The sequence below is a fragment of the Lepisosteus oculatus genome, chromosome 14 (assembly GCF_040954835.1).
Source record: "Lepisosteus oculatus isolate fLepOcu1 chromosome 14, fLepOcu1.hap2, whole genome shotgun sequence".
Classification (NCBI taxonomy): domain Eukaryota; kingdom Metazoa; phylum Chordata; class Actinopteri; order Semionotiformes; family Lepisosteidae; genus Lepisosteus; species Lepisosteus oculatus.
Genome location: NC_090709.1, coordinates 49,661,622 through 49,946,463, shown reverse-complemented (window position 1 = coordinate 49,946,463; position 284,842 = coordinate 49,661,622). Strand labels below are relative to the sequence as shown.

General features: G+C 46.9%; 3 protein-coding genes, 1 long non-coding RNA gene, 47 other non-coding genes and 2 pseudogenes across 55 annotated transcripts; 18 read left to right on the top strand and 35 right to left on the bottom strand.

The window, feature by feature from the left end:
• Window positions 1–37,540: 37,540 nt before the first annotated feature.
• Window positions 37,541–38,541, bottom strand: LOC138243482 (uncharacterized). Its single transcript, XR_011192143.1, has 3 exons — window positions 38,492–38,541; window positions 38,060–38,223; window positions 37,541–37,931 (listed from the first exon to the last, which is right to left on the bottom strand). It is a non-coding gene; the product is annotated as an uncharacterized lncRNA (long non-coding RNA).
• Window positions 38,542–43,312: 4,771 nt separating this feature from the next.
• trnad-guc (transfer RNA aspartic acid (anticodon GUC)) lies at window positions 43,313–43,384 on the top strand. The gene has a single exon. It is a non-coding gene; the product is annotated as a tRNA-Asp (tRNA).
• Window positions 43,385–45,390: 2,006 nt separating this feature from the next.
• Window positions 45,391–45,463, bottom strand: trnav-aac (transfer RNA valine (anticodon AAC)). Its single transcript has one exon. It is a non-coding gene; the product is annotated as a tRNA-Val (tRNA).
• Window positions 45,464–45,572: 109 nt separating this feature from the next.
• On the bottom strand, window positions 45,573–45,645 carry trnaf-gaa (transfer RNA phenylalanine (anticodon GAA)). The gene has a single exon. It is a non-coding gene; the product is annotated as a tRNA-Phe (tRNA).
• Window positions 45,646–46,870: 1,225 nt separating this feature from the next.
• On the bottom strand, window positions 46,871–46,943 carry trnav-cac (transfer RNA valine (anticodon CAC)). The gene has a single exon. It is a non-coding gene; the product is annotated as a tRNA-Val (tRNA).
• Window positions 46,944–84,977: 38,034 nt separating this feature from the next.
• Window positions 84,978–85,050, top strand: trnaf-gaa (transfer RNA phenylalanine (anticodon GAA)). Its single transcript has one exon. It is a non-coding gene; the product is annotated as a tRNA-Phe (tRNA).
• A 109-nt stretch (window positions 85,051–85,159) lies between these two features.
• trnav-aac (transfer RNA valine (anticodon AAC)) lies at window positions 85,160–85,232 on the top strand. The gene has a single exon. It is a non-coding gene; the product is annotated as a tRNA-Val (tRNA).
• A 574-nt stretch (window positions 85,233–85,806) lies between these two features.
• Window positions 85,807–85,878, bottom strand: trnah-gug (transfer RNA histidin (anticodon GUG)). Its single transcript has one exon. It is a non-coding gene; the product is annotated as a tRNA-His (tRNA).
• A 694-nt stretch (window positions 85,879–86,572) lies between these two features.
• On the top strand, window positions 86,573–86,645 carry trnav-cac (transfer RNA valine (anticodon CAC)). The gene has a single exon. It is a non-coding gene; the product is annotated as a tRNA-Val (tRNA).
• Window positions 86,646–87,251: 606 nt separating this feature from the next.
• trnad-guc (transfer RNA aspartic acid (anticodon GUC)) lies at window positions 87,252–87,323 on the bottom strand. The gene has a single exon. It is a non-coding gene; the product is annotated as a tRNA-Asp (tRNA).
• Window positions 87,324–88,346: 1,023 nt separating this feature from the next.
• On the top strand, window positions 88,347–88,419 carry trnaf-gaa (transfer RNA phenylalanine (anticodon GAA)). The gene has a single exon. It is a non-coding gene; the product is annotated as a tRNA-Phe (tRNA).
• A 109-nt stretch (window positions 88,420–88,528) lies between these two features.
• trnav-aac (transfer RNA valine (anticodon AAC)) lies at window positions 88,529–88,601 on the top strand. Its single transcript has one exon. It is a non-coding gene; the product is annotated as a tRNA-Val (tRNA).
• Window positions 88,602–89,174: 573 nt separating this feature from the next.
• On the bottom strand, window positions 89,175–89,246 carry trnah-gug (transfer RNA histidin (anticodon GUG)). The gene has a single exon. It is a non-coding gene; the product is annotated as a tRNA-His (tRNA).
• A 1,167-nt stretch (window positions 89,247–90,413) lies between these two features.
• On the bottom strand, window positions 90,414–90,487 carry trnan-guu (transfer RNA asparagine (anticodon GUU)). The gene has a single exon. It is a non-coding gene; the product is annotated as a tRNA-Asn (tRNA).
• A 6,760-nt stretch (window positions 90,488–97,247) lies between these two features.
• trnal-uag (transfer RNA leucine (anticodon UAG)) lies at window positions 97,248–97,329 on the bottom strand. Its single transcript has one exon. It is a non-coding gene; the product is annotated as a tRNA-Leu (tRNA).
• A 3,791-nt stretch (window positions 97,330–101,120) lies between these two features.
• On the bottom strand, window positions 101,121–101,209 carry trnay-gua (transfer RNA tyrosine (anticodon GUA)). The gene is given in 2 exon segments: window positions 101,121–101,157; window positions 101,173–101,209. It is a non-coding gene; the product is annotated as a tRNA-Tyr (tRNA).
• Window positions 101,210–102,855: 1,646 nt separating this feature from the next.
• On the top strand, window positions 102,856–113,996 carry LOC138242652 (zinc finger protein 436-like; annotated as a pseudogene).
• A 10,010-nt stretch (window positions 113,997–124,006) lies between these two features.
• On the bottom strand, window positions 124,007–124,125 carry LOC138218032 (5S ribosomal RNA; annotated as a pseudogene).
• A 7,450-nt stretch (window positions 124,126–131,575) lies between these two features.
• On the bottom strand, window positions 131,576–131,648 carry trnav-aac (transfer RNA valine (anticodon AAC)). Its single transcript has one exon. It is a non-coding gene; the product is annotated as a tRNA-Val (tRNA).
• Window positions 131,649–131,757: 109 nt separating this feature from the next.
• Window positions 131,758–131,830, bottom strand: trnaf-gaa (transfer RNA phenylalanine (anticodon GAA)). Its single transcript has one exon. It is a non-coding gene; the product is annotated as a tRNA-Phe (tRNA).
• Window positions 131,831–132,852: 1,022 nt separating this feature from the next.
• trnad-guc (transfer RNA aspartic acid (anticodon GUC)) lies at window positions 132,853–132,924 on the top strand. The gene has a single exon. It is a non-coding gene; the product is annotated as a tRNA-Asp (tRNA).
• A 621-nt stretch (window positions 132,925–133,545) lies between these two features.
• On the bottom strand, window positions 133,546–133,618 carry trnav-cac (transfer RNA valine (anticodon CAC)). Its single transcript has one exon. It is a non-coding gene; the product is annotated as a tRNA-Val (tRNA).
• Window positions 133,619–134,312: 694 nt separating this feature from the next.
• trnah-gug (transfer RNA histidin (anticodon GUG)) lies at window positions 134,313–134,384 on the top strand. Its single transcript has one exon. It is a non-coding gene; the product is annotated as a tRNA-His (tRNA).
• Window positions 134,385–134,958: 574 nt separating this feature from the next.
• trnav-aac (transfer RNA valine (anticodon AAC)) lies at window positions 134,959–135,031 on the bottom strand. Its single transcript has one exon. It is a non-coding gene; the product is annotated as a tRNA-Val (tRNA).
• A 109-nt stretch (window positions 135,032–135,140) lies between these two features.
• On the bottom strand, window positions 135,141–135,213 carry trnaf-gaa (transfer RNA phenylalanine (anticodon GAA)). Its single transcript has one exon. It is a non-coding gene; the product is annotated as a tRNA-Phe (tRNA).
• Window positions 135,214–136,237: 1,024 nt separating this feature from the next.
• trnad-guc (transfer RNA aspartic acid (anticodon GUC)) lies at window positions 136,238–136,309 on the top strand. The gene has a single exon. It is a non-coding gene; the product is annotated as a tRNA-Asp (tRNA).
• A 621-nt stretch (window positions 136,310–136,930) lies between these two features.
• trnav-cac (transfer RNA valine (anticodon CAC)) lies at window positions 136,931–137,003 on the bottom strand. The gene has a single exon. It is a non-coding gene; the product is annotated as a tRNA-Val (tRNA).
• Window positions 137,004–138,343: 1,340 nt separating this feature from the next.
• Window positions 138,344–138,416, bottom strand: trnav-aac (transfer RNA valine (anticodon AAC)). Its single transcript has one exon. It is a non-coding gene; the product is annotated as a tRNA-Val (tRNA).
• A 109-nt stretch (window positions 138,417–138,525) lies between these two features.
• Window positions 138,526–138,598, bottom strand: trnaf-gaa (transfer RNA phenylalanine (anticodon GAA)). The gene has a single exon. It is a non-coding gene; the product is annotated as a tRNA-Phe (tRNA).
• Window positions 138,599–139,622: 1,024 nt separating this feature from the next.
• Window positions 139,623–139,694, top strand: trnad-guc (transfer RNA aspartic acid (anticodon GUC)). Its single transcript has one exon. It is a non-coding gene; the product is annotated as a tRNA-Asp (tRNA).
• A 621-nt stretch (window positions 139,695–140,315) lies between these two features.
• Window positions 140,316–140,388, bottom strand: trnav-cac (transfer RNA valine (anticodon CAC)). Its single transcript has one exon. It is a non-coding gene; the product is annotated as a tRNA-Val (tRNA).
• Window positions 140,389–141,082: 694 nt separating this feature from the next.
• On the top strand, window positions 141,083–141,154 carry trnah-gug (transfer RNA histidin (anticodon GUG)). The gene has a single exon. It is a non-coding gene; the product is annotated as a tRNA-His (tRNA).
• Window positions 141,155–141,728: 574 nt separating this feature from the next.
• On the bottom strand, window positions 141,729–141,801 carry trnav-aac (transfer RNA valine (anticodon AAC)). The gene has a single exon. It is a non-coding gene; the product is annotated as a tRNA-Val (tRNA).
• A 109-nt stretch (window positions 141,802–141,910) lies between these two features.
• Window positions 141,911–141,983, bottom strand: trnaf-gaa (transfer RNA phenylalanine (anticodon GAA)). The gene has a single exon. It is a non-coding gene; the product is annotated as a tRNA-Phe (tRNA).
• A 1,024-nt stretch (window positions 141,984–143,007) lies between these two features.
• trnad-guc (transfer RNA aspartic acid (anticodon GUC)) lies at window positions 143,008–143,079 on the top strand. Its single transcript has one exon. It is a non-coding gene; the product is annotated as a tRNA-Asp (tRNA).
• A 621-nt stretch (window positions 143,080–143,700) lies between these two features.
• Window positions 143,701–143,773, bottom strand: trnav-cac (transfer RNA valine (anticodon CAC)). Its single transcript has one exon. It is a non-coding gene; the product is annotated as a tRNA-Val (tRNA).
• Window positions 143,774–144,467: 694 nt separating this feature from the next.
• On the top strand, window positions 144,468–144,539 carry trnah-gug (transfer RNA histidin (anticodon GUG)). The gene has a single exon. It is a non-coding gene; the product is annotated as a tRNA-His (tRNA).
• A 574-nt stretch (window positions 144,540–145,113) lies between these two features.
• trnav-gac (transfer RNA valine (anticodon GAC)) lies at window positions 145,114–145,186 on the bottom strand. The gene has a single exon. It is a non-coding gene; the product is annotated as a tRNA-Val (tRNA).
• Window positions 145,187–145,295: 109 nt separating this feature from the next.
• Window positions 145,296–145,368, bottom strand: trnaf-gaa (transfer RNA phenylalanine (anticodon GAA)). Its single transcript has one exon. It is a non-coding gene; the product is annotated as a tRNA-Phe (tRNA).
• A 9,222-nt stretch (window positions 145,369–154,590) lies between these two features.
• trnal-aag (transfer RNA leucine (anticodon AAG)) lies at window positions 154,591–154,672 on the bottom strand. Its single transcript has one exon. It is a non-coding gene; the product is annotated as a tRNA-Leu (tRNA).
• Window positions 154,673–157,439: 2,767 nt separating this feature from the next.
• Window positions 157,440–157,521, bottom strand: trnal-aag (transfer RNA leucine (anticodon AAG)). Its single transcript has one exon. It is a non-coding gene; the product is annotated as a tRNA-Leu (tRNA).
• Window positions 157,522–173,711: 16,190 nt separating this feature from the next.
• Window positions 173,712–173,784, bottom strand: trnak-uuu (transfer RNA lysine (anticodon UUU)). Its single transcript has one exon. It is a non-coding gene; the product is annotated as a tRNA-Lys (tRNA).
• An 11,607-nt stretch (window positions 173,785–185,391) lies between these two features.
• On the bottom strand, window positions 185,392–185,463 carry trnaw-cca (transfer RNA tryptophan (anticodon CCA)). The gene has a single exon. It is a non-coding gene; the product is annotated as a tRNA-Trp (tRNA).
• A 1,441-nt stretch (window positions 185,464–186,904) lies between these two features.
• Window positions 186,905–186,978, bottom strand: trnan-guu (transfer RNA asparagine (anticodon GUU)). Its single transcript has one exon. It is a non-coding gene; the product is annotated as a tRNA-Asn (tRNA).
• Window positions 186,979–188,586: 1,608 nt separating this feature from the next.
• Window positions 188,587–188,658, bottom strand: trnaw-cca (transfer RNA tryptophan (anticodon CCA)). Its single transcript has one exon. It is a non-coding gene; the product is annotated as a tRNA-Trp (tRNA).
• A 1,441-nt stretch (window positions 188,659–190,099) lies between these two features.
• Window positions 190,100–190,173, bottom strand: trnan-guu (transfer RNA asparagine (anticodon GUU)). The gene has a single exon. It is a non-coding gene; the product is annotated as a tRNA-Asn (tRNA).
• A 1,608-nt stretch (window positions 190,174–191,781) lies between these two features.
• On the bottom strand, window positions 191,782–191,853 carry trnaw-cca (transfer RNA tryptophan (anticodon CCA)). Its single transcript has one exon. It is a non-coding gene; the product is annotated as a tRNA-Trp (tRNA).
• A 1,441-nt stretch (window positions 191,854–193,294) lies between these two features.
• trnan-guu (transfer RNA asparagine (anticodon GUU)) lies at window positions 193,295–193,368 on the bottom strand. Its single transcript has one exon. It is a non-coding gene; the product is annotated as a tRNA-Asn (tRNA).
• A 17,681-nt stretch (window positions 193,369–211,049) lies between these two features.
• Window positions 211,050–211,123, top strand: trnan-auu (transfer RNA asparagine (anticodon AUU)). Its single transcript has one exon. It is a non-coding gene; the product is annotated as a tRNA-Asn (tRNA).
• A 6,693-nt stretch (window positions 211,124–217,816) lies between these two features.
• On the top strand, window positions 217,817–217,888 carry trnap-agg (transfer RNA proline (anticodon AGG)). The gene has a single exon. It is a non-coding gene; the product is annotated as a tRNA-Pro (tRNA).
• A 16,293-nt stretch (window positions 217,889–234,181) lies between these two features.
• On the top strand, window positions 234,182–240,840 carry LOC138243217 (carbonic anhydrase 4-like). The gene is made up of 9 exons (XM_069198739.1): window positions 234,182–234,216; window positions 235,147–235,201; window positions 236,238–236,279; window positions 236,452–236,622; window positions 238,516–238,664; window positions 238,876–238,965; window positions 239,478–239,550; window positions 239,642–239,805; window positions 240,273–240,840. The coding sequence occupies exons 2-9, from the start codon at window positions 235,147–235,149 to the stop codon at window positions 240,456–240,458; spliced, it is 930 nt and encodes a 309-aa protein (XP_069054840.1). The 5' UTR covers window positions 234,182–234,216; the 3' UTR covers window positions 240,459–240,840.
• Window positions 240,841–264,760: 23,920 nt separating this feature from the next.
• LOC138243209 (myosin heavy chain, skeletal muscle-like) lies at window positions 264,761–270,082 on the bottom strand. 3 transcript variants are annotated; one of them, XM_069198729.1, is made up of 6 exons: window positions 270,032–270,082; window positions 269,451–269,511; window positions 268,939–269,138; window positions 267,889–268,043; window positions 265,883–266,346; window positions 264,762–265,195 (listed from the first exon to the last, which is right to left on the bottom strand). In XM_069198729.1, exons 2-6 carry the CDS (start codon window positions 269,464–269,466, stop codon window positions 265,059–265,061), a joined length of 972 nt encoding a protein of 323 aa, XP_069054830.1. In that variant the 5' UTR covers window positions 269,467–269,511; window positions 270,032–270,082; the 3' UTR covers window positions 264,762–265,058. The 3 variants fall into 3 exon arrangements, with proteins under 3 accessions (XP_069054832.1, XP_069054830.1, XP_069054833.1); XM_069198732.1 differs by having other exon boundaries at window positions 265,049–265,195; window positions 265,899–266,346; XM_069198731.1 differs by lacking the exon at window positions 270,032–270,082 and having other exon boundaries at window positions 264,761–265,195; window positions 269,451–269,785.
• Window positions 270,083–276,033: 5,951 nt separating this feature from the next.
• LOC138243119 (uncharacterized) lies at window positions 276,034–281,874 on the top strand. 3 transcript variants are annotated; one of them, XM_069198624.1, is made up of 7 exons: window positions 276,034–276,270; window positions 277,485–277,524; window positions 278,248–278,441; window positions 278,885–279,039; window positions 279,583–279,971; window positions 280,387–280,595; window positions 281,330–281,874. In XM_069198624.1, the coding sequence occupies exons 2-7, from the start codon at window positions 277,509–277,511 to the stop codon at window positions 281,609–281,611; spliced, it is 1,245 nt and encodes a 414-aa protein (XP_069054725.1). In that variant the 5' UTR covers window positions 276,034–276,270; window positions 277,485–277,508; the 3' UTR covers window positions 281,612–281,874. The 3 variants fall into 3 exon arrangements, with proteins under 3 accessions (XP_069054725.1, XP_069054724.1, XP_069054726.1); XM_069198623.1 differs by having other exon boundaries at window positions 276,034–276,395; XM_069198625.1 differs by having other exon boundaries at window positions 276,037–276,395; window positions 281,235–281,506.
• The last annotated feature ends 2,968 nt before the right edge of the window (window positions 281,875–284,842 follow it).

Genomic DNA, 284,842 nt, shown 5'->3' with positions numbered 1-284,842 from the left:
GTTACTGAGGTATTTCCTGTGATCTCCTCTCTCTCACTGTGTCTCCTGTTCTTCAGTGTTTTAATCCTCTTAAATAATTTAGCTCATTCCTCTCTCACTCACTGCGACTCCTATCCATTCTGTGTTCAGTTCCTCTGACTTGCCTCTTGCATCAGCGCTAGCAATATCATGCATCTATTTAATTTAAAATTAATGATCTGTCACCTTGATAGTTCGATATCTGCTACAGTTAGCATAGATGGCACAATTAAAGGGACGATGAGCTCAACATCTGTGCGCGTCTAATTAACTGAACCGTACAGAACGTCCTGCCTCAGCTAGTCTCTCGCTGGCGGGGTCGCCCATCGGCTAGGCCACGTCTCCAGGAAATTCTGCGGACTGGACACTGCGGGAGGGTGGGGCTGTGTTTCCACACGAACGCCGGAAATCACTCAGGATCTCCAGAGAGACTCCTGTAGCCTTACAGCATCACAGTCACAGGCCTCAGCATTGCAACTGTATAATATCAAACGCCCAGACACCCTGAGGTGAGGCCGACCAGTCTGAAGTATTACCTGTAAACACCAGGCACACTGGAACCTGACTTCATCGTCCACTTAGCGCAGAGGTGGGGCGGACAGTCAGTTTTCTGGGGAGAAAAAAAACAACACCAGGAATTTAGCATACTGAAAGGATCATGGAGTGATGATCTGGCTGAACCCGCTTGGCTGAGGGCTCCTGGCCAGAGGACGAGGAGGCTGGGACCCCCCCTGCACAGCGAGGAGGAGTGACCAGGGGGGGCAGCTACACAGGTGGAGACGGGGTGGGAGAGGGACGCGAGGGAGAGAGGGGGATCACGTGCAGTATTGACAGTGTTTCAGGAGAAGAGTCAGGAGTAATTGCTAAAATATCGACAGCCGAGTCTGACCGAACTAGGGTGTGGCCTTCCCTCACGAACTTTCATCACAAACTCCTGTCTTCCTGCGGTGTCTCTGAGGAAGCTACCATTTTTCACTGGCTAATAAGAGGTGGAAGAGGTGTTAGTGAGACAGCAGGGGGGCGCTCACCCTGCAGTCTGATACCCCAGTATAGTGACGGGGGACACTATACTGTAAACAGGCGCCGTCCTTCGGATGAGACGTAAAACCGAGGTCCTGACTCTCTGTGGTCATTAAAAATCCCAGGGCGTCTCTCGAAAAGAGTAGGGGTGTAACCCAGGCGTCCTGGCCAAATTTCCCATTGGCCCTTACCAATCATGGCCTCCTAATAACCCCCCTCTCTGAACTGGCTTCATCCCTCTGCTCTCCTCCCCACTGAGAGCTGCTGTGTGGGGAGCGTTCTGGCGCACTATGGCTGCCGTCGCATCATCCAGGTGGGGGCTGTACATTGGTGGCGGTAGTGGGATTCCCCGTTCCCTGTGCAGCGCTTTGAGTGGAGTGTCCAGAAAAGCGCTATATAAGTGTAAGCAATTATTAGTAAGGCCCCTCAGTAGTTGAGATCTCTGTTATACCCATCTAGAAACATGCAATCAGCATGTTATTGATGAAGCAATAGTCACAACATTATTCCACACCTCTAACCCTGCACTAGGGGGCATGCTTCAGGCTCAGGCCAGGGTGAGAGGTGGGTTATGATGACAGTCATGCTTTCTACACCTTATACTGAGCTCAGAAATGGACCGAGCGGACATCTTACGAGCAGATCCCTCCGCGTATAAAAAGGCAACTTGTCTCGGCAAAAATACCACGGATTCACATCCGAAACATGATAAAAAGGCAAAAACACCACACTTGGAATGCAAACGTACCCTAAAAAGGAAACACGGTTTTAAAACCAACTTGATTTTCCCCTGGAGAAACCTTTTTATGGACACATCGCATCTATTACACATGTATAACTAAATATAAAGATAAAACTTAATATAAGAAGTCATGACATATCACACATGACGAAGTCTGGTCCAGAATAAACAGTTTACACTGACCCACCTTTATTTACCCTGGTCACTCACTTCTATTAACTGTTTTAATAAGGGTAACAAATGAATATTTGTTTCAATTTGGGATCTACACCTGGGAACCCTGAAATCTTGGCCAGAGGGGAGAAGCTGATATTCAGACGTGAGAATATATTTAAAAAAAGGATCTGATGTTGTTTTTCACCTGTCTAATCAAAGCTTGTTCAAAAATTATCTGATTATAGGACACACGAGTTTATAATCATACTCATTCCACTTTTTAACCCCGTATATATGCACAATATGAAACGTATATACACTAAATTTCACGTGTGACTCCCATAATATACATTTCTTTACGAAAATTAGGAACACTTATTACAATTATCAACCCCCCATGACGAGGCAATATTTCATACCTTTGTTTCTTTGTGGGTTCAAAGTTCTGTCCTGTCGTTTCACACGTAATGTTTTGGTAGTTATCTCAATTTTCCTTTGCAATTATCTCCAAGATCATCATCAACTTTTTGTAAAACGCTATATACAACTGATATTTAAAGAAAGTCCTGTACCAAAAGGTCTTCGTAGGGAAAGACAACTTTTTTTCCCTTACGTCAGTCGCTACACGGTTACTCTTAAAATCCATTCATCGCCTTTAAAAAAAGGTTTCGTTTTTTATTGTGGTTCACTGACATTTCTGTCACAATTCTGAGGGACCCCAAATAAAATTAACTTGCCGGTATAAAGACGCCGGCGAGGTTAAGACAGGTATCGAGCCACCTGCGTATCTAACGGACGTTTAAAATAAAAAAATGGCGTGTAATGTTCCGAAGGGCTACTGTTTTTTTATAGTTTGTCGATTGTAAGGGACGTGGGCCGCGACAGAAATACTGGTCGGGGTGGGAAAAGGTTTATTGATGGTTTATTGTACCGCAACGGTCACAATTGACTCACCAGCAAAGATGGCGCCGAGGCCACATCGACTCCCTCCCGCCCTGCCTCGCACCGAAGCTCGAGCTGCGGAGCGCGACGCCGAACCGCCGGTCCGAGGGTGCGGGCGCCGGACATAGACGTCATAACCCCTTCCGAGGCGCAGGAATTATAGATCACTGTAGTTTCTTCAAGACCCGGGTTAGGGACAGTGTGAGAGTCTTCTGAGGAAGCCAGTGTCTCATGGGTGTCCAGGCTGGGTACCATCTGTCCATCACAGGACACACAGACACACACACACCCTGGACAGGACACCAGTCACTCACAGGACACACACACACACTCACACACCCTGGACAGGACACCAGTCCCTCACAGGACACACACACACTCACACACCCTGGACAGGACACCAGTCACTCACAGGACACACACACACACTCACACACCCTGGACAGGACACCAGTCCCTCACAGGACACACACACACTCACACACCCTGGACAGGACACCAGTCACTCACAGGACACACACACACACTCACACACCCTGGACAGGACACCAGTCCCTCACAGGACACACACACACAACCTGGATAGGACACCAGTCCCTCACATGACACACACACACACACTCACTCACACACCCTGGACAGGACAGCAGTCCATCACAGGACACACACACACTCACACACCCTGGACAGGACACCAGTCCATCACAGGACACACACACACACTCACTCACACATCCTGGACAGGACACCAGTCCATCACAGGACACACACACACTCACACACCCTGGACAGGACACCAGTCCATCACAGGACACACACACACTCACACACCCTGGATAGGACAGCAGTCCATCTCAGGACATACACACACTCACTCACACACCCTGGACAGGACACTAGTCCATCACAGGACACACACACACCAGGTCCAGTTTTCCCAGAAGCCAATTAGCTTAAAAGCCTGTCTTTGGACCCGGAGAACACAGGGAGACCATGCAGACTCCACACAGACAGTCCCCCCCCGGGTCCAGACCCGAGCCCGGAGCCCCCCCGCGCTGAACCCCTCCGTACAGACGGCCGCACACAGCTCCGTTGTTCCCGATTCCCGAGGTGATCTGTTAAAAGAAGCCGGTGTGTTGCCTCCAGGTGAGGCCCGCGGCCCGACGCCGGTGGTGGCGGTGGTGGCGGCGGCAGAGAACGCGGCGCCGGTGCCGAGGACGAGCGGGGCGCCCCCCGAAAGCCCCTCGACGTAGGGGGCCGCGGCCCGCCCCGGCGACAGCGCCCCCCGATCCGGCAGGCGGCCGGTCTCCCGCAGGGAGAAGACGATGAAGCAGCTGGGGAAAGTGTCTTCCGTCCGAGGTAGGAGCAGCAGGGCTGGGCGTTTTGTTGGAGCGAAGTCCCCCTCCAGATAACCCATGAACCCCGTCTCTACTGTCACTCCAGTCAGGACAGGAGGCTCTACTGTACACAGAAGGGGGTGGGGGTGGGGAACAAGCTGCCCAGCCCTGTGGTTGAAGCCGATACCCCGGCTTCTCTCCAGACACAGCTGGGTGAGCTCCTCCAGTCAGGACAGGGGTGCTCTACTGTACACAGAGGGTGGCGGGGGTGTGAAACAACTCCTTTGTTCGGGGCCTTGGGGCATTCTTGTTGTGAAAGGCGCTATATAAAAAAAACTGAATTGAAATTGAATCTTACAGGTTTGGGTTTCAAAAACGTAACGACACTCCTCACGTCCGAGCGCCGCCAGTCTGTGACGTAACGTATCCTTACACAACCATGACGGTTTCATCATGGACAGCACGAAAGCCCGAAAAGTGGTTGAGGTTTTAATTTGGCAACGCCACGATGGATCCCAGTTTTTTTTTTATTTTGGAGGCCAAAGAGGACAAAAAAGGAAACGTCCGGAGTGGATCGATGGTCATCTCTGCAGTTGTTCTGATGTTCTGGAAAAAAACAAACAAAAAAAAACGGCTCGCTTGCCCGGTCGTGTAGTGTTTCCACACCCCACGCAAATCAGCTTCTCTTCGCCCCCGGGGGCTCGTCGCCCGCCGCACCCCTCTCACGTGATAGGGGCTTCCCCCGGCTGTGACGTACTTACCCTACCCCCTTTGGCCAACGTCATACCGAAGGTCGGCGATGTTGACGGACTGTCTTGTAGCTGATAAGGGTTTAAATTTCGACTTAAGGAGTTGGCCATCGTTATATTTCGCGAGGTATAATACGGGGGGAAAAAGAACATTTATATTTATCAGCCTACTAGTAATACTGGGTGGATGTCACGTTCCCCAAAGTTCAGTGCCTCTCTCTAATAAAGTAGAAACGCGACATTAAACTCCGTTCGAAACGGGAGAAATCACCAGGACACGATACAACTGACGTCCGGAAAAGAAAGAAAAAAAGAACTCCTATTCCCATTTGGATTAAGGGAGCCTGTACCTTCACGAGTCCGGGTTGTGAAAACTTCTTATATTAATAATTAATAAGTCTGGACTCTCCACTCAGAGCTCCTCCCAGGTCAGGGGGATCCCCTCCAGCCCCCCCTGGATGATGCTCCAGTCCGCTCAGCACACAGCAGCTCTCAGTGGGGAGGAGAACAGAGGGATGGAGCCAGTTCAGAGAGGGGGGTGAGTAGGAGGCCATGATGGGTCAAGACCAGGGGGGGAATCAGGCCAGGACACTGGGGTAACACCCCTACTCTTCTCCAGAAACACCCCGGGATTGTTAATGAGCACAGAGAGTCAGGACCTCGGTTTGACGTCTCATCCGAAGGACAGCGCCTGTTTACAGTCCAGTGTCCCCCGTCACTATACTGGGGCATCAGGACCCACACAGACCGCAGGGTGAGAGCGCCCCCTGCAGGCCCCACTCACACCTCTCCCAGCAGCAATCTTAGGGGGGGAGCTAAACAGATATTTTTTAAAAAAAATTTATTGATGCTTAACAAAAGGTCATCAGTCCAGTCTGGGACCCCTCAGCTTCAGTCCAGTGCAGTCTGGGGTCCCTCAGCTTCAGTCCAGACTGGGGTCCCTCAGCATCGGTCCAGCACAGACTGGGGTCCCTCAGCTTCGGTCCAGCACAGACTGGGGTCCCTCAGCTTCGGTCCAGTCTGGGGTCCCTCAGCTTCGGTCCAGCACAGACTGGGGTCCCTCAGCTTCGGTCCAGACTGGGGTCCCTAAGCTTCGGTCCAGCACAGTCTGGGGTCCCTCAGCTTCGGTCCAGACTGGGTTCCCTCAGCATCGGTCCAGCACAGACTGGGGTCCCTCAGCTTCGGTCCAGTCTGGGGTCCCTCAGCTTCAGTCCAGTCTGGGGTCCCTCAGCTTCGGTCCAGCACAGACTGGGGTCCCTCAGCTTCGGTCCAGACTGGGGTCCCTAAGCTTCGGTCCAGCACAGTCTGGGGTCCCTCAGCTTCGGTACAGCACAGCCTGAGGTCCCTCAGCTTTGGTCCAGTCCAGTCTGGGGCCTCTCAGCTCCAGTCTACTGCAGTCTGGGGCCCCTCAGCTCCAGTCCAGTCCAGTCTGGTGTCCCTCAGCTCCAGTGCAGTCCAGTCTGCAGTCCCTCAGCTTCAGACCAGCACAGTCTGGGGTCTCTCAGCTTCAGACCAGCACAGTCTGGGGTCCCTCAGCTTCGGTCCAGCACAGACTGGGGTCCCTCAGCTTCGGTCCAGCACAGTCTGGGGTCCCTCAGCTTCAGTCCAGACTGGGGTCCCTCAGCTTCGGTCCAGCACAGTCTGGTGTCCCTCAGCTCCAGTCCAGTCTAGTGCCTCTCAGCTCCGGTCCAGTCCAGTCTGGTGTCCCTAGGCTCCAGTCCAGTCGTCTGGTGTCCCTCAGCTCCAGTCCAGTCCAGTCCAGTCCAGTCCAGTCCAGATCTTAGCAGGCACAGAACCAGGAAAGGAACCTGGAAAGAATATTGTTATTGCAGGTGTGAGGGACATAGACACAGACGTCACCATGACATCAAACAGCAAGAGGAGACTCCTCCTTGAATCACAGACATGACCGGGCGGCACCCCCCTGTCTGCTCACCCGCCCCTCCTCTTCCTCTTCTTGTCCTTCCCGGCAGCCTGCTCCTCCTCTCCCTCGCTCTTCCTCTCCTGAGCTACGGTCTCCGCCACCTCCATCGGCTCGTCCTGATCTTCTGTCTCCACCGACACGCAGCTCAGGGACATCAAAAAGACGCATCGGCGCTTCTGAAGCAGAGACAGGAGAGTCACGTTAAGAGTCGGACTGGACACTCCAGTACATGAACACTGCACTGAGAGAGAGAGGGGTTCATACAGACACACTGACTGGACACTCCAGTACATGAACACTGCACTGAGAGAGAGAGGGGTTCATACAGACACACTGACTGGACACTCCAGTACATGAACACTGCACTGAGAGAGAGAGGGGTTCATACAGACACACTGACTGGACACTCCAGTACATGAACACTGCACTGAGAGAGAGAGGGGTTCATACAGACACACTGACTGGACACTCCAGTACATGAACACTACACTGAGAGAGAGAGGGGTTCATACACACACACTGACTGGACACTGGACAGGAGTAAATAGAGGATCAGAGCATTACCCACCTTCTTTTTCTTCTGTCTCACAGGAGGTGGTGATTGGACCTCCTCCAGCTGGAGTCCAAAGAGGGAGAGAGGGGGCAGGAGAGGGACAGCACAGGGAGAGAAAGAGAGAGACAGGTGAGTCAAGTGTCCCAAGAGCACAGAGACTCTGCTGAGATCACACTCGCAGTGAGTGAGCCTGGCTGTAGCCCACTAATACTGACCCACTGGAAACCACAGGACAGAGAGGAGGAGAGAGACACACTGAGGACAGAGAGGAGGAGGAGAGAGACACTGACAGACAGGGCTGAAAGAGAGAGAGACAGAGAGGCAGGGACAGGCAGACAGCAGGACGAGAGAGACACTGACAGACAGGGCTGAAAGAGAGAGAGACACTGAGACCCAGGGACAGACAAGACGGCAAAACTCCACCACAGACAGGACAGGGGGCAGGGTGGGACCAGCACTGACCTCCTTCCTCTCTCCTGCCGGAAGAGCTGTTTCCACCTCCTCTTCATCCTGCAAGTCAAGAGACAGGCTGAGAGAGAGACGGGCTGGCGGGACATCGGCGAACAGAGCTGAAGTCAGAGAGCAGAGGAGACAGGCCCAGCTGGGACAACGCAGGACAGACAGAGAGACAGACAGGGAGACACACGGAGAGACACAGGGAGAGAGACCCAGCTGGGACAACGCAGGACATACAGAGAGCAGGGAGACACACGGAGAGAGAGAGGAGGGAGGGAGACCTAGCTGGGACAACGCAGGACAGACAGAGAGACAGGCAGGGAGACACACGGAGAGACACAGGGAGAGAGACCTGGCTGGGACAACGCAGGACAGACAGAGAGCAGGGAGACACACGGAGAGACACAGGGAGAGAGGCCCAGCTGGGACAACGCAGGACAGACAGAGAGCAGGGAGACACACGGAGAGACACAGGGAGAGAGACCCAGCTGGGACAACGCAGGACAGACAGAGAGCAGGGAGACACACGGAGAGAGAGAGGAGGGAGGGAGACCTAGCTGGGACAACGCAGGACAGACAGAGAGACAGGCAGGGAGACACACGGAGAGACACAGGGAGAGAGACCCGGCTGGGACAACGCAGGACAGACAGAGAGCAGGGGGACACACGGAGAGACACAGGGAGACAGACCCAGCTGGGACAACGCAGGACAGACAGAGAGCAGGGAGACATGGAAAGACACAGGGAGAGAGACAGGGAGAGAGGGACAGACACAGAGAAAAAGAGAGACTCAGACAGAAGGACAGAAAGACAGAAAGAGAGAAGTACAGATGGACAAAAAGACAGAGAAAAGGACAGAAAGACAGAAAAGGACAGAAAGACAGATGGACAGAAGGACAGATGGACAGAGAAAAGGATAGATAGAGTGATGGATAGAAAGACAGAAAAAGACAGAAAGACAGAAAAGGACAGAAAGACAGATGGACACAGAAAAGAACAGAAAGACAGAAGGACAGAGAAAAGGACAGAAGGACAGGACAGAGAAAAGGACAGATGGACAGAAGGATAGATGGACAGATGGACGGACAGACGGACAGACGGACAGACTCTGCCCCACTTGCCTCGTCAGACATCTCAGCCTCTCTCCTTGCCCTCCGCACCGGGGAGCCCCAGGCGGGGCCTGGCGGGGCCGGGCGGGCGATGGGGGGCAGGACGGGCGGGGGCAGGGGCAGGGGCACCGCCCCGGGCAGCAGGGGGGGCTCGAGGGGCATGGCGGCGAGGAAGGGGGGGCGGCGGGGCGGGGCGGTCAGGGGCCTGAGGGGGCCGGAGGGGGGGGCCGGGGGCGGGGAGCGGAGGGGGCTCTCGGGCGAGGAGGGGGGGGACACCGAGCGGAACGAGCCGGGCGAGCCCGAGCGGGACGAGCCGGGCGACCCCGGGAGCTCCAGCTGCAGCTCGGCCGCCCTCTCCAGCTTCTGGACGAGCTCGGGGAGACAAGAAGACACCACGGGATTCTGTCCAGCGGGGAGAGGGGGAGACATAACGCAGGGGGGATGAGGAGCAGAGACTACGCCTGGACAGGTGAGTATGTCCAGTGTGTCCAGTGAGAGTGTGGACAGGTGAGTGTGTACAGTGTGTCCAGTGAGAGTGTGGACAGGTGAGTATGTACAGTGTGTCCAGTGAGAATGTGGACAGGTGAGTGTGTCCAGTGTGTCCAGTAAGAGTCCGGACAGGCGAGTGTGTCCAGTGTGTCCAGTAAGAGTGTGGACAGGTGTGTCCAACAGTAAGAAGCTGCCTTACCCTGTAACCCAGCTCAGGGGTGTTAGGGGGTGCTCTGTCTCCTCCCCAGATCTCACCTTCAGGTCGTGTGAAATGCCGGACCACTAGGAGACGCTGGAAACGAGGACACAAGACAAAGGTCAGGTCCACAGAGCTCACTCAATCACTACAACAAGCAGAGACCTCTCGGCCATCAGGACTGTGGGGGTCAGAGTGGGGAGCTGTAGGGTATCGGGAGTTTAGGGGTCAGTGTGGGGAGCTGTAGGGTATCGGGAGTTTAGGGTTCAGTGTGGGGAGCTGTAGGGTATCGGGAGTTTAGGGGTCAGTGTGGGGAGCTGTAGGGTATCGGGAGTTTAGGGGTCAGAGTGGGGAGCTGTAGGGTATCGGGAATTTAGGGGTCAGTGTGGGGAGCTGTAGGGTATCGGGAGTTTAGGGGTCAGTGTGGGGAGCTGTAGGGTAGATGTGGGGCACCGGGCCCACCACAGGGCGGCCGGTCCAGTCTCGCGGAAGGCGACCAGGTGAGACTTACGGAAAAGCACCGGGACTTGGGCCGGGACCTCTCCCGCTGCCAGTCCGGGTTCGGCCTGACCGGTGTGACCTGTGAAGACGCCAAACAGCCCATCTCCGAGACAGCTCTGACCACATAGCCCAGCCCAGTCGTGTCGCGACTAGGGGCCTTGGGCAGTCTCTACAGTGTGTCCAGTGAGAGTGTGGACAGGTGAGTGTTTACAGTGTGTCCAGTGAGAGTGTGGACAGGTGAGTGTGTACAGTGTGTCCAGTGAGAGTCTGGACAGGTGAGTGTGTCCAGTGTGTCCAGTAAGAGTGTGGACAGGTGAGTGTGTACAGTGTGTCCAGTGAGAGTCTGGACAGGTGAGTGTGTACAGTGTGTCCAGTAAGAGTCTGGGACGTCCAGAGGCAATCTGCGCTCTCAGAAGGCTATAATGGACCCGCGACCCTGTCTCTTGAGCCGAGGCGTGTCCTCAGTCAAGATCACCACTGGAAGTGTCTCTCCTCGTCTAGAGGTGTTACCGTGAGACCTGGTCTGTCAAGCGCTTTGCGCTGCTATGTGTGTGAAAGGTGCTCTATCAGTGAAGTTTATTATTATTATTATTATAATACAGCGAGCTCTGCTGGGGGCGGAGAGGCCAGTCGGAGGAGGGCTGGACGCTGGACGCTGGACGGCGGGCGGGAGGGGTGGACTTACGACGCCTCGCCGGGCCCGGGTCCTGCTGCGACCGCGCACGGCCGTGCGGCATCTCTGTCGGTCCATCATCCTGCCGAGACAACCAGAGTCACAGAGGGGAGGGGAGGGGGCGGAGCCACACAGCTGGGCGGCTTGTTCCCCACCCCCGCCCCCCTCTGTGTACAGAAGAGCCTCCTGTCCTGACTGGAGGAGCTCACCCAGCTGTGTCTGGAGAGAAGCCAGGGTATCGGCTTTGTTCCCCACCCCCACCACCCTCTGTGTACAGTAGAGCCTCCTGTCCTGACTGGAGGAGCTCACCCAGCTGTGTCTGGAGAGGAGCCAGGGTATCGGCTTTGTTCCCCACCCCCACCCCCCTCTGTGTACAGTAGAGCCTCCTGTCCTGACTGGAGAATCTCACCCAGCTGTGTCTGGAGAGGAGCCAGGGTATCGGCTTCAACCACACGGACTGGGCGGCCTGTTCCCCACCCCCACCACCCTCTGTGTAGAGGTGCACCTCCTCTCAATATCTTTTTACAGCACGATCACACCCATAAGAGTGGAGTAACGGTAAAAAAAAAACAACTTATTTCTCCACTTACTTTGTTAGTTCTTGCCAGCGGCGCTTTTGACTGACTTACCGATTTCACGGGGATACTGAAGAGCGATTCTGTTTATTAAGCGCTATATAGTTCTTTCCTCCTCCTCTCTCTTCACTCCTCTGAGCTCACGGGGCTCCGGCGCCGCCCCCCCGCTAGAATCCGCCGCTCTTTTTTTTTTTTTTTTTTTTAATTTTTATTAAACATATAGAAATTTACAAATACAAATACAACAAGAGGATCAGAGTCATGTACAAGAGAAAAAAAATGTAGCAGAAAAAAAATATTTAACTATCAGAGGTAATTAAGTAATTATGTGATCAAATTGTATATTTTAAACGTATCATATTTTCCTTGTTTTAATATTTCTCAATTATTTATAAATTTTAGTTTCAATATGCATGCGTTCCCTGTAAAAACTAAAATTCAGCTCACAGTTTTATACAAAAAAAATGTTTTTCTTTTAACAACATTTCGAGTACCTCTGACATTCATGAAAAAGATATACACAAAAGCAAATAACTAACTCTAAAACTGTCTAAACTATTGAGTTTTTCAAAGAACTAGAACTATAACAGTCCTTAACACTTAACTACAGCATTCCAAACTAACACTAAATAAACACTAGTATATACTGGTATAACAAATAAAACCAAACAATCATTAACTGAGCAGTCACTGGGAGCGAATCTCCTTCCCGTCCACAAAGGCCCTCGCTCCCACAAAGTAGGCTCTTCTCCCCTCTCTTCTGGCAGCTTCAACCTGGGGCCACAGCTGGTTCCTGGTGCTCCTGTCCGCGGCAGACAGGTCCTCTGCAAACCTCAGTTTGTTCTCATTCAAATACTCATTCCCCCTCGCCGCTCGCCACAGCGTGTCCCTCGCCGTCCTCTTGGTGAACTGTATTATAATCGTTCTGGGGCGCACTTGCCCAGACATGTTCGCTTTCCCGAGCCTGTGAACAAAGTCAATGGCCGATATCACGTCCTCCTGGTCCGGCAGGGTCCTTTTACAGATACCCTTCACTGTTGCAACAAGGTCCTTATCACGTTCCTCTTTAACTCCAAATAATTTTAAATTCCATCGTCGACGGTATCTATCTACATCGTTCACTTTCAATTCAAGTTCTTTAATATGCTTTTCTTGTTCGGTATTTACTTGTTTAAGAACTTTTACTTCACTCTTTAAGTCTTCAACCTCTTTAAACACACAGTCCATGGACTTTTTAAGACCTTCGATTGCGACTGTATTAGATCGAATCATTTCCTTCAGCTCACCCAAGCTCTGTGCCATCATGTTGAAGATGTTGGTCTGGAGCTCCTCCAGCGTCAGCTCGCCCCTTCCTCTCTTGGCAGCCGGGGTTTTCACAGGTGTGCTGGGCAGGGACTCCGGCTCTTCCTCCTGCAGATGAGTCTCACTCGGGCTGCGAGCACTCGCGTACGAGTGCATCTCCAGCACTCTTTCCACGTCCCCTCCAGCTGCTTCACTTTTCCCTTTAGTTGCCATCGATTTTCTTGTAGTGCTATACATATACGATTGAGGTATCTTAGACTTCTCCTTCGAAGACCCAGCACTCTCTTTTCTTTTCCCAGTGTTACTCATATCGGAATTCTTAAACCTAAAAAAAACATTCGTTTTTTTTTTCTTTCAATTATAACTGAAGTTTAAACAACTAGTGTTAAGTCCTTATTTTTCTGTAGTCAAAAAAAGCAAAAATTAACATTCAGGTCATGAAAAACTCAAAAAAACTCCTCAACCACTAAACTTTACCTCCCACCTGAACGCCATCTTGAACGCTCCTTGCTAGAATCCGCCGCTCTGTGACGTCAGGCGGCTCATTGTGACGCCCCCGTGACGTCAGCCCCCGACGCGCTCACGGCTTGGCCGCGAAACAAAAATGGCCGCCATTTTTCGCGGTTGTTTTTTTTTGGGGGGGCGGACATTTTATTTTTCCAACTCTCGGCGGCCAGCCGGGTGTCCCTGTACGACCCCGGTAGTCGCCACCTCGGACAGGCAGGGGAAACGGGTCCAGGTGTTTCCGGCCCAAGGGTGACAAAAGCTGCACTTGAATTTAAAGACAAAATCACGTCGAGGGCGCATTCAGCACCCCCACGTCCAACACGGGTTTCCGTGGGGTGGGGTTCAGTGAAAGTAGCACCCCCCCCGACCCCCAAGTCGAAGAAAGACCAACCTCCACCCCCCTCTAGCGCCCAAGGGCGGACATTTCGGGCCACGCCACGTCCAAAAAACACGGGTCCCCCCCGTCCTGCGGGGAAAAGAGACGCCATTTTCTTTTCCGAGCGCTGTGTGGGACCTCACGACCCCCCCCAAAAAAAACGGGCTTCGCAGACGAGGAAACCCAGGCACGTCGACCTCTCTACAACACCACCCGGCCGTTTCTGTTTCAGACCGTGGGAAAAAAAAAAAATAAATAAAATGTCGCCCCTCACCGACCGCCGCGCAAAAAAACACAACTTCACGCTACAGAAACGGGCTGTGTGTGTGGGGGGGGGGACACGGGAAAAAAATAAAACCTGCGTGTTTTCGGCAGAGTAAGCTCAGCGGGGAAACTCCCTGAATCTCGGGGTTGCTTCTTGAACCCCGAAAACGACCTTTTCTCTCTCTCTCTCGTTTTCTTGTTGTCTGGGACGTTCACGAACTCCGCCGCGTCAGTGCGATTCCCAGCGGGACTTGAACATAACCCCCCCCCGTGGGGCCACAGCGCCCCCGTGTGGCCGAGAGGACCACCACCCGCAGGGCTGAGCTTTTACTGCCGTGTCCCGCTTTCACTCTGGCGATGAAGGAGGGAATCAAGGAGGAGAATTAATATTGTGATCCACCAGTCCATCACAGGACACACACACACCCTGGACAGGACACCAGTCCTTCACAGGATACCAGTCCATCACAGGACACACACACACCCTGGACAGGACACCAGTCTTTCACAGGATACCAGTCCATCACAGTACACACACACCCTGGACAGGACACCAGTCCATCACAGGACACACACACACCCTGGACAGGACACCAGTCCATCACAGGACACACACACACACCCTGGACAGGACACCAGTCCTTCACAGGATACCAGTCCATCACAGTACACACACACCCTGGACAGGACACCAGTCCTTCACAGGATACCAGTCCATCACAGGACACACACACCCTGGACAGAACACCAGTCCATCAAAGGACACACACACCGTAGACAAAACACCAGTCCATCAAAGGACACACATACAAACCCTGGACAGGACAGCAGTCCATCACAGGACACACACAAACTCACACACCCTGGACAGGACACCAGTCCATCACAGGACACACACACTCACACATCCTGGACAGGACACCAGTCCATCACAGGACACACACACCCTGGATAGAACACCAGTCCATCACAGGACACACACACCCTGGACAGGACACCAGTCCATCAAAGGACACACATACAAACACTGGACAGGACAGCAGTCCATCACAGGACACACACACTCACACACCCTGGACAGGACACCAGTCCATCACAGGACACACACACACTCAAACACCCTGGACAGGACACCAGTCCAGCACAGGACACACACACTCTGGATAGAACACCAGTCCATCACAGGACACACACACACTCACACACCCTGGACAGGACACCAGTCCATCATAGGATGTTCAGTGCCTCTCTCTAATAAAGTAGAAACGCGACATTAGACTCCGTTCGAAACGGGAGAAATCACCAGGACACGATACACCTTGCTCCGGACGATGGGAGAAGACCTGTACCTTCACGAGTCCGGGTTGTGAAAACTTCTTCTGGCAGTTCAAAACGTTTCGAAGAGACAACAGCGCTACCCTGTTTTCCATTTCTATCGTGTGTTATTATACAGTCATAAGTATCTGTACTGATCACAGAGTCCCCCTCTCACTGCCAGGACTGAAGCCCAGTGCAGCACGAATAATAATAATAATTAATAAGTCTGGACCCTCCACTCAGAGCTCTTCCCAGGTCAGGGGGATCCCCTCCAGCCCCCCCAGTGTGCAGCCCCCACCTGGATGATGCTCCAGTCCGCTCAGCACACAGCAGCTCTCAGTGGGGAGGAGAGCAGAGGGATGGAGCCAGTTCAGAGAGGGGGGGGTGATTAGGAGGCCATGATGGGTCAAGACCAGGGGGGGAATCAGGCCAGGACACTGGGGTAACACCCCTACTCTTCTCCAGAGACACCCCGGGATTGTTAACGAGCACAGAGAGTTGGTTTGACGTCTCATTCGATGGACGGCGCCTGTTTACAGTCCAGTGTCCCCCCTCACTATACTGGGGCATCAGGACCCCCACAGACCGCAGGGTGAGAGCGCCCCCTGCTGGCCCCACTCACACCTCTCCCAGCAGCAGCCTTGGGGGAGGGGGGAGGGAAAAAACCAAAAGCTAAACAGATTTTTTTTAATTTTTTTTTTATTGATCCTTAACAAAAGAATAAAAATTACAAGCTTCAGTCCAGTCCAGTCTGGTGTCTCTCAGCTCCAGTCCAGTCTGGTGTCCCTCAGCTCCAGTGCAGTCCAGACTGGGGTCCCTCAGCTTCGGTCCAGACTGGGGTCCCTCAGCTTCGGTCCAGCACAGTCTGGGGTCCCTCAGCTCCAGTCCAGTCCAGTCTGGGGCCCCTCAGCTCCAGTCCAGTCCAGTCTGTTGCCCCTCAGCTCCAGTCCAGTCCAGTCTGGGGTCCCTCAGCTTCGGTCCAGCACAGACTGGGGTCCCTCAGCTTCGGTCCAGCACAGTCTGGTGTCCCTCAGCTTCGGTCCAGACTGGGGTCCCTCAGCTTCGGTCCAGCACAGACTGGGGTCCCTCAGCTTCGGTCCAGCACAGTCTGGTGTCCCTCAGCTTCAGTCCAGACTGGGGTCCCTCAGCTTCGGTCCAGCACAGTCTGGGGTCCCTCAGCTCCAGTCCAGTCCAGTCTGGTGTCTCTCAGCTCCGGTCCAGTCCAGTCTGGTGTCCCTAGGCTCCTGTCCAGTCCCGTCTGGTGTCCCTCAGCTCCAGTCCAGTCCAGTCCAGTCCAGTCCAGTCCAGATCTTAGCCGGCACAGAACCAGGAAAGGAACCTGGAAAGAATATTGTTATTGCAGGTGTGAGGGACACAGACACAGACGTCACCATGACATCAAACAGCAAGAGGAGACTCCTCCTTGAATCACAGACACGACCAGGCGGCGCCCCCCTGTCTGCTCACCTGCACCTCCTCTTCCTCCTCTTGTCCTTCCCGGCAGCCAGCTCCTCCTCTCCCTCGCTCTTCCTCTCCTGAGCTACGGTCGCCACCTCCATCGGCTCGTCCTGGTCTTCTGTCTCCACCGACACGCAGCTCAGGGAGTTAAGAAGGGCGCACCAGCGCTTCTGAAGCAGAGACAGGAGAGTCACGTTAAGAGTCGGACTGGACACTCCAGTACATGAACACTGCACTGAGAGAGAGAGGGGTTCATACAGACACACTGACTGGACACTCCAGGACATGAACACTGCACTGAGAGAGAGAGGGGTTCATACAGACACACTGACTGGACACTCCAGTACATTAACACTGCACAGAGAGAGAGAGAGGGGTTCACACAGACACACTGACTGGACACTCCAGTACATGAACACTGCACTGAGAGAGAGAGGGGTTCATACAGACACACTGACTGGACACTCCAGTACATGAACACTGCACTGAGAGAGAGAGAGGGGTTCATACAGACACACTGACTGGACACTCCAGGACATGAACACTGCACTGAGAGAGAGAGAGGGGTTCATACAGACACACTGACTGGACACTCCAGGACATGAACACTGCACTGAGAGAGAGAGAGAGGGGTTCATACAGACACACTGACTGGACACTCCAGTACATGAACACTGCACTGAGAGAGAGAGGGGTTCATACAGACACACTGACTGGACACTCCAGTACATGAACACTGCACTGAGAGAGAGGGGTTCACACAGACACACTGACTGACTGGACACTCCAGTACATGAACACTGCACTGAGAGAGAGAGGGGTTCATACAGACACACTGACTGGACACTCCAGTACATGAACACTGCACTGAGAGAGAGAGGGGTTCATACACACACACTGACTGGACACTCCAGTACATGAACACTGCACTGAGAGAGAGAGAGAGAGAGAGGGGTTCACACAGACACACTGACTGGACACTCCAGGACATGAACACTGCACTGAGAGAGAGAGGGGTTCACACAGACACACTGACTGGACACTCCAGTACATGAACACTGCACTGAGAGAGAGAGAGATGGGTTCACACAGACACACTGACTGGACACTCCAGTACATGAACACTGCACTGAGAGAAAGAGGGGTTCATACACACACTCTGACTGGACACTCCAGGACATGAACACTGCACTGAGAGAGAGAGAGGGGTTCATACAGACACACTGACTGGACACTCCAGTACATGAACACTGCACCGAGAGAGAGAGAGAGGGGTTCATACAGACACACTGACTGGACACTCCAGGACATGAACACTGCACTGAGAGAGAGAGGGGTTCATACAGACACACTGACTGGACACTCCAGGACATGAACACTGCACTGAGAGAGAGAGGGGTTCATACAGACACACTGACTGGACACTCCAGGACATGAACACTGCACTGAGAGAGAGAGGGGTTCATACAGACACACCGACTGGACACTCCAGGACATGAACACTGCACTGAGAGAGAGAGAAGGGTTCATACAGACACTGGACACTGGACAGGAGTAAAGACAGGATCAGAGCATCACCCACCTTCTTTTTCTTCTGTCTCACAGGAGGTGGTGATTGGACCTCCTCCAGCTGGAGTCCGAGGAGGGAGAGAGGGGGCAGGAGAGGGACAGCACAGGGAGAGAAAGACAGAGACAGGTGAGTCAAGTGTCCCAAGAGTACAGAGACTCTGCTGAGATCACACTCGCAGGGAGTGAGCCTGGGTGTAGCCCACTAATACCGACCCACTGGACACCACAGGACAGAGAGGAGGAGGAGGAGAGAGACACACTGCCTGGACACCACAGGACAGAGAGGAGGAGGAGGAGAGAGACACACTGCCTGGACACCACAGGACAGAGAGGAGGAGGAGAGAGACACACTGAGGACAGAGAGGAGGAGGAGAGAGACACTGACAGACAGGGCTGAAAGAGAGAGAGACAGAGAGGCAGGGACAGGCAGACAGCAGGCCGAGAGAGACACTGACAGACAGGGCTGAAAGAGAGAGAGACAGAGAGGCAGGGACAGGCAGACAGCAGGCCGAGAGAGACACTGACAGACAGGGCTGAAAGAGAGAGAGACAGAGAGGCAGGGACAGACAGACAGCAGGCCGAGAGAGAGACACTGACAGACAGGGCTGAAAGAGAGAGAGACACTGAGACCCAGGGACAGACAAGACGGCGAAACTCCACCACAGACAGGACAGGGGGCAGGGTGGGACCAGCACTGACCTCCTTCCTCTCTCCTGCCGGAGGAGCTGTCTCCACCTCCTCTTCCTCCTGCAAGTCAAGAGACAGGCTGAGAGAGAGACGGGCTGGCGGGACATCGGCGAACAGAGCTGAAGGCAGAGAGCCGTGGAGACAGGCCCAGCTGGGACAACGCAGGACAGACAGAGAGCAGGGAGACACAGGGAGGGAGACCCAGCTGGGACAACGCAGGACAGACAGAGAGCAGGGAGACACACGGAGAGACACAGGGAGAGAGACAGGGAGAGAGGGACAAACACAGAGACTCAGACAGAAGGACAGAAAGACAGAAAGAGAGAAGTACAGACGGACAAAAAGACAGAGAAAAGGACAGATGGACTGATGGACAGAAAGAGAGAAAAGGACAGAAAGACAGATGGACTGAAGGACAGATGGACAGAGAAAAGAACAGAAAGTCAGAAGGACAGATGGACAGAGAAAAGAACAGAAAGACAGAAGGACAGTGAAAGGGACAGATGGACAGAAGGAAAGATGGACAGAGAAAAGGACAGAAGGACAGAGGGACAGATGGACAGACAGACAGATGGACGGACAGACAGATGGACAGAGAAAAGAACAGAAAGTCAGAAGGACAGATGGAAAGAGAAAAGAACAGAAAGACAGAAGGACAGGGGCCGGAGGGGGCCGGAGGGGGGGGCCGGGGGCGGGGGGCGGAGGGGGCTCTCGGGCGAGGACGGGGGGGATAGAAAGATAGAAGGATAGACGGACAGACGGACAGAAAGACAGATGGACAGAAGGACAGATGGACAGAGAAAAGAACAGAAAGTCAAAAGGACAGATGGAAAGAGAAAAGAACAGAAAGACAGAAGGACAGTGAAAGGGACAGATGGACAGAAGGAAAGATGGACAGAGAAAAGGACAGCAGGACAGATGGACAGAAGGACAGACAGACAGACAGACAGACAGACGGATGGACAGACAGACAGACAGACGGACAGACGGACAGACAGATGGACGGACAGACAGACGGACAGAAGGACAGACGGACAGACTCTGCCCCACTTGCCTCGTCAGACATCTCCGCCTCTCTCCTTGCCCTCCGCACCGGGGAGCCCCAGGCGGGGCCTGGCGGGGCCGGGCAGGCGATGGGGGGCAGGACGGGCGGGGGCAGGGGCAGGGGCAGGGGCACCGCCCCGGGCAGCAGGGGGGGCTCGAGGGGCATGGCGGGGAGGAAGGGGGGGCGGCGGGGCGGGGCGGTCAGGGGCCGGAGGGGGCCGGAGGGGGGGGCCGGGGGCGGGGGGCGGAGGGGGCTCTCGGGCGAGGACGGGGGGGACACCGAGCGGAACGAGCCGGGCGAGCCCGAGCGGGACGAGCCGGGCGACTCTGGGAGCTCCAGATGCAGCTCGGCCGCCCTCTCCAGCTTCTGGACGAGCTCGGGGAGACACGAAGACACCTCGGGATTCTGTCCAGCGGGGAGAGGGGGAGACACAACGCAGGGGGGATGAGACTACGCCTGGACAGGTGAGTGTGGACAGTGAGAGTGTGTACAGGTGAGTGTAGACAGTGTGTCCAGTGAGAGTGTGGACAGGTGAGTGTGGACAGTGTGTCCAGTGAGAGTCTGGACAGGTGAGTGTGGACAGTGTGTCCAGTGAGAGTCTGGACAGGTGAGTGTGTCCAGTGTGTCCAGTGAGAGTCTGGACAGGTGAGTGTGTACAGTGTGTCCAGTAAGAGTCTGGACAGGTGGGTGTGTCTCTACAGTGTGTCCAGTAAGAGTCTGGACAGGCGAGTGTGTCCAGTGTGTCCATTAAGAGTCTGGACAGGCGAGTGTGTCCAGTGTGTCCAGTAAGAGTGTGGACAGGTGTGTCCAACAGTAAGAAGCTGTCTTACCCTGTAACCCAGCTCAGGGGTGTTAGGGGGTGCTCTGTCTCCTCCCCAGATCTCACCTTCAGGTCGTGTGAAATGCCGGACCACTAGGAGACGCTGGAAACGAGGACACAAGACAAAGGTCAGGTCCACAGAGCTCACTCAATCACTACAACAAGCAGAGACCTCTCGGCCATCAGGACTGTGGGGGTCAGAGTGGGGAGCTGTAGGGTATCGGGAGTTTAGGGGTCAGTGTGGGGAGCTGTAGGGTATCGGGAGTTTAGGGTTCAGTGTGGGGAGCTGTAGGGTATCGGGAGTTTAGGGGTCAGTGTGGGGAGCTGTAGGGTATCGGGAGTTTAGGGGTCAGAGTGGGGAGCTGTAGGGTATCGGGAATTTAGGGGTCAGTGTGGGGAGCTGTAGGGTATCGGGAGTTTAGGGGTCAGTGTGGGGAGCTGTAGGGTAGATGTGGGGCACCGGGCCCACCACAGGGCGGCCGGTCCAGTCTCGCGGAAGGCGACCAGGTGAGACTTACGGAAAAGCACCGGGACTTGGGCCGGGACCTCTCCCGCTGCCAGTCCGGGTTCGGCCTGACCGGTGTGACCTGTGAAGACGCCAAACAGCCCATCTCCGAGACAGCTCTGACCACATAGCCCAGCCCAGTCGTGTCGCGACTAGGGGCCTTGGGCAGTCTCTACAGTGTGTCCAGTGAGAGTGTGGACAGGTGAGTGTTTACAGTGTGTCCAGTGAGAGTGTGGACAGGTGAGTGTGTACAGTGTGTCCAGTGAGAGTCTGGACAGGTGAGTGTGTCCAGTGTGTCCAGTAAGAGTGTGGACAGGTGAGTGTGTACAGTGTGTCCAGTGAGAGTCTGGACAGGTGAGTGTGTACAGTGTGTCCAGTAAGAGTCTGGGACGTCCAGAGGCAATCTGCGCTCTCAGAAGGCTATAATGGACCCGCGACCCTGTCTCTTGAGCCGAGGCGTGTCCTCAGTCAAGATCACCACTGGAAGTGTCTCTCCTCGTCTAGAGGTGTTACCGTGAGACCTGGTCTGTCAAGCGCTTTGCGCTGCTATGTGTGTGAAAGGTGCTCTATCAGTGAAGTTTATTATTATTATTATTATAATACAGCGAGCTCTGCTGGGGGCGGAGAGGCCAGTCGGAGGAGGGCTGGACGCTGGACGCTGGACGGCGGGCGGGAGGGGTGGACTTACGACGCCTCGCCGGGCCCGGGTCCTGCTGCGACCGCGCACGGCCGTGCGGCATCTCTGTCGGTCCATCATCCTGCCGAGACAACCAGAGTCACAGAGGGGAGGGGAGGGGGCGGAGCCACACAGCTGGGCGGCTTGTTCCCCACCCCCGCCCCCCTCTGTGTACAGAAGAGCCTCCTGTCCTGACTGGAGGAGCTCACCCAGCTGTGTCTGGAGAGAAGCCAGGGTATCGGCTTTGTTCCCCACCCCCACCACCCTCTGTGTACAGTAGAGCCTCCTGTCCTGACTGGAGGAGCTCACCCAGCTGTGTCTGGAGAGGAGCCAGGGTATCGGCTTTGTTCCCCACCCCCACCCCCCTCTGTGTACAGTAGAGCCTCCTGTCCTGACTGGAGAATCTCACCCAGCTGTGTCTGGAGAGGAGCCAGGGTATCGGCTTCAACCACACGGACTGGGCGGCCTGTTCCCCACCCCCACCACCCTCTGTGTAGAGGTGCACCTCCTCTCAATATCTTTTTACAGCACGATCACACCCATAAGAGTGGAGTAACGGTAAAAAAAAAACAACTTATTTCTCCACTTACTTTGTTAGTTCTTGCCAGCGGCGCTTTTGACTGACTTACCGATTTCACGGGGATACTGAAGAGCGATTCTGTTTATTAAGCGCTATATAGTTCTTTCCTCCTCCTCTCTCTTCACTCCTCTGAGCTCACGGGGCTCCGGCGCCGCCCCCCCGCTAGAATCCGCCGCTCTTTTTTTTTTTTTTTTTTTTAATTTTTATTAAACATATAGAAATTTACAAATACAAATACAACAAGAGGATCAGAGTCATGTACAAGAGAAAAAAAATGTAGCAGAAAAAAAATATTTAACTATCAGAGGTAATTAAGTAATTATGTGATCAAATTGTATATTTTAAACGTATCATATTTTCCTTGTTTTAATATTTCTCAATTATTTATAAATTTTAGTTTCAATATGCATGCGTTCCCTGTAAAAACTAAAATTCAGCTCACAGTTTTATACAAAAAAAATGTTTTTCTTTTAACAACATTTCGAGTACCTCTGACATTCATGAAAAAGATATACACAAAAGCAAATAACTAACTCTAAAACTGTCTAAACTATTGAGTTTTTCAAAGAACTAGAACTATAACAGTCCTTAACACTTAACTACAGCATTCCAAACTAACACTAAATAAACACTAGTATATACTGGTATAACAAATAAAACCAAACAATCATTAACTGAGCAGTCACTGGGAGCGAATCTCCTTCCCGTCCACAAAGGCCCTCGCTCCCACAAAGTAGGCTCTTCTCCCCTCTCTTCTGGCAGCTTCAACCTGGGGCCACAGCTGGTTCCTGGTGCTCCTGTCCGCGGCAGACAGGTCCTCTGCAAACCTCAGTTTGTTCTCATTCAAATACTCATTCCCCCTCGCCGCTCGCCACAGCGTGTCCCTCGCCGTCCTCTTGGTGAACTGTATTATAATCGTTCTGGGGCGCACTTGCCCAGACATGTTCGCTTTCCCGAGCCTGTGAACAAAGTCAATGGCCGATATCACGTCCTCCTGGTCCGGCAGGGTCCTTTTACAGATACCCTTCACTGTTGCAACAAGGTCCTTATCACGTTCCTCTTTAACTCCAAATAATTTTAAATTCCATCGTCGACGGTATCTATCTACATCGTTCACTTTCAATTCAAGTTCTTTAATATGCTTTTCTTGTTCGGTATTTACTTGTTTAAGAACTTTTACTTCACTCTTTAAGTCTTCAACCTCTTTAAACACACAGTCCATGGACTTTTTAAGACCTTCGATTGCGACTGTATTAGATCGAATCATTTCCTTCAGCTCACCCAAGCTCTGTGCCATCATGTTGAAGATGTTGGTCTGGAGCTCCTCCAGCGTCAGCTCGCCCCTTCCTCTCTTGGCAGCCGGGGTTTTCACAGGTGTGCTGGGCAGGGACTCCGGCTCTTCCTCCTGCAGATGAGTCTCACTCGGGCTGCGAGCACTCGCGTACGAGTGCATCTCCAGCACTCTTTCCACGTCCCCTCCAGCTGCTTCACTTTTCCCTTTAGTTGCCATCGATTTTCTTGTAGTGCTATACATATACGATTGAGGTATCTTAGACTTCTCCTTCGAAGACCCAGCACTCTCTTTTCTTTTCCCAGTGTTACTCATATCGGAATTCTTAAACCTAAAAAAAACATTCGTTTTTTTTTTCTTTCAATTATAACTGAAGTTTAAACAACTAGTGTTAAGTCCTTATTTTTCTGTAGTCAAAAAAAGCAAAAATTAACATTCAGGTCATGAAAAACTCAAAAAAACTCCTCAACCACTAAACTTTACCTCCCACCTGAACGCCATCTTGAACGCTCCTTGCTAGAATCCGCCGCTCTGTGACGTCAGGCGGCTCATTGTGACGCCCCCGTGACGTCAGCCCCCGACGCGCTCACGGCTTGGCCGCGAAACAAAAATGGCCGCCATTTTTCGCGGTTGTTTTTTTTTGGGGGGGCGGACATTTTATTTTTCCAACTCTCGGCGGCCAGCCGGGTGTCCCTGTACGACCCCGGTAGTCGCCACCTCGGACAGGCAGGGGAAACGGGTCCAGGTGTTTCCGGCCCAAGGGTGACAAAAGCTGCACTTGAATTTAAAGACAAAATCACGTCGAGGGCGCATTCAGCACCCCCACGTCCAACACGGGTTTCCGTGGGGTGGGGTTCAGTGAAAGTAGCACCCCCCCCGACCCCCAAGTCGAAGAAAGACCAACCTCCACCCCCCTCTAGCGCCCAAGGGCGGACATTTCGGGCCACGCCACGTCCAAAAAACACGGGTCCCCCCCGTCCTGCGGGGAAAAGAGACGCCATTTTCTTTTCCGAGCGCTGTGTGGGACCTCACGACCCCCCCCAAAAAAAACGGGCTTCGCAGACGAGGAAACCCAGGCACGTCGACCTCTCTACAACACCACCCGGCCGTTTCTGTTTCAGACCGTGGGAAAAAAAATAAATAAATAAAATGTCGCCCCTCACCGACCGCCGCGCAAAAAAACACAACTTCACGCTACAGAAACGGGCTGTGTGTGTGGGGGGGGGGACACGGGAAAAAAATAAAACCTGCGTGTTTTCGGCAGAGTAAGCTCAGCGGGGAAACTCCCTGAATCTCGGGGTTGCTTCTTGAACCCCGAAAACGACCTTTTCTCTCTCTCTCTCGTTTTCTTGTTGTCTGGGACGTTCACGAACTCCGCCGCGTCAGTGCGATTCCCAGCGGGACTTGAACATAACCCCCCCCCGTGGGGCCACAGCGCCCCCGTGTGGCCGAGAGGACCACCACCCGCAGGGCTGAGCTTTTACTGCCGTGTCCCGCTTTCACTCTGGCGATGAAGGAGGGAATCAAGGAGGAGAATTAATATTGTGATCCACCAGTCCATCACAGGACACACACACACCCTGGACAGGACACCAGTCCTTCACAGGATACCAGTCCATCACAGGACACACACACACCCTGGACAGGACACCAGTCTTTCACAGGATACCAGTCCATCACAGTACACACACACCCTGGACAGGACACCAGTCCATCACAGGACACACACACACCCTGGACAGGACACCAGTCCATCACAGGACACACACACACACCCTGGACAGGACACCAGTCCTTCACAGGATACCAGTCCATCACAGTACACACACACCCTGGACAGGACACCAGTCCTTCACAGGATACCAGTCCATCACAGGACACACACACCCTGGACAGAACACCAGTCCATCAAAGGACACACACACCGTAGACAAAACACCAGTCCATCAAAGGACACACATACAAACCCTGGACAGGACAGCAGTCCATCACAGGACACACACAAACTCACACACCCTGGACAGGACACCAGTCCATCACAGGACACACACACTCACACATCCTGGACAGGACACCAGTCCATCACAGGACACACACACCCTGGATAGAACACCAGTCCATCACAGGACACACACACCCTGGACAGGACACCAGTCCATCAAAGGACACACATACAAACACTGGACAGGACAGCAGTCCATCACAGGACACACACACTCACACACCCTGGACAGGACACCAGTCCATCACAGGACACACACACACTCAAACACCCTGGACAGGACACCAGTCCAGCACAGGACACACACACTCTGGATAGAACACCAGTCCATCACAGGACACACACACACTCACACACCCTGGACAGGACACCAGTCCATCATAGGATGTTCAGTGCCTCTCTCTAATAAAGTAGAAACGCGACATTAGACTCCGTTCGAAACGGGAGAAATCACCAGGACACGATACACCTTGCTCCGGACGATGGGAGAAGACCTGTACCTTCACGAGTCCGGGTTGTGAAAACTTCTTCTGGCAGTTCAAAACGTTTCGAAGAGACAACAGCGCTACCCTGTTTTCCATTTCTATCGTGTGTTATTATACAGTCATAAGTATCTGTACTGATCACAGAGTCCCCCTCTCACTGCCAGGACTGAAGCCCAGTGCAGCACGAATAATAATAATAATTAATAAGTCTGGACCCTCCACTCAGAGCTCTTCCCAGGTCAGGGGGATCCCCTCCAGCCCCCCCAGTGTGCAGCCCCCACCTGGATGATGCTCCAGTCCGCTCAGCACACAGCAGCTCTCAGTGGGGAGGAGAGCAGAGGGATGGAGCCAGTTCAGAGAGGGGGGGGTGATTAGGAGGCCATGATGGGTCAAGACCAGGGGGGGAATCAGGCCAGGACACTGGGGTAACACCCCTACTCTTCTCCAGAGACACCCCGGGATTGTTAACGAGCACAGAGAGTTGGTTTGACGTCTCATTCGATGGACGGCGCCTGTTTACAGTCCAGTGTCCCCCCTCACTATACTGGGGCATCAGGACCCCCACAGACCGCAGGGTGAGAGCGCCCCCTGCTGGCCCCACTCACACCTCTCCCAGCAGCAGCCTTGGGGGAGGGGGGAGGGAAAAAACCAAAAGCTAAACAGATTTTTTTTAATTTTTTTTTTATTGATCCTTAACAAAAGAATAAAAATTACAAGCTTCAGTCCAGTCCAGTCTGGTGTCTCTCAGCTCCAGTCCAGTCTGGTGTCCCTCAGCTCCAGTGCAGTCCAGACTGGGGTCCCTCAGCTTCGGTCCAGACTGGGGTCCCTCAGCTTCGGTCCAGCACAGTCTGGGGTCCCTCAGCTCCAGTCCAGTCCAGTCTGGGGCCCCTCAGCTCCAGTCCAGTCCAGTCTGTTGCCCCTCAGCTCCAGTCCAGTCCAGTCTGGGGTCCCTCAGCTTCGGTCCAGCACAGACTGGGGTCCCTCAGCTTCGGTCCAGCACAGTCTGGTGTCCCTCAGCTTCGGTCCAGACTGGGGTCCCTCAGCTTCGGTCCAGCACAGACTGGGGTCCCTCAGCTTCGGTCCAGCACAGTCTGGTGTCCCTCAGCTTCAGTCCAGACTGGGGTCCCTCAGCTTCGGTCCAGCACAGTCTGGGGTCCCTCAGCTCCAGTCCAGTCCAGTCTGGTGTCTCTCAGCTCCGGTCCAGTCCAGTCTGGTGTCCCTAGGCTCCTGTCCAGTCCCGTCTGGTGTCCCTCAGCTCCAGTCCAGTCCAGTCCAGTCCAGTCCAGTCCAGATCTTAGCCGGCACAGAACCAGGAAAGGAACCTGGAAAGAATATTGTTATTGCAGGTGTGAGGGACACAGACACAGACGTCACCATGACATCAAACAGCAAGAGGAGACTCCTCCTTGAATCACAGACACGACCAGGCGGCGCCCCCCTGTCTGCTCACCTGCACCTCCTCTTCCTCCTCTTGTCCTTCCCGGCAGCCAGCTCCTCCTCTCCCTCGCTCTTCCTCTCCTGAGCTACGGTCGCCACCTCCATCGGCTCGTCCTGGTCTTCTGTCTCCACCGACACGCAGCTCAGGGAGTTAAGAAGGGCGCACCAGCGCTTCTGAAGCAGAGACAGGAGAGTCACGTTAAGAGTCGGACTGGACACTCCAGTACATGAACACTGCACTGAGAGAGAGAGGGGTTCATACAGACACACTGACTGGACACTCCAGGACATGAACACTGCACTGAGAGAGAGAGGGGTTCATACAGACACACTGACTGGACACTCCAGTACATTAACACTGCACAGAGAGAGAGAGAGGGGTTCACACAGACACACTGACTGGACACTCCAGTACATGAACACTGCACTGAGAGAGAGAGGGGTTCATACAGACACACTGACTGGACACTCCAGTACATGAACACTGCACTGAGAGAGAGAGAGGGGTTCATACAGACACACTGACTGGACACTCCAGGACATGAACACTGCACTGAGAGAGAGAGAGGGGTTCATACAGACACACTGACTGGACACTCCAGGACATGAACACTGCACTGAGAGAGAGAGAGAGGGGTTCATACAGACACACTGACTGGACACTCCAGTACATGAACACTGCACTGAGAGAGAGAGGGGTTCATACAGACACACTGACTGGACACTCCAGTACATGAACACTGCACTGAGAGAGAGGGGTTCACACAGACACACTGACTGACTGGACACTCCAGTACATGAACACTGCACTGAGAGAGAGAGGGGTTCATACAGACACACTGACTGGACACTCCAGTACATGAACACTGCACTGAGAGAGAGAGGGGTTCATACACACACACTGACTGGACACTCCAGTACATGAACACTGCACTGAGAGAGAGAGAGAGAGAGAGGGGTTCACACAGACACACTGACTGGACACTCCAGGACATGAACACTGCACTGAGAGAGAGAGGGGTTCACACAGACACACTGACTGGACACTCCAGTACATGAACACTGCACTGAGAGAGAGAGAGATGGGTTCACACAGACACACTGACTGGACACTCCAGTACATGAACACTGCACTGAGAGAAAGAGGGGTTCATACACACACTCTGACTGGACACTCCAGGACATGAACACTGCACTGAGAGAGAGAGAGGGGTTCATACAGACACACTGACTGGACACTCCAGTACATGAACACTGCACCGAGAGAGAGAGAGAGGGGTTCATACAGACACACTGACTGGACACTCCAGGACATGAACACTGCACTGAGAGAGAGAGGGGTTCATACAGACACACTGACTGGACACTCCAGGACATGAACACTGCACTGAGAGAGAGAGGGGTTCATACAGACACACTGACTGGACACTCCAGGACATGAACACTGCACTGAGAGAGAGAGGGGTTCATACAGACACACCGACTGGACACTCCAGGACATGAACACTGCACTGAGAGAGAGAGAAGGGTTCATACAGACACTGGACACTGGACAGGAGTAAAGACAGGATCAGAGCATCACCCACCTTCTTTTTCTTCTGTCTCACAGGAGGTGGTGATTGGACCTCCTCCAGCTGGAGTCCGAGGAGGGAGAGAGGGGGCAGGAGAGGGACAGCACAGGGAGAGAAAGACAGAGACAGGTGAGTCAAGTGTCCCAAGAGTACAGAGACTCTGCTGAGATCACACTCGCAGGGAGTGAGCCTGGGTGTAGCCCACTAATACCGACCCACTGGACACCACAGGACAGAGAGGAGGAGGAGGAGAGAGACACACTGCCTGGACACCACAGGACAGAGAGGAGGAGGAGGAGAGAGACACACTGCCTGGACACCACAGGACAGAGAGGAGGAGGAGAGAGACACACTGAGGACAGAGAGGAGGAGGAGAGAGACACTGACAGACAGGGCTGAAAGAGAGAGAGACAGAGAGGCAGGGACAGGCAGACAGCAGGCCGAGAGAGACACTGACAGACAGGGCTGAAAGAGAGAGAGACAGAGAGGCAGGGACAGGCAGACAGCAGGCCGAGAGAGACACTGACAGACAGGGCTGAAAGAGAGAGAGACAGAGAGGCAGGGACAGACAGACAGCAGGCCGAGAGAGAGACACTGACAGACAGGGCTGAAAGAGAGAGAGACACTGAGACCCAGGGACAGACAAGACGGCGAAACTCCACCACAGACAGGACAGGGGGCAGGGTGGGACCAGCACTGACCTCCTTCCTCTCTCCTGCCGGAGGAGCTGTCTCCACCTCCTCTTCCTCCTGCAAGTCAAGAGACAGGCTGAGAGAGAGACGGGCTGGCGGGACATCGGCGAACAGAGCTGAAGGCAGAGAGCCGTGGAGACAGGCCCAGCTGGGACAACGCAGGACAGACAGAGAGCAGGGAGACACAGGGAGGGAGACCCAGCTGGGACAACGCAGGACAGACAGAGAGCAGGGAGACACACGGAGAGACACAGGGAGAGAGACAGGGAGAGAGGGACAAACACAGAGACTCAGACAGAAGGACAGAAAGACAGAAAGAGAGAAGTACAGACGGACAAAAAGACAGAGAAAAGGACAGATGGACTGATGGACAGAAAGAGAGAAAAGGACAGAAAGACAGATGGACTGAAGGACAGATGGACAGAGAAAAGAACAGAAAGTCAGAAGGACAGATGGACAGAGAAAAGAACAGAAAGACAGAAGGACAGTGAAAGGGACAGATGGACAGAAGGAAAGATGGACAGAGAAAAGGACAGAAGGACAGAGGGACAGATGGACAGACAGACAGATGGACGGACAGACAGATGGACAGAGAAAAGAACAGAAAGTCAGAAGGACAGATGGAAAGAGAAAAGAACAGAAAGACAGAAGGACAGGGGCCGGAGGGGGCCGGAGGGGGGGGCCGGGGGCGGGGGGCGGAGGGGGCTCTCGGGCGAGGACGGGGGGGATAGAAAGATAGAAGGATAGACGGACAGACGGACAGAAAGACAGATGGACAGAAGGACAGATGGACAGAGAAAAGAACAGAAAGTCAAAAGGACAGATGGAAAGAGAAAAGAACAGAAAGACAGAAGGACAGTGAAAGGGACAGATGGACAGAAGGAAAGATGGACAGAGAAAAGGACAGCAGGACAGATGGACAGAAGGACAGACAGACAGACAGACAGACAGACGGATGGACAGACAGACAGACAGACGGACAGACGGACAGACAGATGGACGGACAGACAGACGGACAGAAGGACAGACGGACAGACTCTGCCCCACTTGCCTCGTCAGACATCTCCGCCTCTCTCCTTGCCCTCCGCACCGGGGAGCCCCAGGCGGGGCCTGGCGGGGCCGGGCAGGCGATGGGGGGCAGGACGGGCGGGGGCAGGGGCAGGGGCAGGGGCACCGCCCCGGGCAGCAGGGGGGGCTCGAGGGGCATGGCGGGGAGGAAGGGGGGGCGGCGGGGCGGGGCGGTCAGGGGCCGGAGGGGGCCGGAGGGGGGGGCCGGGGGCGGGGGGCGGAGGGGGCTCTCGGGCGAGGACGGGGGGGACACCGAGCGGAACGAGCCGGGCGAGCCCGAGCGGGACGAGCCGGGCGACTCTGGGAGCTCCAGATGCAGCTCGGCCGCCCTCTCCAGCTTCTGGACGAGCTCGGGGAGACACGAAGACACCTCGGGATTCTGTCCAGCGGGGAGAGGGGGAGACACAACGCAGGGGGGATGAGACTACGCCTGGACAGGTGAGTGTGGACAGTGAGAGTGTGTACAGGTGAGTGTAGACAGTGTGTCCAGTGAGAGTGTGGACAGGTGAGTGTGGACAGTGTGTCCAGTGAGAGTCTGGACAGGTGAGTGTGGACAGTGTGTCCAGTGAGAGTCTGGACAGGTGAGTGTGTCCAGTGTGTCCAGTGAGAGTCTGGACAGGTGAGTGTGTACAGTGTGTCCAGTAAGAGTCTGGACAGGTGGGTGTGTCTCTACAGTGTGTCCAGTAAGAGTCTGGACAGGCGAGTGTGTCCAGTGTGTCCATTAAGAGTCTGGACAGGCGAGTGTGTCCAGTGTGTCCAGTAAGAGTGTGGACAGGTGTGTCCAACAGTAAGAAGCTGTCTTACCCTGTAACCCAGCTCAGGGGTGTTAGGGGGTGCTCTGTCTCCTCCCCAGATCTCACCTTCAGGCCTGCTGAAATGCCGGACCACTAGGAGACGCTGGAAACGAGGACACAAGACAGAGGTCAGGTCCACAGAGCTCACTCAATCACTACAGCAAGCAGAGACCTCTCGGCCATCAGGACTCTGGGGGTCAGTGTGGGGAGCTGTAGGGTATCGGGAGTTTAGGGGTCAGTGTGGAGCTGTAGGGTATCGGGAGTTTAGGGGTCAGTGTGGGGAGCTGTAGGGTATCGGGAGTTTAGGGGTCAGAGTGGGGAGCTGTAGGGTATCGGGAGTTTAGGGGTCCGTGTGGGGAGCTGTAGGGTATCGGGAGTTTAGGGGTCAGAGTGGGGAGCTGTAGGGTATCGGGAGTTTAGGGGTCAGTGTGGGGAGCTGTAGGGTATCGGGAGTTTAGGGGTCAGTGTGGGGAGCTGTAGGGTATCGGGAGTTTATGGGTCAGTGTGGGGAGCTGTGGGGTATCGGGAGTTTAGGGGTCAGTGTGGGGAGCTGTAGGGTAGATGTGGGGCACCGGGCCCACCACAGGGCGGCCGGTCCAGTCTCGCGGAAGGCGACCGGGTCAGACTTACGGAAAAGCACCGGGACTTGGGCCGGGACCTCTCCCGCTGCCAGTCCGGGTTCGGCCTGACCGGTGTGACCTGTGAAGACGCCAGACAGCCCATCTCTGAGACAGCTCTAACCACACAGCCCAGCCCAGTCGTGTCGAGACTAGGGGCCTTGGGCAGTCTCTACAGTGTGTCCAGTGAGAGTGTGGACAGGTGAGTGTGTACAGTGTGTCCAGTGAGAGTGTGGACAGGTGAGTGTGTACAGTGTGTCCAGTGAGAGTCTGGACAGATGAGTGTGTCTCTACAGTGTGTCCAGTAAGAGTCTGGACAGGTGAGTGTGTACAGTGTGTCCAGTGAGAGTCTGGACAGGTGAGTCTCTACAGTGTGTCCAGTGAGAGTCTGGACAGGTGAGTGTGTCCAGTGTGTCCAGTGAGAGTCTGGACAGGCGAGTGTGTCCAGTGTGTCCAGTAAAAGTCTGGACAGGCGAGTGTGTCCAGTGTGTCCAGTAAGAGTCTGGACAGGTGAGTGTGGACAGTGTGAGTGTGGACAGGTGAGTGTGTACAGTGTGTCCAGTGAGAGTCTGGACAGATGAGTGTGTCTCTACAGTGTGTCCAGTAAGAGTCTGGACAGGTGAGTGTGTACAGTGTGTCCAGTGAGAGTCTGGACAGGTGAGTCTCTACAGTGTGTCCAGTGAGAGTCTGGACAGGTGAGTGTGTCCAGTGTGTCCAGTGAGAGTCTGGACAGGCGAGTGTGTCCAGTGTGTCCAGTAAAAGTCTGGACAGGCGAGTGTGTCCAGTGTGTCCAGTAAGAGTCTGGACAGGTGAGTCTCTACAGTGTGTCCAGTGAGAGTCTGGACAGGTGAGTGTGTCCAGTGTGTCCAGTGAGAGTCTGGACAGGTGAGTGTGTCCAGTGAGAGTCTGGACAGGTGAGTGTGTACAGTGTGTCCAGTAAGAGTCTGGACAGGCGAGTGTGTCCAGTGTGTCCAGTGAGAGTCTGGACAGGTGAGTGTGTCCAGTGTGTCCAGTGAGAGTCTGGACAGGTGAGTGTGTACAGTGTGTCCAGTAAGAGTCTGGACAGGCGAGTGTGTCCAGTGTGTCCAGTGAGAGTCTGGACAGGTGAGTGTGTACAGTGTGTCCAGTGAGAGTCATGACAGGTGAGTGTGTACAGTGTGTCCAGTGAAAGTCTGGACAGGTGAGTCTCTACAGTGTGTCCAGGAAGAGTCTGGACAGGTGAGTGTGTCCAGTGTGTCCAGGAAGAGTCTGGGACGTCCAGAGGCAATCTGTGCTCTCAGAAGGCCATAATGGACCTGCAGCTTGGTGTTCCTCGGACCCGCGACCCTGTCTCTTGAGCCGAGGCGTGTCCTCAGTCAAGATCACCACTGGAAGTGTCTCTCCTCGTCTGGAGGTGCTACCGTGAGACCTGGTCTGTCAAGCGCTTTGCGCTGCTATGTGTGTGAAAGGTGCTCTATCAGTGAAGTTTATTATTATTATTATTATTATAATACAGCGAGCGCTGCTGGGGGCGGAGAGGCCAGTCGGAGGAGGGCTGGACACTGGACGCTGGACGGCGGGCGGGAGGGGTGGACTTACGACGCCTCGCCGGGCCCGGGTCCTGCTGCGACCGCGCACGGCCGTGCGGCATCTCTGTCGGTCCATCGTCCTGCCGAGACAAGCAGAGTCACAGAGGGGAGGGGAGGGGGCGGAGCCACACAGCTGGGCGGCTTGTTCCCCACCCCCGCCCCCCTCTGTGTACAGAAGAGCCCCCTGTCCTGACTGGAGGAGCTCACCCAGCTCTGTCTGGAGAGAAGCCAGGGTATCGGCTTCAACCACACGGACTGGGCGGCCTGTTCCCCACCCCCACCACCCTCTGTGTAGAGGTGCAGCTCCTCTCAATATCTTTTTACAGCACGATCACACCCATAAGAGTGGAGTAACGGTAAAAAAAAAAACAACTTATTTCTCCACTTATTTTGTTATTTCTTGCCAGCGGCGCTTTTGACTGAATTACCGATTTCACGGGGATACTGAAGAGCGATTCTGTTTATTAAGCGCTATATAGTTCTTTCCTCCTCTTCTCTCTTCACTCCTCTGAGCTCACGGGGCTCCGGCGCCGCCCCCCGCTAGAATCCGCCGCTCTGTGACGTCAGGCGGCTCATTGTGACGCCCCGTGACGTCGCCCCCGACGCGCTCACGGCTCGGCCGCGAAACAAAAATGGCCGCCATTTTTCGCGGTTGTTTTTTTGGGGGGGGCGGACATTTTATTTTTCCAACTCTCAGCGGCCAGCCGGGTGTCCCTGTACGACCCCGGTAGTCGCCACCTCGGACAGGCAGGGGAAACGGGTCCAGCTGTTTCCGGCCCAAGGGTGACAAAAGCTGCACTTGAATTTAAAGACAAAATCACTACGAGGGCGCATTCAGCACCCCCACGTCCAACACGGGTTTCCGTGGGGTTTGGTTCAGTGAAATTAGACCCCCAAATCAAAGAAAGACCAACCTCCACCCCCCTCTAGCGCCCAAGGGCGGAAATTTCGGGCCACGCCACGTCCAAAAAACACGGGTTCCCCCCCCCCCCCCCCCCCGTCCTGCGGGGAAAAGAAACGCCATTTTCTTTTCCGAGCGCTGCGTGGGACCTCACGACCCCCCCCCCCCCCAAAAAAAAAAACCGGGTTTCGCAGACGAGGAAGACCAGGCACGTCGACCTCTCTACAACACCACCCGGCTGTTTCTGTTTCAGACCGTGGGAAAAAAATAAATAAAATTTCGCCCCTCACCGACCGCCGCGCAAAAAAACACAACTTCACGCTACAGAAACGGGCTGTGTGAGGGGGGACACGGGAAAAAAATAAAACCTGCGTGTTTTCGGCAGAGTAAGCTCAGCGGGGAAACTCCCTGAATCTCGGGGTTGCTTCTTGAACCCCGAAAACGACCTTTTTTCTCTCTCTCGTTTTCTTGGTGTCTGGGACGTTCACGAACTCCCGCGTCGGTGCGATTCCCAGCGGGACGTGAACATAACCCCCCCCCCCGTGGAGCCACAGCGCCCCCGTGTGGCCGAGAGGACCACCACCCGCAGGGCTGAGCTTTTACTGCCGTGTCCCGCTTTCACTCTGGCGATGAAGGAGGGAATCAAGGAGGAGAATTAATATTGTGATCCACCAGTCCATCACAGGACACACACACACCCTGGACAGGACAGCAGTCCATCACTGGACACACACACACTCACACACCCTGGACAGGACACCAGTCCTTCACAGGATACCAGTCCATCACAGCCAGTGTCTCATGGGTGTCCAGGCTGGGTACCATCTGTCCATCACAGGACACACACACATATTATATTTCGCGAGGTATAATACGGGGGGAAAGAGAACATTTATATTTATCAACGTACTAGTAATACTGGGTGGATGTCACGTTCCCCAAAGTTCAGTGCCTCTCTCTAATAAAGTAGAAATGCGACATTAAACTCCGTTCAAAACGGGAGAAATCACCAGGACACCATACACCTTGCTCCGGCCGAAGGGAGAAGACCTGTACCTTCACGAGTCCGGGTTGTGAAAACTTCTTCTGGCAGTTCAAAACGTTTCGAAGAGACTACAGCGCTACCCTGTTTTCCATTTCTATCGTGTATTATTATACAGTCATAAGTATCTGTACTGATCACAGAGTCCCCCTCTCACTGCCAGGACTGAAGCCCAGTGCAGCACGAATAATAATAATAATTAATAAGTCTGGACCCTCCCCTCAGAGCTCTTCCCAGGTCAGGGGGATCCCCTCCAGCCCCCCCAGTGTGCAGCCCCCACCTGGATGATGCTCCAGTCCGCTCAGCACACAGCAGCTCTCAGTGGGGAGGAGAGCAGAGGGATGGAGCCAGTTCAGGGAGGGGGGTGATAAGGAGGCCATGATGGGTCAAGACCAGGGGGGGAATCAGGCCAGGACACTGGGGTAACACCCCTACTCTTCTCCAGAGACACCCCGGGATTGTTAATGAGCACAGAGAGTCAGGACCTCGGTTGATGTCTCAACCGAAGGACAGCGCCTGTTTACAGTCCAGTGTCCCCGTCACTATACTGGGGCATCAGGTCCCACACAGACCGCAGGGTGAGAGCGCCCCCTGCTTGCCCTACTAACACCTCTCCCAGCAGCAACCTCAGTTTTTCCCAGGAGTCTCCCCTCCAGGTACTGACCAGGCTCCCACCTGCTGGGCTCCAGTGGGGAGGGGGCTGCCAGCTGGGAGCTGCAGGGTGAGATGGCTGCTGGGCAAACGAGGGCTAAAGAGTTTCCTAGGACACCCTGGACTTCGTGGTCGACTTCCTGCTCTTCAGACGGAGGTGGCTTGAAATCTGTCGTTTCAAGGAGTATTGGACACGATGCCCCCCCTGCTATATCCCCGCCAACTGGTGGCACGCCGACGACGAGGGCTCTCGGCCTCAATCCGTCAACCACAAACTCTCCGGGATGAAAGAGAAGGACAGACTCTGTTCGTTCGTTTCGGGGGGGGGGAGAGGGAAAAAAACAAAAGCTAAACAGATTTTTTTTTAATTTTTTTATTGATGTTTAACAAAAGAACAAAAATTACAATACAGATGAATGTCAAGGGTTTATTTAGTGACCCCCCCCCCCCCCCCCCATCTTTACGATCATCACAGGACCTTAAAATAATACTTAATAATACAAGGTCATGCAGACGGTCTGAGGACTCAGGTGGAGATAATGTGAAAGTTTTCCACAGTCCAGTCTGGGGTCCCTTAGCTTCAGTCCAGACTGGGGTCTGGGGTCCCTCAGCTTCAGTCCAGACTGGGGTCCCTCAGCTTCAGTCCAGTCCAGTTTGGGGCCCCGCAGCTTCAGTCCAGCACAGACTGGGGTCCCTCAGCTTCGGTCCAGCACAGACTGGGGTCCCTCAGCTTCGGTCCAGTCCAGTCTGGGGCCCCTCAGCTTCAGTCCAGCACAGACTGGGGTCCCTCAGCTTCGGTCCAGCACAGACTGGGGTCCCTCAGCTTCGGTCCAGTCCAGTCTGGTGTCCCTCAGCTCCAGTGCAGTCCAGTCTGGGGTCCCTCAGCTCCAGTCCAGTCCAGTCTGGTGTCCCTCAGCTTCAGTCCAGCACAGACTGGGGTCCCTCAGCTTCGGTCCAGCACAGTCTGGGGTCCCTCAGCTTCAGTCCAGACTGGGGTCCCTCAGCTTCGGTCCAGCACAGTCTGGTGTCCCTCAGCTCCAGTCCAGTCCAGTCTGGTGTCCCTCAGCTCCGGTCCAGTGCAGTCTGGGGTCTCTCAGCTTCGGTCCAGCACAGTCTGGTGTCCCTCAGCTCCAGTCCAGTCCAGTCTGGTGTCCCTTGGCTCCAGTCCAGTCCAGTCTGGTGTCCCTCAGCTCCAGTCCAGTCCAGTCCAGTCCTTGGTGGGGAAGGCGACTCCGATCTTAGCTGGCACAGAACCAGGAAAGGAACCTAGAAAGAATATTGTTATTGCAGGTGTGAGGGACACAGACACAGACGTCACCATGACATCAAACAGCAAGAGGAGACTCCTCCTTGAATCACAGACATGACCGGGCGGCACCCCCCTGTCTGCTCACCTGCCCCTCCTCTTCCTCTTCTTGTCCTTCCCGGCAGCCTACTCCTCTTCTCCCTCGTTCTTCCTCTCCTGAGCAACGGTCTCCGCCACCTCCATCGGGTCGTCTTGATCTTCTGTCTCCACCGACACGCAGCTCAGGGACATCAAAAAGATGCATCGGCACTTCTGAAGCAGAGACAGGAGAGTCACGTTAAGAGTCGGACTGGACACTCCAGTACATGAACACTGCACTGAGAGAGAGAGGGGTTCATACAGACACACTGACTGGTCACTCCAGGACATGAACACTGCACTGAGAGAGAGAGGGGTTCATACACACACACTGACTGGACACTCCAGTACATGAACACTGCACTGAGAGAGAGAGGGGTTCATACAGACACACTGACTGGACACTGGACAGGAGTAAAGAGAGGATCAGAGCATTACCCACCTTCTAATTCTTCTGTCTCACAGGAGGTGCTGATTGGACCTCCTCCAGCTGGAGTCCGAGGAGGGAGAGAGGGGGCAGGAGAGGGACAGCACAGGGAGAGGAAGAGAGAGACAGGTGAGTCAAGTGTCCCAAGAGCACAGAGACTCTGCTGAGATCACACTCGCGGTGAGTGAGCCTGGGTGTAGCCCACTAATACTGACCCACTGGACACCACAGGACAGAGAGGAGGAGGAGTAGAGAGACACACTGCCTGGACACCACAGGACAGAGAGGAGGAGGAGAGAGACACACTGCCTGGACACCACAGGACAGAGAGGAGGAGGAGAGAGACATACTGACTGGACACCACAGGACAGAGAGGAGGAGGAGAGAGACACACTGACTGGACACCACAGGACAGAGAGGAGGAGGAGAAAGACACACTGAGGACAGAGAGGAGGAGGAGAGAGACACTGACAGACAGGGCTGAAAGAGAGAGAGACACTGAGACCCAGGGACAGACAAGACGGCGAAACTCCACCACAGACAGGACAGGAGGCAGGGTGGGACCAGCACTGACCTTCTTCCTCTCTCCTGCCGGAGGAGCTGTCTCCACCTCCTCTTCCTCCTGCAAGTCAAGAGACAGGCTGAGAGAGAGACGGGCTGGTGGGACATCGGCGAACAGAGCTGAAGGCAGAGAGTCGGGGAGACAGGCCCAGCTGGGACAACGCAGGACAGACAGAGAGACAGACAGAAAGGAAGGAGAAAGAGACAGAGATGAAGGCACAGAAAGACAGCGGGCAAAGAGAAAGATTGAGATTGAGGGACAAACAAACCGAGAGAGAGAGAGGAAGGAGAGAGAGAGAGACAGAGATCGAGGGACAGACAGACTGACAGACGGGGCTGAAAGAGAGAGACAGAGAGGCAGGGCGAGAGAGAGACAGAGATCGAGGGACAATAATTTGGTTTCGAAATTTATTCTGAAAATATACAATCATTCACTCCTGAAAAATATCGAGTTCAAATTATACATTATGTACAATATTATAATCAACATATGGCTAATCATCAAAAATAAAAATAAAAAACTGTACTGGGGGACACAGCTGGCTGTGCTGCTCTGGACAGAACACACTGAGGTCCAGTTTCCACCTCCTGCAGGATCAAACAGCACCTCCACTGGCTCTCCAGTGAACAGAGGGACAGACAGAGAGGCTTCAGGCTGCAGGGTGACAGTGTCTCTGTGAGCTGAAAGACAATCAGGACAGAGGATGATAGAAGAACACACTCTGTCAAGAATATAGAGCCCTCTAGTGACCCTACTGTAGACCTGCTCACCGCCCACAGTGACGATCACAGTGCTGATACTGCTTCCCTTAAGGTCCCTCACTGTGTAGTTGCCCTGATCAGCTGGAGTGAGGGAGCGAAGTGTCAGAGAGCTGTTCTGCACTGACACTCACTGTTCGTACCTGGGGCCAGGGAGCCCTGCGCTGCTCAGTAAGACTATACGAGACTGGACAGATCCTGCAGGATCAAACAGCACCTCCACTGGACCAGCAGTGTGGAGGGGGAGAGACAGAGAGGCACCAGGCTGCAGGCTGTGGACTTCTGAGTGAGCTGAAAAGGGACAGGTAGAAACATGTTGAATATTTAGTTTTACAACAATACCTTGAGTTTGGACTGCGATCAGCTTCATTTTGTATTTCAGCTGTTAAAATGCAATTTCAAAAATGCACGCCCCAGTCATGTTAGGTTCAAGTTACAGTTGCATCACAACTCAATACATTTGCAATTCACTTCAAATGTTTTTGTTTGATCCAGTCTGTCCTCACCTAAAGGAGATACTTACTTTTAACACATTTTATTTCTTCTGGGAGGTTAACTTGCTTCTGAGATAATTGTTCCTGGTGTTTGTGTTGTATATGCCTTGCAATGGAGGGGTGAGAAAAAATTGACTTATTACATTATAATGAATAATAATTGCTTACACTTATATAGTGCTTTTCTGGACACTCCACTCAAAGCGCTTTACAGGTAATGGGGACTCCCCTCCACCACCACCACCAATGTGCAGCATCCACCTGGATGATGCGACGGCAGCCATAGTGCGCCAGAACGCTCCCCACACACCAGCTATCAGTGGGGAGGTGAGCAGAGTAATGAAGCCAATTCATAAATGGGGGTTATTAGGAGGCCATGATTGGTAAGGGTCAATGGGAAATTTGGCCAGGACTCCGGGGTTACACCCCTACTCTTTTCGAGAAACACCCTGGGATTTTTAATGACCACAGAGAGTCAGGACCTCGGTTTTACGTCTCATCCGAAGGACGGCGCCAGTTTACAGTCCAGTGTCCCCATCACTAGACTGGGGCATTAGGACCCACACAGACCGCAGGGTGAGCACCCCCTGCTGGCCCCATTAACACCTCTTCCAGCAGCCACCTTAGTTATTATTGTCGAGAAGGAAAGAATATTAGGAACATGAAAAGGCTGAATGTCTTAAATGCATTTTTTATACTGAAACAGAGAGGCACACACACGTCATTACAAACGCACACCGGCACAGAGACGTCCTCAAGCTCCTTGTTCACAATGATGGGCTCCAACAGGAACAAAAAACGCCAGCCTGACAACTCGAGCATTCAAACCAAGAACCCAACACGTACTCACGTTGGCAGCCTGTGCAGAAAAGCATAAAGAACCACAAGCCTTCTCTTTTGGGAGGAAAAGCACACAGTCCCTCTCTCACACTCCTGATTTCCTTAAATAGCTCATTCTTCATCTCTGGCTCCTACATACAGTATAGCAGCGCTCAGTCTGCTTTGAATAAGCCATAAGTCCAAGATTTGTTTTATCTGTTCCTCTTGTCTAGGCCTAGAGCTGCTTTTCATAAAAGAGCTGTTTGCATAAATAGCTAGGGTTACAGCTGAAGACACCAGCTTCATCCCCCAGTGTGTTATACGTCGGGAGCAAGAGAAGAGGGCCAGGCCGTGCCTTTTCATAGATTTTTCTTCTGAAAAGTCGGGTTCTCGGAGGCAGATTTAGCCCCTCATGCATTGTAGAGATAGACAGGCCCGCGCGCTCACAGCTAGAGAGATAGACACAGTTAGAGCTGCACCTTCACACAGAGTCAGACCCGTACAGAGACGTCCTCTTGTTTAAACAAATACACAAACCTGATGGTGCTCACAATGATCCAGACACACACACACACACACACACACACACACACACACACACACGCACGCACACTGGACCCCAGCTCAGTCCTCACCTCCAGCTCCTGTGAACCGCTTCGAACAAACTGCATGAAGAAAATTAGGTTGCGTTCCGGTAGCAGGCCATCCTGGGCACCAGTGTGAGTTACACACTCATTTGTAAAAGCCCTTCCGCATCGTCGGGCATGCTTCACAGTGCCGGACCTGGGGTGTGGGTGCTGTCTGTGTGGAGTTTGCATGTTCTCTCCCTGGTCTGTGGGGGTTTCCTCCAGGTGCTCCAGTTTCCACCCACAGTCTAGGGACAGGCTGCCACTTTCACTGGGCAGTGCACCGTCGCCGTGGCAGCATGGTGGGTCGGATCTGATTTCAGTCTTTATTCCCTTTTTTAGAGATCCTGTAACCAGGACCTGTTCACTGCCACGATGGACAGGGAAGCACGTCATCACTGGACATCCTCTTACCTCCAGTGGCAAAGGGCAGCTGATGAAGCTTTGTGCTCGCCGGATCATGGCAATCGCCACTCCACCCTGATCCTGGCTCAGCACAGGGCACCTGGGTTCACTCCCTTCAGACTAAAGAGACTCAGTTTCTTCAATCTGTCAGTGTGAGACACTCCCTTCAGACTAAAGAGACTCAGTTCCTCCGGCCTGTCAGTGTGAGACACTCCCTTCAGACTAAAGAGACTCAGTTCCTCCGGCCTGTCAGTGTGAGACACTCCCTTCAGACTAAAGAGACTCAGTTTCTTCAATCTGTCGGTGTGGGACGCCTACACCAGCTTCGAACGCCTGTACACAATACCGCGGACCGCCTGCCAGACCAAATTCTGGGCTTGCAGCAAACCACCCATTACATACACCGGTGTCTTCCCCGGGCCAGAGGAATTCAGGAACTCACGTTTAATCCGTCATCTCAGGCGATTCTCGCAGGGAGCAGAGACTTCCCAATCGATCAGAGAGAGTCGGGACTTTTTTTTTTAAAAAAGAGGAGTCCTTACCTCTTAGTAATGTGAGCGCTGACCGTCTCTCCTGCGGATGGGAAGTTCTGCGCCTTCTGGAGCATCCGCCGACTACGCCAAATTTGTTGTAACAGAAGGAATAAGGTTCTGGATCCCGAGATGAAGTAAAACAGATGACTGTATTGCACGCAAGGAACAATAAAGCCGAAGTCTTGTTTCCCGCAAGAAACAACAAAACGGAAGTATTGTTCGATGTGCCGGTACAAACTTTTAGGTTACATAGTCCTTCCTAGCTGCTTCAGACGTCATTCGGTGTTATGGTAAGGGGGGGGTCATGATATTTGGCCAGTTAAGAAACCCTGGCCAAATGGTCAGTTTAAGATTATGCCCCCTCGCATCTGGAATCCTTATCAGTTAACCCCCTTTCCTGCCATAAACCCCTGTTGCTGCTAGGCGGCGCAGTCGTCGTGCACAAAGAATGCTTTGAAAAGCGTCAAAGGCAAGTCATTCCGAGTTGGTCGTTTGTGTTTTCCGTTCAGACGCGAAATGCTGAAATGATCTCTCGGCTCCTCGGTTGTCATTTCTGCTCCGTAAAGGGATCACAGCACGAGTCGGCTTCCAGCACGCTGGGTCGGGACACGATGCCGGGGGTCAGAGAGAGTGACGTCTTCCTCGTTAGTATAGTGGCAAGTATCCCCGCCTGTCACGCGGGAGACCGGGGTTCGATTCCCCGACGGGGAGTAGCTTTTCTTTCACCTCCTTAGAGAAATGACTGCCTTTCACTTCTCTGTTTTCTTTCACAGCGTCGTGCACCTTTTCATTGCTCTCGCTTTCAGAGCCTCCGCACGGCAGTCGACTCGACATCAGGAAGCACATTGAAGTGAAAGCAGGAAGCGCTGCGACATGCACTGTGCAGATCCCGCCACACTAAGAGGTGAGTGGGTCTGTTCGATGCACAAAGAACGCTTTGAGAAGCGTCAAAGGCAAGTCATTCCGAGTTGGTCGTTTGTGTTTTCTGTTCAGACGCGAAATGCTGAAATGATCTTTCGGCTCTTCGGTTGTCATTTCTGCTCCGTAAAGGAATCACAGCACGCGTCGGCTTCCAGCACGGTGGGTCGGAGAGAGCGATGTCTTCCTCGTTAGTATAGGACCTGTCACCTGTCCCCACTTGTCACGCGGGAGACTGGGGTACATCAGGACGCGCATTGAAGTGAAAGCAGGATGCGCTGTGACATGCACTGTGCAGATCCCGCCACACTAAGAGGTGAGTGGGTCTGTTCGATCACAGCGCTAGGCGAATCCCCAATCCCCTTTTGTGCCTGGCGACAAAAGATGTCTGTTTCCACCCAGTTTCGAACCGGGGACCTTTCGCGTGTGAGGCGAACGTGATAACCACTATACTACGGAAACGGTGTTAAGACGTGCCCAGCGGCCCAGTGCTGAGCTTCACCAATGCGATTCAGCTGCTTCCAGTGCCTTTATTGGAGTGCGCTGATGGACCGTGCTCTCTCTCCAGAGACCAGCACGCCTGTCATGGACGGAGCAGGAAAGGCGGCGCCACATTCTACAGCCCTCTCAACGCAATCGACGAAATCGGGCTACTGAAGTGGAGAAAATCGCCTCTCCAGAAAGTGCATATATCATCTTGGAGACTATAAATCCTATTGCCGAAGGTCAGCCCTGTCTACCAGAGTAACCCTCCCACAGAGATGATCAGCTCGTCTCACACGCGAGAAGTTTCGGTTGGAAACAAGCGCCCCCTCTTGCACGTTTTGCACGTTCGAGTAGTTTTCATGCGGCTCTTTCGTACACGGTGCTGATCTTTTGGAAAGCAGGAGGCAAAACCGAGTCGAACCGCCTGGGTGAAAACCAGGAACCCTAACCGCTAGACTATATGGCAGCGAAAAAACCATGCTGTTCCCGGCATCATGCAAGCAAACTACATAAATATGAGAAAACACGCGAGAGAGTTGTCACTCAGAGTGTCGAAGGGTTGATGTATACTGGGGCTCAGTTGAAATGCAACGTCAGGACTTTTCCGAATTATGTCACACGGAGAGAGCACAGCCCTTTCCGCCCTGCCGCGCGTGTCTCGGTAACTCGCTGTGATCGTATAGTGGTCAGTACTTTGCGTTGTGGCCACAACAACTCCTGTTCGAATCCGGGTCACGGCAGAATAGGGGCGTCTGCTTTTACTACTCGCACGAATGAAGGCAAAAAAAGCCAATCGATGTGAACGAACAGCGCTTTACAGAGGAGTACTGCCTGACTGGATCGTTGATGAACGACAGAGGCCACTCCGACCTCTTCTCGGTTTTCTTCAATGACTTACTAAGGATCTTCTTCAAATTCGCCCATGCAGGGGAAGCCAGTTACACCAAAGCAAATGCAGGAAAGTGCATTTCAAGCAGAGACCAGGAGGGACTTGTTTACACCGAGAGTGGGCGAAGAATGGAACAATGCGCCCAGTCCTGTTGCTGGAGCCAATTCTTGATGAGCTCTTGGGCTCACTAAGAGGCCCCCGCTGGATGCTAATCTTTCTGTTGTTCTTGCAGGTCCTGCGCTGCTTTTGAGCCGACAGAGCTCGTCCTGGTCTGTCGGCACAGCCCAATTGCAAATGATCGGCTCCGCGTACAGAAGGAACGTGCGTTTGGTACAAGAGTGCACGAAGGCACCGGAAATACATTGGGAACAAATGACCGGTCGCTCAAGACCTCTGTGAAGTACAGGAGCGTGCAAAACAAGGCTGTTTCCGCCCGGTCTCGAACCGGGGACTTTTCGCGTGTTAGGCGAACGTGATAGCCGCTACACTACGGAAACCTGCAGGGACCGCTGCTGGTGTCTCGCTTGCGTTTCGGGCTGAGAAAGGGACGCGTCACTTTAGGAAGGGGGCGCTGGAGAGAGGAACAAAGGGCGCGATGAAACAAAATGCCAAAACCCGGGATCGAACCAGGGACCTTTAGATCTTCAGTCTAGCGCTCTCCCAACTGAGCTATTTCGGCGGTGCGCACAGCCCACAGCCACCTGCTCCAGCCTTCCTGTGTTGTGGCATGAGCGCACCAAGAGTAGCGGGAGAGTGTTGCAGGAACGTCACTCAGAAGGAAAGCCACCCAGCTGCGCCCTCTGAGCTCTGTCCAGCGCATCTTCCTCGCATGGACTCCTGCCTGCGACGGGCAGGAAACAATTAGCAAGAACAGAACGACACCCCATGGGTGTCTCATGACCGCACCTTAGGTTGTGACACGTGCAGGTGTGAGGGGTTGCCGGGCTACTTTGGAGCAGAGCTTGGGCGGAGGGGGGGCGGGAAAGCAGACAAAGAGGTGACACCTCAAGGTCTGCACGATCACAGCTCTCCGCCGCCCCAGGCTTCCGCTCGATAAGCTACTGACACACCCGCCCCTCCTCACATAGACAGTGGAAAAGCCCCCGAGTGGGAGGGCTCGCTCTTCCTCCCAGGAGCTCTTGGACACGACGCACAGACAGGGCGCGGGGAGCCGCCGCCTTCAAACACGGCTCCAGGCAGGACTCCACTCCGCAGGAGCCGCAGAGCAGAGGAGATGAGGGCAGCTTAGCTCCTGTGCAGAGACCTGAGCTGTTGTTGCTGGGGATGCTGTCTTTTCTGCACTCGGGGTAGGAGTGAATGTTGAGTTGCCCTTAGAAATGAAGCAGAACACTTCAACGGCACGGGTGTGTGTGTGTGCGCCCTGGTGATTCTGGGAGACAGATCGAACCTGGGCTAAAAGAGAGGGGGCTTAGCCCTCTTCCATTTGCTAGTTCAAAGTTGTACAACCCATTTGTATCTGCTAGGCGGCGCAGTCGTCGTGCACAAAGAACGCTTTGAAAAGCGTCAAAGGCAAGTCATTCCGAGTTGGTCGTTTGTGTTTTCCGTTCAGACGCGAAATGCTGAAATGATCTCTCGGCTCCTCGGTTGTCATTTCTGCTCCGTAAAGGAATCACAGCACGCGTCGGCTTCCAGCACGGTGGGTCGGGACACGATGCCGGGGGTCGGAGAGAGCGATGTCTTCCTCGTTAGTATAGGACCTGTCACCTGTCCCCACCTGTTACGCGGGAGACTGGAGTACATCAGGACGCGCATTGAAGTGAAAGCAGGATGCGCTGTGACATGCACTGTGCAGATCCCGCCACACTAAGAGGTGAGTGGGTCTGTTCGATCACAGCGCTAGGCGAATCCCCAATCCCCTTTTGTGCCTGGCGACAAAGGACGTCTGTTTCCGCCCGGTTTCGAACCGGGGACCTTTCGCGTGTGAGGCGAACGTGATAACCACTACACTACGGAAACGGTAGTAAGACGTGCCCAGCGGCCCAGCGCTGAGCTTCGCCAATGCGATTCAGCTGCTTCCAGTGCCTTTATTGGAGTGCGCTGATGGACCGTGCTCTCTCTCCAGAGACCAGCACGCCTGTCATGGACAGAGCAGGAAAGGCGGCGCCACATTCTACAGCCCTCTCCACGCAATCGACGAAATCGGACTACTGAAGTGGAGAAAATCGCCTCTCCAGAAAGTGCAAATATCATCTTGGAGACTATAAATCCTATTGCCGAAGGTCAGCCCTGTCTACCAGAGTAACCCTCCCACAGCGATAATCAGCTCGTCTCACACGCGAGAAGTTTCGGTTGGAAACAAGCGCCCCCTCTTCTCGCACGTTTTGCACGTTCGAGTAGTTTTAATGCGGCTCTTTCGTACACGGTGCTGATCTTTTGGAAAGCAGGAGGCAAAACCGAGTCGAACCGCCTGGGTGAAAACCAGGAACCCTAACCGCTAGACTATATGGCAGCGAACAACCATGCTGTTCCCGGTGTCATGGAAATATAACTATCAAGGAATCCACAAGAGAGAGTTCTCACCTGAGTAAGGTCTTTATTTCAATATTGCAATATTGGGAGCCCTGCTGCCACTTCGCAAAGTGCAACCAGAGACTCAATTTGTTACAAGCAGTACAGGGTTTTTATAAGACGTTGCGCTGTAAAAAAGTTCAGCACTTGGTCCCTTCTAAAACTTCCCCTTTCTCTAAGAGAAAACAGATTACATCATAGAGCGAGAGAAGAAAAACTAGATTTGTTATTCAAAGCTTATCAGTTACTTTCAGCTAATTCTAATGACCCAGACAGCATATATTGTTTTGGTACATTGTCTTCTAAACTAACCTAAACAGTGTACTTTGTTGACGAACTGTTTTCTAAAATTCTGCACGCACTGTAGCACAGCAGTTACATCCTTGAAATATATTATCTAAAAGCACCAATATATTTTTTCAAAACTCTCTACATTTTTAAGAATCAATTTACTTATTAGATTTCCACTTCAATTCCCTCCTTTTTATTCTTGAAAATGATTAAAAGTTAGATTCTTCATATGGACTCCCAGGAGGCTCCCATACTTCGGATTCTTGCGTTCTTACCAGAACATACTGATGCACAAACATATTCATTACCATATTTCAAAGCATTGGAATAATATATTTTGTACAGCAACACAAAAACAGAAAGACAAGTATCACAGCTACTATAATCGGTGTTAGTAACTTAAAGAAAAACATTCCCCCTGGCCCAAACAGTGATTCTAACCAGGAGAGAAATGGGTGAGGCTGTAGAATGAGGCATTAAAACACATACATAACAAGATGCATTACATTTCTTTAACTTTACAGTATGATTTATAAATTTGTACCACAAATTACTCATACCCCCCTCATTATCAGTTTCATTCAGCCAGTTTGTATACAAAGAGGCTTCGCGTTTAGATTCTTCCTCTTTCTGGGCTTCTGGGTGACAGGCTTCCACATAAAAAGGAAAAAGGCTGTGCACATCAGTCCCAAGCATGTGATCCCCATCTATCCCTGTGGAGACATCACTCCTGCTCTTTGCTCAGTTCGTTTGTGACCTTTTTACAGTGGGAAGCATGAATTCAGGGCACCTGGCACAACCCCCTCCACCTGAGTGAACACCATTTCTTTTTCCTGTCTTTCACCAGAATCCAGTCTCCTTATTCACGCATTAGTTCTTACAGCACAGGTAAATCCCTGTGGGCTGGAGCCCAGCATTTTTCTTAGGATTTTTTTACAAGATTGGTCAACAGCTGGGTAATAACTCTTAGAAAAATCTACACATTGTTCCACTGCCTCAGCTGTGCCGTTTTGCAGAACAATTCTAGCTGAAGTTGTAAAATTTCTCTTTGGTCCGTTCCTGCAAAACATCTTATTATGAACAAACAAACCATAATAATAATGTGCATCTATGGGAATCACTCCCAAGGGTAACCCCCCTTAAAACTATATTGTTCTACCCATCAGGTTCTGCCACTAGATAAGAGAACCTTTCCCATGAAATCATTTTTTGACCTTCATGATCCCTTCAGGGCGTACAATTAGCACAGAAGCAGCAGCTTTAGTCCACATGTTTTTCAAGCAGGATATTAACAGTATGATCATAACGAATAATACCAGACACACAAATATGTATTGAACCAGAGACCCTCTCCAGGTTCCTAGCACAGACTGTAGCCATGCACCAATGCCCCAATTATCTGGATTATAATTATGATATATATTTTTCTTCATCATAGATGTGCTTTGCTAAGTCATTCATTTGCTAATAATTGTCTAGAATACAAGTACTGTTTAGTCTTTGCTCACCTAAACAGCTGTCTATCACCCTAATAGAGAATGGCCTAAAACTGTGATTATAGCGAGGAGCATACAGTTATTTCCATTCTAATACATCTGAGTTACACTCAGACTAAAAGCAGGGCTATTTACCCATGCCAGTAAACCTAAATAATCACCTCTATCAAAGGGGATTACTCCCATGAGCATCTTTTATAGCAATACAATCCCAACATGAGCTCCGATTATTATTTGTGGCTGACTGATAAAGTATTGATTCCATATCCCCATTTTATCAAAGTAAAACTCATTACACTTAACAGGTACACTGTCATCCCCCCTCAGGAAGCTCAACAAACACAGAAACAGTTACAATATAATAATTAATGTTCACTCAGTCTCTGGTGCAGTGGTTCGGTGTCGGCGCAATGCGTAGATCCAGCGATCTCATCCTGTCACTCAGATGGCAGAGTCGGTAGTCAGTTGCACTTGATATGGTCCTTCCCAGCAGGGTTGCAACATCTGGCAGGGTATATCTTCCTCACCTACACCCCACTCGCCAGGTATCAGGTCGTGTCTTCCCTCTACTGGAGGTCTCCAAGTGTCCAGCACCTGTTCACCAGCCCCATGCACCACTTCAATTAACAACCTACAATACTACAATAGAGAATTAGCAAATTCAACAATCCATTAGCCAAATTCATCCCTCCAGGAAGTTTTGTTGATTGGCTTGTGATGACATCAAACAGGCTCTATTACACAGTTCTGTTTGATCCAGCCCGCATTCCATGGCGTTCCTTCAGTCTGATGTCTAGTCGATCTTTTAGAGTTCTGTTCCTTCATTGCACTGTTCCAGCAGACTGAGGGTGATCTCAGTCCATCTCACCCCGAATAATGCAGCCACAGCCTGTCCCTTGATCATAATACAAGCGGTAGGTCAGTGCCCACCGAGGGCTTATCTCCATCATCAAGTGTTTGGTAGACACAGAGGCAGTGACAGCAACCCACTGGGAAAACAGATGATAAGAGCCAAGGTTTCCCTTTACAATTGTAAATTGTAAACATTTGCTACTGCGTGAAAGGTTTCTCAGGAGCAGGCCTTTTGAGCTGTAGCACCTGCACCTGAACTGTAGTTGAGTTCCTTTGATAAGCATCACATTGAGTTACCACATAAGTGGCTACTGCTTCAAACACGGTCCCCACCCAGGTGTCCGACAGAGTGCATTTGTCGAGCTACAAAGGGCATTAGGCTGTGAGGGCATGCAGAGCGTCCAGTGTGCTGGCAGCACCACACTCTTTTCTAACCATGTCCTTTTCTCTGCTTTAGAGGCCTCAGCCTGAATATCCTGTAGCTGTCCCCTTTTCACCAACAGAGGTCTCACAGGGGTCTCAGACTCCTGTTCTACCTGGACTGTGCACCTGACAGCTACATCTGCAAAGTTGTTCCCTCGAGTTACTGGAAACATTTCTTTATTATGTGATTTATACTTTACCACAGCTACTTCAGCCAGTAGCTGCAAAGCTTCTAACAGTTCAGAGACAAACCCAGCATTCTTGACTGGAGTCCCTTCCATGTTGGGGAAATCCCTATTCCTTCACTGCCATCCAAAATTGTAGCATACACCAAATGTATATATACAGTCTATATAAATTGCTACAATTTTCCATTTAGCATATTTACAAGTTTCAATTAAATATTTTCATTCGGTCTGCTAGTTCTACACCAGATTATTCACAGTTTATACAGCTAGGCAGGTAGCCTGCACAACACATAAACACGGCTCCTTGGCCACCGCATCAAGGGGTCCTGAATAATAATAACCCACCAGACGATGCCTATCTCCATGTTCCTGCACCAGCACAACGGCTCACAACCCATTTCTTTCACTTACAGACAGATTACATACAGATGATCCGTCTGAGGGAATCCAGTCCAGGGCCAGTGCCTGCAAAAAAGCTTGTCTCAAAACATCAAAACCGGTTTCTGCTGCAGGGGTCAAGGCAATCTTGTCTTTAGACTGCACTACCCCCCTTAAACCAATACGTCACTGGACAAGCTCGTTCTGAGAAGGCATTCACCCTGGCTTTATCATGTAGTTGGTTTTATACTCCTTTTTTTTTCAAGATCCAGTACTTGGAGTAGCCCGGCCTTATGGATTCCCTCATTAGGTAAAACAATCACAATATCACATAACTCTATTGAGTTAGGTTTACATAAATGCTATTTCATGCAGTAATTCCTTATAAAATGCTACAGTCTGGGCCTAAAATAGGTCTGGGGTGTCCCCCACCCACATCAGTAGTTGAAACTGTACATCTTTACCCAAGCAGACTCTGACAGCTTATATTTGCTTTAAACACAACCCTTGCACTCCTTCTCCTGTAGCCTCCTGTTACCTATTAGAAAACTTTATATCACATTTTTATGCTGTTTTAGTCTAAAAACGGAACAGCTGTGCTCCTGTGTCCCCCAGTTACTGCACACTGTAAGATTATTTCACTTTTATTTCAATCCTGAGATAAATTTAGGAAGGCTAAAGAGGGGTTTACTAGATTAAAGCTGTTAGTTCACGCACGGCTCTCGTTTCAGCTTCTGACATGTTCTTTAATTGTGAAATCAAGCCTCTTTCTTCCAATTTCTCCAAAAAACACATTTCTTTTAGTAACTGCACACCAGCTTATTAGTAGTTTTGTCTTTGGGGTTTTATATCTCGGTATAACATGAAAGTCGCACAATAGTTTCGACAAACTGGCGGCTCCCTTTTCTCCTCCTTGGGAGTCTTTTTACCTCCCATTTGCAGCGCTCGCACTTCTGCATGCATGCTTCGCGAGTTATTAAATCAAATCTGTCTCCACTGTCCGTAATATCAGGAAAGCATAGTTGTACATTCTTGGCAACATCAGGTTTTAACACACTCAAGTAAATTTGGTTTATTACTGTGGAAGTATCTTCATTCACTTTCTTTTCATCGGCTAACCCCGAGTATACTATCCATAAAGCTATAAACCTTTCTGTAAAATCTGAAAACATCCTCACTTCCTTCTGCTGACATGCTGTTACTTTTCTCTAATCAGTTTTCGGTGGGTAATGCTCTTTCAAAAATCTCCACACTAATTCCCACCCTTCTCCCAGATTCTCTCTTAAGGCGTTCTATTTCTTCTTTTGCTGTTTCTTTTTCTGCATATATAACTTCGTTTCGTTCAGCCATTGCTTTTAGCTTTTCCATCAGGGATTTTTGCGTCTCATCTATGATATTCTGTTGAATTCTCAAATATTCCTCTAACTATTGTTTATTTTTATCCAAATATTCATACACTTTTCTACATTCCTGTTCAGCCTAAATTCCGTCTGACAGTCAATATTTCTTTTAAGTTTCACTTTGGATTAATCAAACTTTTTTTCTTCACACCAAACCATTTTCACGTCTCCCACGCGCCCCGCGGAATCCCCCAGTCGAGACAAACTGACGAACTATCACAATTCAGGAACACGGACCAGGTTCCAAATCCTGGCTTTAAACACACAGTTGAATCGAGTTACCATTTTCGGCTCTTCTGCGAGTACAGTTCTAGTTACTACCTTCAGCCATACTGCAGTCGTGTACCAGGATGCAACACCTGGATTTTTTCACACGGGCAGGGCGAGATGCTATTCCTTCAGCAATCCCTCTTTTTCTACCCCACCTTCACAAAAGAGGCATCTAAAAACACATACACCATTAACTCATTTTTCTGTTGTATTTGCTTCAGCTTCAGGAAAACCCTGAACCCACCACAGCAACATGGAGAGGACAAGGGACTTTTTAGAAAAGAGGAGTCCTTACCTCTTTTTAGAAGCGGCCGCCTATCTTTTCCTCTCCATGTCCGTGTGGTTTAATTTAGATGGACACTTCTTCATCATTTGGGTCATGTATCCGCCAATCTGCCTCCTCCTTTTTACAGGATGTTGTAAACCTTTAGGAACAATATGATCTAGCAACAAGGTTATGTCACTGTAATTACAGATGCAGCCATTCAAAGTGAGCGGTACAGAAATGTACCGCAGGTATGATGACACTGGGTACCGCGGTGCGTGATTGGTTGACCGACAGGGGCACTCGTGGTCCGTTGGTCTGTCGTAGAAAGACTTACTGTAAACGTCTTTACTGTGCCCGTTGTAGATATTGAATTTTACCACTGAAGGGAAATCTTAGTAGCTGAGCATAAAAAGAATAGGAGCATACTGTAACGCGTGTGAAGGCCGTAAACGATATTAATTTTGGAACGTAAACATACAGTATATAGCTGGTCTTGGTACTTTAAAGAAAAAAATACACACCAGTATTCCATTTCTCCCTAAACATTGTAAGCTTCGAAGTCTTTAACTAACGTGATACCGGAGTCAACAAGCATACTTTTAGAATTTGATTAAAAGGGAATATAATATGGAATCGCGTATCTAAAGAATTTAATAACGGTATGATTATATCCGTGTACTGCGGCAGGGCTGTGTAGGGCTGTTTCGCCTGCCTGATCATGCGAGCTGTCTTGTAGCCTACTGGTCTAGGTGTGTGACTACCAACTGGCAGGTTGTGTGTTTGAATCCAGCTGGTGCTGGACTTTTATTTTAACAAACATTTCTTCGAAAAAATAGGTAAGCGATATTATGGACAATCAATTGACTTTTATATTTCAAAATATCGCAACATGATCGATATTTGCGATATTTTGAACATATCTTCCCTCCTGACAGCGGTTCCTGCTTCTATTGTGTGTGCGTGTGCCACAGTAAATTTTTATAGAGAAATGGAGGCTGGACAGTATGCGTTACAATATAAACATTTATATTGATTTAAATCGTGTTCTGATTTAAATCGCAAACGCGTGTTTAATTATGTGTTTTTTAATCATGATCAGACTAATGCATTTCTACATTTTCTGTATGAACCAGCTTAGAGGTTCATACAGAAAGACAGCTTGTGTTTAAATTGAGTGTAAGGTAATTTATGCTTCTAAAGTCATGGTCAGTATTGTTGTACTGTGCTGTACTGTGTCACATTATTTTATAGCGTTTTTATTGCGTTATTAAATCCGGTGGCGCTGTGTTAGTTTCCTGACTCACATTATTTAAACTGCGACACTGATCATTCATCTCTAAATAAACTTTATTTTATATAGCGTTTTAAGCGAATAGGTAATTAGATTGCTCATAAACCTAATCACTTTTTCTACATAAACACAGTGTGATTGCTCTCTGAAAATGCTTTTCCTTTATTTTTAAAGTAGGCTCAGATTTCAACTATAGATCGTATTATTATAAACTTTCCTGGAAAAATGTATTTTATGTAAACCATGTTTGCTGTTAATTCATTTAGGGCTAAAATACGTTCATTGTCTTCCAATCGAGTCGAGTTGACATTGGAAGCCTGCCACACCCGGACTGTTAAACCAACGCATTAGCACGTCAAAGCCCATTGAGCCAGTATTGGCTTTAGTATTTAGTATTTAGTATATTGTAACGCTTACGGCAGACAGGCACTGTGTAGGAGCCGACGCACCAGAGCAACGCATCGAGGGAGCGTCTGCATTTATAACTTAGTTTTTAAAATTAGTCAAGCAATACGAAGCATCTCCTTTTACTTAGTGCCTGAGCATACTGCAACGCGTGTGAAGCCCATAAACGATATTAATTTTGGAACTTAAACATACAGTATATGGCTGGTCTCGGTACTTACACACATACACACCAGTATTCCATTTCTCCCTAAACATTTTAAGCATCGAAGTCTTTAACTAACGCGATACCGGAGTCAACAAGCATACTTTTAGAATTTGATTAAAAGGGAATATAATATGGAATCACGTATCTCAAGAATTTAAAGACCAGACAATCGCAAACTCGTTTTCAATAAAATTATTTTATTCATTCAGCAGTTTGTGAGAGGGACATCCAGCAGGGAGAGACACACACACCGGTTTTCATTGACAAAATTGTTTTTTTTCAATTCCTCTTGTCTAACAGGAATGTTTTGTTTGTGGACAGACTGTTAGACAAGAGGAAAAGACCGCCTCCTCCTACGAAGCATTTCGTTGATCTGATCACGAATTCTTTTCCAGTCGTACGCAGCAAGGGTTGAGAATCTCCGATTCACCATCGTACTAATGGTTTCCCGGAGATTGCAAGGCAAGGCTCTTTTGCCTCTGGACCCATCGAAATTTACAGACGTGGTCCACCCCCAGTAAATTTCAAAAGTCACAAGATTTCGAAACACGAGGGCGGCGTAGCGGTCGGCTCTTGCTTTCCCGTCTATGCCGATGCACTGCAAGTACAACCCCCCCTCCATCTCCGGGGTGATGGGTAGCAGTTGGACATCTGGGAGAATTATTCATCCCACTGGCATCTGTGAATTCCGCTGTGCTTCCTGGGGGGAGATAGCCGGCGGGGACAGCATCAACAGATTCGTGCGCGGTGGTGAACTGAGAGGCCGGGATGGAGTGTCCTGAGGCGGTGTGTGCTCTGCGGGGGGCAGAGCTTCCGCCAGGCATTGCAGCCTGCGCGGTGGGGAGAGGCACTTTTTGGGAGACAGCTGCTCAACTGTTTGACTGCTGGAACTCTAGCCTCCCAATTCTCCCCAGTAATGCGTCATAATGCTCCCGCTGCTGCCGAAATGTCTCCATACAGGTGCTGCTTCTACAGGTTGGCACCCTGGCCAGTGGCCGAGAGCAGAGACCCACGGCCTGTGGCAAAATAACATAATTCATGTAAGAAATAAAGTCACACAGTAGTATTCATCAGTCGCGGAACAGAAGTCAAAATAAACTTTTCTTTTTTTCCATCTTACCGCTTTCTTTTTTACTGTCCTGGTGGTAGATCGTTTCGCCGGTGCGGTGTTTTCTTGAAGAACAGGCTACGAAGAAATAATTATAATTGAATTTAAAATTCAAAACGGCAATAATACCTTGTAATATGCGCTGTAATCGCGTATTTCAGATGAAGTCTGCTGTATTTGCTTACCCTTCGCTCTTTGGAAGCTGGGGCGGCAGAAGCACCCCGTCTCTTCCGTAAAACGCCTTGGTCTCCATACTGTACTATGGTCGCTGTAGTGCAGGTTCGCAGTTTTTTTTTGTGATGGGAGCTCACCCAATCCCTTGGTGTCTTTTATGCGTCACACATACTGTATTTCAGCGCCATATATTTCATGGATATTATGGAATATAATGGATGGATATCTTAGTTATCTTTCTAGTTCACAGGTTTGCATGCATAATTTAATTTTGAAAGCCACTGAGACATCAGGTACTACTGTTGTATTTATGAAAAAGAAACAAAACAAAAAACATACTAACAACTGTGCCATCCTACTCCTTAGTTAATACATTTTATTATTCATAAACAGTTAACATTGTTAGCAAAATATTTTGAATTATATTTAACCCTATTTTTTCTTTAGTTTTGTATTTAACTTATTATATGATAGTCAGACTTAATGTATATTTGAACAATGAAAATATATTTTTACAAGATTTTACATTAAGCATCTTAACCGTGAGACCTGGTCTGTCAAGCGCTTTGCGCTGCTATGTGTGTGAAAGGTGCTCTATCAGTGAAGTTTATTATTATTATTATTATAATACAGCGAGCTCTGCTGGGGGCGGAGAGGCCAGTCGGAGGAGGGCTGGACGCTGGACGCTGGACGGCGGGCGGGAGGGGTGGACTTACGACGCCTCGCCGGGCCTGGGTCCTGCTGCGACCGCGCACGGCCGTGCGGCATCTCTGTCGGTCCATCGTCCTGCCGAGACAACCAGAGTCACAGAGGGGAGGGGAGGGGGCGGAGCCACACAGCTGGGCGGCTTGTTCCCCACCCCCGCCCCCCTCTGTGTACAGAAGAGCCTCCTGTCCTAACTGGAGGACCTCACCCAGCTGTGTCTGGAGAGAAGCCGGGGTATCAGCTTTGTTCCACACCCCCGCCACTCTTTGTGTACAGTAGAGCCTCCTGTCCTGACTGGAGGAGCTCACACAGCTGTGGCTGGAGAGAAGCCAAGGTATCGGCTTCAACCACAGGGCTGGGCAGCTTGTTCCCCACCCCCGCCACCCTCTGTGTACAGAAGAGCCTCCTGTCCTGACTGGAGGAGCTCACCCAGCTGTGTCTGGAGAGAAGCCAGGGTATCGGCTTTGTTCCCCACCCCCACCACCCTCTGTGTACAGTAGAGCCTCCTGTCCTGACTGGAGGAGCTCACCCAGCTGTGTCTGGAGAGGAGCCAGGGTATCGGCTTTGTTCCCCACCCCCACCCCCCTCTGTGTACAGTAGAGCCTCCTGTCCTGACTGGAGAATCTCACCCAGCTGTGTCTGGAGAGAAGCCAGGGTATCGGCTTTGTTCCCCACCCCCACCCCCCTCTGTGTACAGTAGAGCCACCTGTCCTGACTGGAGGAGCTCACCCAGCTGTGTCTGGAGAGGAGCCAGGGTATCGGCTTCAACCACACGGACTGGGCGGCCTGTTCCCCACCCCCACCACCCTCTGTGTAGAGGTGCACCTCCTCTCAATATCTTTTTACAGCACGATCACACCCATAAGAGTGGAGTAACGGTAAAAAAAAAACAACTTATTTCTCCACTTACTTTGTTAGTTCTTGCCAGCGGCGCTTTTGACTGACTTACCGATTTCACGGGGATACTGAAGAGCGATTCTGTTTATTAAGCGCTATATAGTTCTTTCCTCCTCCTCTCTCTTCACTCCTCTGAGCTCACGGGGCTCCGGCGCCGCCCCCCGCTAGAATCCGCCGCTCTGTGACGTCAGGCGGCTCATTGTGACGCCCCCGTGACGTCAGCCCCCGACGCGCTCACGGCTCGGCCGCGAAACAAAAATGGCCGCCATTTTTCGCGGTTGTTTTTTTTTGGGGGGGCGGACATTTTATTTTTCCCAACTCTCGGCGGCCAGCCGGGTGTCCCTGTACGACCCCGGTAGTCGCCACCTCGGACAGGCAGGGGAAACGGGTCCAGCTGTTTCCGGCCCAAGGGTGACAAAAGCTGCACTTGAATTTAAAGACAAAATCACGTCGAGGGCGCATTCAGCACCCCCACGTACAACACGGGTTTCCGTGGGGTGGGGTTCAGTGAAAGTAGCACCCCCCCCGACCCCCAAGTCGAAGAAAGACCAACCTCCACCCCCCTCTAGCGCCCAAGGGCGGACATTTCGGGCCACGCCACGTCCAAAAAACACGGGTCCCCCCCGTCCTGCGGGGAAAAGAGACGCCATTTTCTTTTCCGAGCGCTGCGTGGGACCTCACGACCCCCCCCCCCCCAAAAAAAAACGGGCTTCGCAGACGAGGAAACCCAGGCACGTCGACCTCTCTACAACACCACCCGGCCGTTTCTGTTTCAGACCGTGGGAAAAAAATAAATACAATTTCGCCCCTCACCGACCGCCGCGCAAAAAAACACAACTTTACGCTACAGAAACGGCCTGTGTGTGTGTGGGGGGGGGCTCGGGAAAAAAATAAAACCTGCGTGTTTTCGGCAGAGTAAGCTCAGCGGGGAAACTCCCTGAATCTCGGGGTTGCTTCTTGAACCCCGAAAACGACCTTTTTTCTCTCTCTCGTTTTCTTGGTGTCTGGGACGTTCACGAACTCCGCCGCGTCAGTGCGATTCCCAGCGGGACGTGAACATAACCCCTCCCGTGGGGCCACAGCGCCCCTGTGTGGCCGAGAGGACCACCACCCGCAGGGCTGAGCTTTTACTGCCGTGTCCCGCTTTCACTCTGGCGATGAAGGAGGGAATCAAGGAGGAGAATTAATATTGTGATCCACCAGTCCATCACAGGACACACACACACCCTGGACAGGACACCAGTCCATCACAGGACACACACACACACCCTGGACAGGACACCAGTCCTTCACAGGATACCAGTCCATCACAGTACACACACACCCTGGACAGGACACCAGTCCTTCACAGGATACCAGTCCATCACAGGACACACACACCCTGGACAGAACACCAGTCCATCAAAGGACACACACACCCTAGACAGAACACCAGTCCATCAAAGGACACACATACAAACCCTGGACAGGACAGCAGTCCATCACAGGACACACACACACTCACACACCCTGGACAGGACACCAGTCCATCACAGGACACACACACACCCTGGACAGGACACCAGTCCATCACATGACACACACACCCTGGACAGGACACCAGTCCATCAAAGGACACACATACAAACACTGGACAGGACAGCAGTCCATCACAGGACACACACACTCACACACCCTGGACAGGACACCAGTCCATCACAGGACACACACACACTCAAACACCCTGGACAGGACACCAGTCCAGCACAGGACACACACACTCTGGATAGAACACCAGTCCATCACAGGACACACACACACTCACACACCCTGGACAGGACACCAGTCCATCATAGGATGTTCAGTGCCTCTCTCTAATAAAGTAGAAACGCGACATTAGACTCCGTTCGAAACGGGAGAAATCACCAGGACACGATACACCTTGCTCCGGACGAAGGGAGAAGACCTGTACCTTCACGAGTCCGGGTTGTGAAAACTTCTTCTGGCAGTTCAAAACGTTTCGAAGAGACAACAGCGCTACCCTGTTTTCCATTTCTATCGTGTGTTATTATACAGTCATAAGTATCTGTCCTGATCACAGAGTCCCCCTCTCACTGCCAGGACTGAAGCCCAGTGCAGCACCAATAATAATAATAATTAATAAGTCTGGACTCTCCCCTCAGAGCTCTTCCCAGGTCAGGGGGATCCCCTCCAGCCCCCCCAGTGTGCAGCCCCCACCTGGATGATGCTCCAGTCCGCTCAGCACACAGCAGCTCTCAGTGGGGAGGAGAGCAGAGGGATGGAGCCAGTTCAGAGAGGGGGGGGTGATTAGGAGGCCATGATGGGTCAAGACCAGGGGGGGAATCAGGCCAGGACACTGGGGTAACACCCCTACTCTTCTCCAGAGACACCCCGGGATTGTTAACGAGCACAGAGAGTTGGTTTGACCTCTCATCCGAAGGACGGCGCCTGTTTACAGTCCAGTGTCCCCCGTCACTATACTGGGGCATCAGGACCCCCACAGACCGCAGGGTGAGAGCGCCCCCTGCTGGCCCCACTCACACCTCTCCCAGCAGCAACCTTGGGGGGGGGGAGGGAAAAAACCAAAAGCTAAACAGATTTTTTTTAATTTTTTTTTTATTGATCCTTAACAAAAGAATAAAAATTACAAGCTTAACAAAAGGTCATCAGTCCAGTCTGGGACCCCTCAGCTTCAGTCCAGTGCAGTCTGGGGTCCCTCAGCTCCAGTCCAGTCTGGTGTCCCTCAGCTCCAGTGCAGTCCAGACTGGGGTCCCTCAGCTTCGGTCCAGACTGGGGTCCCTCAGCTTCGGTCCAGCACAGTCTGGGGCCCCTCAGCTCCAGTCCAGTCCAGTCTGGGGCCCCTCAGCTCCAGTCCAGTCCAGTCTGGTGTCCCTCAGCTCAAGTCCAGTCCAGTCTGGGGTCCCTCAGCTTCGGTCCAGCACAGACTGGGGTCCCTCAGCTTCGGTCCAGCACAGTCTGGTGTCCCTCAGCTTCGGTCCAGACTGGGGTCCCTCAGCTTCGGTCCAGCACAGACTGGGGTCCCTCAGCTTCGGTCCAGCACAGTCTGGTGTCCCTCAGCTTCAGTCCAGACTGGGGTCCCTCAGCTTCGGTCCAGCACAGTCTGGGGTCCCTCAGCTCCAGTCCAGTCCAGTCTGGTGTCTCTCAGCTCCAGTCCAGTCCAGTCCAGTCCAGTCCAGTCCAGTCCAGTCCAGTCCAGCCCAGTCCAGTCCAGATCTTAGCCGGCACAGAACCAGGAAAGGAACCTGGAAAGAATATTGTTATTGCAGGTGTGAGGGACACAGACACAGACGTCACCATGACATCAAACAGCAAGAGGAGACTCCTCCTTGAATCACAGACACGACCAGGCGGCGCCCCCCTGTCTGCTCACCTGCACCTCCTCTTCCTCCTCTTGTCCTTCCCGGCAGCCAGCTCCTCCTCTCCCTCGCTCTTCCTCTCCTGAGCTACGGTCGCCACCTCCATCGGCTCGTCCTGGTCTTCTGTCTCCACCGACACGCAGCTCAGGGAGTTAAGAAGGGCGCACCAGCGCTTCTGAAGCAGAGACAGGAGAGTCACGTTAAGAGTCAGACTGGACACTCCAGTACATGAACACTGCACTGAGAGAGAGAGGGGTTCATACAGACACACTGACTGGACACTCCAGGACATGAACACTGCACTGAGAGAGAGAGGGGTTCATACAGACACACTGACTGGACACTCCAGTACATTAACACTGCCCAGAGAGAGAGAGAGGGGTTCACACAGACACACTGACTGGACACTCCAGTACATGAACACTGCACTGAGAGAGAGAGGGGTTCATACAGACACACTGACTGGACACTCCAGTACATGAACACTGCACTGAGAGAGAGAGGGGTTCATACAGACACACTGACTGGACACTCCAGTACATGAACACTGCACTGAGAGAGAGAGAGGGGTTCATACAGACACACTGACTGGACACTCCAGGACATGAACACTGCACTGAGAGAGAGAGAGGGGTTCACACAGACACACTGACTGGACACTCCAGGACATGAACACTGCACTGAGAGAGAGAGAGAGGGGTTCATACAGACACACTGACTGGACACTCCAGTACATGAACACTGCACTGAGAGAGAGAGGGGTTCATACAGACACACTGACTGGACACTCCAGTACATGAACACTGCACTGAGAGAGAGGGGTTCACACAGACACACTGACTGACTGGACACTCCAGTACATGAACACTGCACTGAGAGAGAGAGAGAGAGAGGGGTTCACACAGACACACTGACTGGACACTCCAGGACATGAACACTGCACTGAGAGAGAGAGGGGTTCACACAGACACACTGACTGGACACTCCAGTACATGAACACTGCACTGAGAGAGAGAGAGAGGGGTTCACACAGACACACTGACTGGACACTCCAGTACATGAACACTGCACTGAGAGAAAGAGGGGTTCATACACACACACTGACTGGACACTCCAGGACATGAACACTGCACTGAGAGAGAGGGGTTCATACAGACACACTGACTGGACACTCCAGTACATGAACACTGCACTGAGAGAGAGAGAGAGGGGTTCATACAGACACACTGACTGGACACTCCAGGACATGAACACTGCACTGAGAGAGAGAGGGGTTCATACAGACACACTGACTGGACACTCCAGGACATGAACACTGCACTGAGAGAGAGAGGGGTTCATACAGACACACTGACTGGACACTCCAGGACATGAACACTGCACTGAGAGAGAGAGGGGTTCATACAGACACACCGACTGGACACTCCAGGACATGAACACTGCACTGAGAGAGAGAGAAGGGTTCATACAGACACTGGACACTGGACAGGAGTAAAGAGAGGATCAGAGCATCACCCACCTTCTTTTTCTTCTGTCTCACAGGAGGTGGTGATTGGACCTCCTCCAGCTGGAGTCCGAGGAGGGAGAGAGGGGGCAGGAGAGGGACAGCACAGGGAGAGAAAGACAGAGACAGGTGAGTCAAGTGTCCCAAGAGTACAGAGACTCTGCTGAGATCACACTCGCAGGGAGTGAGCCTGGGTGTAGCCCACTAATACCGACCCACTGGACACCACAGGACAGAGAGGAGGAGGAGGAGAGAGACACACTGCCTGGACACCACAGGACAGAGAGGAGGAGGAGGAGAGAGACACACTGCCTGGACACCACAGGACAGAGAGGAGGAGGAGAGAGACACACTGAGGACAGAGAGGAGGAGGAGAGAGACACTGACAGACAGGGCTGAAAGAGAGAGAGACAGAGAGGCAGGGACAGGCAGACAGCAGGCCGAGAGAGACACTGACAGACAGGGCTGAAAGAGAGAGAGACAGAGAGGCAGGGACAGACAGACAGCAGGCCGAGAGAGAGACACTGACAGACAGGGCTGAAAGAGAGAGAGACACTGAGACCCAGGGACAGACAAGACGGCGAAACTCCACCACAGACAGGACAGGGGGCAGGGTTGGACCAGCACTGACCTCCTTCCTCTCTCCTGCCGGAGGAGCTGTCTCCACCTCCTCTTCCTCCTGCAAGTCAAGAGACAGGCTCAGAGAGAGACGGGCTGGTGGGACATCGGCGAACAGAGCTGAAGGCAGAGAGCCGTGGAGACAGGCCCAGCTGGGACAACGCAGGACAGACAGAGAGCAGGGAGACACAGGGAGGGAGACCCAGCTGGGACAACGCAGGACAGACAGAGAGCAGGGAGACACACGGAGAGACACAGGGAGAGAGACAGGGAGAGAGGGACAAACACAGAGACTCAGACAGAAGGACAGAAAGACAGAAAGAGAGAAGTACAGACGGACAAAAAGACAGAGAAAAGGACAGATGGACTGAAGGACAGATGGACAGAGAAAAGAACAGAAAGTCAGAAGGACAGATGGACAGAGAAAAGAACAGAAAGACAGAAGGACAGTGAAAGGGACAGATGGACAGAAGGAAAGATGGACAGAGAAAAGGACAGAAGGACAGAGGGACAGATGGACAGACAGACAGATGGACGGACAGACAGATGGACAGAGAAAAGAACAGAAAGTCAGAAGGACAGATGGAAAGAGAAAAGAACAGAAAGACAGAAGGACAGTGAAAGGGACAGATGGACAGAAGGAAAGATGGACAGAGAAAAGGACAGAAGGACAGATGGATAGAAAGATAGAAGGATAGACGGACAGACGGACAGAAAGACAGATGGACAGAAGGACAGATGGACAGAGAAAAGAACAGAAAGTCAGAAGGACAGATGGAAAGAGAAAAGAACAGAAAGACAGAAGGACAGTGAAAGGGACAGATGGACAGAAGGAAAGATGGACAGAGAAAAGGACAGAAGGACAGATGGATAGATAGATAGAAGGATAGAAGGACAGACAGACAGAAAGACAGACGGACAGATGGACAGAGAAAAGAACAGAAAGTCAGAAGGACAGATGGACAGAGAAAAGAACAGAAAGACAGAAGGACAGTGAAAGGGACAGATGGACAGAAGGAAAGATGGACAGAGAAAGGACAGCAGGACAGATGGACAGAAGGACAGACAGACAGACAGACAGACAGACGGACAGACGGACAGACAGACAGACAGACGGACAGACAGACAGACAGACAGACAGACAGAAGGACGGACAGACAGACGGACAGAAGGACAGACGGACAGACTCTGCCCCACTTGCCTCGTCAGACATCTCCGCCTCTCTCCTTGCCCTCCGCACCGGGGAGCCCCAGGCGGGGCCTGGCGGGGCCGGGCGGGCGATGGGGGGCAGGACGGGTTTGGGGCAGGGGCAGGGGCACCGCCCCGGGCAGCAGGGGGGGCTCGAGGGGCATGGCGGCGAGGAAGGGGGGGCGGCGGGGCGGGGCGGTCAGGGGCCGGAGGGGGCCGGAGGGGGGGGCCGGGGGCGGGGGGCGGAGGGGGCTCTCGGGCGAGGAGGGGGGGGACACCGAGCGGAACGAGCCGGGCGAGCTCGAGCGGGACGATCCGGGCGACTCTGGGAGCTCCAGATGCAGCTCGGCCGCCCTCTCCAGCTTCTGGACGAGCTCGGGGAGACACGAAGACACCTCGGGATTCTGTCCAGCGGGGAGAGGGGGAGACACAACGCAGGGGGGATGAGACTACGCCTGGACAGGTGAGTGTGGACAGTGAGAGTGTGGACAGGTGAGTGTGGACAGTGTGTCCAGTGAGAGTGTGGACAGGTGAGTGTGGACAGTGTGTCCAGTGAGAGTCTGGACAGGTGAGTGTGGACAGTGTGTCCAGTGAGAGTCTGGACAGGTGAGTGTGTCCAGTGTGTCCAGTGAGAGTCTGGACAGGTGAGTGTGTACAGTGTGTCCAGTAAGAGTCTGGACAGGTGGGTGTGTCTCTACAGTGTGTCCAGTAAGAGTCTGGACAGGCGAGTGTGTCCAGTGTGTCCATTAAGAGTCTGGACAGGCGAGTGTGTCCAGTGTGTCCAGTAAGAGTGTGGACAGGTGTGTCCAACAGTAAGAAGCTGTCTTACCCTGTAACCCAGCTCAGGGGTGTTAGGGGGTGCTCTGTCTCCTCCCCAGATCTCACCTTCAGGCCTGCTGAAATGCCGGACCACTAGGAGACGCTGGAAACGAGGACACAAGACAGAGGTCAGGTCCACAGAGCTCACTCAATCACTACAGCAAGCAGAGACCTCTCGGCCATCAGGACTGTGGGGGTCAGTGTGGGGAGCTGTAGGGTATCGGGAGTTTAGGGGTCAGTGTGGAGCTGTAGGGTATCGGGAGTTTAGGGGTCAGTGTGGGGAGCTGTAGGGTATCGGGAGTTTAGGGGTCAGAGTGGGGAGCTGTAGGGTATCGGGAGTTTAGGGGTCAGTGTGGGGAGCTGTAGGGTATCGGGAGTTTAGGGGTCAGAGTGGGGACCTGTAGGGTATCGGGAGTTTAGGGGTCAGTGTGGGGAGCTGTAGGGTATCGGGAGTTTAGGGGTCAGTGTGGGGAGCTGTAGGGTATCGGGAGTTTAGGGGTCAGTGTGGGGAGCTGTAGGGTAGATGTGGGGCACCGGGCCCACCACAGGGCGGCCGGTCCAGTCTCGCGGAAGGCGACCGGGTCAGACTTACGGAAAAGCACCGGGATTTGGGCCGGGACCTCTCCCGCTGCCAGTCCGGGTTCGGCCTGACCGGTGTGACCTGTGAAGACGCCAAACAGCCCATCTCCGAGACAGCTCTGACCACATAGCCCAGCCCAGTCGTGTCGAGACTAGAGGCCTTGGGCAGTCTCTACAGTGTGTCCAGTGAGAGTGTGGACAGGTGAGTGTGTACAGTGTGTCCAGTGAGAGTCTGGACAGGTGAGTGTGTACAGTGTGTCCAGTGAGAGTGTGGACAGGTGAGTGTGTACAGTGTGTCCAGTGAGAGTCTGGACAGGTGAGTGTGTACAGTGTGTCCAGTGAGAGTGTGGACAGGTGAGTGTGTACAGTGTGTCCAGTGAGAGTGTGGACAGGTGAGTGTGTACAGTGTGTCCAGTGAGAGTCTGGACAGGTGAGTGTGTCCAGTGTGTCCAGAAAGAGTCTGGACAGGTGAGTCTCTACAGTCTGTCCAGTGAGAGTCTGGACAGGTGAGTGTGTACAGTGTGTCCAGTGAAAGTGTGGACAGGTGAGTGTGTACAGTGTGTCCAGTGAGAGTGTGGACAGGTGAGTGTGTACAGTGTGTCCAGTGAGAGTCTGGACAGGTGAGTCTCTACAGTGTGTCCAGGAAGAGTGTGGGACGTCCAGAGGCAATCTGTGCTCTCAGAAGGCCATAATGGACCTGCAGCTTGGTTTTCCTCGGACCCGCGACCCTGTCTCTTGAGCCGAGACGTGTCCTCAGTCAAGATCACCACTGGAAGTGTCTCTCCTCGTCTAGAGGTGTTACCGTGAGACCTGGTCTGTCAAGCGCTTTGCGCTGCTATGTGTGTGAAAGGTGCTCTATCAGTGAAGTTTATTATTATTATTATTATTATAATACAGCGAGCACTGCTGGGGGCGGAGAGGCCAGTCGGAGGAGGGCTGGACGCTGGACGCTGGACGGCGGGCGGGAGGGGTGGACTTACGACGCCTCGCCGGGCCCGGGTCCTGCTGCGACCGCGCACGGCCGTGCGGCATCTCTGTCGGTCCATCGTCCTGCCGAGACAAGCAGAGTCACAGAGGGGAGGGGAGGGGGCGGAGCCACACAGCTGGGCGGCTTGTTCCCCACCCCCGCCCCCCTCTGTGTATAGAAGAGCCTCCTGTCCTGACTGGAGGACCTCACCCAGCTGTGGCTGGAGAGAAGCCAGGGTATCGGCTTCAACCACAGGGCTGGGCGGCTTGTTCCCCACCCCCACCACCCTCTGTGTACAGTAGAGCCTCCTGTCCTGACAGGAGGAGCTCACCCAGCTGTGTCTGGAGAGGAGCCAGGTTATCAGCTTTGTTCCACAGCCCCGCCACCCTCTGTGTAGAGAAGAGCCTCCTGTCCTGACTGGAGGAGCTCACCCAGCTCTGTCTGGAGAGGAGCCAGGGTATCAGCTTTGTTCCACACCCCCGCCACCCTCTGTGTACAGAAGAGCCTCCTGTCCTGACTGGAGGAGCTCACCCAGCTGTGTCTGGAGAGAAGCCAGGGTATCGGCTTCAACCACAGGGCTGGGCAGCTTGTTCCCCACCCCCACCACTCTCTGAGTAGAGGTGCACCTCCTCTCAATATCTTTTTACAGCACGATCACACCCATAAGAGTTGAGTAACGGTAAAAAAAACAACTTATTTCTCCACTTATTTTGTTATTTCTCACTTTTGACTGACTTACCGATTTCACGGGGATTCTGAAGAGCGTTTCTGAAGCTTAAACTAACGATCTAAGTCGAAGTAACTTTATTGGAAGAAACACGTGTTTAGAAAGGACTATATAGCGCTTTCCTCCTCTTCTCTCTTCACTCCTCTGAGCTCATGGGGCTCCGGCGCCGCCCCCGCTAGAATCCGCCGCTCTGTGACGTCAGGCGGCTCATTGTGACGCCACCGTGACGTCACCCCCGACGCACTCACGGCTCGGCCGCGAAACAAAAATGGCCGTCATTTTTCACGGTTGTTGTTTTTTTTGGGTGGACATTTTATTTTTCCCAACTCTCGGCGGCCAGCCGGGTGTCCCTGTACGACCCCGGTAGTCGCCACCTCGGACAGGCAGGGGAAACGGGTCCAGCTGTTTCCGGCCCAAGGCTTACAAAAGCTGCACTTGAGTTTAAAGACAAAATCACGTCGAGGGCGCATTCAGCACCCCCACGTCCAACACGGGTTTCCGTGGGGTGGGGTTCAGTGAAATTAGACCCCCCCCCGCCGACCCCCAAATCAAAGAAAGACCAAACTCCACCCCCCTCTAGCGCCCAAGGGCGGAAATTTCGGGCCACGCCACGTCCAAAAAACACGGGTTCCCCCCCCCCCCCCCCGTCCTGCGGGGAAAAGAAACGTCATTTTCTTTTCCGAGCGCTGCGTGGGACCTCACGACCCCCCCCCCCAAAAAAAAAAAAACGGGCTTCGCAGACGAGGAAAACCGGGCACGTCGAGCTCTCTACAACACCACCCGGCTGTTTCTGTTTCAAACCGTGAGAAAAAAATAAATTAAATTTCGCCCCTCACCGACCGCCGCGCAAAAAAACACAACTTCACGCTACAGAAACGGCCTGTGTGAGGGGGGGGCACGGGAAAAAAATAAAACCTGCGTGTTTTAGGCAGAGTAAGCTCAGCGGGGAAACTCCCTGAATCTCGGGGTTGCTTCTTGAACCCCGAAAACGACCTTTTTTCTCTCTCTCGTTTTCTTGGTGTCTGGGACGTTCACGAACTCCACCGCGTCGGTGCGATTCCCAGCGGGACTTGAACATAACCCCCCCCGTGGGGCCACAGCGCCCCCGTGTGGCCGAGAGGACCACCACCCGCAGGGCTGAGCTTTTACTGCCGTGTCCCGCTTTCACTCTGGCGATGAAGGAGGGAATCAAGGAGGAGAATTAATATTGTGATCCACCAGTCCATCACAGGACACACACACACCCTGGACAGGACACCAGTCCTTCACAGGACACCAGTCCATCACAGGACACACACACACCCTGGACAGGACAGCAGTCCTTCACAGGATACCAGTCCATCACAGCCAGTGTCTCATGGGTGTCCAGGCTGGGTACCATCTGTCCATCACAGGACACACAGACACACACACTCACACACCCTGGACAGGACACCAGTCCATCACAGGACACACACACATATTATATTTCGCGAGGTATAATACGGGGGGAAAGAGAACATTTATATTTATCAACCTACTAGTAATACTGGGTGGATGTCACGTTCCCCAAAGTTCAGTGCCTCTCTCTAATAAAGCAGAAACGCGACATTAAAATCACCAGGACATGATACACCTTGCTCTGGACGATGGGAGAAGACCTGTACCTTCACGAGTCCGGGTTGTGAAAACTTCTTCTGGCAGTTCAAAACGTTTCGAAGGGACTACAGCGCTACCCTGTTTTCCATTTCTATCGTGTATTATTATACAGTCATAAGTATCTGTACTGATCACAGAGTCCCCCTCTCACTGCCAGGACTGAAGCCCAGTGCAGCACGAATAATAATAATAATTAATAAGTCTGGACCCTCCCCTCAGAGCTCTTCCCAGGTCAGGGGGATCCCCTCCAGCCCCCCCAGTGTGCAGCCCCCACCTGGATGATGCTCCAGTCCGCTCAGCACACAGGAGCTCTCAGTGGGGAGGAGAGCAGAGGGATGGAGCCAGTTCAGAGAGGGGGGTGATAAGGAGGCCATGATGGGTCAAGACCAGGGGGGGAATCAGGCCAGGACACTGGGGTAACACCCCTACTCTTCTCCAGAGACACCCCGGGATTGTAAATGAGCACAGAGAGTCAGAACCTCGGTTTGACGTCTCATCTGAAGGACGGCGCCTGTTTACAGTCCAGTGTCCCCGTCACTATACTGGGGCATCAGGACCCACACAGACCGCAGGGTGAGAGCGCCCCCTGCAGGCCCCACTCACACCTCTCCCAGCAGCAATCTTAGGGGGGGAGGAGGGAAAAAACCAAAAGCTAAACAGATATTTTTTAAAAAAAATTTATTGATGCTTAACAAAAGGTCATCAGTCCAGTCTGGGACCCCTCAGCTTCAGTCCAGTGCAGTCTGGGGTCCCTCAGCTTCAGTCCAGACTGGGGTCCCTCAGCATCGGTCCAGCACAGACTGGGGTCCCTCAGCTTCGGTCCAGCACAGACTGGGGTCCCTCAGCTTCGGTCCAGTCTGGGGTCCCTCAGCTTCGGTCCAGCACAGACTGGGGTCCCTCAGCTTCGGTCCAGACTGGGGTCCCTCAGCTTCGGTCCAGCACAGTCTGGTGTCCCTCAGCTCCAGTCCAGTCTAGTGCCTCTCAGCTCCGGTCCAGTCCAGTCTGGTGTCCCTAGGCTCCAGTCCAGTCGTCTGGTGTCCCTCAGCTCCAGTCCAGTCCAGTCCAGTCCAGTCCAGTCCAGATCTTAGCAGGCACAGAACCAGGAAAGGAACCTGGAAAGAATATTGTTATTGCAGGTGTGAGGGACATAGACACAGACGTCACCATGACATCAAACAGCAAGAGGAGACTCCTCCTTGAATCACAGACATGACCGGGCGGCACCCCCCTGTCTGCTCACCCGCCCCTCCTCTTCCTCTTCTTGTCCTTCCCGGCAGCCTGCTCCTCCTCTCCCTCGCTCTTCCTCTCCTGAGCTACGGTCTCCGCCACCTCCATCGGCTCGTCCTGATCTTCTGTCTCCACCGACACGCAGCTCAGGGACATCAAAAAGACGCATCGGCGCTTCTGAAGCAGAGACAGGAGAGTCACGTTAAGAGTCGGACTGGACACTCCAGTACATGAACACTGCACTGAGAGAGAGAGGGGTTCATACAGACACACTGACTGGACACTCCAGTACATGAACACTGCACTGAGAGAGAGAGGGGTTCATACAGACACACTGACTGGACACTCCAGGACATGAACACTGCACTGAGAGAGAGAGGGGTTCATACAGACACACTGACTGGACACTCCAGGACATGAACACTGCACTGAGAGAGAGAGGGGTTCATACAGACACACCGACTGGACACTCCAGGACATGAACACTGCACTGAGAGAGAGAGAAGGGTTCATACAGACACTGGACACTGGACAGGAGTAAAGAGAGGATCAGAGCATCACCCACCTTCTTTTTCTTCTGTCTCACAGGAGGTGGTGATTGGACCTCCTCCAGCTGGAGTCCGAGGAGGGAGAGAGGGGGCAGGAGAGGGACAGCACAGGGAGAGAAAGACAGAGACAGGTGAGTCAAGTGTCCCAAGAGCACAGAGACTCTGCTGAGATCACACTCGCAGTGAGTGAGCCTGGCTGTAGCCCACTAATACTGACCCACTGGAAACCACAGGACAGAGAGGAGGAGAGAGACACACTGAGGACAGAGAGGAGGAGGAGAGAGACACTGACAGACAGGGCTGAAAGAGAGAGAGACAGAGAGGCAGGGACAGGCAGACAGCAGGACGAGAGAGACACTGACAGACAGGGCTGAAAGAGAGAGAGACACTGAGACCCAGGGACAGACAAGACGGCAAAACTCCACCACAGACAGGACAGGGGGCAGGGTGGGACCAGCACTGACCTCCTTCCTCTCTCCTGCCGGAAGAGCTGTTTCCACCTCCTCTTCATCCTGCAAGTCAAGAGACAGGCTGAGAGAGAGACGGGCTGGCGGGACATCGGCGAACAGAGCTGAAGTCAGAGAGCAGAGGAGACAGGCCCAGCTGGGACAACGCAGGACAGACAGAGAGACAGACAGGGAGACACACGGAGAGACACAGGGAGAGAGACCCAGCTGGGACAACGCAGGACAGACAGAGAGCAGGGAGACACACAGAGAGAGAGGAGGGAGGGAGACCCAGCTGGGACAACGCAGGACAGACAGAGAGACAGGCAGGGAGACACACGGAGAGACACAGGGAGAGAGACCCAGCTGGGACAACGCAGGATAGACAGAGAGCAGGGAGACATGGAAAGACACAGGGAGAGAGACAGGGAGAGAGGGACAGACACAGAGAAAAAGAGAGACTCAGACAGAAGGACAGAAAGACAGAAAGAGAGAAGTACAGATGGACAAAAAGACAGAGAAAAGGACAGAAAGACAGATGGACAGAAGGACAGATGGACAGAGAAAAGGATAGATAGAGTGATGGATAGAAAGACAGAAAAGGACAGAAAGACAGATGGACACAGAAAAGAACAGAAAGACAGAAGGACAGAGAAAAGGACAGAAGGACAGGACAGAGAAAAGGACAGATGGACAGAGGGACAGATGGACTGAAGGATAGAAGGACAGATGGACGGACAGACGGACAGAAGGTCAGACGGACAGACGGACTTTGCCCCACTTGCCTCGTCAGACATCTCAGCCTCTCTCCTTGCCCTCCGCACCGGGGAGCCCCAGGCGGGGCCTGGCGGGGCCGGGCGGGCGATGGGGGGCAGGACGGGCGGGGGCAGGGGCAGGGGCACCGCCCCGGGCAGCAGGGGGGGCTCGAGGGGCATGGCGGCGAGGAAGGGGGGGCGGCAGGGCGGGGCGGGCAGGGGCCTGAGGGGGCTGGAGGGGGGGGCCGGGGGCGGGGAGCGGAGGGGGCTCTCGGGCGAGGAGGGGGGGGACACCGAGCGGAACGAGCCGGGCGAGCCCGAGCGGGACGAGCAGGGCGACCCCGGGAGCTCCAGCTGCAGCTCGGCCGCCCTCTCCAGCTTCTGGACGAGCTCGGGGAAACAGGAAGACACCACAGGATTCTGTCCAGCGGGGAGAGGGGGAGACACAACGCAGGGGGGATGAGGAGCAGAGACTACGCCTGGACAGGTGAGTGTGTACAGTGTGTCCAATGAGAGTGTGGACAGGTGAGTGTGTACAGTGTGTCCAGTAAGAGTCTGGACAGGTGAGTGTGTACAGTGTGTCCAGTGAGAGTGTGGACAGGTGAGTGTGTACAGTGTGTCCAGTGAGAGTTTGGACAGGTGAGTGTGTACAGTGTGTCCAGTGAGAGTCTGGACAGGTGAGTGTGTACAGTGTGTCCAGTGAGAGTGTTGGCAGGTGAGTGTGGACAGTGTGTCCAGTGAGAGTGTGTCCAGTAAGAGTCTGGACAGGTGAGTGTGGACAGGTGAGTCTGTACAGTGTGTCCAGTAAGAGTCCGGACAGGTGAGTGTGTCCAGTGTATCCAGTAAGTGTCTGGACAGGCGAGTGTGTCCAGTGTGTCCAGTAAGAGTGTGGACAGGTGTGTCCAACAGTAAGAAGCTGTCTTACCCTGTAACCCAGCTCAGGGGTGTTAGGGGGTGCTCTGTCTCCTCCCCAGATCTCACCTTCAGGTCGTGTGAAATGCCGGACCACTAGAAGACGCTGGAAACGAGGACACAAGACAGAGATCAGGTCCACAGAGCTCACTCAATCACTACAGCAAGCAGAGACCTCTCGGCCATCAGGACTGTGGGGGTCAGAGTGGGGAGCTGTAGGGTATCGGGAGTTTAGGGGTCAGTGTGGGGAGCTGTAGGGTATCGGGAGTTTAGGGGTCAGTGTGGGGAGCTGTAGGGTATCGGGAGTTTAGGGGTCAGAGTGGGGAGCTGTAGGGTATCGGGAGTTTAGGGGTCAGTGTGGAGAGCTGTAGGGTATCGGGAGTTTAGGGGTCAGTGTGAGCAGCTGTAGGGTATCGGGAGTTTAGGGGTCAGTGTGGGGAGCTGTAGGGTATCGGGAGTTTAGGGGTCAGTGTGGGGAGCTGTAGGGTATCGGGAGTTTAGGGGTCAGTGTGGGGAGTTGTAGGGTATCGGGAGTTTAGGGGTCAGTGTGTGGAGCTGTAGGGTATCGGGAGTTTAGGGGTCAGTGTGGGGAGCTGTAGGGTATCGGGAGTTTAGGGGTCAGTGTGGGGAGCTGTAGGGTATCGGGAGTTTAGGGGTCAGTGGGGGGAGCTGTAGGGTATCGGGAGTTTAGGGGTCAGTGTGGGGAGCTGTAGGGTATCGGGAGTTTAGGGGTCAGTGTGGGGAGCTGTAGGGTATCGGGGGTTTAGGGGTCAGTGTGGGGAGCTGTAGGGTATCGGGAGTTTAGGGGTCAGTGGGGGGAGCTGTAGGGTATCGGGAGTTTAGGGGTCAGTGTGGGGAGCTGTAGGGTATCGGGAGTTTAGGGGTCAGTGTGGGGAGCTGTAGGGTATCGGGAGTTTAGGGGTCAGTGGGGGGAGCTGTAGGGTATCGGGAGTTTAGGGGTCAGTGTGTGGAGCTGTAGGGTATCGGGAGTTTAGGGGTCAGTGGGGGGAGCTGTAGGGTATCGGGAGTTTAGGGGTCAGTGTGGGGAGCTGTAGGGTATCGGGAGTTTAGGGGTCAGTGTGTGGAGTTGTAGGGTATCGGGAGTTTAGGGGTCAGTGTGTGGAGCTGTAGGGTATCGGGAGTTTAGGGGTCAGTGTGGAGAGCTGTAGGGTATCGGGAGTTTAGGGGTCAGTGTGGGGAGCTGTAGGGTATCGGGAGTTTAGGGGTCAGTGTGGGGAGCTGTAGGGTATCGGGAGTTTAGGGGTCAGTGTGGGGAGCTGTAGGGTATCGGGAGTTTAGGGGTCAGTGTGGGGAGCTGTAGGGTAGATGTGGGGCACCGGGCCCACCACAGGGCGGCCGGTCCAGTCTCGCGGAAGGCGACCGGGTCAGACTTACGGAAAAGCACCGGGACTTGGGCCGGGATCTCTCCCGCTGCCAGTCCGGGTTCGGCCTGACCGGTGTGACCTGTGAAGACGCCAAACTGCTCATCTCCAAGACAGCTCTGACCACATAGCCCAGCCCAGTCGTGTCGAGACTAGAGGCCTTGGGCAGTCTCTACAGTGTGTCCAGTGAGAGTGTGGACAGGTGAGTCTCTACAGTCTGTCCAGTGAGAGTCTGGACAGGTGAGTGTGTACAGTGTGTCCAGTGAGAGTGTGGACAGGTGAGTGTGTACAGTGTGTCCAGTGAGAGTCTGGACAGGTGAGTCTCTACAGTGTGTCCAGTAAGAGTCTGGGACGTCCAGAGGCAATCTGTGCTCTCAGAAGGCCATAATGGACCCGCGACCCTGTCTCTTGAGCCGAGGCATGTCCTCAGTCAAGATCACCACTGGAAGTGTCTCTCCTCGTCTGGAGGTGTTACCGTGAGACCTGGTCTGTCAAGCGCTTTGCGCTGCTATGTGTGTGAAAGGTGCTCTATCAGTGAAGTTTATTATTATTATTATTATAATACAGCGAGCGCTGCTGGGGGCGGAGAGGTCAGTCGGAGGAGGGCTGGACGCTGGACGCTGGACGGCGGGCGGGAGGGGTGGACTTACGACGCCTCGCCAGGCTCGGGTCCTGCTGCGACCGCGCACGGCCGTGCGGCATCTCTGTCGGTCCATCGTCCTGCCGAGACAAGCAGAGTCACAGAGGGGAGGGGAGGGGGCGGAGCCACACAGCTGGGCGGCTTGTTCCCCACCCCCGCCCCCCTCTGTGTATAGAAGAGCCTCCTGTCCTGACTGGAGGACCTCACCCAGCTGTGGCTGGAGAGAAGCCAGGGTATCGGCTTCAACCACAGGGCTGGGCGGCTTGTTCCCCACCCCCACCACCCTCTGTGTACAGTAGAGCCTCCTGTCCTGACAGGAGGAGCTCACCCAGCTGTGTCTGGAGAGGAGCCAGGTTATCAGCTTTGTTCCACACCCCCGCCACCCTCTGTGTACAGAAGAGCCTCCTGTCCTGACTGGAGGAGCTCACCCAGCTGTGTCTGGAGAGAAGCCAGGGTATCGGCTTCAACCACAGGGCTGGGCAGCTTGTTCCCCACCCCCACCACTCTCTGAGTAGAGGTGCACCTCCTCTCAATATCTTTTTACAGCACGATCACACCCATAAGAGTTGAGTAACGGTAAAAAAAACAACGTATTTCTCCACTTATTTTGTTATTTCTCACTTTTGACTGACTTACCGATTTCACGGGGATTCTGAAGAGCGTTTCTGAAGCTGAAACTAACGATCTAAGTCGAAGTAACTTTATTGGAAGAAACACGTGTTTAGAAAGGACTATATAGCGCTTTCCTCCTCCTCTTCTCTCTTCACTCCTCTGAGCTCATGGGGCTCCGGCGCCGCCCCCGCTCTGTGACGTCAGGCGGCTCATTGTGACGCCCCCGTGACGTCGCCCCAAACGCGCTCACGGCTCGGCCGCGAAACAAAAATGGCCGACATTTTTCACGGTTGCTGTTTTTTTTTGGGTGGACATTTTATTTTTCCCAACTCTCGGCGGCCAGCCGGGTGTCCCTGTACGACCCCGGTAGTCGCCACCTCGGACAGGCAGGGGAAACGGGTCCAGCTGTTTCCGGCCCAAGGCTTACAAAAGCTGCACTTGAATTTAAAGACAAAATCACGTCGAGGGCGCATTCAGCACCCCCACGTCCAACACGGGTTTCCGTGGGGTTTGGTTCAGTGAAATTAGACCCCCCCGCCGACCCCCAAATCAAAGAAAGACCAAACTCCACCCCCCTCTAGCGCCCAAGGGCGGAAATTTCGGGCCACGCCACGTCCAAAAAACACGGGTTCCCCCCCCCCCGTCCTGCGGGGAAAAGAAACGTCATTTTCTTTTCCGAGCGCTGCGTGGGACCTCACGACCCCCCCCCACCCCAAAAAAAAAAAACGGGCTTCGCAGACAAGGAAAACCGGGCACGTCGACCTCTCTACAACACCACCCGGCTGTTTCTGTTTCAAACCGTGGGAAAAAAATAAATACAATTTCGCCCTTCACCGACCGCCGCGCAAAAAAACACAACTTCACGCTACAGAAACGGCCTGTGTGAGGGGGGGGCACGGGAAAAAAATAAAACCTGCGTGTTTTTGGCAGAGTAAGCTCAGCGGGGAAACTCCCTGAATCTCGGGGTTGCTTCTTGAACCCCGAAAACGACCTTTTTTCTCTCTCGTTTTCTTGGTGTCTGGGACGTTCACGAACTCCCGCGTCGGTGCGATTCCCAGCGGGACGTGAACATAACCCCCCCCCGTGGGGCCACAGCACCCCCGTGTGGCCGAGAGGACCACCACCCGCAGAGCTGAGCTTTTACTGCCGTGTCCCGCTTTCACTCTGGTGATGAAGGAGGGAATCAAGGAGGAGAATTAATATTGTGATCCACCAGTCCATCACAGGACACACACACCCTCACACACCCTGGACAGGACACCAGTCCATCACAGGATGTTCAGTGCCTCTCTCTAATAAAGTAGAAATGCGACATTAAACTCCGTTCGAAACGGGAGAAATCACCAGGACACGATACACCTTGCTCCGGACGATGGGAGAAGACCTGTACCTTCACGAGTCCGGGTTGTGAAAACTTCTTCTGACAGTTCAAAACGTTTCGAAGAGACTACAGCGCTACCCTGTTTTCCATTTCTATCGTGTATTATTATACAGTCATAAGTATCTGTACTGATCACAGAGTCCCCCTCTCACTGCCAGGACTGAAGCCCAGTGCAGCACGAATAATAATAATAATTAATTCGTCTGGACTCTCCACTCAGAGCTCTTCCCAGGTCAGGGGGATCCCCTCCAGCCCCCCCAGTGTGCAGCCCCCACCTGGATGATGCTCCAGTCCGCTCAGCACACAGCAGAGGGAACAGAGGGATGGAGCCAGTTCAGAGAGGGGGGTGAGTAGGAGGCCATGATGGGTCAAGACCAGGGGGGGAATCAGGCCAGGACACTGGGGTAACACCCCTACTCTTCTCCAGAGACACCCCGGGATTGTTAATGAGCACAGAGAGTCAGGACCTTGGTTTGACCTCCCATCCGAAGGACGGCGCCTGTTTACAGTCCAGTGTCCCCCGTCACTATACTGGGGCATCAGGACTCACACAGACCACAGGGTGAGAGCGCCCCCTGCTGGCCCCACTCACACCTCTCCCAGCAGCAACTTTGGGGGGGGGGAGGGAAAAAACCAAAACCAAAAGCTAAATAGATTTTTTTTTAAAAAAATTTATTGATGCTTAACAAAAGAACAAAAATTACAAGCTTCAGTCCAGACTGGGGTCTGGGGTCCCTCAGCTTCAGTCCAGTCCAGTTTGGGGCCCCTCAGCTTCAGTCCAGTCCAGTCTGGGGCCCCTCAGCTCCAGTGCAGTCCAGACTGGGGTCCCTCAGCTTCAGTCCAGCACAGACTGGGTTCCCTCAGCTTCGGTCCAGCACAGTCTGGTGTCCCTCAGCTTCAGTCCAGACTGGGGTCCCTCAGCTTAGGTCCAGCACAGTCTGGGGTCCCTCAGCTCCAGTCCAGTCCAGTCTGGTGTCTCTCAGCTCCGGTGCAGTCCAGTCTGGTGTCTCTCAGCTCCGGTCCAGTCCAGTCTGGTGTCCCTAGGCTCCAGTCCAGTCCAGTCTGGTGTCCCTCAGCTCCTGTCCAGTTCAGTCTGGGGCCCCTCAGCTTCAGTGCAGTCCAGTCTGGTGTCCCTCAGCTCCACTCCAGTCCAGTCCAGTCCAGATCTTAGCTGGCACAGAACCAGGAAAGGAACCTGGAAAGAATATTGTTATTGCAGGTGTGAGGGACACAGACACAGACGTCACCATGACATCAAACAGCAAGAGGAGACTCCTCCTTGAATCACAGACATGACCGGGCGGCGCCCCCCTGTCTGCTCACCTGCACCTCTTCTTCCTCTACTTGTCCTTCCCGGCATCCTGCTCCTCCTCTCCCTCGCTCTTCCTCTCCTGACCCACGGTCTCCGCCGCCTCCATCGGCTCGTCTTGATCTTCTGTCTCCACCGACACGCAGCTCAGGGACTTTAAAAAGACGCACCAGTGCTTCTGAAGCAGAGACAGGAGAGTCACGTTAAGAGTCGGACTGGACACTCCAGGACATGAACACTGCACTGAGAGAGAGAGAGGGGTTCATACAGACACATGACTGGACACTCCAGTACATGAACACTGCACTGAGAGAGAGAGGGGTTCATACAGACACACTGACTGGACACTCCAGTACATGAACACTGCACTGAGAGAGAGAGAGGGGTTCATACAGACACACTGACTGGATACTGACTGGACACTGGACAGATGTAAAGAGAGGATCAGAGCATTACCCACCTTATTTTTCTTCTGTCTCACAGGAGGTGGTGATTGGACCTCCTCCAGCTGGAGTCCGAGGAGGGAGAGAGGGGGCAGGAGAGGGACAGCACAGGGAGAGAAAGAGAGAGACAGGTGAGTCAAGTGTCCCAAGAGTACAGAGACTCTGCTGAGATCACACTCGCAGTGAGTGACACCGACACTAACCAGCCTCAGGACAGCACTGCTAGAGCACCACAACCCAGACTCAACCACATCACAGCACAGATCAAACAGCAATATCTCACACACTGGGACACACACACACAAACACAACATAAACTGGAATGCTACAGAACCTTAAACAGACAATACACACTAGCTGAATATTTGACCAAAATAAAAAATAACAAACAGAAACAGACCCTGACGAAGTACAGGCTCAGTGACCACAACCTGGCCATAGAAACTGGGCGACACAGGCAGACCTGGCTGCCCAGAGAGGACAGGCTGTGCTCCCACTGCCAGCGGGGAGAAATAGAGACAGAGGTGCACTTCCTACTGCACTGTGACAGATACTCTGGGATTAGAGAAACATTCTTCCCGAAATTCAGAAATCTAATCCCAGAGTTCCCACACCTGCCAGAATCACAACGGGTCCCAATCCTACTGGGAGAGGGAGGAGTGAACTCAGTTGATCTGGCAGCCCAGTATGTGATCTCCTGTCACAGCCTGAGGAACAGTGAGTCTGTCTCCCAATAATGCTCCAGCCGCCTACAGTATATGTCAATATTTTATAATATGTCTTTGTTGTAAATGTCTGTAACGTGTCTGCTTTACGCAGAGAGTGGCGGGGGTTGGATGTCAAGGCCTGACGATACCGTATTACGCAGAGAGTGGAGGGGTGGGATGTCAGGGCCATACGACACTTCTTTATTCAGAGAGTGGAGGGGGTGGGATGTCAGGGCTAGATGACACTGCTTTACACAGAGAGTGGAGAGGTGGGTGTCAAGGCTATACGACAGTGCTTTCCGCAGAGAGTGGTGGGGGTGTGATGTCAGGGCCATACAACAGTGCTTTACACAGAGAGTGGTGGGGGTGGGATGTCAATGCCATATGACACTGCTTTACACAGAGAGTGGCGGGGCTAGGATGTCAGGGCCATATGACACTGCTTTACACAGAGAGTGGTGGGGGTGGGATGTCAGAGCTTGACGACACTGCTTTATGCAGAGAGTGGAGGGGTGGGATGTCAGGGCTATACGACAGTGCTTTCGACAGAGAGTGGTGGGGGTGTGATGTCAGGGCCATATGACACTTCTTTACGCAGGGAGTGGCAGGGGTGGGATGTCAGGGCCTGACGATACTACTTTACACAGTTAGTGGTGGGGGTGGGATTTCAGGGCCATACGACACTTCTTTACGCAGAGAGTGGCAGGGCTTGACGACACTGCTTTATGCAAAAAATGGAGGGGTGGGTGTCAGGGCTATATGACAGTGCTTTCCGCAGAGAGTGGTGGCGGTGTGATGTCAGGGCCATACAGCAGTGCTTTACACAGAGAGTGGTGGAGGTGGGATGTCAGGGCCATATGACACTGCTTTACACAGAGAGTGGCGGGGGTGGGATATCAGGGCCTGACAACACAGCTTAACGCAGAGTGTGGAGGGGTGGGTGTCAGGGTTATACGGCAGTGCTTTACGCAGAGAGTGGTGGGGGAGGGATGTCAGGGCTTGACAACACTGCTTTATGTAGAGAGTGGAGGGGAGGGTTTCAGGGCCATAAGACACTGCTTTATGCAGAGAGTGGAGGGATTGGTGTCAGGGCCATATGACACTACTTTACACAGAGAGTGGCGGGAGTGGGATGTCAGGCCCTGACGATACTACTTTACGTAGACAGTGGCGGGGGTGGGATGTCAGGGCCTGACGATACTTATTTACGCAGAGAGTGGCAGGGGTGGGATGTCAGGGCCTGAAGATACTGCTTTTCGCAGAGAGCGGAGGAGGTGGGATACAACCTCTCAGTGGGGCCAGCAGGGGGCACTCACCCTGCGCTCTGTGTGGGTCTTAATGCCCCAGTGTAGTGACGGGGGACACGATCTGGCCCACCAGCGACGAGCAGGTTACCAGATCTAGACAAAGGGGGCAACTCTTAGTCGTATGAGCTTAGTCACACATCGCAGCGATTAAAAAAACAAAACAAACATATTATGTCTGTTACTAACGACTTTTTTTTCCTACATTGAAAGTCTCTTTCCCGGGTGATTTTCTAGCGCGACTGGGGCTCTTCATTTCTCCTCGGTGTCTCATCGCGGGCGGATTTGAAACAGACCACAGAAGATGGTCACACACTATATTATTATTGAGAGACAGGCTCACTGTACCTCAGGCTGGGACAATAGATCACACTGTATTATTATTATTAAGATTATTGAGAGTCTGGCTCACTGTTCCCCAGGCTGGGACAGGAGATCCCACACTGTATTATTATTATTGAGAGACAGGCTTACTCTCTGTTCCTCAAGCTCAGACAGGACATCACATACTGTATTATTATTGATTGACAGGCTCACGGTTCCTCAGGCTGGGACAGGAGATCACACACTGTATTATTATTATTTAGAGACAGGCTCACTGTCTGTTCCTCAGAGTTGGACAGGAGATCCCACACTGAATTATTATTTTAGAGAGACAGGCTCACTGTATGTTCCCCAGGCTGGGTCAGGAGCTCACACAGTATTATTATAATTATTGAGAGACAGTCTCACTGTCTGTTCCTCAGTCTGGGACAGGAGATCACACACTGTATTATTATTATTGAGAGACAGGCTCACTGTCTGTTCCCCAGGCTGGGACAGGAGATAACACTGTATTATTATTGAGAGACAAACTCACTGTCTGTTCCTCAGGCTGGGACAGTAGATCACACTGTATTATTATTATTGAGAGTCTGGCTCACTGTTCCCCAGGCTGGGACAAGAGATCCCACACTGTATTATTATTATTTAGAGACAGACTCACTGTCTTTTCCTCGGTCTGGGACAGATGGTCACACACTGTATAATTATTGAGACAGGCTCACTGTCTGTTCCTCAATCTGGGACAGTAGATCACATTGTATTATTATTATTAATATTATTGAGAGTCTGGCACACTGTTCCCCAGGCTGGGACAGGAGATCCCACACTGTATTATTATTATTTTGAGACAGGCTCACTGTTTGTTCCTCAGGCTGGGACAGGAGATCACACACTGTATTATTTTTATTGAGAGAGAGGCTCATTGTCTGTTCATCAGACTGGGACAGGAGATCCCACACTGAATTGTTATTATTGAGAGACAGGCTTACTCTCTGTTCCTCAGGCGAAGACAGGACATCACATACTGTATTATTATTGATTGACAGGCTCATTGTTCCTCAGGCTGGGACAGGAGATCAGACACTGTATTATTATTATAGTGAGACAGGCTCACTGTATATTCCCCAGGCTGGGACAGGAGGTCATACATTATATTATTATTATAGAGAGACAGGCTCACTGTATGTTCCACAAGCTGAGACAGGAATTCACACTGTATTATTATTATTGAGAGACAGGCTCACTGTCTGTTCCTCAGGCTGGGACAGAGGATCACACACTGTATTATTATTGAGAGACAGGCTCACTGTCTGTTTCTCAGGCTGGGACAGAGGATCACACACTGTATTATTATTGAGAGACAGGCTCACTCTCTGTTCCTCAGGCTGGGACAGGAGATCACACATTGGCTTGTTATTGAGAGGCAGGCTCACTGTCTGTTCCTCAGGCTGGGACAGGAGATCACACGCTGTATTATTATTATTGAGAGACAGGCTCACTGTCTGTTTCTCAGGCTGGGACAGGAGATCACACACTGTATTACTATTATTGACAGATAGGCTCACTGTGTCTTCACTTGGGCTTGAACAGGAGATCACACACTGGATTATTATTATTGAGAGAGGCTCACAGTCTGTTCCTCAGGCTGAGACAGGAAATCACACACTATTATTATTACTGAGAGACAGGCTCACAGTCTGTTCCTCAGGCTGGGACAGGAGATCACACACTCTATTATTATTATTGAGAGACAGGCTCACAGTCTGTTCCTCAGGCTGGGACAGTAAATCACACACTCTATTATTATTATTGAGAGACAGGCTCACTGTCTGTTCCTCAGGCTAGGGTAGGATATCACACACTGTATTATTAGTATTGAGAGAAAGCCTCAGTGTTCCCCAGGCCGGGAAAGGAGATAACACATTGTATTTTTATTATTGAGAGACAGGCTCACTGTTCCTCAGGCTGGGACAGGAGATCCCACACTGTATTATTATTATTGAGAGACAGGCTCACTGTCTGTTCCTCAGGCTGGGACAGGAGATCACAAACTGTATTATTATTATAGAGAGACCTGCTCTTTCCTGACTGTTCCTTAGGCTGGGACAGCAGATCATAATCTGCTTTATTATTATTGAGAGACTGGCTCACTCCTGTCTGTTCCTCAGGCTGGGACAGGAGATCACACACTGTATTATTATTATTGAGAGACGGGCTCACTGTCTGTTCCTCTGACTGGGGCAGGAAATGACACACTGTATAATTAGTATTGAGAGACAGGCTCAGTGTTCCCCAGGCTGAGACAGGAGATCACACACTGTATTATTATTATTGAGTATCTGGTTCACTGTTCCCCAGGCTGGGACAGGAAATCACACACTGTATTATTATTATTGAGAGACAGGCTCACTGTCTGTTCCTCAGGCTGGGGCAGGATATCACACACTGTATTATTAGTATTGAGATACAGACTCACTGTCTGTTCCTCCTGCTGGGACTGGAGAACACACACTGTTCTATTATAACTGAGGGACATGCTCACTGTTTGTCCTTCAGACTGGGACAGGACATTCCATACTAGGTTATCATTATTGAGAGACAGGCTCGCTGTCTGTTCCTCAGGCTAGTACAGGAGATCACGCACTGTATTATTATTATTTAGATACAGGCTCACTGTGTGTTCCTCTGGCTGGGACAGTAGATCACACTGTATTATAATTATTGAGAGGCTGACTCACTGTTTCCCAAGCTGGGACAGGGGATCACACACTGTATTATTATTGAGAGACAGGCTCACTGTCTGTTCCTCTGGCTGGGGCAGGGAATCACACACTGTATTATTATTATTGAGAGACAGGCTCACTGTCTGTTCCTCAGGCTGGGACAGGAGATCACACACTGTATTATTATTGAGAGACAGGCTCACTGTCTGTTCCTCTGGCTGGGGCAGGGAATCACACACTGTATTATTAGCATTATTAAGAGACAGGCTCGCTGTCTGCTCCTCAGGCTGGGACAGGATATCACACACTGTTGTAGTGTTCTCTCACGAGGCACCAGTTCTGTAGGGGTTTGGGCATTTACTGGGACAATTATTTTTGTGGCAGTAAATCACAAAATTGATTATTTTAATGGTCTTAGAATCCAACCATGCGACATAACTCAAACAATGCACACACAGGTACTAATACACGAGGATACATTTGTTAATATATAGAATATGCATGCAAACCTAACAGATCTTATCGTAAGGCTTAACAGAATACAAAAGATATAAATTCATTCAGTTACAAAGAGTTACACATATCAAGAGGACATAAGTATATCATTCATTTAGACCGTTTCGTAATTGAACTTGTTTACAACGTCTACATGAGATACTCAAAACAAGAACATAACCCTTAGGAATTAAATTGATATCAACTGGTTGGGAGCAGTAATGCAATAAGGTTCAATACTCACTGCCAGTGGGTCCCTTTTCTCACCGTTTCCGTAGTGCAGCGGTTATCACGTTTGCCTCACACGCGAAAAATCCCCGGTTCGAAACCGGACGGGAACAGCCTCTTTCTGTACGCTCCTGTACTTCACAGAGGTCTTGAGCGACCGGTCACATGTTCCTTTCCTTCTGAGTGACGTTCCTGCAACACTCTCCCTCTCCTCTTGGTGCGCTCATGCCGCAACACAGGAAGGCTGGAGCAGGTGGCTGTGGGTTTTGCGCACTGCCGAAATAGCTCAGCTGGGAGAGCGTTAGACTGAAGCTCTGAAGGTCCCTGGTTTGATCCCAGGTTTCGGCATTTTGTTTCATCGCGCCCTTTGTTCCTCTCTCCAGCGCCCCCTGCCTACAGTGACGCGTCCCTTTCTCAGCCCGAAACGCAAGCGAGACACCAGCAGCGGTCCCTGCAGGTTTCCGTAGTGTAGAGGCTATCACGTTCACCTAACACGCGAAAGGTCCCCGGTTCGAGACCGGGCGGAAACAGCCTCGTTTTGCACGCTCCTGTACTTCACAGAGGTCTTGAGCGACCGGTCATTTGTTCCCAATGTATTTCCGGTGCCTTCGTGCACTCTTGTACCAAACGCACGTTCCTTCTGTACGCGGAGCTGATCATTTGCAATTGGGCTGTGCCGACAGACCAGGTCGAGCTCTGTCGGCTCAAAAGCAGCGCAGGACCTGCAAGAACAACAGAAAGATTAGCATCCAGCGGGGGCCTCTTAGTGAGCCCAAGAGCTCATCAAGAATCGGCTCCAGCAACAGGGCTGGGCGCATTGTTCCATTCTCCGCCCACTCTCGGTGTAAACAAGTCCCTCCTGGTCTCTGCTTGAAATGCACTTTCCTGCGTTTGCTTTGGTGTAACTGGCTTCCCCTGCATGGGCGAATGTGAAGAAGATCCTTAGTAAGTCATTGAAGAAAACCGAGAAGAGGTCGGAGTGGCCTCTGTCGTTCATCAACGATCCAGTCAGGCAGTACTCCTCTGTAAAGCGCCGTTCGTTCACGTCGATTGGCTTTTTTTTGCCTTCATTCGTGCGAGTAGTAAAAGCAGACGCCCCTATTCTGCCGTGACCCGGATTCGAACCGGGGTTGTTGCGGCCACAACGCAAAGTATTGACCACTATACGATCACAGCGAGTTACCGAGACACACGCGGCAGGGCGGAAAGGGGTGTGCTCTCTTCGTGTGACATAATTCGGAAAAGTCCTGACGTTGCATTTCAACTGAGCCCCAGTATACATCGACCCTTCGACACTCTGAGTGACAACTCTCTTGCGTGTTTTCTCATATTTATGTAGTTTGCTTGCTTGATGCCGTGAACAGCATGGTTGTTCGCTGCCATATAGTCTAGCGGTTAGGGTTCCTGGTTTTCACCCAGGCGGTTCGACTCGGTTTTGCCTCCTGCTTTCCAAAAGATCAGCACCGTGTACGAAAGAGCCGCATTAAAACTACTCGAACGTGCAAAACGTGCGAGAAGAGGGGGCGCTTGTTTCCAACCGAAACTTCTCGCGTGTGAGACGAGCTGATCATCGCTGTGGGAGGGTTACTCTGGTAGACAGGGCTGACCTTCGGCAATAGGATTTATAGTCTCCAAGATGATATTTGCACTTTCTGGAGAGGCGATTTTCTCCACTTCAGTAGCCCGATTTCGTCGATTGCGTGGAGAGGGCTGTAGAATGTGGCGCCGCCTTTCCTGCTCCGTCCATGACAGGCGTGCTGGTCTCTGGAGAGAGAGCACGGTCCATCAGCGCACTCCAATAAAGGCACTGGAAGCAGCTAAATCGCATTGGCGAAGCTCAGCGCTGGGCCGCTGGGCACGTCTTACCACCGTTTCCGTAGTGTAGTGGTTATCACGTTCGCCTCACACGCGAAAGGTCCCCGGTTCGAAACCGGGTGGAAACAGACATCTTTTGTCGCCAGGCACAAAAGGGGATTGGGGTGATCGAACAGACCCACTGGACCCACCTCTTAGTGTGGCGGGATCTGCACAGTGCATGTCACAGCGCATCCTGCTTTCACTTCAAGGCGCGTCCTGATGCACCCCAGTCTCCCGCGTGACAGGTGGGGACAGGTGACAGGTCCTATACTAACGAGGAAGACATCGCTCTCTCTGACCCCCGGCATCGTGTCCCGACCCACCGTGCTGGAAGCCGACGCGTGCTGTGATTCCTTTACGGAGCAGAAATGACAACCGAGGAGCCGAGAGATCATTTCAGCATTTCGCGTCTGAACGGAAAACACAAACCACCAACTCGGAATGACTTGCCTTTGACGCTTCTCAAAGCGTTCTTTGTGCATCGAACAGACCCACTCACCTCTTAGTGTGGCGGGATCTGCACAGTGCATGTCGCAGCGCTTCCTGCTTTCACTTCAATGTGCTTCCTGATGTCGAGTCGACTGCCGTGCGGAGGCTCTGAAAGCGAGAGCAATGAAAAGGTGCACGACGCTGTGAAAGAAAACAGAGAAGTGAAAGGCAGTCATTTCTCTAAGGAGGTGAAAGAAAAGCTACTCCCCGTCGGGGAATCGAACCCCGGTCTCCCGCGTGACAGGCAGGGATACTTGCCACTATACTAACGAGGAAGACATCGCTCTCTCCAACCCCCGGCATCGTGTCCCGACCCAGCATGCTGGAAGCCGACGCGTGCTGTGATCCCTTTACGGAGCAGAAATGACAACCGAGGAGCCGAGAGATCATGTCAGCATTTCGCGTCTGAACGGAAAACACAAACGACCAACTCGGAATGACTTGCCTTTGACGCTTTTCAAAGTGTTCTTTGTGCACGACGACTGCGCCGCCTAGCAGATACAAAGGGGTTGTACAACTTTGAACTAGCAAATGGAAGAGGGCTAAGCCCCCTCTCTTTTAGCCCAGGTTCGATCTGTCTCCCAGAATCACCAGGGCGCACACACACACACACCCGTGCCGTTGAAGTGCTCTGCTTCATTTCTAAGTGCAACTCAACATTCACTCCTACCCCGAGTGCAGAAAAGACAGCATCCACAGCAACAACAGCTCAGGTCTCTGCACAGGAGCTAAGCTGCCCTCATCTCCTCTGCTCTGCGGCTCCTGCGGAGTGGAGTCCTGCCTGGAGCCGTGTTTGCAGGCGGCGGCTCCCCGCGCCCTGTCTGGGCGTCGTGTCCAAGAGCTCCTGGGAGGAAGAGAGAGCCCTCCCACTCGGGGGCTTTTCCACGGTCTGTGTGAGGAGGGGCGGGTGTGTCCAGTAGTTATCGAGCGGAAGCCTGGGGCAGCGGAGAGCTGTGATCGTGCAGACCTTGAGGTGTCACCTCTTTGTCTGCTTTCCCGCCCCCCCTCCGCCCAAGCTCTGCTCCAAAGTAGCCCGGCAACCCCTCACACCTGCACGTGTCACAACCTAAGGTGCGGTCATGAGACACCCATGGGGTGTCGTTCTGTTCTTGCTAATTGTTTCCTGCCCGTCGCAGGCAGGAGTCCATGCGAGGAAGATGCGCTGGACAGAGCTCAGAGGGCGCAGCTGGGTGGTTTTCCTTCTGAGTGACGTTCCTGCAACACTCTCCCGCTACTCTTGGTGCGCTCATGCCACAACACAGGAAGGCTGGAGCAGGTGGCTGTGGGCTTTGCGCACTGCCGAAATAGCTCAGCTGGGAGAGCGTTAGACTGAAGATCTAAAAGTCCCTGGTTCGATCCCGGGTTTCGGCATTTTGTTTCATCGCGCCCTTTGTTCCTCTCTCCAGCGCCCCCTGCCTAAAGTGACGCGTCCCTTTCTCAGCCCGAAACGCAAGCGAGACACCAGCAGCGGCCCCTGCAGGTTTCCGTAGTGTAGCGGCTATCACGTTCGCCTAACATGCGAAAGGTCCCCGGTTCGAGACCGGGCGGAAACAGCCTCGTTTTGCACGCTCCTGTACTTCACAGATGTCTTGAGCGACCGGTCATTTGTTCCCAATGTATTTCCGGTGCCTTCGTGCACTGTTGTACCAAACGCACGTTCCTTCTGTACGCGGAGCCGATCATTTGCAATTGAGCTGTGCAGACAGACCAGGACGAGCTCTGTCGGCTCAAAAGCAGCGCAGGACCTGCAAGAACAACAGAAAGATTAGCATCCAGCGGGGGCCTCTTAGTGAGCCCAAGAGCTCATCAAGAATCGGCTCCAGCAACAGGGCTGGGCGTATTGTTCCATTCTCCGCCCACTCTCGGTGTAAACAAGTCCCTCCTGGTCTCTGCTTGAAATGCACTTTCCTGCGTTTGCTTTGGTGTAACTGGCTTCCTCTGCATGGGCGAATGTGAAGAAGATCCTTAGTAAGTCATTGAAGAAAACCGAGAAGAGGTCGGAGTGGCCTCTGTCGTTCATGAACGATCAGTCAGGCAGTACTCCTCTGTAAAGCGCCGTTCGTTCACATCGATTGGCTTTTTTTTGCCTTCATTCGTGCGAGTAGTAAAAGCAGACGCCCCTATTCTGCCGTGACCCGGATTCGAACCGGGGTTGTTGCGGCCACAACGCAAAGTACTGACCACTATACGATCACAGCGAGTTCCCGAGACACACGCGGCAGGGCGGAAAGGGCTGTGCTCTCTTCGTGTGACATAATTCGGAAAAGTCCTGACGTTGCATTTCAACTGAGCCCCAGTATACATCGACCCTTCGACACTCTGAGTGACAACTCTCTTGCGTGTTTTCTCATATTTATGTAGTTTGCTTGCATGATGCCGGTGAAGTGGAAATCTAATAAGTAAATTGATTCTTAAAAATGTAGAGAGCTTTGAAAAAATATATTGGTGCTTTTAGATAATATATTTCAAGGATGTAACTGCTGTGCTACAGTGCGTGCAGAGAAAGGGGAAGTTTTAGAAGGGACCAAGTGCTGAACTTTTTTACAGCGCAACGTCTTATAAAAACCCTGTACTGCTTGTAACAAATTGAGTCTCTGGTTGCACTTTGCAGGGCTCAGAATATTGCAATATTGAAATAAAGACCTTACTCAGGTGAGAACTCTCTCTTGTGGCTTCCTTGATAGTTATATTTCCATGACAATTTGGGGGCTCGTCCGGGATCACAAACCTGAGCGCGAACGGCTGCTGAAACTCCATCCGGACCCGGACAATTTTAGCAAATTGGACGAACCTCGGAGGATAAACTGTTTATCCTTCCAGAGACGCGTCTGGAGAATTGGCAGCTGTCTGACGTCAGTAAGTGATCCTTTAAAATTAATAGTTATATTTCCATGACAAGAGAAAAACCAACAACACCCCTACCACCTCCACCAATCCTAACCTTGTTTTTACTATACCCTCTGACCTTTCCCTTTCACCCCTTTGCATCCTCAGCTAACATATTTTAAAATTACAATAGACTGTATAGTATTTATGTTTAAAATTAAGGTAAATATGTCAAAATATCAAAATCCAACTGCACAGTGCTATTGTAAGAATGCTTGTCAAGTTCTCAAACAAACCTGCATTGTATTTTTAAAATATTTCAGCAGAGGATTCAACTGGAGTATAAATGAAGATTCGACGATAATTTTTTTTGAGTGAATATGGTTTTCTGGGGAGTTGCAATGTTGGGCATTATTGGACATTTCCCGGTGACCCTGACACGTGTTAAACACTCGCATTTCCTGCAAATATTAAAATGGTTAAGGTTTCGCTGAGAAATCCAATCGACTGAAGACAATGTTTATATCGCAAAAGAACCCCGTCCCTGGGTGGACTCGAACCACCAACCTTTCGGTTAACAGCCGAACGCGCTAACCGATTGCGCCACAGAGACTGACTGGTAAGGTCATTTCTCGAATCACAAGTTTTCGGTTAAAAAAAAATCTCTTCCCGTTTATTTTGCCAGCCTGTAATATTTCTTCTGCACTGATAACCAAGAATTGAATTTCATTTTTCGCAAGCTGTGTGAATTTCATCAAAAACAAGTTTTCCAGAAAGGAAATGAACAGATGCATTTAACGAAATCAAGCCCTTTGTGATTGCCCGAAATGATACGTTCTGTACTACAAGATAGGAAGAAAGACACGGCTGGGATTTGAATCTCGGTTCTTTTGTTTAATAGAGAAGCGCTTTAACCAACTAGGCTACAGTGACAGGGTACCCATCACCTTTTACAGCCGCTTGGACACACCGCTCTGAGACATCTGCGTTCAGTAAGCGCTGAACCTGCGCTCAGAGCAAATTGCCTCTTTTACATAGCAGCCCCGACACTGAGAAACGAAGAGAACTGGCTTTTATCTGCCATTTTCATGTCCAATGCGTTTGACATCTCCCAAGGGCGACAGAGTTCTTTTGCGACACTATTTCTTCTTCTTTTTTATTTCTGTACGCTTTGATAAAAAACGAGAAATCGTGCAACGGAAAAATATCTTTTTTTCATAGAGAAAACGTGCACCAGGAAATGTTGTGTTGAGAAGAAATGATTTAACATGATACGTGACGTAATTTATCGGAGCAATTGCTCGACCAGCAAGATCTGGAGAGGTTGGAGAGTCTGGTGGATGTGATAATTATACGGTGTTGTGGAAGAAAACAGTCTTTCTTTGAATTCTCAGTCAATCGGAATTTCAGTGCGAAACATAAACCCCTTGTCTGATTTAAAGAGATTATATTTTAAAACTCATAAAAAATCAGAAAACACATGTTTCTCACTTTGGAATTTTAGACGGAGCGGTGCATTACTAGTAGCGGCGCTGAGCACACTATGGGGGAATTCAGGTCATGTGAAATGCCAGCGGTTTAATAAACAACGCGTCTGATTTCGGATCATAAGATTCTAGGTTCGACTTCTACCTGGCTCGTGTAAATTTTATTCAAGCTCCTCAGTAATAGATGTATATTATGTAATGAACCGCACCTGAAAGCAAACGTTGGGTCTGTTTCCTTTGTTTTCCAGCATGAAATAGCAAATCGTTACAAAAAGCACCTGCTAATGTCCAATAGCGGGTTTTGTTTTCAAATTACATTTTCAGGCTTCAGACACTTTTTAATAAAACAAAAGTGTCCGGAAACTCATTAACTTTCAGGTTTGCTTGAACCTGTATTAAAAAAAGTTATCTGAAACTTCCGGGATTCCATTATCTGATGTAGCTGTCTCTAAAGTTGGACGTGATGTTAAGCAGATGTGAACTGTGCCTTTTCTCTTAAAAAAAAAAAAGTTCTTTTTTCCCCTCCACTCCAATGCTGGAGACTGTAAGCCTGTGTGAGCTCCACACTGCGTGTCCTGTACTGCTCTATTTTGTTTTGATTATCTATGTGGTGTACAGATAGAACTCAACTGCATGGGGTGAATTCCGTGTTCAGGACCAGCAGAACCTGAAAAAGTAACAGCTGACCTCGACATGATTTGAACACGCAGCCTTCTGACCTGGAGTCAGGCGCGCTACCGTTGCGCCATGAAGTCACGGTTGTCAGTGCTGTTGAATTTCCCAAAGGAGACAAATCAGCTTCACAAAAAAAAAATCTGTGAAGAGCGCAGCTCTGCGAAGAGAGTCTCTTCTTCCCAGACCACATTTTATTCTTCCTGCGCAGCTCTTGTGCAGGTGTTGTTCTCAATTACAGTTCCAGGAACACTGATTTTTTTTCTATTTTTTTTTAATTAAGTACCCCATGGTGCAACGGTAGCACGTCTGACTCTAAATCCCCAAGTTCATTTTCAAAGTATATCGGAGTCAACTGATATTGATCAGGTTCTGCTGCTACTGAACCCCCAGTCTTCACCTTAAGGTTCAATTCCTCAAGCCTTTTGACCTTATATGTCCATCCCTTCTCGTCAAAACTCGTATTTTCACAGAGTACCCTTCAGAAATCGCAGTATAGAATGAAAAAACTCCAGTAGATCTCGGCCGCTGTTGGTGATTTTCCTTTAAAAATAAATGAATCTCTGGAGTGTATCACTTTCACTGAGACCGAGAAGTGTTAAGCTGTACATGAGTCTTTGTGGTTCGGTTGTTAACCAAAAGGGTGGTGGTTTGAGCCCTCCCAGGGACACTATGAGCCTTTTAATGTACACACCCGTCTCACTTTATCTCCACGGCCGGTCTTGTACCGCAATCAAATACAGAGCCCGTAGGAGGCAGTAAGCTCGCATATATAGCTCACTGTGTATATAATGAAGAAGCAGAGGTTAGTTTCTCATCTGCGCGTTACAGAGCCTTACGCAACTCGTACTGTACCAACAGCTAGGGTTTGATCCCTGCACGGGCTATTAGTTGAAAAGCCATTGTAAATGACGTGTAAGAGATTTATAGATACTGTAGATCAGTGGTTCTCAAACTGTGGTACGCGTACCGGCAGTGGTACGTGGAGTGCCACCAGGTGGTACGCCAAATGACCCTGGAACTGTGTAGTGTGCACTGAAAAATCGGGATGGGTTTTCATATTTTGTATTTTAATACGTGTCGAATACGCAGCCTACATACTACGATACAGTGCGTGCTAATACTTCAGTGGACACAAGAGATACTCTGTAATTCTATACCACTCTATAGGAATGCGTGCTACGGATGCAAGTGACCAATTGTATTTAAAAAAAGCTATTGTATCTCCAGCAAATAGGGAGAAAGGAGAATGTGCGTGATTTTGGAACAATGCCAACATTGTAAACACAGGAATGCATAGAAATACGTGCTACGAACGCAGGCAATCTTGTGAGCACACGAAAGCGTGATAGAAAAATATTTAAGAACTGCTCGAATTTGAGAAAAATACACCGAACGTCTCTGTGTTTCGCTCCCATGCACATGAAATAAAAACTTTAAATAAATACGGAAATAAAAACGGAAACGCGGAAAAAGCTTGCGGATTGCTAAAGCAGGTAAGCTACACTATTTTTGAAGAACCTTATTTACCGTTGGCAAAAGAGCTGACACGTATTATGTGTGGAAAAAAAGCTGCTAAACAGCTCGACCTGCTGCCCCCCTCCCCCTGAAAGACACAGTCATTCATAGAATTATTGAAATGAAGGATTATATCAAACGTACACTGATAGAGCGCGTTAAGATGAGCAGATGTTTTTCACTGCAATTAGATGAGTCTGTAGTTGATTTGGCCAATTTGCTCGTTTACGTTAGATACGAGTTTGAGGGTCCCATGAAGACTTTCTGTTCTGTAAACCGCTACCAACAGGAACTACAGGAGAGCACATATTTCAGCTTCAGAATGAATTTATCGAAGAGAACGACCTCGACTTGATAAAATGCGTCTGAGTTTGTACAGACGGTGCTAGAGCAATGACAAGCCGACATAACGGTGCAGTTGCACGAATTAGAGAGGTTGCTCCAGAAATTAATGTACGCATTACAACATCCACCGCGAGACCTTTGCCGTCAAGAAAATGCCTGATGATTTAATATCTGTTAGACTCTGTTGTGAATTGTATCAAGGCTCGAAAAATTAATTCACATCTCCTTTGCTCAACTAAATAGGCTCACCCCTCTCACTGAAATGGTGCTTTTTTATTAGTTGTTGTTAATGTTTTTTTTCTGTAAAATACTTTGAGAAGTCACCTTTAAAGGCGCTATATCAAATAAAGTTCATTATTATAATATTTATTATATGTATGTGTGAGTATGTGCACGTACACTCATGTTGGTCATTGAGAATTTCTGGGGTTCCTATGAGATGATGACTTGTAGGTGGTACTTGGATGCTTTGGTTGGATTAGGGGTGGTACTTGGTCCAAAAAGTTTGAGAACCACTGCTGTAGATACTTTATTGATCCCATGAGGGAAATTAATAAAGCTTATCCAGCTGGCTTTTATGTTTCACACTAAATTGCGATCTTGAAACCAAAATAATTAGAAATATGGAACACAACCATTGTTCTCCAAGAAGGAAAGCTGTTTAACACTGACGTCACTCCTTTTTATTTAACCCAGATCTATATTTAGCGTTCGGTAGCGATAACACTGCTGATATTGATTGAGTAGAAATCTATGATGTATTGACAACTTTATCTGAAGCGAGAAGTCCTAGAACGCTGTCTATGAAGTGTTAGGATTCATACCAAGATATACGTTTTGTTTTCAACCCAAAATGCTGCTATTGCATTACACATTATATGAACATTACCAGTTTTGGTAGCTTCTCTGCATGATTTTTCAAAACTGAAACTAATTACAAAATTATTTAAGATCAACCATGACAAAAAAATTATAAATCAGGACTAATATTAATATCAACTGATGTTACTACAGAAAAAAAGATTTAACTGAAATATTAATAAGACTATGCAAGCCTAAAAAGTAGAACAATTCAATTTATATAACTTTTTTTTTTAGAAATGGGCTCACACACCGGAAGACACTAATGTTTCTCTTCGTTAGAGTATGTGAATAACAGTTTTACCCAAAATATTTGGAGTCCAGAGGGAGGACTTGCTCGCTGAATGATCTCTCAAGAAATCCCTGGTGAGATTCAACAGGTGTTTTCTTCAGCAGCCACTAAAAGTCTGATGACCTTCTCTGGATTTCCTGAATATGACGTAAAATTAGTTCAAATCATTTGGTAGTTAACACAATGAAATGCTTTGGAGGTACATTTAAAACAGCAGAGCAAGACTGTAGCACTTCGTGTGTGACTGAATTTAATTGTGTAAACCTGGCTCTCTATGAACACGAGCAAAGAGTTCTTACTCAACAGAAGATTGCGATGTGAGCACAATAATATAAGACATCTGGAGACGCCAGAGATTGAACTCAGGACTCCATACATGAAAAGCATGCACTCTACCACTGAGCTACATCCCCTATGGCACCAATGGTGGAACTGACTTAAAGATGTGCATATGTTTACTGACCACAATCCACCCTTCATGAATAATTGAAATGAATAATTTATTTTTATATCCAGTCACATGGGCGACGGTGGTTGATTCTTCAATGGGGGAGTGCGTTTTTCTACCTCCTTACTCGACTGTCTTTCAATTATGTTTTCTTTGAAACCTTTTTGCATCTTTTAAGTGCTTGCAATTAAATTACGCATAGAAAAACAGCAGTACAGTTGATGTTCATGGACTGATGCACACAACTCCAGTGATAAAGCCCTTTTGTAAATATTTTAGAAGAATGTTAAAGGGCGAAACAACGCTCCAACCACGTGAATGGTAACAAGAAGGATCGTGTTCTTATTTAATATGTGCTTTTGAATTGCCTTGTCAATACACACAGGCTTTAGAGATGGACAAATAATTGAGTGAATCAAATTAGTTTTTGTTGGTCGTCTGTGTCTTCATAACTTTGTAGGTGAGAGAGAGGATTGCGAAAATGTGCAGGTGCTTCTCAGAAGTGCGTTGGTGGTATAGGTTCCTTCAAATAACTGAGCCAGTGCATCCCAAATCTTTTCAAGATGATCTGTGATCTGGTAACACATCTCCTGAAACTAACATTCGAGGTAGGAAGTGTGCTCTTAAACACCAAAACACTCAAAAAGGAAGAAGCAGATCTCTGTACACAAGACGGTAGTGCGATATTAGAATTTCAGAGTTCTTGACAGATTCAGGCTCCTTCTCAGAGGTCCTTGCTCGCCAAATAACTTTGCATCTGAGGAAGAGCACCACGGAAAAAACCCAACTCAACAAGAGAGCGCGTTGGTTGCTCTTGCTCTTAATGCAAGGAGCTGTTTTTTTTTTCCTCGCAATAATAATTATTAACCAGAAACAGCAGCACAGGTAGGTCGCATTTGTGATTATGTCATTTCTCTGCTTCAGCAAGGTCAATAAAAGACTCTGAAAGTAGTAAAGCAAAACTGAACTCAAAATCATATTAGGAATTCTGAGCGATATCTCCATACAGGTAATCCAATAAGAACGTTGAGATATTTGAATATTATCTCTCTGTAGATTGCGCTGCTTTTTACCCAGAGTAAAACTATTGGATTGAAGGAATGCTAACCGCTGGGTTAAAATGTATAGTTGTTATTTGGAGAAATCTGTAAACTCATGATCGACAGTGCTGATTATTTTCCGGAGACGGAGCACTGATGACCTATCCGAGCTAATTGAGAAAGCTCACCCAGTGGATACTCTAGCAGAACGTCAAAGAACATTCACCTTTGTATCCAAAGAAACCACAGGAACAACATCAGGAAGCATAATCAATTCCCCTTTTAAATCTTTCCTGTAAGGTATGCTATGTGAATTCATGAAGTTAATCCTCTGATCTCTTTTGATCACGAACAAAGTACTTCTGATGGAGCGCTATGTTCAAAGATTTAATAAGCTTTACCCCTGCCAACGATTCGGCGTGAAGAATTAAAAGTTTCACAGACAAAAGCAGCTCACCACCACAGCCAATATTGAATGTACTGTACTTGCCGGTACACTATCATGTGCACTGCCTCAAAAGTGATCTTGGCAGATGTTGTTCCCTACATAAAGCTGAACGTGCCAAAGAGAATTTCTGTTGAGAAAACAAAATATTTTTTCTGCCTTGATGTTAAGCCTGTCTTTTAGAAAGTCTATCTCTTAACACCTCCTGCAGCCTAACAAAAAGCACTTTTACTGATCGTATTGCAGGTCTTAAAACATTAACATTTGGCAGCGGTGGGATTCGAACCCACGCCCCCAGAGAGACTGGAGCCTAAATCCAGCGCCTTAGACCACTCGGCCACGCTACCTTCCTCCATGTCCATCTTCCTCACATTGCTGGCTTGGACTGGGGGGCTTCAGCTCTTGTCGTCGGATCTAATATCATGACATGTGGAAGTGACTGCACCTTCATCTTCCGAGATGCTTTCAATAGCACAAACGCTACTTTCACCGGCACAAACATAGCAATAACGAAGGAGGTGGGTTTCATCCTTTGTGCTGTTTGTAGGGGCGCAACTCTACGTCGATCTACTGACTTGAAGAGCAAAAATCAAAATCCTCTCCTACTACTATTGCTTTTTTCATAGTTTCTTCAAATCCTTCATTTGAACGTCGATTTTGAAGGATATTGATGATAATACCACATAAATTGTGGTTTTCTTGTGATCGCCAATTTTATTCAAATATCAGCCTTTTTTACGGTTCCTTGCGTGTTTCACAAGGTATAATAGCCCCCCTTGCATCCTCAGCTAACATATTTTAAAATTACAATAGCTTATACAGCATGCATGTTTACATTTATATTAAAATTAAAGTAAATATACAAGAATACATACAGTACTAACCCAATAATCCTTGTCAGGTTCTCCAACAAATCTGCGTTGTTATTTTAACATGTTTCAGCTGAGGGTGCAAAAGGAGTATAAATGAATTTTCCCGCCAGCCATTCAAAGACCAAATTCCATGAGTGAACATTATTTTCTCAGAAGTTGCCGGCATTGGACTTTGCCGGTGGTATTGAATTATGTCCAAACTGTTGTAGTAGTTCCTTCTTGAAATTCGACACGTGCAAAGCACTCGTAATATCATAGGTGTTAAAGTTCGCTGAGTCTATTCGAGTCATGGTGTGTATCCCTGCCTATCATTGGGAGACAGGTAGCTTTTTTACACTCAGATTCCTATCTTCAATGCTTTGTGTGAGAGCTTACATAACTTTCATTTTCTCACATTTTCTGACGACTGTTCCAAAGGGGCACCCTGTCAATTCCGAATACTTTTCAAAAATCTGCCTGCATGTTTGATTATTGTCATTTCATTTAAAAAAAGTTCAATATTGATCATAACTAAAGAAAATAATGATCATGAACAAAAAAGGGATAAAGATGCGAGTCGATCTTGAATCACAGCTGGGTGACACGGGCTTCTGTTCTGATATGGTTGTATGAGAAACAGGAGGAATCGCCAATCTCCTATAGAACATGAGTTGAATCAGGAGTGAGACATTTCATATACTCGTGCATATGTCAACGCCTGACCTACATCGTAAAACTAACATTAAGTTGTCAGAGACATTCATTTATATACAAACAAGAGACAGACCAAGTAATAATTCTACATTAGTTCAGGTGGGTAAACCTGAACTAACTAACTAGTAAACCTATTAATAATTCTACATTAACGTGTCCTACACTGATCAGACTAATTGACATGGTCTGATTCAGAGCCTGTGCAGTTCGTGCTAATTACAACAATGACAGTTCTGAACCCTCATCACCGAACTGAGCACAAGTTCAGCTGTTCTCCAGTTTTGTTACGCATGGTTTTTCATTGCAATTGAGTTCAGAGCTGGAGCTGATCTCCAGACAGTACAGTGTTTTGGGTAAGTTGTCGACGCAGGAGGCTGCAGACAACTTACCCAAAGTGTTTTCTATAGCTTTCAGGTGCAGTTCATTTATATAAAAGAATGTAAGTGGTATAAACTCAACAAGCCAGATGGCAGTCGAACCTATAATTTTCTGACACGAGGCCTAACGCGTTATTCATTACGCCACTGACCCTGCTATTATAGTGTTAAAAAAACGCGTTTTCTACGTCTGTTTAAAAATCACTAAAAAAGACAAAGGGCTTGTGTGTTGCGCTAAAATTCCGCTTCATTTCGAATGCAAATAAAAACCGTTTTGTTCCGTGAAATCATACATTTGTCACATCCTTCATACTATACTTCTGTCTTGTATTAGTAAAGCATTTTGATTTAAACTGAACAATATATTGTAACGCAACAAGGGCTCAGGCGGGCGCCGTCGCCGCATTAGGTCGGCCCCCCATCGTCGGGGGCTCGAACCCGGGAGTCCCATGTCTCTCTGCAGCGACCCAGCCCGGTGCGCTAAAGAGAGGTCTCCCCACAACCCACGGGCTGTGGTCCTGCTATCACAGGGAAGGGCAGTGACGTCACCTGCTCTGGTACACCGGCTCTTACACAGTGCCTGTCGGCCTGAGCGTTACACTATGAAAGGTTTCATCTATACACTTACACATAATAAGTATACGAATAAATACTCGGAAGAAGCCGCAGCTCAGGTATTAGAGAGATTTAAAATCGGATCGGAGGATTTAGAGTCCAGACTGCAAACCAACAGCTGACACAGGTCTTTTATAGAACCGTTTTGATTTCCTCTACTTTGTCCCCGTGACGTCATTGTCCTGCTCGCAGCCGAGCCCGACACACGTCTGGTTTCTGTCGCTGGGCGCTCACCCTGCGGTCCATGCGGGTCCTGATACCCCAGTACAATGACGGGGACGCTAAACTGTAAACAGGTGCCGTCATTCGGCTGAGACGTAAAACCAAGGTCTTGGCTCTCTGTGATCATTCAGGAGAATGGCGGCGGGGAGTCCCCATTACCTGTAAAGCGCATTGAGTGGAGTATCCAGAACAGCGCTATATAAGTGTAAGCAATAATGATTATTATTATTATGTAAAATGCAATAAAAAATAAAACAAAATATCAAACTTTGATTCAAAATAGATTAATATAAAACTGATAAAGCTAATGCTTTTTTCAGGGCTATATCTACTTTTTTTTTTAAAAAGCGAAGTCTGTCGCGACTGAAAGTTAGAGAAGGTATACCAGCGGGTGCCTTCATATCGTGAGCGTCAGTCTCGCCCGTAGCTGCGAGAAGGTTAAAAGCGCACAAGTGATTTGTCTTTCGTCAAAGTAACTGCCGGAGCAGTAAGATGCAGAGCACAATCCAGCAGCTGTAGACGATGTTTGGGGAAGAGCTAATTCTGTTTTCAGCACAGGGAGTGAGAATGAGCTCAGTCCGGCTCCCAGCAGAATCCATCCTGGTTTGGTTACAGTGAGTCTGAGGCTCTTTGGATCGTAACGTAAAAAAAACAATTGCTCACATCGTGTGACTTCCACGACAGGAAGGAAAGATATCACTTAAAAAAATCAGAACTGAAGATTTGGATCCGGGGCCTCATACTTATAAAATTATTAAAATAATAATTATCAAAATATCAGATTGTGTTTCTGCAAAATTTCGTGCACAGTATGCCATTTTTATCTAAAACAGTCACAACGAGGGCTTTACACGCAGGCTGGGGTATTTTCCCCTTTTATATTTTTGCCACTTTATATCGAACCTGTTATACTCCCAGAAGTGCACAGTAGCTTGTACTTAATAAAAATGTACAATTCACCGCTGGTATAAACAGATGTGTGCCGTGTTTGCCTTTGTAAGCATTTGTTTAAAAAATAAGTTCACAATACGATAAAAACACAGAAAGCACAAACTTTATAATACAACGATACAAAATCAATACCAAATCATTATGCCAATTAAGTACCTATCCTTTGAAAACAGAGAACACCTTTATATCTACAAAAAACTTGACATTTGTATGTATTTTTGAATTACAAAGCAGACAGTGTAGTCCCTTAATTCAAAGATCAGATCTTGGCAAAAAAAAAAGACAATCAGACGTGGGCTGAATTCGGAACAGGAGCCTTTGCTTAGTCGATTATTGAGCTTTTGATCAATGTCTGAATAAAACAGAGTCGCTTTTTTAACTCTTTGATTAAATTACATGAAAAGCACCTTCCTTCGAGCCGGAATCAAACCAGCGACCTAAGGATTCCCTATTGACTCCACTACAGTCCTCCGCTCTACCAACTGAGCTATCGAAGAGATGCTGTGGCATCGCTCTCTGGCACATACTGCCCAATGAAGTAAAATGTGAAATGGGTGATTTAAATCCCACTTCGACATCAAGTTTCCAACTCGTTTCCTTAGTCTCATTTACCTTGAATTTAAGCCACGAACCAGGATTCTACTGTATAAACTTCCAGGGATATTACAAAATGTTTGATGGGGCATCAATCATTCCAGGCGGAAATTGATTCATTTTTTTTCTCGAGGGATCATATTAAACATTTCATTAGTATTGAGAGGAGGATCACCAGTAGACACAAAACAAACAGTTTCTTTCTGTATTTATTAGAAAGTAGCGTTTGTGCTACATTAATAATATTTTCGTGGAAATAAAGAAGTTGTAAATTTTAAAAATTTATATTTGAATCGAAATGTGGTTTTGAGTTAAATATTAGCGTGTTCATGTAATTAGTTTGTGTTTGTCATTACTATATATATTGCCATGTTACTAGAATTTGTAACTGAAGTTTACTAGTTGTGTTTTTTATGATGATTAGACATTTGAATACAATATTGTATATAATGTATTGTAGCGTTTGCAGGTTCTTTTTCAGAACTAAAGAACAGTGGAGACGCGATTAACCAAGCACTGACTTTATTTAACAACCACACCAAAACCAAACACAGGATCTACACACACATGAGGAGACTGACGGAACACGTACACATATTTAGGGTGGTAATTACCTAACAACACACTCTACTTTTACAGGACTACACAGGGCACTAGAATTACTAGGACATTATTTACACAGGTAGGGTCAGCTGCTGGTCATCGTGATGACCCTCAGACTCTTCCTGGCTACCACTCCCATGCCCAGCGGTACTACGAGCGCCTAGGGGCGCTTCCTCCTCACCACCAGGCGAGGGCGTTACAATATCATTTAAAATTGTTCATAGGTTTTATCCAGTTAAATAAGTACTCTCTAAAGTACTTATTTAAGCATGAGCAGGATGATTTATGCATTTTTTGTCTGGCTGAAAGGGAACCTTTGGTACATTTAGTTGTAAGGTGTGTGTTTGTGAAGTTGTTTTGGACGGACTTGCTGAATTTTGTTTGTAGGCATTTAAAGGTGTTTTTTTTTAGGTTTAAGGACTTTGATATTGTACTGTGTAGGATAACTTTTTTAAAAAGCATTTATTTATAGCATATTTATTAGTCATTCTTAGTAAATTTCACATTCATAAAATCAAAATGGTCCAATAATACTCCCCTTTTTAGTACTTTTCAGATGGAGTTGAAATATTATTTAAATTCTATAAAAATCAATCAAATAAAGCAAGGAAAACATTTGATATATGTAAAAAATATAATTTACTTCGTTACCTCTGGCAGTTAATTTTTTTTTCTGTTCGTGTTTTTTTTTCTTGTATCCATTTCTGCTCCTGTAGTTGTATTTGTAAATTATTTACACATTAAATAAAAATAAAATAAAAATGTCGGTCGTATACGTTACACTATAATATAACGCAAACATCTATTCTGGACTATTTTTTTCAGTTTATTATTATTCGACTAATATTTTTGTGGTTCATAGCAACGGTCACTAAGGAAGTTCATCTGATAACCCGGAAGTCCTCTGATTGACCACGTTTCGCTTTCTGTGTTCAAACCCACGTGTTTACAGCCACTGCAGCTGCAGGAATTGTTTGTGTTTTTCAGATCGACTCTGAAACAAATGGAGAATCTGTTGCTTAATCTGGAAACTGAGGCGCACTCTTTCATGGAGATTGTTCTTAAATCGATCGTGCACGAAGTTTCGGAAGTTTTCCGAAACCGGACAGATGATTCCGAGAAGTCGATTGAAGAAAACCTCCGCCGGATCTCCCAGGTTCTGGCGAGACGGGTCTTGATTAAAATCATGTCTGTCGACAATGTTTTCGGGGCCGAAATCGCGCAAATGAAGCAGGAAAACGAGCTTCACTGTTTCATGGGGGTTTTGCTCAAATCGTTCGTGTCTGAAGTTTCAGAAGTTTTCCGAAACACGATGTCTGACTCTGAGAACGAGTTTCAAGACAAACTCCACAGCGTCTCCCAGATCCTGGTGAGTCGGGCCGTGATAAATATCACACAGTGTGTCAAGGACAGTTTCGGGACAGAAATAACGCGAATGAAGGAAAACGAGACCTTTAAAGTGCGATTGCAGCTGTGGGAGAAGGAGTCGGGAGCAGGAGATCAGGGAGGGACAGATCATGTTGGACTCATGCCTCCCTGTGAAATCACTGCAGAAACAAATGAAGAAACGGAGCCGTCGGGTAAGTGCAGTGACTTTTAATTAGTAACGTTTGTGTTTAAAAACGGTGTTTTTAACTTCCTCACTGTTGAAACTGTAGTGGAGAGATGCAGAGCGAAGTAGGAAAGGTTTGTGATGTTGCCGAGGGATTCTTTTCTGCGAACTAAACTAGTTGTGGTCTGGTTATATTCTCATTAATGTTATTGCTGTTCTTTAAATGTGGACAGAAATATGTCGTCAGTTGATACACTTTCTCCATGTGAAAGCCAATTTAGGAGACTTTGGAGTCTTGGAAATATGTTTGTGGGCAGATTATTTATCGACGTGGCGGTAGCTATCTCTTCTGTGCATTGTTAATGTATCGCATTGTACAGCAGTGTCCAGTCAGCCAGTGTGTCTGTATTAACCCCTCTCTCTCTCAGTGCAGTGTTCATGTGCTGTAGTGTCCAGTCAGTGTGTCTGTATTAACCCCCCTCCAGTGCAGTGTTAAATACTGGCAATTTAGACAGAACAAAAGTTTTCGTGAAATTACATCCCCGACTGTCCTCCGCTGCCCTTTTCAATCTTCTGGAGAGCACAAAAGAGTCTTACGGAAATTATTACAACTTTTTTCGGTCAGCTTCTCCTCCTAGACCCTGTTAATTGCTACGATGAGTTGCTTTGTGCTCTGTTTTGCCGTCTTCTGAATATAGTCTGAGGAATACCCAACGAAGAAGTGATGTAGCTGGTGTAGTAAAGGAGGCTTAATTATTATATAACCACTAATATCAAGATAGCGCTTGCTTTCCCCCCACAATTGGAAAGTAAAATATTATTTTTTACGGTTTTAAAACTTGCATATTTTATGTAAAACAAAATTACATAAATTCGACTACCTTCAGTTCGGGAACAAGTAAAGGTTTATACCCTGCCGGAAAGAGAAGATACACCATTTCAGCTGTGGAAGAAGGTTTTGACGCCTGAAGAAGGCTCCACAGCCGAAATGTTGTTTCTTTTCTTCTCTTTTCAGCACAGGAATATACCTCTACTTGTTCCTTTGCAGCCTACACATACTGATGCAGCTCCCTACGTGAACTACTTTAGGTATTCATGCTGTATGTATTATTTACATCTGTAGAGTATGTATTACTTTCAGATTCATCCTGTTTGTGTTCTAGGTACAATGTTTTGACGTAAAGATTTGATTTCGCCACCCCATTTTGATGAATATAATATTGGTTAACCTGCAGTATATTTTGTAGATGGAATATTTAAAAGTAGACACATTCAATAGTACAAAGCTTTGAGGTCCAGCCTAGTTTGCATTGAAAAAAAGCAAATTAATGATTTTCTTCCTACTGTCATTTGTGTACTGGGATAGTCGAGTTTAAATTTATTTAGTAACGCAAAGCCGTGGATAAACAGGGCGGTATCACCAATTTTTACCTTGTTTACTTTGCCTGTTTGGAGTCAAGTCTGCTCAACACGAGTGAACACAATGCGTCACTGCCTTTTGGTTCAGGGATAGACGCAGTGAGATTCAAATTCATCAGCCTGCGAATGGAGAAAGGATAAAAAACGTATTTAAGAAATTCTGTCCACATGCACTCACTCACTGCAAAAGCAGCAGCAACCACAGGAAGCGTTTTGACCCGCGTAACAAACCGGTGACATCACGTGGTGTCCCATCCCCCCTTTTTGTAACGGTGCCCCTCAAATCCTCATGTACTTGAAGTCCACACTTACGCTGTGTCATGGAGGTGTGGACCTGGAGGAAGGGCTTAGGGTACAGTTTGAAAATTGGGACGTGTTCTTATAATGTTAGTGAATAGGGAGGACAAGTTACGCCATGAATCAATAAAAATGTGTGTTGAATGTCTGATAAACCCTTTAACATTGACACAAGAGCAGGATTTGTGGCTTCTGCGGTTCTGAGCCTCACATTGTCTTGCAAATGTACTCATCTGTGTGACAGTGAACCCTTTCTCAGTCTGTCTGGGGGGTGGGGCTCAAGCTACTGTTCCTCAATTTAACATCTGATTCATCCTCACTACCAGATAGGGCTTAAGAATTTAAAGTGAATATTTAACAGGTTGTGATATGTGTATATATAACCAATATAAATGTCAATATAATATACGTATTAATTATTATATAAGGAGAATATGTCTCCTTCTTATAATAATTATTGTGGTTTTGTTTTTGTTACTGAGAGATCTTGCTACATAGTGTATATATATAAAACCATTTTCTGTTGCAATTCAAGGTTCTGGATCGTACAAAAAATACTTTTCCTTGCTGAAACTCTAACACACAAGAGAGAATGGTGATATACATAGAAAAATAGGTACCAGATGATAATTTGTAGCGGCTTCTCGAATATTTATCTCATTTTATTTGCTCTGTTTCTTATATTGGGAAAATAAAGTATATGCTCAGTAGAGGGGCAAAGTTTTGAGTAGTGTCGTGGGAATTTTCTCTAAACACTTAAACAAACAAGCAGATAGAGATTCTTCATTTGAATAGTAAGCTCTGTGAATTTGCCCCCCCCCCCCTACAGACAGCACAAACAATGAAACTCACCTCATTCGTTAGTACTGGGATTGTGCCGGTTTGTGCTGTGAAAGTAGTGTTTTTGCTGCTTTCGTTCCCGAGATATAGCGCCTTGTTTTTCCGGTGATCACGTGACCATGCACAGTGACTTTGACTTCCAGTAACCCCATCTGCCAAGTTCAAGCACTCTGTTACCAGCGCGAGAGTAACAATTCTGCAACTCTGTTCCTCTGTTTGCCCAGGTAGGGGGCGGCGGTGGATTTTGCATTTAATATCATTATCTTCTATGTGTTTGTGTGAACAGGAAAATTACATTTGTCTCCAATATCATACCCAAATTAGAAGAGTTTCAGGTGTAGCCTTAAAAAGCGAACATTAGCAAACAATTGTATGTTTTTACAAAGAGGCTTTAACAAACAAGTCTTAATACCTCATAGTATTGTACTTTTTTAAAAATCTGAAGAAGTAATCAGTTTCGTATTGTCTCCTTCTTAAGTAAACATAGGCATCAAGGGATATGTGAAGATTTTTATCTGTGTTTCTGGTCAGACCTTGGTATAGAATACAGCGTGAGGGCACACCTTGACCACTGAAGACACAGATTTGATTGTCTTTGTTAGATCATCAAATTTATCCCAGATGAAGTCATGTCTTTTGCAGTATGCAATGTAATGACCCAGGACATGTTTGCTGGCAGGTTGGCAGAACGCAGTGACAACTCTTAATTTGAAGGTCTTCCCATTTAATTCCAGGTTATGTGGAAAATCTGAAAGTTGATCCTCAAAGATATTTTGAGACTGGACAGTGTTTTCTTCATGACTCAGCCAATCTCCCATGTCACCAGTTTGAGAGAGACATTTTGATTGGCTTAATTTAATTTGTTTCTGTACAGCCTCCTATAGCCCTGTTACTCCTCTTGCTCTCAGCGTATTCAAATCTACAGAAACAAATGGGATATTGCGTGACTCCACAATGGAGGGGGCAACTTGACGATGAGCGCCGACTCAGTGCTACCACACTAGGCACTGTTAAGAACACTTTTGCTATGATTTCTGAAATGTTACATTCAGCCCTCACTTGTTGTAGCCCTGACTATTTTCGTTGCACCAAAAATGTCCCTCAAAATTGTAGCTCTTAGAACATAAACATCTTTGTGCACACCTTTCTGTGCCAAATGTTTCACCAGTTGTAGATGCTATCTACAGCCTGATTAACATAGCTGCTAGAAGTCCTGCTGTCACAATAGGCACTGCATAGGCACTGACATCAAAGGCACAAGTGTTCAGTACACTCACAGTGTCTCCACTCACCTTTACTGGGGGCAGGTCTCTGCTGCTTCAGTTCCTCATCAGAGCCACTACAGCTTTTTTCACAGGAACAGAATAATCTATGTGTAACCACTCAGAATGAGGCACAAGATAAAAAGATGGTTTCCATTTTTTAGGTGGTGCAGCAAGCCCTCTCCAATTTTCCAAACAACTCAGATTTTATGGATACACCATTTCTTTGTCCTTTTTGAGCTCTGTTTGTTTTTCAGAACTCATAACAAGTGTTCTGCTCTGCTGTTCTAGAGAGCTGGATGTGGTAGAACTGATAATGGCCCTCTCACACTGCTGGGAAACACCATGAACACCCATTGATATTCTCATACCTTCTATGGGTGCTAGGTGCTTCATAAGGAACCTGTCAACTCATGCTTCAGCACTGATTGTTTTAGGATTTTGAAATCCACCTCCACACTGGCTGAGCTTGCAGTGATGTTCACACTTTTGAAAAGTGGAACCATTAAGCCAGTCCAGAGTGGGAGATATCAAGCAAGCCTGGTGAGATGAGGAACAATCTCCGGTAGGAAATGCAGGTTATGTCTATCACCACTGTCCACAGCAAGCAACCTGCATTCTTCACAGATTTCTGTTACCCAGTCTTTCAATGCTGTCGGGCATGCATCAAGGGTACAGCTTGGCTCTTGGTCCCCAGCTACACCTATTTCTTCTAGAACTTCATCAGAAGAAAAAGCATCGTATCCTTCTGCTATTTTTTTGTTGTAAGTGTGAGGTTTTAAGTGTGACTTTATAGTTTGCAGTTACTCTGTTATGCATGTATACATTGATTCTTTGTTACCTTTGCAGCCCTGCAGCACTTGGGTATATTCTTTTGTCGGGTTGTCTGGCAGCACAGCCTGAATGTTAGTACTGTTAAGTTCCTACCCTCCTAACAGTGCCTGTAGGTGATGAATCCTGGAATGAAGGGCAAATATGTAGAATGAGTACTATGGTGCAACAACATACATTATTTAAAATACAAAAAAACAAATCCTGTCCTTACATCGACTTTCATAACCAAACAGTGTGTAAAATGTTTAACAATGTCAGAATAACAATAAACAATGCAGAGCTTTAATCCAGTACATTTCATTGGTCTGTTAAGTGTGGTTACAGTGTAACACACCACATGATGCAATTTTATACCAACTCTGTACTTCCTTAATATACTCTGTTGTGTGAGGGTATAACTTAATATAGCTCTAAAGTTTGCCACAAGCCACCTGGGAGACACCCCAAACATGTGGAAGAAGGTGCTCTGGTCAGATGAAACCAAAATCGAACTTTTTGGCCACAATGCAAAACGATATGTTTGGCGTAAAAGCAACACAGCTCATCACCCTCAACACACCATCCCCACTGTCAAACATGGTGGTGGCAGCATCATGGTTTGGGCCTGCTTTTCTTCAGCAGGGACAGGGAAGATGGTTAAAATTGAGGGGAAGATGGATGCAGCCAAATACAGGACCATTCTGGATGAAAACCTGTTGGAGTCTGCAAAAGACCTGAAACTGGGACGGAGATTTATCTTCCAACAAGACAATGATCCCAAACATACAGCAAAATCTACAAAGGAATGGTTCACAAATAAACGTATCCAGGTGTTTGAATGGCCAAGTCAAAGTCCAGACCTGAATCCAATCGAGAATCTGTGGAAAGAGCTGAAAACTGCTGTTCACAAACGCTCTCCATCCAACCTCACTGAGTTCGAGCTGTTTTGCAAGGAAGAATGGGCAAGAATTTCAGTCTCTCGATGTGCAAAACTGATAGAGACATACCCCAAGCGACTTGCAGCTGTAATCGCAGCAAAAGGGGGCTCTACAAAGTATAAACGCAAGGGGGCCGAATAATTTTGCGCGCCCCACTTTTCATTTTTTTATTAGTTAAAAAAATTTCAAAAATCCAATAGATTTCGTTCCACTTCACAATTGTGTCCCACTTGTTGGTGATTCTTCACATAAAATAAAAAAATTATATCTTTATGTTTGAAGCCTGAAATGTGGCAAAAGGTTGAAAAGTTCAAGGGGGCCGAATACTTTCGCAAGGCACTGTATATCTCGGGAATGAAAGCAGCACAAACGCTACTTTCAACAAACCGGCACAAACGCAGCACTAACGAATGAGGTAAGTTTCATCGTATGTGCTGTCTCTCTCAGTCCAGTGTTAATGTACTGCAGTGTCCAGTCGGTGTATCTGTATGAACCCCTCTCTCTCAGTGCAGTGTTCATGTACTGGAGTGTCCAGTTAGTGTGCCTGTATGAACCCCTCTCTCTCAGTGCAGTGTTAGTATGCTGTAATTTCCAGTTTGTCCTTGTCAGTATAAATCCCTCACTCTCAGTGTAGTGTAAATGTACTGTAGTGTGCAGTCAGTGTGCCTGCATGAACCCCTCTCTTTCTCAGTGCAGTGTTAATGTAAATGTCATGTATTATTATTATTTCTGTAGTCTTACTTTTTACACGGTAATTAGGTTTCTGACAAAGCTTGTATATCTAAAATCACGTATTATCAGAAACCCACTTAAACTCTATTATTCCTCTATGCTTAAACAACCCAAATTGATTGCGAGAATACTAGACGTGTGTTTGTGTAGCTTAAAGCTTACAGCTTTAGCTTGAAGCTTTTAAGATCACATGGCCTCAGCTATCATTACTATGCTAATGTTACTCATATATACATCCATACCAAATCTTATGCTGATGTGGCTGTCTCTATTCTAATTGCATCTCTGACATAAGAACTTGGATGACTCAAAATGTCCTTCATGTTAACTGTGACAAGACTGAAACCATGCTTATTGGCACCACCCACCAACTTTATAAAACCAGTAAGAAACCCTATCTGTAGATGGTCTTGTACTTGAGCTTCAGTCTAAACTGAAAAACTTGGGGATGATATTTGACGTTCGACCCACATGCGCAGAATGTTGTCAAAACATCTTTCATTCACTTCAGAAATATTCCTCGACTACGCCCTATGTTATCACTATAACATAGTGGCTGAATGTGTTGTCTAATCTTGAATCGACTACTGTAACGCTCTACTCTCTGGGGTTTCTAAATCCCCATTGAACAAACTCCAGTATGTCCACAATTTGGCAGCCAGAATCCTGACCAGGTCTAGTGCAAGTGTTCACATTACTCCTATCCTGGAGTCCTTGCACTGGCGAGTTATCATCCTACTCCCCACCTCACAACCTTCGCTCTTCTAATTCTGGTCTCCTTACTGTCCCCCAAGCCCGTCTACATTGTATAGGTGACATGGCCTTCACCTGTTATCCCCCCAAGCTCTGGAACTCTCTCCCTAAGGATATCGGAGAGTCACCTTCTCTAAACTCCTTCAAATCCAGACTCAAAACCTTTTTCTTCAGAAGAGCCTTTATTTAACTGTTCTTTACCCCTCTGCTCCTACTGTACTTAGTACCACCATCTATTGTCTCCTCTAACTGTGTATTCTCATCATGCTAATTTTGTGTATTTTTTGTTGTTGGCATTCTGTAAAATACTGTGAGAAGCCACCTTTAGAGGTGGTATATAAAATAAAGTTGATTATTATTAATAAAAGTCTTGTCTTTTTGTCCTGTGTTTACAGGCTCAGAGGCCAGTGCTCTCTCCGACGCTGGGGAAAGGGCTCTTCTTGAACAGCAGCACAGTGAGGAGGAGTGGGGCTCTAGTCTGATGCAGGAGACAGGGCTCACTGCCGCAGAAGGGAAAGAGACACTCAGTGAGCAGCACACAGAGAGCAGACAGAGTGTGGAGAACCTGGACCCTGTGCCCATGATAAAGACAGAACCTGAGAGTGAGACAACTGGGCTCTTAGTATGTGATGATTTTACAGAGAAGATTAATAATCTGGACACAAACAATATTACACAGGGTTTTAATGAACTGGGCTGTGTCTCTGTACAAGAGCACAGTGAAGAACTGGATATTTTAAATCTTACAGAGCAGGACATGGAGCCCAAGTTGATTGACCCTGCAGAACAGCAGGCTGATGTACTTGGTGAAGAGAACAGTATTGAGTCACAGCACACAGAGAAGAGTCAGGACAGGGAGGAGCAACACCTCCTACAGGGCTTGATAATAATTAGGCCTTGTTCTGTTCAAGTGGAGAGACTGTCATTGCAGAGTCTAAAACAATCATATGATCCCTTAGTATCTGATGACTTTACACACAGTTTTCATATTCTGGTTACTGAGAAAACTGTTGAAAGTTTTAATGAACTGGAGACTATGTCTGTTCTTGGGCAACAACTGAATGAACTGGAAGGTTTCAGTTTCAGAGAGCTGGAGAAGGGGCCCCAGATGATTCACACTGCTGAGCAGCACACTGAAGGTCACGGTGGAGAAAACAAATCTCACTTTCAGCACACAGAGCAAGACCATTCCATGGAGCATTTGCAGAATAAGAGACCCCAGCACGATCAGAGGATGAGGAAGAATCACTCAAGGCCTTGCTCAGATGGAGTGGACAAACTGCCATTATGGCACAGGGAGGAGCAGCGTTTCTGTCAGTCTAGCATTTCAAAACCCTACCAGCACCTTCACACAGGAGAGAGACCATTCAGCTGCAGTCAGTGTGGGAAGAGTTATAGACAATCAAGTAACTTAATAACCCACCAGCGCATTCACACAGGAGAGAGACCGTTCAGCTGCAGTCAGTGTGGGAAGAGTTTTAGTCATAAAACCCACTTACAATCACACCAGCGCATTCACACAGGAGAGAGACCGTTCAGCTGCAGTCAGTGTGGGAAGAGTTTTAGTCAGTCAAGTAACTTAAAAACCCACCAGCGCATTCACACAGGAGAGAGACCGTTCAGCTGCAGTCAGTGTGGGAAGAGTTTTAGTCAATCATTTGACTTAAAAACCCACCAGCACATTCACACAGGAGAGAGACCGTTCAGTTGCAGTCAGTGTGGGAAGAGTTTTAGTCGGAAAAGCCACTTACAATCACACAAGCACATTCACACAGGAGAGAGACCGTTCATCTGCGATCAGTGCGGGAAGAGTTTTAGTCGGTCATGTACCTTAATAACCCACCAGCGCATTCACACAGGAGAGAGACCGTTCAGCTGCAGTCAGTGTGGGAAGAGTTATAGTCAATTACGTGACTTAATAACCCACCAGCGCATTCACACAGGAGAGAGACCGTTCAGCTGCAGTCAGTGTGGGAAGAGTTTTAGTCATAAAACCCACTTACAATCACACCAGCGCTTTCACACAGGAGAGAGACCGTTCAGCTGCAGTCAGTGTGGGAAGAGTTTTAGTCATAAAACCCACTTACAATCACACCAGCGCTTTCACACAGGAGAGAGACCGTTCAGCTGCAGTCAGTGTGGGAAGAGTTTTAGTCAGTCAAGTAACTTAAAAACCCACCAGCGCATTCACACAGGAGAGAGACCGTTCAGCTGCAGTCAGTGTGGGAAGAGTTTTAGTCAATCATTTGACTTAAAAACCCACCAGCACATTCACACAGGAGAGAGACCGTTCAGTTGCAGTCAGTGTGGGAAGAGTTTTAGTCGGAAAAGCCACTTACAATCACACAAGCACATTCACACAGGAGAGAGACCGTTCATCTGCGATCAGTGCGGGAAGAGTTTTAGTCGGTCATGTACCTTAATAACCCACCAGCGCATTCACACAGGAGAGAGACCGTTCAGCTGCAGTCAGTGTGGGAAGAGTTATAGTCAATTACGTGACTTAATAACCCACCAGCGCATTCACACAGGAGAGAGACCGTTCAGCTGCAGTCAGTGTGGGAAGAGTTTTAGTCATAAAACCCACTTACAATCACACCAGCGCTTTCACACAGGAGAGAGACCGTTCAGCTGCAGTCAGTGTGGGAAGAGTTTTAGTCAGTCAAGTAACTTAAAAACCCACCAGCGCATTCACACAGGAGAGAGACCGTTCAGCTGCAGTCAGTGTGGGAAGAGTTTTAGTCAATCATTTGACTTAAAAACCCACCAGCACATTCACACAGGAGAGAGACCGTTCAGTTGCAGTCAGTGTGGGAAGAGTTTTAGTCGGAAAAGCCACTTACAATCACACAAGCACATTCACACAGGAGAGAGACCGTTCATCTGCGATCAGTGCGGGAAGAGTTTTAGTCGGTCATGTACCTTAATAACCCACCAGCGCATTCACACAGGAGAGAGACCGTTCAGCTGCAGTCAGTGTGGGAAGAGTTATAGTCAATTACGTGACTTAATAACCCACCAGCGCATTCACACAGGAGAGAGACCATTCAGCTGCAGTCACTGTGGGAAGAGTTTTAGTCAGAAAAGCCACTTACAATCACACCAGCGCATTCACACAGGAGAGAGACCTTTCAGCTGCAGTCAGTGTGGGAAGTGTTTTAGTCGATCTAGTAACTTAATAACCCACCAGCGCACTCACACAGGAGAGAGACCATTCAGCTGCAGTCAGTGTGAGAAGAGTTTTAGTCGATCAAGTACCTTAATAACCCACCAGTGCATTCACACAGGAGAGAGACCAGTCAGCTACAGTTAGTATGGGAAGAGTTTTATACAGTCAGGTGACTTAAAAACCCCAATTTATTCACCAGTTTTTTTATTTAATCATAGTCTTAGTCAAGTCAACTAAAATGCCCAAGTTCAAGTAGGTAGATGCGTCAGCATTTGACATACGAAGTAGGCTCCACAGCCGAAACGTTTATTTTCTTCTCTTTTCAGCATGGAACAAACCTTTACTTGTTCCCAAAATGTATATTAGTCATGGTCACTTTGTAGTCACCCACTTTTGAGTTCGTCTGGTCTGTTAAATTTTGACTATACTCTTACTTACATTTCTTTACAGTTGACTAAAACAGAAACAGTTCTTGTCATGGAGTTTAATTTATGTGTATAATAAGTTTTTAGTTTTATTCGATTTTAATGAATTAGGTCTAAATTGAATTGAATTCCTTTATAGTCTTGGAATGTTACGTTTAGTCCTGTTTAATTTATAATTAAGGCTGTTGGATAGGCTTGTAATTGTGTAACAGCTTTTAACTTACCTTATTAAGCAAGAAATGTGTATAGAACAGATTTGGATCCTTAACTGTCACTCTTACGGAAAAAAAAAGTCACACATCTGATTAAACAAAATTCTACAAAATTCATAGTTTTTGTTGCACAATCTAAAGTTTATTTACCCCTAGAGAGGATATATATCAAATACAAGAAATATTCATTCAGTAAAGGGTACAGATGCGGCCATTCAAAATGCAAGGTTCAAACCCATACCACAGGCACCTATGCATGCGGCACCGTGCCCTACTGATAGGTGATAGCTGTTTTTGAACATTCAACCTCAGGGTTATAATTCAGTCACTTAAGCAATCACACCACTGAGGCAGTCATGTGACAAGCACATCTCAACGGAAAGTCTTATACTACTGTTTGTGCAAAAGTACATGAATATAGTTATACCATTATTAATTTCTTTAGATACGCGATTCCATATTATATTCCCTATTAATCCAATTCTAAAAGTATGCTTCTTTTAACTCCGATATCGAGCGTATTCGCAGAAAAGCTTAAAACTATCACAGATTAAATGATTAAATCTTTCCACGACCGACCAACACACCACGAGTGCCCCTGTTGGTCATTTTGGCCAGCCAATCACGTACCGTGGTACGGCGCGGTGGCGCATGCGTAGATGCCCATGGTAAGGGTTTGTACCGTGCATTTTGAATGGCTGCATCTGTACGTTTCTCTCTTGTCGAGGTGTGAGAGGGTAGTGTGTAGAGCAGTTTCGAAGGCATCCTCTGTTGATCTGTTTTGTCGGTATGCAAATTGCAGTGGGTCCAAGGTGTCAGCCAATAAGATCTGGATTTTCTGTACGTGTCCTTGTCTCCAGAGTTGAAGGCGGTTGCTCTAGCTCTGAGTTTAGCTCGTACTTTGCCATTTACCCACAGTTTTTGATTCGGGTATGTGCAAACAGTAATCCTGGGGACAACATCTTTTATGCATTTCCTGATATAGCTAGTAGAATAGTCCACGCACAAAGTAATGTCATGAAAACTCTGCCGATTAGTGGTGGCAAAGCAGTGACTTAGAATAGAGTACTATTCCTCTGAGCAGCGCTGGTGTGGTCCTTGTCTCAGGCTTCTCCTGCCTGAGTTTCTGCCTATAGGCAGGGAGTAGCAGGATAGAGGGGTGATCAGATTTGCCGAATGGAAGTCGGGTAGGCTTTGTAGCCATCCCGGAAGGGAGTGTAAACATTGTCCAACGTATGTATTCCGTGCGTCGTGCTGATGTAGTTTTGGCATGATTTTCTTCAGGTTCGCACCACTGAAGTCCCCCACAGTGATGAATGCGACCTCAGGGTATGAGTTTTTATGTTGCTAAGGTGTTGGTGTAGTTCCTCCAGTGCTTTTGTGGTGTTTGCCTGCAGTGAAATATACACCGCTGTGTAAATTTCCTCGGTAGATAGAACGGGCAACATTTTATTGTCAGGTGTTCAAGGTGTGGAGAGCATGATGATGAAATAGTCTCCACAGCTGTACACCAGGAGTTTTTAACCATGATGCACACCCCTGCCCCTGATATTCCCTGAGTCCACTGTTCTGTCCTGACGGTGGACAGAAAAACTTCTCGGGAGGATAGCGATGTCTGGAATAGATGAATAAAGCCAGGTTTTGGTAAATGCTAGCATACTGCAGTTTTTAATGTCCCTCTGGAAAGCAAGCCTTGACCTCAGCTCGTCCAGCTTGTTGTCAAGTGACTGAACATTAGTGAGAAGTGGAGTGTGATTGCTGTGTTGTCTCACTCTAACCAAGACACCTGCCTGCTTACCTCTCTTCCTGTGCCATTGCCGCTTTCCTCCAGGAACAGGTACAGGTAAGACTCCATAGTCCAGGTAGTCCAGGCATGTTTTATGGATTATGGACAGAACTTCTGTAACTCTGCAACACCCAGTGCACCCCATACACCATTAAAAGGACAATGGCATTGCAAAATTGACATTCTTGAAAACATACCTTTTGTTTTCTGCATTCCTGTACTTCCTCATTTTCCTCAATCCTGTTTAACCAACAGCAGTTCTCTTTTTCTTTCACTTCCTCATGGGGATGCAAATGCTAGTCATTTAACAGCTAAAACTGGAGTATAGCTGAAAAAAATAAGAAAACAACCCAATTATATTTTAGCCATGCTTTAGACCAAGCACATTTTGCTACTACATTAATCTGAAATATTTGCACGAAACTGACATGCTGTATACAGATGCAGCCATTCAAAATGCGCGGGCGATACCGCATTATTTTGTGGTACGCTGTACGCAGTCTACCGCAAGCTACCGGTAAATACCGCGAGTTATCGTAAATTCTCCTATAATACGACAAGCAAAATAATAGTATCCGGAATTTCCGCAAGGTGGAGCTAATAAAGCTCAACCTCTCATGTTTGAGCTGTGGCCATCAAAGTCTTTAACGAAGATATTACTAATAGTATTAATAATGAATGACCTTGGACAAGCTGTAAGTGTAAACTCAAAGTATTGCCCTGGTCAACATTCTTTTTTTCATTGACCATCTTTGTAAAAGTAACACAAAAGCATTTCACAAATTACGCATTTGTTTCCAATCATGCAAAGTACAGTAATTTTTGAGAATCGATTCACCATGCCTTTCACATGCTCATAAAAGAGATTGATTTAGGAACATAAACATATTACCGTATGAAAACTGTACTGTATACAGTATGTATATGTATATTTAATGTCTTAACTGTGCCCGTTTAAGTATTGAATATTCATATCTAATTTTACCACTGAAGGGAAATCTTAGTAGCTGAGCATTAAAAAAATAGGAGCATACTGCAACGCGTGTGAAGGCCATAAACGATATTAATTTTGGAACATAAACATACAGTATATGGCTGGTCTCGGTACTTTAAAGAAAACATACACGAAACATGGTTTCATTATGACCAGAATCGGTCTTGAGATATTTTTAACTTGATTTACAGTATTTGAGAGGTATGTCTTAACACCGATACTACAGTACGTAAATACTGCTCACGTATATGTTTCTAGGTTTATTCCATGCTGAAAAAAAGAAGAAAGAGAACACAACGTTTCGGCTGTGGAGCCTTCTTCAGGTGTGAGAGAGGCAGGGCAGTAGGCAAAGGTAAAGTAGCGGGAGAACAAAGGTTGAGAGGGAGGAGGAGTGAGAGGCGGGAGCAGGGGACGGAAAGAGAGGCCAATCAAAAGGTGTGAAGTCAGAATGGGTGCAGAGAGGTGTGAAATGAAACTTCCAATGAATGGAGAAAATTTAAAAGAACAGTAATCTGTCGTTAAGGGAAGGGAGAATGTGTGATCCTAGCTGCAGAATAATTTTAGTTTCGGTGGTCTTTCTGATGTATGAGTTCGGAAAACCGTCTTTGAGAACACAGACGGAGAGATTAGAGTGGTCGTGGCCGTCAGAGGTGAAATGAGAAACAATGGGCTTGGAGAGATCTTTAATCTTCACAGCCCTGACGTGTTCTCTGAAGCGGTCTCCGAGTCTCCTTCCTGTTTCCCCAATGTAGATGGCTGGGCGTTTACTGCAAGAGATACAGTAAATAAGGTTGCTGGAGGTACAAGATGCTGTCTGGGTGATGCGGAATTGTCCTGAGGGGCCTTGAATGAGTGTGGTGGTGGCTGTGTACTTGCAGGTGATACAGCGAGCTCTGTTGCAAGGGAAAGTGCCTGGTGTGGATGGTAGCTGAGGGCGGTCAAGGGAGCTGTGAACAAGGAGGTTACGCAGATTAGGTGGTCGGCGATATGAGATGATAGGGCGATCAGAAAAGAGGGCCCCAATGGAGGGATCATCCTGTAGGATGGAAAAGTTCTGGTTAATTGTCCTGGGGATAGGAAGTGTGTTAGGGTGGTAAGGAAGCACCAAAGGAATGCAGTTGTTACGGCAGGAGTTCCTGATCGGTTGATGGTCCGGGGGGTGTTTTTGGCTCAGGCAAGGGCCCTGTCAATCACACTGCTGGGGTATCCTCTGTTGATGAAAAATGAGTTCATTTCGAGGGCTTGGTTTTCGAAGTCGATGTCGTCGCTGCATAATCGTCGTAACCTAAGGAACTGTGAAAAAGGAAGAGAGTTTTTAGTGTGGTTGGGGTGAAATGAGCTGTACAGGAGGTAGCTGTGTGAATCCGTGGGTTTATAATAAACTGAAGTGTACAGTCGGGGGTAGTTGATAGACAAGTGGATGTCTAGAAACGGAAGAGTGGTGGAAGATATGTTAACCGTATATTTGAGGGACGGGTGGAAGTTGGTGAAATGGTGCAGGAAGAATTCAAGCTGATCATTAGAGCATGTGGCGGCACCGACGCAGTCATCAATATATCGTTTGTAGAGGTCAGGGACATAGCCAGTGTAGGAAGTGAAGAAGCGTTCTTCTACCCAGCCGACAAAAATGTTGGCATAGCTGGGTCCCATTCTGGTGCCCATGGCAACTCCACTGACCTGTTGGTAAAAAAGATTATTGAAAGAGAATGCCTTCAGTGTGAGGACCAATTCTGCAAGGCGTACCAGGGTGTGGGTGGGTGGATCAAGCACTGTGCGTGTGTCCAGCGTGTGCTTGAGGGCTGTAAGGCCGTCATTATGGGGAATGACGGTGTACAGAGATGTGATGTCCATGGTAAAAATGTGGCATTCGGTTAGGTTTATATTATGTTTATATTATGCATTTTTATATTATGTTTATATTATGCATTATGCATTATATTAGGTTTATATTATGCATTTCATACGGTCAAATTACTTTTGAGCAACTAATAAGAAGCGCGAAACGGTATGCCCAGGGCGTTTTAGTTTCGTTTTACTGGGACTCTGCTTTAACAATGTCGCCGTGGATTGATTAGAGATATCAAGTACATACAAGTCATTTTTTAAATGTTGTAGTTCGTCTTGAAAAAATGTTACGAGTACATCATCTATCAACAATTACACAGGTTCTGTTTCCATATTGCGGATTTTGGTTACGTAATATTATTTTCTAGATTTCACGTTGTGAATATATGATTTGGGCAAACAGAGCCGCAAAGAAGTACATTATGGGTTGTTGTTTTTTTTTGCAGTTTTATCTAGAACAAGCGATGCTTAAACCTTTGTCTGATTCTTGTGAAACTATCCACACGACAGTTACAGTACCTAGGAGTTGACTTCAGTGATGTCACTGATGGGATGTTTCTAAACATCCATCCTCTGTAAAACGTCTTCTCTAGTTGTCCTGCATATGTATTCGCTAATGAAGCTGTGTGTTCTGAGCCTGGATCTCTACATTTCTGTATGAACCAGCTTAGAGGGCTAAAGACAGCTTGTGTTTAAATTGAGTGTAAAGCAATTTATGCTTCTAAAGTCATGGTCAGCATTTATTATTGTACTGTGCTGTAAACTTGTTCTGTGCCTAGTCACATTATTTTATAGCGTTTTTATAGCGTTATCAAATCCGGTGGCGCTGTGTGTTAGTTTCCTGACTCCCATGTCACATGGTCTGTGATTGAAACCTGTGAAACCGGTTTAATTCGTCACAGCCAGCACTCCGGCAGAGAGGGGGTTGTACTCGTAAAGTAGAAGCAGGCGAGATTTCCAGCGAAAGACACCTCCCCCTCCCCCCCCACCCTCATACGATTCAAATTGTATTACAGCATTGTAATTACACATTGTAATTGTATTACACATTGTACACATGCTTAAAAGAGAAGAGAGAAAACGCAAGCCTTCTTCAGGTGTGAGGGTCTTCTGCTCAGAATGAAACGCTAAAATGTAATGTAGGCTCTGAATGGGTTCAATTATGATTTGGGCTTGATTAAGGTCGCTGCCTTTCATCTAAAACCCTACTTGAATCCTTCTAAACTAAAAATCAGTGTTAGTGAGTTCTAAATAAAGAGGTATCCAGGTAACAGTGAAACGGGCGGACAGTCTGGGGAGATCGCCCGTTTTCCATGTAATAGTTCCCTGGTTCCGCACCCCTTGGAGTTTCTCTCGCTCTCTCTCTGGTCACCTGATCATTAGCTTGAAAGATTTCAGTGCTTTGTGTATATTCTAATGGTAGTGGGGGCAGGGTGTGTGGGAATAGGTTTGGTTGAAATTGCATTGGAGATCTATGTTCTTCACACCTGAAACATTTTCTCTGAAAGCATTTTCTTCGCAGTTTAACCGATCTTGTTACAGCATGTTACAGTTTACTATTATTAACCATATTAATTTTAAGTGCTTAATGTAAAATCTTGTAAAAATATATTTTCATTGTTCAAATATACATTAAGTCTGACTATCATATAATAAGTTAAATACAAAACTAAAGAAAAAATAGGGTTAAATATAATTCAAAATATTTTGCTAACAATGTTAAAATAAAATGTATTAACTAAGGAGTAGGATGGCACAGTTGTTAGTATGTTTTTTGTTTTGTTTCTTTTTCATAAATACAACAGTAGTACCTGATGTCTCAGTGGCTTTCAAAATTAAATTATGCATGCAAACCTGTGAACTAGAAAGATAACTAAGATATCCATCCATTTATAATGGTGGCGAAGTGGTTAGCATTGCTATCTTGCAGCACTGGGGTCCTAGGTTCAATTCCTGCCATCCTGTGTGTGTGGGTTTACATGTTCTCTCTGGGTTACATGGTTTTTCTCCATATGTGTGATATGACTCCCTCTCGCACTCCAAAACATACTGGTAAGTTAATTGGTTTATGGGAAAACTGGCCCTGGTGTGTGTGTGTTTGTGTCTGTCTGTCCTGTGATGGACTGGCGCTATGTCCAGGGTGTATTCTGCCTTGTGTCCGTTGCTTACTGGGATAGGCTCCAAATCTTCTGTACTGGATAAAGAGATTAGAAATGGAAGTAAAGGCACTGTGTGGATGGAACTATACACAGTGTTAGAAACCCACTATGAAATGGCAGCATCTCACTGAGAATAAAATATCTTATAGTCCTGGCTTAAGGAAACAGCCTTTCCACCTCTCTTGCACATCAGTATCCATACTTAGTTATTTAAACAAATTGCCTCTAATTATAAACATCTTAATATGCTGGCTCTGTGGATCCGCATCAGCTATGTTTGCCCATTCCTTCAATTCATGTGCATCCAACACACAGTTCAATGCCAGCAACTACACATAATCTAAAATACAATCCTTATTTCAGTATCTATGTAAACATATAGTCTGTTAACTTTATCATCTTCATCAAAAGTATGCCTAACCTCATTAGGAAGTGTTCTTGTTATAAGTGTATTCCTCAGCTTTCCCCAAATTATCTTCTTCTTGTCAACATCTCTAGTCTTTTATCCTGCAATAACTCAGCCAACACTTAAATCTCCAAAAGCTGCTTGTGTTAATTTCTTTAAATCACAAATATCATGTGTAAATACTGGCCATGTAATACTCTGCATTGTGGAATAATAGTTTATTTTAAAGGGAACTAGAGAAACTTAGAACTAGAGAAATCAAGAAAGGCTTTTTTTCTAGAATTAATAAATGCACATCCTGTTCACTGGGGAAATTAAATATGACAGCAAGAATCCTATCAGGGATGCATTACACCTGTTTTCAAGTCCTTGCACTGGTTACCTATCAGATTTCGAGTCAACTTCAAAATCCTTATCCTCCTTATATACTGTCCTACAACTGTTATTATTGATCACCGAATTATTGTACTTGACATGACTTCATTCAGCCTTTCCTGAATGTCTATGACAGGCAGAGAGAGTGCTGTTTCTGGTGCGATCTTTTGCAGCTGGCATTTCACTGTTTTAAACGAACAAGAAATTAGATTGCTCATAAATCAGTTATTCTATATAAACACAGCGTAATTGCCCTCCGAAAATCCTCTTTTTCTTGTTCGTTTTAGAGACCTTGATCGAAACTGATTTTAGATGTCAGAAAGGATTTATTTTCTCTGTATTTCCTACATTGCTTTGTCGAGATTTTAACTTTATATCTAACTTTATATCTAGGCTCAGATTTCAACTATAAATCGTACAGTAATGAATAGCAGTAAATACTGATGTTTTGCGCCCTTTTACCACAAAAATATATGTTTTGTAGTTGGGATTAACTTTATTTCGTACGCGTAGCTACTCTGATTCGGACACCGAACAGTTAAAGATGGCGGCAAATCAGACACCCAGAGAGAGGGGGGGGGCGTCTTCTTGCCTCCATAACTAAAATGCCAAATAGGAGTGGCTTAAGCGACATACACAGTCGTGTAACTGACAGTTTGAGGTAGCCTATCGTTTAAATTTCGCTTTATTGCTGATAGGTTAAGCTTTCGAAACTCTGCCCCAAAGTCATGTGACTGATTTTTCGCCCTGATCACAAGCACCACCATGGTAACTGGGATGTGTAGTTTTTAATTCCGTTTGAATTATAACTGTGCGTACTGTCTTCATATTTGGCCAGGGCTTTAAAGAGAAGGTGCGCCAAAAAATGTCGGTGCCGTCGTCTCCGCTTTAAAGGTACCCCCGTGCTGGAAGAATTTGACCTCAGAACGTTTGCCCAGCGTAGTTATAGTGGACATAAAAACAAGAGTTCGCTGGCATTATATCCTAGAAGACACAGACCGGCGCCAGACCGGTAAATGCTTGATGAACTAGGGATTGGACAGTTTCCAAGTGCTTGTACAATCGATGGAAATGTTCAAATAAATGTGCAAAAGAAATAAACAAAATAATCATTTATTTCTTTGTCATATTGGCTAGCTAATGTCCTCTCTTTGCTAGTTAGTGGCTGTGTTTCTGCGTTGGGTAGCAACGGGTGACTGTTCTCAGGCGGAAGATGTAAACAGCTTAATTTTCGTGTTAAATAATTTTTAAAAATTAAAATTCATTCTATACAGCAATCACATATTTGGGTACCATTTCATAAAACTTTCATGCTTAAAATGTTTAGGGAGAAATGGAAGACTGGTGTGTATTTTTTCTTTAAACAAATCAAGACCAGCCATACACAGTACAGTTTATGTACATACAGTAATGTTTATGTTCCTAAATTAATATCGTTTATGACCTTCAGATGCGTTATGCTCCTCTTCTTTTTATGCTCAGCTACTAAAATTTCCCTTTAGTGGTAAAATTCCATATAAATATTCAAAACTAAGCGGATTGAAACGTGCACAGTAAAGACATTAAATGATTAAATCTTTGCACTACCAACCAATGCACCACGAGTGCCCCTGTCGGTCATTTTGGCCAGCAAATCACTTACCGCGGTGCCCTACGGTGCCCTGCGGGTTGGTTACTGAACCGCGGGTTTTTAACGCTCATTTTGAATGGCTGCATCTGTATTTCACTTCAGCCTTTCACTCTTGCTTCCTTCCAATGAGGACGGAGCTGCGGGAGAAAGGGCGCTATAGAGGATCGCTGTGGAGAGCTGCTGCTGTGCTTTGACATCTGAGCTCTGTGGAAAACTATCTCAATACAATTCTGAAAAACGCAACTCCCCGAACGCCAGCCGAACAAGTCTCCAAAGCCGAACTGCTGTGTCTCTTTTCAGCTGACGATAAACCTTTCCTCGATCCTTTGCGGACTTGTAAAACTGTTCCTGATCAGAAAAAAAAACGCTCACGCTAATACACAAGCACCCGTGTCTCGCCAAAGCTGACAAATAAACAGACGGACAAGCCGCACTGCACGTGTGAACAGGGGAATGAGCGAGCGGGGATAGGGCGCCTCCTGCGCTTAAAAGCTTACAGCACCTGGTATTCCAACGCGGTCTCCCATTCAAGTACTAACCAGGCCCACCCCTGTTTAGCTTCCGAGATCAGAAGAGATCAGGCGTGCTCAAGGGGGTGTGGCCGTAAGCGAGAGCAAGGCTCGCTGGCACCCTTCTTATAGAGAATTGTCATGGAAATATAACTATCAAGGAAGCCACAAGAGAGAGTTCTCACCTGAGTAAGGTCTTTATTTCAATATTGCAATATTGGGAGCCCTGCAAAGTGCAACCAGAGACTCAATTTGTTACAAGCAGTACAGGGTTTTTATAAGACGTTGCGCTGTAAAAAAGTTCAGCACTTGGTCCCTTCTAAAACTTCCCCTTTCTCTAAGAGAAAACAGATTACATCATAGAGCGAGAGAAGAAAAACTAGATTTGTTATTCAAAGCTTATCAGTTACTTTCAGCTAATTCTAATGACCCAGACAGCATATATTGTTTTGGTACATCTAAACTAGTCTTCTAAACTAACCTAAACAGTGTACTTTGTTGACGAACTGTTTTCTAAAATTCTGCACGCACTGTAGCACAGCAGTTACATCCTTGAAATATATTATCTAAAAGCACCAATATATTTTTTTCAAAGCTCTCTACATTTTTAAGAATCAATTTACTTATTAGATTTCCACTTCAATTCCCTCCTTTTTATTCTTGAAAATGATTAAAAGTTAGATTCTTCATATGGACTCCCAGGAGGCTCCCATACTTCGGATTCTTGCGTTCTTACCAGAACATACTGATGCGCAAACATATTCATTACCATATTTCAAAGCATTGGAATAATATATTTCGTACAGCAACACAAAACCAGGAAGACAAGTATCACAGCTACTATAATCGGTGTTAGTAACTTAAAGAAAAACATTCCCCCTGTCCCAAACAGTGATTCTAACCAGGAGAGAAATGGGTGAGGCTGTAGAATGAGGCATTAAAGCACATACATAACAAGATGCATTACATTTCTTTAACTTTACAGTATGATTTATAAGTTTATACCACAAATTACTCATATCCCCCTCATTATCAGTTTCATTCAGCCAGTTTGTATACAAATAGGCTTCGCGTTTAGATTCTTCCTCTTTCTGGGTGATGACAGGCTTCCACATAAAATGGAAAAAGGCTGTGCACATCAGTCCCAAGGATGTGATCTCCATCTATCCCTGTGGAGACATCACTCCTGCGCTTTGCTCAGTTCATTTGTGACCTTTTTACAGTGGGAAGCATGAATACAGGGCACCTGGCATGGCCCCCTCCACTTGAGTGAACACCATTTCTTTTTCCTGAAGTCTTTCACCAGAATCCAGTCTCCTTATTCATGCATTAGTTCTTACAGCACAGGTAAATCCCTGTGGGCTGGAGCCCAGCATTTTTCTTAGGGTTTTATTTTTTACAAGATTGGTCAACAGCTGGGTAATAACTCTTAGAAAAATCTACACATTGTTCCACTGACTCAGCTGTGCCGTTTTGCAGAACAATTCTAGCTGAAGTTGTAAAATTTCTCTTTGGTCCGTTCCTGCAAAACATCTTATTATGAACAAACAAACCATAATAATAATGTGCATCTATGGGAATCACTCCCAAGGGTAACCCCCCTTAAAACTATATTGTTCTACCCATCAGGTTCTGCCACTAGATAAGAGAACCTTTCCCATGAAATCATTTTTTGACCTTTATGATCCCTTCAGGGCATACAATTAGCACAGAAGCAGCAGCTTTAGTCCACATGTTTTTCAAGCAGGATATTAACAGTATGATCGTAACGAATAATACCAGACACACAAATCTGTATTGAACCAGAGACCCTCGCCAGGTTCCTAGCACAGACTGTAGCCATGCACCAATGCCCCAATCATCTGGATTCTAATTATGGTATATATTTTTCTTCATCATAGATGTGCTTTGCTAAGTCATTAATTTGCTAATAATTGTCTAGAATACAAGTACTGTTTAGTCTTTGCTCACCTAAACAGCTGTCTATCACCCTAATAGAGAATGGCCTAAAACTGTGATTATAGCGAGGAGCATACACTTATTTCCATTCTAATACATCTGAGTTACACACAGACTAAAAGCAGGGCTATTTTCCCATGCCAGTAAACCTAAATAATCACCTCTATCAAAGGGGATTACTCCCATGACCATCTTTTATAGCAATACAATCCCAACATGAGCTCTGATTATTATTTGTGGCTGACTGATAAAGTATTGATTCCATATCCCCATTTTATTAAAGTAAAGCTCCTTACACTTAACAGGTACACTGTCGCCCCCCCTCAGGAAGCTCAACAAACACAGAAACAGTGACAATATAATAATAAATGTTCACTCAGTCTCTGGTGAAGAAAGATGTGAAGACGGGGGTTTGAATTTAATCCTTTCTGTAGGGGGTTTAGACTTCCAAGTCACAAGCTGGGGTTTATGGCAGGAAAGGGGGTTAACTGATAAGGATTGCAGATGCAAGCTAGGAACCCCCCTGGGTGTAATCTTAAACTGACCATTTGTCCAGAACATCGTAAACTGGTCAAATACCATGAACCCCCCTCTTTACCATCAGACCGAGTGTCGTCAGAAACGGAGAAGAAAACACTATATAACCCAAAAGTTTGTAACAGTACGGCGAACAATACTTCGGTTTTGTTGTTTCTTGCGGGAAACAAGACTTCGGCTTTATTGTTCCTTGCATGCAATAAACTCATCTGTTTTACTTCATCTCGGGATCAGGAACCTTATTTCTTCTGTTACAACACTGGTGCAGTGGTTCGGTGTCGGCGCAATGCGTAGATCCAGTGATCTCATCCTGTCACTCAGATGGCAGAGTCGGTAGTCAGTTGCACTTGATATGGTCCTTCCCAGCAGGGTTGCAACATCTGGCAGGATATATCTTCCACACCCACACCCCACTCGCCAGGTATCAGGTCGTGTCTTCCCTCTACTGGAGGTCTCCAGGAGCGTCCAGCACCTGTTCACCAGCCCCGTGCACCACTTCAATTAACAACCTACAATACTACAATAGAGAATTAGCAAATTCAACAATCCATTAGCCAAATTCATCCCTCCAGGAAGTTTCGTTGATTGGCCTGTGATGATATCAAACAGGCTCTATTACACAGTTCTGTTTGATCCAGCCCGCATCCCATGGCGTTCCTTCAGTCTGATGTCTCGTCGATCTTTTAGAGTTCTGTTCCTTCATTCCACTGTTCCAGCAGACTGAGGGTGATCTCAGTCCATCTCACCCCGAATAATGCAGCCACAGCCTGTCCCTTGATCATAATATAAGCGGTAGGGCAGTGCCCACCGAGGGCTTATCTCCATCATCAAGTGTTTGGTAGACACAGAGGCAGTGACAGCAACCCACTGGGAAAACAGATGATAAGAGCCAAGGTTTCCCTTTACAATTGTAAATTGTAAACATTTGCTACTGCCTGAAAGGTTTCTCAGGAGCAGGCCTTTTGAGCTGTAGCACCTGCACCTGAACTGTAGTTGAGTTCCTTTGATAAGCATCACATTGAGATACCACATAAGTGGCTACTGCTTCAAACACGGTCCCCACCCAGGTTTGGGTAACCAGCACACCATTTGACTCACACCCAGGTGTCCGACAGAGTGCATTTGTCGAGCTACAAAGGGCATTAGGCTGTGAGGGCCTGCAGAGCGTCCAGTGTGCTGGCAGCACCACACTCTTTTCTAACCATGTCCTTTTCTCTGCTTTAGAGGCCTCAGCCTGAATATCCTGTAGCTGTCCCCTTTTCCCCAACAGAGGTCTCACAGGGGTCTCAGACTCCTGTTCTACAAGTACTGCTCACCTGACAGCTACATCTGCAAAGTTGTTCCCTCGAGTTACTGGAAACATTTCTTTATTATGTGATTTACACTTTACCACAGCTACTTCAGTCAGCAGCTGCAAAGCTTCTAACAGTTCAGAGACAAACCCAGGTCTGCTAGTTCTACACCAGATTATTCACAGTTTATACAGCCAGGCAGGTAGCCTGCACAACACATAAACACGGGCCCTTGGCCACCACATCAAGGGGTCCTGAATAATAATAACCCACCAGACGATGCCTATCTCCATGCCTCCTGCACCAGCACAACAGCTCACGATCCATTTCTTTCACTTACACACAGATTACATACAGATGATCCGTCTGAGGGAATCCTGTCCAGGGCCAGTGCCTGCAAGAAAGCTTGTTTCAAAACATCAAAAATGGTTTCTGCTGCAGGGGTCAAGGCAATTTTGTCTTTAGACTGCACTACCCCCCTTAAACCAATACGTCACTAGACAAGCTCGTTCTGAGAAGGCATTCACCCTGGCTTTATCATGTAGTTGGTTTTATACTCCTTTTTTTCCTCTCAAGATCCAATACTTGGAGTAGCCCGGCCTTATGGATTCCCTCATTAGGTAAAACAATCACAATATCACATAACTCTATTGAGTTAGTTTACATAAATGCTATTTCATGCAGTAATTCCTTATAAAATGCTGCAGTCTGGGCCTAAAATAGGTCTGGGGTGTCCCCCACCCACATCAGTAGTTGAAACTGTACATCTTTACCCAAGCAGACTGTGACAGCTTATATTTGCTTTAAACACAACCCTTGCACTCCTTCTCCTGTAGCCTCCTGTTATCCGTTAGAAAACGTTATATCACATCTTTATGCTGTTTTAGTCTAAAAACAGGACAGCTGTGCTCCTGTGCCCCACAGTTACTGCACACTGTAAGATTATTTCACTTTTATTTAAATCCTGAGATAAATTTAGGAAGGCTACAGAGGGGTTTACTCGATTAAAACTGTTAGTTCTCTCGTTTCAGCTTCTGACAAGTTCTTTAATTGTGAAATCAAGCGTCTTTCTTACAATTTCTCCAAAAAACACATTTTTTTAGTAACTGCACACCAGCTTATTAGTAGTTTTGTCTTTGAGGTTTTATATCTCGGTATAACATTCAAGTCGCACAATAATTTCGACAAACTGGCGGCTCCCTTTTCTCCTCCTTGGGAGTCTTTTTACCACCCATTTGCAGCGCTCCCACTTCTGCATGCATGCTTCGCGAGTTATTAAATCACATCTGTCTCTGTTCGTAATATCAGGAAAGCATAGTTGTACATTCTTGGCAACATCAGGTTTTAACCCACTCAAGTAAATTTGTTTTATTACTGTGGAAGTATCTTCATTCACTTCCTTTTCATCGGCTAACCCCGAGTATACTATCCATAAAGCTATAAACCTTTCTGTAAAATCTGAAAACATCCTCACTTCCTTCTGCTGACATGCTGTTACTTTTCTCTAATCAGTTTTCGGTGGGTAATGCTCTTTCAAAAATCTCCACACTAATTCCCACCCTTCTCCCAGATTCTCTCTCAAGGCGTTCTATTTCTTCTTTTGCTTTTTCTTTTTCTACATATACAACTTCGTTTCGTTCAGCCATTGCTTTTAGCTTTTCCATCAGGGATTTTTCCGTCTCATCTATGATATTCTGTTGAATTCTCAAATATTCCTCTAAATATTTTTATCCAAAGGTTCATACACTTTTCTACATTCCTGTTCAGCCTAAATTCCGTCTGACAGTCAATATTTCTTTTAAATTTCACTTTGGATTAATCAAACTTTTTTTTTCCCTTCACACCTAACCATTTTCACGTCTCCCACGCGCCCCGCGGAATCCCCCAGTCAAGACAAACTGACAAACTATCACAATACGGGAACACGGACCAGGTTCCAAATCCTGGCTTTAAACACACAGTTGAATCGAGTTACCATTTTTGGCTCTTCTGCAAGTACAGTTCTAGTTACTACCTTCAGCCGTACTGCAGTCGTGTACCAGGATGCAACACCTGGATTTTTTCGCACGGGCAGGGCGAGATGCTATTCCTTCAGCAATCCCTCCTTTTCTACCCCACCTTCAAAAAACAGGCATCTAAGACACATACACCATTAACTCATTTTTCTGTTGTACTCGCTTCAGCTTCAGGAAAACCCTGAACCCACCACAGCAACATGGAGAGGACAAGGGACTTTTTAGAAAAGAGGAGTCCTTACCTCTTTTTAGAAGCGGCCGCCTAACTTTTCCTCTCCATGTCCGTGTGGTTTAATTTAGATGGATACTTCTTCATCATTTGGGTCACGTATCCGCCAATCTGCCTCCTCCTTTTTAGAGGACGTTGTAAGCCTTTAGGAACAATATGATCTAGCAACAAGGTTATGTCACTGTAGTTAGGCTTAAGACAATCAAGAACAAGGCGCTTGCCTTTCTTCTAAATTCTTTACGATCATCAGGCAATTAAGGAAAAGACTTAACTAATGCAAATAATTCACTAGGAGACCAATGTCAATGTACTGTACATATGCTGGAGTTCCTTCTGGACCTGGAAAAATGCACATTGGTATTTCACAAACAAGTGGCTCCGGACCGCTTTCTAATTTCGGTGGAGACTTTTTCTTTTTAGTACGCATGGCCATGACTTTAGCTGCAGCTTGCTGTTCTTTAGTTTCAAGACTAGTCTTTTTTTTTAAGCTTCCCATTATTTCTGTGATTCCTCTTTCCATTAAATAAGTTTTCCAATTCATTTTCTTTCATTTCTTCTCCTTCTCTTCTAAGTTTCCCCTTCTTCAGGAAACTTCTTTTTCCTAATTCAACTTTCCTCTGTCCATTCTGATTCACTTACAAAGATCCTTCATAGTTATGGGCCCCTAATTATCATATATAAATTATGTGCAAGTTCCCTTACACCTATTACCCTAGCTTTACAGTTCATGAACATAATTTTTTCCCTAACCCAGGCTATAATTGTTTCTCCGAATTTGTCGTACATGTACTTTTACTGGACTGCTCGGTCCCATTTTCGTCTTTGAATTTTAATTTCCCATTTTTACCGATCGGTGCCTTACTTAGAACCTTATCACATTAACTACTCCGCAGAGCAAAAACCACACGTCTGTGTTAAGATAAGTTCTTTATATGAGTCCCAGACTCATCAAACCCGCGTGAGAACACCCCTGTGGCTCGCTTCTCAAACTATTAATTTTAAAGGATCACTTACTGACGTCAGACAGCTGCCAATTCTCCAGACGCGTCTCTGGAAGGATAAACAGTTTATCCTCCGAGGTTCGTCCAATTTGCTAAAATTGTCCGGGTCCGGATGGAGTTTCAGCAGCCGTTCGCGTTCAGGTTTGTGATCCCGGACGAGCCCCCAAACTGTCATGGAAATATAACTGTCAAGGAAGCCACAAGAGAGAGTTCTCACCTGAGTAAGGTCTTTATTTCAATATTGCAATATTGGGAGCCCTGCTGCCACTTCGCCAAGTGCATCAGAGACTCAATTTGTTACAAGCAGTACAGGGTTTTTATAAGACGTTGCGCTGTAAAAAAGTTCAGCACTTGGTCCCTTCTAAAACTTCCCCTTTCTCTAAGAGAAAACAGATTACATCATAGAGCGAGAGAAGAAAAACTAGATTTGTTATTCAAAGCTTATCAGTTACTTTCAGCTAATTCTAATGACCCAGACAGCATATATTGTTTTGGTACATTGTCTTCTAAACTAACCTGTTTCCACCCGGTCTCGAACCGGGGACCTTTCGCGTGTTAGGCAAACATGATAGCCGCTACACTACGGAAACCTGCAGGGGCTGCTGCTGGTGTCTCGCTTGCGTTTCGGGCTGAGAAAGGGACGCGTCACTTTAGGCAGGGGGCGCTGGAGAGAGGAACAAAGGGCGCGATGAAACAAAATGCCAAAATCCGGGATCGAACCAGGGACCTTTAGATCTTCAGTCTAACGCTCTCCCAACTGAGCTATTTCGGCAGTGCGCAAAGCCCACAGCCACCTGCTCCAGCCTTCCTGTGTTGTGGCATGAGCGCACCAAGAGTAGCGGGAGAGTGTTGCAGGAACGTCACTCAGAAGGAAAACCACCCAGCTGCGCCCTCTGAGCTCTGTCCAGCGCATCTTCCTCGCATGGACTCCTGCCTGCGACGGGCAGGAAACAATTAGCAAGAACAGAACGACACCCCATGGGTGTCTCATGACCGCACCTTAGGTTGTGACACGTGCAGGTGTGAGGGGTTGCCGGGCTACTTTGGAGCAGAGCTTGGGCGGAGGGGGGGCGGGAAAGCAGACAAAGAGGTGACACCTCAAGGTCTGCACGATCACAGCTCTCCGCCGCCCCAGGCTTCCGCTCGATAAGCTACTGGACACACCCGCCCCTCCTCACACAGACCGTGGAAAAGCCCCCGAGTGGGAGGGCTCTCTCTTCCTCCCAGGAGCTCTTGGACACGACGTACAGACAGGGCGCGGGGAGCCGCCGCCTGCAAACACGGCTCCAGGCAGGACTCCACTCCGCAGGAGCCGCAGAGCAGAGGAGATGAGGGCAGCTTAGCTCCTGTGCAGAGACCTGAGCTGTTGTTGCTGTGGATGCTGTCTTTTCTGCACTCGGGGTAGGAGTGAATGTTGAGTTGCCCTTAGAAATGAAGCAGAGCACTTCAACGGCACGGGTGTGTGTGTGTGCGCCCTGGTGATTCTGGGAGACAGATCGAACCTGGGCTAAAAGAGAGGGGGCTTAGCCCTCTTCCATTTGCTAGTTCAAAGTTGTACAACCCCTTTGTATCTGCTAGGCGGCGCAGTCGTCGTGCACAAAGAACACTTTGAGAAGCGTCAAAGGCAAGTCATTCCGAGTTGGTCGTTTGTGTTTTCCGTTCAGACGCGAAATGCTGACATGATCTCTCGGCTCCTCGGTTGTCATTTCTGCTCCGTAAAGGGATCACAGCACGCGTCGGCTTCCAGCATGCTGGGTCGGGAGACGATGCCGGGGGTTGGAGAGAGCGATGTCTTCCTCGTTAGTATAGTGGCAAGTATCCCTGCCTGTCACGCGGGAGACCGGGGTTCGATTCCCCGACGGGGAGTAGCTTTTCTTTCACCTCCTTAGAGAAATGACTGCCTTTCACTTCTCTGTTTTCTTTCACAGCGTCGTGCACCTTTTCATTGCTCTCGCTTTCAGAGCCTCCGCACGGCAGTCGACTCGACATCAGGAAGCACATTGAAGTGAAAGCAGGAAGCGCTGCGACATGCACTGTGCAGATCCCGCCACACTAAGAGGTGAGTGGGTCTGTTCGATGCACAAAGAACGCTTTGAGAAGCGTCAAAGGCAAGTCATTCCGAGTTGGTCGTTTGTGTTTTCCGTTCAGACGCGAAATGCTGAAATGATCTCTCGGCTCCTCGGTTGTCATTTCTGCTCCGTAAAGGAATCACAGCACGCGTCGGCTTCCAGCACGGTGGGTCGGGACACGATGCCGGGGGTCGGAGAGAGCGATGTCTTCCTCGTTAGTATAGGACCTGTCACCTGTCCCCACCTGTCACGCGGGAGACTGGGGTGCATCAGGACGCGCCTTGAAGTGAAAGCAGGATGCGCTGTGACATGCACTGTGCAGATCCCGCCACACTAAGAGGTGGGTCCAGTGGGTCTGTTCGATCACAGCGCTAGGCGAATCCCCAATCCCCTTTTGTGCCTGGCGACAAAAGATGTCTGTTTCCGCCCGGTTTCGAACCGGGGACCTTTCGCGTGTGAGGCGAACGTGATAACCACTACACTACGGAAACGGTGGTAAGACGTGCCCAGCGGCCCAGCGCTGAGCTTCGCCAATGCGATTTAGCTGCTTCCAGTGCCTTTATTGGAGTGCGCTGATGGACCGTGCTCTCTCTCCAGAGACCAGCACGCCTGTCATGGACGGAGCAGGAAAGGCGGCGCCACATTCTACAGCCCTCTCCACGCAATCGACGAAATCGGGCTACTGAAGTGGAGAAAATCGCCTCTCCAGAAAGTGCAAATATCATCTTGGAGACTATAAATCCTATTGCCGAAGGTCAGCCCTGTCTACCAGAGTAACCCTCCCACAGCGATGATCAGCTCGTCTCACACGCGAGAAGTTTCGGTTGGAAACAAGCGCCCCCTCTTCTCGCACGTTTTGCACGTTCGAGTAGTTTTAATGCGGCTCTTTCGTACACGGTGCTGATCTTTTGGAAAGCAGGAGGCAAAACCGAGTCGAACCGCCTGGGTGAAAACCAGGAACCCTAACCGCTAGACTATATGGCAGCGAACAACCATGCTGTTCCCGGCATCATGCAAGCAAACTACATAAATATGAGAAAACACGCAAGAGAGTTGTCACTCAGAGTGTCGAAGGGTCGATGTATACTGGGGCTCAGTTGAAATGCAACGTCAGGACTTTTCCGAATTATGTCACACGAAGAGAGCACAGCCCTTTCCGCCCTGCCGCGCGTGTCTCGGTAACTCGCTGTGATCGTATAGTGGTCAGTACTTTGCGTTGTGGCCGCAACAACCCCGGTTCGAATCCGGGTCACGGCAGAATAGGGGCGTCTGCTTTTACTACTCGCACGAATGAAGGCAAAAAAAAGCCAATCGACGTGAACGAACGGCGCTTTACAGAGGAGTACTGCCTGACTGGATCGTTGATGAACGACAGAGGCCACTCCGACCTCTTCTCGGTTTTCTTCAATGACTTACTAAGGATCTTCTTCACATTCGCCCATGCAGGGGAAGCCAGTTACACCAAAGCAAACGCAGGAAAGTGCATTTCAAGCAGAGACCAGGAGGGACTTGTTTACACCGAGAGTGGGCGGAGAATGGAACAATGCGCCCAGCCCTGTTGCTGGAGCCGATTCTTGATGAGCTCTTGGGCTCACTAAGAGGCCCCCGCTGGATGCTAATCTTTCTGTTGTTCTTGCAGGTCTTGCGCTGCTTTTGAGCCGACAGAGCTCGACCTGGTCTGTCGGCACAGCCCAATTGCAAATGATCGGCTCCGCGTACAGAAGGAACGTGCGTTTGGTACAAGAGTGCACGAAGGCACCGGAAATACATTGGGAACAAATGACCGGTCGCTCAAGACCTCTGTGAAGTACAGGAGCGTGCAAAACGAGGCTGTTTCCGCCCGGTCTCGAACCGGGGACCTTTCGCGTGTTAGGCGAACGTGATAGCCGCTACACTACGGAAACCTGTAGGGACTGCTGCTGGTGTCTCGCTTGCGTTTCGGGCTGAGAAAGGGACGCGTCACTTTAGGCAGGTGGCGCTGGAGAGAGGAACAAAGGGCGCGATGAAACAAAATGCCGAAACCCGGGATCGAACCAGGGACCTTTAGATCTTCAGTCTAACGCTCTCCCAACTGAGCTATTTCGGCAGTGCGCAAAGCCCACAGCCACCTGCTCCAGCCTTCCTGTGTTGTGGCATGAGCGCACCAAGAGTAGCGGGAGAGTGTTGCAGGAACGTCACTCAGAAGGAAAGCCACCCAGCTGCGCCCTCTGAGCTCTGTCCAGCGCATCTTCCTCGCATGGACTCCTGCCTGCGACGGGCAGGAAACAATTAGCAAGAACAGAACGACACCCCATGGGTGTCTCATGACCGCACCTTAGGTTGTGACACGTGCAGGTGTGAGGGGTTGCCGGGCTACTTTGGAGCAGAGCTTGGGCGGAGGGGGGGCGGGAAAGCAGACAAAGAGGTGACACCTCAAGGTCTGCACGATCACAGCTCTCCGCCGCCCCAGGCTTCCGCTCGATAAGCTACTGGACACACCCGCCCCTCCTCACACAGACCGTGGAAAAGCCCCCGAGTGGGAGGGCTCGCTCTTCCTCCCAGGAGCTCTTGGACACGACGCCCAGACAGGGCGCGGGGAGCCGCCGCCTGCAAACACGGCTCCAGGCAGGACTCCACTCCGCAGGAGCCGCAGAGCAGAGGAGATGAGGGCAGCTTAGCTCCTGTGCAGAGACCTGAGCTGTTGTTGCTGTGGATGCTGTCTTTTCTGCACTCGGGGTAGGAGTAAATGTTGAGTTGCACTTAGAAATGAAGCAGAGCACTTCAACGGCACGGGTGTGTGTGTGTGTGCGCCCTGGTGATTCTGGGAGACAGATCGAACCTGGGCTAAAAGAGAGGGGGCTTAGCCCTCTTCCATTTGCTAGTTCAAAGTTGTACAACCCCTTTGTATCTGCTAGGCGGCGCAGTCGTCGTGCACAAAGAACACTTTGAAAAGCGTCAAAGGCAAGTCATTCCGAGTTGGTCGTTTGTGTTTTCCGTTCAGACGCGAAATGCTGACATGATCTCTCGGCTCCTCGGTTGTCATTTCTGCTCCGTAAAGGGATCACAGCACGCGTCGGCTTCCAGCATGCTGGGTCGGGACACGATGCCGGGGGTTGGAGAGAGCGATGTCTTCCTCGTTAGTATAGTGGCAAGTATCCCCGCCTGTCACGCGGGAGACCGGGGTTCGATTCCCCGACGGGGAGTAGCTTTTCTTTCACCTCCTTAGAGAAAGGACTGCCTTTCACTTCTCTGTTTTCTTTCACAGCGTCGTGCACCTTTTCATTGCTCTCGCTTTCAGAGCCTCCGCACGGCAGTCGACTCGACATCAGGAAGCACATTGAAGTGAAAGCAGGAAGCGCTGCGACATGCACTGTGCAGATCCCGCCACACTAAGAGGTGAGTGGGTCTGTTCGATGCACAAAGAACGCTTTGCGAAGCGTCAAAGGCAAGTCATTCCGAGTTGGTCGTTTATGTTTTCCGTTCAGACGCGAAATGCTGAAATGATCTCTCGGCTCCTCGGTTGTCATTTCTGCTCCGTAAAGGAATCACAGCACGCGTCGGCTTCCAGCACGGTGGGTCGGGACACGATGCCGGGGGTCGGAGAGAGCGATGTCTTCCTCGTTAGTATAGGACCTGTCACCTGTCCCCACCTGTCACGCGGGAGACTGGGGTGCATCAGGACGCGCCTTGAAGTGAAAGCAGGATGCGCTGTGACATGCACTGTGCAGATCCCGCCACACTAAGAGGTGGGTCCAGTGGGTCTGTTCGATCACAGCGCTAGGCGAATCCCCAATCCCCTTTTGTGCCTGGCGACAAAAGATGTCTGTTTCCGCCCGGTTTCGAACCGGGGACCTTTCGCGTGTGAGGCGAACGTGATAACCACTACACTACGGAAACGGTGGTAAGACGTGCCCAGCGGCCCAGCGCTGAGCTTCGCCAATGCGATTTAGCTGCTTCCAGTGCCTTTATTGGAGTGCGCTGATGGACCGTGCTCTCTCTCCAGAGACCAGCACGCCTGTCATGGACGGAGCAGGAAAGGCGGCGCCACATTCTACAGCCCTCTCCACGCAATCGACGAAATCGGGCTACTGAAGTGGAGAAAATCGCCTCTCCAGAAAGTGCAAATATCATCTTGGAGACTATAAATCCTATTGCCGAAGGTCAGCCCTGTCTACCAGAGTAACCCTCCCACAGCGATGATCAGCTCGTCTCACACGCGAGAAGTTTCGGTTGGAAACAAGCGCCCCCTCTTCTCGCACGTTTTGCACGTTCGAGTAGTTTTAATGCGGCTCTTTCGTACACGGTGCTGATCTTTTGGAAAGCAGGAGGCAAAACCGAGTCGAACCGCCTGGGTGAAAACCAGGAACCCTAACCGCTAGACTATATGGCAGCGAACAACCATGCTGTTCCCGGCATCATGCAAGCAAACTACATAAATATGAGAAAACACGCAAGAGAGTTGTCACTCAGAGTGTCGAAGGGTCGATGTATACTGGGGCTCAGTTGAAATGCAACGTCAGGACTTTTCCGAATTATGTCACACGAAGAGAGCACAGCCCTTTCCGCCCTGCCGCGTGTGTCTCGGTAACTCGCTGTGATTGTATAGTGGTCAGTACTTTGCGTTGTGGCTGCAACAACCCCGGTTCGAATCCGGGTCACGGCAGAATAGGGGCGTCTGCTTTTACTACTCGCACGAATGAAGGCAAAAAAAAGCCAATCGACGTGAACGAACGGCGCTTTACAGAGGAGTACTGCCTGACTGGATCGTTGATGAACGACAGAGGCCACTCCGACCTCTTCTCGGTTTTCTTCAATGACTTACTAAGGATCTTCTTCACATTCGCCCATGCAGGGGAAGCCAGTTACACCAAAGCAAACGCAGGAAAGTGCATTTCAAGCAGAGACCAGGAGGGACTTGTTTACACCGAGAGTGGGCGGAGAATGGAACAATGCGCCCAGCCCTGTTGCTGGAGCCGATTCTTGATGAGCTCTTGGGCTCACTAAGAGGCCCCCGCTGGATGCTAATCTTTCTGTTGTTCTTGCAGGTCTTGCGCTGCTTTTGAGCCGACAGAGCTCGACCTGGTCTGTCGGCACAGCCCAATTGCAAATGATCGGCTCCGCGTACAGAAGGAACGTGCGTTTGGTACAAGAGTGCACGAAGGCACCGGAAATACATTGGGAACAAATGACCGGTCGCTCAAGACCTCTGTGAAGTACAGGAGCGTGCAAAACGAGGCTGTTTCCGCCCGGTCTCGAACCGGGGACCTTTCGCGTGTTAGGCAAACGTGATAGCCGCTACACTACGGAAACCTGTAGGGACTGCTGCTGGTGTCTCGCTTGCGTTTCGGGCTGAGAAAGGGACGCGTCACTTTAGGCAGGTGGCGCTGGAGAGAGGAACAAAGGGCGCGATGAAACAAAATGCCGAAACCCGGGATCGAACCAGGGACCTTTAGATCTTCAGTCTAACGCTCTCCCAACTGAGCTATTTCGGCAGTGCGCAAAGCCCACAGCCACCTGCTCCAGCCTTCCTGTGTTGTGGCATGAGCGCACCAAGAGTAGCGGGAGAGTGTTGCAGGAACGTCACTCAGAAGGAAAGCCACCCAGCTGCGCCCTCTGAGCTCTGTCCAGCGCATCTTCCTCGCATGGACTCCTGCCTGCGACGGGCAGGAAACAATTAGCAAGAACAGAACGACACCCCATGGGTGTCTCATGACCGCACCTTAGGTTGTGACACGTGCAGGTGTGAGGGGTTGCCGGGCTACTTTGGAGCAGAGCTTGGGCGGAGGGGGGGCGGGAAAGCAGACAAAGAGGTGACACCTCAAGGTCTGCACGATCACAGCTCTCCGCCGCCCCAGGCTTCCGCTCGATAAGCTACTGGACACACCCGCCCCTCCTCACACAGACCGTGGAAAAGCCCCCGAGTGGGAGGGCTCGCTCTTCCTCCCAGGAGCTCTTGGACACGACGCCCAGACAGGGCGCGGGGAGCCGCCGCCTGCAAACACGGCTCCAGGCAGGACTCCACTCCGCAGGAGCCGCAGAGCAGAGGAGATGAGGGCAGCTTAGCTCCTGTGCAGAGACCTGAGCTGTTGTTGCTGTGGATGCTGTCTTTTCTGCACTCGGGGTAGGAGTAAATGTTGAGTTGCACTTAGAAATGAAGCAGAGCACTTCAACGGCACGGGTGTGTGTGTGTGTGCGCCCTGGTGATTCTGGGAGACAGATCGAACCTGGGCTAAAAGAGAGGGGGCTTAGCCCTCTTCCATTTGCTAGTTCAAAGTTGTACAACCCCTTTGTATCTGCTAGGCGGCGCAGTCGTCGTGCACAAAGAACACTTTGAAAAGCGTCAAAGGCAAGTCATTCCGAGTTGGTCGTTTGTGTTTTCCGTTCAGACGCGAAATGCTGACATGATCTCTCGGCTCCTCGGTTGTCATTTCTGCTCCGTAAAGGGATCACAGCACGCGTCGGCTTCCAGCATGCTGGGTCGGGACACGATGCCGGGGGTTGGAGAGAGCGATGTCTTCCTCGTTAGTATAGTGGCAAGTATCCCCGCCTGTCACGCGGGAGACCGGGGTTCGATTCCCCGACGGGGAGTAGCTTTTCTTTCACCTCCTTAGAGAAAGGACTGCCTTTCACTTCTCTGTTTTCTTTCACAGCGTCGTGCACCTTTTCATTGCTCTCGCTTTCAGAGCCTCCGCACGGCAGTCGACTCGACATCAGGAAGCACATTGAAGTGAAAGCAGGAAGCGCTGCTACATGCACTGTGCAGATCCCGCCACACTAAGAGGTGAGTGGGTCTGTTCGATGCACAAAGAACGCTTTGCGAAGCGTCAAAGGCAAGTCATTCCGAGTTGGTCGTTTATGTTTTCCGTTCAGACGCGAAATGCTGAAATGATCTCTCGGCTCCTCGGTTGTCATTTCTGCTCCGTAAAGGAATCACAGCACGCGTCGGCTTCCAGCACGGTGGGTCGGGACACGATGCCGGGGGTCGGAGAGAGCGATGTCTTCCTCGTTAGTATAGGACCTGTCACCTGTCCCCACCTGTCACGCGGGAGACTGGGGTGCATCAGGACGCGCCTTGAAGTGAAAGCAGGATGCGCTGTGACATGCACTGTGCAGATCCCGCCACACTAAGAGGTGGGTCCAGTGGGTCTGTTCGATCACAGCGCTAGGCGAATCCCCAATCCCCTTTTGTGCCTGGCGACAAAAGATGTCTGTTTCCACCCGGTTTCGAACCGGGGACCTTTCGCGTGTGAGGCGAACGTGATAACCACTACACTACGGAAACGGTGGTAAGACGTGCCCAGCGGCCCAGCGCTGAGCTTCGCCAATGCGATTTAGCTGCTTCCAGTGCCTTTATTGGAGTGCGCTGATGGACCGTGCTCTCTCTCCAGAGACCAGCACGCCTGTCATGGACGGAGCAGGAAAGGCGGCGCCACATTCTACAGCCCTCTCCACGCAATCGACGAAATCGGGCTACTGAAGTGGAGAAAATCGCCTCTCCAGAAAGTGCAAATATCATCTTGGAGACTATAAATCCTATTGCCGAAGGTCAGCCCTGTCTACCAGAGTAACCCTCCCACAGCGATGATCAGCTCGTCTCACACGCGAGAAGTTTCGGTTGGAAACAAGCGCCCCCTCTTCTCGCACGTTTTGCACGTTCGAGTAGTTTTAATGCGGCTCTTTCGTACACGGTGCTGATCTTTTGGAAAGCAGGAGGCAAAACCGAGTCGAACCGCCTGGGTGAAAACCAGGAACCCTAACCGCTAGACTATATGGCAGCGAACAACCATGCTGTTCCCGGCATCATGCAAGCAAACTACATAAATATGAGAAAACACGCAAGAGAGTTGTCACTCAGAGTGTCGAAGGGTCGATGTATACTGGGGCTCAGTTGAAATGCAACGTCAGGACTTTTCCGAATTATGTCACACGAAGAGAGCACAGCCCTTTCCGCCCTGCCACGTGTGTCTCGGTAACTCGCTGTGATCGTATAGTGGTCAGTACTTTGCGTTGTGGCCGCAACAACCCCGGTTCGAATCCGGGTCACGGCAGAATAGGGGCGTCTGCTTTTACTACTCGCACGAATGAAGGCAAAAAAAAGCCAATCGACGTGAACGAACGGCGCTTTACAGAGGAGTACTGCCTGACTGGATCGTTGATGAACGACAGAGGCCACTCCGACCTCTTCTCGGTTTTCTTCAATGACTTACTAAGGATCTTCTTCACATTCGCCCATGCAGGGGAAGCCAGTTACACCAAAGCAAACGCAGGAAAGTGCATTTCAAGCAGAGACCAGGAGGGACTTGTTTACACCGAGAGTGGGCGGAGAATGGAACAATGCGCCCAGCCCTGTTGCTGGAGCCGATTCTTGATGAGCTCTTGGGCTCACTAAGAGGCCCCCGCTGGATGCTAATCTTTCTGTTGTTCTTGCAGGTCTTGCGCTGCTTTTGAGCCGACAGAGCTCGACCTGGTCTGTCGGCACAGCCCAATTGCAAATGATCGGCTCCGCGTACAGAAGGAACGTGCGTTTGGTACAAGAGTGCACGAAGGCACCGGAAATACATTGGGAACAAATGACCGGTCGCTCAAGACCTCTGTGAAGTACAGGAGCGTGCAAAACGAGGCTGTTTCCGCCCGGTCTCGAACCGGGGACCTTTCGCGTGTTAGGCAAACGTGATAGCCGCTACACTACGGAAACCTGTAGGGACTGCTGCTGGTGTCTCGCTTGCGTTTCGGGCTGAGAAAGGGACGCGTCACTTTAGGCAGGTGGCGCTGGAGAGAGGAACAAAGGGCGCGATGAAACAAAATGCCGAAACCCGGGATTGAACCAGGGACCTTTAGATCTTCAGTCTAACGCTCTCCCAACTGAGCTATTTCGGCAGTGCGCAAAGCCCACAGCCACCTGCTCCAGCCTTCCTGTGTTGTGGCATGAGCGCACCAAGAGTAGCGGGAGAGTGTTGCAGGAACGTCACTCAGAAGGAAAGCCACCCAGCTGCGCCCTCTGAGCTCTGTCCAGCGCATCTTCCTCGCATGGACTCCTGCCTGCGACGGGCAGGAAACAATTAGCAAGAACAGAACGACACCCCATGGGTGTCTCATGACCGCACCTTAGGTTGTGACACGTGCAGGTGTGAGGGGTTGCCGGGCTACTTTGGAGCAGAGCTTGGGCGGAGGGGGGGCGGGAAAGCAGACAAAGAGGTGACACCTCAAGGTCTGCACGATCACAGCTCTCCGCCGCCCCAGGCTTCCGCTCGATAAGCTACTGGACACACCCGCCCCTCCTCACACAGACCGTGGAAAAGCCCCCGAGTGGGAGGGCTCGCTCTTCCTCCCAGGAGCTCTTGGACACGACGCCCAGACAGGGCGCGGGGAGCCGCCGCCTGCAAACACGGCTCCAGGCAGGACTCCACTCCGCAGGAGCTGCAGAGCAGAGGAGATGAGGGCTGCTTAGCTCCTGTGCAGAGACCTGAGCTGTTGTTGCTGTGGATGCTGTCTTTTCTGCACTCGGGGTAGGAGTGAATGTTGAGTTGCACTTAGAAATGAAGCAGAGCACTTCAACGGCACGGGTGTGTGTGTGTGTGCGCCCTGGTGATTCTGGGAGACAGATCGAACCTGGGCTAAAAGAGAGGGGGCTTAACCCTCTTCCATTTGCTAGTTCAAAGTTGTACAACCCCTTTGTATCTGCTAGGCGGCGCAGTCGTCGTGCACAAAGAACGCTTTGAAAAGCGTCAAAGGCAAGTCATTCCGAGTTGGTCGTTTGTGTTTTCCGTTCAGACGCGAAATGCTGAAATGATCTCTCGGCTCCTCGGTTGTCTTTTCTGCTCCGTAAAGGAATCACAGCACGCGTCGGCTTCCAGCACGGTGGGTCGGGACACGATGCCGGGGGTTGGAGAGAGCGATGTCTTCCTCGTTAGTATAGTGGCAAGTATCCCCGCCTGTCACGCGGGAGACCGGGGTTCGATTCCCCGACGGGGAGTAGCTTTTCTTTCACCTCCTTAGAGAAATGACTGCCTTTCACTTCTCTGTTTTCTTTCACAGCGTCGTGCACCTTTTCATTGCTCTCGCTTTCAGAGCCTCCGCACGGCAGTCGACTCGACATCAGGAAGCACATTGAAGTGAAAGCAGGAAGCGCTGCGACATGCACTGTGCAGATCCCGCCACACTAAGAGGTGAGTGGGTCTGTTCGATGCACAAAGAACGCTTTGAGAAGCGTCAAAGGCAAGTCATTCCGAGTTGGTCGTTTGTGTTTTCCGTTCAGACGCGAAATGCTGAAATGATCTCTCGGCTCCTCGGTTGTCATTTCTGCTCCGTAAAGGAATCACAGCACGCGTCGGCTTCCAGCACGGTGGGTCGGGACACGATGCCGGGGGTCGGAGAGAGCGATGTCTTCCTCGTTAGTATAGGACCTGTCACCTGTCCCCACCTGTCACGCGGGAGACTGGGGTGCATCAGGACGCGCCTTGAAGTGAAAGCAGGATGCGCTGTGACATGCACTGTGCAGATCCCGCCACACTAAGAGGTGGGTCCAGTGGGTCTGTTCGATCACAGCGCTAGGCGAATCCCCAATCCCCTTTTGTGCCTGGCGACAAAAGATGTCTGTTTCCGCCCGGTTTCGAACCGGGGACCTTTCGCGTGTGAGGCGAACGTGATAACCACTACACTACGGAAACGGTGGCAAGACGTGCCCAGCGGCCCAGCGCTGAGCTTCGCCAATGCGATTTAGCTGCTTCCAGTGCCTTTATTGGAGTGCGCTGATGGACCGTGCTCTCTCTCCAGAGACCAGCACGCCTGTCATGGACGGAGCAGGAAAGGCGGCGCCACATTCTACAGCCCTCTCCACCCAATCGACGAAATCGGGCTACTGAAGTGGAGAAAATCGCCTCTCCAGAAAGTGCAAATATCATCTTGGAGACTATAAATCCTATTGCCGAAGGTCAGCCCTGTCTACCAGAGTAACCCTCCCACAGCGATGATCAGCTCGTCTCACACGCGAGAAGTTTCGGTTGGAAACAAGCGCCCCCTCTTCTCGCACGTTTTGCACGTTCGAGTAGTTTTAATGCGGCTCTTTCGTACACGGTGCTGATCTTTTGGAAAGCAGGAGGCAAAACCGAGTCGAACCGCCTGGGTGAAAACCAGGAACCCTAACCGCTAGACTATATGGCAGCGAACAACCATGCTGTTCACGGCATCAAGCAAGCAAACTACATAAATATGAGAAAACACGCAAGAGAGTTGTCACTCAGAGTGTCGAAGGGTCGATGTATACTGGGGCTCAGTTGAAATGCAACGTCAGGACTTTTCCGAATTATGTCACACGAAGAGAGCACAGCCCTTTCCGCCCTGCCGCGTGTGTCTTGGTAACTCGCTGTGATCGTATAGTGGTCAGTACTTTGCGTTGTGGCCGCAACAACCCCGGTTCGAATCCGGGTCACGGCAGAATAGGGGCGTCTGCTTTTACTACTCGCACAAATGAAGGCAAAAAAAAGCCAATCGACGTGAACGAACGGCGCTTTACAGAGGAGTACTGCCTGACTGGATCGTTGATGAACGACAGAGGCCACTCCGACCTCTTCTCGGTTTTCTTCAATGACTTACTAAGGATCTTCTTCACATTCGCCCATGCAGGGGAAGCCAGTTACACCAAAGCAAACGCAGGAAAGTGCATTTCAAGCAGAGACCAGGAGGGACTTGTTTACACCGAGAGTGGGCGGAGAATGGAACAATGCGCCCAGCCCTGTTGCTGGAGCCGATTCTTGATGAGCTCTTGGGCTCACTAAGAGGCCCCCGCTGGATGCTAATCTTTCTGTTGTTCTTGCAGGTCCTGCGCTGCTTTTGAGCCGACAGAGCTCGACCTGGTCTGTCGGCACAGCCCAATTGCAAATGATCGGCTCCGCGTACAGAAGGAACGTGCGTTTGGTACAAGAGTGCACGAAGGCACCGGAAATACATTGGGAACAAATGACCGGTCGCTCAAGACCTCTGTGAAGTACAGGAGCGTGCAAAACGAGGCTGTTTCCGCCCGGTCTCGAACCGGGGACCTTTCGCGTGTCAGGCGAACGTGATAGCCGCTACACTACGGAAACCTGGAGGGACCGCTGCTGGTGTCTCGCTTGCGTTTCGGGCTGAGAAAGGGACGCGTCACTTTAGGAAGGGGGCGCTGGAGAGAGGAACAAAGGGCGCGATGAAACAAAATGCCGAAACCCGGGATCGAACCAGGGACCTTTAGATCTTCAGTCTAACGCTCTCCCAACTGAGCTATTTCGGCAGTGCGCCAAGCCCACAGTCACCTGCTCCAGCCTTCCTGTGTTGTGGCATGAGCGCACCAAGAGTAGCGGGAGAGTGTTGCAGGAACGTCACTCAGAAGGAAAGCCACCCAGCTGCGCCCTCTGAGCTCTGTCCAGCGCATCTTCCTCGCATGGACTCCTGCCTGCGACGGGCAGGAAACAATTAGCAAGAACAGAACGACACCCCATGGGTGTCTCATGACCGCACCTTAGGTTGTGACACGTGCAGGTGTGAGGGGTTGCCGGGCTACTTTGGAGCAGAGCTTGGGCGGAGGGGGGGCGGGAAAGCAGACAAAGAGGTGACACCTCAAGGTCTGCACGATCACAGCTCTCCGCCGCCCCAGGCTTCCGCTCGATAAGCTACTGGACACACCCGCCCCTCCTCACACAGACCGTGGAAAAGCCCTCGAGTGGGAGGGCTCTCTCTTCCTCCCAGGAGCTCTTGGACGCGACGCACAGACAGGGCGCGGGGAGCCGCCGCCTGCAAACACGGCTCCAGGCGGGACTCCGCTCCGCAGGAGCCGCAGAGCAGAGGAGATGAGGGCAGCTTAGCTCCTGTGCAGAGACCTGAGCTGTTGTTGCTGTGGATGCTGTCTTTTCTGCACTCGGGGTAGGACATCAGGAAGCACATTGAAGCGCTGCGACATGCACTGTACAGATCCCGCCACTACTGGGCCCGATTTCCCCGGATCGAAACCGGGCGGAAACAGGCCCGTTTCGTTTGTTGCCACGCACACTGTTTAGGGATTCGCCTAGCGCTGTGATCGAACAGACCCACTCACCTCTTAGTGTGGCGGGTCTGCACAGTGGATGTCGCAGCGCATCCTGCTTTCACTTCAATGCATGTCCTGATGAACCCTGGTCTCCCGGGTGACAGGTGGGGATACTTGCCACTATACTAACGAGGAAGACATCGCTCTCTGCTTAGTGTGCAAAACACTTACTTGCAGCATTGTGGGTGCTGTGGTTTAAATGCTATTGGTTTGTGAACAGAATACCCCTATCCCAGTACATTGTGCCACATTAAATAAACACGAGAAAAAGAGATTCAGAACGCAAAGCTGTGTCAGTGTTCTGTGTAAAAAATCGGTTTGAACATCATGGGAGCTGTGTTTAATAAGCTGCTGAGTAAAGAATATTTTAATCTTCTTGCTGTCAGTAGTATTTTGCATATAGTTGACTCTTACCTGAATGAAAACAGGACGTAAAGGAAGGGTTTCAGAATTCAGACAAAGCTTTATTCCCGTGCTTACAGTCTGGGTAATTGGAGACTGCACAGTTATGCTTCCTATGGTCATATACGGGTTTTTCGCATGAAGCCGTATTGAACAGTATTTCTCGCGTTGTGAACTTGTGTATACAGCGGTCCCCCGGGTTCCAGTTAGTGCGTAATTACTCATCGATGAAAAACCGGAGGTTTAAAAAAAGATAATTAGCTCACTGATACTTTGATGTAGAGGCTGTGGAAATATCCACGTCGTGGTCTTTAAAATGCATTTGGTTTGAAGGCGTTCTGTGCTTCCGTTGCGAAGATATGGACAAAAGAATATTCGTGCTTGGTCCAAAAAAATGTAATATAAACGAAAAAGTAAAGGCTGAGAAAGCATTCACAATGTATTTTATGCACAAAGCAAGTATTCTCGCGATTCTAAGAGGTTTCGTGTAAACGCTACAGGCGTGCCAAAATCGTTTTCGAACTTCAAGCTAACTTTACCCCGGTCTGGTACCATAGGTCACGTACAGTAGCTTAAAATCCCAATCATGTTTTTTTTCCTATCTTGTGGTACATAACGTACCATTTCGGACTATCACAAAGGGCTTGATTTCGTTAAATGCATGTATTCATTTCCTTTCTGGAAAACTTGTATTTCAAGAAATTCACACAGCTTGCGAGAAATTAAATTCAATTCTTGATTATCAGTGCAGAAGAAATATTGCCAGCTGGCAAAAAAATATTTTTTTTTAACCTGAAAGTTGTGATGTGAGACACGGACCCACCATTCCATCTGTGTGGCGCGTTCGGTTGTTCACTGAAAGGTTGGTGGTTCGAGTCCACCCAGAGACGTGTTTCTTATGTGATGTAAACATTGTCTTCGCAAAGGTCGATTGGATTTCTCAGCGAAACCTTAACCATTTTAATATTTGCAGGAAATGCGAGTGCTTAACAGGTGTCAGAATCACCGGGGAATGTCCAATTACTGTATGCCCAACATCGCAACTCCCCAGAAAACCATATTCACCCAAGAAAAAGTCGAGTCGTCATTTATACCCCCGTTGCATCCTCTGCTGAAATATTTTAAAAATACAATGCAGATTTGTTTAAGAACATGCAAGCATTGTTACATTAGCACCGTGCATTTGGACTTCGATATTTTGACATATTTACCTTAATTTTAAACATAAATACTGTACAATCTATTGTAATTTTGTTGTACTATTAAAATATGTTAGCTGAGGATGCAAAGGGGTGAAAGGGAAAGGTCAGAGGGTGTAGTAACACCAAGGTTAGGATTGGTGGAGGTGATAAGGGTGTTGATGGTTTTTCTCTGTAGAGGATTTTGAGTTTTTTTTCCTTCTCTGAAGTGAGAAACTGGAAGAGTTGGGAGTTGAGGGATCTGATGAGGTTAGTTATGAAAGGAAGTTGATATGGAGCTGTAAGCCGTAAAAATTCCTTAATGTCTTTGATGTTGTCATCAGCGATAAACTGCACTCAGCAAAGATAAAAAGAAAATTATCTTTGCTTACTGCCCTGTCTTTCTCACACATCAAGAAGGCTCCATAGCCGAAACATTGTGATTCTTTTCTTCTCTTTTCAGCTGGAATAGTCCTTTACTTGTTCCTTTGCAGCCTACGCATGCTGACGCAGCTACCCACCCGATATCTAACATTCTATAATCACAACTATGAATGTCCACTTTGGGTATTTTTTCCATGCTTATTTATTATTATTATTATTTATTCTGTCATTGAAGCATATTTTATGTCATACTGAAGTGTCATAATCACTGAAAAAAAATGTTTTTCATTTCGAAAGTAAGAAAATGATAAATCACTAGGAATTGCATTTAGCCTGTTCTGATCTAGATTTTCTATATACTTTAACATGCCATGTTCACAATGTCACAACTCATAAATGAAACAGTGAAGTGTTGTAATTACAAATGTACATAGCGTCGGGACATTGAGATGTTTTGGTAATGAGGAAGGAGGGACATGCAATGTTCACAGGGTCAAATTTATAAAATGCTACAGTAAAATTTCTTGTATTTCGGGATTATGAGAGCCTGTTACATTGTGTCTCACACCTCAGTGTCAGAATTTTGAGACATTTTTATAACCAGGGGTAGGTTCATAGCAATAAGCAGAAAGTGCGATCATCCTTTGCTCATCCTCGGTTAACCATATATTCTCATATGCCATGTTCTGAATGTCCCATTTAAAACTGCTATATTAAAATTAAGACTTTTTATGATCAGAAAGCAAGGTTGTGGTAAATATGCATAAAGTGAAAGTGAACTTTGTCTTGTTATTGTGAGTTTTGAAAATTGGTTTTCGATTTTCTGAAATGTGTTTCACACAAAAATGCAATTTGGATAGTCACTACTTATATATTCCCCTTTACTGAGGATATGTACAGTAATCATCCCGATTAGTATTTTTAAAAATTACTGTAGAGAGCCATCAGAAAGGGAATGAAAACTTGCATTAAACAAAATCAAGCTGCATGTAATCATCCATAGTGAAACATTTTGTAAGACAAGACAGGAAGAAAGACACTGCTGGGATTTGAGCGCAGAATCTCCTGTTTAATAGGAAAACACTTTAACCAAATCAGCCAAGATGCTGTCAGAGTATTAACATCATGTCTGCATCAGTGATTACAGCTGACTATCGCTGGAGGACAGTGAAGTCAGCCTGCATAATGAGGGGGAAGAGACTGACCTCTGTGATGCACTATAGAGTTACACTAACCTTCTATCCAACTGTTCTATGCTGCATTCTATCCTAGTGGTAAATATTGGTTTCCGTGCGTGTAATATTCCTTTTTTTGTCAAATATTTTCAAGCACAAATTTTGCTGTTGAAAATAAGCCTTGTGGTTTTCAATGTTGTGATCCTTTCCCCCCAGTGTCACCCAAATTGATACATTGTGCTTTGGCAATTTTTCAGGCTATATAGTTTAGAGGAGCTCAGTTGAATTAGTTTGCGTATATAAAGTATTTCTTTTCCCTTTAATCCTTTAAAACATATTACATTTTCAAAACATTGTATCTTTCTTCCTACTAATTGTAGCGGCAATGCTTGTTAATAAGACAGAATTAAGTGTTGCTGTGCTTTCCCAAATGAGGCCCCATCTCTCTCTTCACCTCTGTGGTGCAGCCACAAAGAAGCTATTCATGCAGGCTGATTTAAAGATGTTTTCTTTTGATAAGGGACAGCTCCCAAATGGGGATTCATTTAGCTAAGCCTGGCTATCATGATCAATGGGCATCCATTGGCGCCTATCTGTCTAGGGAGTGCCAGATGGACATCTGGACTGCATTCCTAAGTGTCAGGAGTAAGTGACTCATATCTCACCTTGATCAACCAATCAGGGACTGGTAGGGCCGAGTAACCCACGTGGGTCTCTGATGCCCATGAAACTTTCATCCAATGAACGAGCTGAAGTTCCTCCAGGTAAAAACAGGCAACAAAGAACTCCAAGACTATTCTAAAGGGAATTCAAAGGAGAATTCCAGGAGTGTGAGACAATTCCAGGGCAGGACGGCCCAGGAGCAGAAGGCTCCCAAGGGCAGGACATTCTTGCAGCGCGCCTCCTGACCATCCTGAGACTCAGCCTGGACCACCACGGAACGGCCAGTGTGTCCAAGTGCCAGAACTTTCCTTTGTTCTAAGAGTCGAGAGCGGAGGTTGCCAGAGAGTAACCAGAGGATCCACCCGAGGTTAGCACCAGCAGCAGGCCTCGTGAAAAGGTCAGAACTGTGGACAGCTGAATCACTATTCAGAACTAGCGCTTCATCAGGAACAAACTGGTCTTCTTCCTGACCTGCTGGGACTCACAGTCATCTTTTCTCCTGTGCACAAACTTCGCTAGTTTCAGCCAAAACTAACTAGCCAGTATTCAGAGAGCATCAGCAGCGCACCGTCACAAGCCGCACAGCACAGCCTGGCACGGAGCCAGAGAGCGCGGATTGGACAGCAACAAGCCTGCATTTGCTTGTGCCCGCAGGAGATCTGAATCCCCAGAGATTGGATGAGTATTCAACTTCACTGCATTACTGCTCCAGAATTCTATTGTTATCCCAACCAGTTGATATCAATTTAATTCCTAAGAGTTATGTACTTGTTTTGAGTATCTAATGCAGAAGTTGTAACCAAGTTAAATTACGAAACGGTCTAAATGAATGATATACCGAACGTATGTCCTCTTGATATGTGTAACTCTTTGTAACTGAATGAATATATATCTTTTGTATTCTGATAACCCTTACGATAAGATCTGTTTGGTTTACATGCATATTATATATATTAATGAATGTATCCTCGTGTATTAGTACCTGTGTGCGTTGTTTGAGTTATCTCGCATGGTTGGATTCTGAGACCATTACAAGAATCAATTTTGTGATTAACTGCCACAATTAATAATTGTCCCAGTAAATGCCCAAACCCCTACAGAACTGGTGCCTCGTGAGAGCACACTACAACAGTGTGTGATCTCCTGTCCCAGCCTGAGGAGCAGACACCGAACCTGTCTCTCAATAATAATAATACAGTGTGTGATCTCCTCTCCCAGCATGAGGAACAGACACCGAGCCTGTCTCTCAATTATAATAATACAGTGTGTGATCTCCTATCCCAACCTGAAGAACAGACAGTGACCCTGTCTCTCAATAATAATAATACAGTGTGTGATCTCCTGTCCCAGCCTGAGGAGCAGACAGCGAGCCTGTTTCTCAATAATAATAGAACAGTGTGTGATCTCCAGTCCCAGCCTGAGGAACAAACAGTGAGCCTGTCTCTCAATAATAATAATAAAGTGTGTGATCTCCTGTCCCAGCCTGGGGAACACTGAGCCTGTCTCTCAATAATAATAGTACAGTGTGTGATCTCCTGTCCCAGCCTGAGGAACAGACAGCGAGCCTGTCTCTCAATAATAATAATAATACAGTGTGTGACCTCCTGTCCCAGCTTGGGGAACAGGGAGCCAGACTCTCAATAATAATAACAGTGAGGAACAGTGAGTTTATCTGTCAATAATAATAATACAATGTGATCTCCTGTCCCAGCCTGAGGAACAGTGAGCTTGTCTCTCAATAATAACAATACAGAGTGTGATCTCCTGTCCCAGCCTGGGGAACAGACAGTAAACCTATCTCTCAATAATAATAATCCAGTGTGGAATGTTCTGTCCCAGTCTGGGGAACAAACAGTGAGCATGTCTCTCAATAATAATAGAACAGTGTGTGATCTCCAGTCCCAGCCTGAGGAAAAGTGAGCTTGTCTCTCAATAATAAAAATACAGTGTGTGATCTCGTGTCCCAGTCTGAGGAACAGACAGTGAGCCTGTATCTCAGTAATAATAATAATACAGTGTGCTACCTCCTGTCCCAGCCTGAGGAAGAGACAGTGAGCCTGCCTCTCAATATTAATAATACAGTGTGTGATCTCCTTTCCCAGCCTGGGGAACAGAGAGTAAACCTATCTCTCAATAATAATAATCCAGTGTGTGAGCTCCTTTCTTAGCCTGAGGAACAGACAGTGATCCTGTCTCTCAATAATAATAATCCAGTGTGGGATGTCCTGTCCCAGTCTGAGGAACAAAAAGTGTGCTTGTCTCTCAATAATAATAGATCAGTTTGTGATCTCCTGACCCAGCCTGGGGAGCACTGAGGCAGTATCTCAATAATAATAATACAGTGTGTCATCTCCTGTTCCAGCCTGAGGAACAGTGAGCTTGTCTCTCAAAAATAATAATACAATGTGATCTCCTGCCCCAGCCTGAAGAACAGACAGTGAGCCTGTCTCTCAGTAATAATAATACAGTGTGTGATCTCCTGTCCCAACCTTGAGGAACAGACGGTGAACCTGTCTCTCAATAATAATAATACAACTAGCTCTTCATCAGGAACAAACCGGTCCTCTTCCTAACTTGCTGGGACTCACAGTCATCTTTTCTCCTGTGTGCAAACTTTGCTAGTTAAAGCCAACACTAACTAGCCGGTCAGTGAGCATCAGCAGCGCACCGTCGCAAGCCGCACAGCACAGCCTGGCACCGAGCCAGAGAGCGCGGATTGGACAGCAACAGCCTGCAACTGTTTCTTTGTGCCCGCAGGAGATCTGAATCCCCAGAGATTGGATGAGTATTCAACTTCACTGCATTACTGCTCGAGAATTCAATTGTTATCCCAACAAGAGTTATGTACTTGTTTTGAGTATCTAATGTAGAAGTTATAACCAAGTTCAATTACGAAACGGTCTAAATGAATGATATACTGAATGTATGTCCTCTTGATATATGTAACTCTTTGTAACTGACTGAATATATACCTATTGTATTCTGATAACCCTCTCGATAAGATCTGTTTATATGCATATTCTATGTATTAATAAATGTATCCTCGTGTATTAGTACCTGTGTGTGTGCGTTGTTTGAGTTATATTGCATGGTTGGATTCTAAAGCCATCAAAAGAATCAATTTTGTGATTTACTGCTACAATTAATTATTGTCCAAGTAAATGCCCAAACCCTACAAAAGCGTGCAAGAAAATGTGATCATTACCTATGGAATTTCCCACCAGCGTGGAGTTTGTCTGTCTAAAGCAGAACACAGCGGAGTCATGCCGAGGGTTGTGAGATCAAGATTTCAGTGGAGCACTGTCGTCTACGTCTTTAGCTACATGAGTTGGACATCCTCTTGTACACGGAAAGCAGAGTGAGATCCTCTGACATGAAAAGTGCCAGATAAAAGCCATTTCTCATCCTTTCTCTTATTGGTGGAGCTATCGCATGTAAATGAGGCAACATGCAAGGCGAGTAGGCTCGGTGCACACCGAACGCAGATGTCTCAGAGCAGTTGAGACGTGTCCAAGTGGCTGTCAAAGGACAGCACTTTGCCGGCGCCGTGGCTTAGTTGGCTAAAGCGCCTGTCTAGTAAACAGGAGATCCTGGGTCTGATTCCCAGCGGTGACTTTCTTCCTGTCTTACTGTACAGAATTTATCCTTATTGGCAAATCCCATGCCTTTTAATTCAGGTGAATGCAAGTGTTCGTTTCCTTTCTGGAACAACTTGTTTTGAAAGAAATCTATACAGCTTGCGAAAGATGAAACACAAATCTTGCTTATCAGTGAAGAAGAGGTACTCCCAGCAGGCCAGCTAATACCAGCAAAGTTTTTTTTTCACCCTAACCCAGAGAATGGAGAAAAGCGAGGCGCCTGTGGCTCTGCAGTGTAATCAGTTCGCGAGTTTGGCGGTTAGCTGAAAGAGTGGTAAATGGAGCTCGCCCCAGCCCGTCCTTATTCTTTTAAAGAGGATAAAAAATTAACTTCGCCGCCATTACTACCAGCTTTAAAAGACTGCCATGGGCACGGAAAAAAACACACTACAGATGACTTTTCTGGAACCGAAGCAGAGATTCCTTTACAAACCAACTGATAAAGCTCAGCCAGTGAATACTGTTAACAGAATGTGAAAGCACGATCAACTTTATAACTGCAACCACAGGAAAAACAGCAAGAAGCAGGCTCCATTCCCCATTTAAATCTGTCGTGCGAGGCATGCTTTTTGCACGCATGAAGTAAATCCCACGATCGCTTTTGAACTTGGACAAAGTACTTCCAAAGGAGCGCTATGCGCAAAGATTTAACAAGCTCAACCCCCGCCGGCGATTCGGTGCGAAGAAGCAGAACATTCAAGTTTCACAGACAGAAGCAGCACGCCAGCACAGCCAACATTAAAACGGAGGGCACACTACGATTTGCATTGACACAAAAGGGATCTGGGCAGACGTCGTTCCCTGCATAACGCAAAAAGTGGTAAAGCGCTTTTGGGTAGAGAGGACGCAAGAAGGTTTTTGTTTTGTGCCTTGATGTCAAGCTGAGAAAGTATCTTTAAACACTCTGCTTAGTTTCTCGAGAGACTGCCAAAAAGCAGTTCCCTCCCTTTTGTCTGAAACCAGCTGAAAGAGGGTCGCGACAGAAGCACCTGGCAGCGGTGGGATTCGAACCCACGCCCCCGAAGAGACTGGAGCCTTAATCCAGCGCCTTAGACCGCTCGGCCACGCTACCCGCTGTGTGCTGTTTCTTTGTCTCATTACTTGCCCAGAGGAAGCCGGGCGGGTTTTGCTCTTGTCGCCCGACTTAGTGGCGTTATGACCGTGGAACCGACTGCACCTGCTTTTTCTGAGATGCTTCCCCTCTCATGGCGAGATCTCGACTTCTTTAACACCTCTGGATAAAGATCTTCTGTGGAGCAGGTTTCAGACCTCTGCGTACAGCACCCTTGATGTCATTTTATTTTTACAGCAGCCGCATCCAGAAAGTTGTGTCTTTTACATTTTATTTAAACAACAAAACTACATACAATACAAACAAGAGCAAATATTACGTATCAAGAAAATCGTCAGGGGCACATGCTATAATACAATTACACTTTATGAAAAACTATTACACAAGGTAAATAAAATGAAGGTCCTCACAGCTTGTTCTTACATTTCGAAAGAGTCCGTAAATACCCCTTTACATCTATTTTGAACTGTTCAAACGTAGGACTCTTCCCAGACCATTTCACTTTATACCACATTCCTAAACGAGGATGCATCTCCTGTTTTAGAACTATTTTGGGCGGTATGGCTTATACAACACACCCACAGTATTCTAATGGTGGACTGCAGATCTGTGCTATAGTTCAGTCGAATTCGAAGGATCCAGCAATCGTACTGGATTTGACTGGGATTCTGAAATGTCTCTTGCAAAAGTATTCGGGTTTGCTTGAACCTTTGATTAAAAAAAAGTGATCTGATCTGAAACTACCCATCTTACAATCTCTGAGGTAGTTGTCACTAAACTCGGACGTGATGTGGCACACATGTGCCATGTGCCTTTACTTTTGTAAAAAACTGGTATCGGGAAAAGTTTCTTAATATTTCTTTTGATTAGCATGCAAGAAAATGTGATCATTACCTATGGAATTTCCCGCCAGCGTGGAGATTGAATTCACAACCTTGAGACTCAGTGTTCAAGAGTCACAGAAGAGGTCAGCCTGGTCTTCAGTTTGCCAACGATAAGCTCCGGCAGTGCTCCTCTGTAAAGCAGATTGTTCGGATCGGTTATGTGGGACGGCACTTCGATACTAAGATCGTTTGCAGCACACGCATGGTTTCCCCCTTCACACAAAAAACATAGACGATGGAAGCTCTCTTGTCTTGGGCTGCTGACTCCCGGATTTAAAGCGCTCTGGGTGCCAGCTTAGTCTCTAACAAGCACACTATAAAGACAGGAATTACACTTTGCTCATATCACGCATGGAATGGCGAGGCTACTTGATCCCATATTATCTAGTCTCACCTCATATGGTGCCGATTCCTGGTTTTCATTTAAGAAAGAGCACTGCAAACACCGTAAACAGTGTAAAACGTGTGATGAAAGAAGTCTTTTCCCCCCTTTGTCTAAAGCAGAACAAAGCGGAGTCATGCCGAGGGTTGTGAGATCAAGATTTCAGTGGACCACTGTCGTCTACATCTATAGCTACATGAGTTGGACATCCTCTTGTACAGGGAAAGCAGATTGAGATCCTCTGACATGAAAAGTGACAGATAAAAGCCATTTCTCATCCTTTCTCTTAGTGGTGGAGCTATGGCATGTAAATCAGGCAACTTGCAAGGCGAGCAGGCTCGGTGCACACCGAACACAGATGTCTCAGAGCAGTTGAGACGTGTCCAAGTGGCTGTCAAAGGACAGCACTTTGCCGGCGCATTGGCTTAGTTGGTTAAAGCGCCTGTCTAGTAAACAGGAGTTCCTGGGTCCGATTCCCAGCGGTGACTTTCTTCCTGTCTTACTGTACAGAATTTATCCTTACGGGCAAATCCCATGCCTTTTAATTCAGGTGAATGCAAGTGTTCGTTTCCTTTCTGGAACAACTTGTTTTGAAAGAAATCTATACAGCTTGCGAAAGATGAAACACAAATCTTGCTTATCAGTGAAGAAGAGGTACTCCCAGCAGGCCAGCTAATACCAGCAAAGTTTTTTTTTCACCCTAACCCAGAGAATGGAGAAAAGCGAGGCGCCTGTGGCTCTGCAGTGTAATCAGTTCACGAGTTTGGCGGTTAGCTGAAAGAGTGGTAAATGGAGCTCACCCCAGCCCGTCCTTATTCTTTTAAAGAGGATAAAAAATTAACTTCGCCGCCATTACTACCAGCTTTAAAAGACTGCCATGGGCACGGAAAAAAACACACTACAGATGACTTTTCTGGAACCGAAGCAGAGATTCCTTTAAAAACCAACTGATAAAGCTCAGCCAGTGAATACTGTTAACAGAATGTGAAAGCACGATCAACTTTGTAACTGCAACCACAGGAAAAACAGCAAGAAGCAGGCTCCATTCCCCATTTAAATCTGTCGTGCGAGGCATGCTTTTTGCACGCATGAAGTAAATCCCACGATCGCTTTTGAACTTGGACAAAGTACTTCCAAAGGAGCGCTATGCGCAAAGATTTAACAAGCTCAACCCCCGCCGACGATTCGGTGCGAAGAAGCAGAACATTCAAGTTTCACAGACAGAAGCAGCACGCCAGCACAGCCAACATTAAAACGGAGGGCACACTACGATTTGCATTGACACAAAAGGGATCTGGGCAGACGTCGTTCCCTGCATAACGCAAAAAGTGGCAAAGCGCTTTTGGGTTGAGAGGACGCAAGAAGGTTTTTGTTTTGTGCCTTGATGTCAAGCTGAGAAAGTATCTTTAAACACTCTGCTTAGTTTCTCGAGAGACTGCCAAAAAGCAGTTCCCTCCCTTTTGTCTGAAACCAGCTGAAAGAGGGTCTCGACAGAAGCACCTGGCAGCGGTGGGATTCAAACCCACGCCCCCGAAGAGACTGGAGCCTTAATCCAGTGCCTTAGACCACTCGGCCACGCTACCCGCTGTGCACTGTCTCTTTGTCTCAATACTTGCCCGGAGGAAGCCTGGTGGGTTTTGCTCTTGTTGCCCGACTCAGTTGAAAATGTTGAAGATGCAACTCGATCTTGAATCACAGCTGGGTGACATGGGCTTCTGTTCTGATATGGATGTACAAGAAACAGGAGGAATCTCTTCTCTCCTATGGAGCATGAGCTGAATCAGGAATGAGACATGTCATATATCAACGCATGACCTACATCGTAAAACTAAAACTAAAATAAAAACTAACATTAAGTTATCAGAGACATCCATTTATATACAAACAAGAGACAGACAAAGCAATAATTCTACATTAACTTGTCCTGCACTGATCAGACTAATTGAAATGGTCTGATTCAGAGCCTGTGCAGCTTGTACTAATACAACAAAGCCAGTATTGAACCCTCAGCACCATTCTGACTACTGAGCACAAGTTCAGCTGCTCTCCAGCTTTGTTACGCATGTTTTTTTATTGCAAATGGAGCTGATCTCCAGACAGTACAGTGTTAGTCAGCAGCCTCTACTAGTAATACATCGCCCCTGTCCAAAATCTCTAGGTAAAAAAAACACATTTTATACATTTGTCTGTTTAAAGATATAATCTCTTTAAAAAAGACAAAGGGTTTGTGTGTCAATTGTTTCGAATTAATTTCGAACGCAAAGAAAAGTAGTTTTCTTCCAAGAAATCACACATTTGTCGCATCCTCCATACTATACTTCTCTCTTGTAGTAGTAAAGCATTTTGATTTAAACTGAACAATATATTAAATGTTTCATCTATACACTTACGATTAACATAGGCAGCCTTAAACGGATTGCGGAAATCAAATATACAGATGGATTCAGAGTGTGCTTTCCAACTTTTGTGTAACATTTTCCTTTGATAGGGCGGAGTTGTTTTTAAAATCTGGATTAAATAAAAAGGAGTGACGTCAGTGTAAAACAGCTTTCCTTCATGGGGAACAACAGTTGTGTTCCATATTTCTAATTATTTTGGTTTCAAGATAGCAATTTAGTATGAAACATAAAAGCCAGCTGGATAAATCTGTTACACGTCATTTACAATGGTCTTTCAACTAATAGCCCGTGCAGGGATCAAACCCCAACTGTTGTTGCGAGTTGCATAAGGCTCTGCAACATGCAGATGAGAAACTAACCTCCGCTTCTTCATTATATACACAGTGAGCTATATTTGCGAGCCTACTGCCCCCTGCGGGCTCTGTATTTGATTGCGGTACAAGACCGGCCGTGGAGGTAAAGTGAGACGGGTGTGTACATTAAAAGGCTCATAGCGTCCCTGGGAAGGCTCAAACCACCACCCTTTTTGTTAACAACTGAGCCACAAAGACTCATGTACAGCTTAACACTCCTCGGTCTCAGTGAAAGTGATACACTCCGTAAAATTTCTGGAGAATCATTTGTCAATTTCCCTACGGGATTAATAAAGTATTATCTATCTCTCTTAAAGGAAAATCGCCAACAGTGGCCGATATCTATTGGAGTTTTTTTCATTCTATACTGCAATTTCTGAAGGGTACAGGCTTGGGGAATTGGACCTTATGGTGAAGGCTGCGGGCTCAGCAGCAGCAGAACCTGATCAGTATCGGTTGACTCCGATATACTTTGACAACCTAACTTCTGGATTTAGAGACATTTACCTTAGTGTCGGTATACTAAGATGTTTTGGTAACGAGGAAGGACGGACAAAGCAAATTGGCAGAATGTGTGCTATTTTGTTGACTACAAGTCCTCACATGCCAGAGGGTCAATATTAAAAAAAAACGTAACAGTATAATCTCTTGTACTTCACAATTTAATAGTGTCTGTTACATTGTGTCTCACACCTCAGTGTCAGAATTGTGAGACGAGTTTGTAATCAGGAGGGAGGGCAATAGCAATTCAGCAGAAATTGAATTCACCTTTTCCCAATGCATTCTCACATGCCATTTTCTCACATGCCATGCTCAGAGGGTCATATTTTTAAAATGGTATCATAAAATGTCCTGAAGTTCAGGATTTTGACAGTCTGTTATATTGTGTCTCACACCTTGATGTCAGAAATATGAGATGATTTTAAAATCAGGAGGGAGGGCCCTAGAAATATAGCAAACATTGCATTTACCATTTGACAATGTATTCTCTCGTGCCATGTTCAGAGGGTCGTATTTAAAAAAAACAGTACAGTACAATGTCCTGAAGTTCAGGATTTTGATAGTCTTTTCCATTGTCTATCACACATCTGTGTCAGAATTTTTAGACATTTTTATAACCAGGAGGTAGGTTCGATCACCCTCTGCTCATCCTCAGTTAACCATATAGTCTCATATGCCATGTTCTAAATGTCCCATTTAAAACGGCTATATTAAAATTTCTTGTAAAATGCAAGAGTTTGAGACTTTTTATGATCAGAAGGCAAGGTCGTGGAAAATATGCAGGAAGTGAATTTACGTTTTGCCTTTGTCTTATTTACTCGTGGTATAACATGCCAGTTTGTTTTATTGTGAGTTGTGTTTCTGAAATGTGTTTCATACAAAATGCAATTTGGACAGTCTCTACTTACATATTCCCCTTTACTGAGGAAATGTACAATAATACATCCGGATAAGTATTTTTAAAAATGACTGTAGAGAGCCATCTACAGGCGAAAGACGACATAACATCACAGCAGTAGCATTTAAGATGGAACGAAAAACACAAAGCAGCAGCTGGCGAATAAGAAGCCAACTTCAGCCTCGTTAATGCAATAGCATTAGGTGAGGTGGAAAAATATTTCTTGCTCTGAATCTTAACATTTTTATAGGAGGTGTTCTAGGACCTCTTGCCTCAGAAAAAAAACTGCCAGTACATCACTTATTTCTACTCCATCAATAGCAGCAGTGTTATCAGTACTGAGCCCTAAATGTAGGTCCTATCATCATATAAAAAGTCGAAAGTATCGACTACATTCAACTGATAAAATGTATCTTCTATGAGAGTTATATCTTTATCCAAAATACATCGGAAACAAATTTGCACGTTTTTTGGGGTGGATCCTGAAGACTGAGACTCAAAACTTTTTTTTCCTTCTTTCCAGGAGGAAGGATTATTCAGATGCAAACATTGTCCCAAAATCGATGTACTCTTCAATGATATTCAAATCCTCAAATTCTTCATCTGAATGTCGATATTGAAATATGATATCGTACAAATTGTGGTTTTCTTTTTAAAGCAAATTTTATCCTTTAAATTAAATAAATTGTATTTATTATGAATGTGCCGGAATTTTTTCAGTACTTTAGAGGGTTCTGCCATTTTAGATGTTATGCTGTTCCTGTCTGATTTATCAAATGTGTCATTTAAATCTCCCGTCATTTCTATATCAGCCTGAAGGCCTTGAAGTAAAGATTGCAATTCATCCAAAAATGCAATTCATCCAAAAAAAGTTTCTCACTGGTGATACATACAAGGAAATGAATGTACATTTTCCCCCCAAATCAACAAATTTAAAATCAAATACCTCCCTCATCTGCAGGTGGAGAGAATAATGTCAGAATAAATACAGGTTTAAAAGTCAGGAGCATTGATAGTCCTATTTTAAAATGACACTAAAATGCTCACAATATATTAAAAAGCTCTGTAAAATAATAAAAAAAATAAAAAAGGTAAAAAGAAATAATACACAGTTATAAAGCTCAGGAATTATCAATGGGAACTTACAATGGGTTGATATGATTTAAAAAATAAAATATTTGAAAAAATCCACTTACAATATGCTAAAAATGGCAAGAATACTTAAAACAGGTTTTAAAATTTAAAAAAAAATAAAACAAGTTAAAAATAAATACTAAATGGGTTTGAAATTCAGGAATGTGATTGGTCAGATGCTTACAATGAGTGTTGCTGGTGTTTCGTGTGATTTACTGAAATGAAAAAATATTCAATTTAAAAACGGCAAGAGCTCGTATGAAAAAAAAGTTCTTAAGTATCTTTGTTGTAAGAGCTGCACCAGAACTAGTGTATTCATATACATCAGAAAAGTAGCTGAACGTGACTGGTTTATATTCAGTTATATGCATTGGGGACGAAAAGGAGACTTACATGGATTTTATTAGGTTTTAGGAATCAGAACATTTATTTTTACACATTTATGCCTACGAGCAGAAATAACTTCCTGCTTTCAGCGCTTTTATTGTTTCTGCTTGTAACCTCGAACAGAGAAACCTAGTACTGACTCACAGAAACGCCCCGGAGTTTCTGTGTTTCTGGGATTTAAGAGGGATGTACTGTATGAAGACAGTAAAGGGAGTTTTTTTTTCCCGCTATAGAGTATGAAGGCGGTTTGATGAGTCTGGAGGGAGGAGACGAGCATTCCGCACGGGGAGCGCAGAACAACGAGTTTCACCTGCAGCTCGCCGATTCCTGTCCTATATAACCGCTGAGCCTGGGACACACTGAGTCTCTAACCAGTGTTCGAGATGTAAAGGGTTAAACCCAGAAGTCGAGAGTGGAGTTTTTGTATAAGTGTAAGATTAAGGGAATAGGGTTTTGGTGGGTTTGGTGCACAGCAGAGGTTTCGGTTTAGGTTTAGTTTGCTTTTGACACATTTGTAACGGCCATGGCGGCCTGTAGGGTCGGCATGCACCGTTACTTTTGCTCACTTTTGGTGTATAAGGGTGGTGAGGGTTTGGCTCACTCGGGTGATATTTCACGGTTGGACTTTTCAAGGAAGGTGTTACAGAAAGGATTAAGGCATTAGATGTCAAATTCTTAATCACTTTGCTGAAGGGAATTGGTTTTGACATTAGTTTCAATCGGCGAAGTTACTGGAACAATTTTGGATAAAAATAGAGTAGAAAAAAAGATGTGGGCCTGATTAGAATGTTTGAATGGCAGAAGCTGATGGATGTTTCTAATGTGGTGTGAGCCTGGTCAGTACCTGGAGGGGAAACCTCCTGGGAAAAACCAAGGTTGCTGCTGGAAGAGGTGTTAGTGGGGCCAGCAGGGGGCACTCACCCTGTGGTCTGTGTGGGTCCTAATGCCCCAGTATAGTGACGGGGACACTGGACTGTAAACAGGCGCCGTCCTTCGGATGAGATGTAAAACCGAGGTCCTGACTCTCTGTGGTCATTAAAAATCCCAGGGCGTTTCTCGAAAAGAGTAGGGGTGTAACCCCGGTGTCCTGGCCAAATTTCCAATTGGCCCTCACCAATCATGGCCTCCTAATAATCCCCCCCTATGAATTGGCTACATTACTCTGCTTTCCTCCCCACTGAGAGCTGATGTGTGGTGAGCGTTCTGGCGCACTATGGCTGCCGTCGCATCATCCAGGTGGATGCTGCACATTGGTGGTGGTGGAGGGGAGTCCCCATTACCTGTAAAGCGCTTTGAGTGGAGTGTCCAGAAAAGCACTGTATAAGTGTAAGCAATTATTATTAATTAATAGGACTGTGATTGTTCGCATGTTTAATGAGATGGTGATGAAGGAAGATGTTGTGACATGGTTGTCTAAGTATTGTTTAGTGAAAGGTGAGCTTCAGAAAGTCTTGGATGATGATGGCATCTGGAACTGTGCATGGAGAGTACCTGTTTCATTGCATGAAGACAAAAAATGGTTATGGTGGATTTAAACACATTCCTTCTTTGATTGGATTAGGTGAAAATAGAGGCCTTGTGTTCTGTTTTTCAAATGAAATGTACAGAACAGAGGGTGCAGTCTAAAAGAGACATTAGATTTAGAAAATGGTTTAACTCTGAGCAGAAGAGTGAGGGAAGATCATTTTCCGAGTCCTCAGGTAGGTTCTCCCATGGGTTTAGATGTCTCCAATATATGTGATCTTACTTACCAAGCTTTAGAACCAGAGACTCAAGGAAGGCAGGTGGAGATATATCCTATGGATTGTGGGGGTGGTGGAGGAGGAGACAATTAAAACAAAAGGGGGGGGAGGCCTGTATAGTAGGTGTCACCTACTGAATGATTGTAGCCAGAGCTTTAAGTCTCCCCTGGTCCTACTTAAGTATGGCTCTTAATATTGTGTCCATAAATGTGAGAAGCATTCGCTCCAAGTTAAGGGCAAGGAATATACTATCTTTTGTGAGGAAGGTAAATGCTGATATTGTGTTGTTACAGGAGTGTGGGTTACCCTTTAAAAACTGCCATAAGGATATGGAAGAACTGGGGACATTGGGCCCATCAATCTGGAGTGGGTCCAAAGAAAATAAATCTGATGGTATAGCTGTTCTAATTAAAAATAAGATGGTAGAGGTACGTCAGCACCTTGTAGTGAAACCAGGGAGAGCACTGGTGGTGTATCTGGGTTTCATGAATGTCTAATTTAAACTCTTAAATATATATTGTCTGAGTTGCTCACATGACAGATATGTCCTAATTCAGGAACTGAGTATATTGATTGGGATGGGAACCAGTGGTTTTAGCTGGGGATTTTAATTCTCTTTTAGAAAGAGAAGGCAGAATGAGGGGCGAGAGACGGGTCCAATTTGATAAATCATCAATATTATTGCAAACATTATGTAAAGATTTTAAACTGAAAGATGGCTTCAAACTTCATAGTCAGGGGAGGGCAGGTTTCACATGGGACTAGTCTAATGGGACCCAAGGCTCACGCATTTTGTTTTGATACATGATTTTACTTGCACGACCGCAGGCCTAACCCCTGTTTTTTTTTCTCTGACCATTGTCTGCTGTCATGTACAATTTCTATTCCAACAGCTGTTACTGTGGGGAAGGGTGTGTGGAAGCTCGATATTTTGCTTCTGGAAGGTGAGGAAGTGACACACAGGTTCAGGGAAAGATATAAGGAATGGCAGTCTTTGTATGACCTGTTTGGCACAAGAGCACAGCGGCCTGCGCTCTGACCCCCAGCTTCTCTCCCTGTCTGTGTGTCTCATGGAGTTAGAAAGACTACAAGCTGTGCAAACTTCCAAATCTTTAACATCATTTCAAGGGTGTATGATAGATCATTCACAAGATCAAATGGCTGTTTATTATTGTAAGAAATGTAGTTCACTACTGTTCTTTTTACTCTTTTGCTTGCATTATACAGCCGTTAAGTGCATTTAGAACCTAAGAGATATCCAACTGATTAACCTGTCTGATGAATGTTAAATGGGTTGTGACTTTTGGCAAAGTTTTTTGCAACATTATTTGTTTCATGAATACCATTCATCTCTATAACAACTTTCCTGTACCCTGAACATATGTTTTAAATTGCTTGATCCCATTTGGTGCAAACTTTCCATTGTACTCGTAATGTGTTGTTTGCATTAGGAGTGTGTTAAATAAGCAGAAAAGAAGCCCGTTTCTTCTACTGCTTCTGATCTTATATAGTGGTCAGAATCTCTCATCCAAAAGCTGATGAGTGGGAGGGGGGGAAATTAGTGCGTAAAAAAACATTAAAGAGCATAAGGGTTTTCATCACATGGACTTGTTTGACTGTTTAGGATTAATGTTTTGGTGCCAGATCAATTAAAGGACAACAACCAGAAACACTGGTTCTCAGACTGAACGCATTCTCCTTCAATAATCTTTTTTACCAACAGGTGAGTGGAGTTGCCATGGGCACCAGAATGGGACCCAGCTATGCCAATATCTTTGTTGGCTGGGTAGAAGAACGCTTCTTCGCTTCCTACACTGGCTATGTCCCTGACCTCTACAAGCGATGTATTGATGACTGCGTCAGTGCCGCCACATGCTCCAACGATCAGCTTAAGTGCTTCCTGCACCATTTCACCAACTTCCACCTGTACCTCAAATATATAGTTAACATATCTTCAACTACTCTTCAGTTTCTGGACATCAACTTCTCCATCAACTACCACAGACTCTCCACTTCTGTTTATTACAAACCCACGGATTCACACATATATCTTGTATAGCTCATTTCACCCCAAACATACTCAAAATCTCTCCCTTTTTCACAGTTCCTTCGGCTACAACAAATATGCAGCGACGACATCGAATTCCAGAACCAAACCCTCAAAATGAACTCCTTTTTCATCAACAGAGGATACCCCAGCAGTGTTATTGACAGGGCCCTTGCCCGAGCCAAAAACACCCCTCGGACCATCAACCCAATCAGGAACTCCCACCGTAACAACCGCATTCCTTTGGTGCTTCCCTAACACACTTCCTATCCCCAGGACTGTTAACGACAACTTTTCCATCCTACAGGATGATCCCTCCATTGGGGCCCTCTTTTCTGACCGCCCCATCATCTCATATCACCAGTCACCTAATCTGCACAACCTTCTTGTTCACAGCTCCCTTGACCGCCCTCAGGTACTTTTTTACCACACCAGGTACTTTCCCTTGCAACAGAGCTCGCTGTATCGCCTGCAAGTACACATCCAACACCACACTCATTCAAGGCCCCTCAGGACAATTCTGGATCACCCAGATGGCATCTTGTACCTCCAGCAACCTTATTTACTGTATCTCTTGCGTAAATGCCCAGTTTCTCTCTATATTGGAGAAACAGGAAGGAGACTTGGAGACCGCTTCAGAGAACATGTCAGGGCTATGAAGATTAAAGATCTCTCCAAAAACCACTGTTTCTCATTTCACCTCTGATGGCCACGACCACTCTAATCTCTCCATCTGTGTTCTCAAAGATGGTTTTCTGAACTCATACATTAGAAAGAATACCAAAACCAAACATATCCTGCAGCTAGGATCACACCTTACCCCTTCTCTAAACGAAAGACTACTATTCTACTAAATTTTCTCCATTCATTGGAAGTTTCATTTCACACCTCTCAACACCTATTCTGACTTCACACCTCTTGATTGGCCTCTCTTTCTGTCCCCTGCTCCCGCCTCTCACCCCTCCTCCCTCCCAGCCTTTGTTCTCCCACTACATTACCTTTGCCTACTGCCTTCTCTCTCTCACACCTGAATGAGGCTCCATGGCCGAAACATTGTTTTCTCTCTTCTTTTTTTTCAGCATGGAATAAACCTATTACTTGTTCCTTAACAACCGGAAACAATATCTTCGGTCTTTCCAGAGCTGTAAGTAGTCATTCCAAGTTTATTAACTTGTCTCTGTGCTTGTATGTACTCTTCAATAGCCACTGATGTTCTGTACAACAGCTATTTTTAAAAATAAATTTGCATTTTTTTGGACTGCTTTTAAAGAATTGGCACATTTGGCAGAGCGGCGGCTCTGTGGCTAAGGATCTGCACCTGTGGCTGGAAGGTTGCTGGTTAACATCCCACGGTCGGCAGAGGAATCCTACTCCATTGGGCTCCTGAACAAGGCCCTTAACCCCAACTGCTGCAGGGGTGCCGTATAAATGGCTGACCCTGCGCTCTGACCCCCAGCTTCTCTCCCTGTATGTGTGTCTCAAGGAGAGCAAGCTGGGATATGCAAAATAGGAATTTCTAATGCAAGAAATTGTATATGGTCAATACAGTGATCTTATCGTATTGGCACATGGTAATCTCCAAGGAAAAAGTAATAGGTTTATTCCATGCTGAAAAGAGAAGAAGAAAACACAATGTTTTGAGCATGGAGCCTTCTTCAGTTATGATTTGATTTTTTACAATCATACCCACACAAACTTTCCAATTTTAAAAAATCTTGCAAACACAACCCAGATATGTTGACTTTTAAAAAACAAAAACAATTTGGGGTATTTTTTTTAAGAAACACATACTTCTTTTCTAGTTTTTTATGTGGCTGTGACTGTCAGAAATCCTCAGTGAAAAGGTATGCAGATCCTGTGCAGATGCAGGAGCAAGTAGTTATTGAGACAGGCGAACAATTCAGAACGAGATTGTTAGGTGAAAGGTAGATCGAAATACTGGAAGTACAGAGAGAAGCAAACAATTCAAAACAGAAGGTAAGGTCCAAGGTCGAGAGGCAAAAGGGAGTTCAGTAACCAGTAAGCGAGATTCAGAGTAAACGCGAGGTAGAGCTCTCAAAGAGAAGACTCAATACCGAGTAGCGGGAAGCGGGTTTGAATGGTTAAAACAGTGTTTTGCTGGTGGATTAACAAATGTTATTATTAACCCGCTGCTGGTACTGGTTAGTTCTTTTGTGAGTTGATCTCCCCTGGCTGCTGGTCGTGACAGTGACAGAATGCTGTTTTGTGATTGATGCTATATCAAAATATAGGGTCCCTCAAAAATTAAACACAGAAATAAGAACATTTAATGGCTTGTACATCTGTTGCACTCCTACACTATTAACATCCATTGGGAGTTGAATTTCAATTATGTTTCCACTTCATTCAGATGTGTTCCCTATTTTTCAGATTTTTGGCAATGCCACATGTTAAAGGAGGACAGAGGAGTAGGAGGCCAGACCTGTGGTCAAGGGCTGGTGAAGTAGGGAATGAGATCAAAGAATTTCTGAAGTTTTCTAAGCTAGAAAAAAAATTAGGTGGCATGACAATATGTGGTCAACACTGTCAAACAGAGTCCTTGGAGAGGATTGCTCCAGCAACAGGAAATGGTTATCAGTGATTTGGCATGAAGATAGAAAAAAAGTAAGAATCCAAGTGCTTAGGGCGCAGAAGGGGGTGAGTATTGGTAAGGATTCACAACCAGATGACAGTACACAATCTATAGTCAATATTTCAAGTCAAAGTGAGGGACATAGTTTGGAAGGAAACACAGAGCTCAGGAGTTCATCAGGAGATACAGAAGATGCATGGGCTGCACACGGCAGCACAGACAGTGGTGACATGTTTGAAGGAGAAAAAATCTGTGTAGAATCAGAAAAAAAGCCTGAAGAGCACAGTGAATATTCTCAGGGGGCAAGCGTGCCTGGGACGTCACCTCAGGATAAAAGGGGATTAAGAAAGATTATGTCTGTGCCTAAAACTTTCCAAGTATGTCTGAAGGCTGAACAATGGAGAATAATACCAACTCTAAAAGGTACATCTAAACTAAGATGACCATGGACCCATATGTTATATAGCGAGTTCAGGAAGATAAATCCTTGCTGCCCAATAGCCTTAAAATACCAATACATCAGGAAAGAGAACAGCAGAAAAAAAACTTTCTTATAATTAAAGCAGTCTGTACTTTCAGTTCCTACCTTCAGTACCTTCAGTTCAGTACTTTCAGTTCCTGTAATGTAAAATACACAATGACAACAAGACAAACCAATGGGCAATGATGACATCACAATTGATGTTGTACTAGTAGGGCAAATACAACACAGTGAAAGGGAAACACAATTTCGACAGGCACGTCAGCCTTATCGTTGAAAGATTGCCCGTGCCCTCACAAAAGGAATCAGCAATGTGTACTACAGGCAGCTGAGCAGAACTCCGCTTGCTGAAATTGCAGCAGGCAATTTATCTAAGGCTCACAAGCAAGTATTAAACACTTCAGCATTTACTATTCGAATACCACACTTTGTCAAAACACTGCCGCTTCTTAAGCTTATAAGTAACGGTTTTTGAGCACGCATTGTGTTGTTAATGCTTATATTAAAAAAAAGCATAAATTCACATAATGGAATTTGGACTGAACAAAGTAGTCCAGCCCCTTTACAACATTACATACCCACTGATTAAAGCTTAAAACTACAGCAGCAGGAGAAACAATAATGGCAACAACATGTTTGGAGTTCGGCATTTCATTTATTCTGCGGAAACATCGTATGGGAATGAACTGCCTGAGATAAAAGAGTAATTGCGGCTTCAGATCGTTTTACAGAGCATTGCGTTGTTCTGTTCATGCTGACTACACGCTTTAAATTTGTCATTTACTGCAAGCGTTGCTTTTCCAGGTTTTTCTGAAATTCCTCGCATTTGAGCCAGCACTAAAATATTTCATTCCCGTCGCTGAATACATCGTGGAAACGGTATTTGCAACGGAATGCTGTCACACATGAAACCTCTTTGTTATTCGGTTCTGAAGTTTGAAAATGAAAATAAAACGGGGGTCACCTCATAGGCTTGAAAGAAGTCCAAGCAGCATAAAAACCCGAGAATTCTCACAAATTGCATTGTGCTGCACCTTTCTTCTGCTGCTGTTATAAATCAGCCTTAAACATTTGAATGCATACCTTACTGCTGCTAATCACATTCACGTGTTTACGAAGCTTTTTTCTGTCCGTTAAGTTTTTGCTAAGCAGTTTCTCCGTTTTCCTCGTATTGTGATTGTCAGCGAGCACAACAAGACTGAAACAGTGTAAAGGCAGGTAAAAAAGACAGGGTAAAACGCCTGATTGTCGGGAGTGGGATTTGAACCCATGCCTCTATTTGGAGAGCGAAACACAAAGCTTAAAAGACACAAATCGGTGAATTTGCTGTTTTAAACCGCTCGACTATCCTGAAGAAATGGGTGCTGAGTGAACCAGTCGCATCCGATTTTCCGTAACTTTAGGACGATTGATACAACTGGACGAACAATTTGTGGCGTTTAGCATGACATGGAAAACGGTACCGGAGCATTCGGGTCCGGACTACCAGACTCAGAAACAGTTTTTATCCCCGCACTATCAAACTATTAAACTCCCAGCCTCTCTCACTCTCTCCTCACCTCTCACCTATGACCTGAACCTCACAGTGCCTTCTTTCTTACCAAAAACCCAAACACACATTGAAAATCTACCTCTACCTTACATGTCAAAAAGCTCACTCCCCATCATTTCTATCCCTTTATTCCATTCTTTTGATGCATGTTTTTGCACATAACCTGTTACCTTTTTGTTGTTTTGCACACTGCCCATTGTTTTTTTTTTGCACATCGGCTGTTGTCTCTGTCTTTCTTTTGTTATACATGTATTGTTGTTGTGTTTTTTTCTTGTACTACTTATGTCCGAGAGCTAGCTAAATAGCATTTCGTTATACCATATACCTGTGTATGAGTATAATGACAATAAACTTGGACTTGAACTTGAACTTGACATAGTCTTGCAGGCAGTATATTATTTTATCGTTTACTCGTTTAAAAAAACATGGTCTTCTTGTTCCTAAGTCAGATTTTTAGTGCTTTCGAACGTTACTTCCAACCTGGACTGACAGCTCACCCGATCTGTTTGTGATCAGACCATGGAGTCGGGGGCTGTACCAAGCGCACGTTCCTTCCCAATGCTGAGGCGATCATTCGGAAGATGGGTGTGAAGAGAAACAAGCTTTGTCGACTAAAAAACAAGGCAGGATATGCAAGAATATTAATCACTGGCGACAGTTATGTTCTCTTACTATTGAGACTCCTACATTGCAAGTTTTTTTGAAGACTTTGAAACAGGCATGGGTGGGGTTTGAAACCACAATCTTCAGTTTACAAGACCGACACCTTATCACTTGGCCACTGGACCTTCGAGAAAGCATGGGAATAATGTTGTTCAAATTATTTTTTTCTGAATCTGGTTTACATCGCCTGGAGGCAGCAACAACAGTAAAAGGGATACTTAACAAGGAGATACGCTGTAGCAGTGCGACTCCAACAGATGCTCCTGAAGAGACTGGAGGTTTAAGCCAGCTCCTTAGAGCGCTCGGCCACGTTACTCTCAACAGCGGCTCTTCAGCTCTTGTTGTTTGACCTAGTGTTTTTATAACGCGTGGAATTGACCGCAACTTCGTTTTCTGAGATGCTTTCTCTCACGTGGTGAAATCTCGACCTCTTTGGCATCTCTGGCTATAGTTCTTCTGTAGAGCAGGCTTTCACACCTCTGCTTATAGTGAAGTCATTTTATTTTTACAGGAAGACCCATTCCATAACGATCTCTCCTGTTTTAGAAATGCTTCATAAGGCGTGTTTGATTCAACGGACAAACAGTATACTAATTGTACAATGTAGATTTATCCGGCATTCATACTGGATTTGAGTGGGATTCTGAAATACTTCTTGCAAAGGTATTCAGACTTTCTTGAACCTATAATAAAAAAACAGACCTGAAACTTCCTAGCTTCCAATCTCTGATGTTGCTGTCCTTAAACTCGGACGTGATGTTCTGCAGACGTGTGCATAATGTCCTGTTTTCTTACAGTGTAGACATTTTGCTGTTCACGCTCCGCATTCATCTGCTTTTTGCATTGTTAGTCCGCACCTTTAACATGTGATGTCAGCCGTCCCCTGTTCTTCTATATCTCTAGCATGACTGCGTCCGGCTGCTCGGCTTTTGTTTGTAAAGTTTGAGCGAGCGCCCCGTTCAGTGTCACTTTGTCACTGTGGTCAGAAAGCATTCTTGATTCTGCTTGAGCTGCTTCATGAATTCTAGCGACTGTAAGAGCTCTTTCTAAAGTCAGCCCTTCCTCCTGCAGCAATTTATAGTCTCTTATGTGCACATTTTTCCACAAGTTGATCTCTTAACATGTCAGTTTCCAATACTCCAAAGTCACACGATTTAGCCAGTTCTCTTAGTGCAGTCACAAAAGCAACAACAGATTCGTCCTGAGACTAAGTTCTCTGCCTAAATTTATGCCGTTCCAAAACCACATTTCTCCGCGGTGTAAAGTAAGCGTCTAAGGCAGCTACAGTCTGTTCATATGTACCTTTTTCTCCAGGGAGGTTGGCGAAAATCCGCTGCACGGGAGCCCCGATACAGTGCAGTAGTGTAGCCCGTCTCACGGCATCCTGAGCTTCTGTAGATCCACTGGCTATTTAAAAAAATCTGTACGACTCCATCCATATCTTGTATTCCGTATACAAATACGGAGCTCCGAGGTTCAGTAGAAATGGTGGAAAAAGCTGAGCATAAGCAAAGCTTCTCGGCGCGGCTGCCATATCTTCCATGGCGCAAGCTAAACGAAAAGTCCGAAAATTCAGAAGTTCGTGTTCTGCTCGCTTTGAGTCCGTTAACCACTCATCTCTCGTCGCCATAAATGTTGTGTATCTTAATAAAGAGACGTTTTCATATTAGTTTAACTATTTTATTAACTACACAGATCACGCCCTTACACCATATATTCCCGCCTTCTACTCTCTCAATCTGTTGTCTCGCGATGTCTACTCACTATACTACATTAAGCATGACTTCTTGTTGCAGTTGAGCTCAAAGCTGGAGATGAACTCCATATTCTACCGCCGTAACTAGTCCGAAACGTAGTACACAGTACACACTTTTTAAGTGAACTCAGGTTGTTAAAAAATTAAACCAGCGCCCTGTCACAGAAACGTACCCCAGTCTCCCGCGCAACAAGCGGGGGTACTCAGCACTATACTAACGAGGAGCGCTTGTCTGCAGCTGAGCGTCAGCTCTGTTTACTGTCAGCAGTTATTTCCTCATTTCCAAATACTTTTTCACCTGCTCTCAGCTTTTAAAGACGGTCATAAACGCTCAAGAAGTAATTCATGTCAGTTTGAAGTCTGTTTCTGTTGTCTCAGCTCTTGATAAAGAAAAGCCGTGCGTGGGAGACTCCCTCTCTGAAGAAGTTTGCCGTCACCCTGCGAGGGAGAAGAGCCATTAATCACTAAGGCAACCAATGAGACAGTTAACATTAAACACGTGAAATGCGAGAAAGGCTTCTATCGTTTCTACTCTAACGAGAAAGACCTCTTTATTAGAAGTGAGATTTTAACAAACGTCTCCAGGGTTAACTGCGACCTGAACGCAACGCCTTAGACCACCAGCCATCTTGCCTGTGGTACTTAGAGCAGCGTTCAATAAAAATGATCAGAACCCGAAAGCGCTTCTTATGCGGATCAGTATATTCCGATTCCACTGGTTCTGCAGAAGAAATAAGAAAAGCCGAACTCAAAGCACTGTGTTGCCATTACGGGTACTCTGCAGCTGCTTTAAAATCTACTCACACCGTGTTGCCATTAAGGCTACCTAGTTAAAAAAAAAACTTATCGTCATCTTTTTGAACGTGATTATTAGACACCCGTTAAATCTCCACCGAGGTTTCTTGAGAGATCGTTCAGCGAGCGAGTAATAAAAAACTACGTCGCTTCCAACCTCTGCTGTCACTGTAAACTCGGACGTGATGTTCTGCAGATGTGCAGTGTGCCTTTCCTCTTGTCGTATTCAAGAGTACTCACTGAGTGAGGTCCTCAGTGCGTGTTCTGTACTCTACTGTGATTTAATTTAGATGATTACGTGGAGTAGAGTGACAAGATCTACTTGAACATTTTCGGTTTGTGAAATGAAACACTAAATACACTACTGTAAATACAAGTAATGGACATTTAAAATAACCACAGTAAAGCTAGAAGAGTGAAAGATAAAAGACTATTTAGAATGACATTCACAATAGAATTAAAAACGGCACAGCGCCCGAACAGGGACTTGAACCCTGGGCCCTTAGATTAAAAGTCTGATGCTCTACCGACTGAGCTATCCGGGCTCTGAAAGGACGCCGACACTGTCGGGATCCTCGCAAGTCACGTGTCTCTTGTGCCGAAGAGCAGTCATACCTGACCCGTCTGGAATGACCACTGACAGACTTTATCCAGAAGCGACGGCACCACTCCCAGTAGAATGAGTGAGAAATACTGCATGACATGGGTAGTTAAGGGGCTCCCACAATCCATCTTTCCTCACATTACTAATTTTTTTCAATAGCATTTTGACCTTTTTTCACATTTAATAAAATCTTTTAATCAACAACATTATTGTTATGGTTATGGTTGTATACGTTTATAAAGGGAGTTGCAACATTGCAGAAATGTAAAGAGCATTTCTGTAGAGAAAACAGCATTTTTTCTGCCTTGATGTTAAGCTTAGGGAGCCTGTCTTTTGGAAATTCTATTTTATAACACCTTGCACAGCCTCCTGGCAGACTAACAAATATTTTTTTGGAGAAATTGGCTCACACACCGGAAGACACTAACGTTTATTTACGTTACAGTATGTAAAACTCAGGCTTTAACAGATGCTCAAGATGTTTTACACGGGGTGTTACCTGTTGTAGTGTTTCAAAAGATGTGTTAGCGGACCACAAATTATCTTGAAAAGATTTGGGTTTGTACTGGCTGGGATTCAAACCCGACTCAATTATTTGGAAGGCGCCTGTACCACCAACGTACTTCCGAGAAGCACCTGCAAATTATCACAATCCTCTCTCTTTCACCTACAAAGTTATGGAGACACAGACGTCCAATGAAAACTAATTTTATTCACTCAAGGCTCCACTTTTGTTGTGATGTCATTTTAATTAATATTAGTTTTGATAAGGTGTCGTTTTTGCCTCTTAAAGTTAAAGTCTGCTCCATTCTTCCTGGTATAGAAATAACATGTTCCATCTTTGTTTAAAAACACCACTAAAAGTAAATTATTCAGCTCTACCGCCTGTGTGCATTGACAAGACATCTCAAAAGGACTTATCAAATAAGAACACGATCCTTCCTGTTACCATTCCTGTGGTTGGGGCGTTCACCCTTTTATTTTCTTCTACATTATTTGCAGACAGGGCTTTATCACTCGAGTTGTACAGAACAAGTGTGCATCGGTCCATGAAAATCATCAGTAGTGCTGTTTTTCTATGCATAGTTTAATCAAGAGCACTTAAAAGATGCAAAAAGCTTTCAAATAAAACAGAATTGAAAGACAGTCGAGTTAGGAGGTAGAAAAAAAGCACTTCCCCATCTGGGAATTAACCACCGTCGCACGTGTGACTGGATACAAAAATAATAGATTAATTTGTTCCCAGTCTCTTGAAGCTTTAATGCGATTATTTTTCCTTCCTTATTTCTTCATTCCCATTAATTTACTCTGTAGTAGAGGAAACGCGAAAGTGGGAAACTGCAGGCTTTCTTCGTGAGTGGTGGATTGTGATCAGTGAGCATCTGGACAAGTCTGTTCCATTACCTTTTCCATCGGGGATGTAGCTCAGTGGTAGAGCGCATGCTTCGCATGTACAGATGCAGCCATTCAAAATGCGCGGGGGATACCGCATTATTTTGCGGTACGCTGTACGCAGTCTACCGCGAGTTACCGGTAAATACCGCAAGTTACCTTAAATTCTCCTATAATACGACAAGCAAAATAATAGTATCCGGAATTACGGCAAGGTGGAGCTAATAAAGCTCAACTTCTCATGTTTGAGCTGTGGCCATTAAAGTCTTTAACGAAGATATTACTAATAGTATTAATAATGAATGACCTTGGACAAGCTGTAAGTGTAAACTCAAAGTATTGCCCTGGTCAACATTCTTTTTTTCCATTGACCGTCTTGTTAAAAGTAACACCAGAGCATTTCGCAATCACGCATTTGTTTCCAATCATGCAAAGTACAGTAATTTTTGAGAATCTCCGATTCACCATGCCTTTCACATGCTCATAAAAGAGATTGATTTAGGAACATAAACATATTACCGTATGCAAACTGTACTGTATACAGTATGTATATTTAATGTCTTAACTGTGCCCGTTTAAGTATTGAATATTCATATCTAATTTTACCACTGAAGGGAAATCTTAGTAGCTGAGCATAAAAAGAATAGGAGCATACCGCAACACGTGTGAAGGCCATAAACGATATGAATTTTGGAACATAAACATACAGTATATGGCTGGTCTCGGTACTTTAAAGAAAACATACACGAAACATGGTTTCATTATGACCAGAATCGGTCTTGAGATATTTTTAACTTGATTTACAGTATTTGAGAGGTATGTCTTAACACCGATACTACAGTGCGTAAATACTGCTCACGTATATGTTTCTAGGTTTATATTATGCATTTCATACGGTCAAATTACTTTTGAGCAACTAATAAGAAGCGCAAAACGGTATGCGTTTTAGTTTCGTTTTGTGCTGGGACTCTGCTTTTAACAATGTCGCCGTGGATTGATTAGAGATATCAAGTACATGTTAGGAATCCCTGGTAGGAAGATACACGGATCCTGTGCAGACGCAGGCACGGGTGATAGATGAGGCAGGCGAACAAACCAAAACGAGAGGCAAGGTCGTAGTCAAAAGGCGAAAGGCAAGTCGTAATCCAGGAAGTTCTCCGGTAGCAGACAGTCCGAGGCGAGAGGCGAGGTGCAAAGTCGAAAAGGCAGAAGGGGAATCCAAAATCCAGAATAAACGTGGTACGGGAAAAACGCCAGGTAGAGCTCTCAAGGAGTAGACTCAATACCGATCAGTGGGAAACAGGTGAAGAGGGTATAAATAGCAGTGCGCACCGCACCGTGAGTGTGCGCAGGTGGTTTAACTTGTGCGGCGGCGTTTGTTAATAATCACCCGCTGCTGGGGCTGATTAGCTCGCTTACGATTTGATCTTGACTGCCTGGCGGTCGTGACAGTACATACAAGTCATTTTTTTAAATGTTGTAGTTCGTCTTGTAAAAATGTTACGAGTACATCATCTATCAACAATTACACAGGTTCTGTTTCCATATTGCGGATTTTGCGGATTTTAGATTTCACGTTGTGAATATATGATTTGGGCAAACAGAGCCGCAAAGAAGTACATTATGGGTTGTTTTTTTTTTGCAGTTTTATCTAGAACAAGCGATGCTTAAACCTTTGTCTGATTCTTGTGAAACTATCCACACGACAGTTACAGTACCTAGGAGTTGACTTCAGTGATGTCACTAATAGGATGTTTCTAAAAATCCATCCTCTGTAAAACGTCTTCTCTAGTTGTCCTGCATATGTATTCGCTAATGAAGCTGTGTGTTCTGAGCCACGATCTCTACATTTCTGTATGAACCAGCTTAGAGGGCTAAAGACAGCTTGTGTTTAAATTGAGTGTAAGGCAATTTATGCTTCTGAAGTCATGGTCAGCATTTATTATTGTACTGTGCTGTAAACTTGTTTTGTGCCTAGTCACATTATTTTATAGCGTTTTTATAGCGTTATTAAATCCGGTGGCGCTGTGTGTTAGTTTCCTGACTCCCATGTCACATGGTCTGTGATTGAATCCCATGGAACTATGACTTTATTTTTTAACAAACATTTCTTTGAAAAAATGAAACGTTTACCTTGGTAAGAGATTAAGGTCGCTGCCTTTCATCTAAAACCCTACTTGAATCCTTCTAAACTAAAAATCAGTGTTAGTGAGTTAAATAAAGAGGTATCCAGGTAACAGTGAAACGGGCAGACAGTCTGGGGAGATCGCCCGTTTTCCATGTAAATAGTTCCCTGGTTCCGTACCCCTTGGTGTTTCTCTCGCTCTCTCTCGGGTCACCTGATCATTAGCTCGAAAGATTTGAGTGCTTTGTGTATATTCTAATGGTAGTGGGGGCAGGGTGTGTGGGAACAGGTTTGGTTGAAATTGCATTGGAGATCTATGTTCTTCACACCTGAAACATTTTCTCTGAAAGCATTTTCTTCGCAGTTTAGCCGATCTTGTTACAGCATGTTACAGTTTACTATTATTAACCATATTAATTTTAAGTGCTTAATGCCATTTTTTGACCAGGCACGAATATTCTTAAGTCCATATCTTCGCAAGGGAATCAGTGCGAATTGCAATACTAATTAAATGACCGCAGGCACTTTCCACCCCCTCTGCCAGCAGGAACATTCCTATTCTTAGCTCAGCAGCTCATTACAAACCAGGTTTTTTTACACAGCGATACAGCTTTGCGTTGTGAATCTGTTTTTCCGTGTTCACAAAGAAAGTGGAATACAGTGATACTACCTGCTATACAGATACATATGTTTAGATATTTAGACCCTTAAATTAATATCATTATTAATAATAATGATTATAATGATAATAATGATAATCGGCCAGTGAAAGCTCTCTTGTCCTTCACATCAATGCCTGAAACATTTTTTTCATAATGTCGACATACACAGTCGTGTAACTGACAGTTTGAGGTAGCCTATCGTGTAAATTTCGCTTTGTTGCTGATAGGTTAAGCTTTCGAAACTCTGCCCCAAAGTCATGTGACTGATTTTTTGCCCTGTTTCGTTGGTTAAACGCAATGATCACAAGCACCACCATGGTAACTGGGATGTGTAGTTTTTAATTCCGTTTGAATTATAACTGTACGTACTGTCTTCATATTTGGCCAGGGCTTTAAAGAGAAGGTGCGCCAAAAAATTTCGGTGCCGTCGTCTCCGCTTTAAAGGTACCCCCGTGCTGGAAGAATTTGACCTTGGAACGTTTGCCCAGCGTAGTTATAGTGGACATAAAAACAAGAGTTCGCTGGCATTCTATAATTATGCGAATTACACAAATATAATTATATCTTATTAATTTCTTGAGATACGCGATTCTTTTAATACAGTCTTTGCTGTGCTCTAGAGGATCCTTGTGATAGTCGAGATCTGGTTGAATGATAAGTGTCGCAGTTTAAATAAATTTTGTAGTTGGCAATTATGAAACACTCTGTTAAAAGCAAGGGAGTTTTTATGTCCGTTGCAGTTCTTTTGAAACTGAACTTGTTTGAATTGACTGAGCTCCGTTCTGTACCACACAATGTCTGTTTTTTTTTGTGCTGTCCTACTGTACTTCCTACTTTGAAAATACCTGTGAAACCGGTTTAATTCATCACAGCCAGCCCTCCCGCAGAGAGGGGGGTTGTACTTGCTAATGTCTTAGCACAAAGCAGAAACTTCTTGGAAAGATTACAGATTTTAATCGTCTTTTTTCTGAACCAGGGAAAATCTGATCATGTTTCTCTATAACAATAATAAAAAACTTTATTTTACATATCACCTTTAAAAGTGGCATCTCAAAATAATACAGTAGATGTAAACCACAGATTACAAAGTAAATACCCAGACAAAAGCAAACGTGTTTTTAATAAGATGCTTTTATTCGTTCATAATCCGACGATCTCAGGAAGACTAATGGCTTTTTTTCTGGAAAACCATAACTCTAGTCTTGTCCAGATTGACTGTCAGCGCCCAGGTCTGACAGTGCTGCTCCAGCCTCTGTTCTGTGGGCGACAGCAGGACCAGTTCCTCTGCAAAGAGGAGGAACTCTATTTCTGTAATTAATGCAGATCAGTAAATCAAGGGACGACAAAACAGTTATTGCGCCCGGCTCCTCAATGGGCTTCGACGTGCTAATGCGTTGGTTTAACAGTTTGGGTGTGGCAATGTTTTTTTATTATTGTTATAGAGAAACATGATCAGATTTTCCCCGGTTCAGAAAAAAAGATCTGAAGTACTGTACCGTATACTAGTTTGTCACTCTTCTCATCCCCTCTTTGCTAAATGGCTTCTGAATCGAGTCACATGAAGACAGAGGTGAAACAGCCCTACACAGCCCTGTCGCAGTACACAAATATAATTATATCTTATTAATTTCTTGAGATACGTGATTCTTTTGATACAGGCTTTGCTGTGCTCTAGAGGATCCTTGTGATATTTCGAGCTCTTGGTGAATGATAAGTGTCGCAGTTTAAATCATTTTCGTAGTTAGAAATTATGGAACACTCTGTTAAAAGCAAGGGAGTTTTTATGTCCGTTGCAGTTTTTTTGCAACATGAATATAATTATATCGTTATTAATTTCTTGAGATACGCGATTCCATATTATATTCTCTTTTAATCAAATTCTAAAAGTATGCTTGTTGTCTCCGGTATCACGTTAGTTAAAGTCTTTGATGCTTAAAATATTTAGGGAGAAATGGAATACTGGTGTGTATGTTTTCTTTAAAGTACCGAGACCAGCCATATACTGTATGTTTAAGTTCCAAAATTAATATCGTTTATGTCCTTCACACGCGTTGCAGTATGCTCCTATTCTTCTTATGCTCAGGCACTAAGATTTCCCTTCAGAGGTAAAATTCCATGTAAATATTAAATACTACAATGGACACAGTAAAGACGTTTACTGTAAATCTTTCTACAACAGACCAACGGACCACGAGTGCCCCTGTCAGTCAACCAATCACGTACCGCGGTACCCCGCGTCATCTTGCGTCACGATGCGTGACGCCGTAGCCAATTACCATCAGTACGTGTCTGTACCGCGCACTTTGAATGGCTGCATCTGTAGATGAATATTTTTGGCACAGCTGTTACAACAAACAGGCAAATAAACTTTTTTTATTATTCCATTCGAGCTGTAGTTTTGAAAATGTTTTTTTCCATTCATTAAATAATACAAAACACAAACCCACCATAAACGTCTGACCATTGATATTCCTGAATTATAAGATCGTACACATGTACCGCGAAATTCGTGCAAGAGTCACAGCTGGTAGGCAGTTCAACGAATATGATGCTTTTCAGGGGCCGAGTATTAGACACGTGTTATCGTGCGGAGCTTAGTCTTCCTCTAACACAGTCTTTGCCTCGGACCACCCCTCTTGGCACATTAGCCCTTTAATTTTCGATTTTCTGTATAGAACACCGAATATCTTGAGGAAGTCTGTCAAGCAAAGACTGCTGGATAATTGAGGTGAAAACATTGGTTCAAAATCAACATCCTCTGCTATTGCCGTTGATTCTTTGAGAGTTTCTTCAAGTTCTTCATTTGACCTTCAATATTGAGGGATATTGAGCATAATACCGTACTATTTGTAGCTTTCTTTTGATCGCCCGTTTTATTAAAATGCCAGCCTCTTTTACAATTATTTAGATGTTTGGCAAGGTGTAATAGCCCCCCTCGCATCCTCAGCTAAATTATTTTAAAAGTACAACAAAATTACATTATATTGAACAGCATTTATGTTAACATTTATATTCAAATTAAAGTAAATATACGAAAATATTAAAATACAACTTCGGCGATCTGTCGTTTTTGCTTGTCAAGTTCTCAAACAATTTTGCGTTGTATTTTAAATTACTTTAGCTGAAGATGCAATGGGAGCATAAGTGAATTCTCCCGCCACCCACTGGAACATATAATTCCATGGGTGAATACTAACTGCTCGCAAGTTGCCAATATCGAAAATTATTGGAAATTCCCGGTAATGTTGACTCTGGTACTCAATTGTTTACTACTGCAAATATCAAAATAGTTCAGGTTTTGCGGAACAATTACATTTTTGCGGTGATGATGTTTACTATAGGAAGAAGTGCGTCCCTGGGTGGGATCAAAAAACCCACCTTGGGGTTAATAGCTAAACACGCTAACCGATTGCACCACAGAAATGCTTACACCTTGATTTTTTTCATTTACATACTTTTGGTGAACAAAAAAATTCACTCGCATTTCATCTTTCGCAAGCTATATGATTTAAAAAAACAAGTTGTTCTTCAAAGGAAATGAATAAACGCATTAAACCAAATCAAGACCTCTTTGAGTGTCCCAAATTACATGTTCTGTAAAACAAGACAGGAAAAAAAGGTACCGCTGGAATTCAGATCCAGGATCTCCTCTTTATGAAATAGGTGTTTTAACCAGCTTTACCACAGGACCGGCAGAACACTATTCTTATACAGGTGGGTACCCACCCTCAAACCTTTGTTCTCCCGCTACTTTACATTTGCCTACTGCCCTGTCTCTCTCACACCTGAAGAAGGCTCCACGGCCGAAACGTTGTGTTCTCTTTCTTCTTTTTTTCAGCATGGAATAAACCTATTACCTATTCTTATACAGCCGCTTGGACACACCGCTCTGAGACATCTGAGGTCGATGTGCTGAGCCTGGTCGCCAAGCAAAATCATGCCCAAGGGAGGCGGGGCAGCTTTCATGATGTGATGGCTGAGTGGTTAAGGTGATGGATTGCTAATCCATTGTGCTTTGTACGCGTGGGTTCGAATCCCATCCTTGTTGGTTTATGTCTTCGACTTGTGATCTGTTTCTAAGTTGGACTTGCTTTCTTTAGCTACTGTAGTAGAGCAGTAATATTTCTAGCGTTGGCTGAACATGGCTTACAGCAGTAGCTGACAGATATAGTCTCTTAATATTTAGGTTAAATTTATGCTTTGTACTGCTTTCACCTGATATTAATAGTAGTCCTGATGAACGATTTAGGGACATGGTGCATCTTGAAAATGTTCTTGTTAATTTCAGTTTGGAAAAAATGCACTCACCAGAAGCAGAAACTGGTCGTATCTGCAAAATGCGCAATGCAATAGCATGTCTTGTCTTGCTATGAGTCCTTATCTGTTACAGGAAGCGTTGTAGGACTTTTTTAGCTCAGAAAAAGCTATCAATTCATCTTACATTTCTACTCCATCAATATTAGCAATGTTATCTTTACTAAGCTCTAAATAAATGCAAATTTTAAAATACATTTTAAAATAAATGCTATTCCATATATTGTAACTTTTTGGTATTTAGAATTTTTATCTGAGGATGCAAGGGAAAGTATTATACAAATGTGAAAGAGGGTTGTATTTTAATACAATTTTCCATCAAAAGAAAACCAAAATCTGTATGATATTACCATCAATATCCCTCGATACATTATTTTAAACCAGACATAATGAAAGACGTAGTAACTAGACACACCTACAAAACACATGAATCTAATTGAGAAAACTTTGACCGGGGCGATGTATTACTAGTAGCGGCTCTGAACTCAATGTGGTGCTGGATGGGAATGCAATACAAACGCCAATGGCACAATGGATAACGTGTCTGATTACGGATCAGAAGACTGTAGGTTTGTACTTCCTGGTTCGTGAAAAAGCTTTTAAACCATACTACTCAACACTGACATCGTAGGGTGTGCGGTCCTACACAACCTTACTATCAACTGGATGAGTCTTCTGTTCAATCTCCGATTCTTTCCGCACATTCCTGCTATTTCACCACCGTTATTGTAGGACAACAGCCACAGACACGAGAAGATACACTATTCCGAACAAATGTCTTAAAAAATCACGTTGAAAAGGGTGACAATACGTTTTTTGTTTCTTTAAGGTAACCTTACTTTTGCCTGTAAAGTTCACATTATTTTCTGTAGCCGCAAATCCCCAATATTTCTGCTGTCTCCTGAGAAACACAAGCATGGAGTCAAATCATATTAAATAACACAACACATCTATTAATTTAATACCCAGATGTGACAGAACACATGTAAGACTTACACACAGCCTTTATTTTGCGATAGTGAATTTGCAGGTATCCTGGGGAGGGAAGAGAACTGATATTAAGGAAATACATATTTAAAGGGAATATACATCTTAAATGTGTTTTGTCACATCTGGGTGTTAACTGAATATTTTTTTAGCATTATTTGTTGTGTTTTGACTCTATACTTGTGTTTCTCAGGAGACAGCAGAAATATTGATGTTTACATTTATATTCACATTCCCGTTGATATTGACTTAGGTACTCAACTATTTACTTGTAGTTTGACTCGTGTCAAAAGTTGAAAATCTCTGCAAACATCAAGATGGCTAAGGACGTGCAAAGAAACTCAATCACATTTAGAGAAGGTAATGTTTAGATCGGATTAATTCGAAGTGTGTCTCTGGGTGCGTTTGATCTACGAACGTTGTGTTTAACTGAAGCAGACCCTGACTGAGTGTGCCATAGAAACTGACACATGTCGTATTTTTCTACATTCACAGATTTTTGGCTAAAGTAAAAAAAATCGTTGTCATTTTCTTGCCAGCTGGCAGTAATTCTTTTGCACTGATAACAAAGATAAGCATTTTAGCTTTCGCAATGTGTGGAGTTCTTGAAAAACAAGTTGTGCCAAAAACGAAATAAACACCTCCATTAAACTTAATGCAAAAGCATGTTGTCTATAACAATAAACAATGCAAGAAGACAGGAAGAAAGGCACCGCTGGGATTTAAACCCAGGATCTCCTGTTTACTAAAGAGGCACTTTAACCATCTAAGCCACGACACAAGCAGAACTCTCTTCTTTTACTGCCACTTGGACACACCGCTCTGAGCCATCTGCGTTCACGAAGCCCTGAGTCTGCCGGCTGAGCAAGCTGCCTCCTTTACACGGAACAGGAGCCCTGACCGTAAGAGAAATGAAGAGAAATGGCTTTTATTGGGCACTTTTCATGTCCAATGCGCTTGACATCTCCCAAGGGGGACAGAGTTCATTAACGACACTTTTCCATTCTTTCTTCTTTCTGTACACTTTGGTGAAACAAAACGAGAAATCATGTAAGGGAAAATGTCTTTTTTCATGGAGAAAACATGCACCGGGAAATGTTGTGTTTAGAAGAAGTGAGTTAACATTAAAAGTGACCTAATTTACCGGAGCAAATGCTCACCAAGCAAGATCTGCTTTACTACTAGAGAGAAGTAGAGTGAAAGACGTGATCATTTCACGCCGTTGTGGAACGAAACGCTTTTGTCTTGGAATTCTAAATCAATTAGAAATTCAGAGCGACACATAAAGGCTTTGTCTGCTTAAAAGTGATGATTTTTTAAAACTAAAAAAAAATGTAGAAAACACGTTTCTCACTTAGAAATTTAAGATGGGGGTGGGGTATTACTAGTAGCGGCACTGAACTCACCATGGTGCAATTAATTTACGTGACGGGCTAGTGGTTTAATGGATAACGCGTCTGATTTCGGTTTATAAGATTGTCGATTCGACTTCTACCGGGGTTGTGTGATTCAAATCAGGCTCCTCAGAAATAGATGTCTGTTATGTAAATGAACCCCACCTGAAAGCAAACGTTGGGTCTGGGTTCCTTTCTTTCCTGCATGAAATAGCAAATCGTTACAAAAAAAAACACCAACTAATGTCCAATAGTCCAATAGTTAGTCATTTAAGTAAACATGAATATACTGTAAGGTCCTGGTACATGGGAGTGGATTTCAACCACAATTAAAAGAAGGGCAAATTATAATTACAGGCTTCAGACACTTTTTCATACAAAAGTGACCAAACACTCCCTAACTTTCAGGTTTGCTTGAACCTGTAACAGAAAAGCAGTTTGAAACTTCCATTCTCTGATGTCACTGTCTCTATAGTCGGACGTGATGTTTCGCGGAAGTGCAGTGTGCCTTTTCTCTTGTCGTGTTCAAGATGAAATGCTGCATAAGCTCCTGACTGGGTGTTCTGTACTGTTCTGTTATTTCGTTCGGATTACCTAGGTGGTGTACAGCTAAAACCCAACTGCATGGTGTAAATTCCGGGTTCGGCACCAGCAGCACCTGCCAACACATCAGCTGACCTCGACGTGATTTGAACACGCAACCTTCTGATCTGGAGTCAGACGCGCTACCGTTGCGCCACGAGGTCACTTGCAACAAGTGCTTTTAATTCACCCAAAGAGAAAAATCAGCGTCCCTGAAAAAGATTGTTTTCATTCTCTCCTGTGAGGAGCGCCGCTCTTCCAACGAGGGTCTCTTCTTCCCAGACCACAGATTATTCTTCCCGCCCGGCTCTCTCACGGAGAGCAGACACACCGTCTCCACTAATGTGTTTACTACATCTATAGATCTGACCCCCTACAGCCCCGATATTCCTGGACAGGATATTTACCACCAGCCCGGTGAACTTCTCATCTTGACCTCTCCCAGGAGGAGCACAATTAACACAGAATCCTCTCTCCATTTAGCAAATAACACAAAACACTGTTTACCTGTCAAGACAGAAAACCAGGCTGCTCCAGGTGAGGCTTAAACTCACAACCTCGGCATGAGTCCACTGAACATGTCATTTTACATGGCCTGAACCAGGAAAGAGGCTGGAAGTCAAGAAATTATGGTTTTGTTTTAATACTTGCCTACTCTTTTAATTTTTCGGTCAAATCTTTTATTTGGGAGTACTTTCAATGGATGTTAATCTTTGTCCCGATGCACGATTCTGGGCCATGGTGTGTCTTGAATAATGTTCTTATAGGCTTCAGTTTGGAAAAGTGCGGTCTTCAGAAGCTACTGAAACCGCTAATGGTTACATAACACTTAATGCAAAAGCAACGTTCGGGTTTGAAAAAAAAATATTACTTGCTATGAATACAAACACTGTTACAGGAGGCGTGTTAGGGCTATTTTAGCTTAGATCATCAATTCATCTTACATTTCTTCTCCACCTATATCAACAGCGTCATCGCTACTGAGCGCTAAAGGCAGGTCCTGGCAATACAATCTTCTTTAGAAAACATTTTTAAAACTATTTCCACTACCATACATAAAGTAAAAGATACCGATTGCACGCAACTAATAAAATCTCTTATCCAGGGACGTTGTAGCTAGATGCAAATTCCAATCGAAAATGTATCTGCTTTAAAATTTTCTTTTGGATCCACAGGACGATCAGCATGAGACTCAAAATATACCTGTGTTTGATTGTACAGCATAGATTGTACAGCATGTATGTTTACATTTATGTTAAAATTAAGGTAAATATATCAAAATATCAACATCCAACTTCACAGTGCTAACGTACTGTAACAGTGCTTGTCAAATTCTCAAACAAATCTGCGTTGTATTTCTAAACTCTTTTAGCAGAAGACGCAACAGGAGTATAAATGATATCTCCCGCCAGCCATTCAAAGATACGTTTCCAAGGGTGAATATGGATTTCTGGGGAGTTGCGGTGTTGATCACTATTGGACTTCCCCGGTCTCAAGTGTTGTTGTTGGACACGGGCAAAAGACTCGCATTTTCTGCAAATATAAAGAGGGTTAAGGTTTCGGCTTTAGCAGAGACAGTGTTTACATTGACAATAATGAGAAGATCGTCCCTGGGTGGGTTTGAACCACCAACCTTTCAGTTAACAGCCGAACGCGCTCGCCGATTGCGCCACAGAGACTGACGAGAGAGGCTTTTCTCCATTCGCACCTTTCCGGTCAAAAAATAAACATTGCTTGCATTTTCTTGCCAGTCGGCAATATTCCTACTGCTCTGATAGCCAAGAATTACATTTCATTTTTCACAAGCTGTATGAATTTCTTGAAAAACAAGTTGTTGCAGAAAGGAAATGCATTCATGCTTTAAACTAAATCAAGCCCTATGCGGTTGTCCAAGATGGTAGTTTCTGCACAAAAAGACAGGAAGAAAGGCACAGCTGGGATGTGGAGCCCGGATCTCCAGTTAACGAGACAGGTACTTAAACCGACTCAGCTACGGTGCCGGCAGAATTCTCCTCTTTTATAGCCGCTTGGACACACCGCTCTGAGCCATCTGCGTTCACGAAGCCCTGAGTCTGCCGGCTGAGCAAGCTGCCTCCTTTACACGGAACAGGAGCCCTGACCGTAAGAGAAATGAAGAGAAATGGCTTTTATTGGGCACTTTTCATGTCCAATGCGCTTGACATCTCCCAAGGGGGACAGAGTTCATTAACGACACTTTTCCTTTCTTTCTTCTTTCTGTACACTTTGATGAAACAAAACGAGAAATCATGTAAGGGAAAATGTCTTTTTTCATGGAGAAAACATGCACCGGGAAATGTTGTGTTTAGAAGAAGTGAGTTAACATGAAAAGTGACCTAATTTACCGGAGCAAATGCTCACCAAGCAAGATCTGCTTTACTACTAGAGAGAAGTAGAGTGAAAGACGTGATCATTTCACGCCGTTGTGGAACGAAACGCTTTTGTCTTGGAATTCTAAATCAATTAGAAATTCAGAGCGACACATAAAGGCTTTGTCTGCTTAAAAGTGATGATTTTTTAAAACTAAAAAAAAATGTAGAAAACACGTTTCTCACTTAGAAATTTAAGATGGGGGTGGGGTATTACTAGTAGCGGCACTGAACTCACCATGGGGCAATTAATTTACGTGACGGGCTAGTGGTTTAATGGATAACGCGTCTGATTTCGGTTTATAAGATTGTCGATTCGACTTCTACCGGGGTTGTGTGATTCAAATCAGGCTCCTCAGAAATAGACGTCTGTTATGTAAATGAACCCCACCTGAAAGCAAACGTTGGGTCTGGGTTCCTTTCTTTCCTGCATGAAATAGCAAATCGTTACAAAAAAAAACACCAACTAATGTCCAATAGTCCAATAGTTAGTCATTTAAGTAAACATGAATATACTGTAAGGTCTTGGTACATGGGAGTGGATTTCAACCACAATTAAAAGAAGGGCAAATTATAATTACAGGCTTCAGACACTTTTTCATACAAAAGTGACCAAACACTCCCTAACTTTCAGGTTTGCTTGAACCTGTAACAGAAAAGCAGTTTGAAACATCCATTCTCTGATGTCACTGTCTCTATAGTCGGACGTGATGTTTCGCGGAAGTGCAGTGTGCCTTTTCTCTTGTCGTGTTCAAGATGAAATGCTGCATAAACTCCTGACTGGGTGTTCTGTACTGTTCTGTTATTTCGTTCGGATTACCTAGGTGGTGTACAGCTAAAACCCAACTGCATGGTGTAAATTCCGGGTTCGGCACCAGCAGCACCTGCCAACACATCAGCTGACCTCGACGTGATTTGAACACGCAACCTTCTGATCTGGAGTCAGACGCGCTACCGTTGCGCCACGAGGTCACTTGCAACAAGTGCTTTTAATTCACCCAAAGAGAAAAATCAGCGTCCCTGAAAAAGATTGTTTTCATTCTCTCCTGTGAGGAGCGCCGCTCTTCCAACGAGGGTCTCTTCTTCCCAGACCACAGATTATTCTTCCCGCCCGGCTCTCTCACGGAGAGCAGACACACCGTCTCCACTAATGTGTTTACTGCATCTATAGATCTGACCCCCTACAGCCCCGATATTCCTGGACAGGATATTTACCACCAGCCCGGTGAACTTCTCATCTTGACCTCTCCCAGGAGGAGCACAATTAACACAGAATCCTCTCTCCATTTAGCAAATAACACAAAACACTGTTTACCTGTCAAGACAGAAAACCAGGCTGCTCCAGGTGAGGCTTAAACTCACAACCTCGGCATGAGTCCACTGAATATGTCATTTTACATGGCCTGAACCAGGAAAGAGGCTGGAAGTCAAGAAATTATGGTTTTGTTTTAATACTTGCCTACTCTTTTAATTTTTCGGTCAAATCTTTTATTTGGGAGTACTTTCAATGGATGTTAATCTTTGTCCCGATGCACGATTCTGGGCCATGGTGTGTCTTGAATAATGTTCTTATAGGCTTCAGTTTGGAAAAGTGCGGTCTTCAGAAGCTACTGAAACCGCTAATGGTTACATAACACTTAATGCAAAAGCAACGTTCGGGTTTGAAAAAAAAATATTACTTGCTATGAATACAAACACTGTTACAGGAGGCGTGTTAGGGCTATTTTAGCTTAGATCATCAATTCATCTTACATTTCTTCTCCACCTATATCAACAGCGTCATCGCTACTGAGCGCTAAAGGCAGGTCCTGGCAATACAATCTTCTTTAGAAAACATTTTTAAAACTATTTCCACTACCATACATAAAGTAAAAGATACCGATTGCACGCAACTAATAAAATCTCTTATCCAGGGACGTTGTAGCTAGATGCAAATTCCAATCGAAAATGTATCTGCTTTAAAATTTTCTTTTGGATCCACAGGACGATCAGCATGAGACTCAAAATATACCTGTGTTTGATTGTACAGCATAGATTGTACTGCATGTATCTTTACATTTATGTTAAAATTAAGGTAAATATATCAAAATATCAACATCCAACTTCACAGTGCTAACGTACTGTAACAGTGCTTGTCAAATTCTCAAACAAATCTGCGTTGTATTTCTAAACTCTTTTAGCAGAAGACGCAACAGGAGTATAAATGATATCTCCCGCCAGCCATTCAAAGATACGTTTCCAAGGGTGAATATGGATTTCTGGGGAGTTGCGGTGTTGATCACTATTGGACTTCCCCGGTCTCAAGTGTTGTTGTTGGACACGGGCAAAAGACTCGCATTTTCTGCAAATATAAAGAGGGTTAAGGTTTCGGCTTTAGCGGAGACAGTGTTTACATTGACAATAATGAGAAGATCGTCCCTGGGTGGGTTTGAACCACCAACCTTTCAGTTAACAGCCGAACGCGCTCGCCGATTGCGCCACAGAGACTGACGAGAGAGGCTTTTCTCCATTCGCACCTTTCCGGTCAAAAAATAAACATTGCTTGCATTTTCTTGCCAGTCGGCAATATTCCTACTGCTCTGATAGCCAAGAATTACATTTCATTTTTCACAAGCTGTATGAATTTCTTGAAAAACAAGTTGTTGCAGAAAGGAAATGCATTCATGCTTTAAACTAAATCAAGCCCTATGCGGTTGTCCAAGATGGTAGTTTCTGCACAAAAAGACAGGAAGAAAGGCACAGCTGGGATGTGGAGCCCGGATCTCCAGTTAACGAGACAGGTACTTAAACCGACTCAGCTACGGTGCCGGCAGAATTCTCCTCTTTTATAGCCGCTTGGACACACCGCTCTGAGCCATCTGCGTTCACGAAGCCCTGAGTCTGCCGGCTGAGCAAGCTGCCTCCTTTACACGGAACAGGAGCCCTGACCGTAAGAGAAATGAAGAGAAATGGCTTTTATTGGGCACTTTTCATGTCCAATGCGCTTGACATCTCCCAAGGGGGACAGAGTTCATTAACGACACTTTTCCTTTCTTTCTTCTTTCTGTACACTTTGATGAAACAAAACGAGAAATCATGTAAGGGAAAATGTCTTTTTTCATGGAGAAAACATGCACCGGGAAATGTTGTGTTTAGAAGAAGTGAGTTAACATGAAAAGTGACCTAATTTACCGGAGCAAATGCTCACCAAGCAAGATCTGCTTTACTACTAGAGAGAAGTAGAGTGAAAGACGTGGTCATTTCACGCCGTTGTGGAACGAAACGCTTTTGTCTTGGAATTCTAAATCAATTAGAAATTCAGAGCGACACATAAAGGCTTTGTCTGCTTAAAAGTGATGATTTTTTAAAACTAAAAAAAAATGTAGAAAACACGTTTCTCACTTAGAAATTTAAGATGGGGGTGGGGTATTACTAGTAGCGGCACTGAACTCACCATGGTGCAATTAATTTTCGTGACGGGCTAGTGGTTTAATGGATAACGCGTCTGATTTCGGTTTATAAGATTGTCGATTCGACTTCTACCGGGGTTGTGTGATTCAAATCAGGCTCCTCAGAAATAGATGTCTGTTATGTAAATGAACCCCACCTGAAAGCAAACGTTGGGTCTGGGTTCCTTTCTTTCCTGTATGAAATAGCAAATCGTTACAAAAAAAAACACCAACTAATGTCCAATAGTCCAATAGTTAGTCATTTAAGTAAACATGAATATACTGTAAGGTCCTGGTACATGGGAGTGGATTTCAACCACAATTAAAAGAAGGGCAAATTATAATTACAGACTTCAGACACTTTTTCATACAAAAGTGACCAAACACTCCCTAACTTTCAGGTTTGCTTGAACCTGTAACAGAAAAGCAGTTTGAAACTTCCATTCTCTGATGTCACTGTCTCTATAGTCGGACGTGATGTTTCGCGGAAGTGCAGTGTGCCTTTTCTCTTGTCGTGTTCAAGATGAAATGCTGCATAAGCTCCTGACTGGGTGTTCTGTACTGTTCTGTTATTTCGTTCGGATTACCTAGGTGGTGTACAGCTAAAACCCAACTGCATGGTGTAAATTCCGGGTTCGGCACCAGCAGCACCTGCCAACACATCAGCTGACCTCGACGTGATTTGAACACGCAACCTTCTGATCTGGAGTCAGACGCGCTACCGCTGCGCCACGAGGTCACTTGCGACAAGTGCTTTTAATTCACCCAAAGAGAAAAATCAGCGTCCCTGAAAAAGATTGTTTTCATTCTCTCCTGTGAGGAGCGCCGCTCTTCCAACGAGGGTCTCTTCTTCCCAGACCACAGATTATTCTTCCCGCCCGGCTCTCTCACGGAGAGCAGACACACCGTCTCCACTAATGTGTTTACTACATCTATAGATCTGACCCCCTACAGCCCCGATATTCCTGGACAGGATATTTACCACCAGCCCGGTGAACTTCTCATCTTGACCTCTCCCAGGAGGAGCACAATTAACACAGAATCCTCTCTCCATTTAGCAAATAACACAAAACACTGTTTACCTGTCAAGACAGAAAACCAGGCTGCTCCAGGTGAGGCTTAAACTCACAACCTCGGCATGAGTCCACTGAATATGTCATTTTACATGGCCTGAACCAGGAAAGAGGCTGGAAGTCAAGAAATTATGGTTTTGTTTTAATACTTGCCTACTCTTTTAATTTTTCGGTCAAATCTTTTATTTGGGAGTACTTTCAATGGATGTTAATCTTTGTCCCGATGCACGATTCTGGGCCATGGTGTGTCTTGAATAATGTTCTTATAGGCTTCAGTTTGGAAAAGTGCGGTCTTCAGAAGCTACTGAAACCGCTAATGGTTACATAACACTTAATGCAAAAGCAACGTTCGGGTTTGAAAAAAAAATATTACTTGCTATGAATACAAACACTGTTACAGGAGGCGTGTTAGGGCTATTTTAGCTTAGATCATCAATTCATCTTACATTTCTTCTCCACCTATATCAACAGCGTCATCGCTACTGAGCGCTAAAGGCAGGTCCTGGCAATACAATCTTCTTTAGAAAACATTTTTAAAACTATTTCCACTACCATACATAAAGTAAAAGATACCGATTGCACGCAACTAATAAAATCTCTTATCCAGGGACGTTGTAGCTAGATGCAAATTCCAATCGAAAATGTATCTGCTTTAAAATTTTCTTTTGGATCCACAGGACGATCAGCATGAGACTCAAAATATACCTGTGTTTGATTGTACAGCATAGATTGTACAGCATGTATGTTTACATTTATGTTAAAATTAAGGTAAATATATCAAAATATCAACATCCAACTTCACAGTGCTAACGTACTGTAACAGTGCTTGTCAAATTCTCAAACAAATCTGCGTTGTATTTCTAAACTCTTTTAGCAGAAGACGCAACAGGAGTATAAATGATATCTCCCGCCAGCCATTCAAAGATACGTTTCCAAGGGTGAATATGGATTTCTGGGGAGTTGCGGTGTTGATCACTATTGGACTTCCCCGGTCTCAAGTGTTGTTGTTGGACACGGGCAAAAGACTCGCATTTTCTGCAAATATAAAGAGGGTTAAGGTTTCGGCTTTAGCGGAGACAGTGTTTACATTGACAATAATAAGAAGATCGTCCCTGGGTGGGTTTGAACCACCAACCTTTCAGTTAACAGCCGAACGCGCTCGCCGATTGCGCCACAGAGACTGACGAGAGAGGCTTTTCTCCATTCGCACCTTTCCGGTCAAAAAATAAACATTGCTTGCATTTTCTTGCCAGTCGGCAATATTCCTACGGCTCTGATAGCCAAGAATAAAATTTAATTTTTCACAAGCTGTATGAATTTCTTGAAAAACAAGTTGTTGCAGAATGGAAATGCATTCATGCATTAAACTAAATCAAGCCCTATGCGGCTGTCCAAAATGGTAGTTTTGGCACAAAAATACAGGAAGAAAGGTACAGCTGGGATGTGGAGCCAGGATCTCCAGTTAACGAGACAGGTACTTAAACCAACTCAGCTACGGCGCCGGCAGAATTCTCCCATTTTCCCAGGGGGCAAAAGATGTATAATATATGTTTTTTAAACATATACCTTAGATGTATAAATGTGGTCTATAATTGGTCTAGAATGAAATTCTAATATACGTCTATTGTTATACGTCAATTATACGTCTATGATTATATGTTCATTATACTTAAATGGTTGGAGTTCTATTATACGGATAACTGTAGAGGACTATTATAGATATATGGTTAAAGATCTATTATGCATCAAAGATAGGTTTTACAGGTGTAGAAACTAGTAAATCAAGCCAATGATTTGGTTTAGAAATGTATTCTGAAAATTTACAATCATTCACACCTGAGAAATATGTAGTTCAAATTATACATTATATACAATATTGTAATCAACATATGGCTAATCATCATAAAAAAACACAACTTGTAAACTTCAGCTACAAATACTAGTGACATGGTGTAGCGGTGAGGCTTATTAATAAGGCAGAATTAAGTGTTTCTGAGCTTTCCCAAATTAGGCCTCATCTCTCTGTTCATCTCTGTGGTGCAGCCACAGAGAAACTATTCATGCAGGCTGATTTAAGGTTCCTTTGATAAGGACAGCTCCCAAAGGGGGATGCACTTAGCTAAGCCTGGCTATCATGATCAATGGTCATCCATTGGCGCCTATCTGTCTAGGGAGTGCCAGATGGACATCTGGACTACATTCCTAAGTGTCATGAGTAAGTGACTCATATCTCACCTTGATCAACCAATCAGGGACTGGTAGGGCCGAGTAACCCACGTGAGACTCTGATGCCCATGGAACTTTCAGCCAAAGAATGAGCTGAAGTTCCTCCAGGTAAAAACAGGCAACACAGAGAGCCTGGGAGATTCAGTAAGATTCAGGAGAATTCTGTGGACTGTTCTAAAGGAGAATTCCAGGGCAGGACGGCCTAGGAGCAGAAGGCTCCCAAGGCTAGGACATTCTCGCAGCGCACCTCCTGAGACTCAGCCCGGACAACCACGGAACGGCCAGTGTGTCCGAATGCCAGAACTTTCCTTTGTTCTAAGAGTCTAGAGCGGAGGTTGCCAGAGAGTAACCAGAGGATCCACCCGAGGTTAGCACCAGCAGCAGGCCTCGTGAACAGGTCGGAACTGTGGACAGCTGAATCACTATTCAGAACTAGCTCTTCATCAGGAACGAACCGGTCCTCTTCCTGACTTGCTGGGACCCACAGTCATCTTTTCTCCTGTGTGCAAACTTTGCTAGTTAAAGCCAACACTAACTAGCTGGTCAGTGAGCATCTGCAGCGCACCGTCGCAAGCCGCACAGCACAGCCTGGCACACAGCCAGAGAGCGCGGATTGGACAGCAACAGCCTGCAACTGTTTCTTTGAGCCCGCAGGAGATCTGAATCCCCAGAGATTGGATGAGTATTCAACTTCACTGCATTACTGCTCGAGAATTCAATTGTTATCCCAACCAGTTGATATCAATTTAATTCCTAAGAGTTATGTACTTGTTTTGAGTATCTAATGTAGAAGTTGTAACCAAGTTCATTTACGAAACGAATGACTGTACAGCATTCTTAATGAATGATATACTGAACATATGTCCTCTTGATATATGTAACTTTTTGTAACTGACTGAATATATACCTTTTGTATTCTGATAACCCTCTCGATAAGATCTGTTAGGTTTACATGCATATTCTATGTATTAATAAATGTATCCTCGTGTATTAGTACCTGTGTGTGTGCGTTGTTTGAGTTATGTCGCATGGTTGGACTCTAAAGCCATCAAAAGAATCAACTTTGTGATTTACTGCTACAATTAATAATTGTCTCAGTAAATGCCCAAACCCTACAGAACTGGTGCCTTCAGAGAGCCACTACATTACATTTTGGCTATGGCAACATTACAATGGCAATATATATATATAAAGACAAACACAAACTAATTACATGAACACGCTAATATTTAACTCAAAAACACACTTCGATTCAAATATAAGTTTCAAAATTTACAAGTTCTATATCTTAAAGAAAAAAATATTACAATGTGAAGTTAAGATGATTTTTGCTGTTCACCATTTGAAAAGCCTTGTGTAATTGTCCTAACAGTTAGAACCAGCATTTTATCATCTTCAGTGTCCAGACTTCTAGGCCCCCTGCCTTGCATATGCATTGTGTGCTCCTTTATTTCTTTTTCTGTTGCTGTTGGATGGGACTTCAGCACCACAGCTAGGAGAAAATTTTACAATATTAGTGCTCAGATAAATGATGATTAATCTCTTCTTGAATATAATCTCAAAAAAGAACCATTAAGGTTTACTAAGCTCAAAGCTTAATCAATGTATTAAGTTTAGCTCGCATCATAGTAATTGAGCAATTAAGTCTGTCCTAAGTAAAGAGTACCCAAAGTTTGAAAGTACAAGATAGAATAAGAGTACCTTAAATTGCTCTAGAAAGATTTGTGTCTCCCAGGCACCTCTTTTGTCATTGATCTTTCCGGCTTGTGCCAGCGAAGTTGAATTCCATCATCAGTTAATTTGTCATAAGTCTAAAAACCAAATTATCACTGAGCTTAGACATTTTTCAAGTAAGTTTCCACTCAATATTTATTTACTCAAATATTTAGGATCAAATGTACTACTGTAATCCTTATATTTTAAAAGAAAAGTTTGTAGTTTTACACCTTGCAAATTAAGTGGTTAACACATAGGTATCTATAAGCTAAATTTTGTGGATACTTAAACTTGATCAAAGTAAACATTTAATGTAAAAATATCTTAAAAATCAATAAGCTATACCTTGACAACACTGCAAACACACTCTGACATCACTTCCACCTACTCTCCAAAGCTGGTTTATTTGGAAATAATATTATATTAGAAATAATATTAGAAGCTATTTTTACTACTGGGTCTTCATTAATCAACTAATCAGAGATACACATTACACATGACCATTCAATGGAATGGACACATTTTCACATATTAACTGCACTTTTCTGCAGTATTTGCTCAACCTTAGATTACAAAGTGACCACATGGAGCTTTTTTAAAACACTTTATTTTGGCATTAAAAGATAAGCAAGATTATACATTATAAACTAAAAAAAGAAAGTATGCCAGAGATGGATCATATTAATCAGATGTAGGCTGTCATATTATGACCTATTTGTAACCAAGAATACTAGTAGTGAATATTTTCTACACCACAGAGAGAATATAATATCATAAAAGCAGCAAGGACTCGCTTGCGTGTACAGAACTCTTCCACTGTGCTCAGCCTCTTGATGTGGAACTGGGAGTCCGATGGTTTTGTACACCTTCCCACATGCCTCAATTCATCTCTGATCTCTATAGGAGACTCAATACCCACTTCTGAAACTCTGAAATCATTCACATCTTGTATCAATATTTGAAAGGAATTTGGTCAGGATTTTCTTACACTATTGTTATATTAGCATTACTGTAGTGTTGCTAATGTGCTACATGTAATTTATAATCTTAAAAATTTTAAATTCCCACAGTTGTAGTTGATTTTGTGCCATTTATTGCTTATTAACATACTATTTTTCATTAAATTTATATTAAGTAAGACCTGATGCATTAAAATAGTATTATTATTATTTATACTTACTTGTGAAAAGAGGATTGCTGAGATTTTTGCAGATTTCTCCTTCGTTGAAAAACGTGATAGTATTTAACCAAAATGGCGACCAACGAATATCAGCAATGCATTTTGGTATATAACTGGAAAAGATGCAGTGTTAGATATGTTTTCAATTTCAATAATATATGCATTTATTAATGTTGTCGATATTACGGTTGTAATTTAACATTGATAATACATTGTGGCAATGTGTCCCCTGCTATGTGCTGATGTACAAATTTAACGCATGCAGTTAGTAAGGAAATGGTCAGTGTTTTAAGGTATTCTATTATATATAATTACATTATGGAATAGGATGGGGACAGGCCCTCAGAACTGGGCAAAAGGATTTTTGAACACTTTCGCTGACTTAACTTGCAACCTAAAAAATAGTTGTACATTGTCAACGGTCAGTAAACACTAACTGACACTAACACTCGGACTGTTTGATATGCAGGAGGGCTATCTGTCCAGTATCTACAGATACACGATAACTAACATTAACACAAATACCACTCATATTACAACAGTAACACTATCACTAAGACATACACTATCATTATCACTAACACTGTCACAAACTACTTATAATAACAGTAATGCTATTATTAAAAATAACACTACTACTACTGTTAATACTCTAACAGTAACACTATAATTATAATTGATATTAACATGAATATGAACATTAAAACTAAACTATCAGTAGCGCTATCATCATTAATACTCACATGAACACTAGCATTAAAACTACCAGTTGTACTGAATGAAGTTGTATGAATACACTAGTATTAGTATTTGTTGCTACCTGTAATCATTCATAGCCGTTCAGGGACGCCAAATATGTAATCATAGCCACTCAGGGACGCCAAATATGTAACGTTGCCATAGCCAAAATGTAAATGTAGTGGCTCCCTGAAGGCACCAGTTCTGTAGGGTTTGGGCATTTACTGAGACAATTATTAATTGTAGCAGTAAATCACAAAGTTGATTCTTTTGATGGCTTTAGAGTCCAACCATGCGACATAACTCAAACAACGCACACACACAGGTACTAATAAACGAGGATACATTTATTAATACATAGAATATGCATGTAAACCTAACAGATCTTATCGAGAGGGTTATCAGAATACAAAAGGTATATATTCAGTCAGTTACAAAGTGTTACACATATCAAGAGGACATACGTTCAGTATATCATTCATTAAGACCGTTTCGTAAAGTGAACTTGGTTACAACTTCTACATTAGATACTCAAAACAAGTACATAACTCTTAGGAATTAAATTGATATCAACTGGTTGGGATAACAATTGAATTCTCAAGCTGTAATGCATTGAAGTTAAATACTCATCCAATCTCTGGGGATTCAGATCTCCTGCGGGCACAAAGAAACAGTTGCAGGCTGTTGCTGTCCAATCCGCGCTCTCTGGCTCCGTGCCAGGCTGTGCTGTGCGGCTTGCGACGGTGCGCTGCAGATGCTCACTGTTGGCTTTAACTAGCAAAGTTTGTGCACAGGAGAAAAGATGACTGTGGGTCCCAGCAAGTCAGGAAGAGGACCGGTTCGTTCCTGATGAAGAGCTAGTTCTGAATAGTGATTCAGCTGTCCACAGTTCCGACCTGTTTACGAGGCCTGCTGCTGGTGCTAACCTCGGGTGGATCCTCTGGTTATTCTCTGGCAACCTCCGCTCTAGACTCTTAGAACAAAGGAAAGTTCTGGCACCCGGACACACTGGCCGTTCCGTGGTTGTCCGGGCTGAGTCTCAGGATGGTCAGGAGACGCGCTGCGAGAATGTCCTGCCCTTGGGAGCCTTCTGCTCCTGGGCCATCCTGCCCTGGAATTCTCCTTTGAATTCCCTTTAGGATATTCCACAGAATTCTCCTGAATCTTAATACAGGCTCTCTGTGTTTCCTGTTTTTACCTGGAGGAACTCCCGTGGGTTACTCGGCCCTACCATTCCCTGATTGGTTGATCAAGGTGAGATATGAGTCACTTACTCCTGACACTTAGGAATGCAGTCCAGATGTCCATCTGGCACTCCCTAGACAGATAGGCGCCAATGGATGACCATTGATCATGATAGCCAGGCTCAGCTAAGTGTATTCCCTTTTGGGAGCTGTCCTTATCAAAGGAACCTTAAATCAGCCTGCATGAATAGTTTCTCTGTGGCTGCACCACAGAGATGAACAGAGAAATGAGGCCTAATTTGGGAAAGCTCAGAAACACTTAATTCTGCCTTATTAATAAGCCTCGCCGCTACATACCCATGACGTCACATCGCTCTTTGTGACGAACGCGAGACACCTAGACGCGCACAGTGACATGGCGCCTGTCGACGTGGTTACCATACTTATGATTTATAAACACGGGAAAAACTGTTACAAACATTTATCAACTTGGAATATATATTTTTTTAGCTCTAGGATAGTTACCTAAATAATAATATGAATAATCATTGTTTAATTTCGGTTTTAACATTTTTTACACTAAACGCACTATGGTAATTGATCGATACAGTCTTTATTGACTGTTTTCTAGATATTTAAAACAGGGTCAAAAACAGAAAAAGAATCACTACTCACATATCGGTTAAGTTAATTGTTTATTCTACGGTTCTTCAGTTGAATTAATTGGTTTTCGATAGATAAATGATCAATAACTCTCCTCTGTGCGCTCAGCGTGCCTCCCGCGGTCTCGCGCTCTGATCCCGGCGCTCAGCTGGTGTCTGTGACGTCACAGCCCTCTTTCTGACAGAGCAGAGCGCGTCTCCGCTGGAGGAGGCTCCTGTCCGGAGCCCGGGGGTCTTTTCTTACAGATATAACACCCCCCCCCCAAAAAAAGAACACACCGGGCTGTGAAGACAAGTGAATCATAACAGTTGTAAAAGGAGAGCGACAAATCAAGGAATGAAATTCATTAAACACGAAAAAAAATAGTTAACTTCGCAGATTAATGTTACAAAGCGTACCCGTGTGGAGCAGTAGAGAACGAGCACAAGTCCCTGTAATAAGTGCTTTTAAATGTTTTAAACGAATCTTCAGAGTATAGAAGCCAGGCGGATCAAGAACCTGATCCTGGAGGTTAAAATGTGTATACTGGTTTTATTCCCAGCCTGCTCTCAGTTCCATAGGTAGTCTGATTATTTAAATTAACTGTATAACTGTTACAATAATTCATCTAATTGTAAATTTATAAGACTGTGAGACACTTGTGAGAGACCTATGAGAGCTGCTGATTCCCAGGGCTGGTGTGGAATCACACACAGACAGGTCTTCTTCTGTGTGATCTGAGTCCCACTGCACAGAGCTACAGACTGGTCAACTGGTCACTATTGTAGACACGGCCATTGGCCCATCGGCTACTAATAATCAATATACTGACCAGAGTGTCACTACTTAATAATTCCACACTCACTTGTGTTATAAAACATTTATAAAACATGTTTGGAGGCTGACATACAGTAAAGAAAGTAATACTGAAGGGCTGGAGGTCCTGGAAAGGGTTAATAGAAGCTTCTTGCTTCTGACCTGGAACAGAGTCCACAGCACCCAGATCAGTGACCTCTGAGCCCAGTTCACAGAGAGGAAAACCAGGAGCTCTTCTCTGTCACTAAGTGGCTGTGAGGAAGGAGAAAATGGGGAGATGTGACCTGAGTCCAGGCTGTTCTGTCTGATATTATTCATGTAGCAGCACTGATTGTCTGAATGTCCTCTGGTTCTGGATTGTCGGATAAAAAAAAGTATGGAGCTTCTGTCCAAGTGTGTCTGACCTGTGAATAATACATTATATACAGTATTGTAATCAACAAACGGCTAATCATCATAAAAAACACAACTAGTAAACTACAAATTCTAGTAACATGGCAATTTATATATAGTAATGACAAACACAAACTAATTACATGAACACGCTAATATTTAACTCAAAACCACATTTCGATTCAAATATAAATTCTAAAATTTACAACCTCTATATTTCCACGAAAATATTATTAATGTAGCACAAACGCTACTTTCTAATAAAGACAGAAAGAAACTGTTTGTTTTGTGTCTCATGGTGATCCTCCTCTCGAGACTAATGAAATGTTTAATATGATCCCTCGAGGAAAAAAAGGAGTCAAGTTCCGCCTGGAATGATTGATGCCCCATCAAACATGTTGTAATATCCCCGGAAGTTTATATAGTAGAATCCTGGTTCATGGCTTATATTCAAGGTAAACAAGACTAAGGAAATGAGTTGGAAAGTTGATGTCGAACTGGGATTTAAATCACCCGGAACAGTTCACTACATTTGGCAGTATGTGCCAGAGAGCAACTCCTAACATCCCTTCGATAGCTCAGTTGGTAGAGGGGAGGATTGTAGTGGAAACAGCTGTGGATCCTTAGGTCGATGGCTTGAAGAAAGGTGCTTTTTGTGTACTTTAATCAAAGAGTTAAAACAGCGAAACTTTTTCACTCAGACGTTGATCAAAAGCTCAATAAACGACGAAGCAGAGGCTATTGTTCCGAATTCAGCTCACGTCTGATTGTCTTGTTTTGGCCAAGATCTGATCTTTGAATTCAAGGACTACTCTGTCTGCTTTGTATTTCAAAAGTAGATACAAATGTCACATTTTTTGTAGATATAAAGGTGTTCTCTGTTTTCAAATGTTAGCTTCTTAATTGGCTTTATGATTTGGTATTGATTTTATATCGTTTAAGTATCATATTATTACGTTTGTGCTTTCTGTGTTTTTATCGTATTGTGAACTTATTTTTTAAACAAATGCTTACAAAGACAGACACGGCACACATCTGTTTATGCCAGTGGTGAATTGTACATTTTTATCAAGTACTAGCTACTACTGCACTTTTGGGAGAATAACAGTTTCGATATAAAGTGGCAAAAATATAAAAAGGGAATATACCCCAGACTGCATGTAAAGCTCTCGTTGTGACTGTTGTTTTATTTTTAGATAAAAATGGCGTACTGTGCACTAAATGTTGCAGAAACACAATCTGATATTTTAATAATTATTAATTTATTTATTATTAATTATTTATTTATTTAATAATTTGATAAAAATTGAGGCACCAGATCCAAATATTCAGTTCTGATTTTCTAAAGTGATATCTTCCCTTCCTCTCGTGGAAGTCACACAATGGGAGCAATTGTTTCTTTTTTTTTCACGTTGTGATCCAAAGAGCCTCAGACGCACAGCAACCAAACCAGGATGGATTCTGCTGGGAACCAGACTGAGCTCATTCTCACTCCCTGTGCTGAAAACAGAATCAGCTCTTCGCCGAGCACTGTCTATAGCTGCTGGATGGTGCTCTGCGTCCTACTGCTCCAGCAATTCCTTCGACTAAAGAGAGACCACTCGGGGGCTTTTAACCTTTTCAAAGCTACAGGCAGGACTGAAGCTGGAGATATGAAGGCACCCGCTGGTACATCTTCTCTAAAAGCATTAGCTTTATCAGTTTTTACATTAATCGATTTTGAATCTAATTTTGATATTTGACATTTGATATAATTTTTATTGCATTTTACATAATAATTATAATAATAATAATAATTATTGCTTACACTTATACAGCGCTTTTCTGGACACTACACTCAATGCGCTTTACAGGTAAGGGGAACTCCCCCTCCACCACCACCAATGTGCAGCATCCACCTGGATGACCACAGAGAGTCAGGACCTCAGTTTTACATCTCAGCCGAAGGATGGCGCCTGTTTACAGTTTAGTGTCCCCATCATTATACTGGGGCATTAGGACCCACACAGACCGCAGGGTGAGTGCCCAGCGACAGGCCCAGCGACAGAAACCAGATGGTACCGTGTGTCGGGCTTGGCTGCAAGCAGGACAATGATGTCACGGGGACAAAGTAGAGAAAATCAAAACGGTTCTATAAAAGACCTGTGTCAGCTGTCGGTTCGTACTCTGGACTCTAAATCCACCGATCCGATTTCAAATCTCTTTAATACCTGAGCTGCGGCTTCTTCCGAGTACTTATTCGTATAATTAGCACGAACTGCACAGGCTATGAATCAGACCATTTCAATTAATCTGATCAGTGTAGGACACGTTAATGTAGAATTATTAATATGTTTGTTAGTTCAGGTTTACCCACCTGAACTAATGTAGAATTATTACTTGGTCTGTCTCTTGTTTGTATATAAATGAATGTTTCTGACAACTTAATGTTAGTTTTACGATGTAGGTCAGGCGTTGACATATGCACGAGTATACGAAATGTCTCACTCCTGATTCAACTCATGTTCTATAGGAGATTGGCAATTCCTCCTTTGCCAATCTCCTATAGTTTCTCGTACAACCATATCAGAACAGAAGCCCGAGTCACCCAGCTGTGATTTAAGATCGACTGGCATCTTTATCCCTTTTTTGTTCGTGATCATTATTTTCTTTAGTTATGATCAATATTGAACTTTTTCTAAATGAAATGACAATAATCAAACGTGCAGGCAGATTTTTGAAAAGTATTCGGAATTGACAGGGTGCCCCTTTGGAACAGTGTTCAGAAAATGTGAGAAAATGAAAGTTATGTAAGCTCTCACACAAAGCATTGAAGATTGGAATCTGAGTGTAAAAAAGCTACCCGTCTCCCAATGATAGGCAGGGATACACACCATGACTCGAATAGACTCAGCGAACTTTAACACCTATGATATTACGAGTGCTTTGCACGTGTCGAACTTCAAGAAGGAACTACTACAACAGTTGTGGACATAATTCAATACCACCGGCAAAGTCCAATGCTGGCAACTTCTGAGAAAATAATGTTCACTCATGGAATTTGGTCTTTGAATGGCTGGAGGGAAAATTCATTTATCCTCCTGTTGCACCCTCAGCTGAAACATGTTAAAATAACAACGCAGATTTGTTGGAGAACCTGACAAGAAATATTGGGCTAGCACTGTATGTATTCTTGTATATTTACTTTAATTTTAATATAAATGAAAACATGCATGCTGTATAATCTATTGCAATTTTAAAATATGTTAGCTGAGGATGCGAGGGGGGCTATTATACCTTGTGAAACACGCAAGGAACTGTAAAAAAGGCTGGTATTTGAATAAAATTGGCGAAAACCACAATTTATGTGGTATTATCATCAATATCCTTCAAAATCTGCGTTCAAATGAAGGATTTGAAGAAACTATGAAAAAAGCAATAGTAGTAGCAGAGGATTTTGATTTTTGCTCTTCAAGTCAGTAGATCACCGTAGAGTTGCACCCCTACAAACAGCACAAAGGATGAAACTCACCTCCTTCGTTATTGCTATGTTTGTGCCGGTGAAAGTAGCGTTTGTGCTATTGAAAGCATCTCGGAAGATGAAGGTGCAGTCACTTCCACATGTCATGATATCATTAGATCCGACGACAAGAGCTGAAGCCGCTGGCATTTTCCAAGTCAGCAATGTGAGGAAGATGGAGCTGGTGGAAGGTAGCGTGGCTGAGCGGTCTAAGGCGCTGGATTTTAGGCTCCAGTCTCTCTGGGGGCATGGGTTCGAATCCCACCGCTGCCAAATGTTAATGTTTTAAGACCTGCAATACGATCAGTAAAAGCGCTTTTTGTTAGGCTGCGGGAGGTGTTTAGAGATAGACTTTCTAAAAGACAGGCTTAACATCAAGGCAGAAAAAATATTTTGTTTTCTCAACAGAAATTCTCTTTGGCACATTCAGCTTTATGTAGGGAACAACATCTGCCGAGATCACTTTTGAGGCAGTGCACATGATAGTGTACCGGCAAGTACATTTAATATTGGCTGTGGTGGTGAGCTGCTTTTGTCTGTGAAACTTTTAATTCTTCACGCCGAATCATTGGCAGGGGTAAAGCTTATTAAATCTTTGAACATAGCGCTCCATCAGAAGTACTTTGTTCGTGATCAAAAGAGATCAGAGGATTAACTTCATGAATTCACATAGCATACCTTACAGGAAAGATTTAAAAGGGGAATTGATTGTGCTTCCTGATGTTGTTCCTGTGGTTTCTTTGGATACAAAGGTGAATGTTCTTTGACGTTCTGCTAGAGTATCCACTGGGTGGGTTTTATCGATTAGCTCGGATAGGTCATCAGTGCTCCGTCTCCGGAAAATAATCAGCACTGTTTTTTCCTGTGCTGTCTTTTAAAACATATAAGATCACGAGTTTACAGATTTCTCCAAATAACAACTATACATTTTAACCCAGCGGTTAGCATTCCTTCAATCCAATAGTTTTACTCTGGGTTAAAAGCAGCGCAATATACAGAGAGATGATATTCAAATATTTCAACGTTCTGTTGGATTACCTGTATGGAGATATCGCTCAGAATTCCTAATATGATTTTGAGTTCAGTTTTGCTTTACTACTTTCAGAGTCTTTTATTGACCTTGCTGAAGCAGAGAAGTGACATAATCACAAATGCGACCTACCTGTACTGCTGTTTCTGGTTAATAATTATTATTGCGAGGAAAAAAAAACAGCTTCTTGCATTAAGAGCAAGAGCAACCAACGCGCTCTCTTGTTGAGTTGGGTTTTTTCCGTGGTGCTCTTCCTCAGATGCAAAGCTATTTGGCGAGCAAGGACCTCTGAGAAGGAGCCTGAATCCGTCAAGAACTCTGAAATTCTAATATCGCACTACCGTCTTGTGTACAGAGATCTGCTTCTTCCTTTTTGAGTGTTTTGTTGTTTAAGAGCACACTTCCTTCCTCGAATGTTAGTTTCAGGAGATGTGTTACCAGATCACAGATCATCTTGAAAAGATTTGGGGATGCACTGGCTCAGTTATTTGAAGGAACCTATACCACCAACGCACTTCTGAGAAGCACCTGCACATTTTCGCAATCCTCTCTCTCACCTACAAAGTTATGAAGACACAGATGACCAACAAAAACTAATTTGATTCACTCAAGGCTTCACTCTTCTGTTGTGATGTCGTTTTAATTAGTGTTAGCTGTGATGAGGTGTTGTTTCTGTCTCTTAAAGTTTAAGAGTCTGCTCCTTTCTTCCTGGTATAGAAATAACATGTTCCATCTTTGTTTACAAACACCACTGTAAATTATTTGTCCATCTCTAAAGCCTGTGTGTATTGACAAGGCAATTCAAAAGCACATATTAAATAAGAACACGATCCTTCTTGTTACCATTCACGTGGTTGGAGCGTTGTTTCGCCCTTTAACGTTCTTCTACAATATTTACAAAAGGGCTTTATCACTGGAGTTGTGTGCATCGGTCCATGAACATCAACTGTACTGCTGTTTTTCTATGCGTAATTTAATCACAAGCACTTAAAAGATGCAAAAAGGTTTCAAAGAAAACATAATTGAAAGACAGTCGAGTAAGGAGGTAGAAAAACGCACTCCCCCGTTGAAGAATCAACCACCGTCGCCCATGTGACTGGATATAAAAATAAATTATTCATTTCAATTATTCATGAAGGGTGGATTGTGGTCAGTGAACATATGCACATCTTTAAGTCAGTTCCACCATCTGTGCAATAGGGGATGTAGCTCAGTGGTAGAGTGCATTCTTTTCATGTATGAAGTCCTTTCAATCTCTGGCATCTCTAGATGTCTTAAATTATTGTGCTCACATTGCAATCTTCTGTTGAGTAAGAACTCTTTGCTCGTGTTCATAGAGAGCCAGGTTTACACAATTAAATTCAGTCACACACGCAGTGCTACAGTCTTGCTCTGCTGTTTTAAATGTACCTCCAAAGCATTTCGTTCTGTTAACTACCAAATGATTTGAACTAATTTTACGTCATATTCAGGAAATCCAGAGAAGGTCATCAGACTTTTAGTGGCTGTTGAAGAAAACACCTGTTGAATCTCACCAGGGATTTCTTGAGAGATCATTCAGCGAGCAAGTCCTCCCTCTGGACTCCAAACATTTTGGGTTAAACCGTTATTCACATACTCTAACGAAGAGAAACGTTAGTGTCTTCCGGTGTGTGAGCCCATTTCTCAAAAAAAAAGTTAAATAAATTGAATTGTTCTACTTTTTAGGCTTGCATAGTCTTATTCATATTTCAGTTAAATCTTTTTTTCTGTAGTAACATCAGTTGATATTAATATTAGCCCTGATTTATAATTGTTTGTAATGGTTGATCTTAAGTAATTTTGTAATTAGTTTCAGTTTTGAAAAATCATGCAGAGAAGCTACCAAAACTGGTAATGTTCATATAATGTGTAATGCAATAGCAGCATTTTGGGTTGAAAACAAAAAGTATATCTTGGTATGAATCCTAACACTTCATAGGCAGCATTCTAGGACTTCTCGCTTCAGATAAAGTTGTCAATACATCATAGATTTCTACTCAATCAATATCAGCAGTGTTATCGCTACCGAATGCTAAATATAGATCCTGGCAATACTTCGTGAGATCTTCGTAAGAAAATCCCAATACTACGGAAGGAATCAAATTTATATGTTTCTTTGGATCGAGAAGATGATCATTATGAGACTCAAAACATGCCTGTCTTTTCTTTTTTCGAGAATTATTGAGGTGTAAAAATGGGTTCAAAACCAAAATCACCTGCTATTGCCGCTGTTTCTTCAAATCCTTCAACTGATCATCGATATCGAAGAATAATATATAGTTTCTTCAAATCCTTCAACTGATCATCGACATAGAGAAATAATATTATACAAATTGTGGTTTTCTTTTAATTGCCAATTTAACTGTAATTACATCTTCGTTTACAGATGTCTTGCATGTATCACAAGGTATAATAGTCGTCGTGCGTCCTCAGTTAAAATGTTTTAAAAAGTACGACAAAAGTACAACATTTATGGTTACATCCATATTAAAATGAAGGTAAATATACCAAGATATTAAAATACAATTGTACAGTCCTAACTTAATAATGCCTGTGAATTTTTCCAACAAATCCGAACTGTAATTTTGAAATATTATAGCTGAGAATGAAAAGAGAGTACAAAGATCAAATTCAATGAGTGAAAATGCACCAGTAGTTCTCTAAACTGAGTTTCTTCCCTGAAATGACTTGCTTGCGAAGCACCAAGCAGCCTTGAACAGTTCGCGGAAATCAAATATACAGTACAGATGGATTCAGAGTGTGCTTTCCAACTTTTGTGCAACATTTTCCTTTGATAGGGCAGAGTTGTCTTCACAATCTGGGTTAAATAAAAAGGTGTGTCATCAGTGTTAAACAGCTTTCCTTCTTGGGGAACAACGGTTGTGTTCCATATTTCTAACTATTTTGGTTTCAAGATCGGAATTTAGTGTGAAACATAAAAGCCAGCTGGATAAGCTTGATTAATTTCCCTCACGGGATCAATAAAGCATCTATCTATAAATCTCTTACATGTCATTTACAATGACCTTTCAACTAATAGCCCGTGTAGGGATCAAACCCCAGCTGTTGGTACGAGTTGCATAAGGCCCTGTAACGCGCAGATAAGAAACTAACCTCTGCTTCTTCATTATATACACAGTGAGCTATATATGCGAGCTTACTGACCCCTGCGGGCTCTGTATTTGATTGCGGTGGAGACCGGCTGTGGAGATAAAGTGAGACGGGTGTGTACATTAAAAGGCTCATAGCGTCCCTGGAAGGGCTCAAACCACCACCCTTTTTGTTAACAACCGAGCCACAAAGACTCATGTACAGCTTAACACTCCTCGGTCTCAGTGAAAGTGATACACTCCGTAAAATTTCAGGAGATAAATTTTTAAAGGAAAATCACCAACAGTGGCCGAGATCTACTTGAGTTTTTCATTCTATACTGCGATTTCTGTAGGGTACTCTGTGAAAATATGAGTTTTGACGAGAAGGGATGGACATATAAGGTCAGAAGGCTTGGGGAATTGAACTTTAAGGTGAAGACTGCGGGTTCAGTAGCAGCAAAACCTCATCAGTATCAGTTGACTCTGATATACTTTGAAAATGAACTTGGAGATTTAGAGTCAGACGTGCTACCGTTGCACCATGGGGTACTTAATTAAAAAAAATAGAAAAACAGTCAGTGTTCCTGGATCTGTTATTGAGAACAACACCTGCACATCAGCTGCGCAGGAAGAATAAAATGTGGTCTGGGATGAAGAGACTCTCTTCAGAAGAGCGGCGCTCTTCACAGAATTTTTTGTGAAGCTGATTTGTCTCCTTTCGGGAATTCAAATTAGCTGATAGTCGTGACCTCGTGGTGCAAAGGTAGCGTGGTCTGATTAAAGATCAGAAGGCTGCGTGTTCAAATTGCATTGAGGTCTACTTTTAGTTTTTCAGGTTCTGCTCGTCCTGAACACAGAATTCACACCATGCAGTTGAGTTCTATCTGTACACAACATAATCTAAACAAAATAGAGCCCTACTGGACATACAGTTAGGATCTCACACAGCGAATACCCTTGAACACAAGAGAGAAGGCACAGTTCACATCTGCGAAACATCACATCCGTCTTTAGAGACAGCTACATCAGAGAATGGGATCCCGGAAGTTTCAAATAACTTCTTTTAATACAGGTTCAAGCAAACCTGAAAGTTAGGGAGTTTCCGGACACTTTTATTTTATTAAAAAGTGTCTGAAGCCTGAAAATGTAATTTGAAAAAAAAACCGCTATTGGACAATAGCAGGTACTTTTTGTAACGATTTGCTATTTCATGCTGGAAAACAAAGGAAACAGACCCAATGTTTGCTTTCAGGTGCGGTTCATTACATAATAGACATCTATTACTGTGGAGCTTGAATAAAATTTACACGAGCCAGGTAGAAGTCGGACCTACAATCTTATGATCCAAAATCAGATGCGTTATTTATTAAACTGCTGGTATTTCACATAACCGGAATTCCCCCATAGTGTGCTCAGTGTCGCTACTAGTAATATACCGCCCCGTCTAAAATTTCAAAGTGAGAAACGTGTTTTCTGATTTTTTATGAGTTTTAAAATATTATCTCTTTAAATCACACAAAGGGTTTATGTTTCTCACTGAAATTCCGATTGATTGAGAATTCAAAGAAAGACTGTTTTCTTCCACAACACCGTCTAATTATCACATCCACCAGACTCTCCAACTTCTCCAGACCTTGCTGGGTGAGCATTTGCTCCGATAAATTAGGTCACGTATCATGTTAAATCACTTCTTCTCAACACAACACTTCCCGGTCCACGTTTTCTCTATGAAAAAAAGACATTTTTCCCTTGCACGATTTCTAGTTTTTTATCAAACCGTACAGAAATAAAAAAGAAGAAGAAATAATGTTGCAGAAGAACTTTGTCGCCCTTGTTAGATGTCAAACGCATTGGACATGAAAAATGCCAGATAAAAGCCAGTTCTCTTCGTTTCTCAGTGTCGGGGCTGCTACTGTATGTAAAAGAGGCAATTTGCTCTGAGAGCAGGTTCAGCTCTTTCTGAACGCAGATGTCTCAGAGCGGTGTGTCCAAGAGGCTGTAAAAGGTGATGGTGGTCCTGTCACCGTAGCCTAGTTGGTTAAAGTGCCTCTTTATTGAACAAAAGAACTGTGATTCAAATCCCAGCCGTGTCTTTCTTCCTATCTTGTAATACAGAACGTACCATTTCGGGCAATCACAAAGGGCTTGATTTTGTTAAATGCATGTGTTCATTTCCTTTCAAAAACTTGTTTTTGATGAAATTCACACAGCTTGCGAAACATGAAATTCAGTTCTTGGTTATCAGTGCAGAAGAAATATTACCGGCTGGCAAAATAAACGGTAAGAGATTTTTTTTTTTGATTCGAGAAAAGACTCCACCAGTCAGTCTCTGTGGCGCAATCGGTTAGCGCGTTCGGCTATTAACTGAGAAGTTGGTGGTTCAAGTCCACCCAGGGATGGGTTTCTTCTGCGATGTAAACATTGTTTTCGCATAGGTCGATTGGATTTCTCAGCTAAACCATAGCCATTTTAATATTTGTAGGAAATGTGACTGTTCAACACTTGTCAAAAATGTCCAATAATGCCCAACATCGCAACTCCCCAGAAAACCATATTCACCCAAGAAAAATGATCGTCGAATCGTCATTTATACTCCCATCACATCTTCTGCTGAAATATTTTAAAAATACAATGCAGATTTGTTTGAGAAGTTGACAAGCATTGTTTTGTTAGCACTGTGCAGTTGGATTTTGATATTTGGACATATTTACCTTAATTTTAAACTATAAATACTGTACAATCTATTGTAATTGTGTTGTAATATTAAAATATGTTAGCTGAGGATGCAAAGGGGTGAAAGGGAAAGGTCAGAGGGTATAGTAACAACAAAGTTAGGATTGGTGGAGGTGGTAGGGGTGTTGATGGTTTTTCTCTGTTGAGGATGATTGAGTTTTTTATCCTTCTCTGAAGTGAGAAACTGGAAGAGTGCAGTTGAGAGAACTGATGAGGTTAGTTATAAAAGGAAGTTGATGTGGAGCTGTTAGCCGTAAGAATTCCTTAATGTCTTTGATGTTGTCATCAAAGATAAACTGCAGTCAGCAAAGATAAAAAGAAAATTATCTTTGCATACTGCCCTGTCTTTCTAACACCTGAAGAAGGCTCCACGGCCAACACGTCGTGTTTCCTTTCTTCTCTTTTCAGCATGGAATAACCCTTTACTTGTTCCTTTGCAGCCTACGCATGCTGACGCAGCTACTCACCTGATATTTAACATTCCTATAATCACAACTATGAATGTCCACTGTGGGTATTTTTTCCATGATTATTTATTCTGTCATTGAAGCATATTTTATGTCATACCGAAGTGTCATAATCACCGAAAAAAATTGTTTTTCATTTAGAAAGTCAGAAAATGATAAATCACTATGAATTGCATTTAGCCTGTTCTGATCTAGATTTTCTATATACTTTAACATGCCATGTTCACAATGTCACAACTCAGAAATGCAACAGTGAAGTGTTGTAATTACCAATGTACATAGTGTCGGAACATTGAGATGTTTTGGTAATGAGGAAGGAGGGACATGCCATGTTCACAGGGTCATATTTGAAAAAATGGTACTGTAAAATTTCCTAAAGTTCAGGATTTTGATAGTCTGTTCCATTGTCTCTCACACCTCAGTGTCATAATTTTTAGATGTTTTTATAACCAGGGGGTAGGTTTATAGCAAGAAGCAGAAAGTGCCATCACCCGTTGCTCATCCTCGGTTAACCATATATTCTCATATGCCATGTTCTAAATGTCCCATTTATATTAAAAAGTTCTTGTAAAATGCAAGATTTTAAGACTTTTGATGATCAGAAGGTAAGGTCGTGGTAAATATGCAGAAAGTGCCTGTGAACTTATGTTTTGCCTTTGTCTTATTTACTTATTGTGTTTGTGTTATTGTGAGTTTTGAAAATTGGTTTACAATTTTCTGAAATGTGTTTCACACAAAAATTATATTTGGATAGTCACTTACATATTCCCCTTTACTGAGGATAAATACAGTAATCCATCCCGATTAGTACTTTTAAAAATTACTGTAAAGAGCCATCTACAGGTAAAAGGCGGCATAACATCACAGCAGCAGCATTTAGGGCAGAAGAAGAAGCTGGCGAATAAGAAGCCAGATTCAGCCTCGTTAATGCAATACCATTGGGTGAGGTGGAAAAATATTTCTTGCTCTGAATCCTAACATTTTTATAGGAGGTGTTCTAGTACTTCTTGCCTCAGATAAAACTACCAATACACTTAATTTCTACTCCATCAATATCAGCAGCGTTATCGGTACTGAGTCCTAAATGTACGTCCTGTCATCATATAAAATGTCAAAAGTTTTGACTGCATTCAACTGATCAAATTTCTCTTCGATGACAGTTATAATGTTATCCAAAATACATCCGAAACAAATTTGCACTGTTTTTTTTATCCAGAAGAGCATCATCATGAGACTCAAAACATACCTGTTTTTTCTTCTTTCCAGGAGGAAGGATTGTTCAGATGCAAACATTGGTCCAAAATCAATGTACTCTCCTATCGCTGTTGCTTCTTTAAATCCTTCATTTGAACGTCGATATTGAGGGTTGATATCGTACAAATTGTAGTTTTCTTTTAAAGCAAATTATATTAAAATATGAGCCTCTGTTATAGTTGTCTTGGAAGTTTCGGAAGGTATAATAGACCCCCTTGTGCCCTCAGCTAAAATATGATAAAATACAACAAAATGTATTTACATAGAACAGCATTTATGGTTACATGTATATTACAATTAAGATAAATATACAAAAGTATTAAAATACAAATGTACAGTCCTAGCATAATCATGCTGTCCAACTGTCTTTTTTGCTTGTCAAGTTCTCCAAGAAATCTGTGTCGTAATTTTAAATATTCTAACTAAGGATGCATCGAGAGAATTCTTCTGCTAGCCGTTCGAAGATCAAAGTCCTTGGCTGAATATGATGTCCTTGAATGTTGGTCATTATTGGCCATTCCCAGTGATATTGACTTACATACTTAATTGTTTAACAAAAACATTCACATTTCTTGCAAATATCAAGTGGGTTAAGGTTTTGCTAAGAAATCCGAATAAGTAGAGATGAGGTTTACATTGCAATAATGAGAAGTGCATTTCTGGGTGGGCTCAAACCACTAACCTTTCAATTAACAGAGACTCACGTGTGTCCCTTTTCTCCATTTGCAAGCTTAAAAAAAAGAAAATAATGCTTTTTTCTTACCAGCCTGCGATATACAAGGCAATATTTGTATTTCATCTTTCACAAGCTGTATGGATTTCATGAAAAGCAAGTTGTTCCAGAAAGAAAATGAAAACTTGCGTTAAACAAAATCAAGCTGTACGTAATCATCCATAGTGATACATTTTGTAAGACAAGACAGGAAGAAAAGCACTGCTGGGATTTGAACTCAGCATCTCCTGTTTAAGAGGAAAGCATGTTAACCAAATCAGCCAAAGTGCCATCAGTGTATCAACACCATGTCTGAGTCAGTGATTGCAGCTGACTGTCACTGGAGGACAGTTCATCGTGAACAAGTCAGCCTGCATAATGAGGGGGAAGAGACTGACTTCTGTGATGCAGTATCGACAGATACTAACCTTCTGTCCAACTGTTCTCTGCTGCATTCTGGATTAGCAGGTAAATATTGGTTTCCATGCGTGTGTAGGGGTTTTGTGTATTTACTGGGACAATTATTAATTGTAGCAGTAAGTCACAAAATGATTCTTTAATGGCTATTAGAAAACCGACCTTGCGGGTTAACTCATTAACGCACACACACAGATACTAATACACTTATTAATACATAAAATGTGCATATAAACATAACAGATCTTAAGAGTGTGGGTTAGCAGAATACAAAAGGTATATATTAAATCATGAAGAGTTCCAAACCAAGAGGGACATACATTCAGTATATCATTCATTTAGACCGTTTCATAAATGAACTTGGTTATAACTTCTACATTAGATACTCAAAACAAGTACATAACTCTTAGGAATTAAATTGATATCAACTGGTTGGGATAACAATTGAATTCTCGAGCAGTAATGCAGTGAAGTAATAAGTGAATACTCATCCAATCTCTGGGGATTCAGATCTCCTGCTGACTCAAAGAAACAGTTGCAGGCTGTTGCTGTCCAATCCGCACTCTCTGGCTCGGTGCCAGTGCGGTGCCTGTTGCCTGTACTGTGCGGCTTGCGATGGTGCGCTGCAGATGCTCACTGACCGGCTAGTTAGTGTTGGCTTTAACTAGCAAAGTTTGCGCACAGGAGAAAAGATGACTGTGGGTCCCAGCAAGTCAGGAAGAAGACCGGTTCGTTCCTGATGAAGCGCTAGTTCTGAATAGTGATTCAGCTGTCCACAGTTCCGACCTGTTCACGAGGCCTGCTACTGGTGCTAACCTCAGGTGGATCCTCTGGTTACTCTCTGGCAACCTCTGCTCTTGACTCTTAGAACAAAGGAAAGTTCTGGCACTCGGACACACTGGCCGTTCCGTGGTTGTCCAGGCTGAGTCTCAGGATGGTCAGGAGGCGCTCTGCGAGAATGTCCTGCCCTTGGGAGCCTTCTGCTCCTGGGCCGTCCTGCCCTGGAATTCTCCTTTGAATTCCCTTTAGAAAAGTCCACAGAATTCTCCTGAATCTTCCTACAGGCTCTCTGTGTTTCCTGTTTTTACCTGGAGGAACTTCAGCTCGTTGATTGGCTGAAAGTTCCATGGGCATGAGAGTCCCACGTGGGTTACACGGCCCTACCAGTCCCTGATTGGTTGATCAAGGTGAGATATGAGTCATTTACTCCTGACACCTAGGAATGCAGTCCAGATGTCCATCTGGCACTCCCTAGACAGATAGGCGCCAATGGATGACCATTGATCATGATAGCCAGGCTTAGCTAAGTGCATCCCCCTTTGGGAGCTGTCCCTTATCAAAGGAAACCTTAAATCAGCCTGCATGAATAGTTTCTCTGCAGCTGCACCACAGAGATGAACAGAGATGGGGCCTCATTTGGGAAAGCTCAGAACACTTAATTCTTTCTTATTAATAAGCATCGCTGCTACAACACATATGCAGTTTGAGCAAACATAAGACAATAACCAAGTACCACAAACTACCAGGCATCTAGTATCATTTGCAGTTTAGGTGGGGAGCTGCATCACCATGTGTAGGCTGCAAAGGAACAAGTAATAGGTCTATTCCATGCTTAAAAGAAAAGAAAGAAAACACAACATTTCAGCCGTGGAGCCCTCACACCTGAAGAAGCCTCCACGGCTGAAATGTTGTGTTTTCTTTCTTCTCTTTTCATCTAGTGTCATTAGCCTTTTAACAGTTCCTGTCAAAATAAAATAGAAATGGATAACATTCTAGAGAGAGTATGAAATACCAAGGTACAATTTAAAACATATCTCTTCCACTACAACCACAATATTTTGGAGAGATCGTTGAACCTCACTGTTCTGACATGTCCGTTAGCCTCCGTCCTGCTTCAGCAATGAATGTGGCGGGGCACATTCTGAGGGAGATGAGGTCAATCAGGTGGCAGGAAAACCACACTATGCTTTTTTTTGAGATCCTGAAAAGGAAAGAAGGGCCATGTATATGTGTGCAGCTGGATATGTAATTGCAGGTGGCGTAGCAAATTCTGCTGAAGCCCCACTGCCTGGTGTGGACGGTAGCTGTGCATGTTGCAGCAGAATTGTGCATGTGAGATCAAGGGGGCATGTCATGTGTTTCAGCACTTCACTCCATTCAGTAGCACATGATTCCCCGAGTTCTTTGGAAGACCTGTGGACCGATCTTTCACGATGAAGAATTCCTTAAGAAGAATAGATCTCGGCCCACCATCCCAATGCCTCCGTCTCAAAACAGCAACCTCCCACTGCCCTTAGTCTGCAAGGCAGTCCTTTCAAGTGCGATGACAACGCCGGGACCTCCGTTGCCTATTGTACAAGCTGAACTTTTGTGCTCATCAATTCAACGCTCTTTCCATCAACTCATCTTGTCTTTTGACGCTTCGTGTTTTGCGCTCCTTTGACTATCGGCATATCGGGTGACTGCAAACACTGAAGTTCTTGCTTACGGAGTGTGGAACATTGCTTTCAAGTGATCGCTCTTCTGTCATGTTGACGCCGAGTGAATCTTTCTTTGGCAACATGGGCAGGCTGACAGCAGTGCGAGCGAAAGTAATGGCAAATTTCTTGACTTATTTCTGAATGTGAATGTTCTTTAGAAAAGGGATGCGGCGTTGCTTCTCGCCCGTGTAAAGGTCACGCATTCCAGACGTGGTTATGAGCGAACAGTTGCCGCAAGTGTTTGAAAAGAGCAAGAGAGGAAGCAGCCCTGCCCCGTGTGAGGATCAAACTCAGGCCCTTTAGATGACGAGACTGACGCACTACCAATTACGCCAACAAGCCCAGCTGCAGTACACACACCGGAAAGTTTGCCTCACATGGATTTCAGTCGCCCGTTCCCTAATCTTTAGACGCCCTCTGCTGAATGTTGCATTTGCCTTTTGATCTCACCGATACATTTTTGGTCTGTTTCTGTTGCGAGTCTGTCTTTCAGATCTCACCTACCACAAGTCTCCGTGGCTGAAGTGGCCTCTCTGCTTCAGCATCGTGCCCTCACTCAGCCATTAAAAATGTCACTCGGACTTCTGACATGCTGACATGAAATGTCAAGAGAGAGGGGAGGAGTGACGCTTAAGCCAGAGAGAAGATGAAAAGGGGGCGTGGCTGCGAAACGCTTGACAGCTGCACGATGCTCTCCATGTAAGGCGGGACCACAGGCTAAAGGACACCTTTCGGCACATCAAGCTCTAAGCACACACCTGGAGGATGCGGGAATTGATCCTGCTATCCCACATGCAAAGCAAGCGCTGTACCATACAAGCCAACCCCCCTCGCTGGGACTTATGCCTCGGCGTCACCTAGTGCCGCTTGTTCCCCTCTTACCGGGCACAGTTCACTGCCCTTCGTCTGCAAGGCAGTCGTGTAATTGCAGCTTTCTTGACTTATTGATGAAGGTCTGACTGGACGAGCGAATGGCGCCTCTCCCCATCCTCAAGCTCGCTGACAGATTGAAATGGAAAGTGCTGCTGTGGCTCGTTGGTCTAGTGGTATGATTCTCGCTTAGGGTGCGAGAGGTCCCGGGTTCAACTCCCGGACGAGCCCTCGTGTGCTCTTTTCCTCCTCTTCCACAAGACTGGGAACTGATATCCACATCACTTCGCAGCGTCTGCTTATGGCAAACGATGGAATGTGACTAATGACTGAACGAGCCTGGTGAATTCTCATCACGTGGCACAATGAGAGCGTGCAGTCAGCTGTCCAAGGCGGCAACCTCATTGCTCGTTCAAAAGAACACGTACTGAAAACTCATCACCACTGTGTCGTAGATGAGCACCGCGATCGCTTGTTGTCATGCGTCCTTACTTGGGAAATGCAGAAGCAAAAACTGCCCTCTCTCAGCCACCGAAACGTGTGCGGCTCGCCTTGCGCTCTCTGCGCCTCACATATTTGTCGAGCTGTCTGCTCTTCTTTCTGTTGAAGTAATCAAGTTACGGGGCGTCCTGCAGCCTATGATGTTCTCACTGAGAGCTTTCAAGATTTGAAGGAAAACTACGAGCTTGATGGCTCAAGTCGAACGAATGTGATTGTTAAGCAATCGATGATCAAAAGCACATCTTCTAACAATTCGTGAGAGTATTATCAGCACTGTTTTCACTCGGATATACTTTTCACTTGCTAAGCTGACAAATTGGACGAGAAAATGCCGGAGACGCACTCAGTGCAGACTGAGATTGGGAAGAAGGTGTGGCCCTTCAACGCTTGACAACTGAAGGACATTCTCTCCGCAACGGAGGAGCACCTGTCAGAAGTCGCAGAAGCTAAACAAAAGCACCGGGCTTCCGGAGATCCAAACTCAGACCTGGAGGATGCAGGCATCGATCCCGCTACCTCTTGCATGCTAAGCGAGCGCTCTACCATTTGAGCTAATCGCCCTCGCTTCATGCGTCTCGGCATCATGTCTTACCGCCTCTGCCCCTCTTACCGGGCACCGCCCACTGCCCTTGGTCTGCAAGGCAGTCCTTTCAAGTGCGATGACGACGCTGAGACCTTCGTTGCCTATTGTACGAGCTGAACTTTTGTGCTCATCAATTCAACGCTCTTTCCATCAACTCATCTTGTCTTTTGACGCTTCGTGTTTTGCGCTCCTTTGACTATCGGCATATCGGGTGACTGCAAACACTGAAGTTCTTGCTTACGGAGTGTGGAACATTGTTTTCAAGTGATCGCTGTTCTGTCATGTTGACGCCGAGTGAATCTTTCTTTGGCAACATGGGCAGGCTGACAGCAGTGCGAGCGAAAGTAATGGCAAATTTCTTGACTTATTTCTGAATGTGAATGTTCTTTAGAAAAGGGATGCGGCGTTGCTTCTCGCCCGTGTAAAGGTCACGCATTCCAGACGTGGTTATGAGCGAACAGTTGCCGCAAGTGTTTGAAAAGAGCAAGAGAGGAAGCAGCCCTGCCCCGTGTGAAGATCAAACTCAGGCCCTTCAGATGACGAGACTGACGCACTACCAATTACGCCAACAAGCCCAGCTGCAGTACACGCACCGGAAAGTTTGCCTCACATGGATTTCAGTCGCCTGTTCCCTAATCTTTAGACGCCCTCTGCTGAATGTTGCATTTGCCTTTTGATCTCACCGATACATTTTTGGTCTGTTTCTGTTGCGAGTCCGTCTTTCAGATCTCACCTAGCACAAGTCTCTGTGGCTGAAGTGGCCTCTCTGCTTCAGCATCGTGCCCTCACTCAGCCATTAAAAATGTCACTCGGACTTCTGACATGCTGACATGAAATGTCAAGAGAGAGGGGCGGAGTGATGCTTAATCCAGAGAGAAGATGAAAAGGGGGCGTGGCTGCGAAACGCTTGACAGCTGCACGATGCTCTCCATGTAAGGCGGGACCACAGGCTAAAGGACACCTTTCGGCACATCAAGCTCTAAGCACACACCTGGAGGATGCGAGAATTGATCCTGCTACCTCCCACATGCAAAGCAAGCGCTGTACCATACAAGCCAACCCCCCTCGCTGGGACTTATGCCTCGGCGTCACCTAGTGCCGCTTGTTCCCCTCTTACCGGGCACAGTTCACTGCCCTTCGTCTACAAGGCAGTCGTGTAATTGCGGCTTTCTTGACTTATTGATGAAGGTCTGACTGGACGAGCGAATGACGCCTCTCCCCCATCCTCAAGCTCGCGACAGATTGAAATGGAAAGTGCTGCTGTGGCTCGTTGGTCTAGTGGTATGATTCTCGCTTAGGGTGCGAGAGGTCCCGGGTGCAACTCCCAGACGAGCCCTTGTGTGCTCTTTTCCTCCTCTTCCACAAGACTGGGAACTGATATCCACATCACTTCGCAGCGTCTGCTTATGGCAAACGATGGAATGTGACTAATGACTGAACGAGCCTGGTGAATTCTCATCACGTGGCACAATGAGAGCGTGCAGTCAGCTGTCCGAGGCGGCAACCTCATTGCTCGTTCAAAAGAACACGTACTGAAAACTCATCACCACTATGTCGTAGATGAGCACCGCGATCGCTTGTTGTCATGCGTCCTTACTTGGGAAATGCAGAAGCAAAAACTGCCCTCTCTCAGCCACCGAAACGTGTGCGGCTCGCCTTGCGCTCTCTGTGCCTCGCATATTTGTGGAGCTGTCTGCTCTTCTTTCTGTTGAAGTAATCAAGTTACGGGGCGTCCTGCAGCCTATGATGTTCTCACTGAGAGCTTTCAAGATTTGAAGGAAAACTACGAGCTTGATTGCTCAAGTCGAACGAATGTGATTGTTAAGCAATCGATGATCAAAAGCACGTCTTCTAACAATTCCTGAGAGTATTATCAGCACTGTTTTCACTCGGATATACTTTTCACTTGCTAAGCTGACAAATTGGACGAGAAAATGCCGGAGACGCACTCAGTGCAGACTGAGGTTGGGAAGGAGGTGTGGCCCTTCAACGCTTGACAATTGAAGGACATTCTCTCCGCAACGGAGGAGCACCTGTCAGAAGTCACAGAGGCTAAATGAGAGCACCAGGCTCCTGGAGCTCTAAACTCAGACCTGGAGGATGCGGGCATCAATCCCGCTACCTCTCGGATGCTAAGCGAGCGCTCTACCATTTGAGCTCATCCCCCTTGGTTCATGCTTCTCGGCATCATGTCTTACCGCCTCTGCCCCTCTTACCGGGCACTGCCCACTGCCCTTGGTCTGCAAGGCAGTCCTTTCAAGTGCGATGACGACGCTGAGACCTTCGTTGCCTATTGTACGAGCTGAACTTTTGTGCTCTTTCCATCAACTCATCTTGTCATCTTACAGTCTGGGTAATTGGAGACTGCACTGTTCTGCTTCCTAAGGTAATATACGGGTTTTTCGCATGAAGCCGTATTGAACAGTATTTCTCGCATTGTGAACATGTGCACACAGCGGTCCCCCAGGTTCCAGTTAGTGCGTAATTATGCATCAATGAAAAACGAAATTAGCTCACTGAAAGTTTGATGTAGAGAATGTGGAAATTTCCAGAAGTTGTGGTCTTTTAAATGCATTTGGTTTGAAGACGCTCTGTGCTTCCATTGTGAAGATATGGACAAAACAATATTTGAGCGTGGTAAAAAAAAGTCATAAAAATGACAAAGTGAAGGCTGAGAAAGCATTCACAATGCATTTTATACACAAAGCAAGTGCTTTTGTAACTCTAAGAGATTTCGCGAAAGCACTAAAGGCGTGCCAAAATCGTTTTCGAACTTCAAGCTAACTTTACCCCGGTCTTAGAGAAAGGACTGCCTTTCACTTCTCTGTGTTTTCTTTCACAGCACTGTGCACCTTTTCATTGCTCTCGCTTTCAGAGCCTCTGCACAGCACACGACTCGACATCAGGAAGCACATTGAAGTGAAAGCAGAAAGCGCTGCGACATGCACTGTGCAGATCCCGCCACACTAAGAGGTGAGTGGGTCTGTTCGATCACAGCGCATAGGCGAATCCCCAAACAGTGTGCGTGGCAACAAAACTGGGGACATTGCACGTGTGAGGCTAACGTGATAACCACTACACTATGGAAACGGTGGGAAATTGTGCCCAGTGGCCCACTGCTGAGCTTCACCAATGCTATTCAGGGACCAATGCTATTCGATGTGAATTAAATGCTATTCAACTGTCCAATTCTATTCAGGGGTGGAAAAGGGTGGAGCCGTGTGTGTCTTTTGTTCAAAGACACCCCCATCTCAGAGCCGGAAGTACAAGCCTTCCTCCCGCAGGTCCACAAAGATGTTATTGTTTAAGAAGATCCTGCGAAAGTCGGCCATCCGCCTTTCAGCCCTGCAGTAGTCCAGGCTGAGAGAGAAGCAGTCCTTCACCCTGGCAATGTACAGCCTGACAAGGTCTGGCTTCAGGCCATTGTACATCATGAGGTTCCTCCTCTCCCAGACAGCTGTCCTCGTTAGGCTGAGGAGGAGGTTCACTAAAATGGCGTTAACCCCCCCCCCTCAGACCCGCGGTACCCAAAGAGGAACAGCTCTTTCTAGGGCACCCCGTCAAGAACAGCTCCTCGAACAGAGCGAAACAGGCCATCCAGCAGAACCATCAAGTACGCCCAGGCTCGAGCTGGGGGAAGATCTTACCCCAGAACACCTCTGAGACCGGCACTCTGAAGCGTTTCGCCATCATCAGCCTGTAGAACATGCTGGTGGTGCACCCCAGGAGGTCCACCCCACGGTCCCCCCACTTCACCCTCAGCTCCGGCCAGCCCGGGCCTGCTGCCCCGTCTTGTAGATGGAGCTTCTCCAGCCAACTGTCCGGGAGACCGAGTTTGAGCTGCTCGTAATCCTGACGGATCTTACTGACAGGCAGCTCGTCGTCGACCTCTCGCACAGCGTCGACAATAGCCTGGGTGGGCAGAAATCCGTCCTTTACTTCATAAAGAAGATCCTTGACCTTGGATATGCCAGCCCCGTAGAGCTGCCTGTTCCATCGAGACACCAGCAGGGGGTTGAGGAACAGAGGCTGTTCCAGAAGCTGGGCCCGGGTCTCCGACGTGTAGGAGACATGCTGGGACATGAACTACCCCCTCGCCAGCAGGACCTCCCTGTAAAAGGAGGGCAGATGTTTTATCAACCCCGGAGTGAGCCTCACCAGGAGGGTCTCCTGCCCCAAGCCCCCGCAAGTCTCGAGGTAGCTTGCCATACCAATCTTCCAAATGCTGACATTATCCAGGTCAAGGAACTTCTTCACTACTTTCAGCCTAAAGCTTTTCAGCTTCAGGCCTACATCACACAGCTTCAGCCCACCCCTGGAGATTTCCCCAATAAGGATGTCATGAGTGACCCGCGGAGGCTTCCCCTCCCACACGAATCCAACCACCAGTTGCATAATCTCATTCTCTACCCGTTCAGGAAGAGGCATCACAGACAATGGGTACCACAAGAGGGACAGGCACAGTGTGTTAACGAGCAGGACCCTTCCCTTTAGGGTCAGGGACCTGTGTCTCCACCGATTTAATTGGCCCTCATCTTAATGAGCTTCTCCTTCCACAGGAGAAGCCCAGTGGCCTGCTCATCAGCGTTAATGTAGACGCCAAGGACCTTCAGGTGACCCGTCTCAACCCTGAAAGGGTAGCCGAAGAGCGGGGCAAGGTCTGCCCTCCCCACCGGCATGACCTCAGACTTCTCCAAGTTTACCTTGGCGCCCGAGGCAGCGCAGTAGGCCTGCACCACCTCTAAAATGGCCGAGATCTCCGCCAACGTCAGTCTGGTGTCGTCAGCATATTGGTAGATCAAAGAGGTGGCGGTGCCCCCAGGCAAGGTCACTGGAAAGAAGCTCGTGAGGGAACCATTCACCTTGACACAGCTCACGATCCCCTTGTCCCCTTGACCCTCACACCTGAAGAGTGCTGGCTGTGATGAATTAAACCAGTTTTACAGGTTTCAATCACAGACCATGTGACATGGGACTCAGTAAACTAACAGCGCCACCGGATTTGATAATACCTAACCAAAATCCGCAATATGGAAACAGAACCTGTGTGATTGTTGATAGATGATGTACTCGTAACATTTTTTCAAGACGAACTACAACATTTAAAAAATGACTTGTATGTACTTGATATCTCTAATCAATCCACGGGTTCCAGCACAAAACGAAAGTAAAACGCATACCGTTTCGCGCTTCTTATTAGTTGCTCAAAAGTAATTTGACCGTATGAAATGCATAATATAAACCTAGAAACATAAACGTGAGCAGTACTTAAGCACTGTAGTATCGGTGTTAAGACATACCTCTCAAAAACTGTAAATCAAGTTAAAAATATCTCAAGACCGATTCTGGTCGTAATGAAACCATGCAAGGGAGTTTTTATGTCCGTTGCAGTTCTTTTGCAACATGAATATAATTATATCGTTATTAATTTCTTGAGATACGCGATTCCATATTATATTCCCTTTTAATCAAATTCTAAAAGTATGCTTGTTGACTCCGGTATCACGTTAGTTAAAGACTTTGAAGCTTACAATGTTTAGGGAGAAATGGAATACTGGTGTGTATTTTTTTCTTTAAAGTACCGAGACCAGCCATATACTGTATGTTTATGTTAAGATTTCCCTTCAGTGGTAAAATTAGATATGAATATCCAATACTTAAACGGGCACAGTTAAGACATTAAATATACATATACATATTGTATACAGTACAGTTTGCATACGGTAATATGTTTATGTTACGCGATTAAAAAATAAATAAATAAAACTGGAAGGTCCAGCACCAGCTGGATTTGAACACACAAATTGCCAGTTGGTAGTCACGCACCTAGACCAGTAGGCTACAAGACAGCTCGCATGAACAGGCAGGCGAAACAGCCCTACACAGCTCTGCCGCAGTACACGGATATAATCATACCGTTATTAAATTCTTGAGATACGCGATTCCATATTATATTCCCTTTTAATCAAATTCTAAAAGTATGCTTGTTGACTCCGGTATCACGTTAGTTAAAGACTTCGAAGCTTACAATGTTTAGGGAGAAATAGAATACTGGTGTGTATTTTTTTCTTTTCATGATAGGTGTCGCATTTTAAATCATTTTCGTAGTTAGAAATTATGAAACGCCCTGTTAAAAGCAAGGAAGTTTTTATGCCCGTTGAAGTAAAACAAAATGCCTGACAAAGTATGGCTTGGAAAGATTCCAAGTGCTTGTACAAATGTGCTAAAGAAATTATACTTTGAGTATACAGCTTGTCCAAAGTCATCCATTATTAATACTATTAGTAATATCTTCAGTAAAGGCTTTGATGCATAAATATTTCTGATAAAGGTAGGTTGTGTACTTTTGTCCAACTGAGCAATCTTGCTTTCATAAAATATACCAACATTTTAATGACTGATGATTAACATGCTGTAATACACAGTTCAAAATTAAAGGCTCAAATGCTGTACATGAGAGGTTAAGCTCCCCCTGGCGGTTTTACAAGGCGACGCCGGATAGTTAGTCACGTGACACACGTGAACTGCGTGATACCGCGACACGCCCACCGGGGTATGCCGCATAATACCTCACCCATTTTGAATGGCTGCATCTGTACATGCTCAGGAAAGCGAATCCGAACAAACCTCATGCCATCAGCAATGGTGGTCCCAGGGTAGTGGCGCATCCTGATGTCCGAAATCACTCTCACCCCCCAGCTACTCAGCTTCTCCTTGATAGTCTCGTTTGAGATATATGCCGGGAAATGGAGGAAGGACACCACTACCTCCTTCCGCTCCAGCCAGCGGCAGTAGCAGGGTGTGCCCTGCACATCCAGCCCCACAGCCACCGCGTCCGCATGTTCTTTTGAGTCCAGAGTCAGTTCAATCTCTTTTGGCGTCCGGGGGTGGCAGGCAAAAAGAGAGCCCTCCCCACAGACGCCGTACACAGCTGCGATAATAGCACCCGCAGACGGTTTCTCCACGCCGCTCACATCCACCACAACAGTATGCGCCCTTGCAAAAAGCCGCCGGGGGGGTCGGTCCGAATTCCTCATCCTTCTCTTTCCTACACCACTCTCCTCCTCCACTACAATAACATTCTCTGCCTCCATGTTTTTTCCTTCCATTAAAACACAAACAGGACTCAGAAAGCAACAAAAAAGCAACAAAAAAAAACCCAAAAGTCTCTCCCCTCCCCAAACAGAGCTAGGCTGAAGGGGAGGGCCTCAAAAATCAACCAAAAACACCAAAAAACCACAAAAAAACAAAGTCTTACTTAAGACAAACAAATCCTCTGTTCCTCTTCTTCTTCTCCTTCTTATAGAGAGGACAGCTCCTTCCGGACACACTCCTCGTCCCAGAAGGTCTCCTGGAGGCAGACAACATCCGTCCGCCCCAGCAGAGCTAACACTGCCCCCAGCTTTGCTCAGTCCCTCAGCCCGTTGGCGTTTAAAGAGGCGAAAGTTGCCATCATATGGCCATAAGAGTGAAATTAATTCTCCGGCCCGCGCGACAGTTCCCCCGCCCTTTCTGCCACATTCTCATTGCCAACACTTGCCGCTTCCTCCGCACCTCCTGTCTCCGCCACCGCAAAGACATCAGGGATGGGTCTGCGGACAACTCTTGAACTGGGCTTCAGGTTGGGCTGAGGCCTGACGTGGTGCCACTGGATCCCAGCCTTCGAGGGCCCAGGCGGTTGTACCCCGGCTTGCCCACTCCCCTCCCCCTCCTCCCTGTCCTCCCTCTCCACCCCATCCATCTCCACCACCTCCCCTTCCCCCTCCATCTTCATGCCCTGTAATACCCCTCCTCCGTCCCTGCCCCATCCATCTCCAGACACCCATCCTCCATTCCTACTTCCACCACTTCCCCTACCTCTCCTCCCACGACCATATCCAACTCCCCTTCCTCAGTCTCTGCCAACGGTGCCTGACCGAGTATTGAAGAGGCTCCCTCACCTGGCAGGCCGGTGTCTTGTGGCCGCTGCAGGGCAACCGGGCGCTTCCCCTCAGGCTCCTCTGGGTCCTCGGGCGTCTTTTCATCTGGGCCTATGTCCACCTTGCCAGGGTCTTTTCGCCGTTGCCGCTGCCGCTTGGTCACACGCCTCGCAGCAGCGCCTTTGCTGACCCCAGCAGGCTTCTCATCCCCTGGACCCAGAAGAGGGCCCTGCTGGCTCACTGGTAAGCTGGGGAACCGCTGACGGTGATGGTGGGGGTGGTGCTGGTGCCGTCGCCTCCTCCCTCTGCCTCTCTCCCTGCACAGGCTGGGGTGTCAAAAGCCCACTGGTACGCTGAGGGGCCGCCTCTGGTGGTGGTGGTGCCCGTAGGATCTCAGCTGCACCACGCTGCACCGCCGCATGTTGTGGAGCAACCTCCCTCTGCTTCTCTTGCGGCACAGAGTGGGATGCAGCAGGATTGTTAGGGCAACGGGGCGCCCCTGCTGGTGGAGATGCTGGCTGGTCCCCGGCTCCTTTCTGCTGCGCTGTACCCAAGATTGGAGGGGCCTCCCTCTGCCTCTCCCCCATGGGGGAGCCGCTGGGGCACCGCTGCTGGCAACTCTCCATGCTCAGCTGCAGCGGCCACCCGTAGTCCATCTTCAACCCCCTCAGCGTTGCGGGTAGCTGCTCCTGCGGCGGCTGGATCTTCCGGCTCCGGCTCGCAGTTGCAGCTCATGAGCGCATGGAGGCAGTCCGGGCACTCGGCAGCGGTGCAGTTCCTGGCGCGGTGGCCGGGCTGTCTGCACTCATAGCTGAGGAACTCAGGGCAGTCCTTGGCGATGTGCCCCGAGTCCAGGCAGACATGACACACCCTTTGTTGCTGGTCGTGGAGGACCCTGAAGTACTGCCCCCCCTCTGCCGTGGCGAAGCGGGTGCTGTATGGCAACGAGGCTAGATGCTCGGGAAAGCGAATCTGAACAAACCTCGTGCCATCAGCAATGGTGGTCCCGGGGTAGTGGCGCATCCTGATGTCCGAAATCACTCTTAACCCCCAGCTACTCAGCTTCTCCTTGATAGTCTCGTCTGAGATATATGCAAGGAGGTGGAGGAAGGAAACCACTACCTCCTTCCGCTCCAGCCAGCGGCAGTAGCAGGGTGTGCCCTGCACATCCAGCCCCACAGCCACAGCGTCCGCATGTTCTTTTGAGTCCAGAGTCAGTTCAAACTCTTCTAGCAGCAGTTTGAGCTTGTATTATCAGTCCACCTGGAGTCCTGATTTCTGTATCTGAGCTCTATTAACACAAACCACAGCAGGTGTGTTATGGGAGCCAGATTGGTCTCCCATTTAGAGGTCAGTTAAACCTGACGGTTTTTCTGGAGAAGACACTAGACAGACTTCAGGGAAAGACACACTAGGTTTATTTGTGAGGACAGTTTGTGATCCAGTTCACAGGGGAACAGCCAAAGGCAACCGAGCCCAGGCAGATCCAGGTTGGTACTCAGGGAACAGTCCGTAATCCATAACAAGGTAATCCATCCGAGACGAGCACATGATAAACTGCTTGGCACAGAGCACTGACCCTCCCCAACTACTGCTGGACACAGAGCACTTACCCTCCCCAACTACTGCTGGACACAGAAGATGGACACTCTCCAGCTACTACTGGACACAGAGCACTGACCCTCCTAACTACTGCTGGACACAGAGCACTGACCCTCCCCAACTACTGCTGGACACAGAGCACTGACCCTCCCCAACTACAGCTGGACACAGAGCACTGACCCTCCCCAACTACTACTGGACACAGAGCACTGACCCTCCCCAGCTACTGCTTGGCACAGAGCACTGACCCTCCCCAACTACTGCTGAACACAGAGCACTGACCCTCCCCAACTACTGCTGGACACAGAGCACTGACCCACCCCCAGCTACTGCTGAACACAGAGCACTGTCCCTCCCCAACTACTGCTGAACACAGAGCACTGACCCTCCCCAACTACTGCTGGACACAGAGCACTGACCTTCTCCAGCTACTACTGGACACAGAGCACTGGCCCTCCTAACTGCTGCTGGACACAGAGCACTGACCTTCTCCAGCTACTACTGGACACAGAGCCCCGTAGCTTTACAGCTGGAGCCCTGGGGGTGATCCCAGCGAAGAGCCTTTTCACTTCATTGAGCCCAACGTCTCCGATTTTTCAATCCATTAGGTACTAGATAAGATATATAAGATCATTTATTGGCCATGAGACACACATACAGGGAGAGAAGCTGGGGGTCAGAGCGCAGGGTCAGCCATTTACACGGCGCCCCTGGAGCAGTTGGGGTTAAGGGCCTTGCTCAGGGGCCCAACGGAGTAGGATTCCTCTGCCGGCTGTGCGATTCCAACCGGGAACCTTCCAGACATAGGCGCAGATCCTGAGCCACAGAGCCAGCGCTCTGCCTGATGCCCAGTGGGGCCAGATGGGCTAAATGGCTCCCTGGTGTCTGCAAGCTGTCTGATTGTCTTACTCTCGTGATTGAGGCCAGTCTGGTGTCTCCCTCACTGACCAGCTGGCCCAGTTTCTTATTCAGTTATAAAGTGTTTCCTGTGGGGCTGTAGCAGAGTGGAAGTACAGGAGTATTGCAGTATTGGAGAGCAGGAGTATGGGAGTATTGAAGTATAGAGTGTGGGAGAACAGAAGCATGAGATTATATGAACATGGGATTATAGGAGTATGGGAATACTGGAGTCTAGGATTCAAAGAGAATAGGAATGTTAGAGTACAGGAGCAAAGATGTCTGGGACAATGATGAGGTTAATTAGAGTAAAAAATAAACCCACAGGAGCTCAGCAGGTGTGAGCCTGGTCAGTACCTGGATGGGAGACCTCCTGGGAAAAACTTAGGTTGCTGCTGGAAGAGGTGTTAGTGGGACGAGCAGGGGGCGCTCACCCTGCGGTCTATGTGGGTCCTAATGCCCCAGTACAGTGACGGGGACACTATACTGTAAACAGGCGCCGTCCTTCGGATGAGACATAAAAGGATGAGAGGTCCTGACTCTCTGTGGTCATTAAAAATCCCAGGCTGTTTCTTGAAAAGAGTAGGGGTGTTACCCCGCCATCCTGGCCAAATTTTCCATTGGCTCTTACCAGTCATGGCCTCCTAACAATCCCCCTCTATGAATGGGCTTCATTACTCTGCTCTCCTCCCCACTGATAGCTGATGTGTTGAGAGTGTACTGGCGCACTATGGTTGCTGTCGTATCATCCAGGTGGGGCTGCACACTGGTGGTGGAGGAGAGTCCCCATTACCTGTAAAGCACTTTGAGTGTCCAGAAAAACCCTATATAAATGCAAGCAATTATTAATTATTATTAATTCTAAAGAATTATAGGAGTATAGAAGTAATGGAGTAATTGGAGGACAGGAATATGGGAGTATAGGTGTAGGGGAGTGTGGAAGTACACAATTATAGGAGTTTGGGAATATAGGAGTACTGGAGAATGAGAGTATGAGAGTTTGGGATTAAAGCAGTATGGGAGTCTGGTAGTATGGGAATTCAGGAGTATGAGAGTATAGGCACACTCCCATGTGCCTATCCTCTCATATTCCTTTCATATTGTAGGAATATGAGAGTATTGGAGTCTGAGAGTATCAGAGTATGGCATTTCCAGAGTATAGGAGTATACTCAACAGCTTTCTTCTCGGCCTCCCCATGATCACAGCCTGGGTCACTTCACACTGTGAAGGTATCGAATTTAAAATTGATAAATTTCTCTTTAATTAGAAAAATCCCAACAGAGGCTGGAAGCGAAAGCACAGTAAATATCTTTGGAGCAGCGATCAGACATGGTCGACGTGCGCTGGAGAAGCACAGACCTTTGTACAGTTTCTGCTGCTTATTGCTATTGTTAACATTTACAAGTTCATCACTGATTCAATGATGATCAAATCAATCCTCTAACCGAACATCTAGTTGAAGGTGGAGTGCGGGGTTTGTGAACAACTCGTACAACTCAGGCGTGATCAAGAAGAATTCCCCTCTCCAGCCCTCTGGTGTGGCCTCACTGCCCGCTGGGGGAGTGAGTTCGTTAGTGACTGGGCTCGTTTCCGTCCTTAAACCTGAAACCACACGTCTGGTCATCTTGCACAAGCCGCTCTGCAGCAGCCCCTTCTCTTCATAAATCAGAAATGGGAAGACTGGGTGTGGTGGTGGTGCTGAATGTCTTCCTCACAGAGCTGGGGTTGTGGACTCAGGTTCTGGGGTGCTGTGTGTGTGGAGGTCTTCTTGTGTTTGCTTGAGTTATCTCCTGGAGTTCCACTTTCCTCCAGCAGCCCAGAGATATCCCGGGAGACTAAGTGACTTAGCAAAGCTGAGCAAACTAGCCCCCTGTTCTCGTGTCTGTGTCTGTGTGCTGCCCCGTGATGGACTGGACTCTCCTCGAGGCTGGACCCTGCCCTGAGCCCACTGCCTGATGGGATAGGCTCTGCCCTCCCGCAACCCTGAAGCAGATGCAGAGGTTAGAGAGTAGATGGATGGATAATTCCCATTATTTCTGGAATCCTGACACTTGATGTACTTGTAGAGTAGGGAGATTGATTTCCATTATCTTTTGGGCAGCCAATTCATACAAGAAGGGAGATCATTAGTATTGTCAGTATGAAAGGTATCATCAGTGTTAGTATCAGTAGTATCAGTTTCAGTATTATTTTCTCTATTAGTGTTAATATCAGTATTAGTATCATCATTAGTACTAATTTCAGTATCATTATTAATATCAGTATTTGTGTCAAGATTAGCATTAGTATTGTCATCCATCTATGTTTCTATAGTGTTACCAGCTGTAGATTCTTGCATCTATAGTGAAATCCTATACCAACACCTTTACCCTTAATGAGCATCAATATTATTTATTGGTGTTTCAGTATTATCATTGGGATTGTTAGTATCAACAGCAGTAGCGATATTTAAAAGAAGTGCATCCTGACTCATGATTTCACAAATTTAAGATTTTGTTATTCTTGGAAGTTGCAAGAGGTTTGCACAAGCTGTGCTGAAGAAACCAAGCCGTTATTAACCCCGAATCATGTGGTGTTTCGCAAGGGTGCGAGCCTGCTAACGGCCCGCGGTTGAGAAAGAGGACCTCAGCCCTGATTCAGCAGGATTCCTCTCCACCTGCTTCTCGCTGTGTTTCCTACAGCTGTTGATTCACAGAGACTGAATTCCTGGACGGGCAGCTAGAGCTGAAGACTACAAGCCAGGACTACAAATACCAGGAAGTGTGACACCAGAGGGCCAACTGACAGTTTCACGGGGTTCCATTGGCCCTAGAGCTGGTTTCTACAGTACAGTACACAGGGCTTAGCAAAGACAGTTCTAGTGCCTTTGTTTGGAGATTGGAATTTGGGATACATTGAAGGAAGTAAGTTGAAAGGGAAGGGACTTTTGGGGGCTTAAAAAGAATTCTGTAGGTGAGGTTTTGTAGTTCAAGGGTCAGAGAATAATATGTTCTTTAAGAAAGTAATGAGGTTCAAGTTAATTGTTTGAACATGGAATAAAACCGCAGTTACTTACTTTACATCTAGTGTGTAAGAACTTTACTGTAGTGACAAGAGGTCATTAAAACCAGAAACTCTCTTGAACGTCTGCATTGCTTGGATACTCTTCCACTTTGAGGACTTTTGGGAGTTCCAGCAGTGAACCAGAAATGACTAAAGTTTCAGAAAACTTCTGGGAGCTGCAGTGTCTTTAAACCAGAAAGGATTAAAGACAGTTTGAGTCTCAGATGGTCGTTCATGAAACAACAGGAACACAGAGGAGCATCTTCCCTGTTAATCTCTGCATTCACACCTTCTCCAGGGGCTTTCATACTCCCAGTAAAGCTGTCTCAGTCTGTCTCATGTGTCAGCACAGACACCGTTCTGAGGGGTGAGAGAATTTCAAACCTGACATGACTTGACCTAGGTTTACTTCTGATCTGGGCTGATTAATTGTCTTTTCAGAATTCCTGAAAGAGGAGGTTCACCTAATCAGAAATAGCCACTGTGCCACGTGTGGAAGCGTTCTATAGTTCTGAAGCACATGCCATGGTCACTCATACCCTTTCATGATAATACCACAGGGGGAGCCCTCTGGGCACAGTTTGAACTGCTCTTCCCCAATGTTTCCTCTGCTGTCCTCTGGCTTGTGTCTTACTGTTTATTATGAAGAATTCAGCTGTGTTGATCAGTGTGGGACACTCCCTTCAGACTAAAGAGACTCAGTTCCTCCAGCCTGTCAGTGTGGGACCATCCCTTCACACTAAAGATGCTCAGTTCCTTCAGCCTGTTAGTGTGGGACACTCCCTTTAGACTAAAGAGACTCTGTTCCTTCAGCCTGTCAGTGTGGGACACTCCCTTCAGACTGAAGAGACTCAGTTCCTCCAGCCTCTCAGTGTGGGACACTTCCTTCAGACTAAGGAGACTCAGTTCCTTCAGCCTGTCAATGTGGGACACTCCCTTCAGACTAAAGATGCTCAGTTCCTTCAGCCTGTCAGTGTGGGACACTCCCTTCAGACTAAAGAGACTCAGTTCCTACAGCCTGTCAGTGTGGGACACTCCCTTCAGACTTAAGAGACTCAGTTCCTTCAGCTTGTCAGTATGGTATACATCTCTGGAATTATTCCAGTGCAGCAGCATCTTTTGTTTTGTAACATGCTGACCACAACAGTACACTGTACTCTAAAACAGGACTTTGTCCTTGTTCTACAGCTGGGGAGGATTGTCAGCTCAAGGCTCACAATTTTATTCATCCTTCCGTTGTCGCACCACTTCTTCCAGCTCAGGGTCGTGAGGGAGCAGGAGTCTATTCCAGCAAGCAATGGGCCCAGGGCAAGGTACGCCCTTGACAGGACGCCAGTCCATCACAAGGCACACACACACGCTGACACCAGGGCCAATATTCCCAGAGGCCAATATCCTACCAGTGTGTCTTTGAACTGTGGGAGGAAACCCATATGAACATGGGGAGACCATGCAAACTCCACACACACAGCACCCCAGGAGCTAAACCCCAGGACCTCAGTGCTACAAGGCGCACATGCTCACCCCTGCTCAGTGCCTGAGGTCTAGCTGCTCTTTCGTCTGTTCAATTCCAGCTTTGTCCTGCTGTCTCCCCCCCAGGGTGATTGGAAATCAGATTCGGGGAATCTGCAGAGCTATCAGGTGCGCCTGAGTTATCTGGAAAGTCTGGGAGCGCTTATCAGGGTCGAATCACACAAGCGCCAGTGCAGCAGCTCATCAAGATGAGAACAACACACAGCTGCAGAGATGGAATCAGAAAAGACAGGAGACCGATCCCTGACAAACCTTGGGACAGGAGGATCTTCTGGTGGGAGTGTGGAACAAGCTGCCCAGCCATGCTACTGAAGCTGGGCGGCACTTTCAGATCAGTTATGTAAAATCAAGCGGGCGAGAGGGGCTGAACAGCTCTGTGTGTGATTGGCTGTCTGCAGGGTTTAAGAGCAGCACAGCCCACAGATGGGCTCATACCGAGAGCTGAGTGAGTGGGCACATCGACACCACAGTGACTCCCAGAGTAAGTGTGTCTCCTTTGATCTGCTGTCTCATCTACCACACTCTCACTGGGCTTTACTGCACTGTAGTGTATTTTTACAACAATCTCACTGTCACGGACGTCCAAAGGGACTAACCGTGGGGAGCAGGAGAGCGGAAAAATGACCCATATGCGTGGCGGCGAGACGGGAAAAAGGCCCGGGCTCATTAGTGCAAAGAGTTCAGGAATGCCGTATAGAAACCTATGCCCTCAGGGAGCGGACGTGGGGCGCCCTGGTGCTAGGCGGGTCTCAGGACATCCGAACCTCAATGCTGAGCGAGGACAGAGTGCAAGACCCAGCAATATATAGCCCAAGGGAAAGAGAGGGAACAGGAAGGACAGCAGACCGGAAACTAGGGACAGGACAGAGAAGGAGCGCCCTCTAGCTGCAGAGGGCGTGACACTCACTGGGCTTTTCTGCACTGTACTGTATTTTTACCACAATCTCACAGGGCTTTACTGCACTGTAGTGTATTTTTACCTTGATCTCACTGGGCTTTACTACACTGTACTGTGTTTTTACCTCGATCTCACTGGGATGTACTCCACTGTTCTGTGTTTTACCACAAACATACTGGGGTGTATTGCACTGGACTATGTTTTTACCACAATCTCACTGAACTTTACCTGTAATGGACTGTTTTACCACAATCTCACTGGACTTTACCTGTAATCAACTCTTTTACAATCTCACTGGGTTTTACTGCACTGTACTGTGCTTTCACCACACAATAACAAAGTATATCTTACTACAGTACTTGACAGAAAGTCTCAGTGCTGTGTGTGGCTGTGTAGGTTGCTGTATTGCCCTGATTGGACTGGGGTTCGTCTGTGTTCAGTGACCAGCTGTGTGTTAAAGACGCAGGTGTGCTCAGGGATACAGACTCATCTCTGTCTGGTTTTCTCTAACAGATGGATGTGTTTCTCCTCCTGCTGTGTCTGGGGCTGCTGTCCTCAGTGAGAGCCAGTGAGTATTATTCTCACTCCTCCTGCTCCTTAGATCCTGAGCTGGAAATGAAGCTCTGCTGTGGTTCAGAGTGATATACATTTCTATTGAGTATTCAATCAGCAATCTAATTAGACACAATCTCAGAGCAGTTTCAGTTTAATTTATTTGCCACAGGCGCAAGCGCAATGAGATGCTTATTTGCATGTAGGCTCCAATACAAAGACATTGAGGAAACATCACCTTCAACACACAACAACAGCAGCAGCAACAACGAAGCTGAATAACACACAGATAAAAGGCAGCAGAAGCAGTGTGCAGTTGTAGAGTCACTGTAGAATTAGACAAGCTGACATCATGAGGGAAGAAGCTGTCTCTGAGTCTGGAGATCTGTGTTTTTGTGCTCCTATAATGCTTACCAGAGGGTAATGGACTGGGCCAAACTGATCAACCTTGTGACACATTCCAGTCAGACATCGAGCTGCTGCCAAACCACACTGTGATCCCACAGGTGATACCACACTCTCAACAGAGCACCTGCAGACTGGAGTAAGAATACCTGAAGACAGAGAGATCACAGAGAATCTCTCAGTAATACACAACAGGACAGGAGACACGGTGAGAGAGAGGAGATCACTGAGAATCCCTCAGTGATAAACACACACAACAGGACAGGAGACACAATAAGAGAGGAGATCACAGAGAATCTCTCAGTGATAAACACACACAACAGGACAGGAGACACAGTGAGAGAGAGGAGATCACAGAGAATCCCTCAGTAATAAACACATATAGTACAACAGGACAGGAGACACAGTGAGAGAGAGGAGATCACAGAGAATCCCTCAGTGATAAACACACACAACAGGACAGGAGACACAGCGAGAGAGAAGAGATCACAGAGAATATCTCAGTGATAAACACACACAACAGGACAGGAGACACAGTGAGAGAGGCGATCACTGCAAACCTCAGTAACAGGATGGGAGGTGTAATTCTGAGTGTCGTAAGAAAGCAGGAAACCAGTTGTCCTGAGAATTTGCCTCTTGTCTTTCAGAGTCTCATCAGTGTGACTGGTGCTACCATCGCGGGCAGTGTGGTAAGACACCGGAGTGAATCATCTAATCAATAAAATCCTGATCAGTGATTGATTAAGGAATGCTCTGATTAATGACCCTGAATGATGATTGGTTAAGGAATGGTCTGACTGAGGTCCAGTCTCTTGTCTACACAACCGATCAGTGTACACAGGCACTGTGTCTCTGTTACAGGCCCTTCTGCCTGGGTATCCAGGCCTTTTGGTCACTGCAATGGGCAACGTCAGTCTCCTGTGGACATCAGGACCTCCGGAGTGACCACTGACCCCAATCTGACTGAGCTGACCTTCACTGGGTACAGAGAGAAGAACATCATGAGAGAGCTGACCAACAACGGACACACAGGTAACACTGACACACACATTGACTGACTGAGACAGCGAGAGAATGATCGAGACAGTGAGAGACTGACCGAGACACTGACTGACTGAGACAGATGTGGACTGACTGAGACAGTGACTGACCGAGACACTGACTGACTGAGACAGGGACTGACTGACTGAGACAGTGACTGACTGAGACAGTGACTGACAGAGACAGTGAGAGACTGACCAAGACAGAGACCGACTGAGACAGTGAGAGACTGACCGAGACAGAGACTGACCGAAACAGTGACTGACTGAGACAGTGAGAGACTGACCGAGACAGAGACTGACCGAAACAGTAACTGACTGAGACAGAGACTGACTGACTGAGACAGTGACTGACCGAGACAGTGAGAGACTGACCAAGACAGAGACTGACCGAGACAGAGACTGACTGAGACAGTGACTGAGCGAGACAGTGACTGAGCGAGACCTTGACTGACCGAGACACTGACCGAGAGACTGACCGAGACAGTGTGTGACTGGGACAGAGACTGACTGAGACAGAGACTGACTGACTGAGACAGTGACTGACCGAGACAGTGTGTGACTGGGACAGAGACTGACTGAGACAGAGACTGACCGAGAAAGTAAGAGACTGACCGAGACAGAGACTGACTGAGACAGAGACTGGCTGAGACAGCGAGAGACTGACCGAGACAGAGACTGACTGAGACAGTGTGTGACTGAGACAGAGACTGGCTGAGACAGAGACTGACTGAGACAGTGTGTGACTGAGACAGAGACTGACCGAGACAGTAAGATACTGACCGAGACAGAGACTGACTGAGACAGTGTGTGACTGAGACAGAGACTGGCTGAGACAGAGACTGACTACGACAGTGAATGCCTGAGACAGTGACTGACTGAAACAGAGACTGACTGACTGAGACAGTGACTGACCGAGACAGTTAGAGACTGACCGAAACAATGTGTGACTGGGACAAAGACTGACTGAGACAGAGACTGGTTGAGACAGTAAGAGACTGACCGAGACAGAGACTGACTGAGACAGTGACTGACTGAGACAGAGACTGACTGAGACACTGACTGACTGAGACAGTTTGTGACTAGGACAGTGACATAAGCAGTGAGTGACTGGGAGAGTGATGGGAGCAATGTGTGACTGGGACAGTGACAGGAGCAGTGTGTGACTGGGACAGTGACGGGAGCACTGAGTCACTGGGACAGTGACTGGGACAGTGACGGGAGCAGTGAGAGACTGGGACAGTGACGGGAGCAGTGAGTGACTGGGACAGTGACGGGAGCAGTGTGTGACTGGGACAGTGACGAGAGCAGTGTGACTGGGACAGTGATGGGAGCAGTGTGTGACTGGGACATTGACAGGAGTAGTGAGTGACTGGGACAGTGACGGGAGCAGTGAGTGACTGGGACAGTTAGAGGATCAGTGTGTGATTAGGACAATGACAGGAGCAGGGTGTGACTGGAACAGTGACAGGAGCAGTGTGTGACTGGGACAGTGATGGGAGCAGTGTGTTACTGGGACAGTGACAGGAGCAGTGTGTGACTGGGATAGTGACGGGATCAGTGAGTGATTGGGACAGTGACAGAAGCAGTGAGTGACTGTTTCAGTGACGGGAGCAGTGTGTGACTGGGACAGTTAGAGGAGCAGTGTGTTACTGGGACAGTGACGGGATCAGTGAGTGATTGGGACAGTGGCAGAGCAGTAAGTGACTGGGACAGTGGCAGGAGCAGGGTGTGACTGGGTGACGGGAGCAGGGTGTGACTGGGTGACGGGAGCAATGTGTGACTGGGACAGTGACTGGGACAGTGATGGGAGCAGTGTGTGACTGGCACAGTGACGGGAGCAGTGATGGGAGACACCCTGGCTCTCTCTGGCTGTGTGTCTCAGTGCAGGTGACCCTAAGGCCAGGGGCGGGGGTCAGTGGCGGGGGGCTCTCTGGCTGGTACTCCGCTGTCCAGTTCCACTTCCACTGGGGAAACTCCGCAGACTTCCCCGGCTCCGAGCACCTGCTGGACGGACAGCGCTTCCCCATGGAGGTGAGGGGACAGTGCGGGACTGTGTGACTGTGTCCAGGGTTGTGTGACTGTGTCCAGGGCTGTGTGACTGTGTCCAGGGTTTCGCGACTGTGTCCAGGGCTGTGTTACTGTTTCCAGGCTTGTGTCACTGTTTCCAGGGCTGTGTGACAGTTTTCAATGCTGTGTCACAGTGTTGTGTAACTGCTGTGTTGTGTTACTGTTGTGTTATCAGCTGCACATCGTCCATGTGAAGAAGGGGAAGAGTTTGCCTGCAGCTCTGGCTGATCCTGAGGGCATTGCTGTCTTGGGCTTCTTCATAGAGGTCAGTACTGAGAGAGAGAGAGAGAGAGAGAGAGAGACAGGACACTGAGAGAGAGACAGGACACAGAGAGAGAGAGACAGGACACACACACACAGAGACAGGACACACAGAGAGAGAGAATACACAGAGAGAGAAATGACACACAGAGAGAGAGACAGGACACAGAAAGAAGGAGAACACATTGACAGAGAGACACAGAAAGACCGAACAAAGTGAGAGAGGACAGAGAGAGGACAGGCATGATAACAGAGAAGTGATATGTGATAGTGAACGTCTGAAATGACATGGGGTTCATCTGTCGAGCCAGCAAAGCTGTCTGGTTGAGCCCCAGTGTCCAGCAGAGGGTAGTGTTCCTGCAGGAAGATGAGTGTGCAGGCTCTCAGCTCCTGCGGTTCCCTGGGGACACTGTGTGTGTCCAGTGGCGCTGTCCAGTCCAGAGACCAGCTGATCTCAGACATGTGGAGATGAAGACCACAGACTGGGACACAGACAGCCTCTCTTTGGGTTGCTAGGCGACAGAGGCAGGTGGCACTCCTGAGGGCTGGAAGACTCTGACGTCACTCCTGAAGGAGGTCGCTGGGACAGGTGAGGTGACAGGAGAGGAGTGTCCAGCCAGTGAGGGTCCATCAGCGAGCGCTCTCGGTTAAGGATGCGTCTCTCTCTCGTTCCCCAATAGGCTATACTAAGACTCTGGCTCTGTTTCTCTCCCTGGACGAGCTGCTGAGGGGGGTGGACCGCTCCAAGTTCTTTCGCTACAGGGGGTCCTTGACCACCCCTGACTGTAATGAGGCTGTGGTATGGACCGTGTTCCAGGAGCCTGTGAGGGTCAGCAGAGATCTGGTGAGAGACAGGCGGACGTGTGTGTGCGTCTTAAACATGTTTGTATTGAGCTGTTAGTGTCCAGTCAGTGTGTCTGTATTAACCCCTCTCTCTCAGTGCAGTGTTAATGTACTGGAGTGTCCAGTCAGTGTGTCTGTATTAACCCCTCTCTCTCTCGGTGCAGTGTTAATGTACCAGAGTGTCCAGTCAGTGTGTCTGTGTTAACCCCTCTCTCTCTCAGTGCAGTGTTAATGGACTGTAGTGTCCAGTCAGTGTGTCTGTATGAACCCCCCTCTCTCTCTCAGTGCAGTGTTCATGTACTGGAGTGTCCAGTCAGTGTGTCTGTATGAACCCCTCTCTCTCAGTGCAGTTTTAATGTACTGGAGTGTCCAGTCAGTGTGTCTGTATTAATCCCTCTCTCTCAGTGCAGTGCTAATGTACTGGAGTGTCCAGTCAGTGTGTCTGTATTAACCCCTCTCTCTCTCCAGATTGACCAGTTCACTACAGTCCTGCACTTGGCTGATGTTTATCGCCCTGTCTTGCCTCTGAATGGCCGCAGTATCTTCTCCTCCCCTGCTGTCGGGCTGGCCCTGGGTGCGAGCTCCAGGGATGGCAGCAGCCCTGACCAGCTCCTCACTGGAGCTGAAGAGGAGCTGAACGTTCTGTCTGGCTAAGGGAACAGGGGGCCCTTGTTGAGAAAGTCATTGTTTTCACTCTACATCTGCATTTGAGACATCTTTCCTCTCTCTCTTCCTGAGTCAGGACCACTCATTGCTCTCTCCTTTGGGTGCAGCTGCATGGCTCCTACTCATAAACATAACATCCCCGCAGTAAGTTACAGGGGCTGTGAAGACATTTGGGGATTGTATGATGTCAATTCTGGAAAATGTGATGTAATATTGGAAGCACATGAAATCATATCAGGACTTTGTGATGTCTTGGTGGCACTGCTCTGTCTGTATCACATCCTGCTCATTCTGTGTTTTAATAATTATTACTGCTTGAGAATCTGTTTGAAATATTTAATAAATGCTGGGCAGTCCTGCCTGAGGAGAGATGCCAGCACCTTCTCTCTGCATCGAACCCAAGCTCACACTCACCCTCCCCTGTCCTGCGACAGGACTTCAACACATTAGCACGCGAGTCACTGCCTCAAGCTGAAGTTACAGTTCAGCTACCTGCTTGTGCAGAGACCCGACAATCCCCGTTTAGAGGCTGCCAGGACCCCCAGATCTCTCCCCAGCACTGGCCCTGTCTCATTCTCACCTACTGATGACAACCTCACCTGTCACGCAGATGAAATTTCCACCTCCTCGGTGTCACTTTCCAGCTATTACCGGGTTCATCCTGGTGCCTCTGACAGGGAGTCTTCCTCGTGACTTCATCCACAGCCTTTAGATTCAGGGCTTTCATCTGGAGCACAAGAGCGGAAACTAGCTGGAAGTGCATCTAAAACTGAGAACAGGAGCACATCCTTACACAGAGGGTGGTGGGAGTGTGTAGCAAGCAGCCCGGCCATGTTCTTGAAGCTGATATACAGACTTCTTTTCAGAAAGAACTGGATGTGGGTCGACATTTCTTCATACTTCTTCATTGCTTTTTACAAGTCCACGTTTCTGTCAATGAAGACCTAGCAAGCCGCTGCCACCAAACAGATGTAAAACCCTGGGCTGGGTTTAGGGTTTTGGGCTTTCATATGAAGAAAAACAGAGCTTTCACTGGCCGATTATCACACTTGATTGGGAACTGAAATAAAGAAAAAAGAAAAGAGTAACAGACACAGCGCGTCCACACCGTACTTCCCCCTGAGACAGAGATAAAAAAACTGCTCTCACACTAACAAAACCACCATAGGAAAAATAAACCCAATAAGAAATAAAATACACAATACAGAATATGCTGATGTGACCCTGTCTAAGGATTAGACTGGCTGTAGCTGCTCACAGACACAGTGCTGGATACAAACTACAACTCCCATAAACACCCTGAGCCACTTCCTGTCTGCATCACAGTCCCTATTCCTCCTGGCTGTGGTGACATCAGTGGGTCCCTTCCCGTTCTGGCAGCTTCACAACCTCCGGTGTGCGCAGGAGAGACTCATACAGGATTTCATTTTTAAAAGTTTATTTTCTTAAAATTAGAAAAAAAAAAACATGGGAGGGTTTCCAGAGATATTTACAAGTCAGGAGTACAGCAGGCTGGTAGCGAGTTATCTCGCCCTCTCTGGTACATGTTATTTTTCCCTGTTTAATTTTTTTTATTTAGTATAAACACGACACAACATCATCATTTCTAAAATTACTATTATATTTATGACATCATCTCAGAGGACAGAGAGCTGGAAGAGAGTCAGCCTGTGTTCATAAGTCAGTGATGGGGTTAATCTCCACACTGACAGCAGGCAGCAGCTCAAGGTCCTTAACTGAATCAACAGTCCAGAAGTCAGGATAGATCTTCTCCCCCTGAGTTAAGACCATGTCAGTGAAAGTGTAGAGATGAGCTCTGGACTCCACTGTGTAAAAGGAGACCTTCCTCTCCTCAATATCCACACACACCCCCAGCTTCCTGGGCCACAGACGGCTGGGGAGATCAGTCTCAGGGTCAGTGAGAGCACAGAAACCAGGGTAAGACTCCAGACACCAGTAACCCTGCTGGGGAGAGAAGCTGAAATCTCCTTTCCTCTCTGCAGACTCTCTGGTCACTCCTGTTCTCCACCACTCATTCACCTCCACCTCCCAGTAGTGTCTCCCTGAGGTGAAGGCCTCCCTGCTCACGACACATTTAATGTAATCAAATCTGTGAGGATTGTCAGAGAGACTCTTCCTCTGTCCCAGTTTCACTCTCTTCCCATCCTCAGACAGGCTGAGCCCACAGTGAGCTATATCAGGGTCCAGAGTCACAGCAGCTGGGGAATAAAACAGCAAACATCACAAGAGGCTTCTGCCGATTACAGTCCAATTCAACTCCATTAGACTGTGAAATGTCTTTGTCCCCAAACACACTGAGAGAGAAACACAAGTCAATTACTAATGACTTCTCTTCCCTTCCAGAGAAACAACATCTTCTGTCATTGTTTCACTGAGTATTACACATGGAAGTGATCCCCAATGTCCTCTAAATACAAACATTAAACATTAGTTTTCACAGCGATGAAACTTTATTTTTTTAAACGACATTATTAATGAACACAGGACCAACCAGACTGCAAGAGAAACTACAGCTCGACCACTCGCTTTCATACACTTCAAAACCCACCACAACGACCTGTATACTGTAAGAAACTGGACAGCCTGTCTGTTAAACCGGTTTATTTCAAATCTCAGTTCAGCAGGTCGTTCATCTTCTCTAAGACCATTTTCCTGATGATGCAAAATAAAAAAGTGCAGAATTCAAAGACTGCAAAATGCCCGTTTGTTACAGAAAAAAAATATAAGAAAGCTTTCACACTTTGAAAATGTGAGGAAATATCCAAAGTATTCAATTTAAACCAGAAATAACACATCCATAAAACCCTGAGAGAAACAGAGGCGCTCATACTGACTTCAGACTGCTCGCGCTTAGCTGTCCGCATCTCTGACAAGAGACACCAGCTGTCAATCAGTGATCTCTATCCATTGAGAGACAGGGGCGGGGCTCATACATGATCAGAGTGAATGGAGGTTTTAATCAATTAAATTCAAGAAGCTTTATTCGCATGACCAGTGAATACTGACTTAATACTCTCCTGATACTAAATACTTAAGTATGAACTCTCAATACTTAATAAATACTACCCTTCTTTCGTCTGCAGGTCAATCTGTAACGAACAGTTCTTTCCGGACCCTATGCGGACGACATAGTCCGACGGAGTGGGGAAACGTCATGCAGGAATACGGGGCAGAAGACAGGGGGGCGTGTCCACGGTGCGCTGGTGCACGGGGGAGGTGTGGCCGAGGCGAACAATCCGAGAGAGTAGTCCTTAGGGAATATCCAAAACACACGAGTTAGTCCAAAACCAGAAGATCCATCAGAACTCGGAATTAAAACCACGAAGGCCGGGTCGGAACCGGCGGACGGGGAACGGGAACGGGAACGGAGGTTAAAACCTTAACGGGACCAGGCGCTTTCAGGTCCCGGACTGGCACGATATGGAAATCAGATGCAGAGCCGGGATGAGCGTCAGCGCCTGGCTTTTAAGGTGGGCTGGGAATGGGAAACAGGTGCAGAGAATAAAGTCTTGAGTGAAAGGGCTGGAGCACCCTTAAGGAGGGGGAACTAATATCGTGACACAATCTAGTGAAGATCAAAGAGATTCTTTTCAGTTCTTATTGTTTTATTCCTGGAGAATATAAAGGCTGTAAAAAAAGCCTATCCAGTACAAATAGTAGAAATATATTGGACATAGCCTGGAAAAATAGGTATCTACATGTGCTACATTTTGAAAAATCACTTTCAAAGATTTTTTTTTTTTGGGGGGGTGGATATTTCTTCCTAGTGTGTGTACTGAGTAATATATATATATAAATCTGATGTTTTAGACTTGATGTCCAGGTGGTTCCTTGAATTCAGACCACGAACTAGGCCTGTACTCTCTATCCCGTCCAAGATATTGCAAGATGTTCAGGACACAAACACTCCAGGTGGAAATGACCTTTGAGGGGCTGAGAGAGAGGTTCAGCTCTGAAAACTGGAATATTAACACAGACAGAGGAAAGAGGGAAACAGAAGAAGAAAAGGTGATTTTATAATGTTTCTTCCTGCTGACCCATCAGCCTGGTTGACATGTGAAGAGAAGCAGCCATTTCCCAGACAAGAGAGAGGCCTACAGGCTCCAGAGGAACCCCTGTACCAGAGTCCCACTGCTGCCTCTCACAGTTTACATACTGACCATCTCACACTAAAGAGACCTTCTGGACTCAAGAACACAATAACCCCAGACACTAGGGCTTAAAACAGAATCTCTACCATCAAGAAGAGACAGACCTACCTGCAGCACTGCACAGCCACTGCCATTCAGAAACACAGCGATAAAGAGACACTGTTAATCACAGACACACACTGGAACACAGAGATACAGATACTGTTAATCACAGACACACACTGGAACACAGAGATACGGACACTGTTAATCAGAGTCACACACTGGAACACAGAGATACAGACACTGTTAATCACAGTCACACACTGGATCACAGAGACACAGACACCGTTAATCACAGACACACACTGGAACACAGAGATACAGACACTGTTAATCACAGTCACACACTGGAACACAGAGATACAGACACTGTTAATCACAGTCACACACTGGATCACAGAGACACAGACACTGTTAATCACAGACACACACTGGGCTCCATATTGAAACAAAGATGTCACAACAGTTTTCATTATAAATCTCATAGTACAAAAAGTAAGGGGTCAGGGGTAATGAAATTCACTGGAGACCAGTAATGCTTTCTTGAACTGGTTTCTTTCAAGAGACTAAACGTTAAAATTACAAGACAACTTCAGACATACAGTATCAGTATTAAAAAAAAATCTGGAGCTCAGCTTCATTCACACTGAAACCGGTGTGAAACCTCCTCTTTATTGCTCATGTTCTAAGAATTGAAAAATCCAACAGAATTGCCCTTTTGGGAGCTCTCTGCCCCCCAGTTTAAATACCGCTCTGTCCTCCACACACACTCTTCCGCAGCACACTGACAGGGAGAGAACTTGAGCCCAGCAGGAGCTGTGATTTTACACACAGTGGACTTACGCAGGTCAGGGATGGGGTGCCTTCACCTGTACAGAAGAAAGGAGATGGTCAGTACTGAGCTGTAGTGTCTGTGTCCAGCACAGACAAAACTGAGGTTATACCCCAGACAGGTGAACGGGGCAAAGGTAATGTAAAGATATAGTTTATAGTGTGACAGTGTGTGGGTTATCAGGCTGTGCTGCTCGCTGGCTTTATGTCTAATATCTCTGAAGGAGATCAAGCACCAGCGTGAAAACTGCTCACAACCAGCTGCCCACTGAGACCCAGCAGTGTGGGCCTGGCCAGTACCTGGAGGGGAGACTCTTGGGAGAGCTGAGGCTGCTGCAGGAAGAGGTGTTAGTGGGGCCAGTAGGGGGCGCTCACCCTGAATGCTCCAGTACAGTGACGGGGACACATATCCTTATTATGTAGGATCACGAGGTCAGCAGTGAAATAGTGTTCTTACCGTCAGTTGTGTAAATATTGTAATAATCGATTTTGTCATCTCCACTATGTTTATTAAAATGCTCCACTGTGTAGGATTCATGATTTGTACCCATGACATGTAGTCTGCTACAGGCTGTGAACTTTTCATAGTAAAAAGGTTTTGATTTAGGTTGTGTGATTTTATAGCTCAGTCAGTCCAGCACAGACATGACTCTACTGGCTGAATGACAACATGATCACTGTGAAAGGAGATGAGGTTTTCCAAAGGAATATGATGTGAACCTGCAGGGAATCTCACTTTACACTGATTCTCATTCTCCTTAACCTTTTATCAGTGCATTTCTCACCAGGAATCAATACTCTTTAATATTGGTGCTCAATAGCAGTACTGTGTCTGAATCTTCAACAGGAAACAGACCTACCTGCAGCACTGCACAGCCACTGCCATTTTGAAACACAGAGATGCGGACACTGTTAATCCCAGTCACCCACTGGACCACAGAGATACAGACACTGTGAATCACAGTCACACACTGGTAAGAAAATGTCAGTACAGTCAGTGCTGTCAGTCAGCAGAGTTTCACACATTGTACATACAGCATCTGCAGAAAGAGAATAAGTCTTTATTGCATTAAAGACCTTTATTGCTTCTTACCTGTTATTATACCAGAGTTTATACTACAGTCTGCAGTCAGTTCATTTCAGGATCCCCAGTCTCCACTGCAGTGTGGATCAGAGTGTCAGTGAGTGTGAGCAGCAGTGGCTGTAAGACTGGAGTCTCACTCAATAAGACTGAGCAGCATAATGCAATAAGACACACAGACACATCACAGGACACCCTGGAGTCTGGTGCTTGAACCACTGAGAGAGATAAGAAATAAATACAGTCTGCAGTCTCCAGCACTGAGGGATATTTCATATTTAAATAACCATCCATTAATACTGAATTCTGTTCACTGTTCAGTCAGATGAGTGAAAGTGTGGGCTGCTCTCACACAGACTAAGGGTCCGGTACCAAGAGTGACCAGTATCACTGACTGAGATACAGAGATGTCCTTCTCACTGGTCACACTGCCTGATCTCTGGACATCAGCTGGACAGTGAGAGATGACCAGTCACACACCATGGTGAGCACATCTCCACACCAGGCCTGATCCAGGAAGACTGACAGAGACAGTATCAGTCTGACACAGACAGGGGCCCAGCTGGCTGAACACAAGCAGTCAGAGCAGCTGTGTTGTTCCAGCACTACAGACACTGTGTGTGACAGCAAGACACAGGCAGGACCCCCACAGTGTCAAGATACAGACTGTTCACTCAGGACAGGGGGCTGATGGGCTGTTGTCAGTCTTTGTCTTTTCAGACAAGAGTGAAGAAAATGTGTCTTTGACACATTAGAAGAGAGCAAAGAGTACTGATATTCATACAAGCAGCATTTCTTACTTTATAGTTTGTGCTGCCAGTTAGTTTCTTTCACCCATGCAAATGGTCTAAAACTAAAGTTTTCATTAAAATATTAACTTTGAAAATGTGCATTGGGACCAAACAGAGTCAAAACTGAGTAAGATCTCCTTATTTACATTGTGGTACAGGAATGTCTCTATTTCTCTGTAGCTTCTATTGCTTTTTTAAATCTTCACAACTGATCAAACACCTGTGTGTATTTGTAACGACCCCAAGTGTCTAGGGGAAAAGGGGTGTAACATTTAGGATAATTCTTTTGAAAGCAGGGGGGGTTTTGGTGAGGGACTAGGAAGCGTGATAAGGTTAAGGAACTAGAGTGGTGCCAAAGAAAAAAACAAAAAAACAAAATAGAGCTGGCTAGGACAGTGAGGGAAAGCTAATCTGACTACAAAAGAAAACCCGAAACACACGGTCTTCGGCGTCTTCAACACCCTAGCTAACCTGCACTGACTACCCAAAACCATACAAGACAAACGGCACTCACCCGTACTAAACTAGTGTACTAATACAAAATCAACTAAGTGTGTAAGTGTACCCAACAACCTAAACTAACCTTATATACAAAAGTTCACACAAAAACACAAGTGAACCAGGAATACAAATAAGGGAAAACAAGAGTAATCAACAGGAGCAGGGTACAAAAGAACACAAAAGTTGAACATGTACCACTGGGGCAATGTAATGACAAAACAAGGATGAACACACAAACAAACGAAAGTACAAAGAAACTAACAACAAACCAACAAAACAACAAAGCCAAAGCTATATGAAAATACACACACATACAAAGCAAAACAAACCAACAAACGAAGCCGAAGCAATAACCAGAAGCGAAGCGAAGCGATAACCAAAACCAAACGGGACAGAAGTCAAACAAAAGGCCTCTTTTTCCTGAAAGCCTCCATGTTATATAGTGAATAAAATGTGTTCTGATTGGCTGAGAGTTAATTAATGATGACATCATACTGAAAATGTGGTGTGATGGTGGGCCAATGGGGAAGGGAGAACAATCAAGGGTCAGCAGTGTGGACATAACAGAAAAAACACACACACTGGGACATAACAGTATTACTGACGGATAATACACAAGAAGGATACACTTCAGTGCAATATAGTTCATTACAGTAGAGTACAGTAAACTGCAGAACAACAGTGCACTCAAATATAATTCATTAGTGTTTGTATTGGTGGATCTGTGATCTCAGAGACACAGAAGATCACTTAGCCAGTTCTGTGAGGATGACAGGGATGGCTGGAAATAATAAGACATGATTTAGACCATCAGAGCTCCGGTGTCTGATGACACTCAACTTGGTTTAAGTTTTCAATTTCAAATTGGCAGTTAATAGCTCCTTCCATAAATAAACTGTCAATTATAAGAAAAGTGTTAATAAACAAGTTGTTCTACGTGGACCTTTTATCATAATAACAGACAATTCAGTTAGAAAACTGGTGCAGGATCATTTACAGAGGAGCTCCTGCTGAAATCACTACAGGACACAGCACAGAGAGTCTGACTGATTTACTCACCATTGAGTTTCTCCTGCCCTGTAAAGAAACACAGACAGAACAGTGATGACACAGCATCAGGGCTGCAGAAGCTGAAAAAATACATCAGCCATGTTTTCTATTACAAATATTCTATATTTCACTGCACAAAATAACATAAGAGAGAGAATCCTTGCAGGTCGTTCTGCTCCTCTAGCCATACGTTTGACAGTAATTGATCCACAGATCTTATTCAACCCTTTCTGCTGTGAACTTCCAAAGAACTGACCCCTCTTATCCCTGTTCTCTCTGATAGATGAGAAGGTCTGTCTCTCTCCAGGTCATCTGTGATTTCTGTGATAGATTAGCAGGTCTGACACTCTCTACCATTCATCTGTGGTTTCCCCTTTAAAGGTCCCCACCCCCTCCTGTCACGTGATCATGTTTGACCAATGAACACAGAGCTCATGAATACACTGTTCCAGACTGAGGGAAATTCACTGCCATCAGGGGCTGAAATAGACAGGAAGGGTTAGGGGGTCTTTGAATGGGCTTGACTATGGTGACAAAGATAGATACTCCGGAATCAGAGGACTGCACTACTCTGAAGTGAATCCTTAAACTACTGCAGCTGTGTGTGGTTGTCAAATCTTATTCTAATATTGAAATGTAAAAATGTATATACCTGTTTGTGCCTTTCTGCATTAATCATACTGTACAGTAGCAATAAACAATCTAATAAAATACAATGATTACACACAACTCTGCACAAATATTGTATTGTACAATATTGTGTAACACAAACAGAAATATTTTTATTTCATATAGTACACAGAAATATTAGAAATTGTGTATAAATAATAATTAGAGAAAAGTTAATTTTATTTTACTTTTGCTTATTAAAAATATACTATACTCAGAGGCTTTAAGAACATATTGTACTGTAATTTATATCAATTGTAACAATCCTGAAGCCTGAACACCTGACCTTCATCATCCAGCTTGCCCTCTCCTCTCTCTATAAACAGAGTCCAGTTTCCTTTCTCTGTCTCTCTGGCCATCACTCTCTCCCTCTACCTTCTTCCTTCCTGTCCTCTCTGAGTGACCAGCACGCCTGTGTCCCAAACAAGGACAAGAAGCCAGTTCACTGCACTCCCAGTCTCTTGCCTCTCTCGTCCTCCTGTGCAGAGGGAAACTACAGAGAATCGCTACAACATTTTTTTTTTCAAGACATGTGATCATTAGGCTAAGGAGAAAGAACAGATTAAATGAATCTTCTTTCACAAGTGTCACCTGTTGATCTGTTTTGAGCAACAAAGGGCTGATTGTGGCTCACTGGTATAATGCAGTGAGTTTATCTCAGGGTTTGATGTGTATTATAGATGTTTGTATTATAGATAGCTGCATCAGTAGCTCTGCTGGGGTGTAGTTCTCTATAAAGACTAGAACATGCTCTGGCTCTTGAGCTAAATGTTTTAGTTTTTCAGTTCCCACTGGCAGTCAGTTGTTATCAAGAGGAATGTCCTGATCTGCTCATACACAGAGGAATTTTAAATCCTTCCTGACACAGACATTCAAACACACACACGTGTCTATATAAATGAGCACATACTGTCCATTATTCTCCACTGGATCACCAGAAGTACTGATGCTGCTACAGTAACAGCTGCTGTTAGGAAGAGAGCCACCATCCATCCAGAGGAGCAGGGAAATTGTCTCCTGGAAAACAGGACAGGAGTATTATCCCACAGGCACTGACCCACAACTCGTAGGGCCTGTTACTGACAGTGTGAAGTAAGATTTATGTTCTATTACTAATATAATGTACACATACTGTAGAATTCATGTTTAGCTGTGCACTGATTTAACCCTAAATAGACTCCATGCAATACCATACTCTTCTGGGAAATATTGTTTTAGAATCACTCACTTTTTTGTGTTTCTACTGCCCAGAGTAGAATTGTACATTTTGTATGGGTATGAGTGATAATCCATTGCTCCTCTATTCATACTGTCATGCTGGTGTGATTCTCTTTATTTGTATGGATGTGGTATCACTCTGCACTGTGAAGTATTATTCTGTTAGGGTCCATGTGTATCAGGTCTCAAGCCTCTGTAGACATGTCAATCAGGAAGCCTGTGTCATTATGTCTTGTAAAAGAATTTAAAGCCAACAAACAGCATCAAACAATATCACAATCTGATGAACTAATGCATATACATTTTTTTGGATAGATACTTTATGGATCCCATGAGGGAAATTGCAGTGCAACCGCAGCTTAACACAGACAACACAGCCACAGTGTAACGAATGATACAATAAAAATAGTACAATACATACAGATGCAGCCATTCAAAGTGCGCGGCACAGACACGTACCGGAGGTTATTGGCTACGGCCTCGCGCATTGTGACGCGCGATGACGCAAAATACCGCGGTACGTGATTGGTTGACGGACAGGGCACTCGTGGTGCGTTGGTAGGTTGTAGAAAGATTTAAATGTCTTTACTGTGCCCGTTTTATTATTGAATATTTATATGGCTGGTCTCATTACTTTAATGAAAAAATACACACCAGTATTCCATTTCTCCCTAAACATTTTAAGCATCGAAGACTTTAACTAACGTGATACCGGAGTCAACAAGCATACTTTTAGAATTTGATTAAAAGGGAATATAATATAGAACCACGTATCTAAAGAAATTAATAATGATATAATTATATTCATGTATCGCAACACAAGCCGGAATCCAGCCGGAGCCATAACTTTATTTTTTAACAAACATTTCTTTGAAAAAATAAAACGTTTCCCTGGGTCAGATAAATAAAAAAAACTTCACTTGCAAACAAATTTATATTTCTAAATATCACAACATGATTGAATTAAGTTATTTTAATAACAATGAATAGTCACCTATGCGTTACAATATCAACATTTATATTGATTTAAATCTCGTTTTGAATTAAATCGCAAACGCTTAGATTTCCCCGTTTAGATTTATTTTTCTTGGGATCTTGGGATCAAACGTGGAAAGATTAGATTGTAATCGTTTTTATTTTTTAAATACATTTTATAAAAGTGTAATTTATACTAAAAAGCTGTACACCACCTGCTATAAAGATACATATTGTAATACTTTCGGGCTCAGACAGGACGGACACAAGAACTCAGAATTGCGAAGTTAAAGCCTTGATTTTATATATCACCTTTAAAAGTGGCATCTCAAAGCAATACAGATTACAAAGTAAATACCCAACACTGATTGTACCCATCTGTCATGCTAATAAAGCACCTTGAATTGAATTGAATTGAGAGAGAGAGGGAGGGGAGGGCGAGCGAGAGAGCATAGTCAGGACAGACAGGCAAATAAGATACACTCCACAGACATTCACAACAGTGACATATCACAAAACATTTGTACATATTGTTAAATTATTACTTGTTTTTCAGGAAGTTAAAAAAACAGTTGAATTACTTATCCAGTCTCTCGAAAAAAAAATATTTTTCAAGCAATGCAACTAATGTCGGGCAACGTGTTTTTTTTAATCCAACATTGACAGGCACATCTTAAATCTTGTCAGTCAGCTCTTTTTTCTCTATTTGAATTGTGGCGATTCAACAACCTGGGATAACAAGTGGTCCCAAAGTCACCGAGCTCACAGAGCTTCAACAACAGATGACAATTTCCTTAGTCCTTCCTTAGTCTTCCTGAAATTGTCAGATTATGAGTGAATAAAAGCATTTTATTAAAAACACGTTTGTTTTTGTTTGGGAATAATATTATGTATTTTTCATATGTAAGATATAATGATGTGTTCCTGATTACACATTGCACGACTTTAAAAGCTAGAAAAACAGGTTTCAATTCACATTATCTGGCGATCCTTGTTTTGTCAAAGGAAAATTCTATTCTACTCTGAGAATGTAGGGGGAGGAAGAATGCCCCTGGTCTTTTCACTTATTCCAATACACCAATGCATTAGCATGTTAAAGCGATTTCATTGAGGAGCCTAGCTTTCTTAACTAGTAAGTACTGTACTTACTGGGTTTTGAAGGGGGGGGGGTGTCTTTCGCTGGAAATCTCGCCCCCTTCTACTTTGAAAATGCCTGTGAAACCGGTTTAATTCATCACAGCCAGCACTCCCGCAGAGAGGGGGGTTGTACTTGCAGTGCATCGGTATAGATGGGAAAGCCAGAGCCTAGTCAAGTCTAGCCATGTCTGAGTCTAGTCTCACAGAGCTTCAACAGCAGATGACAACTTGTGAGTTTGATTAAGAATGAATAAAAGTATTTCATTAATAACGCGTTTGCGTTTGTCTGGGTGCTGACAAAGTAAAAAACAATTACTTTTTGACAATGAAAAACTGTGTGTGTGTCTCTCTCTGCTGGCGTTTGTAATCGTTTTTATTTTTAAATACATTTTAGCAAAGTAATGTACCATAAAAGTATTGTGAGACATATTTGGGTTAACATGTTCAGTGTTCAGTGTGTGGTAATTTGTTTGGTGCGAGTGAAGTTTTATTTAAAATCTGACCCAGGAAAAAGGGAGGTGTGGATGGCTGAGGAAAGAATGCAGGCTCGCGCTGTGTCAGTTATTCATTTTGTCTTTTTGAGCCAGTGAAAGCTCTGTTGTCCTTCACATGAATGCCTGAATCATTGTACCGAACCCAGGATTATACAGTATATTTTCTTTAAAATACCAATAACAGCAACAATAACAGTTTATATAATATGTTGATGTTCCAAAATTAATATAGTTTATGACCTTTATGACCTTCGTTATGCTCTTCGTTAATGTCTAAGCCGGAACACATCATTATATCTCAGTATTGTTGTTATTGTTTTTATCCTATAAAGCGCTTTGAGGAGCCACCTTTAAAGGCGCCATATACAATAAAGTTCATTATTATTACTATTGTTAATTTGCTGGACAGAGAGGTGAACATTATTACGCAGAAGACAAAGATAGCGATTTACGTTGCATTGTGCATTGTGCTGCTATAATACAGTTTTAAATAATTAAAAGTCTAAACAGTATCAGCTTTATTTATGTGTTTTAAATAAAGGCGATTTAAACGTGATTTAAATCAATATAAATGTTTATATTGCAACGCATAGGTGACTATTCATTGTTATTAAAATGACTTAAATTCGATCATGTTGTGATATTTAGAAATATAAATTTGTTTGGTGCGAGTGAAGTTTTATTTAATCTCTGACCCAGGGAAATGTTTTATTTTTTCAAAGAAAAGTTTGTTAAAAAAAAAGTCATGGCTTCGAACATGCCATGTGATATAGGAGTCAAGAACCTAACCCACAGCACCACCATCAAGGTTGCATAAGGAGTGTTGAAAAAGCCCTACAAACATTATCAACAGACATCGTACAGTGTGTACTATTCATGTGTTACGGTACATGAATATAATTATATCGTTATTAATTTCTTTAGATACACGACTCCATATAATATTCCGTTTTAATCAAATTCTAAAAGTATGCTTGTTGACTCCGGTATCACTTTAGCTAAAGACTTCGATGCTTAAAATGTTTAGGGAGAAATGGAATACTGGTGTGTATGTTTTACAAGTACCGAGACCAACCATATACTGTATGTTTTTGTTCCAAAATTAAGATCGTTTATGGCTTTCACACACGTTACAGTATGCTCCTATTCTTTTTATGCTCAGCTACTATTTCTTGCAAGATTTCCCTTCAGTGGTAAAATTCCATCTAAATATTCAATACTAAAACGGGCACAGTAAAGACATTTAAATCTTTCTACGACCAACCAACGCACCACGAGTGCCCCTGTCGGTCAACCAATCACGTACCGCGGTATTTTGCGTCATGATGCGCGAGGCCGTAGCCAATTACCCGCGGTATGTGTCTGTGCCGCGTACTATGAGTGGCTGCATCTGTATACGTATAGCCGTATTTTCGCCGTGATATATACGTATATTCAATGAATCACTGCCCACTGGGTGTGCGGACCTTTTCTTATTTACCTTGTGCAATCGTTTTTCATAAAATGTAATTGTATTATAGCATGAACCCCTGGCGATTTTCTTGATACGTTATATGTGCTCTTGTTTGTATTGTATGTATTTTTGTTGTTCAAATGAAAAGTAAGAAGCATAATTTTCCGGATGCAGCTGCTGTAAAAAAAATGAGATCAAGGGTGCTGTACGCAGAGGTCTGAAGCCTGCTCCACAGGAAAACTTTATCCAGAAACTTTATGTTAAAGAAGTCAAGATCTCGCCATGAGAGGGGAAGCATCTCAGAAAAAGAAGTGCAGTTGGTTCCACAGTCATAACGCCACTAAGTTGGATGACAAGAGCAAGAGCCACCCGGCTTCCTCCAGGCAAGTAATGAGACAAAGAGACAAGGCACAGCGGGTAGTGTGGCTGAGCAGTCTAAGGTGCTGGCTTAAGGCTCCAGGTTCTTTGGGGGCATGGGTTCAATATTTGTCTTTCATCTTTCGCAAGCTGTATAGATTTCTTTAAAAACAAGTTGTTGCAGAAAGGAAACCAACATTTGCATTCACGTAAATTAAAAGGCATGGGATTTGACTATAACGATAAACTCTGTACAGTAAGACTCCTGTTTACTAGCCAGCTAAGCCAATTAAGCTAAATCTGTTCCACAGATGTACAATGTGCCTTTCCTCTTGTCGTATTCAAGAGTACTGACTGCGTGAGCTCCTCACTATGTGTCCTGTACTCTACTGTGATTTCATTTAGATCATCTACGTGGAGTACAGTGATACGATCGCCTTGAATATTTTCACTTTGAGTAAGTCATTGAAGAAAACAGAAGATGTCAGAGTGGCCTCATCAACAATCCACTCAGGCAGAACTCCTCTGTAAAGTGCTGTTTGTTCACATCGATTGGCTTTTTTTTGCCTTCATTCATGCAAGTAGTACAGGCAGACGCCCCTATTCTGCCGTGACCCAGATTCGAACCGAGGTTGTTGCGACCACAATGCAAAGTACTGACCACTATACAATCATGGCAAGTTACCAAAACACACGCTGGGGGAGGAAAAGGCTGTGCTCTCTCGTGTGACAGGAGTCACCTGCTCCTGCTTTCCAAAAGATCAGCACCATGTACGAAAGAGACGCATTAAAACCACTCAAACATGTGCAAAACTTGCGAGAAGAGGGGGCTCTTGTTTCCACCTGAAGACTTCTCGCACGTGAGACGAACTGATCATTGCTGCAGCTCGGAAACCTGCAGGAGGTGGGAGGGGTACTCTCGTAGACAGTGCTGATCTGAAACCCCAGAGATTGGATGAGTATTCAACTTCAATGCATTACAGCTCGAGAATTCAATTGTTATCCCAACCAGCTGATATCAATTTAATTCCTAAGAGTTATGTTCTTGTTTTGAGTATCTAATGTAGAAGTTGGAACCAAGTTCAATTACGAAACGGTCTAAATGAATGATATACTGAACATATGTCCTCTTGATATATGTGTAACACTTTGTAACTGACTGAATATATACCTTTTGTATTCTGATAACCCTCTCGATAAGATCTGTTAGTTTTACATGCATATTCTTTGTATTAATAAATGTATCCTCGTGTATTAGTACCTGTGTGTGTGCGTTGTTTGAGTTATATCGCATGGTTGGATTCTAAAGCCATCAAAAGAATCATTTTATGATTTACCGCTACAATTAATAATTGTCCCAGTAAATGCCCAAACCCTACAGAACTGGTGCCTTCAGAGAGCACACTACAACTGCATCCAGGATGGCCCAGAAAGTGAATCTTAGAAGCATGAAAAACGCATTTCTCGAGCTTGGCGTAGAGCTGGTTGTCGATGAGTCTGGACAAGAACTCCTGGATGTGATGGACATGTTCCTGAGGGTTGGCGGAAAAAATTAGGATGTCGTCCAAGTATACCAAAACAAACTTTCCAATAATGTCCCTAAAGGTCATTCATGAAGGACTGGAAGACTGCCGGGGCATTAGTGAGTCCAAAAGGCATAACCGGATATTCATAGTGGTCATAAAGGCCGTCTTCCACTCATCCCCTTCACAGATCCTGATTAAATTATAAGCCCCTTGTAGATCTAGTTTTGAGAAGATGGACGCTCCACGTACGGACTCCAGAGCGGCCGGGATTAAAGGCAAGGGGTAGTGATCTTTGACTGTAATGGAGTTCAGCCCTCTGTAGTCAATACAGGGCCTCAAGAAGCCGTCCTTCTTCCCTATGAAGAAAAACCCTGCACAGGCTGGGGACGAGGAGGGATGAAACCGGAATCCAGGGTCTCCATGATATAGTCTTGCAGGACTTCATTCTCTGCCTGTGAGGGGGTAGATCCGTCCTTTGGGTGGGAGGGTTCCCGGAAGCAAATCTATTGCACAGTCGCAGGTGCAGTGAGGGGGGAGCGATAGAGCTTTCTGTTTGTCAAAGGCTTGTTTCAGATGTGCATACTGGGGGGGGGGAGGTAATAGACTGCTCTTCCAAGGGGATTACTGCAGCAGCAACGTTGAGCGGTGGGTTACAACAGTTGTCACGACAGGCATGGCTCCAGGCGATGATCTCATTCTTGGCCCAGGAGATGTGGGGATCATGCTTCTTGAGCCAGGGAAAGCCCTGGATCACAGGGTAAGCAGGGGAATCCAGGAGAAGGAGTGAAATGTTCTCCACGTGAGTGGCACCAACAGTAAGGGATAGAAAAAATAGCCTGCCAGGTAATGTGTCCAGGAGAAATCGGTGACTCATCCAAAGTTTGAATGCAGACAGGGGGTGAAACAGGAGCAAGAGGAATATCCCACTTCTTAGCAAAAGAGGCATCCACAAAGTTCCAGGCTGCCCCTGAATCCACCAAAACCGAAAGGGGAAGGGGCGTGTCCATCCATGAAATCTCAGCTGGGAATAAAGGCCCCGAAGAGGATTGTGAAAAAACAGCACTACTGACTCTAAGAGTAGGCAGTGGGAGAGCTCGAGATGGATGTGGGAGTCTCGAAGGACAAGTAGGCGAGCAGGTGACCCAACGCAGAGCAGTACAGACACAGCCCCTCCTGACGGTGCCTTTCCTTTTCCTCCAAGGACAGGGGTGCATGTAGCAGGGTGGGTGCCAAAAGGGGAGGATCCATGGGGTGCACAGGTCTGCTTCCTGGGTGTCTCTCTGCTCTCTGAAGCCGAATGCGGGTGTCCAATTCAACCACCTGAGCGATAGGTGGGTAGAGGCCTGAGCATCAGGTGGTCCTTTAAATCCTCCGAGAGACCCTTAGAGAAGAGGCAAACCAAAGCTTCAGGGTTCCAGGCAGACTCTGTGGCGAGGGCTTGGAATTCAGCCACATAATCTTGCAGTGGTCTGTCGCCCTGGCGAAGAGAGGAAAGCCGAAGGCAAGTCAAATCCGGGTTGCTTTGAGAAAAACGTGCCTGGAGACGGTCAGCAAAAAGCTGAAAGTCAGAGAACAGCTGATCTCCCCTAGCAAGCAATACTGCTGCCCAATCCAATGCTTTGCCTGTGAGCAAGGAAAGGGCGAATCCAATCTGCTCCCGAAGAGTAGAAAAACGCTCATGCTGCAGCTGAAAAGCCAGGGAGCACTGAGCAATAAAGCCCATGCAGCCTGCAAGGCTGCCATCATACTTCTCCGGGAGGACAAATGGTAAGGTTGAGGGAGTGGTGGACGGGGCCGCGGGGGTCGGAGCAGGTGCTTGTGCAAAATGCGTTACAGGAATCGGTGCAGGAGCCGGCGAAACAGGGGAAGAAAAAAGCCAGGTGACCTGGTTAGTGAGCTGTTGGAGTGAAGATTGCAGCTGGGTGATAGTTTGGGAATGCTGCTGGAGAAGGGAACGAAGAGTCTGTGCGTCCGCGTGATCCATAATAAGGCTCGGTATTCTATAATGCTGCTCTGAAGAGGTGAAACGGATCCAATGCAGATGCCAGAGTCGTAGGGAGGTAATTAGGCAAACAAACCGAAACTAGGAGCTGAATCGTAGTCAGAAGGTGTAAGGTAGGTCGAAATCCGGTAAAGACACTGGTGGCGAACAATCCAAAACCTGAGACAGAATTGAGGTCAAAAAGAGAGCGGTAGTAAATCTGGCATAGACACTGATAGCAAACAATCCGAGGGGCAAGGCGAGATCCGTAGTCCGAAGGCAAAAAGGTGTAGTCCAAAATTCCAGGAAGGCAAAAAGGTAGAGAAACGCTAGGTAGAGTTTACGAGAAGTTAACTCAATACCGAGCAACGGGAAGCGGGTTAGAATGGTATAAATAACCTGGCGTGCCGCACGGTAGAGCAATTGCAGATGTGTTAACTCGTGAGGCGGCTCTTGTTAATAATAACCCGATGCTGGTGCTGATTAGCTTGCTTACGAGTTGATCTCTGCTGGCTGGCGGTCGTGACAGGAACGAATCTTCTCAACTCAGGACAGAGGAACAGCAGCTGTCCGGATCTGAAGGGACAGATTCTGAACTGCTGACTATGACCAAGTCCTGCCAGAGAACTGTTCTTTTTCTTCCCAATCACATTCTTCCTGAGAGTAACACGTTGATGAGTTAAGAGACTCAGTCACAAGGCTTGTGTCTCTGTTGAGCAGGACTCTCAGCCTGAGGGTAAGGAGTTCAAGTCCTGGCTGTGTCCTCATGTTAACTTTCAATTTCGTTCCTAGTGACAGTAAGACGGTGATTAGTACAGAGATTGGCTTGTCGGGAGCTCTAATGTAGAGGTGAAGTATGGAGTCATGGCTCAGTCTCAGTCCATGAGATTTATGATTTGTTTTCAGTTTAATTCCTCCTGAAATGTCAACACACTGATCAGTAAAGAGACTGGTCCTGTGAGTGTGTGCTTCTGTACCTCACCGGTTACAACTGTAGGCTCACAGTCACCTGGTTGTGGGCTCAAGTCCTGGCCGTGATTGCATGTTGTTTTTCAGTATAATTCATAGCAACAGTAACACATTGCTAAGTCAACAGTTAGGGGTTGAGCTTCATGGTCCAGAGGTTAAGAGTCTGGGCTTGTGGCTGACTGGTTGTGGGCTCAAATCCTCCATGAGACCTGTGGTTTTTCAGTGTAATTCTTCCTGAAATGTCAACACACTGATAAGTGTGAAGAGAGGGAGTCTGGGAGTGTGTGCTTCTGTAGTGTGGAGGTTAAGACTGTGGGCTCAGTGTCAGAGGCTGGGGGGATCACATCCTGCTCCTGAGTGCAAGCTGGTTTTCACCTTAGTGACAGTCGCACATTGATAAGTAAAGAAATTGGGGCTGGACTTTGTGGCTCTGTTGAGTAGGGGCTAAGACTCTGGGCTGTAAGGGTCTTGGCAGGGCTGTGTGGTTCAGTAGGGATAATAAATATAATAATAATAATTGCTTACACTTATATAGTACTTTTCTGGACACTCAACTCAAAGCACTTCACAGGTAATAGGAATCCCCTCCACCACCACCAATGTGCAGCATCCACCTGGATGATGCGATTGCAGCCATAGTGCTCCAGAACGCTCACCCCACACCAGCTCTCAGTAGGGAGGAGAGCAGAGTGATAAAGCCAATTCATAGATGGGGACTATTAGGAGGCCATGATTGGTAAGGGCCATAGTGTCCACCATCACTATACTGGGGCATTAGGACCCACATAGACTGCAGGGTGAGCACCCTCTGCTTGCCCCACTAACACCTCTTCCAGCAGCAGCCTTAGTTTTTCCCAGGAGGTCTCCCATCCAGGTACTGACCAGGCTCACATCTGCTGAGCTTCAGTGGGGCTGCCAGCTAGGAGTTATATGGCTGTTGCCCAAAATAGGGAAAACTACTAGGGCACCTGATACTAGTATTTCATGCGACGAACAGCCAACTCAGGGGATGTCATCACAATTACTTCTCAATACTAGTACGGTATGTATGAATACTCGTGATGTATTCACAATGTCAGCGGATTTCATCAGAGCAGCCGGTACCATCTGACCTTCTCATGGGAGCTGAAATGTTCTCTGTGAAAGGTTACAGCATGCCATGTTCTTTTAATATGTGTGATCTACTGAATTATTAATGTGATGGCTGCTTATTTCCGTAAACAGACTGGACCCCGATCCCAATCTCCAAATCCAGTCAAACCCCCCATGAATCACTTCAGACGAAAGAGAACCAGCCTCTTTCCTCCTCCTGTGTTTAACACGCAGCTGGGGGGGGGGAGTCATGGTCATGCCCTGAGCATCGGGATGGTGGGGTGTCTAATTAGCAGACAGAGGTCTGAATTATAGCCGATCGTAAGAATTAACTTCATGGTTTCTACCACTACTGTGCAGGCAGGAAAACACTGTGAGATTTAGAAATGTAGAAAAAGAAAATGTAAAAAAAGGTGACACACCTGGGCCAATTTTCCTAGATGCCAATGAACCCACTAGCATGTCTCTGGACTGTGGGAGGAAACCCACATGGACACAGAGAGAACATACATATTCTACACAGATAGAGCACTCCAGGAGTCAGAACTGGGGCCGCAGCGCTGTAAGGCACTGTGCTGTGCTATATAACTGAAGTACAGCCAGTGGGAAGAAAGCAGACCTAGAGTCCTCAGCTTCCTGTCTTGAAGCAGTCACCTGACCAATGGTCTGCTTCCAAATCAGTCAGGTGATGGAGGATGGCACAGGTCAAACCCCCCCACACACACCCCCCAATGCATTCTGGGAAATGTAGTTTCAGACAAGAGCTGCCATCTTTGTCAGACCTTCGTCCCCTCTTTCGCCACACGATCGAGACAGCAGAGGACCCGCTGATGGGCAGGGGATTGAAAGCAGGGGCCCCTCGAGGCCCATCTGCCTTCACCATACAGAGGTTCGACGAAAGGCACATCATTCCTCGCCCCCCCAGAAATAAGGGGTCAAGCCTCTGGTACAGATAATCACTGCAAAATATGCCACTACGCAAGAGGTGCTGATCGACTTTTTATTGCGTGTGAAGAGCATCGCCGGAGCCCCAAGAACCCCACGATGGGGGCGAAGGGAGGAGTCGACCCCTTCAGAGCGGTCGATATCCCAGCAGCCCCCCCGACTTGAAGCACCGCCCTACTTCGGCCCCTCAACAGCCTTCCCAGCATCTTGATCCGGCAGCTCCCGGAGGGTGGGGGGGTTCAGCTTGTCCAGCTGCACCACCACGCTGTCGTACTCATGCTGCCATTGCTCCTTGCTCAGGGCCGAGGGGCTGACCTCCAGGAACCTGTAGGCCTCCTTGGACTGCAGGATGAACATCCCGCGGACGTGCATGCAGACGTTGCAGAAGCTCTTCCAGATCTGCGGGGAAGGGGAGGTGAAGCACAGATGTGAGGCCGACCCGAGTGGTGCGGGGAAACGTGAGATCTCACTGCCACGGGGCAGAGAAGAAACGCTCCTGCTGCTGGCAATCCTTCTGCTGTGGGAAAAGGGGGCGCTGTTGTCTGAACCACGTGACTCCATTTCCCCAATCAGACCCACGCGGTCTTATATAACACTTTCCTGGACACCCCACTTAAAGTGCTTTACAGGTAATGGGGAATCCCACTACCACCACTAATGTGCAGCCCTCACCTGGATGACGCGATGGCAGCCATAGTGTGCCAGAACGCTCACCACACATCAGCTCTCAGTGGGGAGGAGAACAGAGTGATGAAGTCAGTTCAGAGATGGGGATTATTAGGAGGCCATGATTGGTAAGGGCCAATGGGAAATTTGGCCAGGACGCCGGGGTTACACCCCTACTCTTTTCGAGAAACATCCTGGAACTGTTAATGAGCACAGAGAGTGAGGACCTCGGTTTTATGTCTCATCAGAAGGACGGCACCTGTTTACAGTCCAGTGTCCCCGTCACTATACTGGGGCATTGGGACCCACACAAACTGCAGGGTGAGTGCCCCATGGTGGCCCCACTACCACTTCTTCCAGCAGCAGAATTAGTTTTTCCCAGAAGTCTCCCCTCCAGGTACTGACCAGGCTCACACATGTGTAGCTTCAGTGGGTTGCCAGTTGCCATCTTGGGTGCGAGAGGGGGTTTGAGTCCGTTCAGTGAAGCGCAGTTGAGAGCAACAGGATTTATCCCTGCCGCACCGAGGCCTGGAGATAACGTGGACCAATCGGAATCAAAACGCACCCATCAGCCCGCCAGGAATCATCTGCTCGCTCGGGGGGGGGTGCACACCTCTATCCCAGAAGGCATTGGGGTGCGGTCCACATGTCTCGCAAACCCTTGCAGTGATAATCCACCCGCAGGATTATCCCTGACCAGTGAAAGGATCTGACCGAATTCTAGCCCAGAAGGGGGCCGTCTGGATGTTTAGCACATGACTACTCTCTGATCCACAGCTACAGCTCATGATCCCCTGCGTCCCCTGTGAAACCTCCCACCTTGCTCTTCAATCTCGTAGCCTTTGGTCTCCATCGCCTTAGGCTACACTTTTGACTCTCGCTTTTCTTATTCCACTTGACAGGGTGATGACAGAACAGCCTCCCCACGACACCACCCGCTCCTATACAGGACAAGCACTGCACCCATCAGAAGCCACAGTAACCACTGCATCGGCAGCTCAGGGGCTGCCTGTAGGATTGTTGGTGCTGCAGCTCAATCAGAGTGTCTGGGGTGTGCAGGCAAAGATCTGGGCCAACAGGTACCAGATCAGAGAAGCTCAACCCGCCAGGCAGGACAGCTCTGTCCACCCCCGCTCTGAGATTGATCTACCAGAATCGCTCTGGGAAAAAAAAACAACACTGACCGGCTCGGCCTTATCCAGGCTGGACAGGAAGTCCATCTCACAGTCCTCCAGGAAGTCCAGCATGTCCTCTCCGGCGAAGGTCCTCTGCTTGAGGTTGTCCAGCGCCACGCCGGTGTAGCGGCGAGGCTTAATAATAAGGCAGAATTAAGTGTTTCTGAGCTTTCCCAAATTAGGCCTCATTTCTCTGTTCATCTCTGTGGTGCAGCCACAGAGAAACCATTCATGCAAGGTGATTTAAGGTCCAAGGACAGCTCCCAAAGGGGGATGCACTTAGCTAAGCCTGGCTATCATGATCAATGGTCACCCATTGGCGCCTATCTGTCTAGGGAGTGCGAGTTGGACATCTGGATTGCATTCCTAAGTGTCAGGACTAAGTGACTCATATCTCACCTTGATCAACCAATCAGGGACCGGTAGGGCCGAGTAACCCACGTGGGACTCTGATGCCCATGGAACTTTCAGCCAATCAATGAGCTGAAGTTCCTCCAGGTAAAAACAGGCAACACAGAGAGCCTGGGAGATTCAGATTCAACAAGATTCAGACAAGATTCAGAAGGAATTCAAAGGAGAATCCCAAGGGCAGGACATTCTCGCAGCGCGCCTCCTGACCATCCTGAGACTCAGCCCGGACAACCACGGAACGGCCAGTGTGTCCGAGTGCCAGAACTTTCCTTTGTTCTAAGAGTCTAGAGTTGAGGTTGCCAGAGAGTAACCAGCAGCAGGCCTCGTGAACAGGTCGGAACTGTGGACAGCTGAATTACTATTCAGAACTAGCTCTTCATCAGGAACGAACCAGTCCTCTTCCTGACTTGCTGGGACCCACAGTCATCTTTTCTCCTGTGCACAAACTTTGCTAGTTAAAGCCAACAATGAGCATCAGCAGCGCACCGTCGCAAGCCGCACAGCACAGCCTGGCACCGAGCCAGAGAGCGCGGATTGGACAGCAACAGCCTGCAACTGTTCCTTTGTGCCCGCAGGAGATCTGAATCCCCAAAGATTGGATGAGTATTCAACTTCAATGCATTACAGCTCGAGAATTCAATTGTTATCCCAACCAGTTGATATCAATTTAATTCCTAAGAGTTATGTACTTGTTTGAGTATCTAATGTAGAAGTTGTAACCAAGTTCACTTTACGAAACGGTCTTAATGAATGATATACTGAACGTATGTCCTCTTGATATGTGTAACACTTTGTAACTGATTGAATATATATCTTTTGTATTCTGATAACCCTCTCGATAAGATCTGTTAGGTTTATATGCATATTCTATGTATTAATAAATGTATCCCCGTGTATTAGTACCTGTGTGTGCGCGTTGTTTGAGTTATGTCGCATGGTTGGATTCTAAAGCCATCAAAAGAATCAACTTTGTGATTTACTGCTACAATTAATAATTGTCTCAGTAAATGCCCAAACCCTACAGAACTGGTGCCTTCAGAGAGCCACTATGATTACATATTTGGCGTCCCTGAACCGGCATAATCTACACCGGTCGTCTCCCAGAACTTCTTCATCTGCAGCAGGATCTCCTGGATCTTGGTCAGGCACTTCTGGACCTCCGCCAGCATCTTGGGATCTCCAATGGATCCTGGGAGGCAGAGGAGGAAAACAGGAATTGCTGGAGGGGCTGGATCAAGAGGCAGATGTCATTTTTAGATGGAAACATACCCTGGCTTCTCTCAAGACACAGCTGGATGAGCTCCTCCAGTCAGGACAGGAGGGTCTCCTTTACACAAAGGGTGGGGGAGTGGGGAACAAGCTGCCCAGCCATGTTGCTGAAGCCAACACCCAGAATTCGGTTAAGACGCAGCTGGCTGAAATCTGCTTCTCAGTCAGTTACCGATCTGCCAGCCGAGCCTGGAGGTTACAAACAGGACGTTTTCGTGCACCGAGCTGCCGGACCGGGACAGGCCTGTCCTGAGCTGCCGGTGGGAATCGGGGTCACCGAGGCCGTGACCTCACCCCGGCAGACAAGCCTCATCCCAGCGGCCCCCCACGGTTCGGCAACCCACCCGCCTACTGGTTTCAACTCTGGCAACAGCTCAGGTCTGTTACAAGCAAGCAATCACATAGAAAAACAAAACACATTTCCCTAAATCCTGACTTTGCTATGGGCTTGAAGCCGAGAGCGGGACTTCAGTCAGGACAGGAGCGGCTCCTTCACACAAAGGGTGGTAGGGGTGTGGAGCAAGCCGTCCAGCCACGTTGTTGAGGCCAACACCCCGCACAAAACACGTTCCAGCGGCCCCCACGATCCGGCAACCCGCCCGTCTACCCATGTCGATCTGGACCTTGGCGTAGTCCAGCTGCAGCCGGATCAGCTCCTTCTCCTTCTGCCACAGCTCCGACACCTTGGCGTCCTTGCGGCTGCGCAGCTCCTCCAGCTGGACCTTGAGGGACTCCACGGCCGCCTTGTCCTTGGGGTCGTTGGTGGCCTTCTGGATGGTGTTGATCATGGCGCCCAGGATGGGCACCACAGCCGCCACGATGCTGAACTTGCGGTCCCGCTCCCCGATGCTGTTGATGAGGCACTGCAGCTTCTTGTTCTTGTCCTGGATGTCCGTCTCCAGCTGGTTCCTCTCCCCCTGTAGCTGTTTGACCGAGGTGTCTAGCTTGCTGCACTGTCCCTCCAGGGCCTTGGCCTCCGCCGTCTTCTCCTTCTTCTGCTGCTCCTTGTCCGCCTTGGTCTTGACCACGTCGCTGCAGGTGTCACCCACGCCTTTGCTCAGATTCTCATACCTGGAGGAGGAGATGGGGTGGGGAACTGTGACCCCTCTTGTGTGGAAGCCCGCAGCCCCCCACCACCGAGACCGTATGGGACAGGAGAATCCGAGCCAGCGAGCCAAGAGACAGGGGGGGAGATGTCCACCTGCTGAAAAACTAAGGTTGCTGCTGGGAGAGGTGTTAGTGGGGCCAGCAGGGGGCGCTCACCCTGCGGTCTGTATGGGTCCTGATGCTCCAGTATAGTGACAGGGACCCTATACTGTAAACAGGCGCCGTCCTTCGTGTGAGACGTAAAACTGAGGTCCTGACTCTCTGTGGTCATTAAAAATCCCAGGGTGTTTCTCGAAAAGAGTAGGAGTGTAACCCCGGTGTCCTGGCCAAATTTCCTCCTAATAGTCCCCCTCTCTGAACTGGCTTCATCCCTCTGCTCTCCTCCTCACTGAAAGCTGATGTGTGGTGAGCGTTCTGGTGCACTATGGCTGCTGTCGCATAATCCAGGTGGTGGTGGAGGGGAGTCCCCATTACCTGTAAAGCGCTTTGAGTCGACTTTCCAGAAAAGCACTATATAAGCATAAGCAATTATTATTATTATTATTATTATTATTATTGCTGCTTGAAAGCAGCCTGGGACCCAGTGGAAGGAGCCTCCCCCTGTTCGCCATCAGAGGGCAGCAGTGTGAATGATTCACCGCTACATCTGCTGAACTCCACTCGCCTCCGCGCGCTGCTCTTCTTGCTGGTGTTACTGAAGTTATTGCGCATTTACTGTCCAGCACTGCCCGTTTTTGGTGTTGGGTTGTGCATGATGGTGGGCTGTCATGACTGTTGTTATTTACTGTTTTGTAACGTGCCATGCACACTGTGCCGTCTTTTTTGTACTGTGCGCCTCCCGAGAGAACGGGGCCAATACAAACTCCTATGGACTGTATGTGTGCATACTGTAGGGCAATCCTACTCTGTTGGCGAGAAGCGAGGCCCTGCACCCCAGCTGCTCCAGGTGGCACCATATAAATGGCCGACCCTGCGCTTTGACCCCCAGCTTCTCTCTCCCTATCTGTGTGTCTCATGGAGAGCAAGCTGGAGTCTGTGAAAAGACAAATTCCCAATGCAAGAAACTGTATAGGGTTAATAAAGTGATCTTATAAATTACTCTGCCTCTCATCCCCTGCGCTACTTCTGGTTTGTGATCTTTGAGGTTACTGGGTGACCGATGAAGAGTTTTGACTGGGTTGATGCATTCTCATGCATTTGATGCCAACAGCAGAGGAGGATCCCGCAGTACTTTCTCCTAGTTGGTAAAATAAGGTATTCAGTGGTGTCAGAACAACGATAACGGGCACCCTGGGCTGACAGTCTATCTAATATGAAGCAAACGGCAGCTCCCGAGACAGTATGGGAGCGGATAATTCAAGCCTAACAGGAAGTGCTTTTCACAAAGGGTGGTGGGAGGGTGGAGTAAGCCACTCGGTTGGAATGAATCCTGATATCCCAGGATCTCTGGCTGCTTGCAATGACGGGTTCCCCCATGGCAGAGCTGGAGCTCTGGGGGGGTCTTACTTCTCCACCGATCGGTCCACTTGGTGGCAGATGTCCTCGATCCAGCCCTTCGACTTGTCCAGGAACTTCTTGGCCAGCGCCACGTTCCTCTTCTTCACGGCCGTCCGGATCATCGGCAGCATGGTGCCAACGATGTTGGTCCCCGTACTGGCGCACTGTGAGCGAGATCAAGCGCCAGCACCGTTATCTCTGTTTCGCAATCCTGACCCCTCTGCTGTCTCAAGAGTCTCCAGCGCTTTTATTTCAACAGGGAAGACACCCTGGATCTAGATTTTAGGATTGGGATGTATTTTACAGCAGACTATCCATCCATTTTCTCAGAGCTCTCTCCAGTACAGGGTCACAGGGGGAAGCTGGGGTCTATCCCAGCAAGCAACAGGCACAAGGCAGGTTCACCCTGGACAGGACACCAGTCCATCACAGGACACACAGACACACACACACACATGGACAGGACAGGACAGGACAGGACACTAGTCCATCACAGGACACACACACACACACACACACACACATACACACACACACACACACACACACACACACGCAGACACGCACTAGGGAAAATGCACCTGCCAGTATGATTTTGTACTATGGTAGGAAACTGGAGCACCCAGAGGAAACCTGCATGAACACAGGGAGAATATGCAAAGTCCATGTAGGAGTTTGTAGGAGTCTATGGAAGTCTCCCAGGGTTCTCCCAAGACCCAACTAAATGTATGGAATACAAGTTCATTTGTAGAACCCTTTGAAAATGAGATTTTTTCCAGATTTTAAATTTCATTAAATTTTCTGCACACACAACTGAGACACATACACAACTGAGACACACACACCTTTCAAAGCATGTGTGCACACACATACACAACTGAGACACACACCGGTAGCAGCAGGTGCCCACACACACACACACAACTGAGACACACACACCTGTAGCAACAGGTACACACACTCACGCAAACCTGGAGCTGTAAGTACGAGGACTCACCTGGAGCAGCAGGTACTCTCACACACACACACACACACACACACAGAGAGACACAGACCCACCTGGAGCAGCAGGACCTCGGAGGAGGCGAACAGCTGCTGGCTCTCTGTGGCCTTGAGCCTCAGTTTCCTCTCCAGCTCAGGGTGGGTGGCCAGACACAGGTAGGACAGGTGGAAGAGCAAAGCTGTCTTCTCGGCGGCCGGGACCATATCCCTGAACATCTCCATGTCATTCATCAGCTGCTGATCCGCAGGCACTAGGTCTGAGAGAGACATTCAGGAAAGAAAAGGCTTTTTAAATATTTTCTTCACCCCCACGTCCCCCATGTCAAAACCCTCCCAACCCAGAGTGTCCAACATGAACACCTTGAGCCCTTGAGTCTGTGTAAAACTTTCTGCACATCTGCCTTGTGCAAACACCTTCAGTAACTGAAATCAAGACAGTTCACTGTGGTTCAGCTCGTGAATCCTAAAGCCTCATTATACCTCCATAAGACACCAAGGGGTCAAACACCACAGCTGAAGTCGGAGAATCACAATATCCGAATCGGGTTAACGGATCAGAACACGCTTACCGCAACACTGAGACATCTTGAAGCAGGTTTGTGGGTGACCTTAGGCACTGAAACGTCTGTCCTGCAAAGAGAAAGAGGGTGTTTTTTTAAGGCAAATATCAAGAAAATAATAAAGTTATTTCCCTCTCACCCCCTGCCGCTCCTATGCCAGAACACCAGCTGAACACCGCCGATGGAGAGCAGCTGGGTTTGAGATGAACTACAATACAAGCTGAGAGACCAACAAATTGCTTGAGATACCCTACTGGGGAGGTATCAAGTGGAGAAAGCACACACCGATTTCAAGTCTACACAAGTTTCAGCCGCATTTTCTAGCGGCCTCACAGCTCACTGGAATGGTGTGCAACTTTTCATAAAACGAGCATCTGGTCTCCTCTTAACAACTAATCATTTTCTTTGACCAGCGGACAAAACACACACACCCCTCCCCCCACATTAAGACCAGGAGAGACAGGAGGACTGCAAGCCTGACTGGTTCAAATCGAAAGCACATGGCAAAGGCAGCAGATGGGACAACGGAGCCTAAACGGATATAGTAAGGCATCCTAGAGCATATTAATAAAAAAAGCCTTTAGACTCACGGCTGTACGAAGCTCTCTCAGCTCTTCCCGGAGAACTTTGATAGTGTGCCCTTCTCTGAGCCTGTTTTATAGTGCTCCGAACAGGTAAGAAACACCATATAAGGCTCGCAGGGCTGCAGAACCCCGCACCTACTCAGACTGCTCCAGGGGAAAAATCTGTAGGGGGGCCGTCTGAAATTCGGAGGGAGGGAGTGAAACAGAGCCGCTGTGACTGCCCCAGCAGAATTTCGCAACCAGGCCCCTGACGGTAGTGATCAAGATACCGATGAGCCATCTGGCATTGAGCGACGAAGCCCGGTTTCACGTTCACCAGCGCCCGCGCGATTATTTTTATTATTGCCCGAAGTAGCAAAATGCACCGACGTTCTGAATCGTTAATAATAATAATAATAATAATAATAATAATAATAATAATAATAATAGCAAGTGGAGCTGTATGTCCTGAAGTATAATAATAATAATTAATAATTGCTTACACTTATATAGTGCCTTGCTGGACCCTCCACTCAGAGCTCTTCCCAGGTCATGGGGATCCCCTCCAGCCCCACCAGTGTGCAGCCCCACTAACACCTCTCCCAGCAGCAGCCTCAGCTTTCCCAGGAGTCCCCCCTCCAGATTAAGAAAACAGCAGGCACAGACTCCGATAACTACGGTCCTCGTTATAGAATAACTCTAAAGTATTAGGATAAACTCTTGCAAGGCATCGGTCCACCCGAGCCCTCGAGATCGTAATAATGCTGCAAAGGGACGGGTAATGGGTTTATTCCCTGCCACAAAGGAAAGAAAGGCAACGTTTCGGGCCGTGGAGCCTTCTTCAGGCTGAAACGTTGCGCTGCCTTGCTGCTCTTTTCGTTACCTGTCCTTACCTGTTACCTAGAGGAAACCTTCTCGAGCTGCTTTATAATAATGTTGACACCCAGGAATGCAGACACCATGGAATAGGTGCTGTTCATGGACGGATAGCCCTTCTGGCACATCAGACAGCCCGATGCAGGACCTGCGAATTCGGGGGTTCGTGTTCATTATCTGACCATTGACAAAGCACATCTGTTTTTTTAGGGCCCGAGTTAAGTAGGTGAAAGTCCTTTTGTCCAAAACTGAGGGGGCAGGACAGTTGAGTCGAGGGGGCGATGCACCGGGTCTTGACTGCTCTGCCCCCACACCCTTCGGCAGACACCTCTACCAGGAGGCATTCCTGCAGACCCTATTACAGTGTTCTGACACAAGCAGCCCCCAGTGTTTCTCTCACTAATGTACGCAGCTGTGTGGACAGGGGCTCACATGAGCCTTTTCTGTGAAGTGTCAGTGAAATCACCAGAGTCATGTGTGTTAACAGCAATGTACGGCGATTTCAGCAACCAGACAGAGTACATGTCAGGGTCTGAGGGAGTGTCCCACACTGCCAGCTGGAGGGACTGAGTCTCTTTTGTTTGAAGGGAGTGTCCCACACTGCCAGGCTGGAGGAACTGAGTCTCTTTAGTCTGAAGGGAGTGTCCCACACTGACAGGCTGGAAACTGAGTCTCTTTAGTCTGAAGGGGGGGTCCCACACTGACAGGTTGAAGAAACTGAGTCTCTTTAGTCTAAAGGGAGGGTCCCCCACTGACAGGCTGGAGGAACTGAGTCTCTTTAGTCCGACTTTTAATGTCAGGATTTCCAGCCATAGTGTCAACATCGGAATGATATCACCTATTTGATTCATGATGTCTGAAGCTTTCGACTGTAAGCTACAGAAAATAAACGCTTTGCTCAGGAGTGGGTCCAATAGTAAAAAAATAAAACACAAAACTCGCTCATGAGAATTGGGACCAATAAATAATCCAGTTACTTTTTTGTACAACATGAAAACATATTTCAAATTCATAGAAACATGCCAAAATGGAGGACAATTAAATACAAAACCTGTTCTAAAATCATGTTAAAAAAAAGACCCAATATTTGAATACAGGTCCTGACCAGTTGAAATTAATGACAGAAGCGACTAGGTTCACTCACTTACAGAGTGCCAGAGACTTGTGCAGACTTGAGCTTCGATTGTGGCAGGAAATGATTTACAGTTGTCGAAGAGGTCTGACAGAGCATGTTCCCAGTCTCTTACACTCCCATCCCCTCCAGCACTGTCCTCTGTTATACTTTCAAAATGTCTTTACTTCCGGCCCGGGGATGAAGTCAACCCAGCGGACGTCTGAAAAAGAGCAGAGAGACAGGAGCTCCTTGAAAGGGCATTTGGAACTCAGAGACTGAGACGCCACTTTACACAGAGGGTAGTGGGGGTGGGGAACAAGCTGCTCAGCCCTGTTGTTGAAGCCGATACCCCGGCTACTCTCCAGACACAGCTAGGTGAGCTCCTCCAGCCAGGACAGGAGGCTCTTCATTACACAGAGGGTGGTGGGGGTGGGGAACAAGCTGCTCAACCCTATCATTGAAGCCGATATCCAGCTGTGTCCTGAGAAAAGACCGGGTGAGGTCCTCCAGTTGTTTAACACTGCTTGATTGTTTAACATCAATAAAGTAAACAGACTGCCTAGCAGGACCAAGTGACTAACTATCCTGCAGAAACAGCAAAGGCGCTGTAGCTGTGAAAGAGCTTTTCCCGGTACTCAGGGTGCGACAGGGACCATTACAGAAGATCATTTGTGCCTTCTGCCATAAGACTTTACAACCCAACTACAGTATGTCTGGGCGGGGGCAGGGGCACTGACCTGTTGCAACACCATACCTGTACTCCTGAAACCTGATTCCTCTGTAACAACTGATGCTCTGTGTTACTGGCGCTCTGTCTACATCTGGTTTATAGTGCAATAGGTGGAAGTGGAATGGGCAATTCATTTATTATTCACAACTGTTCAATAGTTACCTACTCTTTGCAATGTGCTTGGGAGTTTGTAATATCTATACTGTCTATTACACCTTCCTTGTGTTCTGTACATTCATTTTTTTGCTTTGTGTGCCTTTTCTGTTTTGTTTGTAATTCTTTATTCCATTTAATTTAGTTATTGTATTGTATTACTGTATTACTGTATTACTACATCTGTACTGTGCTGTGTTGACTGTGCCTGGCTGCTGTAGCACCTGAATTTTACCGGATGAATAAAGTACCTATCCGTCTTCCTTCTGCCGGGAGAGTGGGGAAGGAGCCGGCTGCCTCACACTCCGATGGCCATGTCCTGGGAGAGGCTCAGCTGCTCCAGCTCTTGCAGGGCCCGGTCGTACTCCCTCCGCAGACTGATTGGAGGGGCGCAGGGCCAGGAAGCTGTAGGCGTCTTCGCAGTGAGAGAACTTCTCCCCCACACTGGAGCAGCAGGCACACAGCACCTAGAAGGACTGCTCTGTGTGTGTGTGTGTGTGTGTGTGTGTGTGTGTGTGTGTGTGTGTGTGTGTGTGTGTGTGTGTGTGCAGAGGGGGTGTCCTACACTGACAAACTGAAGGAACTGAGTCTCTTTAGTCTGAAGGGGGTGTCCCACTCTGACAGGCTGGAGGAACTGAGTCTCTTTAGTCTGAAGGGGGTGTCCCACACTGACAGTAAAATGTTTTGTTTCATGTTTTGTCAGTGACAGAGTACTCAGTACTCGTAAGCAAGGTACCCATTTCCTGAGGGATGAGTGTACAGTATGTTTGAATATCAGGATTTCCACAGCTGGAGTCAACTTCAGACTGATATCATCTACTACATTCATGATGTCTGGAGGTTTGGATTACAAGTCCTACAGAAGTCCTACAGAAGATAAGTCCTTTTACCTTTCAGGAGTGGGCTCAATAATAAAAATAAATAAATAAATCATAAAAACTCTGCTTTACAAGAATCTGGAACACAATAAAAATCAAGTTAGTTTTTTTTGGCATAATTTTAAATTAATACTAACGTGGCAAAATACCAAACCGGAGGACAGTAAAAAAACAAAAACCTGTTCTCAATACGGAGACGGCTGGGCTCACACACTCACAGAACGCCAGAGGACATGAGCAGGAGGGGTGTATCCACCTCAGTAGCCACAGTAAGATGATCTGGAGTGATCTGAAGCTATTGAAGGGGCATGCCAGAACACGCCTTTGGCCTCCAACACTCCCACCCCCTCCAGCAGTGGCCTGTTAGCAGGATGCTCTTAGCATGCCTTCCTTTGAAGCCCCGGGGACGACGTCAACCCAGCGGATGTCTGAAAAAGATAAGAGAAACAGGAGCTCTGTGAAAGGGCAAATGGAACTGAGAAACAGAGACACTGCTTTACACTGAGGGGGGTGGGGGTGGGGAACAGCTATGCTGCTGGGAGCCGGTAACCCCGGCTTCTCTCAGGAGACAGCTTGATGAGCTCCTCAGATCAATTAACTCCTAAATACTGAAAAGGCCAGATCTTCTAAGCTTTATTAGGATCATATTGTTGTGTTTAACAAAGTGCAGATATGAAAATACACACCATAAACGATCATCGAAGTCCTAGCCACTGTTATACTTGACGATATTCCAGCAGATCAGCTGGCATTGTAGAAACCAAGAGATTCGAGCCTGAAGTGTCCGTTCGTCCAGCCAAGCTTTATAGTAGGCATACAAGGAACCACAATAAGGACTATAGTAGTTGTAGTAGCTCAGAGGGGACATGCCTCTACACAGCTTATAAATACACGTTTCTCTACACCCTCCCCCTCCTGTCTTCGAGGTAGCTTTCTCAGGACACTCCCAGGACTCGGAAAGCACTTAAAACATTCCTTTCTTGTCAGGAGTTTAGTGTAAACATTCCCCATTTGGGAATTTGGGACAGGAAGTGAGAAGCATCTGTGCTCAAGCCAGCGTGAAGGTTAGAGCTTAGCATGTGAATGCAGCAGGAGTTCACAGCTCCTGCCACTATCTGGGTACAGGGTTACACACTGATTCTGCTCACAGACTCCATCAGCACGTATGGTGCTGAATCCTGGAAAAGAGTGAAAGTCTGATTGAATTTATATTATAGGCTCGGTTCAATTGAGGTCTGCGGATCATTGTTTCCTGCTCCATTAAATTCGTCTTTATCTCAACAAAATGTCATCCAAATAGCCTCAGGCCATCGGGGAACTTCTTAAAATCACATTTGGGTATGTTAACAGTCAGCATTTGCGAGAGCAGAAGTCAATCTAAAAAATAAGGATTCAGTTTGTCTGGCTGGCGTCCAGTTTCAGTTTTTCCCCAGTATCATACTGCTCATGGTGAAGCACAACCCGGGGCTGGGGTATAAACTGCACGAAAGTGGGTTTAAAACTGGACAGCAGGCGCTTCTTTACACAAAGGGTGGTGGGGGGTGTGGCCAGCGGCCATCTCACCCTGCAGTGCCCAGCTGGCAGTCCCCCCCCCCACTGGAGCTCAGGAGGTGTGAGCCTGGCCAGTACCTGGAGGAGAGACTCCTGGGAAAGCTGAGGCTGCTGCTGGGAGAGGTGTGAGGGGGGACAGTAGGGGGCGCTCACCCTGCGGTCTGTGTGGGTCCTGAAGCCCCAGTATAGTGATGGGGACACTGGACTGTCCTTCTGATGAGACGTAAAACCGAGGTTCTGACTCTCTGTGGTCATTAACAATCCCACGGTGTTTCTGGGAAAGAGTAGGGGTGTTACCCCAGTGTCCTGGCCCAATTCCCCCCCTGGTCTTTACCCATCATGGCCTCCTAATAACCCCCCTCTGAACTAGCTTCATCCCTCTGCTCTCCTCCCCACTGAGAGCTGCTGTGTGCTGAGCGGACTGGAGCATCATCCAGGTGGGGCTGCAGGGGATCCCCGTGACCTGGGAAGAGCTGGAGAGTGGAGAGTCCAGGAAAGCGCTATAGAAGTGTAAGGAGTTATTAATTATTATTAACAGGCTGCCCAACCTGTTGTTGAAGCCTCTCTCGGGACACAGCTGGATGAGCTCCTCGGAACAATTAATTCCTCACCATCAAACAGGGGGCGGAGGGGGTCCCACGGGCTGAACGGGCCCCTCGTGGATGCAGGTGTGTTCACACGCAAGCGAAAGGCGGGACGTGCCCCGAGAGACACAGCCGGGTTGGACAGCGGACGGTTGAGGAAAGCCGGCGCCTGTTCTTATCTTGACTGGCCTGGAAAACTGCCACCTCTTCAAAAATCACCCGTTTCAGCAGGAAAGGCTGCGTGTCGCGCGGGGTGAGAGGTTCGAGGGGAGGGGGTAGGCGGGGCCGCGCGCACACAGGTCTGTATCACCAACCTGCCCCACCTCCTCCTCCTCTCGCACGCTTTTATTCCTTTCACGCGCGTTTCCAGCAGCTCCTCGGTGCGTATTTGAGCTCGGTCCTCTTCTGCGTGGCCGCTGCATCGCGCGATCAGCTTGCCGGTCCTGCCGCGCTTGATCGGGCTGGCCTGCGGGTTTGCGGGTTTTGCTCTGCATTGTGTGTCGGGGTGGGTACGCCGATATTAATCCACGATCCAGGGTCACACGGACGCGCCGATCCTACGCGAGCACGGAGTGTGTGTGTGTGTCCTGTGATGGACTGGTGTCCTGTCCTGTGTGTGTGTGTGTTTTAAGCAGGCTTAAAAGTTAATTCCACGCCAAAACGTGGACAGAAAAAAAAAACCCAGCGTGTGTGTCCGTTTCTGCTTTTCTGCGTGGAATGAATCCCCGCCGCAGTCTTTCACGGTGCAGGGCTGTGTGTGTCTCGGGTTCCTGTTCCAATCAGAAAGGTTCAGATCTGCGTCTGTTGGGGGTTTTAGTGACCGATGCGTAACGCAATAAGGATTAAAAAGGGACACGCGCGTGGCTTTCTTTCGGGTTCCCCTGTCTCGCGTGAAGAGCACTAGAACTGTCATTCAGTAAGAATTTGCAACTTCACTCCGATCCCCAGCAAACGCGGTAGAGGCAGCAGCTATAAAATAAGATGAGATTACTTTAACTAGCCCTATACAGTGTCTTTTCACAGACCCCAGCTTGCTCTCCGTGAGATACACAGACAGGGAGCTGGGGGTCAGAGCGCAGGGTCGGCCATTTATACAGCACCTCTGGAACAGTTGGGGTGAAGGGCTACCACTGCCGGCCGCGGGATTGGAACCGGCAGACCCTGAGGCACAGAGTCACCGCTCCGCGCTCCGCCCCTTTGTATATAAGGAATTAATTCATTAGATACAGCGAGGCACCGGCAGAAACACACCAGCGACCCTCTACTCGCCAGCGAAGAAGCAAACACGCACGCTGGAGCTGCCCCTATAATGAAGGACCCTGGAAAAAGTACCCAAAAGGGGGGTACAGGTCATATTATTCAACCCCCTCACACCTATATAGCGCCTTTCCGGACTCTCCAGCTCTCTCCGGGTCACGGGGATCCCCTCCACCCCCCACCAGTGTGGAGCCCCGCCTGGGTGACGCTTAGGGTGACAGAGATGCAGAGAAAGGAAGAGCAGATACTGACCACAGATTTTTTAAAAAGACGAGGGAGGGAGAAACCAAGCTATTTAAAAAAAAAACATTTTGATCCCCGTCTCTCTCTTTTCCAGAAGTAAAGAAGATCAGCAACAAAAATGGCGGAGAACAAAGGTAGGTGTGTTGGTACCTCCGAGGTCGAAAAAAGGATCACCGACTGCATGCCATGTGCGTGACAAGTCGGCTTAAAGATCAGACGCTGTTAAACGAAGGAACTTCTCATCCCGTTATATTATAAGGACGGAATACTGAGAAAATCAAAGCTGACGTTCTTGAGCAGCGTCAAGTGAAATCTAATTTACAAAATCGAAAATGAATGCCCCCCAAAACAGCCGCGGGTGGTTATATTATCCTCGGGAATCCCTTCCTTATGTCCAAATGGCTTCAACTGTGGGAACGCGTAGACCTGATGGAAGTCTGATAGGACTTGGGGCGCCCTCTGGCGGAAAAGGGCCGAATTATCAGCCTTCAACAATGAGGCGTCCTCAAACAACTAGTAAAAAAAGTTACTCGTTACTACTAAAAGACCCGCTTATTAGATCTCGGTTACCACCATTTCCTCATCGATGTTCTAGAAAATTAATTTTTATTTTTGGATTTAAGTGGAAACAGCGCTGTGGTTCCCCCTTCGGGAATGGCGCAAACTCCCAGCTCTTTCCTCCCTGTTGCTGGGACGAGCTTTTCCAGCAGCGGCCGAGGCAGCTGCATTTGAATGCTCTCCTCCCCTCCCGTCTTATCCGTCTGCCATCTGGCTGTTTTTCGGCGGCCCGCGGCGGATTTTAACGTGGCCTCCTGTCCGGTTTCTCTCTCTCTCTCTCCGCCTGCGTGCGGCCGCAGTCCAGGCCGGTTTCCACGCGGTGCAGTCGGTGATCCAGCTCCAGGAGCTGGTCTCCGTGGTGCAGAAGGCAGCCGTGCTGTTCAAGGTGTCCTACTTCAGCCTCTGCCAGTACCCGGATCTGGAGACCAAAGTCCACCAGGGAGGGACGGAGTCGCGCAAGCTGTGCATCTCTACGGCGGCTACGTTTTTACAGGTAGGCAACGCGCCCTTTAAATATCATTATTGCTGGCCCATCAGCACTAATAGTGATGCTCGTGTAGTGGACAACTGCCTGGAAGTGTATTTCAAACTGATGGGGGGGGGGAGGCAGCACGTCTGTACACAAAGGATGGGGGTGTGGAACAAGCTGCCCAGTCCATGTGGTTGAAGCCGATGCCCTGGCTCCTCTCCAGACACAGCTGGGTGAGCTCCTCCAGTCAGGACAGGAGGCTCTTCTGTACACAGAGGGGTGCGGGGGTGGGGAACAAGCTGCCCAGCCCTGTGGTTGAAGCCGATACCCTGGCTTCTCTCCAGACACAGCTGGGTGAGCTCCTCCAGTCAGGACAGGAGGCTCTTCTGTACATAGAGGGTGGTGGGGGTGGGGAACAAGTAACTTTACCTTTCTCTCTCATTTCCGGTTCTTCCCCCCCCCCGAAGTGCGCCAATGTGGGGACCGACATCATGAAACGGGTGTTCCCAGCAATTCGGCAGGCGGTGAGGGACCAGCAAATGCAGTCGGCCCGGGTCAGCCTGGAGCTGTCCAAGACCCTGATCCAGAAGATGTGCTCCGACGTGCAGAACGTCGTGGAAAAGTACGCATCTTTATTTTCTCTGGGGAATTCCAGCTGCGACTGCTGGGTCTGTTGATGCTCTCTTGGGGAAGGGGGTTAAATATCATTCTCATCATTTTAATCGGAGTTCAGTCAGCCTCAAGATGGAAGGGTTGAACTGAACAGCTGAGCAAATGGATAAAGGCTACTGAACGATACGTCAAGTCTCACGTTCGTTCCCCCCCCAAGGCACTCGTTTTTCTCTGTCGTGAGAACATAAGAAGGGCCAAGTCCTCTTTTTCATTTCGAACCGGTCTAGCCTGTTTTAATGGTTAATGGATCCGAGGCTGCAATGGTGTGAAAGTAGCCAGTTTTCAACCACAGAGCTGGGCAGGTTGTTCCACACCCCCACCACACTTTGTGCAAAGAGGTGTTTTCTGTTCTCCGCTTTCAAACGCTTTCAGATAGTTTTACACTCCCTTCAGACTAAAGAGACTCAGTTCCTCCAGTCTGACGGTGTGGGACACACCCTTCAGACTAAAGAGACTCAGTTCCTCCTGCCTGTTCTTTCTCTCTCGACCGCAGGTACGAGAGCCTGAACGGCAGCGTGGCCGGCACCTGCAGCGATGTGAAGGCGGTCCGCGAGAGCGAGCAGCAGGAGAGGGAGAAGAAGACGCAGGAGGCGGAGGCGCTGCGGGCACAGGCCCACGCCCTGAAGGACCGGCTGGCCCGCCTGAACGAGGAAAAGGCCCAGGTGGGCCGGCAGATCCAGGACAAGCTGGCGGAGAAGAGGCAGCGCCAGGGCGGCTGCTGGGCCTACAGCGACAAGAGCAACAACGCCCGCCTGAGCGCCCTGGAGGGCGAGCTGCGCTACCTCTACGGGCAGGACAACTGCCTCACCCGGGAGATCTGGGACAATGCCGCCGAGCTCAACCGCATGCAGGCCGTCTACTCCCAGGTGCTGGTGGAAATAGGTAAGCGTGCCGATTGAGGGGGGTGTCCATGCCTGGTCCTGGACTGGTGTCCTGTCCAGGGTGTGTGTGTGTCTGTGTGTGTGTCCCGTGATGGACTGGTGTCCTGTCCAGCGTGTGTGTGTGTGTGTGTGTGTCCTGTGATGGACTGGCATCCTGTCCAGGGTGTGTGTGTGTGTCCTGTGATGGACTGGTGTCCTGTCCAGGGTGCGTGAGTGTGTGTGTGTCCTGTGATAGACTGCCGTCCTGTCCAGGGTGTGTGTGTGTGTGTGTGTGTGTGTCCTGTGATGTACTGCTGTCCTGTCCAGGGTGTGTGTGTGTGTGTGTCCTGTGGTGGACTGCTGTCCTGTCCAGGGTGAACCCTGCCTTGTGCCTGTTGCTTGCTGCCCACCCTTCTCCCTCTCTCCCTCTCCCTCAGGGAAGCTCGGGAAGCCCAAGCAGCTGCAGGAGGTGCAGCGCTGCCTGTCCCGCGTCCAGCAGATCCTGCTGAGGCTGCACAACTTCTGCGACACGGCTCGGGTGGCCATCGCCAGCCTGGGGCAGAAGACCGAGGCGGGAGAGAGCTTCCTGGATTACATCCAGGACTTCAAGGAGGAGTACCTGAAGAGCCTGGATGAGGCGGAGCAGGTGGGTGGAGGGGCAGAGGGGCAGATCGGTGGTGTGATTTTCTCTCCCAAATTTCAGTGGGAGCCTCCGTCAGTCAGACGGGTAGCTCTCTACAGTAGCTGGAAATAAGGAAACTACGATATTTTAGGACAGACATTCATTTTAGAGTTAATAACTGCCATTTTTCTCCACACATCTACACACTGTGAACAAATGCACACTACACACATTCTGACTACAATGGCACCGTACACATCAACACAATGCATACACTCAACTGATCTGACACAATCGCACTCTACACCCTACTATACTGTATACATACTACACACGCACAAACATTCGTACTATATCCATCAACACATCGCATACACACTACACACGCACACACATTCATACTGTACACATCGTCGCAACGCATACACACACTGTACACACAACTGATCTGTATTCACAATATACACAACGACACACTACACATGCATGCACATTCGTACTACATACATCAATGCATACACACTTTACACACCACTGATCTGTATACACAATACACACAACCACACTCTACACCCAACTATACTGTATACACACTACACATTTGTACTGTGTACATCAATGCAACACATACACACAATTGATCTGCGCACACGCACACTGCAGTCCTTCCAGGTGCTGTGTGCCTGCTGCTCCAGTGTTGGGGAGAAGTTCTCTCACTGCGAAGACGCCTACAGCTTCCTGGCCCTGCGCCCCTCCAGTCTGTCTGCGGAGCAGCTGCAGAGGGAGTACGACCGGGCCCTGCAAGAGCTGGAGCAGCTGAGCCTCTCCCAGGACATGGCCATCGGAGTCTGAGGCAGGAGGAAGAGGGCCGGGAAGAGCTCTCTCACGGCCTTTGCGCTTCCTGCATTATAATGGAGTCCCTGCTAGGCCATCTGTCTAGTTTCTTGATGATGTCATGTGGTGATTTAGGATGTCATGGAGGATGGGAATCGCTTTTCCCTGCTCCTGGGGTTCTGGTGAGGGGTTTTCATGCAGACTAGGATCAAGGCTAGGGTGTTGCTGATCTACAGCAGGGGGGTTTGGTTATGTCCATGTTTCTAGTGTGACTGCAGAAAATTTCAAATGCACCTTTTTGACTATGTTCATTAATGGCATTTGGACAGCTTAAGTGAGGGGGGTGACTGTCACATAGCTCCACAATGTCATACTTGGGATCCCCCACACGCGGTGTAATTCATGTGCCTGATCCCCATCTGTATAGCGTGAAATAATGGAACTGCACAATAAAATGGTCTCGATGGGAGCAGTCTGATTCCTTTGCCGTCTGTGATACAAGCTGCCCAGCCCTGTGGTTTAAGCCGATACCCTGGCTTCTCTCCAGACACAGCTGGGTGAGCTCCTCCAGTCAGGACAGGAGGGTCTTCTGTACACAGAGGGGGGCAGGGGTGTGGAACAAGCCGCCCAGCCCAGTGGTGGAAGCCGAGACCCTGGCTTCTCTCCAGACACACCTGGATGAGCTCCTCCAGTCAGGACAGGAGGCTCCTCTGTACATAAAGGGTGGTGGGGGTGGGGTACAAACGTACCCCTCCATTTGACTAAACAACCTTTTCTCCATATCCCTGCTTTACCCTGAGAGCCAAGAGGGTGGAGTCCCATCCAAATAACAAAAGACAACACATCTATTCAACTGACACTCAGAGGTGACCGAACACATTTCAGGTTTACACCCCAGTTAAACATGCCTTTCCTTCATTTCAGATCGCTCTGCTCCCCATGATCTCTGAAAACCCACTCTCACACACCACGCCCTCACATCGCACATGGCTCTACATTCACCAGCTGTAATACAGCTACGAACAAAGACAGACATTGAAGTTCGCCATTACTAAATGACATTCGTATTAGTTCATGCATGTATTAATGTTCACTGGAAAGCAGTTTCAGTTAAATATTAATATGTTCCCATCGACAGCTGCATAACAGACTCATGACAGTAGTGACCGTATTATGTCCACCCTATCTGGGGATGTTCTAATGTGACTCCAGCTGCTTCAACCACATGAAGAGGTGATGTCAGTTCGTTCCCCTACTTCAGTAACCACTAGAGGGCAGCAGCTCTTGCTCTGAGTTCGCTGAAAGAGAGACTTACAGAAGACACAGGCACAAGAACGGAGCCTGGAGAGATGTTCAAATAAACGCCGCCCCCCAGGGAGACCCGACTGTGTAAGAGCCTGGGACCTGTGAAAAGAGTCTTTTATATTTCTATTTAAGTGATTTTTTTAATATTTATTTTGTATTGCTGTACGCATCTTAATTTTTCGTCTATTCTGGTGTCTGGTTTTCTGTTTTTTTGGCTTGTCTTGGACTGCTGTAACACATCAATTTCCCTTCAGGATCAATAAAGTCCTATATATCTTCTGCTCTGTTTTGTACCTTACAGAATGATGAGTTAAAAGCTAAGTCAGCCATTTACAGAGCAACACCCACACTAACACAGATGATTTTTTTAAATTCCCACAACAGATAACAGTATATTCAAACAAAGCAACAGCAATATAATAAACCTGACAGGAGCTACTTTAACACCTCACGCTCTTTCACACTTCAATTCTCTCAACAGATGGGCAAAAAAAAATTCCAGCAAAGAGATAAGACTTTTATTGTCCCCTGAGGGAATTTTGTATGGACACCCAGCACTCCTGTACATTTAAATAGCATGCACAAAAAGAGAGAAGAAAATAAAATCATTGCACATTACACTATTACAAAAAATAAGAAAAACACTGCACATCATTCTATTGCACATGTACAGTAGAACACATAACATGGAACGTTTATAACACATCGCAAAAACATATTGCACTCAGGTGGGTTGTAAGAGTCAAAATTGTTTATCCTTGACATTTTTGTGTTGACAGCTGTAATGCATAGTGGAACAAAGGAATCTTTGTATCCATTTCACTTACCTTTGGGAACCCTGAAACGTTTGCCCGAAGGAAGAAGTTGGTATTCAGGGTTGAGGATGTGGGAAGGATCTGATATCATTGTTCCTGTCTGTCTGATTAGGGATTTTTCAAAGATGGCCTGCGGGGAGGGCTGCTGTTTCACTCCCTTGACCTTGAAAGCTGTCTGGATGAGGCGGGTCATTTGCCATTTAAAATGAACCGATAGATGACCGAACCACACTGAAATACCATATCTGATAATGCTCCCGATTACAGCTCCAGAGACAGATAAAGTGGGTGACCGCAGCTACTGTCTGCAACACAGTGTGGTGTGAATGATACAGGGTATAAAGACCTTTTTCAGACGAGCTGCGATCAGATGATCGGAACACATAGGAGACGAAACTGGAAATTAGATCATCTAACAACCCAGCAAACAGGGCTGAATGGATAAGAAAACCCATAATTAATGAAGAAATATAAGGTAACCATATGAGGAATCACAGGAGAAAATATATGAAATAATTTAAAAAACAAGAGTATAATAGTGGAGCTGATCTATGATATGCAAACAGACAAAAGGAAAAAATATTATTGTAAATGGAAAGAAAAAATATTCTAAGCAAGAAATTATTCTGCAGACTTCATGCTGTCAACACTAAAGGCAATTCAAGTTAAACAGGGGGCTAATTTCAGCGGCCACATTTGTTGCTTCTGGTCTTAAGGCTGAATTCCAGTTTGGGGCGCTGCTTTCAGTTCATTACAACTGACCCCAGCAGGAAGGGCAGCCCCTACATCACAATTCTCGCGACCTCTCACCCGTGATGAGAGCAGCCTTGCGCTGATCTCCACAAACATGGCGACCATACAGGACTTGCACAACGTTCACGAATTTGTGAAGGTCTCGGAATTTCTCACATTTTGCAGTACCCTCAATAATTCCTTCTGAGACGGAGATTTAATAACTGGTTGGAGACACTGGGGCAGCAGTCCCCGTTTAACACTACAAAGTGTACATTGCCACAAACAGAATACGTGTTCCTAAAAAACGTTGCAAACGCAAAAGATTCCCAATAGCCTCTGAACACAACTATAAAGTTTATTTTTACAGCGGTGAATCTATTTGGTAATAAACAAACAAGCCAATAGCATAATACCTTAACGCCCTCGCCCAGTGGTGAGGAGGAAGCGCACCTAGGCGCTCATAGTACCGCAAAGCAGGCTGGGAGTTGTAGCCGGGGGGAGTCTGAGGGTCAGCAGGATGATATGTATCTGCATACGTAAATATTGTGATAGTAGTTTTAGTGTCCTGTATAGCTCTATAAG

What these genes read in the sequence shown, in the direction of transcription:
- LOC138243119 (XM_069198624.1), top strand. An exon ending in CGGCGGCTACGTTTTTACAG is followed by an intron (nt 278,442 to 278,884) that starts GTAGGCAACGCG and finishes CCCCCCCCGAAG; the next exon opens with TGCGCCAATGTGGGGACCGA. An exon ending in GCCTGGATGAGGCGGAGCAG is followed by an intron (nt 280,596 to 281,329) that starts GTGGGTGGAGGG and finishes GCGCCCCTCCAG; the next exon opens with TCTGTCTGCGGAGCAGCTGC.
- LOC138243217 (XM_069198739.1), top strand. Translation starts at nt 235,147, where the DNA reads ATGGATGTGTTTCTCCTCCTGCTGTGTCTGGGGCTGCTGTCCTCAGTG. An exon ending in CTACCATCGCGGGCAGTGTG is followed by an intron (nt 236,280 to 236,451) that starts GTAAGACACCGG and finishes TCTCTGTTACAG; the next exon opens with GCCCTTCTGCCTGGGTATCC. An exon ending in TGAGGGTCAGCAGAGATCTG is followed by an intron (nt 239,806 to 240,272) that starts GTGAGAGACAGG and finishes CTCTCTCTCCAG; the next exon opens with ATTGACCAGTTCACTACAGT.
- LOC138243209 (XM_069198729.1), bottom strand. An exon ending in CCGAGGTCCTGCTGCTCCAG is followed by an intron (nt 268,044 to 268,938) that starts GTGGGTCTGTGT and finishes TCTCGCTCACAG; the next exon opens with TGCGCCAGTACGGGGACCAA. An exon ending in CAAGGTCCAGATCGACATGG is followed by an intron (nt 265,196 to 265,882) that starts GTAGACGGGCGG and finishes TCTGCCTCCCAG; the next exon opens with GATCCATTGGAGATCCCAAG.